Source organism: Andrena cerasifolii, chromosome 4 (genome assembly GCF_050908995.1).
Source record: "Andrena cerasifolii isolate SP2316 chromosome 4, iyAndCera1_principal, whole genome shotgun sequence".
Classification (NCBI taxonomy): domain Eukaryota; kingdom Metazoa; phylum Arthropoda; class Insecta; order Hymenoptera; family Andrenidae; genus Andrena; species Andrena cerasifolii.
In genome coordinates this window covers 67,964-284,855 of record NC_135121.1, presented here as the reverse complement: position 1 = coordinate 284,855, position 216,892 = coordinate 67,964, and the positions used below count along the sequence as shown (strand labels likewise).

Genomic DNA, 216,892 nt, shown 5'->3' with positions numbered 1-216,892 from the left:
CCCTGTATAATAAGAGTCGTCACTCCGGGCGGAACCTCTGAAGTCCTTACTTGACCTTGGCATTTAAATTGGTCGTCTATTCGACTGGAATATTCAAATCGACTAAATGTACGTTACCGCAATTTGCTGATTATTGCTGAAGTTTACCGTGGTTTACCGATCATTGCCGAATGGGCATTTAAATTGGTTGTCTAGTGATTTCCCTAGTTTATGTCTGTCCTTGTCGAGTGACGCCTCTTATTATATCTCCTATTTGATGTGACACCAGTCCTGCAACGCGATTGAGCCGATTACAGAGCTTACTTTAGTAGATGACGTTCTCGCAATATTTCCCACTAGATCAGTGCTTTCATAGCTTAGAGGGTGCTAGTGTCGCGGTATAGTTGCGTTTGTGTCTGTACACACAGGATCGGCTGAGACTTATACTGTCTAATAAGTGAAAACAAGTGTAACGTGAGTGAAACGCTAGTGTTTACTTGTGTTTACTGTTTAATAACTTAAAATGAATGTGCAGAAGAATGGAGTAACTGCAAAGAGGGTGACAGGTAAGAAAGTTTTATGTACGGTTTGAGTTACATTTGAAACACTTGTTTAATTGAATATTCGTGATGTTTTTGAATTTTTATATTATAAACTCTATTATCAAAAACTTTCAATTTACTGTAAAAAAAAAATTAAAAATGATTTCCTAAACTTAAAACTTATATTTTTGGAATGCACTCTTTAAATGCTATTAAAAGACACAAATTTGTTAGCTGCAGGGAGAGGGCGGAGAGCACCAACAGTACATTGGCGATGCATAGTGCCAAGTTGTACTTCGAACAGCAATATAAAGAGACACAACTTCCCTAAGAACGTGATAAGGAGTGAACAATGGTAGCAAGCAATTAATAATCCGAACCTGGATGGTCTTACATCTGATGAATTGCACAACTACAAAGTTTGTCAACTACACTTTCCTGTAAGTGCCAACAAAATTACACGCATTCGCCAAATGTTACAAGACGATACTGTACCGCAATTAATGTTGAATTCTATGTCATCTATGTATTGACCATAGGTAGAGGAACACCATGTATATGGAGGTAGCGTACGAAGGAATATATATGTACTTACATGAACAATGTAATATAAGTAATTAATATAATTACTTAACACTCTAGCATTTAAGCAAACTGTTAAACTGAATACAAGGAACATTTTTCAAAGAAAAATCTGAGCCACTCACTAATCCTTACCTCTACTTGTATCTTTAACAATGAAGTATTTTATAAAAAATGTAGGGTAAGAGATACATTTGTTGGCATTATCCAAATCTTTTTAACGTGTCAACAAATGTATTTCTTATTCTACATATTACAGTACGCAGATTCGGAGTGTATTTAATTTTTCCGGCATGAGCGCCATATTGAATTTTAGTTCAAACAGAATCTTTCATAGCTTAGAGGGCGCGCAAATACTGCTCCAAAAGTTTTGCTGGAGTTTCCACCCCCTGAACGTGGCGCATAAGTTGTGTACGGTTGTGTACATACAATTCATTTGAATAAGGTGACAAAGAATTTAATTTGGTACAGTGTTAGAAACAGGAGTAAATATGAACATGATAGAAGCAGAAACTGTGGGTGATCTGGTACAAAAAATGATAATTTCCCTTTGCGGTGAACAAAAGCCAGGCAAGTTTTAATTTTTACGTTTCTTATTATTATACGTTAAAAAATAGTGCTAACCAATAATAATTTCGAACTGAATTCAGGAAACGTTTAAAATACTTCTTAACTGTTTGTAAGTATATAAAAGCTGAATGTTTACAGGAAAACAAGTAAATACATTTCGTGTGGTGTAATTAAATATTTATATTTTATAAAAATGTAATTTCGTATGTATTCTTTATACTTATGTTGATCTCACTATATTGAACTTTTGTCATAGTTTTGTAATAATTTCATTGCGTTTTTTAATGTTGTAACATTTTAGTCTTGAACCTTCTATAGTATTCTAAAATATATATTTTAGGATATATCTGATAACTTGAGAAGTTGTGATATATGAGTTATCATTGGAATATCTGTACCGAATATAAAAGAATGATTTTCTTGAAAGAAATTTTAGACACTATACTAATTTTTTACCTGTTATTTAAAACTACTATGTATAATATGATTATGTATTTATTTGAGTTTACTATAGGTTATGTGAATTTCAATAGTGTAATAATGTGCATTATAATGGAGGATGAACGAATAGGTGTTTTAAGTATATACCACATTCAATATTAATTAAAATGAAAAATTTAATTGCTGTATTTAAAATAAGGTTTTAAAATTTCTGAAAGGAATATTTTATGAAAAATTAGAGTTTAATTTTCACAAAAGGCTGTCAGATTTTGCACTATAATATAAAATATTAGAGATGTACAGACTAGGGTTTTGGCCGACTAGCCAACTAGCCAATTAATCGGCCCCCAAGAAGCTGGCTAGTCGTTGATTACAAAAGTGGCTGGATAGTTGGCTTAAGGAGTTAAGCCACCCTGAGATGCTCATACCTAGATGAATTTTTTTTGCAGCTATTATGAGCTTAAAAATTATTTCTCTACATCTTATGTGTAGAGCATGTATTAGTGCATATATTGCATAAATACTATACAGAAATATTAAAAAATGGCTGAGTTATTTGTTGTTCCGTGAAGCTCCTCTGCGTCAAAGGTGTACCAAATATCTCATAAAACTATTTGTCCGATTGATTTCCAACTTGGTACACATATTCTTAATGGTATTATCTACAATGTAGCATATCATTTTCTTGATGCGATAATCCATTCGTATATTATAAATGTTTTAAGTTTGTTTTGTCAGGTGAAAAACAAATAATTTTCTTCACCTTGCTCTCATTTGTGTAATAAATTTTTTTTCTCAAATCCATATGCTACATTGTAGGTATTTTATTAAGGAACACTAAAATCATCATGTTTTTCATTTCAGATGAACCTGGGTGTTATAATTTGGTATACCACTCACGCGTGTAACAACAGACAAGCTTCGCGGGACAACAAATAATTCGGCCATTTTTTTTATATTTTTGTACAGTATTTATACAATATATGCACTAATACATGCTGTACACATAAGAAGGAAAAAAATAATTTTCGATATTATACTATGAGTAAAACAAATTCGTCTAAATAGTTTAGTGCTGTTTCGAGCGCCTGAGGGTGGCGTAACCCCTTAACCGACTAGTCGGCCACTAGTCAGTAAATCTCTATAAAATATCATAGGTACAACACATTAAGTGACATGAAATAGTGCCAAATCTGTAGTATTAAATGCTTGGTAGTAATTGAATTGAGGGTAATTATTTAAAAGTTTTCCATCCTCACCGATTTCAATGATTTTTGGACATGTTATCAAAATCAAAATTCCGAATAACTTTTTCGTATACATGTTACCGCGGCGCGACCTTCGTTTTCGAGATATTTGCAAAAAACCTCTGTTGATTTATTCCGACGCAACGCATTCCACTTTCCAACTTGCCCCGGGTATTAGTATTGTTACAGGATATAATGTTTGTTTAAAGTAATTATTAGAGAAGTATTGGCAAAGGTAATATAAAATACGTTAATATTTATTTTAGTGTTAATGAGAAGAAGTATCTTAATTAACTTGCAGAATATGATTTAGTTAGCAATACTGTATAATAAAGTAGCTTGTAAAGAGTGGCTATGTTAAGCCTTTCACAGTTTACTAAAATTCCTGAGTATGGACAAAGAAATATGTACTTTTTTGGATTGTAATTACTTCTGTTTATTATAAGATTTCAATGATAAAATGTTTTGTATTTCTTTTTCACAGACATGCACAGACTAAACAATGTGGTCCGAATATATAAATATGCAAAACGTTATTAATTGTATTGTATCAATTACATATCTTCAATGCAGGATAATTCATAAATGCATATCAATAACTCAAGAAAAGAATCTATACATTAAAACAAGTACAGCATTCTATATTAATGTAGATTGTCCAAAGAATATACTAGCAAGGTTTCAATAAATTCTAAGACAATGGATAGCTATTGATATTGTTGGAGATCCGTCTGGTTTTCGTCAACGAGCACGCTTTCCAACACTTCACCTTGTCTTCCTTGAGATAGCCAGTAGAAAACGTGGAACTAACTTCGTTACCCTCACTCAAGGTGAACCGATGGAGGCGCGAAGCGTTTTTGTTTTTTCCGCAAGGGCTGCCTGCCGATGGGACCCTTGTGGCAGTTGGATTCTTAGCTTCAATCAGTACACAGCGTTTTAGCAGTTAGAAAGCTCATATTATATTTTCCGTAAACTCCATGTACCGGAAGAGTTTTTAATTTTAAATAAAGTATCGTTCTAAGTTTGTGAACGAGTGTTTAATCTCCTGGTACACAACAATATGGGTAGAGTATTTGATTACATCTATGTAAGTTATGTCAATAAATTCTTTGAAACAGGTAAAAGCACATTTACTTTGACATATTATTCATTTCCAGTTGGTAAATAACAATCGAATAAAATTTCTTAAATTTCTTAGAATAAATAGAATAGGGTAAAAGGTCCATTTACTGATACCTAACGAGTTACTGTCGCCCTATGTTGTTTTACTTAAAATAACGAATAAATTTTGTTTTTTCATACACAAAAAAATTTAGCATTTCAGTTAAAACTGTAATTCATAGGATAGAAAAAGCAGCAATTTCTTTTTTCTTCATTATTTTTGGTAAGATGATCAAACATTTCAAGTGGTTTAGAACAGTAAAAATGATGATTTATTTATTAACAAAAGAGGAAACAAGGTATTAAAGAAAAGGCTATAATTGTAATATTTAAGCTATTAACCCAATATGTTATTTTCTAAATAATAAACATCATAGAAAATAATAACGATCAGAATTCGATTGATTAAGTTTTTTTTATTTAATCTTTGGGTGATAGTGATTGGTACAACCGTTTCAAGCATTTTTTTAATACAACTATCATGAGAGTAGTTACTCATGTGCATGAAGGCTTTTGTTATTACTGTCATTCGTATCGTCTGCAGTGTGTATGTGGCATACCTTAAAATGAGATAACAGTATTTGGTCAGTTGGTAATAGGGGAGGATTGCCTATATTGGATATTGTAGCTTGATCTTTTAGGCACCTACAATTAGATGTTTTAGCTTTTGTTCAGAACTAATTAATTTGTTATTAATCTTTTTGTGACATACTGTAAAAGGTACGATGTTGGTAAAAGGTCTCCTAAATCGTACCCCTTACCCCTAACAGTACATAATGTAACTAAACAGTACATAAGTTATAGCGACCTGTGGGTGATCTACAGTGTGTGTAAAAAGTATTCGTACAGCGACCAATTTAAAGTAAAACTTTGTATATTCATGTCAGTAATAAATTTTAACGGAAAACAATAATTAATAAATATTCTTTGATGTTTGTAGAATAGATTTTGTATAAATAATATTTTATTCCCTTTAACATTTACAAAGATATTAACAAAAACAAATAAACGTGCATAAATGGGCACGCAGAAAGTATTCGTACAGTTGAATAAAGAATTAATAAACTATAGAAATAAACTAAATATTTAATACTTTAATAATTTGTGGGATTGCCTTTCGATTTTATAATAGCTTTGAGGCTACTTATGGTATGGAATTTATTAAGTTGGATGTTGTTGCAGGCTGTATTTTACTCTCTATTTTACGCTCTAGCAGAGCGTCTTTCAAACTTCCTTTAAATGTAATATTATGATTACTTATTTTTTTGTCCAGATAATCCCATAGATGCTCCATGCGATTGATATGTGGTGATTATGGCGACGTTTTCAAATATTTTGGTGAGTTATATAAAATCCTCTGCCTAGTATTATGTAGAGATTCCACTCCAGCTGCACTCATACAGCCCAGGACAAATGCAGAGCCCCCACAGTATTTCATCACAGGTCGCAAATTTTCTTTTCTAACCTCTGTATTCATTTTTCTCCATACTGTGAACTGTTTTTTGGACCCAAATATTTTGAATTTGTTTGCGTTAGTGAATTCGAAATATTTGGGTCCAAAACACACTTCACAGTATGGAGATAAAAGAATACAGTGTTTAGAAAATAAATTTTGCGACCAATGATGTGTCGTGAACCCGAGGAGGAACAAATTCAAACACTTGTTTATAACAAAAACACGTCTTTATTAAACAGCCTTTTGGAGGCGACTTGACTGTACAAAGTACCAGAGCTTTCTGACTCTCGTTCGCGAGATTCGAATGAACGTCGACAAATTAAAGAATGCTATTGGTGGTTACTATTGCGAGGGTGAGGAAATAAGAACTGGGATTGGTTATTGGCGAGGGTGGAAGTGGCGTTACTGGAGAAAGTTACTTTCTACGTTTGACGCGATTTCGGTTGGAAGAAGGGCCTTGAGGCCCACTGTCTAATCCGCTTCTTTACGGCTAAGGCACGTACGCTTGAAGAGGTCTAAGGGTCCAAGTGGGTGACGATGACCAGATACGGTGTAAGGGAAAGTCGCGCAGAAAGTGGTTAACGATCGAAATGGGTGATAATAACTAGATTTAGACGTTGCGAAGGCTCGGGGTATGTAACAGATGAAATACTGCTGGGGCTCTGCATTTGTCTGGGGCTTTATGAGTGCAGCTGGAGTGGAATCTCTACATTTCATCGATGGTATTATGAATCATAGAGTTTATATTGACATCCAGAATAAGCACATCCACGCTAGTGTAAATAAAATGGGACTCAATGACAATTTTATATTTATCCATGACAATGATCCAAAGCATTGATCATATAATACTACTTAGGCAGAGGGTTTTATATAACACACCAAAATATTTGAAAACTCTGCCATAATCATCACATATCAAGTCCATAATGCACCTTTAAGATTATCTGGACAAAAAGATATATAATCATAATATTACATCTAAAGAAATATTGAAAGCCACTCTGCTAGAAATGTAGAGTAAAATACAGGCTGCTATATCATCCAACTTAGTAAATTCCATACCAAGAAGCCTCGAAGGTATTATAATAATCAAAAGGCAATCCCACAAATTATTACAACATTAAATATTTAGTTTATTTCCATAGTTTATTAATTCTTTATTCAATTGTACGAATACTTCTTGCGCGTACATTTCTCCACGTTTATCTGTTTTCGTTAATATCTTTGTAAATCTATTTCACAAACATCGAAGAATATTTATTAATTATTGTTTTTCGTTAAAATTTATTACTGACATGAATATACAAAGTTTTACTTTAAATTGGTCTCTGTACGAATACTTTTTAGACTCACTGTATTTCACCCACAGGTCGCTATAACTTATGTATATGATATGTGTATATAATAGAAACCTATGGTATGGTACGCGTATTAAAAAGACACGTGTATTACATATCCTCACAAAAGTACCTTTTTCAAAAAAAGGTACAAAAAAGAGCACCAAGTATACGCGCGCATAGAATGGTAAATTAATAATCCCATAAAAAAGAATCCCATTTTAAAACATTGATATATAAAAAACTAATGATATATAAAAATCGTGCCAATTATAACAACAGCTATTTGTACAAACAATCAGACTCAAATTGAATACAAGATTCATCATTGGAAGAAACAAAGAAGATAATAATATTAAGCAAATATATTTTTACAGAAATAAATATTTTATTCAAAATCCTTGGCGGTGTGTTTCGATTTGGTGTTGCTAAACTGAATAAATAGGTATAAATTGCATATTTAATATTTTTCTTTCTTTCTTGTCTCAATGGTGTTTTGTCTTGTTTTATTATTTATAACAAGACAATTAACTTTTTTTTTGGTTCCGCAGCGCCAAGTCTTTTGAATAAAATATTTATTGGTATTGAAATATTTATTTCCATAAAAATATTTCTGCTTAATATTATCTTCTTTGTTTCTTCCAATGATGAATATTTTATTCTATTTAAATCTGATTGTACAAATAGCTGTTGTTATAACTGACATCATTTTTATATATCAATGTTTTTAAATGGGATTCTTTTTTATGGGATTATTAATTTTAGTTTCGTACCTTTTTTTAAAAAAGGTAATGGATAATTTGTTCACTCCCTCGGGGTTATTATTTTTTTTAAAATATAATGTATTCTTAACCAAACTGTGCACGCCTGCAAAGCTTCAAGACAATTGGATTGGTGGAGTTGGTGTAAATTTGAATTTTCAGATATGAACCAAACATACAAGAAGCAAACAGAAGGTTGAAGCTGAATAAAATCCTTTAATTAATATAATACTATGTCGCAATACATTTTTTTCTCCGATGTAGATCACACTGCTTCATCTTCTGCTTCGATTATCTGTAAATATATAAAATCCACATTTTAGTTACAACTTAATAGTAAGTGTAGAGACTACAAAATGTGTCCAAAGGAGGTGAGAGCGTATGGCAGAAAGTCTTATTGCAGGAAATTTAAATGCTAATGGTAATTCAGCAAAAATGAACGAAGAGATCCAATATTTTTAACGCACAATTTATTGATGTTGGAATGAAATTAATTTAGTATGTTTATTGGTGAATTAAAATATTGTTATTGCGAAACTAATACAATTATTTAATGAATAACGTGGCAACTACTGTGGATTTTAAAGTATTACGAATATCTTTCACAAAAGATTGAAAAGTATCAAGGGAGATGTGTTTTCAGCGTACTTTCTTCACTAATGTGACATGTTCTACATTGCAAGCAATCCGCCATAATTTTCTTAATTCTTATTGATCTGCCTTCGGCAAATTTTGTCGATTTACCTTATTTGACAAATTTCCAGAAACTTGTGCAAAAGGAGATGCTTCTTTGTCGAACCTTCTCCGGACAACTTCCAAGTTTGCGTGCCCCCTTTGTTTCTATATGCTCTACATAAATAGTTTATTAAAAATTATCCTGTATGGTGTAAAAATTCATGACATTTCAAAACTTTTGACAACTTACCTTATTTGACAATTGGCAGGTTATGATTGTGTAATGGACACAAGGATAATTTAAACTATCGTTTTTACGAATAATACTTATAAAGATATTTATTCAATTTAAAGTAAGAATATTGGAGATTCAACTGTTTTAACTTGACTCCGTGACTGACACTGGTGGCTTTTGGAATAGTAATGCTGTAGGATAAGGGACTGTGATGAGTTTTAAAGGTTTCTTAATGTAAGAGAGGGGATGACGGGATAGGGCAGAATTGCAGGATTTTGGATAGGTGACGCATTGGCTAAGATAAAGATGGGTAGCAGGGATGACGCAGTATTTACATTTACGCAGCATTTGGGTAATTAGTGTGAATCATATTTACAGAGAAAGTCAGAGAAAAACGATAAGAAAGGGTCAGTACATTACAATTGATTAATACTAGCTAGGTTACATTCACTAGCGACCTGAACGCATCTGCTTTTGTCTTTTTCGTATTGCGTGAATTGGCGGTACATTTCCTCACCCTTCCATTCTCCCCTCTTGCCCACACTTGACTATAGAGAAAATATCTTAATATAAAATTCGCCAAATTGGAACTTTGCATTGAAATATATCAGCTCTTAAGGCACGTAGGAACAAAACGAAGACACTTTTCTGATGTAAATCAAACCCAAGCTATCCATTAAGACCATTCAAAACTTAATCGCATCAACCATTATTGAGATTCGATAATCGAAAGGTTCTTCCAAAAAGTGTCTAGCGTAATATTGGCACGGTCGTCTCGCGCTGCGCATGTACTTGTTGCGAGACAATACCGTGTCTTTTGATATCTGTACCTCAATCCGTGTATTTTTTTAGTACACGGGTACCCGTGCACTATTTCACGTCTATTTAAATACACGAGGATTAACGTATCCGTGTGTTTTGACCAAAATTGAGCATCAACTAAATAATAAATTATTTAAATAACGGATCGAATAAAAGTAACTTTAACTTCAGATTATTCGATGAATAAAGTTAATTTTTTTTATTCGACGTGAACTTTCAACTTCAGAGTCGAATAAAGTTTTCAACTTTTACTTTAGCTTTATTCGAGGTGGAATAATTTTCTGGCGCGCGTTCGGGGCACCAAGGATCGTCATTGGGCGATACTACATTGTAGCGCGCGCACCTGGCCTCAAGTCCCCACCCTGCTGGAGCTGCCAGTTCGAACCGCATTAAAAAATTTTAAATCCGGATTGATGCGGTTTTCTTCCCGTAAATTCCAGATTGAATCCGTAAGATTTTTAATCCGCAATTTCAGATACGAAACTTCCGGGTTTATACAAATGGCAATTCCTGATAGAAATTGATAAATTTCGCACATGCAAATCCTGTTTCGTCCATCGATCTGGATATCCGCATTGAACCGGATTCGTTTTTGAACTGGCACAAATCACTGCTTGAAAATCCAGGTAGTACCGCATTGAACCAGGTAGATCCAGTTCAAAATTCAACGCGGTTCTAACTGGCTGTTGCAGCAGGGCAGTCCTCAGCGGCTCGAATGCGCGCCAGAAAATTATTCCATGTCCAATAAAGTTAAAATTAAATTTGAAAATGTTATTCGATGCTGAAGTTGAAACGCTCGACGAATAAAAAAATTATCTTTATTCGTCGAATAGAGTTAACCCGGGTTAACATTATTCGACACATGACAAATCATTTTTTTCAACTTTTATTCGTTATTCGAAATTTTTATTTACATGAAAATTGTGCTCATCTCTGATTGTAATTCGTGTGATTTTTCTACATACAGTGACTCGCATTAATATTCGGACACTTTTTAAAATCGCATAACTTTTTGTAGAATTGATCCAAACAACTTGAGTTTTTTTAGAAGCTAGAAGGATTAGTTTGCTAACTGACGCGTTTCGTCGTTTTGAAAAAAAAATGTATTTGGTTGGAATAGCGAAAAGAATAGTAAAGGTCGATTTTTAAACTTTTTTTTGTGAGCGTGTAATGAAAATTCAAAAAAAAACCGTTTGTAGATTGCAGTAAGTTGTATACGTGCTTAAAATGTCATCAAAATCGGTTAATGTTGCTCCGAGCTACAAACGTTTAAAGATCGCAGAATAAGGTCGAGAATCGCTGATTTCGGGAATTTTCGTGATTCTTGACCTTATTCTGCGATCTTTAAACATTTGTAGCTCGGAGCAACGTTAACCGATTTTGATGAAATTTTAGGCACGTATACAACTTACTGCAATCTACAAACGGTTTTTTTTTAATTTTCATTACAAGCTCACAAAAAAAAGTTTAAAAATTGACCTTTACTATTCTTTTCGCTATTCCAACCAAATACATTTTTTTTTTAAAACGACGAAACGCGTCAGTTAGCAAACTAATCCTTCTAGCTTCTAAAAAAAACTCAAGTTGTTTGGACCAATTCTAAAAAAGTTATGCGATTTTAAAAAGTGTCCGAATATTAATGCGAGTCACTGTATGTAGATATTCCAGAAATTTGAAGGAATACGAAATGATATTGATTAATTAATTAATACGTATTTAAGTATTTACCGGAACAATATGGTGGGTAATGCAAAAAACTTCAATGAAGATTTTATTTAAATGCTTTTGAGTGATACAAGATGAAGAGAACCATTTAACAAAGTACTCAAGAATTGCGAAGCTCGCAGTGAATTATCTACTGATATCAGCAACGTCAGTTCCTTCGAGTCATGTTTTTCAATTTTAATACCAAATATAGGTAGTTTTATGATATCAATAATATATTGTTTATACTATGTAGGCACTATACACGCTGGAATTGGATGCACACAGCTAAATAAAATTTTGGTATGCTTAGATATTCATACAATTTTTTATTATACATATAGAAAATATGAACAAGAAGTTGGTAGAATAATAGAAAAGGCTGCAGAACAGAGTTGCAAAAAAGCAGCAACAGAAGAACGAGAATTAGTTGTACAGAAAGTTGAAGAATTGAGTGAAGTATTGTAAGAATCTTTTTATTTAGAAATATTGAATTAAATACAGTGATTGAGTTTGCCATGATATTTTATGATTTTTTTAATATACATGTAGTTTTTCTACGTAATAAATTATGAATATTCTGTAGTGTCACTCGTGCATAAGTGATCTATAAAAGACGATTATACAAATATTTGTGATTTATTTTTCCTTTCTAATCCGCATATGAGCTATCCCTGTTTCCGTTTTACATTATCCACGAATTTTTCCTTTATATCATACAGACCACAAGAAATAACAGAATTTTCCCAAGAGCAACAAGGTTTATCAACAAATTCACAGAAATTTGATTTAACATTTGGAAGAATTGTCAATATAATAGTATCGTATGATATAGGGTGGAGCAAGCGAGGAAATGGCAAACGTTACGATAGTTTAAACAGATACGGAACAACAATAGGCTTTTTAACAGGAAAAATCTTAGACTACAGAACAAGAAATCGTGAATGCCGTTTATGCGATGTAGGTAAACCGTAAGAAGGTGATGACTGTAGACTAAACTTTAGAGGTAGTGCGAAAGCTATGGAAGCTGATGTTGGGACTGAACTCATTAATAGAAGCAATATTTTAAAATAAGCTAATTTAAATGTAAAAGTATTAATAGGTGACGAGGATAGTTCTGTTATGGCTGCTGTAAATAAAGAAAATTCGCGTCTAAAAACTCCAAATAAAATTTATAAACTTGCTGATAGGAATCATGTAAAGAAAAATTTATCTAAGAAACTGTACAAACTTCAAATAAGGAAATGAACAAAAAAGGTTTGATAAGTCATATAAAAAAATGTTTTTCTATGCAATTGCTCAGAATGCTGGAGAAAGTGAAAATTTAGCAAAAGCAGTTAAATGCATACTAGACCATTTGTACAATAATCACAAGAATTGCGGTAATTGGTGTAAGAGAAATGCTAATAAAAGGGGTTCCATCAAACAATAATTTATACTAAAAGATGAAAAATTATATGCAGAACTGCTACAAATATTTTCCGTTTATTCCGAGAACGCTTTCAAGCATTGTGTGAATGCTTCAAGTCAGGTCAACGAAGCTGTAAATAGTATAATTTCCCACCAACTTCCAAAAAATAAATGTTACTGCACTAGTTCATCGACAGACTTTAGAGTAGTATCTGGCGTTTTAATTAAAAATGAAGGTCATAGTTATATTAAAACTGTAAAACAGCTTTTAGGATTATCCAGTTACAAGGAATCCCAAAGATACTGTGATAAAACTGATACTAAGAGATTGCGTGCTTCGTTAAAATCAAAGACCATTGAAAAGAAAAAAAGAAGAATACAGTTAACTGAAAATCGAGAAAATATGCGTAAAAAATTAGAAAGTAAAAAAGGAGTAACGTATGAAAGGAATATTGCGTTCGAATTAGATCTACTAAACACAAGTTGCAATGACAGTAACGTATCAGATGTAGCTTTACAATCGACTACAACTGTTTGTTTTGATTTGGAAACATCTGGTTTCAATCGTCAGAAATCAGATATGTATATTGCAAATTACTGCAAAAGCAGGAGAACAAATTTTCTCACTTTGTGTAGAGCCCACTCAATCAATTACGGAAGAAATAACAAAAATCATAGCCTTCAAAATATTTGTGGAGATGTATATTATAAAAGTAAAAAAGTTCAAACTGCATCTATATTTGATGCATTACTAGCTTTTCATGAATTCCTGAGTAAAATCTCAATCTCCTGCATACTAGTTGTTCATAATGCACCCGTCGATACAGTTCTACTGAGTAGAGAAATTCGTAAGAATGATTTGATCAATGAATTCAAAAATGTTTTATACGGATTTTGTGATTCTTTACAAATATTTAAAATTATTTTTAAGAATCGTAAAGGACCAAATATGTTTAAGCTATCGAAATTAGCCGAAGATTTTTTGCCTAAGAATAATGATGAAGAACACCATGAAGCTTTGTTTGACTGTACTATTTTAGAAAAAATTAGTGATTGCTTATATTCCAATGAGTACTATATATAAAGAAACTAAGTTATATGCATATTCTGTGAGTAATGTTATTCAGAGATCTATAATATTCCGACATGCTGAAAGTTTTAAAGACATGAAAAGTGTTCTCTCAAATTATATGATAAACAAAATTGCTAATTCACGACTTACTTATTATCAGCATAGTGATGTATATGTCACTAAAGGAAAAGAGGGCAGCATTGAAATTTCATAAAAAAAGAAATGGTGACAAACCCATCATAACAAAAAGTGCTAAAGTATTGAATAGTATGATTGAATTTTTTAATAATGCTTCGAATGACTAATTTTTTAATGAATATTCAGTTTTAAGTGAGTGCTCAATATGTATGAACTTTTTACTAATATTTAATTAAACATTTCTTTTTAAGTAAACGCATTCATTATTTAATAAAATATGATTTTAATTTTAATGGTTTCACTTTGTAAATTTTATGGTAGTAATTATCTTTGTTAAAAATATGGTAATAAAACGTTATTTAACATATGTAATGTCGTTGAAAAATTTAATAAAACTGTCATATTTTATTTCCACAATTAATACTTGTAAAAGAAAATTCGACAAACATGAGAAAATTATTTAACAACAGTAAATAAATTTAAGTCACAATTATATTATTTAATATTTTATCTACAAATTTCGGATGACTAATATGACTTACAATATAATTAGGCTTCATATGAATTCTACTCTACGTAGTTTCTGAAAAATTTGCACATAAATCTATTTTTTTATGGGCATTTACGAAGAAACTATGTGGTCAGTTTTGCAGAAATTAATAAATTCATTTCCAGACATTTCGATGTACTTTTGTGCCAATTTTGGTACATTTCTTGAATATGGTTTTCCCGTTTCAGTAGAAAAACTGAAACTATAACCCTCTTTTTTTTTTACTCCGTCATATGCACCTGTGTTAAAATGCATAAACTTTAATTAATAATTTCTCGATAACCATGTGGTAAATTGATTTTAAACTTTGTACAAGGGTTTCTCGTATTCCAAATTAGTTTTGCACGAAATTTGAAAGAATTCTTGAATTTAGTAGATTATTCAGGAACTATCTTAACGGGTGTTTGGGCTTGTCTTTAGGAAAGTTGTCGTTTATTCGATATCTGCGTATCTCCAGTCTCGAAGGGAATGTCAGAATTATTTGTGTGAAATAAGTATTTAATTTAAAAACAGTGCAATAGCGGGTACTAATTAACTATTTAAATACACTAGTTTACAGCCATTTTGCGCAACAGATGCCACTATTTTTTTCTTATGGAAAATGGTCCGCTGATTCTGAAAATGAGGTCTAATTTTTTTTCAATGGATACGTTTTCGAGATATCGATAGGAGAACTTTTTACCTGCCTGTCAAGAAGGTGATCCCACATAATTGCGAATATCTCGTGTTGCGAATAACCGATATGATCGAAAATGATCTCAAATTAAAGATAATTGGACCGCCAACAAATCTACCTGAAAAATTTTAAAATCGGTTCAATAGTTCGGGTAAAATTGATGAAAATATGTGAAAAAAGTCATTTTTTTCGATCGAAATTGACATCGACAATTCATTTAATTATCTGGGAAACATCGAAATCGCAAAAATAGGCCCAGTCTCACTTCTCAAAAGGATCACCTTTTTGACAGGCAGGTAAAAAGTTCTCCTATCGATATCTCGAAAACGTATCCATAGAAATTTTGTTAGACCTCATTTTCGGAATTAGCGGGCCATTTTCCGTAAGAAAAAAATAGTGGCATCTGGTGCGCAAACATTTTTTTTTATTTTGTAAACTAGTGATATTACTAGGTATGTAATGCTTTATAGATTAAGGGACTGGTTAGAACAATTTTATTCATAAGTTTATTATGTTCATTTCGAAAAGCAAACGTATAATTTTCGATTTATTTAATATTTTCAGAACTAATTAGAAAATGGACACGTTTTTCACTTGGATTATTATCATCGTCTCAAGGAGTAGAAACAATACGAGAAGATGAAATTACTGTGATAAGTCACATAAAAGATAAATTGTCTTCTGGCGATACAGTACAATTTGACAAATTGTACATCGACTTAAAGGCTGGGGTACGCTGCAAATGTTAATTTAGACTTTTACTTGGCGTTGTTCTTTTTAAGTGATTTTTATTACTGTGTAGACAATTTTTTAGTAACATTTGCATGGTTTTATGTACACATTTGTTTACAATACAGTAGTTGTCCGATAACTGCGTGCCGAAATGATCTGATAAATGCTTGCGAGTTAACCCCACTAATTCTTGAAACTTCATTGAGCCAGTGGCTGTCCGCGTCCAGGCGATCTGTACTCGTTACCTGAAGCTGGCGGATGATGAATCATCATCAAAGCCCTGCAACGGGCGGGTATATCGCGGGTTAACCCGCCCATTATGTACCCTGCTGTCTTTCGATTCACCCGACCCGATAATTTAACATATTTTAGGTTTACTCAATTTGTTTTTTTATTAATTTTTTAATCATAATTGTTGTGAAAAGCTTTTGCAAACTGTTTATTTGGTACTGTATTTAATGCTGTTTTTAAAATTCGTGGTGTTCATAAACAATAGGCTAGTTGTTTCTGTATCATTACTTTCAGAAATTGAGAAATTAAACTTTTATTCAATTATGTGTTAGTTCTGCAAACCTCAGAATCTATTGTTCTGTTTCTTTGTTGTAATTTTATCCTTAATTCAGTGCATGCATAGATCGGACGTAAGGGGTAACTAATGGGACGTGTCTTTGATTGTAGCGATTCTCGAATTTTTTTCTAGAGTTTTTATGTCTGAATTTTTTTAACCTTTTAGCTACTCAACGCCACGCCTACACCGGCTTCCGTTAATGTCATTTTTTGGAACAATTTACCAGTATTGCGGCTTTTACATATAGGTGGCGAAAAATCTCTCCGTACAGGGGTATAGCGCCGTGGTCAACCCTGTCGTAACAAGAAATTTTGAAATTGAGACGGGTACGAGACCAGTCGACATTGTTTTTAAACCTCATTACATTAATCTGGGGTGTAAGTGGTAAACCGATCATAAAATCGGAGTGCGCGGCTCGTTTGTCTTAGGCGCGAAATTCTCAATAGCTATTTGCGACGTTAATTTGAAAGAGATCATCCTAAAATTTTCGCAGCTCGGGCATCACTGCTGTCCAGCAGTCGCCTGGTAGCTTTCCAAACGCCGGGCTGGTGTATGGTTCTAGATAGTGGAATGCGTCCGTGAGGCGCTGATGCCAATTTACCAGTTCGCGTGAGCGCGGGTTGCACGCTCACGGCGATGTTGTTCCGGGAACTGTCGCTGGGCGAGCGCAGCTCGAGCCCGTTAGCGGTCGAAAAATAATTCAAACGCGCCGCAACGGGTCAACAGCTGTGTTGATGCCGCTGCGGGCGCGCGGCCGCAACACTCATAGTATCTGTAAACAAAATTCATCTACTTTCGAGCGTCTCACAGTGGCGTAACTTGTTAATGTAGTGCATGCATATATCGGAAGTAAGGGGTTACTAAAGGAATGTATCTTTGTTTGTAGCGGTCTTTGAATTTTGTTTACAATCTTTGTGTCTGAATGGTTTAACCGTGTTAGCTATTATACGCCATGCCTATAGTGGCTTCCGTTTATGTCGTCTTTTGGAACGGTACGCCACTATTGTGGCTTTCACACGCAGGTAGCGAAAAATTAAGTCAACCCTGTCGCAGCTAAAACTTTTGAAACTCTGACAGGTACGAGATCAATCGATTTTGTTTTCAAATTTCGTTACAGTAATCTGGGGGCGCGACTGGTAAACAGAATCCTCTGGGGTGGCGCAGTTGTGCGGGATGATATCATTTAGTGGTGTAAAGAACGCGCGAATGAAATATGGTACCGGTTGAAGTCAAACGCGTCGCAGTTGACAATCATAAAAAGAATTATGTGGTATTGATAGAAATTTGGAAGGAGAGAAGAAGGAAAACGGATACGTAAATGGAGAAATAATAATTCTATAGCAATTTATAAAAACGTAAAAAATATAGAAAACAATAAAAAAAAACATTAAAAGTAGGTACATTATAAACTATTCAAATCGTACACTGCGGGCAGCGAGGATTGTGACGTTGGCGATTGCTGCAAACATGAGACGCTTGTGGCCCAGCTGTGGCGGTGGTGGCAGGTTCTGAAATATACAAACCTCGATATAATATTACAACCTGCAAAGCATTCCACATACAATGCATCACTGCAGCATCACTAACCAGCCAACCGCCGACGTTGTCACCGGTGCCACCATCGCTGGTGTCACCGTCGTCGATGGCATCGTCGCCGCTGCAGCAATCATCGCCGTCATCATTGGCGTCGTCGACAACGACGTCCTCTTCGTCGTGGCCCGCAGCCACTGCAACCTGCGGTGGCCCTCTTTTAATATACATTTTAACGTCTACGTGTGATTAAAGCCGCATATAATGTGGACAATATCTCCAGGTGCCCGCATGCATGCGCTTATTTCAAAGCCGAGAGTTACATACGTTGCAATGTATGGTGCCATTGTTCTTCATCTTCTTCGAATTCTTCGCTGACCGCCTCTTTCCTCTTCTTCGAATTCTTCACTGACCGCCTCTTTTCTCTTCTCATTCTTCATTTGGTTTGATCTAATCACTTTGAACGTCTATCGAACGTGTAATCGCACGTCTATTGAACATCTATCGAACCACTCTGAACGACTATCGAACCACTCTGAACGTGTATTGACCCACTGCGAACGTCCAGCGAAAACAACAAAGACACCCTTTACTTTGCAGCGGCTGCAACTTTAGACACGTTTTAAGATACGAATTACATCATGCGAGGGTCTGGAGATGTTGCAAGGCTCTTACCATCCTTTTGCCATTATAAAATTGGCGAGGAGAAAAGAAGGAAATGGGCAAGTAAATAGAGTGTAATATGTATAAAATAATTATATATTGTTACCAGCTTTGATACATGGAAACATTAAAAATGTAAACTATAAAAATAAAATTAAATGAAAAAGAAATATAATTATGAAAACGATGGTGATGATGGGGGTGACGCTGGCTGGGGGGAGGCCATGTGTTTGGCCAATTGTGGGCCGATTGGAATCTCCAATAGCTGGCACCAGCCATGCTGGTCACAACACTCACCGCTGCACCCGTCGAATTCGGAGCCGCGGAGCTCGAAGTAGCGACGGCGAAGGTGGCGGCGAGTCCTAGACCATACAAACATCGATATAATATTGATGCATTAAAGTATGAGTTGCGGGGGACTTGAACCCCGGCCACCTGCGTGATAATGTGACGCGCTACCGTTGTAGCTACGGAACCTTCTTGGGTGTAGGTTGCTATTGATGGTATATATCTGGATTACTACGTACGTTAAAAACTTTAAATTACAGTATCTTGAAAATGAAGCCCCATTCAACGGAAAGTCGAAATGGTATTTTCATACTACATGAGTACTACGACCCCCATATACTGTTGTTCCAAAAGCGATTTTCACTACCGCGATGTCCTCTTGTAAGTCATAAACCATTTTTAGTGCCTTCAGGTAAACTAAATATAGGTAGCTACTTAAAAACAGATGTTTCAGTATGCAATAAAGTAACAGCATTTATGACATCCGCTATAAGCCATGTATTTCGGGAGTTTCAGTACGCACACCAGGCCATACTTGCCAGGTTCGTCCACGTTTCAACCCTCCTACGGCTCCCTGATTTCGCGTCAGGTTCGTCCGTATCCAACAGCTCCCTGATTTCGCATCAGGTTCGTCTGTAAATCTACCAACTTCCGAACAGCTCCCTCGTTTCGTACCAGGTTCGTCTGTGAATAATCTAACCTCCTAACAGCTCCTCGACTTCGCGTCGAGTTCGTCTGTGAATTTCATGCTAGCATCGGGTTCGTTCACGCCGTTTCACCCTCCTGCGGCTCCCTGATTTCGAATCAGGTTCGTCCGCGCTTGACTCCATTCCTAGAGGCTCCCTGATTTCGCATCAGGTTCGTCCTCGCCGTCAATAATCCAAGCGGCTCCCTGATTTTGCATCAGGTTCGTCCGCGCACCTAACTAACAAATTCATAAACCGTATTCATTGGGAAATACCCTTCTCGTCGGCCTCTCGCGTTGCCGCTGCCCCGGCTCGTAACAGTAGTATGAACTGTGAATGCGTTGTTTCGGCTATTGACCCAACCGTCGGCGTTAGCTTTACTTAGATAATGGAAGCAAGATGTAGAAAAGGAGGCTAGTATTTCCACTGTCTTCGACGTGCAACCCCCGTTTCAAGCCCCATCCGACATTCTCCATATTTTTGTTTTTGTCACATGTCAGCGCTACATAGTTTTTAAGCGTGCGAGTTATTCCAACGTTTTTGTTGCAGCCAATCTCCATACCATTGAGCTCGTATCGAATCTCTGCAAATATGAACGCCATGCAATTATTTCCCAACGTTACCTTTGATGCTTCTTTTGGTTTATTTATCACCAATTTCCCCTCCACGTAGAGGAAACATTCACACGGCAGTGGGAAATTGGGGAATTTAACTAAGCGTTTTAGAAGCGTTCACTGGTCATAATATCTAGAGACACGGTAGCGTCTCGACGCCAAGTACATGTTTCGACACCCTGAATATGTCGACTGTCGCTGCCGTATATCTTTACTCGTCGCCCGGCTATTCCAACTTAACCTGAAACTTACTTCACTAATATTTAAAGACATTTTTTTTATGTAAACCGCATATAAATTTTCGAATAAGACCATATTCAATAAAATCTGTCCACGCATGTCAGAGATATCGTAATATTGTCTTATGAAATTGTCGGAAATGCTAGGATTTTTCTTCTTCTTCTGATTCTCCTTCTCCAAGCAAAATTTTCGTCAACATAATACGTATACGCGTTACACGTACACCTTCAGCTTACAGAAACTAACACATGTTTCGTTCGTCGACTCTCGGCATCATTCCGCAGGTTATATACCCTTATACCCTTATACTCTTATACCTTTATATATGGGGTGATTGGGAATGGGTTGACTCAGGGGGTGATTTGAAACAACTTTTTCCTTAGCGAAAATATTGTCCGAAGCTTCGTTAACGAGATACACTCCTCACATTAATTAAAGGATCATCTCTAGGAGCCCGAAAAATAGGGGCAAGTTCACATGGTCATGACTCCGGTAAAAATGGTCGTATCGATATTTTGAAAATATGGTTTGAAAGCGTGCAATCTCTACTTTCAACCTTTTTTTCTTCAAATTTTAAATGCATTGCTTTGGGGCAAAGTTATAGCAATACAAAGAGCACTTGGTCAATTTTAAAAAAAATTTCTTCAACTTTATGATGTTCCACGGGGAGTATAAATTTTTTTACACAAATTCCATTTACACCAGTCGAAAGCGGCTACTTTCCTGTGTAAGAAGAGAGTAATAAATTTTTTGTGCAATTTTTTTGGCCGAGTTATTCAACTTTGAAGTAAAAACCGTTTTTTTTTTTTACTTTAACTGCTTCTAGTAAGTGAACGTTCTACGATGATCAGTTCGCTTACTAGAAGCAATTAAAGTAGAAAAAACGGTTTTTACTTCAAAGTTGAATAACTCGGCCAAAAAAAATCGCGCAAGAAATTTGTTACTCTCTTCTTACGCAGGAAAGTAGCCGCTTTCGACTGGTGTAAATGGAATTTGTGTAAAAAATTCATACTCCCTGTGGAACATCGCAAAGTTGAAGAAATTTTTTTTTAAAATTGATCAAGTGCTCTTTATGTTGCTATAACTTTGCCGAAAAGTAATGCATCTAAAATTTGAAGAAAAAACCGGTTGAAAGTAGATATTCCACGCTTTCAAACCATATTTTTAAAATATCGATGCGACTATTTTTACCGGAGTTATGACCATGTGAACTTGCCCCTATTTTCGGGCTCCTAGAGGTGATCCTTTAATTAATGTGAGGAGTGTATTAACAAAAAAACCCCGACCAATCAGAGCGCGCGCCTAGCGCCCCAGATCCCGCGGTAGTGTTGGCTACGCGGTAGGCGGCTGCGTTTATACTACGAACGTACGAACAAGCAAGTTGGCATGCATCGAAGGAAACCGCGGCACAGTTTCTTCTAAAGCAGAATCTTCGTTAAGAATTGTTTGAAGTGAGAGTGCAAGAAATACGTAAATTTCGTTTTAAAATAAGGCATAAACGAAAAGGTAATGTAACAAAAAATGTACGACAAGTGATCGTAATTCGTTATTCAGGTAAAAATCTGTAGTTTAATAACGGCCAACATAACTAAATTTAATAAATATTAGGTGTATGAATAAATTCTTTCCGACTGGATTTACATAATCAGTACAAAGCTACCGAATGTTTATCGCAGTAATATTCGTAAGCTGCCAGAAAAATTGCAAAAAGTAATTAACAATAATGGAAATTATTTCGATGGTTGAGTTGTTCAATATTTTTTAAATCAAAGTGGTATTGTACCCCGAAATCGAACAGAATTTATTACTACACCTAATAATCACCAATAAGTTAAATAAAACTCACCCTTTCGGACATTCCTTTCCTTCCTTTCCTTCCTTTTCGGAAACCTGTGTGACTAAGTAGGTTACTGTACCGATCCTGGTCATCGTTGGACGAAAAGATTTATGGTAGGGTAGCACCCAGTGCTCAGCTGATCGCAGGTATACAATACGACCCGAAGGTAAGGGTTGCAACGTCAAGTGCGTCCGGGTTAATGTACCGAATATTCACTTCACTGCACGGCCATTAACACTGATCACTTAATTTACTTTTCATGGAACGTGTTGTTCCTACGTTATAAAATTGGTGGCTCCGAAAGGGGCGGATTCCTGTTAGTTGAGCAGTTGCTCGATGTGATCACCCTCAGCGTCTACGTACGCTTTGCGGCATTATTGACTCCGTTAAGAATAATCTTACGGGGTATTCCCGTGCAAACGCTCGCACAGTAGCACTTGCGTCCCCGTTGTTCCGGGTGAACACCCAGAACATTCTGTAATATTCTTGGGCCGTGAACATTTCTGCGATTTGATTGCTAGCTGACTGACATGATTTTTTCCAAGCTACTTCTTCTACCCCCAAGTAGCTTCTCTCGTTCCATTATGAGTTAACCCCCACCAGGACAAGAGGCTTTAGGTAAAAAGAAGCCATCACATTTTCGAAACACACGTGCTTTGCATAAGTGCAACGAACGAACCATCGTACACTTTCACAAAAGCCCGCGCTCCGTCCTTTTACTGCCGTCATTATACCCATTGCTTCGAGGTAGGCTGCAAACACCACGTGTTCGATTCGAAAGGGTCCGAAGAGAGGAGAAACAGAATAGTCTTCGAGTTGCTATAAAGAAGAAAAGGCATACCATTCCTGTTTCCGTTTTCCGATTCCCTGAGTTCACGTCTGCTACGAGGTGGAACCAGCTATGCCATATATTACCCAAAAGTGTAGGAAATCGTTCTCTACCGCCGACTCGCGGGACAATACGGTCATAAACCACGACCCTGGCGAAATGCTTTGGCCCATCAGCCTGATTAGTTTTAAATACGCCTCGCGTAGAGACACATGAAGAAAGGGGCTACCTCGCTGACTGCGCGTAGTCCCGCCTGCTTCGTCCTTCCTTCAAATTAAAGACAAGTTGATGGAAGGGGCCGTGATCAACGCTCCACATGAGTCAGCGGGCCGTCGCCAATGGTCGCCTAATTAGCGGCCAGGTTTGGGAGATGACGCTAGCTTGCCGCTTTCTCGAACAATATTGCTTTTGACGCCTTTCGCCTTCTTCGTATCTATGTTGCCGTCTTCGTGCAGTGCATACATTTCCGCTCTATCCCTTCGAATTCGGTTAGTCTCGAGTCATTATTTTCATCTTTCATCAGTCCCGGAATCTTCTTATTTACAAGCGGTATATCGTACATGTTATTGGCCGGATAATTGTTTGTGTCAAACCTATCGATATTGCATTTCATGGTCTCGTGGATATCATCGCATTGAATATGATAGATGAGACTATCAGTGTCCGTATATAGTATTTTGCAATTTTGCCTATGCAGAGAAGACATGTACTCGTGGTGAAATTCATATAAACAAATTTTTTATACTTCCAGAATGCACATACCCACGTAATATCGATTTGTTGAATTTCACCTCGAGTTTACGCAGTTCAACGGCGATTAAATTTTCCGAAAATATGCTTCTGCTGTAGAAATTTGGTTTCGCGATCATTTCCTCGGCACTGTATCGCCCATCCCAGTGTGTCAAAAGTTTGACGTCTACGTAATTTCGTACATTTGCCATAGTTTTGCGAATACAGCATTGTTCGTCAATTTTTTCATTTTTTTTTTTAAAGTCGTTTATCGCGCTTGTTCTAAACCGTGTATTAAGGGGGCCGTCTCCTTTTTGTTATGGTCCGAATCGATCGAAGCGCCCTTGTAAACAGATGGACCCTAATAAAACTACTGCGGTCGGTAAAAAGAAGTTGTACAATGGTGACATCTACCGGTACTCTACGTAGACGAATTTTTGACAGCATAGTTGCCGCATGTTCTGTTGTCTCCGTCTCTGCCGCGCTGTTGCCACAGCTCCTTCTATTGAGAAGCTTGGAGGAATACGGCACGAGAGCTGCGTCTAGGCAGCGATCGCCGGGCTCCATGTACCGCTGATGGAGGGGGGAACATCGACAGGAGCGGTGGTTATGTGTGGGGAACTGCGGTGCGTCAGTCACGCACACATAACCACCGCTGTAGGTGTTTCCTCGTGCATCAGCTGTAGCTGGAGCCCGCCAATTCCTGCGTCTAGCATCAGAGCCTTGCTGAACGTAAAGGAGGATAGCACTATTGAAAGATAGAGAGGTTGAGTAGTGAAGTTAGGAAACATGTCAATGAAACAATACTAATTTAGTATTTATTTATACATAGAACGATGCAATACTTTGTATAATCAATGTGCAAATTCAAAGCATACAATTTGAATAAGGTACATCACCGAAGTGTAACATGCCGATCGTAATGAAATTTATGAATGCTGTAATTCTTCTAAAAACATATGCCGCTTTTTTTTCATCTAACTATACATCAAATTATCTTTTATATCAACAAGAATTGTCTGTTTTAATAATAGTTTTGTACATGGTTTTCTTCGGAATTGTTATTCCACGGTTGTAAAAATTTATCAATATAAACCAGAGTTCAGTACTAACAATACTGATATTTGGGAATGTCCCATTAAACGATTTTATTTAGCTACGATCCTCTGTTTGTTTGTTTGTTTGATTCAAATCTGGAAACTCAATTTTAAACCACTTCCAACCATCCAATTCCCTCGAAACTTTGCAGAGGTGCGTAGTTTGGTTGACAATACAAAATTATGAAAAAACTCCGAGTGGGTGAAAAAATTACCTAGTCACCAAGAAATAATAACCCATAACAATAAATCAACCATTCTTCAAGCAAACTGTTAAACTGCATACAGCAATAAGAGTAATGTAAATCCACAAACACTAAAAACTAGAAAAAGTATATTAAACAATTTATAATAAACGATTTTATGAAAAATGCATTAAAAACTAAAAAATATTTATTTTCTTATACTACAATTTCGATGGTGTATTTTCACATAAAATCGTGGAGCAGGATATCTCGCAACAAATTCATTTCGACACTTGAGGCTATACTAAATTGATTCATATTCTGTTATGAAATATCCTGAACCACGTTTTTATTTAAAGTTGAAAAACACCATCGAAATTGTAGCACAACACTAGAAGTATTTTTTAGTTGTTAGTGCCTTTTTGACGAAATCGTTTAACAGAACATTTTTTTATATATTTTTTGTTTCTAATCAAGTTATAGTCATTACAATAAATCAATCCAATACCTGCAATCAACTACCTGTAAAAGAAAATTTGCAGTTTAGCGATATTTTTGTAAAAGGACTTAGTGCCGTGTTTCGACCCCAAATGCCCCACTGTGCGCCGCCGAACAGCCCAAATCCTCGCTGGTCGGGACCAGCGCGGCGTTGAGCTCGTATCGCGAGCAGAGCCCTAATTCTCAGTGTTCGTTTCTCGCTTCTTTTTAGCTGATAGGGGGAGCGAGATGGAACGAGTGTCAGGCGTCCGAAAGACGGAGCGAGACAAACAACATCTCGTCGTCTATCTCGCACCACCCTCGCTCGCTTTCAGTGCCTCTTGCTCGCTCTCGTTCCATGAGACAATACTGTAGTATCTTTTATTTGACTTTATCCAGATATTATCTTTGCCCATCTCTGTTCTCCAACTGCTTCGCCGTGATTCATTCAAGCCTCCTTGATGGAAAAATATTGATAGGGGAAATGCGGCAACAGCGCGATTCGACTCTCGATACGTCTCGGCAACTATGTCTTTCCTACATTTATCGGCTAGATTGGACTTCCACCGGTTTTGATGGTACAAGGTACGAATATACCATCAACGCCGGTGACGGAGAAACCTTGAAGCTTCATTCTGTCATTTTTCGGGCTGTCCTGAGTACACGATTCATAAATTCATTATTATTTCAACGTACGGTGCTTATTAGCGTTCAAACGGACCAGACCACCCTGCACGAAAGTCTACCGAAGGCAACTAAACCCGCAAAAACGTCCACCGTGCCGATTCCAGGACGAAAGTTGTAATTTACGGTTTGCTTACTACATCGCGTATACGCAGGCCCGTTGGAACCATGCGCCGCACAAGGGCGCCAGCCGAATGGTACGCTAAAAAAACTAGATCGTACGCTTAATAATAAAGGAATCTAACACCTCACATAAACTAAATATAAATGTAATTCTTTTAAACATATTAAGTAGAAAACAAGTGCAAAAAATTGGGGACAACAAAAATTTTTTTGCACAAGGGCGCCAGCTAACCTCGCGTCGGCCCTGCCTACACGTCACGCTGGTGCTACATGGCTGCAGTGCACCATTAGCGCCACCAACGGAGAAGCCTTGAAGCTTCATTCGGACAGTTTTCGAGTCATAAATTCATTTATTATTTCAAAGTGGGGTGCTTATTAGCGTTCAAACGCACCAGACCACCCTGCACAGATGTCTACTGAAGGCAACTGTACCCGCAAAAACTTCCTTCGTGCCGATTCCAGGACGAAAGTTGTAATTTACGATTTGCTTACTACACGCGTATACGTGCACGCTTTTCCTAGCTTGTGTGAGCGTACTCACACATTCAAAGGCCCGCGGAGACGGCCCCCTTAAGTTCAATGTAATCGCGGAGCCAGGGAGATTGAGCGAATTGAAGCACGCGGTGTTCTTTGTACTACGAAGACCGTGACGCGTGCACTGCTGCAGGTTGCGATAGTGGATAACGTAACGCTGCTTGTCGTATAATGTCGCAAGTAACTTGTCCTGCCTATTGGCAGGTTGTTTGGCACGCGTCAGGCAGAACAGTAGATCAGCGAGAGCGTCGTGCAGACATTGCGGATATGGCGAAACTTCCGAAAACCGGTCAAACCCGATTGGGCTGAAATTTTGCAAATAGCTTCATTTTGCATAAAAATAACGTTTGCGAGAAGGATTTTTGGCGACTCGAATTTTTTTTTTACCATTTCAATGCCGTTCCCTACCTTACCGACAGAGTCGAGAATAGGATACAACAGTTATTCAAACATTCTCTTTATTATTCTCCTGTATATACATATTTAATATCGTTCAATAATGTTTCGAATGGGTCTCTGCCTGACTTCTTCACTTCATACCGCCATAAATATTCACAGATGTGATCAATCATGGTGTCATCCTTAATTCCGCCTCTACTCAAACGAGCCCGCAAAGCCCGCCACGACGCTTCAATGGTTTGGGTATATGCTCCGCTGTCTGGATCCACAAAATTTGTCGAGTGATTCACCGTCTCATGAACATATCCATATTTCTCTAAATTTGTGTACCCCTTCCAGCAATCTGTTATAATTTTTGTTCCCGCCGCTACATGTTTTTTTATAAGTGAAATAAGCGTATTTTCATCACGCTTATTTCCTGGACACATTTCCAAGCGGTACTTGCCTCCGCCACGCTCTATCATCCCTTTCGAACGATAAAAATTAATAGCGAAATTTCCAAAAACCTCCTAAACTACATAACTACCTAAAAAATGTATAAAATAACAGTAACATATATCTATCATACCAAGAATCCATTTGCCTTCTCTTAAACGCCCTCTTTCAAATTTTCTTCTACCAATTTTGCACTCGTCGATTTCGACAATAGTGTCAGGTCCCCCAATTAACCCATCTGCAATATAATTTTTGTCGAGAGCCAGAGTACACACCTCTCTACAGAAAGAAAATCGGTCTGCTACAGTTTCTGAGGAAACTGTTTGACCTTCAACAATACTGCATTCATGCCGTACTTGCTCGAATGTAAATCGTCTTGCAAAAACGTAAGTAATTATTATGCACGTCTCAATGCTGACATGACAAAATTCGAACCTATTTTCACATAAAAAAAACAACAAGGTATAATACAATATAAACTAGATGATGATGATGATGATAATAATAATAAGAAGAAGAAAAAGAAGAACCATGTATTATGCGCTGCAGAAATACTGTGATTGTATTTCTGATGCTTGCGGCATCGGAAACGGCCTAAACCTTCCGGTTCTTCAATATAATCCATTTCTCTTTTGTGTTTGACACAAAACTTTCGAGTAGGAATCAATTCAATTTCCCTAAGCCATTGAATCGTGTCCTCTCGGTTATTTAATTTTTTGGATAAAGAAAATAGATTCATGGCACTTAAAATTTATATTACTATAACACTTCCAGATACGTTCCGAATGCTCTGAAGGCGCAGTTTTAACTGAATTTTGGATCCTAACTTAAATGGCTAAAAATGTTTCTCGCAACATTGTTTCTATCTCTGGAACAGGCGCACGAGTCACGGGCCCAGCGACCGCGACTGTCAACACCCACAAGATAGGTGTGATAAAAAATAAAACAGCGCCTTCTCATCCTGATCCAGGACCTTCGATTCGTACATGTGTTTAAAAAATCCTGTACGCAAAATTTGAGTCAAATTTAATAAGGAGAATGCATTGAAGCTTGGCCCCGTGTAAACTCACATCGGTTCGCTACCATGCTTTACGCGCCCGCGAGCGGGCGCGCGCCCCCCGCCCCAAACTAACCCAAAACCAATACTAATACCCAGTATCAAGCTGATATCTCTTTCTAAGTTGATCTCTGTTTTATAGATTTTAGGAGATTAATAAGGAGAATGCACTGAATAACTGTTGAATCCGATTCTCCGCTCTGTCGGTAAGATAGAGAATGACATTGAAATGGTAAAAAAAAAATTTTCGAGTCGCCAAAAATCCTTCTCGCAAACGTTATTTTTATGCAAAATGAAGCTATTTGCAAAATTTCAGCCCAATCGGGTTTGACCGGTTTTCGGAAGTATAGCCCGGGCGCGCGCCCCCCGCCCCAAACTAACCCAAAACCAATACTAATACCCAGTATCAAGCTGATATCTCTTTCTAAGTTGATCTCTGTTTTATAGATTTTAGGAGATTAATAAGGAGAATGCACTGAATAACTGTTGAATCCGATTCTCCGCTCTGTCGGTAAGATAGAGAATGACATTGAAATGGTAAAAAAAAAATTTTCGAGTCGCCAAAAATCCTTCTCGCAAACGTTATTTTTATGCAAAATGAAGCTATTTGCAAAATTTCAGCCCAATCGGGTTTGACCGGTTTTCGGAAGTATAGCCGCGGATATTCTAGATCTACCTCAAAAATGTACCTCGTGGGTGAATCGACAGCGATTGATGACACATCAAAATTATCGACATTTTCGACCCATTGAAATTTGGCGTATAGTGAGGGCTGGCACATTGCCCATCCATACAAATTGTTTACATCAAAGTACATCAAGTACGATGATGGTTCCGATGCGTCGTAAGACTGCACGTGCTTGTTATTGGCTTGTGCGTATCTTCCGAAACATTGACTTAAGCCGCCCCACGTACATGTATCGCGTTTGATAAACATGACCATATGGACGTCGGTGAGTAATTGGAACTTAATTTTTGTGTGTTTTGTGTCATGTGAAACCGGGTAAAGTATAATAATACGCGGAATCTAATCCATAACTCTTATTATTATTATTTTATTATTATTTTTTTACGGGTATCGTGCCCTTTAGTTTACAATGATAAGAATTTAAAAAGAAGGATTACATCTATACTATTATATAAAGAGTGAGCCGATTTTTATGTTCGCGCAAAATTCAAAACCTATTGAACCGATCTTCCTCAAATTTTAACACGTTATTCCTGCATACTCTAGGATGGACATAGGCTATGTAGCATGACCACGTGACCCGTGTATACGACAGTCTACTTCACACGCACATGCGCATATTTGGCCCGTGCGATACCTCGCCCGCTGCAGTACTGTGATGTCACCACCAGATGGCAAAGCTTTTCACGCCCTTTCGCGCTAGAGAAGTCGCTTACCGCGGACATATATGTTAGAATGATCGTCTGCTTACAAATTGCTGTTGCAGATTCATGTGTACCCTGTGTGGATGTTACTATGCCCCGGGTGCGATCAAATTTGACAAGATCATCTACTCCTGCTCGACGTATGCAATACTAGCTTTGCTACTCAGCTTCACAGGAAATTTAGATTCTGATTTTATAAAAAAATTGTTTTTTATTTGTTTATCTTTTTTGTGAAAATAGCCACGTTCATGTGGATTAGGTAGGTACAATGAGCTGGGACCAATTTCGTAATCCCTGAGTTTACCGTTCGAATCAGTGGTGCTAGAATCGTGGGACGCGGGACCAAATGCTTACCCCCACTATGCCCTACTGTCGTCCCCCACTTTCTTCCTATCGCACTGCACACAAGCATATCCCTACCCCTGTACGTGTGCGTTGCCTGTCGGGATGTCGAGTACACGGACAGGGGTGGTAGGGATATGCTTGTGTGCAGTGCGATGGGAAGAAAGTGGGGGACGACGGTAGGGCATAGTGGGGGAAGCATTTGGTTCGCGTCCCACGATTCTGGCATCACTGGTTCGAATGTTTTTAGGCGGTACACAAACACTTTCTGCTTAATATATTAAGATACACTGGTAAATCCTGGACTTATAAGAGTGAATGTTACCGGAAGATTTGCATTGAATTATGATCCAGGAATTAACTAGGTATGTTAACTTAGGACAAGTTCAAATAGGAGCGATACATAATATTTGCCACCATTGCTCCGACAGGTGATGCGCAACAACAATTCATCCTAATGTCAGAAAATCATTATACCAAGAATGTTATCTTCTCCGAAGTATTACGAAGAAATCCAGCTTTTTTCGAAATACTTAATTTCCTTAAAAGATATTAATTCTAATAAACATGAATTAGTCACGCTAATATCTCGGGCGAAGCCGAGATGGGGGACGCTAGTATAGAGTAAAACTAAAACTAAAACTTGAGCAACAACTAAAACTAAAGATAGAAACACAATAGAATAAATAAACTAGCAACAAAGAAAAAAAGCTGAAGTTAAAATTAAAATTAACAACTCTTGATACAACTTTCACGAAAATTTTCAAAAATATCTGCGAATAACAACACATTTGTTTTCAAATACAAGTCACTGTATTCGTCCAAGGTTGTAATGCTGACGCGTTGCAAAACGGTCTCGGCATGTGCGTAATCGCTCTCGGATACGATCTCATCCGTGAACGAACTGTAAAACGACTCGCGCGGTGGTAAGCATGGGTCCTGCAACTTGTTCTCATAATCAAGTTATTCGTATGGAAAAACACCCTTTCCCGTTAATAAATTGAAATCTTCTACGGATAATGTTTCAAATTTGGAGCGTAAAATTTTTAATTTGTCTGTTGAGAACGGATGCTAATTTGTCGAGACTGGTATTTAAAAATTTGTATGAATCGACGAATCATAACTGTATACAATTTCGCGAGACTGATTGTTCAGTCGTATCTCCATCATTTTTCGTAAATGAAATATATTTTTCTTTAGTCATTGGCTATATATCAACGCTGCCTTCGAATGCGGTAGCTATTTCCTCGATAATAAAATACGAATCGCAGCCGGATAAATTATGGGAAACTATGGGAATACAAAATGAATTTTTATAATTTAAATTGCACTCCGAATTGCGGTGCCTCTAAACCGTCCGGTTAATGTGGCCGTTCGAATGTGCGGCCGGCGACTGCGGCCGACGACGGTCCCACTAGTGCAAGGGAAAAACAGATGCATACTTCTCCCTTACACTAGTGTGACCGTCGCCGGCCGCACATTGGAATGGCCACCTTTAGATGGCAATGATCACGCACTCGTATGTCGTCAGCCTCGAATGCTTGCGTTCCGAAATGTCTCCCACTGTTTTTTAGTTAACTTTTCCATGGGAGTCTGATTAGCCAGAACGATTTTAACAGTATCTGCTAAATTTTGTAGTTCTTCGGCGAACCATGAAACGCAATCCGTGTCGCGGCATCAATAAATTGATACAGATGTATCGTATGAACAATTTATATAATGTAAGGATGTTAGGTGATCAGGACAGGATCGATTAAATTGCACACTCGTGGAAAAGTATCAAGGTATTTATTAGAATAGGTTCTGGCGACGATACCTCTCATTTGACGGACTCTGCAGGACTGACTTCATCCATTCTTATCTTGCGCTTCCCAAGATTCACACATACAACACACACTCTTCACATGCGCTCCGGTCACCCAAACTCTCCACGTGCATTCGAAGAAATCATTCAAACCTCACCCTTGACGCATTCGACGCTTTACCACAAACATCCGCTCTCGATCCCAATCGCTCTGTTCCAAACATACTTTATCAATCGAACCAGTCTTCGCACTCTCACACTCGACCGTCCTACACAGACATTTGCTCCCGAATGTTACTCTGACTCTTCGCAAACACCATCCGATACATCGCTTACATCATCTATCCATAGTTTCATAAAATCTACGACCGTTGAGGCTTGGAACGGTCCCTCATGCTCACCTACTTTCTCTACAACATATCTATCATATCACTTCTCAATACACTTATAACTTTGTAAAGGCCAAGAAATTTGTTTGCTAATTTTAGTCCAGGACCCTGTTGCACTCGCTTCATGGCCACCAAATCACCTTCTGCATATTTTTTTGCTTGAGACCTACGCTTATTAAAATTTCGCCGATTTTCATTTTGAACCTTGACCAGATTCTCACATTCACGCCGGCGTATCTCGTCCCGGTCCGTCTGGAAGACAGCTACCCACTGTTCTTTCAGGATATCTCTCACCTGCGAATGATCTTCGAGGCGGGCGCGTGCTCTAAATATTAAATGAAACGGCGAGGTTCCGATATTTCGATCAAATGTCGTATTCAAACGATTTTTAAGATCCAACATCTTCGTTAGTAACAGTGCACGAATCACGCGGTCTACCTGGCCGTTCGCGCGAGGTATCCCGGTAGTCGTTAGGGAATGACAAACATTTTCTTCCTTACAATAGTCTGCGAAGTCTGTCGAAGTAAACGCGGCTCCCCTATCAGAAATTATTCGTCGCGGTTTGCCGAATAGCACAGACTGCTTTCTAAGTCGATCTATCACTTCGACCGCATTCATGGTTCTAGTAGCATACAGCCACACAAACTTAGAAAACTGTCAACCACCTCAATGATATGTTTATACTTTTTCTTGGTTGAAAACAATGGTCCTAAATGGTCTATATGGTAAGTATCTAACGGAGATTCACCCTTCTCAGTAGGTCGTAGGAATCCCTCCTGTCGCCTATGCTTTCGCCCAGCTAAAATACAAGGAACACAGTTCTGCCTGATTTTCTCTATTTTGGGATTGACACCCAGTATCTAATAATCTCTTTTTAACAACTCCTCGGTTGTCGCAACAGAAAAATGACTCTTCTCATGAGTAGATCGAATAATCTGAGATACCATCGATTTCGGCACTATGACACGCACGTCGCTATCCACTTCTTTAAAAAGTAGACCGCCCTTAATGTTTCGTCTTAAAGGACAAAAGCGGGCTCAGGGCGAGACGAAAGTTCAATGTCTCATACGGTGGGCAATTGTTGTTCTCAAAGCATTCGTTGGGAATCATTTGCCTGCCGGATGACTAAAAGGCAATCGACATCGTGCCATTTTTTTCTGATATTTTCGACTACCTTCGTCTTGAGATAATCCGTTAAATTACTCTGTCAGCGAGGGTACACGGTTACCTCGGACCGGTACGTACCGTCGTCCACCGCTGACTCACGGAGCAATACGGTCATAAACCGTGATCCTGGCTAAATGCTCCAACCGAACAACCTAGCTAGGTTTGTTAGCCAGATGTCTGGTTTTTCCTTCGCTACGTCACCTAGAAGGAGAAGCCTTCCTCCTCCACCACTGAAATCGCGGAGGGAAGGTTCCTCCTCTTCGAGGAAAAGTTAGCCAATCAGCAATTTGACACCTCCCGAAATTCGGACGGCTCGTCTACCTTCGACGTCGAAAGGGCTAGACAAGCAGAATTCAATCGTTTCTCAAGTGAACACATACTTCTCTCGTGATAAACCTCGAGCAGCTATAATCGACGATACATTCGACATAGCAAGTCAGTCAAACATTCGTGACTAAGACCATCATTCAAAACCATTCGTGCTCTTGTCTGGTCATCGTACGGACCAACAGTTCTCTTTCGTCACATCAATTAAAAATAGTCGCTCAAGATTAATTTGTCGAGTGATAAGGCGATCACCACCGCGTACCACGGAGTCTCTTGGGCCTTACAACCCCAAGAGGAAAAAAAAGAACTTTCGCGCGTGTGTCGGTCGCTACACTTAACAACATTTCCGTCTATTTTACTCTGTTCCGCTAAGCATGTTATCTTCAAGTGCTTGTCTGCCTGCTGCGCCTTCTTCAAACGCAACACGAGACCGTTTTGACACTCATCGACAATGAAATACGACGGCAAAGGATAATGACTTAACGCGTCCACGTGCCTCATACTTCAATCTGACCAATGTTCGATAGTATGTTGAAACTCTTGCGAAAGAAGTGCCCACCTCGCAGCCCTCACGCAAAGGTCACTTTTCTGCATTGTTAGTGTAAACGCTCGACAGTCAGTGGCGATCGTTTAAGATACCGTTTGGTATCCCTAGCAAATAAACTGTAAATTTGGTAAATGTTTACTTTAGGGCAGAATTCTCCGATTTCAATGACCTTGACATATGTTGTCCAGGTCATCATTCTGAACAACATTCCCCTCTAAACTTTTTGGTGCTCGGCTTTGGTTTACAAGATATTCGCAAAAAACTCCACTTAACCCCAGAACTACCCAATTTAACACATACTCACATCGATTAGCTATCATGCTTTACGACTGTGTCATAGTCGACGGCGATGAGAAGATTGTTGTGTTAGTAAAGTCTGTATAGGCAAATTTCAATGTACAATTATACCAAGTTTTTTGCGAATATCTTGTAAACCAAACCCGAGCTCCAAAAAGTTTAGAGCGGATGTACCGCATTATCATGTCCCCGCTGTAGCAAAATCGCACTATAACCCAAGTTACACGCATCGGTATGCAATTCGGTTTCTGCATTTACCCTATACAGATACAGAACAGGCTTCTCGATTACCACAAGCTTCAGCTCTACAAACACATCTCTCTCATTTTTACCGAAAATAAAACTTGAATCCGCTCTTAACAAATCACTGAACGGTCGCGCTATCATAGAATACCGCGGGATAAAGGACAATGTTAAGTCGCAGAGGGGATTAGCGACCTACGAGCCTACAGCGTATGCTATACACCGTTGGAAAGATCTCGCCACGACAAATCGATTGATACGATTTTTAATTTCGAAATCAGATGGAATCACCTCGAAAAATGGTCCCAAAGTTCGAGATTTTGCGGTTTTGAACAAAAGAAACCGGTAGTAAAATCCCCTCCGGCCCGACGGACCTCGGTTTTGCTTTCTGAAAAACTGGCACATTATTCTTAAGCACAATCGACATTTGTACATTTACGTCTCTAATCCGCGTTGGTTTGTATCCAGTGATTAATTTTTTAAGGGTATTTCTGTGTCCGACATTGGTGATGTTACTTATATCGGTCTCATCGACCACTATACCTTCAATTGCGTTTATTTGGAATATTTTGCGGACATCGCGATCAATTGTGTTTGATGTTTGTTTCCACAATATCTAAAAAGTTCGAGTCCAGAAGGAATTTATGTTTCATGAGCTGTTTTGAAACTACCTATACAGCAACCGGATAGGTATTATCATCGACAGTTAACTCGGCCTCAAACTCGTCAAGTGTGCTATTCTGATTTGATCCCACACTGACAAATTTAATTTCCCTGACTACAACGGAGGTGCACCAATTTTAATATATTGGTTCGCGGTCATTAATGTATATTGCTTCTCGTGTCGATTAATGCTACAGTTTGATGGCCATTTACCGTTACCTTCTTTCTATATTTCTTACGCTGTACCTGGGCGACGGCGCCGCTGTTCTTCGTCGGCTCCTCAATGATCTGCATGCCTTTTGTACACCGCGACGCAATATGACCTCGTTCATTGCACTTAAAACACCTGATGTTGTTTACTTTCGTTGGACAGTCTCTTCTGAGATGATCCAAACTGCCACAGTCGTAACAAGTTAGGCGGTCCTTCCGCGGCTTATCTCTTCTTGCGTCCCGTTTCACCCTCGATGACGAAGAAACCACGTTGCTGCCGCCTACTTCTCTTGACCCTCTTGACGCAGTTGACCCTCACAGCATGACGCCTTGGAATGCTTCTAGCAGCGCTGCCTTTGTTTTAAATTTGTGCAGACGCACCATGTCTCTTACCCCGGGTCTCCACCAAGGCGAACACGAACAAAAACATTTTCTCGCGAACATGTTAGATAACACGCTGGTCGCCTCGGTGTGAACGCCAAATAACAGTGTTCGCTAACAAATGATCCTTCTAATAGGCGTGAAATCGTCCGGATGGTCACGGTAGACGTGGAGAGGGGGTGTTCGCGAACAAAATTCGGTGATCCACCAGGATACAGGGTGTCCCAGAATTGAGGGACATCCCGGAACATGCAATATCCTGATGCAAAAAGAAATCGAAAAGTCCTTAACCGTATTGGGATCTGGGGTTTCGTTTTCGAGATATTAAGAAAAAAGCCCGACCAATCAGAGCGCGAGCCTTCCGCTGGAGCTTCCGTGCTAGCGTGGCCGCGCGCCGGGCCGCACTGCGACTGCGAACAAGCAAGGCGGCATGCATCGAAGGAAATTGCGTAGAATGACAATTGAAAAAGACTTTTGCCATGGTTTGTTTGCCATTTAAAGTGAATAATGAATAAAGGATAAATGGATGAAAATCATGTGTAACGTAAAAAGACGAATACACAGTTGTTTTTTTTTTTTTTTTAGAAGAATCGAAAATAATAATTATTTGGAGTGAGAGGATAAGGAACACGTAAATTTCCTTTTTTAATAACGTAGAAACGAAAAGGTATGCAACAGGGAACGAACGAAAAGTGATCGTAGTTGGTTATTACGATAAAAATCCGTAGTTCAATAACGGCCAACACTGTTGTTGATAATGAATAAGTCGAGAGACGGTGGGCTTGAAGTCCGATTGGCCCCAAACTAACCAATCTGCCTTGCTTCCCTCCCAAACGGCCACTGTCCTGAAAAGGCCCTCTTCACAGCAATATCGCCTCCACAAGGCCCACCTCCTCTCGCACGGAATACGTCGACGCGTGCTTTTGTTTTGAAATTCGAGCGCGTGTTTATACTCTAGAGATAAGGGATCCGTCTTTAATTTGAAGGTAGGACGAAGCAGGCGGGACTACGCGCAGTCAGCAAACTATATGCTTTCTTTCTTCCTGTGTGTCTTCGCGAGCCGCATTGATGTTGAATAATACTTTTTAATTGGTAGTTGCCAAAAATTAATCAGGCTGATCGGCCAGAGCATTTCGCTAGGGTCGCGGTCGGTTTATGACCGTATTGTCCCGCTAGTCGACGGTAGACAACGGTTTCCTACAGTTTTGGGTAATTTATGGCTTAATTCGTTCCGCCTCGTAGCAGACGTGAACTCAGGGTATCGGAAAAGGGAAACAGGAAGCAGGATTTTCTTCTTTATAGCAACTCGAACACTGTCTGTTTCTCTTCTCTTCGGACCCTTTCGAACCGAAACACGTGGTGTCTGCTGCCTACCTCGAAGCAATGGCTACATTGGCAGTAAAAGAACGGAACGCGGACTTTTGTAAAAGTGCACGATAGTCCGTTCGTTGCACTTCTGCGAAGCACGTGTGTTTCGAAAATGTGCTGGCTTCTTTTTACCTGATGCCTCTTGGGCTGGTGGGGGTCAACTCATAATGGAACGAGAGAAATTAATTGGGGGGAGAAGGAGTCGCTTGGAAAAAAAATCTTGTCAGTCAGCAAGCAATCGCGTCGCAGAAATGTTCTCTGCTCAAGAGTATTACTCGAGGTTCTGAGTGTACCCCCTGAACAACGGGGACGCAAGTGCTGTGTGAGAATTTGCGCAGGAATACCCACGGCTCCGAACGCCAAGTTCTCATTCATTTCCACAAATTTTTATAACGTAAGAACAACACGTTCCATGAAAAATAAATTAAGTGATCAGTGTTAAGTAGGCGTGCAGTGAAGTGAATATTCGGTACATTAACCCGGACGCACTTGACGTTGCGACCCTTAACTTTGGATGGTGTCGTGTACCTGAGATCAGCTGTGCACTCGGCGCGTCTGTCGATGACCAGGATCGGTTCAGTGACCTAGTGACTCAGGTTTTCAAGCTGTAGGTGAATTTCCCAAAGGGTGAGTTTTAGTTACATTATTGGCAACTATTATTTTTTAAATTTAACGCAGGCTATGGCTTATTTCCGGCGATAATTCTCCAAATTTCCGTACGTAAATTTTTCTTCGCAGATTTTAAACGGACTTATTCATTATCAACAACAGTGTTGGCCGTTATTGAACTACGGATTTTTATCGTAATAACCAACTACGATCACTTTTCGTTCGTTCCCTGTTGCATACCTTTTCGTTTGTACGTTATTAAAAAAGGAAATTTACGTGTTCCTTATCCTCTCATTCCAAATAATTATTATTTTCGATTCTTCTAAAAAAAAAAAAAAAAACAACTGTGTATTCGTCTTTTTACGTTACACATGATTTTCATCCATTTATCCTTTATTCATTATTCACTTTAAATGGCAAACAAACCATGGCAAAAGTCTTTTTCAATTGTCATTCTACGCAATTTCCTTCGATGCATGCCGCCTTGCTTGTTCGCAGTCGCAGTGCGGCCCGGCGCGCGGCCACGCTAGCGCGGGAGCTCCAGCGGAAGGCTCGTGCTCTGATTGGTCGGGCTTTTCTCTTAATATCTCGAAAACGAAACCCCAGATCCCAATACGGTTAAGGACTTTTCGATTTCTTTTTGCATCAGGATATTGCATGTTCCGGGATGTCCCTCAATTCTGGGACACCCTGTAGAACATTTGTGACGAACGTTGGCTGTTTTCTCGTTCTTGTCGCTTTTCAAACCCACGAAACTTGGGCCGTTCAATTATGCGGCTGCTGGTAAACAAGAACCCTCTGCGACCATCTGCCAGGTACTCCACAAAAATAGTATGCGTGACAAGCACAAATCAAATTTTTATATATTTTTTTTTTAACATAATAAGAATATTTCCAACGTATGGATGAGATATTTCTAATAAAAATGAAACCAAACACGGCGCAATTCGGACACATTGAGTTCCGCTGTAAATATATAATGGTTTTATAACATCAACATTTTTTTATTCTAGTCAATAACAGATTTTCTTAAAGAAGAAGATATAATTTTTGTTAGGAGGTGATTCGTGGGCTGTGAGATGTTACTAAAGTCCATTTCATATAATACATTGGCCGGTGAGTTTCGTGAGGGGTATTCTCCCACCACACCGCTTGCCTGCCTCGGTGCTCCTTTCTCTACATTCTCACTCTCTCTCTCGGGCTACGCCTGCTCGTCGCGCGGTGGGGACTCGGTGCCCCTGAGGTACGCACATATGCAGCGAATTATATCCATCACTTTAACTACATAGACGGAACACGATTTGGAGTGGTCGTTTCTCGCTTCTTGCCGAAGGCGAGAGCGAGAAGGAATGAAAGCAAGACTAAACACGCTCATCCCCGGCGCGCACGCAAAGAACGGAATATCAAGCGTACGCAAAATGGAGCGATACAAAGTATGTATCAACGCGTCATCTGTCTCGTACCCTTCCTCGCTTGCTTTCAGTCCCTCTGACACGCTCTCGTTCCATCTCGCTCTCGCCTTCGCAGAACAAGAGCGAGTCAGAAATGGTAAGGATAGCGCCAAGCTCCTGACGTGTAGGCCAAATCGAGTTCTTAGCGTAGAAATACATACATATGGAATTGGCGTGTGTTAGGTCGGAAAAAAATCAGGAGTTTTATTGGTCAGAACATAGATTCTTTCTCGATAGCTTCAACTCGTATTGTTCTACGCATAGCTTCGTAACGCACACAATTATTACGCTAAGAATAAACAACAGCCACACGGCTACGTTCAGGCTGAGTCGAGCAGCGTTCCCGTTACCCCACCATACCCTTCGGGGGCCTAGCAACTTCAACTGCTAATCCACGATTGTCAGGTGGTAGTGGCTGATTTCTCCTCCCGCACTGCGCGCGAAACCGAATTCACCGGCCAATATATATGAAATGGACTTTAGGAAATAAGGAGAAAGTATTAACGACTTATATGTGCATTTATAACAGCTGTTACGAGCCGGTGCTGCGGCAACGCGAGAGGTCGGCAAGAGGGATATTTCCCCAGGAATACGGTTTATGAATTTGTTAGTTAGGTGCACGGTCGAACCTGATGCGAAATCAGGGAGCCGCTAGGATTATTGACGGCGAGAACGAACCTGATGCGAAATCAGGGAGCCTCTAGGAATGGAGTCGAGCGCGGACGAACCTGATGCGAAATCAGGGAGCCTCTAGGATGAAGTTTACAGACGAACTCGACGCGAAGTCGAGGAGCTGTTAGGAGGTTGGATTATTCACAGACGAACCTGGTGCGACACCAGGGAGCTGTTCGGAAGTTGGTAGATTTACAGACGAACCTGATGCGAAATCAGGGAGCGTAGGATACGGACAAACCTGATGCGAAACCAGGGAGCCGTAGGAAGGAGGAGTTTTCGTGGACGAACCCGATGCGAAATCGGGGAGCCACTGGGTTGGCAAAGATTCCTTGTTTTGGATAAGGTTGTGAACGAACCTGATGCTAGATCAGGAAGTCGCGGGAAATATTAATAATGACTCTTAATTTATGTTTGATACAACTCGAACGGTAAAGCTGTATCAGTGGATGAGTGCTACTAATATTATAAGGATCGCTGGGTAAAAGATGGGTTTAAAGAATCTACTCGATTTAGACGTGAACACATTCGTGTATTCAATAACTAATTATTGTACAAATGTAAGTGTCGCGATTAAATAGTATAGTAAAAGTGTGTAAGTTACCACTAATTTGCACGGTGTTGACGCATTGGCGATGCGGGGCGTACGAGTGGCTATTTCAAAGTGCGAAATAGAATATAAACCGAACTCGCGGATTCTATGAGGTTAACTATGATTCTGACGAGACTTTAGCTCGATCTTACTAAATTTAGCCAACTCAGTGACGAGCGTGACACGGCGTTACTCTACACGGGACTGTACTGCTTTGAACCAAAGAGGGTAGAAACCAAAGGGTTTATATAGTCCCAAAAATGAGTGGGGATGTGTTAGAAATTTCCATATAAGGAAATCCTTCGGGGTCGTCGTCGTGTCACTCCCGTTCCCATGATCGTGATCCAGATGGTCGAGAGCATGGCCCCCCATTAGTGGTGTATGATAAACTAAAGGATTTTAGGGCGTTTTCCCTTCGCAGACGCGAGCTCGAAAAACGGTTGAGAGCGGCGTATGGGAAAATTCCACATACGCAACACAACACATGCACGACAGATATAGATGACGAATAAGAGTGGAGGGTGGTGGATGGTGGGGGTAGTTCTATGTACCCCTATTTATGCCAACCCCCGCAGGCTATTGCATCAATCGCTCAGCAGTCGCAATAACTTTTTGATGGGACAGACAGTGCTCCAATAGTGTATAGTACCAGTGCCAAAGGGAACGCCAAACGCGTGAATTATACCGTTCCAATGATCGGTGAAAATAGTGTGCCTTCATGCAGGGAGAATACATTTAGCAGGCAAGCCTTAATGTTTCATAACTTCTCGCAATTTTTTACGTTTTTCCTGATACAAACGGGCATTTTCATAGCTTTGACTCTTAGGCTGCGTCAAGCATGACGTATTATGGTCAGAAGATACGCATTAACATATACGGCCTACAAATATTTGGAAATCGGAATCGAAGTACGACCTATACCCTATGTAGAAGTTGTTCTCGGCGACAATCAAGGCAATCATCTCATATTGCCTATTTCAACATGGGGCGCACTAGTCGAAAAACGCACAGATGTCGAGCAGCGCATGCAGTCCATTGGATCAACACCGCTATGGATTGATGAATTGACGGTGGAATTTTGCGTGATGTATGATTCTCGAATTGTGAAGATGACACTACATAATAAGTCGCTGCATTGCAACCCGGACACAGTAACCTTTTTATTTAACCTTGAACTGTGCATGAACCATGTGTATTTGCAGTTGTATGAAACTGCACATCTTGTGCAGACGAAATTTTTAAATTTTGTTAACGTCCTACGACAGAGCGATGTTGCCTGCAAAACATTAGATGCCTTCCGCGCTTCTAAAACCATACGTGATAGCGAATATTTCGATAGCGAATATCTTGTAGATTATGAACTGCATGCATGCTGCTTGAATGATAATGTAGACGACGCTTGCAGCAAATCTTGAATAAATTGCTATAAAATTATTATTTCTCCATTTACTTACCCATCTTCCTCCTTCTCTCCTCGCCAGTTTCTATCGATACCGCATAATTATTTCTATGGTTCTCGACTGCGACGCGTTTGACTTCAGCAGGTATCACATTTAATCGCATGTTCTTCACACCACCAAAATGATGTCACCCCGCACGGCTGCCCCATCCCAGAGGATTCAAATTATTCGCGATCGCTCGATGCGCTGCGACGCTAAGATCCCAACATTTGAAAAATTTATGACTGTAAAATGTGTGTTTGCTACATGTTGGGTCGCTAGATCGGTGCGGGAGGGGATTAAAATTATTATTTCTATGTGTAAGGAGGGGGGAAAAATGTCTGTTTGCTACAAGTTGGGTCGGCAGATCAGTGTGGGAGAGGGAAAAGTTCCGCTGTGCGTCACATATATTACATTTTTTACAGACCTATTATATATTTTATTTCCTATTATATATTTTTAATTCAAAAATATATGGTCTGGGTTAGGTAGCAGAGGGAAAATAATTCTGCTGTGGATCAGGCCTGATCAAATTTTCGTGGGTGGGCCTTGTCCGAAGGTCATCCATCCCCTCCCTCCGTTGCAATTGCAAATATTGCATATAAAATGCTCGCATCAAATGTTAAAATAAATTACTTAGAATTCATAATCACACACGTTTTGAAAAAATTTTAGCTTTAGAATAAATGCAATTGTAAATATTGCATATAAAATTTCCATTGGTTGGTATGATCTGAAAAGTTTGCGGGAAACTTTCTACTACGGGTCAAGTCTGAAAAATTTTTGGAGGCGGGTCATATTTGAAGGTCATCCCCTTCCTCGGTTAGTTTTGAAAAAATTTCCATCCGCGGGCTAGGCGAAAAGTTCTCCGCAGCGGCTGGGTTAGGTCTGGCCGCTCCGCTCGCTCGCGGATTCCCACACTCCGCGGCTCATACGCGCTGCCAATCCTCCCTCCTCGCTACTCCCTCATCCCTGCGCTCCCCTCAGCGCTCCGGCGTTAGAACCCGCCTTGACTTACTACTCTACTACAATTAGAGACCCCACAGTTTCATATTTCGGCTCATAGATAGCGGAAGCATCGACGTATGATGGTTCCTGTTCGCGCGCGTAAGTTGCAACTTTAATGTATGACCATGTATATATGTTGAGTGTTCGCGGATGTATGTGTAAACAGCGAGCACACTTGTGAGAGAGCCTTACCCAACGCCATTCACAATCAGCGTCACGCGACAACATTAAAAGAGTTACCGTATCAATGAAAGCACATGTATATAAGGCGTCCAAAAGTATACGTAGTTATTAATAAATACATTTCACATTGTCAAACAAAACATCCAGTTGTCGTCATGTGTGCCTAAACGGTCCAAAAACGGTCCGTGTAGGAAGAAGAAAGTGGACTGTATGTGCGTGGGTGAATACTAGAGACTGAGCCGAAACACTTGAGATTGCGTAGAGACGATCACTGGTAAGCCGGGTCCAGACCTGAATGCGTATACGCTGAGCAGGCTGAGCGCGCACGAATGACGCATGCGGAGGGGTTGAAAGTGCCATTGTGTCTTTCTTCGCCAACTTCTGTGCTTAGCTTAGCCCACTCCGCACTCGTAAAGATGGTGTCATTAGCTAAATAAACATACAGCTCAACCCTCCGAGTCTTCCTGTTTACCAATACAGGGTGATTCTCCAGTGACGCCTGGTACCCCGTGGCGAGGACAACCCCCCCACAGTGCTTCACCGAATTTTATGGGTTTCGACCCTCGAAACGGTTGTAATACCATTAAAAAGTCAGAAATGTCCAAGAGTTCTGTATTTCTCATCAGATCTTTGCGAAAACGACGTCAATTGATTCCTTATGTTTCGCCAATGAAACTAACACCAAGAATGACGTAATTCGGACCAAAAATTGATTTATATCATTTCAAGCTGAATTCGTTCAAAATAGTCTCGTGTGCTTTTTTAACACAACAGCGAGTCGGTCAGGCTGTATGAATTAAGAACAATGCAGGGTCTAGTGAAGAAAAGAAAGACAAATTATTCACTAAAATAGAGGTTTAAAGTTTAACATATGGTAATTGCATTATATTGTTGAAAATGTAATTTTTAGATTTTTGATTAACTATTTATGACAATATTAGCAATTGATTAAATTCATTCACATAGATCCATCCTTCATGATTAAAAAAACAGACGCAAGTCCATACCTTCAATAATTTGGGTCAGGGTTGACTAACTGGTGGCTCGCGGTCCACCGGGGGCCAGTGATGCCAGAATGAGGATGGGTTTCCTCGAGAATTTCCCCCACCACGCACGTACACTACGCCGGAGCTGCGTGTCCGTGAGCTCGGCGCTTCGGACAACGTCGGGAAGACGAGAGAGAAAACGAATGTGTGTCTTTCTCTCTCGCTCTTGAAACGCTGTGATACAAAGTGAGGTGCAAGCGACACGCGCCGCGCGCGATTTTCTTGAGTGCCTCGAGATACACTTTTCACGTTCTGACATATGTACAATACTCTTGTAATGAAAAAAATTTAGAAAAAATTTTATTACGGAAATCACGTTTTAAGACCTCCTGATCACGTTTTGACTATTTAGAAAAGAGCTTTTTTTAAAATATCTCGTATATTTGTTAACACGATTACGTTTAAACGGCAAAATGGATTTCAATGAAACTTTATATTTAAATTTTACATTCTTGTCTTAATATTCTTGATCCGATTATATCACGAAAAATGATAATTACCCGTTATGGTTCTTCGATTTTTCAGACATACGATCTAAATTCTACATAAAAAGAGTTAATAAAAATTCTTCTGTAACTTCTTTAACAAAGAAAAATGTACATTCATAATTTCTTATTTGCATTTTACATTTCCGTATATTTTATTTGAACTATTTCTATTTTTCGAACCTAAAAATGAATTTTTTTATTAAAAGATGAATATTTTGATACTGTACATTGGTGAATTTTGTTAAAATTAGAATCCACTCTTGGCCAGTACCGTGGACGCTGTAGCAACCTTCGATAAAATATATTTTTTCAGAGTATGATCTAAAAATCTAAAATCTTAACGTAATCACATTTCTCGATAGATTTTTCGATAATTATATCAATTACGCGCAGCGTGCACGCTACCGCTCGATGGAAACTACGGGGAAGTGGTGGTCTCTTCCATCGAGAGGGAAATGTAAACAGTTAGTTATGCAAAGCTAACATCGCGATACATGTTGTACTCTAAAATGTACAAATTGGTATAAAGGAATTGTACAAGAATAGGAGAGAATGGTAACTGGTAAATGCATCTGTGGCAGTTCGGTACTATCACCATTGCTTTGCTGTTATTTCTTTTTGCCTTTTCTTCGATTTTTCTCCTTTCTGATTTTTTTCTTACTAGTTTACGATTTTCTATCTATTTTTTTTCGTTTCCCGTTTCCAGGGTTCGCTCGGGCCTGGTTTTCGTCAAGTACGTACATTTAACGGTCAGATCCGCGCGAACCCAAGCGATTCGCGATCTGTGGTCGCGTATACTTTGTTTACGTGCCAATGTGTTTAGTGGGGGGTCGCGCAGTTACGCTTCGCGCATTTAACCGTCATTTCAGTAGAAATAGAGATCAGGTGGTGAGTATTATTTGTTTCGCTCTGCATGTTTTTGGTGAATTCGGGTCTGTCGGGTTAGAAGTCTGTAATTAGTAGCCCCCTATATCTCCCCTTTTCTATACGCTAGCATTTGCTTGTTGCTTTGTATATAATATTTTTCCTACACATTTCATTTTTTTCGTGGTTACGATGGAAACGTTTGAGAAAACAGGTGAAAAGACTACTCCTGTTTATCGGTCGTTGTGGGAAACGAATGAGAAGTTCCGATCGTGGATTCGCGAAGTCCCTAATGATAAAAGCCTTTTCTACTGTTCTGCATGCGAGAAAATTTTTTCTTGCGGCTCGTCAAACGTTAAAAGGCATGCGGAACCAGCGAGACATAAATATTTGTTATCTAAAAAAATTCCGCGAATAACTATGCATGCTAAGGTCTCGAGAAAGAATTTTATGCCTCAATGGCTTGAGGATTTCAAGCCCTGGTTGCATAAGGTCGCCGATGATCCTTTTTCGTGTTTCTGTTCGGTTTGTAAAAAATCATTTGCTTGCGAGCTGTCGCAAATCCAACGTCACGCGGATTCCAAGTGCCACATCAAAAACTGCGAAAAAAATGGAATGGATGTGAGGAAATCGAACGATTTCAGATCGCAATGCGAGGAATCGCCTTTGTCATTTGATGAACGAAAAAAAATCGCGGAAATTCGTTTTGCTGCATTAGTTGCTGAAAAAAATATTTCGCATCAATCCGTAAAGGCGATTCTTAAATTCTTCCAAGACGTTGAGAAAGATCCTGATGTTTTGGAACATATGACGTGTGGTCGAACAAAGTGTTCTAATATTATATCGAACGTTTTGTGTCCTCGGGAAACAGAGCGTCTTAGTCATGTGTTACAGAATTGTAAATTTTCAGTATTTATTGATGAGACATCCGACTCTATCAATCAGAAATGGATGTCGTTTATTGTTCGGTATGTCGCACCCGAGACTTTGGATGTTCGAACGGAATTAGTAGAATTAATTAATCTTGACGCGCGAAAATGTACTGCCGATAAAATATTTACCTCATTTAGGAATTCCATTTGGAAAAAGCAAATTCCGTTCGAAAACATTCTTGCTTTGTCGTGTGATAACGCTTCTGTCATGACAGGGCGTCACTCGTCATTCAAGACCAAACTTGCAGAAATTCGGGGTGAAAATTTTTTCACCATGCCACGTCCTTGTCACTCCTCTGCATTGGTAGTGCATTCAGCATGCGCTACCATTCCCGAGGTCTGCGAGGAATTATTACGGAAAGTCTCAACATTCATTTATAGCAGTCCCAAACGCTCGGCCATTTTTCGCGATTTTCAGCAATGTTTTTAATCTACTGACCGCAAAATTTTAAATTTGTGTACTACGCGATGGTTATCGCGTTACTCATCCGCAGTTACACTTCTAGAAAATTGGGACAGTGTGTTGCACTTTCTGCAAGAATTGGTCGTAAGTGAGAAGACAAAGTCTGGGGAATATCTGCTTATCATCATGCAAAATCCAGAAGCGAAAGCATATCTTCTGTTTTTGAAATACGTTCTAGAGTATTTCAATGACTTTAGTTTATTCTTTCAGTCGCAACTAACAAGAATCCATTTGCTTCAAAATACTGCCAAAACCATTTTGTACAATATTTTACGTAATTTCTTGAAACCGCAGCTTTTGAAGCACACGGATTCAGTAAAATTAATAGATTTTTCAAGAGACGATAATCAAATCGCATTTAATAGTATTCATTTAGGCCCGGATTGTGACGCGTTTCTTTGTCAGTTAGTTGCAGAAGGCAAACCCGATATTGTCCAAACCGTTCGAGAAAATTGTATTAAGTTTTACATAACGGCTGCAAACGAAATTCGTTATCGATTGCCAATCAATGACGAATTTCAGAGCAAGTTATGTGTTTTTGAGCCTCATTTGGCATTAGTAGATAATGACAGAGACACTTCCTTTAAAAGTGTTCTCTTTATTGCTCAGAAATTGGGCGGTTTCGACGAAGACGGTTTGCAAAAAGAATGGTCGACACTGCACCTGAATTTTGCAAATGCAAACAAGCAGATGCTTTGTACATTAGCTTTTGATGATATTTGGAAAACGGTGTTGTTAACGCGAAACGATCAAGGCGCATTTAAGTATCCATGTTTGCAGGAATTATTAAATTCCATTAGAAGTCTTCCAAATTCAAACGCCGATGCTGAAAGATCGTTTTCCATGCTTTCCGACATAAAGAACAAGAAACGAAACCGACTTTGTTCGACCATCGTCAATGCCATTTGCGTAACGAAATCGGCATTAAAGGCGCACGGAGAAACATGTCAGACCATGGAGGTAGATGACAAACATCTATCTCTCATGTCATCTGAGTATTTATATGCAACTTTTGCGAAGAAGCAAAAGAGTAGTTTACATTTACATGCCGTTGATGACCTCGCGGATTTTCCTTCTACGTCGGGTAATGCAAATTGGTGATGTCCAGAATATTATCAACTTCATCCATTTTCTATTTCATTCGATTTTTGGACATCGCGAATATGTAAATAGTTGTTCGATTTACCTCACGCAATTCTTGTTCTATCCTTGCAATAAATTCGCTTGCTTGCTGTACATATGATTTATAGAGAGAACTTCGAGGTAATTGTACAAATAAATGTATATTCTTAATTATATTCATTTTATATGTAACAATTATCTCGAAATTCTGTCGCATTTATTATAGTAAATTCCTCTGCGTGCTTTCTATCCTTTGAAATGTAAACAATTGTAGCATTATTTCAGACTCACATCTCGTCAATATATCCAACCCAATTGATATATTTACGTGCTGTCATTATTTTCTATTTTTGTAATATTTTTGTACATTTTAGTGTACAACATATATCGCGATGTTAGCTTTGCATAACCAATGTTGTTTACATTTCCCTCCCGATGGAAGAGACCACCACTTTCCCGTAGTTTCCATCGCGCGGTAGCGTGCACGCTGCGCGTAATTAATTTATAAATAGTGCGAGATTCTTTGTCGCAACTTGATATAATTATCGAAAAATCTATCGAGAAATTTGATTACGTTAAGATTTTAGATTTTTAGATTATACTCTGAAAAAATATATTTTATTGTTACGTATGTGGATTTTTCCCCATACGCCGCTCTCAACCACTTTTCGAGCTCGCGTCTACGAAGGGAAAACGCCCTAAAAATCCTTTTGCTTATCACATACCACTAAGGGGGGTCATGATCTCGACCATCTGGATCACGACCATGGGAACGGGAGTGACACGACGACACCCCGAAGAATTTCCTTATATGGAAATTTCAAATGCATCCCCACTCATTTTTGGGACTATATAAACCCTTTGGTTTCTACCCTCTGCGGTTAAAAGCAGTACAGTTACGCGTAGAGTAACGTTGTGTCACGCTCGTACCGAGTCGGTTGAATTCAGTAAGATCGAGCTAAAGTCTCTGTCGGAATCACAGTTGACCCCATAGAATCCGCGAGTTCGGTTTACATTCTATTGGACACTTTGTAATAGCCGCTCGTACGCCCCGCATCGCCAGTGCGTCAACACCGAGCAAATTAGTGGTAATTTTCACACATTTATTACACTATTTAATCGCGACATTCACATTTGTACCAACTAATCTTGAATACACGAATGGTGTTCACTTCTAAATCGAGTTGATTCGTTAAACCCATCTTTTACCCAGCGATCCTTATTAAACTTAGTAGCGCTCACCCACTGATACAACTTTACCGCTCGAGTTGTATCAAATAAAAATTAAGAGTTACGAGGCATTAATAACATTTCCCGCGACTCCCTGATCTAGCATCAGGTTAGTTAGCAACCTTTCATCCAAATAAAGGAATTTTACCAACCTAGTGGCTCCCCGACTTCGCATCGGGTTCGTCCACGTGTAACCCTCCTACGGCTCCCTGATTTCGCATCAGGTTCGTCCGTATCCTACAGCTCCCTGGTTTCGCACCAGGTTCGTCTGTAAGTCTACCAACCTCCGAACAGCTCCCTGGTTTCGCACCAGGTTCGTCTGTGAATAATCCAACCTCCTAACAGCTCCTCGACTTCGCGTCGAGTTCGTCTGTGAACATCATCCTAGTGACACCCCGATTTCGCATCGGGTTCGTTCACGACGTTTCACCCTCCTGCGGCTCCCTGATTTCAAATCAGGTTCGTCCGCGCTTGACTCCATTCCTAGAGGCTCCCTGATTTCGCATCAGGTTCGTCCTCGCCGTCAATAATCCAAGCGGCTCCCTGATTTCGCATCAGGTTCGTCCGCGCACCTTACTAACAAATTCGTTAACCATATTCCTTGGGAAATACCCTTCTCGCCGGCCTCTCGCGTTGCCGCAGCCCCGGCTCGTAACAGAACTGGTGACAGCGGTGGGATGCTACTGCATTAGAATCGCCGTAAAATTTGGTTTTTAAATACGTTAAAATCGCTCGTAATTTATTATTGACAATATACTAGTTTTCGCTAGTCAAGTCACTTAAGAAAGTTTCAAAATGACAAGCACACAGGCTAACGTCTCTTCTAACGACATTATGAACCTGACAGTTTCAATTGCAAACTCAATGTCGCTTTTGACGCAACGGACATGTATACAGAACATTACTATGTCAATTCCAACCTTCGACGGTGAAAGTCCACCCTTGACGCGCTTTGCACAAAATGTGGAAGACGGGTTAACTTTGATTCCTGAGGGTACGGAAGCTGAGTATCTTGCGATAATTTTAACAAAACTGATCGGTCCGGCACGTAGGTGCACGTTAGAGCACAAATTCAACTCTGTTAAGACATTAGTCCAACATTTGAAAAAGAGATTCGCGCCGGGAAGAAGTTTGTCATACTTCCAAGTAGAAATCGCGAAATTACATATTCGTGAAGGAGAAAGTCTGCGACAATACGTCGACAGGACCAGTCATCTCGTTTATTGTGCGCGCGGAGCTATTCGGGAAAGATATCTGGATCATGCTGAAGACTTCGTCAAAGAAATGGAAAAGGACGTTAAAGAAAACTTCATCGATGGTTTACCAGATCGAATTTCCTGGAAAGTGTCGGCTCAAACTCAAGACATCAAAACACTTGAACAAGCTTACGACGCCGTGCTCCAGATAGACAGAAAATTAAGGAATCGGCGACAGTCGCCCCGTAATGATTCACCCTCCAGGTGGTCTCGTCGAGAACATTACGCTGAAGATTCTCGCCACAACGACCGTCAAGTGTCGTATCCACATTCTCCAAGTAGGTACGACGAAAACAGGGATCGGTCTACAAGAACATCTGGTTTTGAAGAGGAACGAGAAGGACGGACACGTACGACGGCCTGGACTTTGCGTCACCGGAGCCCCTCGAAATCCCCTTCTTATCGCTCCGACTCATCGTACGCAGATGATGGAGAAAAACATTATTCCATCTTAAAAAATCCCGATAAAAATCGCAAGCCGAGTTTATACTGCTGGCATTGCGGTACGACCGGACATGACGGAAAATCCTGTAGGAAACATCCGCGTAGTCCGAGATATCAACGAGACTCGCGAGATTCATCTGTCGAATCTAACAAGTCTTTAAACTTCGATCGCGCTCAACGTATAGGCGACACGATGAGCGGAAACAAAGAAGCTCGCCAAAGGACAGTCCGCTTCGAAGAGGAAACCTCGTCAAGGAAGCACCTGCCCCACGCATCAAAACCAAGGTTCCAGAACTGGAGTCAGGAACGGGAGAATTCTTAATTGATGGCGGAGCATCCGTAAATTTAGTAGTTATTACCGCCCTGGGAGAAAATGCTACGATAAACTCTCGGGAAGAAATTGAATTAACTGGAATTACAACTAATCCAATTCATACATTAGGAACAACAATTCTTCACATCCACGAAGCTCCCGCACTTTTCTATGTGGTAAAAGAGCTTGCAATAGAAGCAGACGGACTAATAGGAAGCCCATTTTTAAAACAGGAGGAGGCCGAAATTTCCTATTACCATGGGACTTTGGTATTAAAAAATAAACCTACCCGACCTCTACGTTTTTCAAATTATCAGGACATACCTCAAACTAACAAACTACCGACGTCTACCAAACATCGTATTGAACCTAGGACGTCGCAACAGATTGCTATAACAATAACAAACCCAAGGATTAGGGAAGGATATTTACCACGTATCAAGACCCTCGAACATCTGTACATAGGGGAAGCAGTTGTAAAGAACAGTGAAGGAAAGTGCTACGTTATGGCAACAAACACCAGCGATGAACCCCTAGACGTGGAGATAGAACCGCAAACATTGGAGCCGTTTGATATCTTCAGTTCATCAGATGAAGATTTTTACTCAGCTGCAGAACACCCGTTAAATTTTAAAACTAACGAAGATAAGAAACAGAAAATCTTGGAAACTCTAAACACCAAACATTTGAACAAGGAGGAACTAAATTTTGTTACAAATTTAGTTAAAGAATTTCCTGACCGATTTTATCTTCCTGGAGATAAACTAGGTAAGGCTTCCGACTTTAAACATTCAATTCATACATCTAACGATATTCCAATCAATACGAGACAATATCGCTATCCTCTCATTCATCAAAAGGAAATTCAAAAACAAATCAGCGCCTTATTATCAAATGGTATAATTACACCTTCTAAATCTCCATATAATTCACCTTTATGGATCGTACCAAAGAAAGAAGATGAAAATGGAGTAAAACGTTGGCGATTGGTGATAGATTTCCGCGGTCTCAACGAAATAACAATTTCTGATAAATATCCATTACCTCAAATCACCGAGATTTTAGATCGACTAGGAGGAGCTAAATATTTTTCAGTCTTTGATCTCGCTAGTGGATTTCATCAAATAGAGATGGATCCGAAAGATAAAGCAAAAACAGCATTCACTACTCCAAATGGACATTACGAATTCTCTCGAATGCCTTTCGGATTAAAGAATGCACCACCCACTTTTCAACGCCTCATGGATCAAGCACTCACTGGACTTCAAGGAACAGACCTCTTTGTCTACTTGGATGACATAGTGATCTATGCATCATCCTTACAGGAACATAATATTAAAGTCAAAAAGTTGCTAAATCGCCTTCGAGAACATGGATTAACCCTGCAGACCAACAAATGTCAATTCTTGCGAAAGGAAGTTGCATACCTTGGACACATTATTTCAAAGGAAGGAGTAAGACCCGATCCTAGGAAACTAAAAGCTGTTCAAGATTTTCCTACACCTACAACGCAGAAGAACATTCAACAATTCTTAGGACTTGTAGGATATTACCGAAGATTCGTACCTAATTTCACCACAAAGGCAAAACCTTTAATTAACCTATTAGGAAAAGGCATCAAATTCAAATGGACTGAAGAACAAGACCAAAGTTTTAAGCAATTACGTAACGAACTTTGTCAACAACCCATATTGCAATATCCAGATTTCAGTAAACCATTTATTGTAACAACAGATGCCTCCGATTACGCTATTGGAGCTGTACTTAGCCAAGGCGACATAGGAAGCGACCTGCCGATTGCCTACGCATCCCGCAGCCTAAATAAACCTGAGAAGAACTACTCAGCTACTGAAAAGGAATGTTTGGCCATGGTTTACGCCGTAAGATACTTCAGGCCTTATATCTATGGAACCCCATTCACCCTCGTTACAGATCACAGACCACTGTTATGGCTACACTCTGTCAAAGACCCCACTTCTAGACTAATGAAATGGAAACTCCGACTTTTGGAGTACGAGTACCAGGTTGTCCACAAATCCGGAAAGACGAATAAGAACGCAGACGCATTATCGCGCAACCCCTCTTCTGCCTGCCTACCACTTATTCCACGAGAACTCCAGGATCCTGACTTCAAAGTCCAGATACCGAAAACAGACGCTAACACCGAGACAATTGGGCACCGTATACGACAGCTACGTCGCGACAGGGAAAACCGACCTAAGTACCGGGAGACAAGTAGCAGTTCAGACGAGATAGAAGACACCGCACGTGGGAACGTTCAACATTCTCCAATTATACACAAGAACAGATCTTTTCCCAGCTTATCTCAAGAGGTAACCATGCCAGATGAACGCCAGGAAACCATAAACACTTTTTCGCCCGCAGCAAACTCCACTCAAATCGTTCCTTTAGATAAGGACCAGACCTTATTCGACGATCTGATATCCTTTGAGGAACCGGCCGAAAATACTGTAATAGAAAATGCAAGAAACATTCAACAAGATTTATTTGGTACACCACAAGTATCAACAGAAGTCATGGATGAACCTTTACAACCCTCAATAAACCAGCTACCTGCAGGAGCCACGACCGAAGTCAGTGTGGAACAACCACCTGACAGCAGGTCAACTCAATCAAGGGTTTTCGACCGCACGCTTGACCCTTACCCATTCTTCACTACCGACACCGAGAATTCAAATGACCTTGACAATCTGGAAGAGATCCCGCTAGACCAACCACATAAGATTATCATTTCTTCAAACACCTTTACCGCTGAAGAAGGACATTATGTACACTTCATTTCTGCCGATTGCAATTTAGTAAACCCAGTTGGAAAATTATTGCTGGACACCGAAATGATTAATAAACCGAATCTTTTAGCAGCTCAACCGAAAAAGGGACGGGTGATAACAACCGACAATGGATCATTTAAAACCTTTAGTATAATAGTCTCGGATAACTTCTTTGATAATATTAAAAGAGTAGACGTGCTTAACGGATTGAAAACTCTTCAACACACCCTGGATCAAAATCAGATTAAATCATTTCGAATTTCTGCCACGGGAGACCTTCACAAAATACCGTCCAATGAATTCGTCAAGATATTAGAAGAGGTTTTCATAGGAACCTGCCTACAGATTACTTTATGCAACTGTATCATCACTATACCATCCGAAGAGGACAGACAGCACATCATTTGCGAAGCTCACGACAGTTTAATTGGAGGACACAAAGGAGTAACGAAGACCTACAAACGCATCCGATCAAAATTCTATTGGCCACAAATGCGCAACGACATTCAAGACTACATCCGAAGATGTCAAAGTTGTCAAGAGCAGAAATTAGTTCGAGCGAAAACTCGTCAGCCGATGTTGATCACCGACACACCTATAGGAGCCTTCGACAAAATTTCCTTGGATACAGTGGGACCTTTACCAATTACACCCAGCGGGAACAGACATATTCTCACTATTCAAGATAATCTAACGAAATATTGCGTAGCTGTAGCAATACCTAATATTCGAGCTGCTACAATTGCAGATGCGTTCGCTAGACATTTCATCGCAATCTACGGTACACCCCGCGCAATATTAACAGACAAAGGAACTAGCTTCATCGGAACACTTATGACAAATTTATCCGAAATATTTAAAATCAAACAAATCACAACCTCGGGATATAGACCACAAACCAACGGATCTTTAGAACGAAGTCACATTGTACTCACCGAATATCTCAAGCATTACATGGATAATTACGAAGACTGGGATTTACTAATACCGTTTGCAATGTTCTCTTATAACACATCCGTTCACGAAGCAACGAATTTCACCCCATACGAATTAATCTTTGGAAAACCAGCTCGAGAACCAAGTTCTTTCCCAACTGGCGAAAAATTAAAGTCGTTTGGAGACTACTTAATAGAATTAATAACACACATGACTAATATTCGTAATATAGCTTCCGATAACCTAAACAAAGCAAAAATTCGTTCGAAAAATTATTACGATGCTCACGCAAGACCAGCAACATTTAACAAAGGCGACTCTGTCTACGTACTCAAAGAACCGCGCACCAGTAAATTTGATCCACATTACATTGGACCATACCAGATAATAGACGTGACAGACCTGAATAACGTAGTATTACGAACGCACAATAAGTTAATCACAAAGCATCAGGACAAATTAAAACATGCCTACTCTCCATTCACAGCTGAAAACCAACCATGATCTTCGCATATTTGCTCCTGTTGCCACTCGCTGTCATTAGCGACGATCAAATCATAACACCACTCGAAGGAGACACCGGACTCTTCTATGAAAAATTACCTGATATAAGGACCTTCCAATCACAATGGCGCCTAGTCACCTCTCTAGATGTTACTCGGTACCTCAGCTATGCTCCGCATGTGAAGCATTACATTTCATCGATGAATCAACTCTGTAATCGCCACGATTCCATCAACTGCCTCAGCAAGGAATTGGGACCTCGGTTAATCAAGAAAGAAGAAAACACCGTGCATTACAGCAATCTGATACGCACTGCAATAGGTGATACCCCACATTTTAAAAAACCATCCCCACGGCGCAGCGTACCTTTTGGATTCATCGGCACTCTCAGCAAAACATTATTTGGAACTTTATCACAAGAAGATGCAGAATACTACAACCGCGAATTAAACAAAGTTTATAAGGATCAACGCGAAATTACCGAAATAATAGCTAAACAAACGCATATTATAAAAGGAGAATTTTCACTCGCACATGCAAGGTTAGTTAATTTAACTCAAATTGTATCGCAACTGACGAAAACGATGGTCATACACTCCGAAGCATTACAAGAGACACAGTCAGACATTAGCAGATTACGTTTCGAAGCATCCATCAGGGACTCTGTAATCGAAATAGAAAGAGGGTTAGACGATTATAGCACCAACCTACTGTTGCTAATAGATGCAATATTGTTAGCGAAACAAGGCATTTTACACCCTGCTATTCTGTCGCCAGAACAATTATTGAGATCAGCTCAAAAAATTAAGGAAACACTTGTTTATGAATTTCCCTTAACACCCGAAGAATTACTTATGGAACAAATTGAAAAAATAACAAATTTAAATGTAATTTTCACCAGAGGAAGGATACTTTTCGAACTCACCATACCTCTTTTAGAGCAAAAAACGTACAGCTTATATAAAATATACCCATGTCCATCGACACATAACCTTGGAACAAAAAGGGTAGTTTCGTATATCCAGCCGCAAACCCAGTACATTGCAGTCTCATCAGACGAGCAACAATATTTTTCCCCAACGGAAGAATACTTGAAGATTTGCCGGTTTCACCACAATCAATTTTTGGGCCCAACTACCCTACCAGTATACCAAGCAGATCGACAACCAACTTGTGAATCTACTCTGTTATTAAACCCCACTTCGATAAATTGGAACACCTGTACCATTAAATTGACCGCACAAGTAAAACCGTACTGGCAGACTTTAAATGTACCAGCTACATGGCTTTACTTCATGCCTGAAAATAAAAAGGCACAAATTTATTGCAAAGGAAAGAAACCTATAACGCAAAATATCGCTACCATTGGAATCCTTAAACTACAACCCGGTTGCCAAGCAACAATAGACTCGGTACAATTAAAATCATTGGAAACCATCAATACCTCACAAAACATTGAATATTATCCCTCTAAATCTTACAATTTATCAGTAATTATACCAGAAGTCACCGAACATCATTTCGAAGTATTGAAAATGAACGAGCAGAAACCCACAAAATGGGAGGATCTTCCAACAGCATTATCACTTACGGAAATAGAACAACGAGCCAGGAATTTTGCCACCTACCAAACATCCATTCGGCAGGTACAGGTCTCAACCTTTTCTTCCATTGGGGGCATAATAGTAATTCTGATCATAGTAAACACGATATTGGTCATGAAATGCAAACTTCGTCAACTCAACAATAAAACAGAGTCTCCCAAAGAAAACCAAGAAGTAACAATAAATAAACCAAGCACATCCGAAACTCACAGTCCGTGCGCCACAGTTTTCTAAAGGGATGAAACCACTCCCACGAGAATCCCTCCTCTGGGACACGTATAGTTTCAGGGTGGGGGCGCGATAAGGGTTTCTTCCCTATAAAAGCAGGGCATCAGGCCCCTTAACTCAGCACAACTCCTGCTTCTACATGTCTAAGAGCATCGCTACACAGACCACGCTAGACGAGGGAACAAGGACCATAGCAGTACAAACAGGACATCACGGATCTTGGGAAACTTCATCCCGAGTGGGTACTACACTCACACCAAGGCCGTATAACCGCAGCACGGGAGGAATTGTCAAGAGGGGCCGAAGCTCTTTGACTCGGAAGACCAGTGTCAAGTCGGTGGGCGTCCAAAAAACCGACATTAAACCCCATCGCTGCATCCCGGACTGTTTGGTGCTCCGGGAAATAACCGACGACAACATTCGTAATTGGACACCAGGCGAACAGATCGTCACGAAAAAACGCAAACATGAGGACCATCTCAGCGCGTGACCTCGGCAACACTTCCCGCTGCCTGGTCATGTGCGTGGAGGACCCCACCCTGTTCTGGGTCGCCCTGGATACGTACAGCGAGGCAGCGAAGATCATGATACGCGAATTAAACGTACACATGATGTCGAAACAACATCTATGCCTGCCAACAATGTCCAGCATCAGGCCAGGACGACTCGTAACTATAAAGTCTCCCAGGAAGGGGTGGCTTCGCGGCGAGGTCACCGCAGTAAATGGGACCATCTGCAGCATCTTCTTTGGCGATTATGGGATCACGATGGACTGCCCTGTCGCGGAATTGCGATCCTTGCCACCGCGGTTCCATGCCCTCCCCTGGCAGACAGTGAGGATCCGTCTGAGGGGCGTTAAGTTACGCTCCCGCCGACCGCTCCAGAGGACGACGCGGATCGCAGAGATGGTAATGGCGAGAAGGAAGGGCCTCCTCGCCAACATACAGTCAACACTGGACGGCTTCACGGCCACGCTGACGCTCGACCGGCTACCCGGACAACCTCCACTAGACGTCATTGACCACTGGCTGGAGCTGGGCTACGTGATACCCAGCGACGACTAAACTTTTACACCCCGCAACACCTAGCGATAAGTACACATTACATTACACTACACCCGACAATTCTTTCTCACACTCTTGTTTACAAAAGGATTTGTGGGGCGTTTTTCCTTCTTTTGAAAAGCATCGCGAGAATCGCGATGTTTTGTCTACGGGGGGAGATGTTACGTATGTGGATTTTTCCCCATACGCCGCTCTCAACCACTTTTCGAGCTCGCGTCTACGAAGGGAAAACGCCCTAAAAATCCTTTTGCTTATCACATACCACTAAGGGGGGTCATGATCTCGACCATCTGGATCACGACCATGGGAACGGGAGTGACACGACGACACCCCGAAGAATTTCCTTATATGGAAATTTCAAATGCATCCCCACTCATTTTTGGGACTATATAAACCCTTTGGTTTCTACCCTCTGCGGTTAAAAGCAGTACAGTTACGCGTAGAGTAACGTTGTGTCACGCTCGTACCGAGTCGGTTGAATTCAGTAAGATCGAGCTAAAGTCTCTGTCGGAATCACAGTTGACCCCATAGAATCCGCGAGTTCGGTTTACATTCTATTGGACACTTTGTAATAGCCGCTCGTACGCCCCGCATCGCCAGTGCGTCAACACCGAGCAAATTAGTGGTAATTTTCACACATTTATTACACTATTTAATCGCGACATTCACATTTGTACCAACTAATCTTGAATACACGAATGGTGTTCACTTCTAAATCGAGTTGATTCGTTAAACCCATCTTTTACCCAGCGATCCTTATTAAACTTAGTAGCGCTCACCCACTGATACAACTTTACCGCTCGAGTTGTATCAAATAAAAATTAAGAGTTACGAGGCATTAATAACATTTCCCGCGACTCCCTGATCTAGCATCAGGTTAGTTAGCAACCTTTCATCCAAATAAAGGAATTTTACCAACCTAGTGGCTCCCCGACTTCGCATCGGGTTCGTCCACGTGTAACCCTCCTACGGCTCCCTGATTTCGCATCAGGTTCGTCCGTATCCTACAGCTCCCTGGTTTCGCACCAGGTTCGTCTGTAAGTCTACCAACCTCCGAACAGCTCCCTGGTTTCGCACCAGGTTCGTCTGTGAATAATCCAACCTCCTAACAGCTCCTCGACTTCGCGTCGAGTTCGTCTGTGAACATCATCCTAGTGACACCCCGATTTCGCATCGGGTTCGTTCACGACGTTTCACCCTCCTGCGGCTCCCTGATTTCAAATCAGGTTCGTCCGCGCTTGACTCCATTCCTAGAGGCTCCCTGATTTCGCATCAGGTTCGTCCTCGCCGTCAATAATCCAAGCGGCTCCCTGATTTCGCATCAGGTTCGTCCGCGCACCTTACTAACAAATTCGTTAACCATATTCCTTGGGAAATACCCTTCTCGCCGGCCTCTCGCGTTGCCGCAGCCCCGGCTCGTAACATTATCGAAGGTTGCTACAGCGTCCACGGTACTGGCCAAGAGTGGATTCTAATTTTAACAAAATTCACCAATGTACAGTATCAAAATATTCATCTTTTAATAAAAAAATTCATTTTTAGGTTTGAAAAATAGAAATAGTTCAATTAAAATGTACGGAAATGTAAAATGAAAACAAGAAATTATTAATGTACATTTTTCTTTGTTAAAGAAGTTACAGAAGAATTTTTATTAACTCTTTTTATGTAGAATTTAGATGGTATATCTGAAAAATCGAAGAACCATAACGGGTAATTATCATTTTTCGCGATATAATCGGATCAAGAATATTAAGACAAGAATGTAAAATTTATTTAAATGAAACTTTATATTTATAAAGTTTCATTAAAATCCATTTTGCCGTTTAAACGTAATCGTGTTAACAAATATACGAGATATTTTTAAAAAAAGCTCTTTTCTAAATAGTCAAAACGTGATCAGGAGGTCTTAAAATGTGATTTACGTAACAAAATTTTTTCCAAATTTGTTTCATTACAACAGTATTGTACATACATCAGAACGTGAAAAGTGTATCTCGAGGCACTCAAGATCGCGCGCGGCGCGTGTCGCTTGCACCTCACTTTGGATCACAGCGTTTCAAGAGCGAGAGAGAAAGACACACATTCGTTTTCTCTCTCGTCTTCCCGACGTTGTCCGAAGCGCCGAGCTCACGGACACGCAGCTCCGGCGTAGTGTACGTGCGTGGTGGGGGAAATTCTCGAGGAAACCCGTCCTCATTCTGGTATCACTGCCGGGGGCACCTCTGCCTTGCTGGTACGCTGAACGCCCGCCTCCATAGCTACCAGACTCTAACGATCGCAGTCGGAAACAGAAGGAAAGGAGAAATCCACTGCGATCGTCAGAGTCTGGTAGGTATGGAGGGGGGCCGTTCAGCGTAGCAGCAAAGCGGAGGAGCCCCTGGTGGCTCGCGAGCCACCAGTTAGTCAACCCAGATTTAGGTCATTAAAATTAATTTCTGTAGGCGGGTTTTCTAAAAATCACCGAAAGCAGGTAACTTTGAAGATTTGTATTTTTTAAACAATTTCGAATCTGCAAAAATGAGGACTTAACCCTTCCTAATTTCATATGGACTACCATATATTTCAATATCATGAAAATCCGAGACATCGAGGATTTTAGAAAAGTATCACATCTGCTTCTATCTTCCACGCGGAACGCAATGCACTCCAAACTCCCTATGATGTGCGGAAGAAAACCGATAACGGTTGGCTCAGGCCATGTGCCTTCGCCGGCATTTCTGAGTCCGTTCGCATACGCCAAGTCACCACGAATGACACGTCCACACTAGCATATGCGTTTACGCTCATATCAGAATATTCGTGCGTACTCAGTCTGCTCAGCATATATTCATTCAGGTCGGGACCCGGCTTTAACGATACGTTTATTCGTTTCGTTGATTCAGTACAGAAGAGGCCGTGCTCGCAGCGTGCCGTGGTTTTGTTGTTAGCGGTGTCACAAAAACCGCGCGGATCACGCGGGGCTCAAGTGGGCAGCTCGCGGCGCGAACAGTTAGCCATTGCGAACCACCTGTCGGGAAGATCGTTCCTTCGCGACGTATAAACAATCCATTGTTGGTATAGACAATTCTTTTGCATTTGCCCAAACAGTCCGGTAATTATTAACTTTTTTTATGACGGTCCTGCCTTGCAAAAAACGGGGCTCTTACCTCTTTGCGACCGCCGCGTGTTTTCAGACCTACTATTTCTTTACAAGGCTTTCCACTGTATCGAGCTTGTCGCACGGATATGTTTTAATGCCCCGCAACGTTCATTGCGTCCTAGACCCCTTTTTGCTGTGCGTGTTCCCGAATATCACTATTACTCTGCGGACCCCATTAATCGCGCTATGAGTGAGTTGGACCAGTGCCCTGCCAATATTGATTTGTGTTTGGACTCCCTAACTAAGTTTAGGGCCATACTTTTGAGGAGTCTGTCATCTCCCCTATCTCCTTAATGTCCGCTCATTGGTTTAGTCTTGTTGCTTGTTTGTAGACTGTTACGTTTGTGTTCTTTATATCTTGTTTTCTTTATCTATATTTTAATTTTATATTTTATACTTCTTGTACATTATGTTTATATTTTGTAGTCTAAAGGGTTCTCCCGTTTATATAATAATAATAATAATAACTTTCGGCATTCTTCACTGATTTTGATGACCTTGAAATATGTTGTCAAGATCATTCTGAGTAACTTTTTCTTATAGATGTTACATCCGCTTGGCCTTAGTTTCTGAGATATTCGCACAAAACTTTAGTTTTCAGGTTATAAGTACACTTCATTCCCGGGAAAAATATTGCGTAAAATAATAACCAACGATTGTTTGGAGCTAGGACCCAGCTCTTATCATCTAAATAAACTCCCCGTGCTCCCGTTCACAACATGACCAAGCACACACAAATCGATAATTGGTTGCGGATAGATTTGCTTAGGCCCCCTCCCCACACGGTCACGATGGGGTCTCCATCTTTTGGGAGATTTAAGATAAAAAATGTGTTTCAGAAATAGATTGTCATAGGGATTTCAACCAGCAACTCGTGTTTCGGGAGTATGTTCCTGATACACATTTTTTATCTTAAATCTTCCCATAGTTGGCGCCCCCTGCACTGGGGCCGTTAAATCATTCCGGCCTCAACAAACTACCGATCAGAGTTTTTTGGAATATCTCGTAAAGTAAAGCCGAGCGGTGGTAACATGTATAGGGATAAGTTGTTCAGGATGGTGACCTTGACAACATATTTTATAGTCATCAAAATCGGTGAGGAATACCTCAAGTAAATAATTACCCGAATTGATCTCGAAAATATTGACGTAAAAAACGCGTTAATGTCGTACACAGCATAGACATCCCTTGTCCTAAAATCATAATAGCGTCATTCAAAGTATTAAATTATCTGTAAAATATTGTGTATTATTTTGCTATAAGTTGTAATATATGTAAGAAACATTATTTTTATTCATTAGCCTCTGAGGAACAGACTGCGGAATCTTACATTTCTTTTGAATATGTGCCAATCAAGAGACCAATTGAAGGAAAGAATTTTCTCTGCGCCTGACTTAAAATTACGTTTATGCTCATCAGTTCCATCTACCAGCGGTACGTAATACGCACAGGTCCACAACCGGATTTTTTAGTTTAAAGAAATCATGTTGTAATTTATGGGCAATCTGTATAAAGGACTTGTTGCCGTAAATGATGTGTAAATAACACTAGGTAATAATTCAAGTAGTGTAAACGTTGTTAGAGAAATTCGATTCCGTTATACAGTAGAGTGAGTCGCCGAATAAAGTACGTAAGTGGAAATTTGTAATGAGTACAGCGTGTGGTTTAACAAAATTCGATTTCATATATATTAACATGTATTGTTAAGGGGGTAGACACGGGTAATGCAGCGCGCTGTATACCGACACAATCTGGCCCGAAACATGGGTATGGGATTTTTCATTTTTCGTCTTTATATGTGCAGATTTTGGGCTGGACTCATTCGAAAGAAGAAGGTTCAATGCGGAGCGCTCTGCTCACGATTCAATGAGATTGTGTTGATATCTAATAATATGAGTGTCCAAAGTAGAGCAAAAGTCGACAAAATACACCCGCAGAATCCAAGTCTGTTTAGGTCACTAAAAGAGTTTTGTGACTGAAATGGTGAGCAGAGTGCTCCGCATTGAACCTTCCTCTTTCGAATGAGTCCTATCTCAGCCCAACAATCTGCTTATACAGGGTGTCCCACTTAGGAATGGACAGCGCGATATCTCTTAAAGTATTGTCGATAAAAATATAAAAAAATAGGGAATTGCATGGTTCGAGGGGGCCCATTTATTAGCGCGAACGAATTTTGTTTTCGATTATTATTTTAAAAGATACGATGGTCAAGTTCGGTTTTTCAAATGGAACTATTTTTTTTGAAGACCTGAGTTGATAGTGCGTTCCAAGACAAATTCAATAAGCTTTAATGTATACACTTTATTTCCACTAGTTTTTAAGATATTGCGCTTGCAAATTTACTGATTTTCACTGCAAAAAACCCCTCTGGAATGGCAAAAACCGGGGGCGGTCTTACTGACGCCACGGGTGGCACTGCCTGTTCAAATGGATACTTACCTGCCAAAGGTCTACGCCAGAAATGGCAGGCCCAAAGGCTGGACAATTCTTTTCCGTCAGAAATGCTACTTAGGTAGGTACATCTGCGGTATCGAGAAGCGCATCGTTACTTTTATTTCGCACTTGCTTCTACGCTCGGATGGCCGGTTCTTTTGTGAGGGATGCAAATCCGATTGGTTCTGATACAATCTGCTCCCTATGGTTGAAATTTAGTCTAGCAACTTTCACTCCTCCTAACCTAACCACTCCAACTTATATCCCTCCCAAAAGAACCGGCCATCCGAGCGTAGAAGCAAGTGCGAAATAAAAGTAACGATGCGCTTCTCGATACCGCAGATGTACCTACCTAAGTAGCATTTCTGACGGAAAAAAATTGTCCAGTCTTTGGGCCTGCCATTTCTGGCGTAGACCTTTGGCAGGTAAGTATCCATTTCAACTAGAGACCACGGTATGGTACGTGTAGTAAAAAGACACGTGTACACGGGTACACGTGTATTACATATATCCGTACCTCGATCCGTGTAGCTTTTAGTACACGGGTACCCGTGCACTATTTCACGTGTATTTAAATACACGTGTATCAACGTATTTGTGTATTTTGATCAGAATTGGGCATTAACTACGGGAGAATGGGCAATGGCGGTCACTTAAGCAATAAGTGTAGTAAAACCGAGTGATGTTTCTCAATTTTAAGGATTATCGTTGCGTCTAAAAAGAAGCTCGCTTATTACCAGTAATGCCTTAATTTTTTGTATCAAAATAGGTAATCGATTAAATAAATCTTGTTAATTTTATAATTGTGTTATTAGTTACAATCTGAAAATTTGTAAAACCATACTTTCCGCATATTATTCTAGTAAATATATTTAAATACATTAATTCTTTTATGAATTTCGCAATCCCCCAGAGTTCTGGGATATCTATAGATATTAAAAATCAGACGAATCAAAATACGGATACGTTAATATACGTGTATTTATAAATACACGAGTATCTAAATTCACGTGTATTTAAATACACGTGAAATAGTGCACGGGTACCCGTGTACTAAAAGATACACGGATTCAGGGACAGATACGTTTAATACACGTGTACACGTGTATTTAAATACACGTGAAATAGGGATATCTAATTTCAACAGGCAGTGCCACCCGTGGCGCCAGTAAGACCGCCCCCGGTTTTTGCCATTCCAGAGGGGTTTCTTGCAGTGAAAATCAGTAAATTTGCAAGCGCAATATCTTAAAAACCAGTGGAAATAAAGTGTATACATTAAAGCTTATTGAATTTGTCTTGGAACGCACTATCAACTCAGGTCTTCAAAAAAAATAGTTCCATTTGAAAAACCGAACTTGACCATCGTATCTTTTAAAATAATAATCGAAAACAAAATTCGTTCGCGCTAATAAATGGGCCCCCTCGAACCATGCAATTCCCTATTTTTTATATTTTTATCGACAATACTTTAAGAGATATCGCTCTGTCCATTCCTAAGTGGGACACGCTGTATACTCGCACGTATATCCTTACCGTGACATGAAGTATACTGACCATCTGACCTTAGAGCGAAAGAGGGTGGCGGGTAGCTTCGAATTTTCGCGGTTTCATACCGCGTATTATTCTTGGAAGTGTACCTCCGATCATAATAACAATATGTTTTTGGCGTGGTGATAACGCAATGGTCACGCAGGTTTCGACTTGCATACTGCATATTATTCACGGGAGTGAGCGAGGGCGATCTGACCTAAGGGTGATACTTCCAACATTACAGCTGTGTGGCTATGCAGGTTTCGACTTGAATTTTCTACGCGTAATACCTCCCTGTGTTTTGTCTGAAGACGAAGAGTGAGAGAGAAAGATGCATATCGTACCTCTCTCTCACTCCTTGTTTGCCACTATCGCGGGGGTGATCTGACCTTGAGCCGAATAGAGGGTGGCGGGTTGTTTTGAATTTTCGCGCCTCCGACAACGCGTGATGAGTCATCGGCGGTATCCCCTCCCGCGGTCACGAGTCGCGTTCCCCTACCCCGTATCACCCCCTCGCCGATCGGCGCGGTACCCCTCGCCTTGCTTCACCCCCTCACCCTGGGTTGATCCAGAATCGGCCTATTATGCCTACTAAACAACAAACAGGAAAATATTTAGGTTTTTAAAAACCTTGTAAATGGGCCCTGTTTCGTGTCGAGCAGGTACTTAGACACGTGCTTTGAAGCTCTTCCCTATCTGTTTTGTGACTTCCTCATTCTCGAGGTTATATGTATACTATGTTATACGTGTACTTTACAAAATCATCAATTTTCTGGGAATACGTTACGAACATATGTACTTATACATACTTGTAGTTATACAATAATTGGATGATGAAGACTCCCAACATAAATCAGAAAAACGATGTAATTGTTATAATTCGTGTTATGAAAGTTGAGAGGGAAGCAGTTGTTGAACTTACAACCGGTAAATGTTATATCAATGACGCGGAAACATTACCTGCAATATTACCTGCTGGCCCTTATTACCCGCACTTACCTTACATGCATTAAAAAAACTTGTAACATCAAAGATGTATAAAAAAGTCCTTTTATAAACAAATGTGAAATTTATTTTAAAAAATTTGACTCCAGAGAGAAGTTATTATTTTTTGTCCATTTCCCTATACCCATCGAACACTGTGCCTCGGTGTCAAATTGACACAGTAGTAAAAGATCGATGAAATGACGAGGTAAACACATATTTTTCGATTTTTTTTTATTCAAATAGATGAGTTAACATTTACATATTAGATTTTGTACAACATTCGCATGAAATAAAACGATGCCCAGGACATACTGCTTGTTCACAAGAATCACAACGGGTACTATGTACATTTGCATTTCGTTTTTTCTCGCACATATGACATCGGGCTCGTTTTTTGTGGGTGGAATATACGTTAGACTATTACGACAAGTTGGTACAATCATTTGCGGTATACCTTGTATTTGTTCAACAAGTGCAGCCTGACCTAATATAGGATTGCACCAGAGAATATCCAATGTTAATAAAAAAAAGTCGTCAACGAGATTTTTTATTCTGATTCCATTTTGCATTGAGTGAGGCAAATATTATGAAAGCATTGGATGCTGATATGTCTAACATATTAGCAAAAACTGCCATTGGCCATCTATTTGTTTTTCGCTTACATCGGTACGTGCCAACCATCTCATCGAGGACATCGACGTCTCGCTTTGTAACATTATAGTTCTTTATAATCTCAGGGTTTTTATCTCTTTCCGTATTTATTTTTTTTTATGTATGATATGTACTGACTGAGTAGTTTGACAAATCGTCTTCTTCTCGGTACATAAGATACCATTGTAGCTTTGAGTTTGTGGTAAAAAGCAATTTCAGAATGATGAAGTGGCTTCTTCTTCATATGGACGGGAACTTCGTGCCCTCTCTTTCGTTCCCTCTCGCTCGCTCTAAGGTTTTCTCACTCGCGACATTGACGACTCGGAATAGTGTCCGCAACGTGCCGTACGCCCGCCGCCAGCCCGGTTCGTCGGGTCTATAACGAGTGTGTACGATTTTACTCTCAACTCCGATTCGAAGCAGACTGCCATTATTTTCATGTTTTGTGCTCCGCATCGCTTACATGTAATTTTTATACGTACTTATATTTTCACTTCGAACTTCAATGTTTTTGTTTTGTTTTGCTTTTTGACCGTACTAATGATCGAGTCGATGCACTGTAATAAACACACGAGAAACTCCACGACAGAACGTAAGAGTATATGTGTCCTATTGACACACAGGGACTCTTTCGTAACAAATTTGATTTGTAGCTTTGACATAATTATCTGTCATCACAATACTAAGCATATGTGCTTCGCGTTAAAAAAATAAAAGTCATGAAGTTTCGGGCAAATTTACCCACACATAACAGCACAATATAACTTATTACGCGAAAACTGTGTCAAAATGACACGAGGGACGGATGTGGGTTAAATGATCCAGTAAGATGTATGTATGTATGTGTGATTTATTGATTCCCCTCAGGGTTACATGTCTCCTTTACATTTTCCTTAACCTAATCTTATCCTATCCTTATCCTAAGTCCTTATCCTACTTCCATCGCACTCGCCTCGCTCGCTCTCCCTCTCCGCTCTCCCGCTCGCCGCCCCCCCCCCTCTATCCACGCTCTTATACTATTCCCATTTATCCCGCGCCTGCCGTTTTCTCCTCTTAAAACTACGCCTTTTCCGCTCTCGTCTCCTCTCCTTTCCTCCGCCTTCGACTTCCATTTCCTTTCTTTCACTCCATTCCTCCTTTCATTCATTAGTTCCTTTCTCCCTCCCTCCTTCCCTCTCCTTTCTTCCCGTTTCCTCTTTCCCACTCCCGTCTCATTTCCTCTATCCTCTTCATTCATTCCTCTCCCTTACCTCCTTCATCCAATATTTCCTTTATCATTTCCCCTATTCCTCTCTCCCCTCCCTCTTCTTCCCTTGCACATCTCTCTAAAACGTGTTCCCACGTCTCTTCTTCCCCCCCGCATACCCTGCATCTCCTCTCCTCTTCCTTCTCCCAGTACCTCCCCCCCCCCTCATTTCGTTCCCCAGCCTAAATCTTGCTATCCTCCTGCACCTCCCTTCACTCCATCCCGCTGCCAGATATTTCGGAATCCCCTTTGCTACTATCTCCCTGTACCATCTGTTGTATTTGGACTCCCTTATTTTTTCCCTTCTCTCCTCTGCCTGTCTCCTGCTGTCTTCTTTCTCCATCTCTTCGTACCCCCCTCTTTCCCTTTCCCTTTCGTTACCTTCACTCCCTCCTCTCTCCATCCTAAACTCCTTTCTCTCTATTTCCCACCTAGACAACTCTCTCCCCTCCTCCCTCTCCCTCTCCTTCACCTCTTTCAGACATAATCTGGCCAACTCCCCTCCCTCTCCCCTGCTCAGCTTCTCCTCGTATCTCCACGCCCTTCCCCCCGCCCACGTCCTCAGCTTTTCCCTCTTTGTCTCCTCCCTCACCATATATCCTGGCGTCCTCCAGTCTACCCCCAACGACCATCTTATGAACCTTTCCTGTACCCTCTCTACCTCCTCCCTCTCCTTCCACCCCCATACCTCCGCCCCGTACCCCAAAACCGTCCACACCAGCGCATCGAACAGCCACATCCTCCTTCCCCAGTCCTTTCCAAATTTCCTTTTTCCAATTCCCCAGACCTGTCTCATTACGACCCCTGCCTTTTTCACCCTGTCCTGTATGTGCGCCTCATGTCCCCCGTTTTTCTTGAACACATACCCTAAATACTTAAACTCCTTTACTTCCTCAATCTCCCTTCCTTTCCATTTCCATTCCACCTTTCTGTCTCTCCCTCCCCCTTTTCTGAACCTTACCACCTTCGTCTTTGCCACATTAACCTCTAGGTTCTTTCCCTCCATGTATCTTTCTAGCCGCCTTATCATACACTCCATCTCTTCCTCTTTTCCCGCCAGTAACACTAGGTCATCCGCATATGCCAGGGAGCATATCCTCCTGCCTCCTATTCTCACCCCTCCCCAATTCCCTTTATTTAGCTCCTCCTCCACATCCGCTATCAGCAGGTTGAATAGTATGGGGCTCAGCGGGCACCCTTGCCTTAGCCCTCTCGATGTCCAGAATCCCTCCCCTATCTTCCCTCCCACCTTTACTCTGCTAATTGTCTCCCTATATATTTCCTTAACCCTCTCCCTCAACCCCTCCCTTACCCCTCTCTTCTCCATTGCCTCCCATAATTTACTCCTGTCCACCGTGTCGAACGCAGCCTTCAGGTCCACGAACAGCGCTACCAGTTTACCCTTGCCCCTTCTGGTTTGCTTCCCTATCATGTGATTTAGCACAAAAATTTGGTCCACTGTTCCTCTCCCTCTCCTGAACCCTGCTTGATTTTCCGGGATCATCCCCTTCCCTTCCACCTCCTGTTCCAGTCTCTCTCCCAGCACCGCTGCATACACCTTATACAGGGTCGGCATAAGCGTAACTCCCCTGTAGTCCTGCACCCCAGTCCCCCTTCCCTTCTTCACCAGTGGCGCTATTAACCCCTCCTTCCACCCCTGCGGCCATCCTTCTCCCTCCCATACCCCCCTGCAAATCTCCCATGCTGCCTCTGCCCCCTTCTCTCCGCCAAATTTCCAGGCTTCGTTTGGTATCCCGTCCCTTCCTATCGCCTTTCCCTCCTTCAGTCTCCTCAATACCTTTCTTATTTCATCTTTGCTTATTCCTTCTTCCTCTCCCTTCCTCATACTCCCCTCCCCTCCCATCCTTACCCTGTTTTCCACTCCCCCTAGCAGTCACATGAAATATTCCTTCCACTCCTCACTCTTTATCTTTTGGTCCACCCGCTTCCTTTTTTTCCTTCCCCTGTTCACTATCTCCCATACTTTGTTTTCCGTTTTCGCTTCCGCTACCTCCCTTATCATCCTCTCCCTCTCGTCCCCTTTTTCCTCTCGCACAGTTCTTTGTACTCTCTCCTTTTCCTTTTGTACTCTTCCCTCGATCCCTCCCCCCCTCTCCATCTCCTTAGCCCTCTTCTCACCTGCCTCTTCATTTCCCTGGTTTCTCCGTCCCACCACCCCTCCTTCCGCCTTTCCTCCTTGTCCCCCTTCTCCTCCCCTTTCCTCATCACCTCCTTAATCCTTTCTGTTATCTTACTCACTGCCTCCTGTATCCCTTCCCCTTCTATGCCATCCAGATCCAGTAAGATAACATTACAGATTTGATGTCCTAAAGATTCGGTTTCGCCGGCTACTTTTGGGAGATTTAAGATAAAAAAAAAAGTGTAAATCTCTGTCCGCGTCCGTTAATCTAATCTATCCCTAACCAACTATTGATCACAGTTTTGTACGAATATCTCGAAAATTAAAGCCGACCGCCGGTTACATGTATCGAGATTTACTTGTTGCCGCTACGGAATCTGGTGGCGAAAATCAAAAGCAGTTAGTATATCGGGTTACTTGTCACATGTAATATACGTTGTCAGTATCGTTTTAAATCATTTAAAGTATTCATTCTTTTGATACGCTGGATATTTGACAAAAGAAATATGAAAGATTCATCGGGAGTTAGGTTTCCACCAAAGGAAACTGAAAGCAAAATGTATTGTTGCGTATATAGGCTGTAATAGAAAAGCTTATGTTTACACTACAGATCGCTTCCATTATTTTGACATTCTCTGAAAGAATTTACGGCAAACATTATATTTTTTTCAATATTTATCTCTACCATCGATTTTGTCGACAATTCTTCATCACCATGTTGTGGGATATCAAAAGCCATAAAACTTTGAATTGAACTTTTTTCAATATCTTTTGCGGTTTCGCAGATATCACTGTCCAACAGCCATTTTGGTCTGTAATATTCAATAGCTGTTTCTTATAGATTTTCGTTCGCTGAAAACGAATCTGCAAACCGTTTGTCTCCATCACCCTCAGTTTTTAAGAAATTCGATTTTGTAAAAAAAAACTGCAAAGGGTATAGCCGGTTAAGATGGTCAAATGTGCCCTTGAACCGAATTCGACTCACGATGAATCATTCGAAAGATTATTAAAAAAGAAACATTTGTGGCAATTTTCAACTTCGTATCTCCACCCGGAGGGTAGTAAAGGGCAAAAATAGGAAAACAGGTTTTTGCCGAATATCTCCTATACTAGGGGAAGAACAAATTTGAAAAAAATCAGAGGCATTTCTGTTATCGGGGCACATATTAGAGAATTGTTTCAGATTTTTAAATTAGAAAACCAAGCTGTGAAAAATAAAAAACGCCAAAATATGCTGAAAAATGCCGATTGTGTATCGAAGCAGTCTTGGCACTATAATTATATTTTTACTGTAAGTACGTATCATTGTTACTATTGTCCTGAATTTTTTCAGATTTTTCAATTTGGTGCGCCGCAGTGAAAAAAATTAAAAACCGATTTTTTCGTCGTTTATCCGTGTCAGAGTAACTTATACGTCGAATTGCTTCATGAAATAAGTGTTTTATGCGATCTTCAATGTTTATACGTACAGCAAAGCAAAACATCATAGGAATTAAAGAAACTGAAAAAATCGAATCATTTGAAACTGTTATGCGCCTTTCATTGTAAAGTATCTACCGTATTTTTCAACGGCGTCGGTGGCGCAGCAGTAGAGTGTTGAGCTGTTATACCGCTGCAAACTTTTTAAACGCAGGTTCGAGCCTCGAACTTCCAAGTTCCTATTAGGCTTAGTTTTTTTTTCGTTAATTACATATATTTCCTAACTTTACGACACAACGATCAATATTTATTTTCAAATGTTTTAAAAATATTTGAAAAACATATTAACCTGAAATATACGTTATCCTGTCAATTACGGCATTGTTTAACAATTCCTACATTATATTAATATGTGAAATTGGTTTTCAAATCTCTTACCTTTAACAATTATGGATGGATGGCAACAAAAATCGTGTCTGATGTATTCAATTGTCATCGCTGTCTTCATTAATTACTGGTGTCACTTGTTCACTGGTGAATATTTTACTAAGAATTTCTGCAGCTCTCACAATTTTTTGAAAGGTGCCGAGCATGCGATAATAAATTATTGCAGCTATGTGTGAACAGCACCCGACGGTGCGGTTACCATTTGCACATTCACGACAATAGCGCTTTATTCCGGAATAGCCTATTGAGTTTGGTGTGTAATCAATATAACATCTGTAGGTTTTGCTGTTATAATATGTCGTGATCTTACTTCGAATTTAATAATATTCTTTCTCTCTTTAACACAACGAAGATTAATATTATTCTCTTCATCCATCAATTCTGCTAAATATGAGATTGGTTGAGACAATTGATAGGAGCCAGTAAACAGAATTTTGAGATCTTTCTCTGTCATTTCCGGAAACTCCAAACTCATATTTACGCATATTTCAGGTTAATATGTTTTTCAAATATTCTTAAAACATTTGAAAATAAATATTGATCGTTGTGTCGTAAAGTTAGGAAATATATGTAATTAACGAAAAAAAAACTTAGCATAAAAGGAACTTGGAAGTTCGAGGCTCGAACCTACGTTTAAAAAGTTTGCAGCGGTATAACAGCTCGACACTGTACCGCTGCGCCACAGACGCCGCTGAAAAATAAGGTAGACACTTTGCAATGTACGGCGCATAACAGTTTCAAATGATTCGGTTTTTTCAGTTTCTTTAATTCCTATGATATTTTGCTGTACGTATAAACATTGAAGATCGCATAAAACACTTATTTCATGAAGCAATTCGACGTATAAGTTACTCTGACACGGATAAACGACGAAAAAATCGGTTTTTAATTTTTTTAACTACGGCGTACCAAATTGAAAAATCTGAAAAAAATTCAGGACAATAGTAACAATGATACGTACTTACAGTAAAAATATAATTATAGTGCCAAGACTGCTTCGATACACAATCGGCATTTTTCAGCATTTTTTGGCGTTTTTTATTTTTCACAGCTTGGCTTTTCTAATTTAAAAATCTGAAACAATTCTCTAATATGTGCCCCGATAACAGAAATGCCTCTGATTTCTTTTTCAAAATTTTTCATCCCCTAGTATAGGAGAAATTCGGCAAAAACGTGATCATCTATTTGTACCCTTTACTACCCCCGGGTCGAAATACAAAGTTGAAACTTGGTACAAATGGTTCTTTTTTTATAAGCTTTCGAATGACTCATCGCGAGGTGAATTCGGTTCAAGGGCACATTTGATCATATTAACCGGCTATACCCTTTTCAACTTTGAACATCTTTTGTGTCGAAACAGTAATAGTTATTTGGTTGCTTGTTGCGTCAAATTATTCTATAAAACCTCTCGAATACAGCGATATAAGTTATTGGTGCATTGTGAACATTTAAATATATTTAAACAACGATCAAAGGGAGAAGAACACCCGAAGTGCACCCACTTTTGCAGATATCTTGAAATTTATTTCCAAAACTAAGGGTCTAGGAGAAAATCTGACTGCTTCACGCGACGCGGCAGACATTTTTCCTTCGGAAAGCATCAACAGAAGTGGTAAGACAAATTTTGTTTTCAATACAGAAGCGAAATAGTCTGACAAAACGTGTGGCATCAACAGTGGTAGTCAACAGCGGCGCGCGATACACTGCCGCTTGGCGTCACGCAATCGCTTAACGCGCGTGACTACCACTGTCGACAGCACACGTTTTGCCAAACTATTTCGCTTCTGTGTGGAAACGAAACGTGACTTACCACTTTTGTTGATGGTTTCCGAAAGAAAAATTTCTGCTGCATTGCGTGGAGTAATTAAATTTTCTCCTAGACCCTTAGTTTTTAAAAAATATAGCAAGATATCTGCAAAAAATGGTGCATTTCGGGTGTCCTTTTCCCTTTGATCGTTGCTTAAACATATTTAAATGTTTATAATTCAATAATAACTTATATCGTTGTGTTCACGAGGGTTCATAAAATAATTTGACAGACCGTGCAACCGAATAACTATTATTGTTTGAACACAAGAAATGTTCAAATTTGAAAATTCGCATTTTTTTTTTCAAAATCGAATTTCTCAAAAACTGAAGGCGATGGCGATAAACGGTTTGCGGATTCTTTTTCAGCGCACAAAAATCTATAAAAAAAAAAACAGCTATTGAATGTTACAGAACAGAAAAAAAGTTTAATTTTGTTGGACACTGTATTCAGAACTAATTTTTTAGCCTGTCTTCGCCAGGCATTAATATCCTATGCAGTGTGTCCGCGGGAACATTGAACAGCTGGATATCTCCTAACGTATTGAAAAAAAAATATATATTTATGTGAAATTGCAAGGTTCGAGGGGCAAATTTATTAGCACAGATGTTTTTTTCCCCTTTAAAATAATAATATTTTAAAAGATACGATGGTCAAGTTCGGTTTTTTAAATGGAACTTTTTTTTAGAGATCACTTGATAGTGCGTTCCAAGACAAATTCAATAACCTATAACGTATACACCTTATTTCCACTGTTTTTCGAGTTATTGCGCTTGCAAATTTACTGATTTTCACTGGAAGCAAACCCACTGTTCGCGCCACGGGTGGCACGCGTTGGGCATTGCCTGTCGAAACAGATACCTGCCAAAGGTCTACGCCAGGAATGGCAGGCCCGAAAGGCTGGACAATTCTTTTCCGTCACGAATGCTAGGTAGGTACATCTGCGGTATCTAGAAGCGTACCGTTAATGTTTCAAAATGTCAAAAAATTTATTTCGAGTTTGTACGCAAGGAGAAGTAGGAAAATATGATACTATTTTATCATTCATATGACAAATGTTGTCGAAACGTTCTTGGAGGAATAATAAATTAATAATCGTACAGTGCGAATGTATTTTCGCCTGGCTCTGAGTCCGCTTTTGCCCCGACGCACGCGAGAAAGATGCCATAAACATAGTAATTAAAAGGTATTATCCACCGTCAATTCGCCTCGTGGAGAGACACAGGAAGAAAGGGGTTAGCTCGCTGTCGACGCGTGGTCCTCCCTAAAAATTCGAAAAGATCCCTTATCTCTCGAGTATAAACACGCGCTCCAAAATCAAGTGATCTTTTTTTAAAAAAAGTAGCGCCATTTAAAACACCGAACTTGACCATCGTATCTTTTAAAATAATAATCGAAAAAAATCGTCTTGGCTAATAAATTTGCCTCCTTAAACCATGCAATTCCATATAATTTTTTTTTCTTTTTTTCTCCAATACGTTAGGAGATATCCAGCTGTTCAGTCTTCCCACGGACACCCTGTACATATAAACTAAATAATAGACCATAAATACACAGATGCAAGTGATATGTAGGAGTAAAGAGTACATTTGCGTTAAAAAACACATTTTTTGTCAGTCTTTTCGGCGATGCGCGATGTGCATTCGCGTGCACGCGTGGCAGAGAAATTCCGGCATAGCGCGCACAAGATCGCTTTCGACGTGCGCATCGTAGTAAAAGTCGACCTCTTCAAGTGCTCCAAACTGCTCGAAAATACGAGAAACTTATAAATCTGACCAGTGGGTACGTCGTTCTGCAACAAATCGGCCTTGTGCGTCGAAAAAAACGTGCGCGACGCGCCGTTGCACTGGTGGGACCCTGCCTTTAACCGGCTGTACTCTTTACTGCACGATGATAATAACTGCTCCGACATTCTTAGTCTGGTTGGCTTCAACTTTCAAGTTGAGCCACTTCGTAACAAACAGCTATTTCACATTAGACTCATTAGGTCGAATCTGATGGAGACTGACCCAGTGAATAGAATTTGTAACTCAGCCAACCAGTTGACCTTAAACGCTGATATTTTTTTGCCGACTTCTTGCGCAAATTTAGAACTAAAATTACTATTCTGTTAACGGCTTCAACACGGATAATGATTTGCCCTGCTTAGGTGTTAGGTATTTTCGATGTCAATGTTTTACACTTATTAAGGGCTTTATCGCAACTTATTCTTTGTATAAGTGGAATTTTTTCCGTGCAATTATACTAAATAAATAAATAAGGCGTGCTAAGGAAATTCATCTAATCGTAAAGTAGCTTTATCGGCACCCTGTGTTTTGTAAATCATTTAATAATACCTTATACTGATTCTTTTCATCAAATAATTAGTTTGTTTGTTTAAAACGTGCAATACACAACTTTTTTTCATTATTATATTATGTTTAGGACAGATATCGGAAATGTATTTACCGTCACAAATTGTATCTGTAGATGACGCAGATAAAAATACAAGAGATTCTTTAATGAATCAGAATAAAATATTTGGTGAAGAATACATTTCTGAAAGCATATTGGTCCAGGATCTTATATATTCCTTCCAAGGCATTGAGGGAAAGGTATTAAAATTGGATTCCAATTGCGGGTTCCAAATGGACCCAATGATGAACATTGATAGATCACGGAAACAAGCTACCTTGAGATTGAGTGAACTTGGATATTTATACAATATAATACAAAAAGGTTTAGAAAGAATTTCAGCTGCTGCGAGTGGACAAGTGGCTGATAGTTTTGTTGCAGCAATGCATTCTGAGCTATCAGAGTATTACAGATTTATAGCTATTATTCAAGAAGAAGTAAACAGGTATCGTTTAAAGTTTAATGTAAAGATGCACAGTATTTTTACCTACTTTAATTTATTGTACATTTTAATATATTTAAATGTGTAATAGAGCTCAGTCCCAGTCAGGATTATATAGAGTTACACTATCACATTTGCATCTTTGGGCATGTGATCCTCTAGAAACTTTAAAATGGCTAGCAAGTATAGTAAGAGCTTGTCAAGGACAAAAGGGTGGTGCTCTCGCGTCGGCTGTATACGAATTTAGCAACCATGGTGATGCTGTCGTGAAGAAGTTGGTCAGGAGAATCTTGGAAAGTGTTTGCGATCCCCTATATAATATGTTGATAAGGTGGATTGCTGATGGAGAATTGGATGATCCGTACAGAGAATTCTTTATTGAAACTTGTACTGATATCACTGGATATAGAATGTGGCATGAAAAATATCAAGTTCGCAATAATATGCTTCCATCTTTTATTACGAAAGTACAAGTCAAACAGATTTTGGGAACGGGAAAAAGCATTAATTTCTTACGTGAAGTGTGCAAAGATTTTACTCCATGGCAAGGAAATCATACAGAAATGTTTAAAAATTTCAGTGAAGAATATAAAGGTGATTATTTTAAACGACCCTGTTATTAACATAAGAAACAGCTTTACTGATAGTCAAATGATATACAGGGTGTCCCAGAATTAAGGGACAATCCTGAACATGCAATATCCTGATGCAGGAAGACATCGGAAAGTCCTTTACCGTTTTGGGATCCGAGACTTCGTTCTCGAGATATTAACAGTTGAATATTAGTTGTGCAACTTCCGGGCCGCACAGCTTAAAGCCGAAATACTTAAGCGCGGAGCAGTGACTCCTCGTATGTATGTACATCCAACAGCTACGCGTATATAGAGACTAGCGTGGCTCTTATTTTCGACTTTTGAATTTTCTTCGCCGCATCCCCTAGAATTGTTCCAATTAATAAAAAAAACTGTATAAAGTTTAAGCCCGATCGGATAAGGGGAAAAGGTGCCTGCCCCTGGGCTCTTGAACATTTATAAAATTATTTAACAGCTCACGAAGTGGATTTTATATAATATCCTCCATGTTATTGATTATATAAAAATATATGTCAAACAAAAGGTGTAATCCAGAAAAGGAGCATCTTATATGTTCTATTACTTTTTCTTGTACGACAAACGGTTTGTGAAAAATGTCCGAAAAAAAAAAATTATTTTTCAAATTTTGAAAGTTTAAATCCTTCTCGAACATTTCTTATTTATGAGGACTAAAAGAAATGTGTATGTATTTTGTATTTTCAACCCTAACGGTTAATGCTGTTACATCCCTGTCACCAATGAGCCTATTTCACTTCTAACGTCTATATCTTCGATATTTTGGCAAATTTCGGTCCCTAATTTTCAGGAAACATTCATGACATATCAGAAACCGAAAATATGAAGAAAAAAAATTATCTTTTCGGCATATCTCGGTATATGCCTCCCCATTAAATGTTTAAAATAGTCCTCGAAATTAAAAATTAAATTTTTTCGCACCATAAATAAAAAGTATTCGAAAAGGATTTAAACTTTCATAATTTGAAAAATAATTTTTTTTTAGATTTTTGGACTACCTTCACAAACTGTTTGTCGTACGACAAAAAGTAATAGAACATGAAAATGGCTTCTTGTCTGGGTCATCACGGGTTCCCAACAACACTTAACTCGCTCATATGGGATTCCATGGGTAGGGGCGACCGGGGTAAAGTGCGCCCGGAAAAGTTTGAAGTCGAATAAAATTTTTCCCTTTCAATAAAAATGCGTGGAAATAGATTTATAATATAATTTAAACATTACTGTTAAATGACGAATGGCAATACTTAAAATAAACTTAGAGTATATTAAAATTCAACTTGAAAGAAATGATGCAAGTGGTATCTTTACTCCATGTATGGGGTAAAGGGAACTCCTATCCGGGGTAAAGTGAGATACAACAACCTAAGAACTTTAATTAAGGATGTAGGTAAATATTAACCCCTTGCGCTGCAATGACATGTTTAGCACGGCAGCTTCTGGCTTTTTTTGCACCGTGGTTGTCAAAAACTGTGACAGATTTTTCATTTTTTCGGGTTAGTTTCTGTTCCACCACGCCGCGTGGTTTTCTAGCCAGTTGACAGGTTAGGATATTGCGCACATCACTTGTGCATCGGTTCTTAGCAGCCATTTGCAGCTTCGTTTACCCCGGTCACTTTACCCCGAATATGTACTCAGTGGAAAATTAATTATTTAATAATGTTAGGATTAATGTTTTCACAAACGCGTGTACGCGTATGTTTATAAGCTTGTTTTAAATACGCAGAACAAATTTGGAGTTAAAATATCACATTTATGACTCGTTTATCCGAAAAGCTAAATGGCAAAGAAAACCAATGGGAAGTCTCTAAAAATTAATTTTTATTTTTTTAAATGAATTTACATTTTTCGATATCTGAATGTGCATAATTATCATTCTTATATTACATACATTTATTACGTCACCAAAATTTGTAAATATATTCTATTGTTAAACTATTAATATCTGGAGAACGAACCCTCGGATCCCAAAACGGTAAAGGACTTCGCGATGTCTTCTTGCATCATAATATTGCATGTTTCGGATTGTTCCTCAACTCTAGGATACTCTGTATATAATTCTGTATAAAACTTGTATATGTTTTACAGTTGATGTCCTTTTTGATATGGACCCTGATGGTCGATTACAAACGATGATGGATGCAGCTTATAAAGAAACTTCGACTAGAGTAGTTGAAGTATTAACGAAACAGTACCACCTCATGGATCATTTACATGCAATCAAAGGATATCTTTTACTAGGCCAAGGGCACTTTATTCAACATCTTATGCATTTATTAGAGTAAGTAACATTATTTACATAAAGGATCATGGTGAATAATGGATGTACTACTGAAACTAATTGTTTATTTATGCAAGTAAACAACAAATGTGGAAAAAATGTTTCTTATAGTACTTTCGAATTACTTTTAACACAGTCTTAAAGCTTGATTTTTTTTTAAATATGTTCCGTTCCGCAATTTAGTTTTGGATTATTCATGAAAGGTGAATTGCATAATTCGATTACCTTGATTATTCGTGGAATAGTACACCGTTTCAGTTGCGTAGAAATTAATGACATTTCATTTGCTAATAACTCAGTTTCATAAAGTTTGCAGGGTTAGTTTTAGTTCTTTATATAAAACAATAATTTTTCGTTTGCCTTATGACGTACAGGGTGGGTGTTTCACAACAAGTTGAAAATCTTTGAAGGGGTGATTCCACACGCCACAATAAGACGAAAATACAGAAGAATAATTTTTAATATCGCGTTTTTTTCAAAATAATTGATGTCGTAACGATTTATTTTATTTGAGTATAAATACAAAGAGAGAATGATAAATAATGGAACAAATGTTGGCGTCGCGGTTTTCTACGATGAAATTATCTAGAGACGCGGTAGCGTCTCGACTCCAAGTACATGAAAGACATACTGTATATGTCGATGTCACTACCACTATCATCTACTCGTCGCAGAGCTATTCCAACCTAACCTGAAACTTATTTCATTAATATCTCATCACGCCTGCGATATTTTCTAAATTTAATGGCATTTTTCTTATGTAAATACCAATTTATTTAGTTTATATTCGTTCTTTGGAGAATACTAAAAAATAATTTAAAAAAAGAAGGTTGTAAACTGTTTTACATACTTTATAAAAGATAATAATAATATAATATTAAAAATTATTTGATGTCATTTCCTATGCAAATTATCTTTGTAAAAAGAAGGTGATATCCCCATAAAAAACCTTATTAAAAAAGTAAAAAAATTACGCCAAGTACATGAAATCAAATAAATCACAAAAAATAGAAGATAATAATAATTACAAATTAAAGAAGAATATGTGGAATCAAAATGAGCTGCAAGTACATAAAGGTGCTTTTCAACTGCGCTTAAGATGATACAACTAACTATGTACATATACACAGCTAAAATTCTGTGTTCATAGCATCCATTACTCATATCGCGAACATTTTAATGACCCTATCTAAAAGAATAAAAATTAATGATATACAAAAATTGCGCAAATTATAACAATGGCTATTTCTACAAAGAAAAAAGGGTATTAAATAATATTAAGCGGATATATTTTTATACTTTATATTTGAAGTTTGAATGCACGCAATTTTGCTAAATTTTGACTTACGTGGATAATTCTAGCACCCACTCATAATGATTAAAAATCAGTTTGGTTTGTTTATTTCAGACGAGTCTGTGAGCTGAAATCACTTCCACCAGGGAGGTATTTCCTTTCAAAGGCGCGATTTTTAACTCCAGATAACAGTTAAAAACGTATTTAACAAATTGTTCCGTATACATTATAAGTAGACTAATAAATAAAAAAAAAAGTTTGACATTGTTATTCATTGTATTCACTGAGAAAAAAACCTGAATGTTGCCGAATTTTGCGGCGTGATTACAGCAATGACCCATAAAATCGTTTCGAAAAACATGCGATCGCACAAGGACAAGTGTCATACAAAGTAACAGGTAAGTACGCATGCGTGTACGATCGTATGTTTTTCGATTCAAATTAAAAGAACGCCGACGGTCGGACTCTCTCACACGTACGGCAGACTCGCGGCTCAGCGCCCACTCGGAGGCAAAGTTATAAGCGCGATCTGTACCAAGCCCTACTGACCTACACAGCACAAGTCACTGATTGCCGATTTGTTGTGCTTCAGGCGTTTTTGACCCGAATTTTTAAACATTAATAACTATGAAACGAAGCCTGCATCGGAATTTCGTTACTCTTGATTTTCGTCTTATTTGGTCATACAGAATCACCTAGTTTATTTTCTACTATCTGTTGGTAAACACCCTGTATAATGTTCCCTATTTACAGTTCAGTCAGTCTTGGGAGTTAAGGGCTCTTTCCGGCCGATTTTCAGAAGCAACGCTCTCTTTCTCCCGCCGCGCGTCTTAGCCCCCGCGGCGGCCCCGCTGCTCGGAGCTCCTCAGGCGCGCACCATATGACTAGCGCGTGACGCATTAGGACGACATCCGTATCAGTAGGTTTCCACATCACCCATGGGGTACTACTATCGATGAGTCCTTTTTTTTTCAGTCGTATCCCTTGGGGCATGAAATATGTGAGTACTAGAAATTGATAAAGATATGATATACAAAAGCATTTAGCAATAAGCAATGATGCAAGAATGCGATAAGCATAAGCAATAAATGAGATAGAAATGCGATAAGCAATAAAGAAAAATATGAAAGGCGAGAGCAATAGTTACAATATAAATGGTGGTGATATTCAATAACAAAATAAGTAATTATAGTCGCTTACAATGGATGTTGAAGGTAAATTGCTCGTTGAGCGTAGTCGCACTGAATTCAACACACGTTTCACAAAATGTCACTTCCTTAGAAATGTTTTCGTCGAAGAAGGACTACGGCCTCTGGGGCCCTTGTATTGATGCGGTGTTTAGGTATGAGGGGTGTGCGCGGTATGCACCGTGACTCATGCACGAAATATGCATCGCAATAGGACTTCCGAGGTTTTTATGAAGGGTATTCGAAGAGGACTTCGCAATATTATTTCCGCGGTTTTTATGAAGGGCATTCGAAAAGGACTTCGCAATATTATTTCCGGGGTTTTTATGAAGGGCGCTCGAGAAGGGGTACTCAACCTAGTTAAATGTGGTTTGCGTGTTTTGATTGGAACGAGGTAAGAGTGGCTTCGACTCGGTGGGTCGTAGGGAGGTCGCGAGACGTAGTCTCGATGTAAGAAGGTTTTTGGGACGAGGGAATTGTTTGAATTTGAAGGTGAGGGAGGAGATCGTGCCTCGTAGGGCGTAGAGAGAAGGGGATTTTCGTCGTTGATCATCTTGATATGGGGACTGCTAAGGTACATCGTCAAGGTGGTCGGTGATTGGGGAAAAGGGGTAAGATTTGAGTTCGAGGATTTCGGTAGAGTTGTGGAGTGATTTATACGGGCGAATTTAATTTATACCGCGCGAAAAATAGTGTGACCCTCACAGTTCCATCAAATCATTCTATGAACGCTCGCGAATATAACGATATAAGTTATTATTGAATTAAGATCATTTAAATATGTATAAATACCGATCAAAAGAAAAAGAACACCTGAAATACACAAATTTTGGCAGATATCTTTCTACATATACATTTCCAAACCTAAGGGTATAGGAGAAAATCTGACTGCTCCACACCATCCAGCAGACATTTTTCCTCCGGAAAACATCAACAGAAGTGGTAAACCACCTTTTGTTTTCAATACAGAAACGAAAGATGCGGCGCGGTCAGTGGTCGCCCTAATGCGCTACGCGCGGTTCATATGGTGCGCACCTGAGGAGCTCCGAGCAGTGGGTTCACCGCGGCGGCGAAGGCGCGGGGCGGGTTAAAGGGGGCGTTGCTTCTGAAAATCAGCCGAAAAGAGCACTTAATTCTCAGGCCTGGTCTAGATAATCCGATTTGTTGCCAGGGCAATAGAGAAGGTCACCTATTTAGTAAGGTGGAGTGAAAAAAACTTTTTTTCGATAATCAAATTCTAATAGTGCGGAAAAGTTGCCTACTGGGCCCAATAAAACGTGTAAAAAATTTCAGCTCGATCGGATAATTTCTTCTGTGTGAACCAAAGGCCTTTACTTTCAAAATTTTAGTACAAAACTTAAGAAAGTTAAACTTTCTTCAGGTGATGGATTCTACCTTTTTTTTTACCCAGGACTATATTTGCTGCGTAAATGATGCAAAGAAACATCCGTGGCTGGTTTCGGAACGATAGGAATGGCCTGTCGGCACTGTAAACTATCAAAAAATACAGCCCTTCGCTATAGTTGCTAAAAGTCGTCTGAGTGGTCGTAGACTACAGTGATTGCCTGGGTTGAGTGCTACTCCCACCTTCACGCATTCCCCCCCCCCCCCCCCCTCCACCGTCATCCCGCGCGCCTGCCTCTGCGGCACGGTGAAATTACAGTACTACTTGCCGCGCCTTGTCAACAGACAAGGTTGCTCTTGCGTCGATAGCCCCGAGAGCTTAGCGTTGTCCGAGCGTTGTTCACACGCCCTTAAGTATGGCCCCATCAAAATTCTCTCTTCGCCAGACTTTTGTCTGTCCCCTTCTTGGCAATCCAAAAGATTTAGGGCTCACTCAACTCCCCACGTATGAGGACGTACTCAGATGCTGTGCTCATGAGAGACGTGATTCGGGTGGAAACAGAGAACCGTCCTTTTCAATTATTGTTGAGAGGGTAGCGAACAAGGTTATCAGTCTTTATGGAAAGGCATCTATTCTTTCTGTTTTGTAGACACGCGTCGTACAACTAATCACAGAGTACCATAAAAAATACAGAAAGGTCCTAAAGTACACTTACAAGGCCGGCAAAAGCTCAGCCTTACAGAAAAAAAATGATTGTTTCAAAGCAACTGCCAACTATTTATTTGACATTGCCGCTTGCAAATGCCGTGATTTCCAGTCCTGTTCTTGTCCGAAGGATCGAAAGGTTCCTCAGAAGGAACAATCTTTTCTTCTTGACCAGCGAGGGGACCGAATCGGTCGCATCGGAAGCGTTGACATTCTTGAAACAATAAAGCTTATAAACAGAGCTAACCGTCATAAGAAAATACAAAATATATATGCGGGGGTACCTACGTCAGAAGATGAACCTTCCTCTTCCACTAGTCGACAACCTTTACTATGTTTATCTGAATCTGAAATTTCAGAAAGCGAATCGAGTGATTTTGACGACCCTTACTCAGCACCATCAGAGCCTTCTCAAATGAGAGTGAATTTGAAAGAGACGGCACTTACTAGTCAAAGGTATGGTGTCAGTGATAGAGCGACAGCGATGATAGCTACTTCAGTGCTTAAAGATGTTGGTCTAGTATCTCCAGATGCCTCCGAACTAGTAACAGATCGAAGTAAAGTAAGGCGGGAAAAGTATAAGATTCGGCAACAGTTGAAATTACAAGCGCAACAACATGCTACCCCACCTAGAGGACTGTACTTTGATTGTCGAAGAGACGACACACTCACCCAGGTCAAACAAGGAGCAAAGCTTTATCGACGCACTGTAAAAGAGGAGCACATTTCAATAATATCCGAACCTGGATCAAGGTACTTAGGACACGTAGTACCGAAATCAGGGAGTGCACGGGATATTTGCGATAGCATTTACGAATTGGTCTTGAACGAAACAGATTTAAACGAGCTTGTAGTCGTAGGGTGTGATGGCACTGTTGTGAATACGGGAGCAAAAGGTGGTGTAATTAGGTGCCTTGAAAACAAGCTTGGTCGATCGCTTCATTGGATAATATGCCTTCTTCACTTTAACGAGCTTCCATTTCGGAGTCTCTTCGAGTTTATTGATGGAGGCACATCTGGGCCAAAGTCATTTGCTGGGCCTATAGGTGTTCGACTTAAAAACCTTGAAATCCTCCCAGTTGTTTCCTATAATGCCATTCAATGCTCCTTACCTGATATGGGACCTGTAGATCTGAGTAAGGACCAGAAGTACTTGCTGGACATTTCTAAGGCAATTCAATCCGGTAGTTGCCCGCCTGACCTCAGCTGTCGTAACCCAGGTATCCTTAACCACGCTCGCTGGCTGACCTGTGCAAATAGAATACTACGTTTATGCACTGAAAAACCAACGATAGAGCTGAAAGATATTGTCACGTACATACTTAAGGTTTATGTCCCGATGTGGTTTGCGATAAGATGCAACAGCTCTATTAAAGACGGGCCGAAGCACCTTTTCAATACCATTCAACAGTCACGGTACTTACCAAAAAAGTACTTACGCGTGGTTGATGCCACAATTGCCCGTAATGCTTTCTTCGTATTCCCGGAAAATGTTCTCATCTCCATGATGACGGATGAAAGGCGTGAAGTCCGTCTAGATGCGTTACGCAAAATTTTGCAAGCCCGAGAATTAGATGAAAGTGATGAACAAGTACTACCTCATGCAGTTCCGGAAATCAACTTCTCCGCAGACGACTATTATAAAATAATCGATTGGTCCTCTGTCCGAATCACGTCACCTCCAATTTTGAACAAAGTAACTAATCAGGAGCTATCAGAAAAATTATCGAGCAACAGCTTGTTTCTAGACTGGGAATTTCTTAAGTATCCCTGCCGCACCACTGCAGTCGAACGCATGGTGAAACTCGTGACCGAAGCATCCTGTCAAGTGCGCGGTAGCGATGGTTTCATTCGGTGTACATTGTTATCCCGTCAGTCAATGCCAAAATTTGAAACGAAGAATCAGTTCTCGTTATAAAGTTTGCACACCAATAACAGCTATAACAAGCGCAGTTTCTCATTCCGACAAATAAAAATATGAAGAAACATTATAAAAAGCAATAAAATTATTTTAAAAAAAATATATAAAATACAAAAAACAACACAAAAACAAGGAGCGCAACGTACAGCTACCTCCACGTGGTGGGTTCTGGGTCGTATTTTCCGTTAGGAAAGTGAGCGAAGAGCTGTATTTTTTGATAGCTTACAGTGCCGACAGGCCATTCCTATCGTTCCGAAACCAGCCACGGATGTTTCGTTGCATCATTTACGCAGCAAATATAGTCCTGGGTAAAAAAAAGGGAGAATCCACCAGCTGAAGAAAGTTCAACTTTCTTAAGTTTTGTACTAAAATTTTGAAAGTTAAGGCCTTTGGTGCACACAGAAGAAATTATCCGATCGAGCTGAAATTTTTTACACGTTTTATTGGGCCAAGTAGGCAACTTTTCCGCACTATTAGAATTTGATTATCGAAAAAAAGTTTTTTTCACTCCACCCTACTATTTAGTATTTTATTATTTCATAGCTGAGGGAATCTTTGATTAAACCTTTCATCAAGGAGAGTAAATGATATACATACACAAAGAGTGAACGAGGCGGAGGAAGAACAAGAGATTCCAGATCTACTCAGAACGACATCTTATACTCAAGTGCAGGCCTGCCCTTTAGGGTGCAAATACCTCCTCAACTTCTGGAACCCGGACAACAGCCGAGGGCTGAACTGTTACCTTGTTAACCGTTGCGTGGGTTTTGGGAGAACTGCAAGAGTGTGTGTGTGCGCCCATACGCGTGAGGTCCAGCTATATTGACCCGTGGTACGAGCCAGGATGGACGCAGTCTTACAGTCCTCCCGCAGCCCATGATGTGGTAAGCAACGTAACGGTTCCGCGCTCTGCTGTTGCCCGGTTCCCATAACTTGAGGAGGTAATTGCACCCTAAAGGGCAGGCCTGCTCAAGAGGGCTAATTCCGGCGGTAGAGATCTGTCATCTTCTAATGCAAATTAAAACCTTTTATTTTTCGTTTCTATTCATTCAGTTTAATTTCTTTAAATTATTACAACATATTCCCCCCTTTATAACTTCTGTCTTTCAGCAATTTTCATGATGTTATAACTTTTCAATCATTTAGGCGAAATTTGTGCACATAAACAGTCAATGCTTAATCCTGACATGATTTTCTTAGACAGCAACATTTAATATATCCTAGCTACATCTTGTTACAACTGTAAAAGATGTGTAAGCTCAGAGTAAACGTTATAAAAAAATACACGATAATAGGAAATTATGTAAATATGTATATAGAGTTATTTAAACCTGTATCCTTTATTTGTATGTTTTATTTGTATGTTTTATTTGTTTTAGGACAGAATTAGATAAACCAGCTAGTTCTTTATATCCTCACAATATATCTTCTATTTTGGAAACGGGAATAAGAGCGACCGCTACAAAGCTAGATGATTTAGATATACACAGACGTCTCGATGTAAGGTTATTAGCGCCATCAGAAAACGAAAGAGGATGGGATGTTTTTATTCTTGACTATAATGTGGGCGAACCCATTGGAACGGTATGTACAAAAACATGAATATCTTCTAATAGTTACTCTCTATTGACTTCCAAAAATGTTTGCATGGTTTTCCGTTTATTTATCGTGGTTATACTTTTGCTTGAGATACCAAAGACTCTAAGTAAGCATGGGCAAACGGCCCCCGTGACAAATTTTGCTCCAATTGTTTGCTAAACAGTGCTCCTCACTCGAAACATCATTTTGTGAAGTTTCAGATATCTATTTCATCGTTTAAGGAAAATATGAGTGTAAATGCCCTTAGATTTATCATTTTGGCGTAGGACTACGTTTCACAAATGAGAGAGTAGTATGGGGCGACTTACGGCTGACCGCCTATGACGAAAATGTTACAATTTAAATCGTTATATCGTTAAAATTACGTGTCGTACAGTAATCGTGTTGGCACATTCGTAAAGAGCATGAAGTTCAATTCACGTACTGCACAACATATCTGGCGCCCGTCGCCCCCCCCCCCCCCACTCCCACTGCGGGGGGAAATAAGACGATATTTTTACGTGTTCCGCCACTTTGACTCACAATATCTCGGGGACCGTAAGTGCAAAACGAATGTGCAAGATATCATTTTAAAGCTCTCGTCGAGATCTATTCAAGCGTATAAACAACATATCGCAGTGGCTACAACTAACATTGATAATTGTTCATAAAAGTGTACCACACCGATTTTGATGAAAGGGTATAGACGGTTAAGATGGTCAAATGTGCCCTTGAACCGAATTCAACTCACGATGAGTCATTCGAAAGCTTATAAAAAAAGAATCATTTGTGCCAAGTTTCAACTTTGTATCTCGACCCGGGGGGTAGTAAAGGGTAAAAATAGAACATCAGGTTTTTGCCGAATTTCTCCTACACCAGCTGATGAACAATTTTGAAAAAAAAATCAGAGGCATTTCTGTTATCGGGGCACATATTAGAGAATCGTTTCAGATTCTTAAATTGAAAAACCAAGCTGTGAAAAATAAATAACCCCGCAGTTAAAAAAAACTGATTTTTCCCCGTTTTTCCGTGTCAGAGTAACTTATAGATCGGATTTTCGTATATACTTTATGGAATAAGTCTTTTATGCAATCTTCAATGTCTTCACATACAGCAAAACAGTATAGGAATTAAACGAACTAAACATACTATGCAATTAGAGTTTCAAATGTCTACCATATTATTAACGGCGTCGATGGTGCATCGGTAAAGTTTCGGACTGCTGAACGCTAAGTCGACCAAGCTCATTTTTTTCACATTAATTGTGTATTTTTTTATTCCTAGCTATATGACAATGATCAATATTTATTTACAAATGTTTTAAAAACATTTTAAAATATTTCAAACTGAAATATACGTAAAAATGATTTGAGAGCAGTTTTTATGCCACCGTATCATGGTCAAGTATCCCGCCAATTACAATATTGTTGGAACATTTCGTGCTCTAAATTAATATTATATGAAGTATAATATTATGGCGAACTTTTCTAATCTCCTACCTTTAATAAATATTGTGGATGGAGTGCAACAACAGTCGTGTGTTGTCTTGTAACTAACTATCCGCCTTTTCTTGTAGATCATACAATTCTCTTGTTTCCAAAATTCAGAAGTTAAGCAATACTGTAATTGACACCATACTTGATAAGACTTTTCAAGTATTAAAACATTTTTAAAATGTTAAATCATTTGTAAATAAATATTGATTATTGGCATATAGTTAGGAATCGAGAAATACATAATTAATGTGAAAAAAAATGACCCGTGGAACTTACAAGGGAACACCGCGAACCCGGACTCGCCGATTGGAACGCAACTTTGTGGGTTTATTAGAGTGACTCAAGACAAGCACAACGGTGTGTTTCATTTGTGCCCTATCGCCCTTTAAGGGGGTGAAAACTAACCTCAAAGTCAAATGGCACTGCCACTTTTTCGCGTATAACTCTCAGAGTACAACAGACAGAAAAAAATGTTTCAAACAAAAGTTTAATGGTGCAATAAGCGCTACAAAATAACGTTAACAAAATTTTTGAAAGATTTTTTTCTTCAAAAAAAAATTTTATCTCACGTTATTTTTAACCATTTTTTCACTTACATAATAACTAAAACTATAGGGTGTTTTTTGTGAATTTAACCATGTATATGAATTGTATAATGCACTATCGGCTTATGAAGTTACACGATGGCAAGTACACGGTGCACACGGTTGCGCGCTCACAACACATAGTAAGTTGCATAATAAGACTCGGTGGTGACAAATGTGATAATATTCAATGATGCTAAAGTGTATTATGTATAATTTATTACTTATAAAATAAAGGAGCTTATCGAGCTATTTTTAATGGTATTCATATTTGTTTGTAGAAGGTATATTTAATCATTTGATAAAAGTGTTGATACAATTATCATATTTGTTTTGCAAGAGGTACATTTAGCACGAGGTGTTTGCAAGTGTATGGTTAATTATTGATAATTTCGCATGACTGTTTGTAAAGTTCCCGTTATTAATTCATAAGGTTAACTAGTGCGACGTCCCACTATTTTTCGCGCAGTCGTAATTAGAGTCTTCTCCGCAAATTACTCCAAATCTTCGCCAAAATCCCTCGAACTCAAATCTTACCCCTTTTCCCCAACCACCGACCACCTTGACGATGTACCTTAGCGGTCCCCATCTGAAGATGATCTACTACGAAATCCCCTTCCCTCTACGCCCTACGAGGCACGATCTCCTCCCTCACCTTCAAATTCAAACAATTCTCTCGTCCCAAAAACCCTCTTACATCGAGACTACGTCTCACGACCTCCCTACGACCCACCGAGTCAAAGCCACTCTTACCTCGTTCCAACCAAAACACCCAAACCACATTTAACTAGTTTGAGTCCCCCTTCTCGAGCGCCCCTCATAAAAACCCCGGAAATAATATTGCGAAGTCCTTTTCGAATGCCCTTCATAAAAACCGCGGAAATAATATTGCGAAGTCCTCTTCGAATGCCCTTCATAAAAACCTCGGAAGTCCTATTGCGATGCATATTTCGTGCATGAGTCACGGTGCATACCGCGCACACCCCTCATACCTAAACACCGCATCAATACAAGGGCCCCAGAGGCCGTAGTCCTTCTTCGACGAAAACACTTCCAAGGAAGCGAACATTTGTGCAAACGTGAATAAATTCAGTGAGACTTCGCTCGTCGGACAAGTTATCTTCGACGCTAACTGTGAGCAATTAATATTACTTATTATAACATTGCATATCATCGTCATTTATATTATATTTTGTTGCTTATGCTTTTCTTATTATTGCTTATCGTTTTATATCATCTTAACATTCCTAACGCTTATTGTTTTTCATATTAATGTCTATTGCTAATACTCGCATATTTTATGTTCATCTATATATTGCTATTGATTACCATTTATATAAATGTTTGGTGCTAATGCTTAACGTCCCACGCATTATTATAATATTACCGCTATCGCATTCACAGTGCATGGCATATACTCGTGCTTTAAACTGAATAAACGTTCTTATTCTAAATAACGCTTCGAATTATTGTAGTGATCCTTCGGTTACGGAATTACCGAATCATAACAAGCCACTGCAACAGCTGATCTCGGTTCGCGAACTCCGGGATTTCTTACAGTGTTTACAAGGCTTACTTTCGTATAGGCCTTGTACGACAATACCGTTACCTCTATTACAAATAAATATAACGCGAGGTTTCTTATATTAATGCAGCGGTAAATCCAATTATCAGGACTTTAAATACCCATGCTTGTGTCTAACGGGTGTGACTCTGGTGCTTGATTACTGCTTTACCTTCTCTGGTTGCTTCTGCCGCGAAGCTGGTTTACGTGCCAAAACTCCCGGTTTGCTAGTGCCGCGAAAATGGTTTTCGTGCCTAACTCCCATCGTTCCTAGTGCCGTGAAACTGGTTTTCGTGCCTAACTCCCATCGTTCCTAGTGCCGCGAAACTTGTTTTGGTGCCTAACTCCCATCGTTCCTAGTGCCGCGAAACTTGTTTTCGTGCCTAACTCCTGCCTCACTTTGTGCCGCGAAACTGGTTTTCGTGCCAAAGTCCAATCTTCCTTAGTACCGCGAAGCTGGTTTTCGTGCCTAAACTCCCCCAACTAGCCTTGTGTCGCGAAACTGGTTTTCGTGCCAAGGCTTCCTCCCGATCTACCCCAACTATGTCATTCCCCTAAAAAGACCTTCACCCGGGACGTGACACTAGTCATTCCGTTTTTGAAGAAACAAACTTATCTTGCATGAGACATCCTTGTATCCTTATCTTTCTGTCTCATTATAAATACCAAGTTTTCGCAGCTCAACTTCATACTCGTTGTCACTGGCATTCTTTTAACTGCAAGCAGTACAAGTTATCGATAAAATGGTGCACATAAATCCAGCGAATGTAATTAATTTACTGATAACTGCTCTACATATATCGAGAATACCGCCGTCTCCTATTAATCATAGGGAAGTCGAATTATCAGAAATTATACATACCATAATAGTTGATAGTAAGAATGACGTTTCATTCACAACCGACTATGTTACGATCCTAGAATTTGAAGATCTAACGCGGCCCCAAGAATGTGAGTTTGTTCAAGACAATAACATCCAGGAAGACGAAGAATTTACTATCGATGAATTTGATGATGTATGTGTCCCAGGTGAAAGTGGTAACGTAGATTTAAATTATAAAATTCGAGATGTTGAGTTATGGAGAAGCGGCTCAAAAGATCGAAAACCGCTCGGCAGTGTGCAGCGTCAATTCAGCAAAGTTAAATCAGTTCAACAATTGCATCGCTGGGAAACAGCGTTGGCGAATGGTGGTACACGCAGAGAACAGATGTTATCTATCGTGCAATATGTGTTGGACAAATTTCAAGCTGCTATCAATCACGTTCATCGATACATGACATTGATATAAGAAGATGAGCGCTAGAATCAAAAGAGGAGGTCAATCTTCCCACAATCAAAGCTGGCCATACCTGGATCATGAATTTAAAAAAAGTGCACAACATCGTTTCGAGAAAAGTTACTAAATTCGTCAGCCGTTCCGCACAGCAAGACAAGCAACATTTACATTTAACTTCCACCGAATTCGTAAATCAGGTAAAACCATACATTGCTACACACAAGTCAAGTAATGTATACAACGCAGATGAGAGTGGATTTAATTTAGAAATCCATTCCGGTCGTACGTTGACACACCGTGGTGGAAAGACTGTAGAAGCATCCGTGCAATCAGTAGGTAACCTCAACCACACATAGTTATACGATTCTCCCTATGATTTCTGCGAGCGGTCAGTTACTGTCACCCCTGTTTATGGTGTTAAAAGAAAATACCGCAGAATTTGGTCCCAGGGAAAAAATGGAAAAAACTTTATTCAGACCGGCTAATTGTTCTTGACTGCTTCGAAATCTGGGAAATTGACATCGTACCATTTAACATTTGGTTAACAGAAGTCTTTTTACCGAAGACTGGATCTCAAAGTGTCCTGTTGCTTGATTCATGGAGCGGCCACTGTCCTTCAACTTTTCAACAAAAATATTCCAGTCAAAAAACAAGTTATTGCGTTAACCATACCGAAAAGAACAGGTCTGATACAACCGCTGGACGTTTTTGGTTTTCGGATATGAAAAAATTTTGTAAGAACTTTTTCAGACTGCTTCTTACTATACAATCTTGACGTAAATTTACATTTGCGAAATAATATCATCAAATTGCAATCGGTCACACATATTCAATTGTCTTCTCCGAGATTCCAGGAATTATTTAAATATGCTTGATATAAAAGTGGATACCTTGAAAGACCATCGCGGTTTGAAAATCTAGTAGACTTTTCTTTCAATTTTCTTGAAGCATATACCTTGCCACGCTGTCATCTGTGTAATAAGCCTGCTATTACAAGACGTGCTTGGTGTAAAAAATATCTATGCATAGAACATTTTTTTTTATCAAAACCATGCCTGTGAAAACTATGTGGAATGAAATGCATATATGTATACACGTATTTTTAACCGTAGGGTTAAGAAATAACTTGTTAAGAATAGTCATTAAATGAATATTTATATACATGTCTGATACAGTGCAACGTATGTGATTGCAGCATAGTATGCACAAACATAAAACATCATAGATATTATAGACAAAACATAATTGAATAATTTTGACATAATCCTTTATATTTTGAAATTTTTATGTTATCATATTTGACACCGTCATGTATTAAAGCCTGCAACAAATAGAACGAGTCTTATTATGCAACTTACTATGTGTTGTGAGCGCGCAACCGTGCGAACCGTGTACTTGCCATCGTGTAACTGCATAAGCCGATAGTGCATTATACAATTCATATACACGGTTAAATTCACAAAAAAAGCACCCTATATTTTTAGTTATTATGTAAATGGAAAATTGTTAAAAGTCACGTGAGGTAAAATTTTAAGAAAAAAAACTTCTTAAAAAATTTTGTTAACGTTATTTTGTAACGCTTATTGCACCATTAAACTTTTGTTTGAAACATTTTTTTCTGTCTGTTGTACTTTGAGAGTTATACGCGAAAAAGTGGAAGTGCCATTTGACTTTGAGGTTAGTTTTCACACTCTTAAAGGGCGATAGGGCACAAATGAAATACACCGTTGTTCTTGTTTTGAATCAATGTAAAAACCCACAAAGTTGCGTTCCAATCGATGAGTCCGGGTTCGCGGTGTTCCCTTGTTAGAAGTTCCGAGGTTCGAGCCTGCGTTCAAAAAGTTCACAGCGATTCAGCAGTCCGACACTTTACCGCTGCGCCATCGACGCCGTTAAAAATATATTAGACATTTTAGACTCTAATTGCATAGTATGTTTAGTTCGTTTAATTCCTATGCTGTTTTGCTGTATGTGAAGACATTGAAGATGGCATAAAACACTTATTCCATAAAGTATATACGAAAGTTCGACCTATAAGTTAGTCTGACACTGATTTTTTAACTGCGGCGCACCAAACTGAAAAATCTGAAAAAAATCAGGACAATAGTAACAATGATACGTACCTACGATAAAATATAATTATAGTTCTGCAACTGCTTCGATACACAACCGGCATTTTTCATCATTTTTTGCCTTTTTTTATTTTTCACAGCTTGGTTTCTCAATTTAAAAATTTGAAACGATTCTCTAATATGTGCCCCAATAACAGAAATGTACCTGATTTTTTTCAAAATTTTTCATTCGCTGGTATAGGAAGAATTCGGCAAAAACCTGATCATCTATTTGTGCTCTTTACTACCCCCGGGTCGAAATACAAAGTTGAAACTTTGTACAAATGGTTCTTTTTTTATAAGCTTTCAAATGACTCATCGCGAGGTGAATTCGGTTTAAGGGCACATTTAATCATTAAGAAACCGGCTATACCCTTTAAATATGTTCTGAAAATGAACATTCTGAACAAGTTTTCCCTATACATGTATCCGCCGCTCGGCCTTTGTTTCCAAGATATTCGCGAAAAACTGATGTTACAAACATGTGAAGTTTGCCGAGGTGGGTAAAGTGGATTCCGGCCTTATGTTTAATTGGTGATATCGCGTAAAAAAGAGAAACAGTTTCATTTTAAATAGAAATAATGTTTGCGAGAAGGATTTTTGGCGACTTGAAATTTTTTTTATCATTTAAGTGTCCCTTCCTATGTTACCGACACATTGAAGGCGGCTCTAAAGCCACAGAACCTGCTGTTTTCAATTGTTTTTAAAAAGTATCGGGAATGTTGAGACTACAATGTAACACGTGGTTCAGTTCGTTGTGGTTCATCGTTGCTAATAAGTCTAGGTCTTTGCCTAAAAATGAATCATATAAGTTTATTTTATATGTATATCCTGCTGATTAATACAACCGTTCAAAAAACCTAATCTAAACCTGTAACTTTGGTCATTGTCATTCCTCCCGCCTGCGGGGTGTTTTATATTTTATTTTGGTATTCCGACCCAATGTAAACTAGAGTTAGGCTGTACTTCCGATGAGCCAGACTAATTCCGATCCAACCCATTCCACTTTCCAACTTGTTCCGAATATTAGTATTGGTTGGGCTAGATTAGGGGGCGTTGTGGGGGCGCGTAATGCATGGTAGCGAACCTATATGAATTCGGTAATACCACTGACGAGGTATAGGACAGACCTATCATCCAATGCTTTTTTCTGTCACCGGTTTGACGAGGTATGGCTGTGCCTATACCACAGACCAGGTATAGAATAGTCCTCTCATCCTATTGTCTTCAGTGTCTCTCTTCTGAAGTACCGATATTCTGAAATAACCACTGGTTTTCGAGCGCCCTCTTCGTTTTTCGAACGGTGGGTGCGGGAAACATATTGTGTTTCTAGTATTGACGGAAACATATTGTGTTTCTAGCTGTCGGTATCGCCGAGAATAGTATAGAAGCTGTGTTATACAGGGTGTCCCACTAACTCGGTTCACCTCAAATATTTATTATTTCAAGTAATAAGCGAAAATATTATTTATAAAAGTTCTCTGGTTGTAAGAAACACGAAACACGGTAAAACTAGTTTCTTTACAGGGATAGAGCGGATGTGGAGGTCAATTTTAATTTTTCAAATGGACTGCAAATTTGTTATCGCCAAATTCAATAGAATAGCGAATTCTGTGTATGAAAGTACTCAAGTGTATTAATCCTAAAACTTATTGTTTCTGAGATATTCTACAATGTCCATCCTATTACTTTGATGATGAAACATATTCGAAGCTATGCTCAGTTCATTTCGGATAGCTGGCCGTTGAATGCGGAAATAATAAAATAAAACAATAACTACGGACGTGAAAAGGCGCTTTTTTACTCCTGAAAGTATAAACATGCCGTGTGAGGCGTATGTAATAAACGAAATGAACGACACTTAATGTAAATTCAAACATATTGCTATATTTATTAAAACATGATACAGAAATTAAACAATTAATTCAATTTATCACGCAGCCGAATATAATGAATATTCCAACCAGTTCAAACAAGTTTTTGGAAGTATTTGAAGCATTCGTAGAGTACATATTATATCGAACTTGATGCGACTTTGTTTTTGAGTTACCTGTCTTGCCTTTTTTAACTATTTCACACCTTCAAGGGAAAGGGCGACAGCAAGCCATAGTAGTGTAAGTGTGCCATCCTTTCAATGGGACGGTTAAAGACCAACTTCGACTCGAACCAGCGCGAGTGCAGCGAGCCTAAATTTTCTTATGTCGGGGATCCCGTCCCGAGTCCTGAAGTCTTTTCTTCGAGTAATGATTCGTGTTTCCTACTGACACGGGCGAACTGTCCCTCATGAAACTTTCGTATTTTTCGAGTACCTATACTTTCTCTCGCGTGGTCGGCGCTTGCACTATTTAAAGAGCACGCGAAAGGGGTACTTTTCATGTGTCATTTATTCATACTATAAAAAAACAATTGAAATGAAATATCGGCAGCAAATAATATTCATTACACGTACGAGAATTAAATATTTGGCCAAAACAACTAGAAAAGGTTTTGTTTATCACCCCCTCTCCATCTCACTCTCGCTCCCTCCCCCTCTCTCGTATCCATTTTCATTTCGCAATCATGCATCTCGTTCTATTATTCGGCGCAACATTTGAATAGTAGTATGTACACCACAAGTGCCTTTCTTTCACCTTAGTTCCGCCGTTATTTCAAAGTCAATCTGCTAATGTTAAAATTTCAAAACATTGAAGTAATAGAGTTAATGGGGTGGGCCAAGTGAAGGCGTTAAAGAAGGTCTTTACTATCCGTAAGTATTTTCAATGTTCACTAAAATGAAAAGCGTGCGTCTAAACAGAAAGTGAACAATTCTACGCGGACAACTTTGCCGGCGGCCCACATTCAGAAAGCTAGTGAGCAGATATGGCGAGATTAAGCTAGACAGATGTACTATACCGAGCAACCACTCTTGAAGCCTGGTAATTGAAACATATTCTTTATTCTTTATCGTAGCGATAAGGAAGTAACACCAATTCATTCCTTATGTTTTTCTGAAAAAACTCATACGAAATGTCATGCACATCGGACTACTTTTACGTGAGCAATTTGTATATTTCCCTGAATATATCTTATAAATCGGAAAATTAGGTATTTCTACCCTAATTAGGATTTCAAATCCATAAGGACAAACACATACGTCCTCGGATTACAGAAAAGAAATGGGGAGCGGAGAATTCTCCATGATCCGAGGCAGAAAAAGTACTTACTACCAAATAAACTGAAAAATCGAGAGTGAGTGAAATAGCGCACCAGCGGGACACCCTCGGTCGACGGCGACTTGAATCATCCAGTATTAAATATAAAAATGTTCATATTTCTCATTACACCTTGATGAGAGTATTACCGATGGATTGGAGAGTTTATGTCGATGAAAATGAGTCCAAACACGAAGTGATTTGGTCTGTTTTTTTTTTTATTATAAATATATAATTAGGGCACACGCTACGTTCACTGAAAATGGACCGAATTGCTCCATGTTTGAACTCATTTTCATCGGGAAACCCTAAAAATCCATTGGTAATACGTTCAACAACATTTATCAAAACCATGATCATTTTATTTTTCTGTACTGAATATTTTATCTGGCCCGTCGGTTTTATTGCTCTCGGTTGTTAAAGGGCGGCCTACTGTTTAGTAGAGTCCGAAGGTCCTCGCTCGCGCCGAGACAGCAAAACAGTGGCGTGGGTAAGTCTTTCCCGTAGAAGACTGTACAATTCTTTCTGATCCATTCGACGATGCGCGCAACCATTCGCGTGCGCGGCTTCATATTGCATCAGGTCCCTCTTTGCGCGTCGACCCTTAAAAATCGACCCTTTTAATGGTGTTCTGTAGCGCGCGTTACACGTATTTAACCGTGCCTTTATGTTTCGCTTACCTCCAGGCGATGAAAAATGGGGGTAAGCAAGATTGCACAAAAATTGCACAACTACCACTAATGCAAGGTGGGGAAGGTACCCCTTCCATGCGGCCGCCCAGGCTAAGGAAAATGCGCAGGCTGGATGCACGTGATTATTCTGCGGTCCCCTCCTCAAAGTGACAGAAAATATAATCTATGTATACGCTATATGACAATAAATTTTTAGTGGCTATTTCGTTCTTTTACGCTACATTTGTGAACCTTTTATCATCCTTCCAAAACATTATTATTACGCTGCAACAGTATCTTTAGGAAATCAAGTATAGCATATAGGTTATATTTTCTGGCACTGCGAGGACAGAAAATCAGCTCCTGAAATCCGCTATTGAAAATGTGCAGGCTGGATGCTCGTGATTATTATATGGTTGGCTCCTCGAAGTGACAGAAAATATAACCTATATGCTATACCCGATTTCCTAAAGATACTGTTGCGGCGTAATAATAATGTTTTGGAAGGATGATAAATAGTTCCAAATGTAGCGTAAAAGAACGAAATAGCCACTAAACATTTATTGTCATACAGCATATACAGTATTTCCTCGTTAGCGAATCACTGGTCGGGACCGGCGTTGAGCCCGTATCGGGAACAGAGCTCTAATCCCGAGTGTTCGTTTCTCGCTTCTTTCTGGCCGAAGGGGGGAGCGAGATGGAACACTGTATGCGCGGCGAGCGTGCGCGATGATCGCAAGCGCTTACCGTGAGCACGAAAACCGCTCTCAAAATCTTGACGCAGGCCCGGCTCACGGTAAGAACTTGTGACCATCGTGCGCGAAAAGGAAGGCCCGTCGCGTACGCAAAGGATAGTGTGTCATGCGTCCGAAAAACGGAGCGAGACAAAACATCAACGCGTCGTCTGTCTCGTGCCGTTCTCGCTCGCTTTCAGTGCCTCTCGCTCGCTCTCGCCTTCGCCGGACAAGAGTGAGACAGTAGTGGTGGGGATAGCGAAAAGTCCGTAGCGTGTACACCAAACCGAGCCCGTAACGAGGAAATACTGTACATAGGTTCTTGATGTAGATACAGTGGAATTTTTCTGGTAGGTTCGTTCAGGGCAATCTGTCAAGGTTCGCAAATTATCCTTACCACTTTTTCGGATTAACCCAGATTAACCCAAACGACTAATCCGTGAGGGCATTTGAAACAAGCTACCAGCAGGGGCACATAACGGATACTAATATACATACCTATGTAGAAATTAAATATCTATATTTTCAATTACTTTTTCATTTAAACATTTTTAGTAGATTGGCCTCCATCTCATAATGAAAATTTAATGAAGCATATCCGTATTTCGCTTATGTTTTACATAATTATATACGCGTAAGTTTTAATACCTCAATATATCGAGAATTACGCACACGATCAGTTTTAATCGTTCTGGTCTCGAGTTCCATGCATTCCATGTTTTTAAATCTGTATTGATACTGGCTCGCACTCATCTCTCCTTGTATTTAAAACGGGGGTGGAACCAATTATTTTCGTAGTCCACGTTAGAAAACAAGCAAGTTTTGTTAGAAACATTTTTTCTTAAAATCATTCCAAACTATTTCTCGATGTCTAGATGCTAGAAGACATGCAAAAGGTCGGAAGCTTGGTTCCAAAATGAGAAGCGAAAATCACATTTACTATCTTGACCTGCAGCAGTATCGTTTACACCATTTCGGTTTTCCACAACCACTTACCCGATGACCGCCTACCCAGATTATTGTTGCCGTGACGCGACTTCCTCAACCATTCTTTGCGCGCTGCCTGACAACTGACTCCTGCCACAATCACACACCCCAAAAATCAGTCACACACGTCACTCTTTCAAACAGTACTCGCTCCTACAGAACACACTTATCTGCTCATTCTCCACATTCATTGTACAGTGCGTAGAAAAATTATTGGTCGTTGCTTTTAGGGGGTGAATCTACACCTCTGAATCAGTGGACATTTGTAAAAAAAAAGTGTTAAATTTTTTAGTAAACTTTTCGAAAAGCAACCTCCTCACCGATTTCAATGACCTTCACATATTTTGTCAGTCATCATTCTGAACAACATTTCCCTTTAAACTTTTTGGCGGTCGGCTTTGGTTTACAAAATATTCGCAAGACTTTACTTAACACTAAAATTACCGAGTTGAAAACATAAATCGGTTCGCTACCATGCTTTACGCGCCCTCCGCCATAATCTAGCCCCAACAAATACTAATACCGTTGGCTATGAAACAGATTTCAATATATTATGCCGAAAGTTTTTTTTATTAATATCTCAGAATCGAAGGCCGACCGCCAAAAAGTTTAAAGGAAAATGTTGTTCAGAATGGCGACATTGACAACATATGTGAAGGTCATTGAAATCGGCGAGAAGTAGCTTTTCAACAAATTTACCAATTTCTTTACATCAACGTATTTTTCGCGTTGGAAAGGGAAAATGTTTGAAAGAAACCATTTGACGCAAAGGAACCCTTGGGTCTGGAATAATTGTTAAAGATTTCGGAACGACTTGATTGTGCAGAGTTACATGTATATGTAGACATGGACCCACCACTACTCTGCTGCTTGATACGAGACACATCATAAGATTACCATAATTTATTAATCTTTTTTTAATTAGTTATTATAGGAAGTGTTTAAAATGATAAATAAAAGTGTATCTCTGTACACAGAGTATCCCGGGTATACAGTTGAAAAAATTGAAAATGTTGACAAAGTTAATATAAACCCATGTCCGCCAATAATTTATTAGGAGATTATAAGATAACAGAGATTCGTTACATCGTAATCGAAGTTGTACAATGCTTCTCCGTTGTACGGGTCTGTAGAGTTGCTGATTGATAAAGAAATGAAGAAAGGGTATAGCCGAATAAGGTGGTCAAAATTGCCCCAGAGCCACATTCGAGTTGCGATGGGTCATTCGATAGCTTAACAAAAAAGAACTATTTTTGGCAATTTTCAAGTTGATATCTTGATCTGGGGGGTAGTAAAGGGCAAAAATTGAAAAACATGTTTTTTCTCAATTTCTGCTATCCTATTGCATGAAAAATTTTGAAAAAAAAATCAGAGATATAGCAGTTATCCAGGCACATATTATAGAATTTTTTCAGATTTTTAATAATAACTGCTATATCTCTGATTTTTTTTCAAAATTTTTCATGCAATAGGATAGCAGAAATTGAGAAAAAACATGTTTTTCAATTTTTGCCCTTTACTACCCCCCAGATCAAGATATCAACTTGAAAATTGCCAAAAATAGTTCTTTTTTGTTAAGCTATCGAATGACCCATCGCAACTCGAATTTGGCTCTGGGGCAATTTTGAACACCTTATTCGGCTATACCCTTTTTATTTACCTTTTAAAAATGGTGTTAATACACCATTTTTACAGGGTGTTCCGATGTCAAATATTAATTTGAACACCCTGTATATAAATTCTCACCGCTACTATAACTTTCAGTCCTATCACTTATAGCGCTGCACTTTTATTTCATGCTTAGCCGTTAACGTTGGATGCGACACGGAAATGGTAATGGGGCTCTAGAGCCCCAAAATCGAGGCACACGGAATACAATAGGGTGAAAGGTCTATTCTATACCTGGTCTGTGCCTATACCTCGTCTGTGGTAAAACATTGCTTCGGTAAGGTAGGGAATGACGCCAAAATGGTAAAAAAATAATTAAAATCGGCAAAAATCCTTCTCGCAAACATTATTTCTATACAAAATGACACTGTTTCCAAAATTTCAACTAATTTGGAGCATGGGGGTTTTCGGAAGTTTAGCTAGCCAGCCCCGGATCAGTGCGACCATCCTAAAACAGTGCAGTCGGATCTATCTTTTCCACTTCCTAATTAATTCGCGCCTGGTATATATATATCGGTTTTCGCTTTCCTATTCGTTCTATTCTGGTATCTATATTCGTTCCACGGTTTGTATTGCCACCTCAATGATGGTGTATTCCAAAGAGTTACGCGATGTAAGTACCCTTAACTTACTTCTGTTTTTATTTTATGTTTGATGTTAATAATTCCTCTTATTCTTCTTTTATTATTATTGTTAGTACTTTTTTCGGCGTCGCGTCGTTGACTATATTTACGTCCGGGACGTTGTGTCTAGAAGGATGGAGAAGGATAAAAAATATCTAGATGATTTATTTATTTCAACGCTTTATTATATATGATATGTTTATACATAAATGTTTCTTCTTTTTCTATAAGGATTTTGTAAAGAAGATGCACATATACAGTAATCTGCAGCTACAATAATTAATGATATCAATTAGGGAAAAGTCGATACAAAAATTGATTCTAGAACCGTTTCGGAACCGATATAGAACCGAAAAAAATAACGGTTATGGAACCGAAATGAGGAAGGAAATAGGAACCGTAACTGAAACAGATAATATTTGTAAATTTCAGTTCATCATATCAGTTATTCGGAATAAAGGTCCTTCATAACCGTTTGGAGAACCGAAATCGATATTATAACAGTTTTCAAGCCCTGGTCCTACTATGTCTAATGCTGCCTTTTCAAAGTGTTCTCGCTGTGTATCAGTGATCTCCATTGGAGCCCTAGTTTTTCGACCCAGTTTATTTTTTTGGCAGAGGCTACATTTCTGTATGTATTCCTCGATGTCCTTGTTCATCCCTGGCCATTTGTACTTTTGTTTTATTCGTTTTGTAGTCCGCTGAATACCTTGATGTCCTCCTGTGGGTGTGCATTGATATTTGTAGAGGATTTGTTGTCTTTCGTCCTCTTTGTGAACCTCGATTGGCTTTGTTTCCACGGATTTCCTATTCTGTCTTTTTCATTCTTCGTTGTTCTGCAACGCGTGCATATTCCTGCTTAGCGCGTCCGCGTTAGTATTATTCTTTCCTGACTTATGTATGATTTCGTAGTCATATTCGGCTAGTAGAATTACCCATCTTATTAATCTGGATCCTGGGTCCGGTGCTTTGAATAGCCATACTAGTGCCTTATAGTCGGTAACTACCTTGAATGAGGTACCATAGACGTATGGTCGGAAGTGTTTGACCACCCAAACGACGGCTAACAGTTCTTTTTCCGTCGTACTGTCGAAACACATTCGTCGGCGCGCCCGGGTGGATGTAGACACACCCGAGTACGAATCTTGATTACATACACATTTAGCGTGATGTTCACAAGACATGTCTCCAACATCGTTATCGATCGTTCGTTTCTTGTTGTTCAATTTGATCTCAATCACTCGACATCCGGGACTCAGTAAATTTCTGTAAATTGCGACACCTCTCGCTGCCGAGCGTCGCTTTCTACTGTTGAACGATACCGACTGCGAACCGTTGTTTTCTTGCGCCTTCAATTCGAAGCCCGACAATTGAATCGGATTGTCCGGATCCATCCACTTTTCCGTAATCACGAAATAGTCAGACTTTTAAGGTTGACTGTCGAATGCTGTTCGAAAATCTCGCGGTTGAGCGCGCTGGATGCCGGTGAGGATTAGGAACGACAGTGAAAAAGGCGAACTTTGCACAGCACGTAAAATGAGTGACGTCGATTTATTAAAATGGAATTTTGCACTTGAAAATGTTAATGAGATTAATACTCGCACAAATATTGTATACTGTATCCAAGCAGTCAACTCATCGTGATACCACTCGAAGCACGCCTCCAAGCATTCACGCAAAAAAGAATTTATATACCAAATAGGAATCATTGCACTACACATAATTAAGAAATAATTCTTCACTAAGGAACTTCGGCTGCTACGCGTCTATTCTACCTACAATTCACAAGGGGAGGGCACACCTTTTGCCATCGGTTTTGGAATAAGACTGGGTGAACATTGTAGTACCCACCTAGTGTTACAAAATCGTAAAGGGTTTTTGCAAAGTGGGCCCTCGTTTTCGAAAAATTTGAGTTCAAAATTATGCGCGATACTAGTAGTTTAGTTGCGCAAACTTTATCACCAAGTAACTGTCGTAGCTGAGATAGTAAGGTAGGCCTGCCCTTTACGGTGCAAATACCTCCTGAAGTTCTGGGACCCGGGCAACAGCCGAGCGCGGGACTGTTACGTTGCTAACCACAGCATGGGCTGCGGGAGAACTGCATAAGTGGCATGCAGTCTCGTACATGGACGCACACTCATGCAGTTCTCTCACAGCTCTCGCAACGGGTAGCATTGGAGGAGTTACGCGCCCGGCTGTTGCCCGGGTCTCAGAACTTCAGGAAGTATTTGCACCGTAAAGGGCAGCCCTATAGTAAGGTGTTCAGCTACGGTGAAGGAGGTAATCGATTCGATTTCCGGTGCCACGTCTAGTTTATTTTTCTTTTGTTTACTGTAGTAATGCAATGACTACACCTAAAATTGTTTTGCGTTGTAATGGCTGCGTAAAAAAAAATTATTTTGTTCTAATAATGATGTTAATATTATATATTATTGCAATAATACTGTATACAATAATATGATTACAAATTACAAATATAATACAAGTACAGATATAATATAAATATAATGAAACCGAAAATTACAAATAATATCATTGCAACAATATTGTTGCGCCGGGGCGTTTTCATCGCAGGCCACCCCGACGCAAAGGAGTAGAATAATAGACACGGACGCACACACGACTGAACTATATTGTTACACAGACCAATAGTTTACAAAGGTGCGACCCGTACGTCCGAACGCAATGGTGTTCGGTACAAGATTTCTTTCTCGTCGGCCTCTCCGATCGTCCTCTTCAAGGGGGCCGACCTTCTTCTATCTTCAGCTGCGAGCACCAGCAGGCTATGCACGGGCCTATACCCGGTGCTCGCAACAATATAATGTATTAAATTTTATTTTGCAGACTGCCGTACAGACTTTAACCAGAGTTAGAGCTCCGATCGTGACTGACCGTCGCACAGTGAGATGGATCGACACTTAACTAGACATTCACTTCATTTTTTACATATTTCATCATTTAGTGATTTTTAGCTTTACTCCTCGGCTTCTCCCGGAATTTAGATTCTGCTTTTGTAAAAAAAATTACAGGCAATATATTGTACAATAAATACAATAATCAATTAAATCTCTGATAAGAAACTTATTACAAAATACAGTGTCCATGTCGTCTTCATAAAATGTGACCTACTCATCTAGCAAAGATAATGTTTCTTATCAATGGGATTCTTGATGTTGAAATATGTGGATCGGAGTTTATTAATAAATTATTTAGAACATCTTGATTTGCTATTGGCTGGCAAACGATAGTCAATTGTTAAATTTAGGAGCGAATTGTCATGGGTTGTTCAAGCACGAAACGCTGAAACTTCGAGCGATCGCGAGACAGTGCTTAGTGTAGCGGTTAAGTCAGTATTTAGTGTCGTCTTTAAGCTAGTATCTACGGGCACAATCACTTATATTTACAGCACGTTCACAAAATATATCACAAGTTGCGCCTAATTAGAATCTAACAATGAAGAGAGACAGAAACTTATTTACAACCGCGCGGAAGCACACAAGGACTACGAGCCGATCCCGAGCTCGGGAAAGTTCTCGAACGGCGACTCCACACATGTTGCGGTACAGCTTGTCGATTTAGACTTTTCGATAGTGAAAACACTAATTAATGTCCGCACGAGTAGCCAGTAATGATGTCCCTACTTGTGGTTATTAATCTCGATCAGCATAATTGAGCAGTTCGAAGTACCCGGAGTAGCAGATTTAGATGGAACCTTCTTTTGTGCCAAGAAATATCAATTTTCAAAGGGTCGGATGCGGACGGATATAAATAATTGAAGTTCGTGAAATTGAATCTATTCAGAATTATGAGATATGCTTGAATTTACAAACAAATACGAACAATTCTTTTAATTTAGAAAAATTTGAAAATGGTAACAAAAAAGCGTAATTTGGTAATAAAATATAAGTATTTATATTTTTCATTACAAGAACAACATTAACTAAAACTATTCCAACGTAAAAAGCTGACCATTTTCTAGAAACGGATATCTAACATTTTGTTTAGAATATTAGACAGAGGGGCCCACAAAGCCTGAAATAAAGATTTTAAAAACGACCGCGAATTATATGCAAGAAAGAGCAGACGAAAAATAACAAATTAAGATATTCTAAATAATTTATTCATAACCTCCGATCCGTATAAATTACAGATATATGGATATCAACATCAAGAATCCCATTGTGAAAAAGAGCGACGAGAAAAAAATGATTATTGTATTTATTATACAATATTGATGCGAGCACCCTATGGATAAGAGTCCAAGGCCTACTGGTGCTCACAACAACGATAAGAAGATGGCGGAGAAGACGAACGCTATATCGATCTCCTGTTAAGCCGTTATTCGAAAGCCAGACGCCATTGCGAGCAGACGGATTGAGATTACACTATTTCTGTATATTAGACATTCCTTTCCGCCTATTGTTCTTGTTTACATTGTATTCCCTGTCCTTGTATTAAATCAATATTATGTCAAACCGAGCAACCCCCGTTACACAAAAGTGTAACGATATATTGCCTGTAATCTTAGATTGTAATTGGTAAATGATGAAATATGTAAAAAATGAAGTGAATGTCCACTTACGTGTCGATCCGTCCCACTGTGTGTTGGGATAATCGTATAACTGGTCGAATAACTGTTCGTAGGTGGTGGGTTTCTCTTCGAAGTGACTATAATAATAGTATTAATATTGTTGCAATGATATTATTTCTAATTTGTTGTTTTATTATATTTATATTATATCTGTACTTGTATTATATTTGTAATTTGTAGTCCATATTAATTGCATTACTACGGTAAGAAAAATAAAACGAAAAAAATAGACGTGACATCGAGAATCGAACCGAAGACCTCTAAGCACCGTAGCCGATCACCTTACTATTGCAGCTACGACCATTACTTAGGACTGCATATTAATACTACACAGTACCATATTACACATGCAATTTACCGCACATCAAAATAATACACACAAGATAATGCACATCGGGATAGCGCACAGCAACATTTCACGAACAAGATAGTACACGTACAGTTTAGAACACAGGCAGTTTAACACACATTTTATCAAGAGACACGGCAGTGTCTCGCGCCAAGTTTACACTAAAAGCGGGACACACTGTGCCTTTATAACGCCACGCACCGCTGTTACGTCCTGAAGGGACTTTCTACAGATCGCCCCGAGCGGTTGAAATGATCTGTCGGGTTCGCGCTCCGTTAAGGTGCTAAAGCACGCCTTGACTATACTTACCAAGGAAGGGGAAGGACTAAGGGGGTTGAATCAATTGGCACACAGAATTTAAGGGAATTCATAGCAGAATAAAATATATTCTTAAAGAAAGCAAAATGAGATTAACATACCCAGAGAGGGCGCTCAGTCTCTGCTGTCACTCGCAGGTGTCCTAAGATAACGCACGGCATGCTTGCCGTCTATCGTTCCGCTCGCTTGCCGTGTCGCTGAACCAAGGTCGTGGTCGCTCGCTGTGCTCTCGGCTAGCACACGGAAGACGGTAAACTTGACGTCCGTCGAATCACCGCCTCTCGCTGCGTCGCATGTGTTCGCGGTCGCGGTGGTCCGTATCGGCGCGTAAGAGCATTCCTGGCGAGGCCGTTTCTCCGTATATCGGAGCGGAGATACACTTCGCCTAACCTGATGGGCCGACCGTGATTCGCGAGATAGACGCTGAGGCGGAGACGCGATCTAGACGGCGCGATTCGCCGTTGATACTCCATAATTCGAGCTCTGAATCTAACTAACTCTACTGAGTCCTCCGGTTGAGGGCTGCGCCTCGCACTATCGTGGGCAAATGGGGGAAATCGCCGCGTCGACAATCGTCGATCGCTCCTTATTTGGAAGCCGCGCTTCCAGCCGTCGACGATCACGTTGTCCTTACGATCGCTTCGCGGTTCGGCGCAACGTGACTGCCACACGCGAGGCGATTCCGCTGAATTGTCTTCTCCGAAGTAAAGCGACGCGCGGACAGCAAGCACGGGATGGACCGATAAGGGCATGTAACACCACTATCAAGAACCCTTCGATTATCGAATCTCAATCATGGTTGATCCGATTAATTTTTTAATAGTCTCAATGGATAGTTTGGGTTTGCTTTGCATTACAAAAGTGTCATCTTGTTCCTGCGTGCCTTATGAGTTGAGATATTTCGATGTAAACTTCCAATCTGGCGAATTTTCGATGAAGAACACTAGTATACAAAATCCAAAAAAATTATTTTTGGTCGAGACTCTACTATGAAATTCTTATGTAAGGTGGTCCCCTAAGCTCAAAAATCGACCTAAGACGAAATCCTATGGATACGTTTTTGAGATATCGCCCGATGAATATTTTGGTAATTTTTTAAGAAGACCACCCGACCGGGTTTCGATTTCAATTTCGATTTCAATTTCGGCCCCAAAACATTACATTTTTCTTAAGTTCCGCTCGATTCTGCCTAAACTATTGGTTGGATTGGAAAATACTGTCGGAAAGAGTTGTATGTAATTTAATTATCTTTTATTTAAGAGTCGACGCGATCAAATCGGTCAACACTAACGCAAGATATGGCCAAAAACGTCAGGTCATCTTCTTAAAAAATTACCAAAATATTCATCGGGCGATATCTCGAAAACGTATCCATAGGATTTCGTCTCATGCCGATTTTTGAGTTTAGGGAACCACCTTACATAAGAATTTCATAGCGGAGTCTACATCAAGATATGAGTGTAAACTAGTGGAATCGTTATCGTTTATTGTGGCACGGGGGGAGCGTGGTAAGGGTGAAGAAACGTACCGCCAATTCACGCAGCATGAAAAATAAAAAAAGCCGCTGTGTTCTGGGCGCTAATAACAGGAACAAAACATAAGCTAGTCGATAAGCCTAACAAGGGAACATTCCGAACCCGCAAATTAAAAAAATTCTGAAACTTCGTGAATATGTAGGGAATTTCCCCCTGATTACAACGCAATTTTTGTTTGCTGCCCAAATTCACTCTAAGGCGGTGTAATTGACCCCTGAAAAACCGGTTATTTTCCGATTTTCTATTATAACTAGTGAACTGTATAATAATTTTTTTGCCAAATGATAGATCTAATTAAAAGAAGTAACTTTTGTCTCGAAACTTTTTTTCTATCTCTTACATTTTGCGAGTTATAACACAAAATCGGAAAATAGTCGAATTTTCGGGGGTTAATTTCAACCCCTTCGAGTGAATTTGGGCATCAAACAAGAATTGCGTTGTAATGAGGTGGAAATCCCCTACATATTTACAAAGTTTCAGAATTTTTTGAAATTTCGGGTTCGGGATCTTCCCTTGTAAGTATAAAAGTATCTTAGATGTAAAGTAGGTATACAATAGGCTGGACCGAAAAAAAATTGGATTCTTTTCTCGTCATAGTGAAAAAAATGTATGAGGTGTGTCAAAAAGGTCGATACTTTTTTTTTGTAATTTTAAAACTATATGTAGCCGCGCCCGGCGCGATCGGTTTCTACCAAGCTAGTAAGTAACCAAAAGTTTTTTTGTTGAATTATTTCAATGTTTCACTGATCCTCGCTGGCAAAAAGGAATGTGTATCTCGACAGGCAAAGCCCAACGCGTGCCCCCCCGTGGCGCGAACAAGACCACTCCCGGTGTTTGATATTCCAGCGGGTTTTCTTCCAGTGAAAATCAGTAAATTTGCAAGCGCAATATCTCGAAAACCAGTGGAAATAAGGTGTATACATTATAGGTTATTGAATTTGTCTTGGAACGCACTATCAAGTGATCTCTAAAAAAAAAGTTCCATTTAAAAAACCGAACTTGACCATCGTATCTTTTAAAATAATAATCGAAAAAGAAATCGTCTCGGCTAATAAAGAGTGACTCAAAAAATAGTCTCTTGTTAGTCCCACGATGTTGGAACTGAATTTTATGCGAAACAGTACCTTATGATGAGACATCAATCACGCGAAATTTTCAAGTTGAGGTGACAATTAGTTTCTGAGATATGGGAGGTGAAAGAAGTGAAAATTCGTTAACACGTCAGCCTCAGGGATTGTAACTTGTAACCCGCTCGGAGCCGGTTACTAGTAACATAAGACAGTCTAGTCCAGACAGGCACTTAAGGGAGTACTCTGAACATCTGGCCGAAAAATTGAGCGGGGCACAAATAGATGAATATTATGTAAAAAGTTTTGCACGATTATATTTGTTATTCATTGAGTACAAAATTCATAAAGATTGTTCATTTTATCGGCCGTATGACCAGAGTACATTAAGTGGCTGTCTAAACCAGACTGTCTTATGTTACTAGTAACCCGCTCCGGGCGGGTTACAATGTCAGCCCATACGCTTCGATGTACGGACTTTTATGTCAGTCCGATAATTTAAACAATTATTTCCAGGGGTTTTGCTGACTGGTAACAATGAATTTGAACTTAGATATCCAAATTAACGAAAAAAATAAAAATCAAGAAATATAAATGACTGTGTAGTGGGTGCTTTTTTAAATATATCGTCCACCATGTTAAATCGGCCATTGTGAATTTTGAAAATCTAAGTTCAAATTCATTGTTAGCAGTCAGCAAAACTTACAATAACTGATTCAACATGGTGAACGATATATTAAAAAAGCACCCACTGCATAGACCTAACCCAGACATTTATATTTCTTGATCTTTATTTTTTTTCCGTGAATTTTGAAAATCTAAGTTCAAATACATTGTTAACAGTCAGCAAAACCCCTGGAAATAATTGTTTAAATTATTGGACTGACATAGAAGTTCGTACATCGAAGTGTATGGGTTGACGCGTTAACGAATTTTCACTTCTTTGACCTCCCATATCTCAAAGACTAATTGTCACCTCAACTCGAAAATTTGTTGTAATTGATGTCTCATCATAAGGTATCATTTGGCACAAAATTCCGTTCTAAAATCGTGGGACCAAAAAGAGGCTAAAATAGGCTTCATTTTTAGGTCACTCTTTGCTCCCTCGAACCATGCAATTCCATATAATTTTTTTTCTCCAATACGTTAGAAGATATCCAGCTGTTCAGTCTTCTCGCGGACACCCTGTACATAAGTTCTACGTTAAGTTGTAACTGAAATGTGGATATTATATATTTACAGTTAATCGAAACAGAAGATGATGCAGTGTGATCCTCGTCAGAGAAAAAAATTTATTGAGACATAGTATTATATTAATTAAGGGATTATATATTTGTGATTTACTTGAAGAAGCTGAAGCGTATATTTTTTTAAAAACTTTTTGTGCTTAAAAGGGCAACATTTAAACAACATTTGGTAATTTTTTCGTAGAAAAATATTTACGTTTATAATAAAGTAATAACCGATATCCAAGAAGCATTTTTAAAAATTTGGTTTTGCGATGAGCACTGCCATTCGGAACCACATTATCTAAACTCAAAAAATAAAAAAGATTTCGTTAGTATATTAATGTATAATCAGGATGACGGAGAGAATTTTCCGAAATATTAATTTTAAAACAAAATGGCGGCTATTTAAAGTTGAAATCCTGATTTTTTCGTGCAAAATCACGCGAAAAAAATTTCGAAAAAATATTAATTGTCTTGGTATAAATTATAAAATAAGACAAGACACCACTGAGACAAGAAAGAAAGAAAAATATTAATGGAATTTATACATGTTTATTTTGAATAAAATATTTATTGGTATTGAAATATTTATATCCTTTGTACAAATAGTCGTTTGTTATAATTGGCGTAATTTTTGTATGTCATTAGTTTTGTAAAGCTAAATATAGCACATTAATAAATTCACGACAGTTTCTTTTCGTTCGTCTGCGCGCGCTCGCGTATACTTGGCGCATTTTTTGTACCTTTTTTTTTAAAAAAAAAAAGGTAATTTTGTGGAGATTTCACACATTTTGTAGTGTTTATTGATGGCTGGGTATTTTTTTCACCCCCTCCGTGTTATTTTGTTTTTAAAATATTGTATTGTCATCCAAAGTACTCACACCTGCAAAATTTCAAGACAATTGGATTGGTGGAATTGGATTAATTCTGATTTTTCAGATATGAACCAAACATACAAGAAGCAAACAGAGGCTGAATACAATCGTTTAATAAAATCGTTTAATTAATATAGTTCTATGTATTGGTAATATCCAATTTTTTTTTCCTCCTTTTTGATGCTCCTCGGTCTATCTAACCTTCTTTGGACAACCTCCAAGTCTGTGCATTAGGGTGGCCCGAAAAAATCAAATTTTCCAAATTCGAAGCAGCCAAATGCGGAAAAGTTGCGTCTGGGGAACACAAATGGAGGCAAAAAATTGTTGAAATCGGTCAATATTTGACCGGGCCTAAACGGGTTCAAATATTGACCGATTAAACAATTTTTTTTTTGCCTCCATTTGTGTTCTCCAGACGCAACTTTTCCGCACTAGGCTGTTTCAAGTTTCGAAAATTTGATTTTTTTGGCCCACCCTACTGTGCATCCCCTTCTTTTCTATCCAAGCCGGTGCGTTCCCTTCATTTTTACCACTGCCTGTGCGCCCCCTTCATTTTTACCCCAGCCTGTGCGTCCCCTTCATTTCTATCCAAACCTGTGCGTCCCCTTCATTTCTATCCTAGCACGTGCGTCCCCTTCATTCCTATAAGTTTTACATAAAAACTCTTATGTAAAAATAGTTTGTTAGTATAAAAACAATATATTATTTTGTACATGCATGGTATAAAATTCTAAAAACTTGTGCGAAAGAAGATGTTTTTCTGTCGAACCTTCTCCGGACAACTTCCAAGTCTGTGCGTCTCCTTCGTTTCTATACGCTTTACATAAAAAGCCTATTAAAAAAATTTTGGCGACTTACCTTGTTAATGAGACAATAATTCAGTGTCCTATTTCCAAAAATTTGACAACTTACCTCATTTGACACTTGGCAGGTTATGATTCATTGACACTAGCTAGGTTACGTTTGCCTTGACAGATGTGCTCTCTGTCTGGGTGTCATGTGACAACAATTTGTTACGCGATTGCCTGAAACCTTCATCGAATGAACGACGTGCCTGAGAGACATTTCCTCACCCTTCCATGTTCCCCTCCTGCCCACACTTGACGATGGAGAAAATCTCTTAATATAAAATTCGCCAAATTGCCACTTTACATAGAAATATCTCAGCTCGTAAGGCACGTAGGAACAAAACGAAGACAATTTTCTTATGTAAATCAAACCTAAGCTATCCCTTAAGATCATTCAAAATTTAATTGGATCAACCATTATTGAGATTCGATAATCGAAGGGTTCTTCCAAAAACTGCTCGGCATAATATAGGCACGCTCGTCTCGCGCTGGACATGTACTTGGCGCGAGACACTACCGTGTCTCTTGATCATATCTGGGAGCACGGCAGTGCCCCCGTCGAATCGAGTCGGGCGCTTGCCGTAAGCACTTTTTCCTGGAAGCAACTCAGCGTACTTTTAACCCCCCCCCCCCCCATATCTTTGTGCTGGAGTTACCCAGAAACCTGAAACTTTACTGAAACCTAGTACTTTGCAAACGGAATTGAACCCCCCAAATTTCACGTTTCCATCTTTTCTATTTTATAAGATATTTGAACCCAAAGTTTCGTTATTTCGACACTGACCGATCATCAAAAATCAGACGTACTTCCAGCAGCCCTAGAAACTTGAACTTTTACAGAAAGGTAGTGTTTAGGATACAAAGAAAGGAAAAATTAAAAAATCTGGAAAAATCCTTTTCTGTAACAATTTATGAAAGAAATTCCATATCTCTGGAACCACTGAACCCATAACCATGAAATTTGTTAGGCACATTCCTCTTAGTCCCCAGGTGCTCGCTAAGAAATTTAAAAAAAAACTCGCCGTCCTATTACCGAAAAACGATACATGAATGTTTAGCCCCTGCGCGCGTGACGCATGTTTCGGTCCTGACGCCGTAACGTAGTCACAGCGCGGAGCCTCCCACTCTGCAAAAATCGCGTGATCCTTGCACGCTAGGCGCGAACGCGGCTAATATTTATGGTTTCGATATACGCCCAATACAATCGCCTGTTCACTTACAAAAAGAAGTGAAATCCTTTGCCCATAAAAAGTTGTGAGATGTCATGTAGAACCGAGTCTAGCGCTCTAATTAACCCTGACACTTTCATTCACAAATCACTCCCAACTCTACATCTTTAGTTAAAGAACATTTTGTGACTTGACAATTACGCAGTACGAGAATGTGACGGAAGTTGCTTACATTTTAGTATTTACGTTTATTAATAAAGTATTGCATAAAATAATATTTATACAGGAACTGAACATATATGTATTTATAGCGTGAACTTAATTTTACATAACATTGTAAGGTGTAGTAACTTCCCTGTGATGCGTAATTGCCAAGGCAAAAAAGGTTCTTTAACTAAAGATGTAAACTTGGGAGTGATTTGTGAATGAAAGTGTCAGAGTTAATTAGAGCGCTAGACTCGGTTTTACATGACATCTCACAACTTTTTATGGGTAAAGGAGTCACGAGACTCGGCTACATTTTTTACATGAAATGTTTTTGATGGGTTATCATATTCAAATAATGAGTCACTGTCAGTGAATTAAAAAATTGTAGCAGGTTTCATATCATTCTACACGCTTATCGAGTGCCCAAATGTCAGAGTCAGAGTGAGGGAGAATACAGTCAACCTATAACGCCATTAATTCGTACCGCGTTATAAGAAACTCAGAATTACATAGTTACAAATCATATTAATTCGAACCGCATTATTAGAGTACCGCGTTATAGGTAGGAGGACTGTCGCAATTTTTGCTCCGCGTTATATGGAAATCGCGTTATAACTGTACCGCGTTATAGGCATCATCTGTCAGAAAAAAGACGCAATAAACCCTCCTAAGGGTTTATTGCGTCTTTTTTCTGACAGATGATGCTGAGCGTATGATATTTATGGCTTGTAGCTGTCGCGTGCCCTCTCAGTCGTTCATAATCCCACTCACTCGCCGCGGCAGGGAATAAAAATAAGCCGAATAGATTATCCGATTCGAAAATTAATACCCGCCGGTTTCGAGCCAGTGCACTTTGCGGAACAGACCTGCATATATTGAATATTTTTGCAAGTTCTACTCATATGCAAATTTTTACCAAAATAGTGTACGAATTGAGTGACGCCCCCCCAGCGTTCATTATCACCTTTAAAGTTACGTAGAATTTTAAATAATTTTATTGTAATTTTCAAATGTTTTTCAAATTTTAGATTCTGGAACCGTGCAGACAAATATATCAAACTGTTTTTTTTGCTTTGTGGAGAGCCAAGAGGATGGAATCTATATTGTCTACCATTTGGAAACGACAAATAACATCGGCAAAGATGTTACGTAAAATGCCAGAAGTATTACCAATTCAAACGCACATACATTTAATCATAAGCAGTATGGTTCACTTAGTTCATCAGATGCAGTATTTCTTCTTATTTGAGGTAAAGTTGAAAATTATTATGAACTGTTATTAGTGTTGTAATTGTTGTGAACGTAGATGTGTTCTACTGTTCTTTGCTGAGATGTTGCCGGCAGAAGCTTGGTGGTCCGATTGGTACATTTCCATAGGCCCACGTTTTCTAACGCAGAGGTAGGACACACGTATTGTCGCTAGTGGCCGACATGGTAACATCGACGAATACAAAGTAAGCGAACGGCATACACGCGGTGGGAGCCAATGCGAGCGAAGTAGCCCCGTGCCCCTTGTATCGTCCGTGTTCTTTCTTCTCAGCAAACGACAGTAGACGGAAACCTATGGTGTGGCAATGCCCAAAACCATGTTCACAAAATATTGTAGAAATATTCACAAATAAAAAAGACCAATCGTGTGAAGTAGGCTTGTAATCGAAGTGCATATACACTTACAAAGTACATATGAAAGTACGCGGTCAGAATCGAATGTGCATGTTGTATTATGTCTACGGGAAAGTTCTGTCACTTTCTTTTGTTGCAAGGTAATCACGAGTTGTGATTGTTACCGAGATTCTCATCGTACACTGTAGGTTGTCACCAGTAATTCCAATAATGCTGGGGACGCGCAACGAAGTAGCAACCGAGAATAGTTGGATTCTTGGCCGTTTAAAAGTAGATTAACACGTTCTGCACGGCCATTTCTGAAGGTATAGGTGCAGGTAGTGTCGGTTTGTGTCTTATGACATCAGCCGTGCTCAATGTGTTAAGACTATCCGACGCCCTTGCCGTCGGCAAGATACTGCCCGTCCAAACAATCCGCAATGGAGTTTACATGATGACACTCATATTGTTCTGTCCGTCGACAGTCTAACGTCATAATGTAAAGTTCATTGAAGAAGGTTTCGACGGACGGTAGCCTGATACCGGCTAGACAGATAGTGTGCTCTCTCGTTTTTGAGAACTTATTATACAGAATCTATTAGGTTTACAAATCTGATGTTTTGCACATATGTTTAAACGTGTTTAAAGAAATACTCTAAATTTTCCCATGATTTTAAGAATTTGCAATTTCTACAGTTTTTTGCCCGCTGTGAATTTGTTTTTAAGCAAATTAATAATAATAATAATTATTTTACGGGACAAGCCCATTACAACAAGTATGTGCAGTACAGTAATTTGCACAGACAATATAGGAACACCGGGTTCGAATCAGCCAAAAACAAGTAAAAATATATTTATAAGGAGTATAAAGCGTTCGGCGTGCCGGTCAGGCGTAGGTCTGGAGTGTAGGTCTGGGTTACTCTAAATAATGCCATCAAGAATCAAGGCTTTCTGAACGTTCTGCTTAAAACTAGAGAGGGAATCGGCAAAAAATCAATGTTTCCATGATACCTGTTCGCGAGATCGCATATTCTGTGTAGGGGATCCGTATTTCCGACCCAGGAGGAGTAGCCAGGAGATCTAAAAAGGAGAGTATGCCTTGTAGCACGTACAGGCACGCTGAAGTTGACCAGCGTCAGAACATAAGGGTTATCAACCAATCCGTTTAATATCCTGTACAAGAAGGGCAGGTCAGTGACTCTCCTCCTGTGCTCCAGAGACCGGATACCCATTCTGCTCATAATGGGGCCATAGTCATGGTTGAAACGAGCAAGAGGCTGGCCAGTTTTGTAAGCCAGTAAGCGCAAGAACCTATGCTGAACCCTATCAAGTTGTACTCTGTATTTGTTCCAACGCGGCGTCCAGATCACCGAAGCGTATTCGAGGTGAGGCATCACTAGGGTATTATAAAGATATCGCAGCGTGGAAGGGTTTGCAAAATCATCGCTACTTCTGGATATAAACCCTAGGGCTTTGTTTGAGATCGCAACGACATGCTGAATATGCGGTATGAACGAGAACGATGAATCGATAAGAACTCCAAGGTCACGCACAATATCAACGCTAGAAAGCTGAATAGCAGCGATTTGATAAGGATACAGTGACTGATTCCTGCGGCGAGACAATCTCAAAATGTGACATTTGCTGACATTTAGCTCCATTTGGTTCAACAAGCACCACTCCGAGGGTCTATCAAGGTCCGATTGGAGTCTTAACCCTTCGGTGGGCGCGCTCTTCAGACTAGCATGAGAGGGCGCGTTGCGGCTTTTACACCGCAATCGGAGTTCCGAGAACTTTTACCTCTGAATTTAGACAATTTTAGGTCTCACAGAAGAAAATCGAAGTTACATTAGTTGCTTAATAATATTTTATTCAAAGAACATAGAATATTAACGGTGATGAAAATAATGAACAGAAAATTAGTCCACATCCATCTGCTGCTCGCTTTCACACTTTACACAGTTTGTAATTATGTGACTGGGCTTCTTGCGTACATTTCTACAACATTTTTGACACATTGTTTTTGTTCTGTTATTTTTATGACTGCCACAAACATAACAAAAATCCAAGTAATGAAAAACAAACAGAGACCAACATCTGAAAACATCATTGAGGGGTGGTTGCACCCCTAAATATGAAAACGGGCCGCTATAAAAAAAAACACGCATATCTTAGTTTTCGGTCGTATAAAACATATCCAAAAATCAAAGCAAACGGAGGCGGACACCTGGGAAACTCTTTGTGAGTACACGGGCGCTTGCCGGCAGGATATGCGGTATACTTTCGTTTTCATTCAATTAGAGACACTTCCAAACTGAATTTGAACCTGACAAGTACGTAGCATGATGCAAAAATGTCCGCTGCAAGAATCCTTAACTGGATGTGGATCCAGTTTGAAGACTACATATGGTACAATACGAAATGTAAAATTTGCGGCTAACTGCCGCGGGCGCGCCCACCGAAGGGTTAAGGAGTCGGAAGGGCATGAGATGCATTTGTAGATTTTGAGATCGTCCGCGAACAGCAGTAACTCACTACATGAGATAATCTGGAGAATATCGTTTATGAAAAGCGCAAATAGTAAAGGTCCGAGATGGGATCCCTGGGGAACTCCTGACGTGACGGAAATCTTACGAGACAGAACGTCCCCGATTCTAACCCGCTGGACACGCCCGGTTAAATACGAGAAGAGCCATGCCAGTAGTGGACCAAATTGCAAGATTAATGAATTTTTGCTTTCATTTTTATTTCGATAGTCCAAGACAGACTTGGGAATTAGTTGCTTTTTTCGGGCGATTTTCAGAAGCGCGTGGCGCATTAGAGCGACACTCGTATCAATAGGTTTCCACATCGTCCAAGACGATACTATTATCGATGCATTTCGTTTTTATCAATGCGCCACGCGCGGTTTATATAGAATGCGCCTGAGGTGGCCCGAGCGTTACGATCGTCGCGAGGGCCAAGATGCGCGGCGGCAGAAAGAATACGTTGCTTCCGAAAATCGGCCGAAACGAGCAGTTAATTCCCAAGCCTGGTCCTAGACATTGTTTTACGGTCATTGCCTCGCGAAATCGGACATTTTTTGGAGTGACATTTCGGATTTTACTGAAACTTGGATATGTTGTAGTTTTTAGTGATATCTAAACGCATCTCGTGGATCTTTTTTCAAAAAGTTATAGCTGTTGAACTAACAAACTGATAAAAAAAGCATTTGGATACTTACAATGTAGACATAAGAGTAGGGTAGGATGGGGCTAAAAGTCTCGTTTTTCATATAAACCGATGTAAAATGTAGTACTAACAATCTAGAGATATCTGGTGTTATTTTGTATAAACTACAATTATTATGTTTTGCGTTCACGAAGTTCGTTTGTTGATACTGTTATTTTCTGTTGAGTTAAATCACTAAATGTTTGTCAATGCAAAATGGACTTCTTGCCCCACGCACGGGGCAAAAAGTCCATTGCATAGGGTAGGAAGTCCCTAATGTCTTTTCGTGTAATATTAAACTAAATAAGTAAAAACCTCTTTTCAAATTAACAAATATTTATTAAACCAATTCTTGTTGGTATACAATATTGAAACGAATGCATGACTTCTTTAACAAAAAATAAAAATATAAGTCAGAGACTCACTTTGAACTAAGAATTAAAAAAAATTGCTCAACTAAAGCAAACTCTAAGGTGAATGTCCCAATTTCTGCTCATTTAAGAGGTTACTCGTCAGAGAGAAGGTGTAAAAAATTTGTTTGTGATAAAAATTTGCAGAGTAATGGATTAATTCTTTAATAATAAATCAACTAGTCGAAAACTATTTAAGAAAGATATTTCAAGGTGTTTAACTACTAGTAATTTGTAATTAAATATAATGCTCTAAATGTCCGCATTTCTACTCACCATTTGTACCAATTTCTGCTCACATAATATGTTGCCTTTTCAGGTTAAAATAAGTTACATCTTTTATGGAAATGTTTTATAACACAACAATAAAGCATAAAATAATGATAAACAAAAAATAAAATGCCTTCGAATAGAAATAGAGGTTACAGCATATATTGAATTAGGAGGTTGTGTTACTAAAATTTTGGTCTGTAGAAATTCGGACATGACGGTGATTCACTTGACCCTACACATAATCACCTGTTTTCTAATTAAAAAAATTAAAAATAGTAAAAAAAAACTACATCCGGAGCACAATATGGTATCTGCTTTTGTTATTAAATAAGAACTTTTACTGCAAAAATTATTTTCTGCCCAATTATCAAATACCAATAGTGACCCTGTTCTTTACCACAACCAGCCAAAACACAGTCGAAAAATCATGAGTCTCTCATTTTAAATTTTTTCTTTGCTTATGCTGCACTTTGATTAGCCCCAAGCTCGTGCAACACTCGCGTAAGTGTTCAAATAATTTAGAATTATTGTGTTGTAACTATAGTAAAAACGTAACGCTTATAATAATAAGAAAAATACTAAATGAGCAGAAATGGGGACATGAGCAGAAATTGGGACATTCACCTTATTTAAAGACTTTGGCATCATTTCTTTATACTTTGGCCATCTTATTATGAAAACAAGTAATAAAATATACATTTTCAGTCTGAGGGACTATTTGCCCCAGTACCTCTATAGTTTCTGCGATACGTACGGTAGAAATATTATCGTATAAAGCAATAAACAATATCATGCACACATTACTAAAGGAGCATACAATCTTAACGTACTTGGCTCATACGCTTTTTAACTGTGGTTTACTTCGTATAAAACAATAAAAACGACGTATTTCTTTTAGTTTTCGGTACATAAAATAACGAAGGCCTTGTGTAATTCGCACGAACGTCCAGGAGCGACTGGCGACTCTGTGATCACCTCCATTTCTTATCGCCTTTTACGTAATATACTGCCAAAATCAATACATTGTTTAGGAATAGAGATTTTGAATTCGGAACTTTTTACCCGCCGGACTTTTAGCCCCACCCTACCCTACCTAATAAAAATGATTTCACTTTAAAAAAAATTTATTGACCATTGATTTTGCAATTTTAAAATTTGAAAAGAAATGTGGATATAGTCCTATTTGGCCTCTGTACAGACAATTTTTCAGAAATACTGACACTTCAGAGAACTAGATTCAATTTATTAGATGGATAGTTAATCTATTTCTTTCACTCCGAACCTTGTGTGGCCTTGAAGGTCATAGTTTCCACATGGTTGAAATTGTCTAGTCCGTCCCTTTCATATCGTGTGAAAAAATATATAACATTCCATTTAAAAAAAGTTTCAAGAATAAATATATTATGCTACATATTTCACGTAGAACTACGGTTGTGGCTCTGACACCATCTGACAAGGGAATCTACTATAGTTTTCAAGATATACTGAAAAATAGGAACACATTAACTTTTAGGGGGTGTTTTCATCCTGAAAACCCGAAAATGAGCTCGGACAAAAAAAAACGTTCTCTACAAATTTGCACAGTTGAAAAATAATCTGAATGTTTGGGTAACTGAACTTCTCTTGTGAGCAGCGTTGCCAGGAAATACTGAAGACGCCGTGACGTCAAACCAATTGACACCAAGATAGATGTTAGTTTCAAACCAATCGACGCCAAAGTTGGTTCCTCCTCCACTCGGAGACACTCTGGTGAACTATTTCCCGGCAACTCTGCTTGTGAGTGAATTTTTTGCGATTCCGTGTCGCCTTCTCCCGTACACGCAGCTCTCGTTTTCTCTCCGGTGGTGTCTTTACTGGTCTTTTTCGACTCCCAGAAGCTTCGGCTTCTTCGCTGATCTTAACTCGCCTGTCTCTGTAGTACATATTACGTTTGAGCGGGTTGGGTTAACAGTAAACTTACGTACTACCTCAGTTTGTAGCGAGATTGCTACGATATCGGACGTGTGTTACGTGTTATGTTTAACCCTCGCACACCGAATGCCGGGTCAGTTTGATACGGCCCCCAGCACGCCTGACGCAACATTTTATTGAATAATAACCTAATGCCAAAAAATGATGATAGAAATACTCATTACAAAAATTCCCTTCAAAATGTACAAATATATCTGAACTTTTATTATGGGTCAACATGACACGGCATTGGGATTCTGCGTCTCTCCTCGAGCATCCGGTGTAAATAACTATCTAGACTTGTCAAAGGTGATGCTGCCAGCAATCACGCGTGTCGCGGAGTTTCGTGGTCTTCGACGCCCGAAACCAACGGGACCATACAATGTTACGCACTAAGCAGTGACGAATCTGAAGTTCTCAATTTCTAATTAGATCTTTGCAAATGTGGCGTCAATCGATTCCTTGTTTTCCCGATAATATTGGCCCCAAAAACGACATAATTCAAACCATAATTAAGAAAATTACACGAAAATAGTCCGATTTACATGACATTTGGTATGATTTTCTTCGGGAAAACATAAGGAATTCATTGGTGTCACTGTCATATCGATTCGGTAAAGAATAAAGAATTTAATTTTTCGCATAAGTTGCGAATCTTCGCGTGAACGACTCGGCGGAGATGAAACAGCATCGCACAATCTAAGAGAAATGTGTTCACTACAGAACTTATACAGCGAAGGAAAGAGTCGTGGATATTTTTTTATTTATATGTCATCTCTTTCACTTTCACTGAATTCCTATAATCCATGTCCCATTTGCTACTCTACAATCCGGCGAAGATGAAACGGCATCGCGCGGTCGAACGAGAAATATATAGACTAAATTCTGCCCGCCTGCGTCGAGCAGAAATCAAATCAAATCGCGTTTATTTTTGCGACACTTTCAACTCGTTCAGATTTAACTGATAATAACGGTTCATATAGTTTTTGATGCAGTGTTCCTTATTCTATCTAACGCTATAAAAATGATCTCTCTGTTTCTTTCCGTTTGCGAGCAGTAACGGCGAAACGGGGTTGTACTTTTCCTGATATCCAATTCTCACATTTGCCCCTCTTAGCCGTTGCGTATATGATGCGGGAAAAGGCGTAGTTCTACGTCAAAACACAAGGTCACCTTGGTTTCGCGGAAAATATTACGTACACAAAAAATTGACATTACATATTATGTTGTATATAAAATGCAGTAAAAGTTTTCTCCTTTCATTTTCTTTCAAATACTTATTATTTGCGACAACCTTGCATAATAAGGGCAGGTATAGCCGCCTGGCCGCTGCTAGTACCGCACAACTCGTTCTGCCTAGCTGGTGTGTTGCGACGCAACGTTCCATTCAATTAATTTTCATGTGGCCAATTTTGAAGTGTCCGTAATTTCTGAAAAGTTGTCCGTCTAAAGGACAAATAAGACTACGTTCTCATTTTTTCAAAATTTTTAATAGTGCTCTGCTATTAAAAGATTGCATTTGTTTAGAACAATTGCAAAATAAATTGTCAAAAAAAAAATTGGTAATTATTTAGAAGTTTTCCATCTTCACCGATTTCAATGATTTTTGGATATGTTGTCGGGGGCACGATTCTGAACAACTTTTTCCTATACATGTTACCGCCGCTCGACCTTCGTTTCCGAAATATTCCGGAAATACTTATTTTGATTTATTCCGGCGCAATGCATTCCATTTTCCAACTTGTCCCGGGTGATTAGTATTGTTTAGGGCTAGATTAGTGCGGGGGACGCGTAAAGCATGATAGTGAACCGATATGAGTCGGGGTGTTGACGGGCATCCGCAAGTTTCTGGTTCAAATCTCTAAACTCACATCAGCTCGCTATCATGCTTTACGCGCCCCCCGCACTAATCTAGCCCCAACAAATACTAATACCCGGAACAAGTTGGAAAGTGGAATGCTTTGCGTCGGAATAAATCAACAGAAGTTTTTCGCAAATATCTCGGAAACGCAGGTCGTGCGGCGGTAACATGTACAGGGTGTCCCACCTAAGACTGGACTGCGGGATATCTCCTAAAAAATTGGAGATAAAAATTTAAAAAAAATGTGTAATCGAATGGTTCGAGAGGGCCAATTTATTAGCCGAGACGATTTTTTTTATTATTATTTTAAAAGATACGATGGTCAAGTTCAGTTTTTCAAAGGGGACCTGAATTGATAGTGCGTTCCAAGACAAATTCAATAAGCTTGAATGTATAAACTTTATTTCCACCGGTTTTCAAGATATTGCGCTTGCAAAATTACTGATTTTCACTGGAAGAAAACCCTCTGGAATAGCAAGGACCGGGGTCGGTCTTACTGGCGCCACGGATGGCATTGCCTGTTGAAACTGATACTTACCTGCCAAAGGTCTACGACAGGGTTCGCAGGCCCAAAAGCTGGACAATTCTTTTCCGTCAGAAATGCTACTTAGGTAGGTACATCTGCGGTATCGAGAAGCGCACCGTTACTTTTATTTCGCACTTGCATCTACGCTCGGATGGCCGGTTCTTTTGGGAGGGATGTAAGTTGGATTAGTTAGGTTAGGAGGAGTGAAAGTTGCTAGACTCAATTTCAACCATAGGGAGCAGATTGTATCAGAACCACTCAGATTTGCATCCCTCACAAACGGCTGCTCTCTTGAAGAGGCCCGCTTCACAGCAATACCTCCTCCCGAATGCCCACCTCTCGCACGGAATACGTCAACGCATGCTTTTGTTTTGATATCGAAGCTCGTGTTTATATACGAGTTGTCCGACGCTCGTCAAGGAGATGCAGCTTGGTACCCCGTGGCAAGGGCTGCACTTCGCAGTGCCTCACCCGATTTTTATGGCTTTCGACCCGCGAAGGGGTTCGAGTGCCTATTAGTATTGCTGTGAAGAGGGTCTCTCCAAGAGAGCAGCCGTTTGTGAGGGATGCAAATCCGATTGGTTCTGATACAATCTGCTCCCTATGGTTGAAATTTAGTCTATTAACTTTCACTCCTCCTAACCTAACTAATCCAACTTACATCTCTCCCAAATGAACCGGCCATCCGAGCGTAGATGCAAGTGCGAAATAAAAATAACGGTGCGCTTCTCGATACCGCAGATGTACCTACCTAAGTAGCATTTCTGACGGAAAAGAATTTCCCAGCTTTTGGGCCTGCGAACCCTGTCGTAGACCTTTGGCAGGTAAGTATCAGTTTCAACAGGCAATACCACCCGTGGCACCAGTAAGACCGACCCCGGTCCTTGCTATTCCAGAGGGTTTTCTTCCAGTGAAAATCAGTAATTTTGTAAGCGCAATATCTTAAAAACCAGTGGAAATAAAGTGTATACATTAAAGCTTATTCAATTTGTCTTGGAACGCACTATCAACTCAGGTCTTCAAAAAAAAAAATAGTTCCATTTGAAAAACCGAACTTGACCATCGTATCTTTTAAAATAATAATAATAATAAAAAAATTCGTCTCGGCTAATAAATTGGCCCTCTCGAATCATTCAATTATATGTTTTTTTTTATCTCCAATACTGTAGGAGATATTGCGCTGTCCAGTCTTAGGTGGGGCACCCTGTATATCCATAAATTTTAAGTAAATAAAATTTACAATTTCAATGAAAAATCTCGGCCCTCTAAGGGTTAAATAGTTGCCGTTCTTTCGCATATTATTAAGAAAGGGATACTTTATATGAACCTATATTAAAAATCTTTGTACACATCATTGGTTTTGAGAAACACGACAAATTCGAGGGTGTATTGTGTAGCGGACTGTAAAAATAGCCCAGAGTTAGTTTTTGTTCGAAGCGCCATAAATATTTTTTTTATTCGACGAGAATTCATCCGACGGCCACAGATAATGTTTTCATTCGACTGGAATTCATCCGAAGCTTCGAATAATGTTCTCACTTTCATTTGTATTTATATCTGAAAGTTATTCAGAGGTTAAATAAGTCTGGGCGAGCCTCTAGCGCCTTTGATCGAAGCCACCGGCTTTTTGAGCCGAACGACATTGTATCGTTCAGCCGTCTAAACTGAAGCGCGGAGTTGCTCGGCGATGTGTCATCGATTATACAGAAACGGAATTTCTTTATTTTCATCGTATCAATATGAAAGTGACACCAATGGAATCCTTGCATTCTCCAGATTAAATTGACAAAAAATATTGTTGCGCCGGGGCGTTTTCACCGCAGGCCACCCCAACGCAAAGGAGTAGAATAATAGACACGGACGCACACACGACTGAACTATATTGTTACACAGACCAATAGTTTACAAAGGTGCGACCCGTACGTCCGAACGCAATGGCGTTCGGTACAAGACCTTTTCTCGTCGGCCTCTCGATCGTCCTCTTGAAGGAGGCCGACCTTCTTCTATCTTCAGCTGCGAGCACCTGCAGGCTATGCACGGGCCTATACCCCGTGCTCGCAACAATATATTTAAATCGGACTACTTTTAACGTAATGGGCTTTCAATCCTGCAAATTAATTTAATGCGTGATATCGTTAATTATAGTTCAAATTTTGTCAGGTTTGGTATCATTTTCATCAGAAAAGCGCAAGGTGTCACTTTCGTGCAGATCCGATGACAAATGCGGAATTAGTAATTCTGTTTGAAAGCCCGTTTCATTAAAAGTAGTCCGATTTAAATAATTTTTTTTTGTATTGATACTGGATGGAAGAATTATAAAATTCTTATTATCGAAATAATTCTTAACCTCATGGCCTACAACAGGGTTGACTAACTGGTGGATCATGGGCCACCGGGTGCACCTCCGCCTTGCTGCCACGCTGAACGGCCCCCTCCATACCTACCAGATTCTGACAATCGTAGTCGAAAAGAGAAGGAAAGAAGGAGGAATCCACTGCGATCGTCAGAGTCTGGTAGGTATGGAGGGGGGCCGTTCAGCGTAGCAGTAAGGCGGAGGAGTCCCCGGTGGCTCGCGAGTCACCAGTTAGTCAACCCTGGTCTACAACATCGGGTGCGACCCGTGGTATCTCGATCGGGCCAAAGATGGAAAGCACGGATGAGACCCATGGCACGTCGATCGGGCGAAACGTAAACACCAGGGGTCAGGCTCGTGGTTAGTAGATAATACGACTCAACTTTTTGCCGATGTCTTTTCATCTCAGTTATTCCTGGCCGCATACACATGTATTTACACATCATAAGCCCCGTTAGCCAAGTGTCCGGCTATTCTGTTGCAAATGCGTAACGGGGCTGAGATGTGTGCGATTGACAACTTCGGACACTGAGCCGAACCGTGAAATGGCTCGACGCGTAACCCACCTCTGGTGTTGATTTTGCACCGGCCGTCGGAATTTAAATGGTATGGCAAGGAGTTAAAAGACCTCTCCAATGGAGTATTTGTATGTTGCACTTCAATGACCTTCCATTCAGACATTTATTTAAGGATTTAGATGGTCAAAACTACACATCTAAAATCGTTTTGTGGTCTATTGAGGAGTGTTTTTTGAGCGGCAAAAACTTACCTGACGTTAAATTTGAGAGTATTGATTGCGGCATTTCATGTATTGATAAGAAAGTTCTCAAACAACTTAGTAAGGATCAGAAATATCTTCTGAATATAGCTTCCGCTATCAAGTCAGGATTCTGTCCTCCAAACCTAGGTCGACTTTTAGATTTTTTTCGATAACCATTTGCGCACAAGAAAAAGTAATAGAACATAAGAGATGCTCCTTGTCTGGATCTACAACTTTTGTTTGACATGTTTTTTTTATGTAACCATTAACTTGGAGGATAATTATATAAAAGCGACTTTGTAAGCTGTTAAATAAGTATTTAAATGTCCAAGGGCCCAGGGGCACCTTTTCCTCTTATCCGATGCGGCTCAATCTTTATACTGAAGTGATTGGGTCGTGGGTAAATGATTTACACTCAACATGATGATGAACAATAAACGTAACAATGAGTTCATTCACAACCACAACACAGAAACTGAACTCTTAATTAGGCGCGAAAGTACGTCATCGCACGTGGTGTTCAGTCGCGCGGCGGGGTGAGCGTAGAATGACCACATGGCCTCTCGTCGCTAACGCCTGACTTTCGTCACCGAGGAAGCGGTCCGTCAGACGGAAAGGAGGTTCCTTCTCGAACTCTCTCGAACCATGACCTGATTATGCCTACGTGCGTTCTCGCACCCCACAACACTGATTTTTTTATTATTATTTGGAACTATTCTGGGGGGTGCCGCAAAGAGAATTCAAAAATCGGAAATAAGAGCCACCCTAGTATGTAGCGTATATGAACCTAGAACCAAACAGGTAAACAGTCTCGAACGTTCTCGAACAGATCCTTCTGGAGTATCGATCAAAACAAATATCGGAACGTCCAGAAGGAGAGTCACCGATTCGCAAACACGAGCGTACCGTTTTCGCTTCGTTATTCTAGCCGTGAAAACCGAGCCTCCGAACGCGTTTAGGTTAAGTTACAGTCTGTCCCACAAGAGCGTGTTCCTCGTAGCCACGGCACTGTACTTTAAGAAGGAGTGGGTCGTTGAGAATTCGGAGGAGAAAAGTGTCTTCTACTACGCTGATTAACACGTGTGGCATTTTAGTTTATGATTCCGTAGAAAACAAGCGATTTTTAAAATGAGAGCTCCGTATTTTTTGCCGCTTTTACACGACGTGGAAAGAAGAGAAGAGCATAGTAACGTTTGCACTAGCCTGTACACACTCGTCTAAAGCGAATCCAATCGAAAACGTTTGTGGTTTCATAAAGCGCAAGCTTCAAGGAAAACGTATATTCACGGTCAAGCAGTTACCTCGAGAAATTCGAGAAATTTGGTCTTTATCTTCGGAGTATGCAAAAAAGTTAGTTGAGAGCATGCCTAAATGGTGTTAAGCGATTAATGACAACAACGGAGACGGGACCATATAGGGCAAAGGTACCAGTAGTTGACCATGTATCAGTAGTTGACAACTTTTCAGAAGAACGTGAAAAATAAGATTTTTAGAAGTGCAACTATCTCTTTGCAACAGCGCGCCGCGGCTCCTAATACTCACAGTTCGCCACTTCTAAAACTCTTATTTTTCACGTTTTTCTGAAAAGTTGTCAACTACTGATACATGGTCAAAAACTTGTACCTTTACCCTAATAGGTAATTGTGTATTAGTTCATAAAACGTACTTTTTGGCAATATAGACTTTTTTTAAATCCAATGATTCCTTTCGGAGACACGAGGAACACGCTCTTGTGGAACAGACTGAAATTCTAGAGCGTATTCTTAAGTATAAGTCTGAACCGAATTCTAAGTTAGTATAGGGGCTAAGTTGATATTGATAAATATATTTAATTAGCTATAGAATCAGTGCAGTATTCCTTCCGTGACATCACCCTGACATATTGTTGTCAAGGTCATCATTCTGAATAACATTTCCGTTTAAACTTTTTGGCGGTCGGCCTTAGTTTCGGGGATATTAATAAAAAAATATCGGCATAATATATTGAAATGTGTTTCACAATCGACGGTATTAAGGTCGTGTTCAGATATACAGGGTGTCCCAAAAATGTCGGAGTTCCTTGAAAGGGGTGAATTAGGGGGTAATTTGAAACAACTTTTTCCTTAGCGAAACTATTGTCCGAAGCTTCGTTAACGAGATATTAACAAAAAACCCCGACCAATCAGACCGCCCGCCTTCGGCCCGAGCTCCCGTGGTAGCGTTGGCTACGCGGTAGGCGGCTGCGCTTGTACTACGAACGTACGTACAAGCAAGTCGGCATGCATCGAAGGAAACCGCGTTACACATTTTTTTTTTAGCAGAATCTTAAATAATAATTGTTTGAAGTCAGAGGACATGAAATACGTACATTTCATTCTCAAGTAAGGCATAAACGAAAAGGGAATGTAACAGAAAATGTACGACAAGTGATCGTAATTCGTTATTGAGTTAAAAATTCGTAGTTTAATAACGGCCAACATAACTAAATTTAAAAAAATACTATTAGGTGTATGAATAAATTCTTTCCGACTGGATTTACATAATCAGTATAAAGCTACCGAATTTATATCGCAGTGATATTCGTAAGCTGCCAGAAAAATGGCAAAAGGTAATTAACAATAATGGAAATTATTTCGATGATTGAGTTGTTCAATATTTTTTAAATCAAACTGTTATTGTACCCTAAAATCGAACAAAATTTATTTCTACAACTAATAATCACCAATAAGTTAAATAAAACTCACCCTCCCGGGCATTTCTTTCCTTTCTTTCCTTCCTTTCCTTCCTTTTCGGAAACCTGTGTCACTAAGTAGGTTACTGTACCGATCCTGCTCATCGGTGGACGAAAAGATTTATGGTAGAGTAGCGCCCAGTGCTCAGCGGATCGCAGGTATACGACACCACCCGAAGGTAAGGATCGCAACGTCAAGTGCGTCCGGGTTAATGTACCGAATATTCACTTCACTGCACGGCCACTAGCACTGAACACTTAATTTATTTTTCATGGAACGTGTTGTTCATACGTTATAAAAATTGTTGTTAGTTGAATTTCCGCGCGGCTCTGGGTCTACCCATATCACTACCTTGCGGCATCATTGACACTGTTGAGCATAATCTTGACGCCAAACGCCGAGTCGTAACCTCGCTTGGGGTTTGGATGTGCGGGTATTCCCGTGCAAACGCTCGCACAGTAGCACTTACGTATCCGTTGTTCCGGGCGTACACCCAGAACATCGCGTAATATTCTTGAGCGGTTAACATTTCTGGGACGAGATTGCTAGCTGACTGACAGGATTTATTCCAAGCAACTTCCTCTACCCCCAAGTAGTTACCCTCGTTCCATTATGAGTTAACTCCTACCAGGAAAAGAGGCATCAGGTAAAAAGACGCCAGCACATTTTCGAAACATACGTGCTTTGCAGAAGTGCAACGAACGACCCATCCTACACTTTCATAGAAGTCCGCGCTCCGTCCTTTTACTGCCAATGTACCCGTTGCTTCGAGATAAACAGCAGACACCACGTGTTTCGGTTCGAAAGGGCCCGAAAAGAAGAGAAACAGAAAGTCTTCGAGTTGCTATAAAGAAGAAAAGGCATACCATTCCTGTTTCCGTTTTCAGATACCCTGAGTTCACGTCTGCTACGAGGCGGAACCAGCTAAGCCATAAATTACCCAAAACAAATCGTTCTCTACCGCCGACTCGTAGGACTATACGGTCATAAACCGCAACCCTGGCGAAATGCTTTGGCTCATCAGCCTGATTAATTTTAAATACGTCTCGCGGAGAGACACAGGAAGAAAGGGGGTAACTCTCTGACTGCGCGTAGTCCCACCTGCTTCGTGTATCCTTCAAATTAAAGGCAGATCCCTTATCTCTCGAGTATAAGCACGCGCTCGAATTTCAAAAGAAAAGCACGCGTCCGATTGGTCCTAATCTAACCAATCTGCCCTGCATCCCTCTGAAGCGGCCACTGTCTTGAAGAGGCCCACCTTCACAGCAATATCTCCTCCCCGAAGCCCACCTTCTCTCGCACGGAATACGACGACGCGTGCTTTTGTTTTGTAATTCTAGCGCGTGCATATACTCGAGAGATAAGGAATCTGTCTTTAATTTGAAGGAAACACGAAACAGGCAGGACTACGCGCAGTAAACGAGTTACCCCCATTCTTCCTGTATCTCTCCGCGAGGGGTATTGATGTTGGATATTACTTTTTAATTGCTAGTTCTCAAAAAATATTCAGGCTGGTCGGTCAAAGCATTTCGCCAGGGTCGCGGTTTATTACCGTATTGTCCTGCGAGTCGGCGGTAGAGAACGATTTGTTTTGGGTAATTTATGGAGGAATGGTATGCCTTTTCTTCTTTATAGCAACTCGAAGACTTTCTGTTTCTCTTCTTTTCGGGCCCTTTCGAACCGAAACACGTGGTGTCTGCTGTTTATCTCGAAGCAACGGGTACATTGGCAGTAAAAGGACGAAGCGCGGACTTCTATGAAAGTGTAGGATGGGTCGTTCGTTGCACTTCTGCAAAGCACGTATGTTTCGAAAATGTGCTGGCGTCTTTTTACCTTATGCCTCTTTTCCTGGTAGGAGTTAACTCATAATGGAACGAGGGTAACTACTTGGGGGTAGAGGAAGTTGCTTGGAATAAATCCTGTCAGTCAGCTAGCAATCTCGTCCCAGAAATGTTAACCGCTCAAGAATATTACGCGATGTTCTGGGTGTACGCCCGGAACAACGGATACGCAAGTGCTACTGTGCGAGCGTTTGCACGGGGATACCCGCACATCCAAACCCCAAGCGAGGGTACGATTCGGCGTTTGGTGTCAAGATTATTCTCAACGGAGTCAATAATGCCGCAAGGCGTGCATAGACGCTGAGGGTGGTCACATCAAGCACCCGCTCAACTAACAGTAATTGGCCCCTTTCGGGCCCACCAATTTTATAACGTAGGAACAACACGTTCCATGAAAAGTAAATTAAGTGATCAGTGTTAATGGCCGTGCAGTGAAGTGAATATTCGGTACATTAACCTGGTCGCACTTGACGTTGCGATCCTTACCTTCGGGTGGTGTCGTATACCTGCGATCAGCTGAGCACTGGGCGCAACCCTGCCATAAATCTTTTCGTCCACCGATGACCAGGATCGGCACAGTGCCCTATTTAGTGACACAGGTTTCCAAAAGGGAAGGAACGGAAGGAAAGGAATTCCCGTAGGGGTGAGTGTTATTTAATTTATTAGTGATTATTAGGTGTAGAAATAAATTCTGTTCTATTTTAGGGTTCAATAACAGTTTGATTTAAAAAGTATGAAAACAACTCAACCATCGAAATAATTTCCATTATTGTTAATTACCTTTTGCCATTTTTCTGGTAGCTTACGAGTATCACTGCGATAGAAATTCGATTGCTTTATACTGATTATGTAAATCCAATCGGAAAGACTTTATTCATACCCCTAATATTATTTTTTAAATTTAGTTATGTTGGCCGTAATTAATCTACGGATTTTTACCTCAATAACGAATTACGATCACTTGTCGTACATTTTCTGTTACATTACCTTTTCGTTTATGCCTTATTTGAAAATGAAATTCATGTATTTCTTGTTCTCTCACTTCTATCAATTATTATTTAAGATTCTGCTTTAAAAAAAAACTGTGTAATACGGTTTCCTTCGATGCATGTCGACTTGCTTGTTCTTACCTTCGTAGTACAAGCGTAGCCGCCTACCGCGTAGCCAACGCTACAACGAGAGCTCGGGCGGAAGGCGCGCGGTCTGATTGGTCGGGGGTTTTTGTTAATATCTCGTTAACGAAGCTTCGGACAATGTTTTCGCTAAGGAAAAAGTTGTTTCAAATCATTTCCTGTGTCATCCCTTTCAAGGAACTCCGACATTTTTGGGACACCCTGTATTGGCCGGTGAGTTTCGTGAGGGGTATTCTCCAAACATACCGCTTGCCTGCCTCGGTGCTCCTTTTCTCAACGTTTTTTTACTTTCTCTCGTTCTATCTCGCTCTCGCCTTCGCAGTACAAGAGTGAGCCAGAAGTGATGAGGATAGCGCCAAACTCCTGACGTGTAGACCAAACCGAGTTCTTAGCGTAGAAATACATACATCAGAATAGGTGTGTGTTAGGTCTGGAAAAATTCAGAAGTTTTTTTAGTCAGAACATTGATTCTTTCTCGATAGCTTCATCTCGTATTGGTCTACGCTTAGCTTCGTAACGCATACAACTATTACGATAAGAATAAATAACAACCATACGGCTACGATCAGGCGGAGCCGAGCAGCGTTCCCGTTACCCCCCCCCCCCCCCCCTTCGGGGGCCACGCAACTGCAACTCACAAATCTACGATCGTCAGATGGTGGTGACTGATTTCAATATATCTAAACACGACCTTAGTATTGGTTGGGGCGCCACATCGATATATTGATTGTCATTTCGCTTCTATTTTTTTAAAGGCGCGAAGGAAAATAAATGTCTGAAAAAATAGTATGTTAGGGCAACTGACGAACAGTCTGCCGGTTGCCCTTTACTAGACGTTTCGCGCCGGTATTTTACGGAATAGAAAAATGTTTATAACTGCAAAACTAAGCATTATCGCTCGTAAGCGTATACCAACTTTTATTATTTTTATGGTGAATAGAATCGATCCTGAAAAAATGTCCCACATTTTTATACACACCCTCTGTGTGTGCGCGCACGTACGTGCGTATGAATGTGGAAAGAAATTGAGTTGGGTAAGGGCGACCACAGGGTCATATTTAGAGGGCGCCTTTTAGGGACGTCGCAAGAGAATGTTCACGTGAAAACTCGCCATAATCTGTAATAGCCGTATAGACAACTTGAACGAAACATTTTGTAAAATGCAGAAATTTCAGCTGATGCGTTAAAAATGTGAAAGATAAGATTGTGACTCGTGATGGGCTCAAGACCGATCGAATAGCTTCAAATCTAAATCACAATGTTTCGAATCCCTTCTAATCTGATTAGTCATGGTCGCCAAGCAAATCGAATCGCTTCGAATCCTAAACATAAGTTTCAACAGAGGTCTCACTCGACCGCGCCCGAATTTCTCCAATGTGTCCCGAAACTCGAGTTCCCGAGCCTCGGGACCATCCACACACTCCTATTCAAGACATATCCGGACTTGCAAGACCTATTAAGACTTTCAAGAAATTCTTATTTCGAATAAGATTCGAAGTGATTTGAATCTTTGCAGTATTGAATACTTTGAATCTGTTCGAAACTGAGATTCGAAAACAAGTCAATACTTGTGACGCCATGATGAACTTGCTATTTTAATATAAATATTTTCGCATCGGTTACGCATTTAAGACGGACAAGTAATTGCCGCCGTATTTGGCTAATGTATTTGCAGCCACCTGTGAATACAAACTAAATGTAATGCGAATTCTTATATTTAGGAAAATATTGTTAATTTCATAAGTAAATATGGTGAAAATATTTATCTGACTTTCTTGTTAACCTTTTTTTACTGCATGTTGCCATGCATCATACCATTTTCTGTAAAAGATCATATACCGCTGGTTTAAAAATTATTTTTTTTATCTCCAATAATTTTGAAGGTGGTATTCAAGGGGTGCAGAATTTAGAATCCATTTGTGTAATAAAATTGGAGTCACCACAGTTGCATAAGAACTGCGTGTCTTTTATTTTAAGTTGCTCTATAAACCTGCAAAGTGTTATCGAACTCGGGAGTGGGATTCTTCGCAGTTATAGTTAATTTAAAGTAAACATAAGTATTACAACTAAATATTGTAAGTAATATTATATTCTAAATCTAAACAAAGGTTAAATTCTTATCAGATAGTTATTTTCTGTGTATCGTTTGTTACGGGTGTGACTTGCAAATACCGACTTATTTAACCAAAGTGTGCAAAGATGTTAACAAAATAATATTTCAAGGTAATCGAATGTTCCTGGGACGCCTTTGCAAAACAACTGGAGCAAGCAACATCATTGGATGAAATAATTACAGCGCATACTTATTTCATAGATGCAGTAAGGCGTGGTACATTACTAGATGAAAAATCACAAGTAAGTACATTTTATAACTTGTTGCGGTCGTTCGACTTATGGAATAAATGGTGTAACCAAAACAAATAGTATTCTTATACGGAATAGAATTTAAAAGTGCGTGTTTCTCGGAACCAAAGCTGTTTGCCTTTATGTATCTCTCACCCTTAAATAAGAGTCATTTCTCACGATTGCTACCTACTCTTCACTCACTCATGCTAGTCATTTCTCAATATTTTTCTTGTGCACTCTCTGTGCGAGTTACATATTCCACATTAGATTGTGCAACATTAGACAACATACTCATGATTCTTTTCAAATTCGTTTTACTGATTGATAATTGTAGACTGTCATTTGTATTACCTCATAATCCGAAAAATTCATAATACAGTACAGTAATCTCTTGATATATGTAATATCGCGACTCGGAACCGGCGATGTATCTTTATCGTGAGGTATACGCAGAGTGCAAATGATTCTCCGAACCCAGCCGCACTTACACAGTGAAAAGCCTCCGGCGCGTTGACAGTATGAGTTGAGTGTCGTGGAGCCTGGTCAATGCCCAGCCACTCCACGATTCCGGTAGAAAGAATGAATTGGTCGCCGAACGAGGCCCGGTCAACACCCAGCTACCTCGTCCTGACAACGGATAAGGTAAATGTCCCAGTGGTTGGACACTTCCCGGTGATTGGACACTATCACGAATTTCTGTTAATATTAAATTTAAAAACAATATTCACGAAGTTCAGGAAATAAAATAATTATCCTTGTTTATTTTTTATACTAAAAATCATGAAATCAATTCAGAAACATGATATATTAATTGAAAAAATAATATTATTGTGTAGCAATCACGAACTTAATGTATCATGAGAAGCCTTACTAATTGTAAGTGTTCGACTAAGATTGAGAGCGTCTTTCTTAAGTTCGTAAATACTAGCGTGCTTTTATACTAAGTAAAGGTTTTTTAGACTTATTAAAGTCTGTTTAATTGATAGCCACGTATTTTTAAATGATTTTTCGTTTGTTTAATTAAAAACTATCGTGTCCATGCACTAGTACATGAGATCGCCGTTGGCCTAGTCATTGGACGCTTTGTCCAATTACTGGAGCACCATATTTGGAGACGTGGCCCTCTGTTTGGACGTGAGTTAATTTGGAATCAATACCATTGTGTCAGTGTTATTGGGTTGCTGCAAGTAGTTTGAAGCATTTAAATAGTAATGAATTTCTTTAATTTAATTTTTTTTTATTTTTACATATTTTATACATTAATTTTAGATTATGTTCAAAGAACAATCTAATCTAAATTTTGAATAAGAAATTATTTATATACATAATGCCAAAGGGAAAACTAAAAAAGAAACCTTACACACCACAAAATGTGGAAACTGCTGTGAAAGCAGTTCAAAATGGCATGTCATTAAGAGCTGCTAGTGAAAAATATAATATGCCCTGGCGTATAATTTCTATTAAGAATAAGGGAAAGGGGTCTCTAAATGCATCGATGTCCATCAACCTGTTTATGGAACGAAGAAGAAGAAAGACTTTGCGGATGGATCATTTATCTTGGACAGCGAGGATTTCCTGTCACAAAAACCAAACTGCTAGAGAGCGTGCAAGCATTGGTAACAGACCTTGGAAGAGAAACACCTTTTGTGAACAACAAACCAGGTCGTCACTAGTTTGAAGCATTTCTTCGGCGTCATCCTCATCTGTCCAAAAGAATTGCTCAAACTTTGACAAGCACTCGTGGTTCCGTCACGGAGGTAGCACTACGCAATTGGTTTAAACAAGTGCAAGAACATTTGAAAAAACTGAATTTAGTCTCAATTGATCCATCTAGGATATTTAATTGCGACGAAAGTGGTTTTCGACTCTGTCCTGCACTTGGCCATGTAATAGTGAAAAAGGTGCCAAATCAGTGTACACTGTGGTCACTGGTGACGAAGAAGAATGTTTAACAGTGTTATTTATGGTTAATGCTGCGGGAAGTATGCATGCCTATAAGAGAGGGCCATATAATGTGACAAAAAATACCAAAAAGACTGGAGCATGGGTATTTCTGACAAAGGCTGGATAACCACCGAAACATTTTATGAATACATATCAAACATCTTTTATCCGTGGGTACTAAAAAATAACATAATATTTCCTGTAGTTTTGTATGTGGATGGATACTCGTCCCATGTAACCAGGCCTTTGGTGAACTTTTGTCGAACTGTACAAATAGAATTAGTAACACTCTATCCAAATTCAACACATATCATCCAGCCATTAGATGTGCCTGTATTCCACCCCATGAAGAATGTGTGGCGACAAAAAGTTTGTACCTGGAGATTAGAAAATCGATGAGAACGTTTGCGAAAAGAAGACTTTGCTCCATTGTTAAAAACGACTATCGACTCTTTACATAATTTAGAGAACACAATCAAGAATGCTTCAGAACTTGTGGATTGTTGCCATTTTCACCTGATGCTGTTAATTTTAACATCCTGAGTAAGAATAACGAACCAGATGTTGTGCAGATGACTGCTCTAGATTCCAGTACAAGCGAGCAACATGAATATTCAGTTTTACATTAATATTACTTAGCTTTATTTGAGAACTACTAGAATTTGGACTGGCACTTCCGGATTCAAAGAATTATTTCTGTATTGGTTGAAGATCAAGGGAAAATGTGGTACGATTTAATCTTACTTAATAAGTTTTTAGAATAAATATATACTTATATTTATATTTTTTAGAAAAATATTTTTAAATACGTAAGCGGTATAAGTATACTGAAATAAGTAGGTATTATATATTAATATTGTGTTACTTAATAGTAACAATCAATTTTATATTTTCATAAAGTAGGAAAAAGTGTAAGTGCAGAAGTATTACACACAGGTCTTAATAATAATTTAATTTCATGTGAAAATTCTCTTGAACATATAAATGTGCGTTAGGTAATATAAATAATGTGCTTCAACCTTTGGATTTGAATGTGGGATTTGAAAATATTGTTTATTTGAACCTCATTCAGGTGTTGATGTGCATAACAGTAGTACATTAGAGTGAAAGTTGATTAAATAATTTGTACCCATTTTAAAAATATTTTTTTATTTTTCAAGACATGAATCTTTACAGGTAACTTAAATCAAGAATTTATTGGGAACTACATTATAAATTACCGTGATAACCAGAGCTGGGAGCAGGATCTGCCGGCAGCTGCGGTGCAGCCTACTGTCCGCATTCAGCTACGGTTCTGCTTGTCACATTGGTATTCGTGGTACACCTACATACAGTATTGTCTCGTTAGCGACTCGATTTTGTGTACACGATACCGACTCTTCGCTATCCCCACCACTTTTGTTTCACTCTTGCCCGGCGAAAGCTAGAGCGAGATGGAACGAGAGCGAGCGAGAGGCACTGAAAGCGAGCGAGGACAGCAGGAGACACACGACGCGTTGACGTTTTGCCTCGCTCCGTCTTTCGGACGCCTGGCACTCCGTCCTTTGCGTGCACGATGGTCGCAAGCGCTTACCGTGAGCACGAAAACCGCTTCGCAAAATCTTGACCCTGGTTCGGCTCACGGTAATCGCTTGCGACCATCGCGCACACTCGCCGCGCACACAGTGTTCCATCTCGCTCCCTCTTCGACCAGAAAGAAGCGAGAAACGAACACTCGGAATTAGAGCTCCGTTCACGATACGGGCTCAACGCCGGTCCCGACCAGCGAGCCGCTAACGAGACAATACTGTACAGCCGACGATTTTTTTTCGAAGGCACAAGTTTGAGCTGAAATTACTGGAATTGATGCAACATTAATTAAAAAATTTCATATTATACTTCAGGTAATTTTCTTCTCAACAAATAGATGTTGAACATTTATAACTAATTATATGACATGTTCTATACGTACTTGCTCTCGGTATCAAGTACATTGTAAAAAGCCGGGATTAATGTAATGCTAAATTAAAAACTCCTATTCATATTACAGGTCATTTTTTCCCCCTATACAATAAAAATTTCGTCAATATACTCAAAACATAGAAAAGCATTACGTACAATATTATGGCTGGTACTATATGCCGGCCTGTGTGCATCAATTATTAATGCATGGGGCAGAAAAAGTACAATATGCTAATAAGTCCAATTGGGTATCTTTCTGAGGAAGCTCAGGAAATCCGACATAAAGATTTTAAGAGAATCAGATGGGAAAATACTCGAAAATGTTCCCAATTTGGATGAGCTAAAAAAACTAAAAATTTAGACCTCGAAGCTGAGGAATTAATAAGTCATCTTGCAAACATTAACTTAACTGTAGGGATATAGGATTTTCCAAACACGTGCTCGCATTCGGGGTTCGATAATAAAATCACTTTTAGTAGAAGGAAAAATAAAGTAAATATATTTGAACACAGAATTACCGAACGAATTATTGCACTTCCTTGTACTGTGCCCGGATGGAAAGAAATCGGTTGAAGTGTCTCAGCGGCAAGAGGGGTTCTTCGCTTGCATTGCCTCCCGCCGCCCGTGTTCCGTTTGCTTACTTTGTATTCGTTGACATTGTCGCGCCGACCAATAGGGATATACTATTCGGACCCTAGAGTTTCTCGACCGACTTCATTCCATTCAGGCATAGTAGAAGCATGAAGAAAAATAAAATATACGATTGCGCAGTATTTTACCGATTCTTAACAGAATAGTTTTACACACACGTTTTTACTCTTTGGATGATTACTCTTACAGACCAAGAGGACGGAAGTGAGATCACGCTCGCATTACATCCGGGCCGGTGCCCTTGTTCTAGAACGTTCTATTAGTTCGCCGCGCACTCTATATATCGCTCGCCAAAATATGAGAGTTGTTTAGCGGCGCTATCGTTTTCAACAATAACAACGCGACAATAGGTGCATATTGCATATATATTAATAATAACACCTCGTATATCATGTATCCCTTCTGCTCAACTATCCCATCTTTACCCTACGGACTGACCGAACGTTGATAACTTTAAACACTAATAATTTGAACAGTGGGACGAGAGCAGAAATGATCGGTGCGTGATTATTTAGACGAGGGTGTGCTGAAAATATTGCGATTGGTCCGAAAATGGAACTTTTTGGCGTTTCGAAGATATTCCTTGTCAAATTTGAAAAATGTCGCTGTTTTCGTAACTGCATATAAAATTATTTTTTAATAGATTGTTTATATTAGTTACTAATAAAAGAAGATATTTATCGCAAAAGTCTGGTCTTTAATTTAAACAAACCGATTTTTTACTACTTTCCTTTATTATTCGACTTTTACTTATAACATGGAATTGAAAAGTTTCCCAAACATTTTAATTAAACCACTGTAAAGGGCATTAAATAAGGTAGCAAATGAACAGAATTAAATTTTTTTATCACAAATCAGTTAAAAAAAATTGAAAAATAAATAAATGTAAAAAATATTAAATTATACAACATTAGAAAGGAATAATTTTTTCCTGTTTTTTGGCGCAAATTTCATTAAGATATCTTAAAAAAAGACCCAAAAGGCGGCAAATTTTAAATCCGGCCCACTGTGCGACACCCGTATCAGTAGGTGTCCACTTCACCCATGAGGTACTATTATCGATGCATTTTTTTTGTCAGTGGTATCCCCTGTAGGCCTATTTCACTGTGACGCGTAATAAAAAATAGATTGGAAAAACGCCTTTTACTATCAAAATTTTGGTCTAGCTTGGTAATCTGGAGTTCCTGAGGTCGCTCGGTACGAATCCCAAGTGAAAATTGCAAAAAAAAGTATTTGTAATTACCAAAGAAAAAGCTACATTAATATTAAAACATTTTTATTTTAATGTTTAATGACCATGAAATTTGGTAGGTAGGTTCCTATTGGCCCCTAGGTACTGGCTAAGAATTTTTTTTAAATAAACTCCCTCCCCTTCACCGAAAAAACATATATAATATAATGTATATATAGGATATCTACGTTATTGCGACAGACAGGAGCGTATTTCCCGCCTTGACCGCGGGGCGGCCACAAGCGCCGCGAGCGTACTCACGGGTGAAAATTCGGCGGGACCAAGGTATTAAGATCGCTGCGAACGGAATCGAGAGCTCTCGTTGTACCAATCGATTATTCCAGTTATTTTGGAATTTTTACAATTATTATTATATGTTTTCCTTCTGTTTTATTTTTCTGTTTAAGAGAGAAGGAAATTTTTGTTTTCGCTTACCCCAATTAATTTTAAATTTTTACATTTATTATTATTATTATTATTATTATTATTATTATTATTATTATTATTATTATTATTACAGTTTTCCTTTTTTTCTTTTTCTGTTTTAAGAGGGCAGCAATTTATTAATCTTCTATATATATATATATATATAAAATTCAAATCAAATACTACCACTGACAATCACGGTTTCTCTGGAACCAATGATATCTATGACTATGAAATTTGGAAGGTGAGTTCCCCTTGGCCCCTAAGTGCTCGCTATATAACACGAAGGGACGTTCAGGAACCCAGAAATTGAGAAAATTATAAAGCTTGCTGTGCAAGTAGAGTAGTTCATCCGTAACGCAACCCTATTTTTTGTTGCTGCCATAGTGCAGCTTTTGGGTTTGAAATCACTCTGAAAAAAGGAGAATTTTCTTTTCCGTGGAATATCTCGAGAACGGTGAGAGATTTCAAAGTTTAAACAAAAGTTGCATCCCTTTTCTATATCTATAAAAGTGCATAAAAATGATTCTCGAAAAATCCTTATTTTTCAAGTTACCCCCACCATCAACTCTTAAAATTAAGGTTTTGTATTTTGTAAATATACAAATATTGTGCGCAAACATCTTTTTAGCATAAGATAATCATTATTATACCCATTATAAGCGGTTAGAAGAAAATTGTATACTTTGGTGCCAATGCGTAACCTGAAGATAAAGTCCGATAAAAAAAAATCCAGCTTCGGCAACTTTTGACACCTACATCAATATTATATCTGAAAAAAATATATTTTCGCTCCACCCAAACGTACTGTTTTTTTTTTCAATAATTGAAAGCTGACTAAAATTTATATAAATAATAATTTAAATATTGCTTTAAGAAATCATTTTATTAATGGAACCTGATAAAATGGACTTCAAATTCGATAATAGGTGTTTTATTTGTTTACAAGATAAAATATAACACAAACTATTTATATATATGAAAAGAGATTATCCAGAGGCCTTCGGCATATATTTTCAAAATACAAAAACTTAATTTTAAGGGTTGGTGGTGGGGACAACTTGGAAAGTGTCGTTTTTTTCTAGAATTATTTTTACGCAGTTTTGTAGATATAAGACAAGGATGCAACTTTTGCTTAAACTTCTTTTCAATATCTTTCACCGTCCTCAAGATATTCCGCGGAAAAGAAAATTCTGCATTTCTTCAAGGGGTAATTTCACTCCCAAAAACTGCACCATGGCACCGACACAAGATAGGGTTGCGTTACAGATAAACTACTGTACTTGCACACCAAGTTTAATAATTTTCTGAATTTCCGGGTTTCCGAACGTCCCTGGTAGGAAATCTTTTTAGAAAATTCCCTCCACATCATCGAAAAAAGATAGATAACCCGCAATACACCCACTTTTATTACGACGCTTATTTTTAAATTTAGGATTTAATGAGTTTATTAACAAAGCTTAGTAATCAGATTATCATATTAATAAACAATAAGATGCCTCTTCACCAAAACTGAATATACAACCCGCATAACTCATAGGTTTAGTATGTCCTGTTTTCTTTATAACAATAACTCAGAACCTCTTTCTTTTTGAAGTCGGCTAAAAAATGTGTGACGAAGCAATGTCACGTCGCACAGTGTTTCGACGTAAGTGCCCTAACACTTTTTAAAAAAGAATATAAATATGCATCGATAGGTGTATAGAAAATATGCAATTCCATTTAAAAAAATTAGGTGATCTTGATTTTTTATTGAATAAAATTTTTTTTATTAATTTTTACTTTTGAAATTTGTTGTCAACTGAATACTGACTCACTTTTGTTGGAATTTTTTTTCATCAGTTTCGCAGAAATACCTGAAAATGGATTTGGAAGACAAATATCATAACTTTGTACTCATTCAAAATTTGTCTAGTATTTGATTTGTAATTTTCATTACGTAGTACGTACAACATAAAAAATAACATAAAAATGAAAACATTAATAAAAAAAATTAAATAACAATATAAATAATAATAAATTGGAAAAATTTGTTTGTCATATTAAATCAGAATCGGACTCGGAACATGTGTCTGTGTTTGTATCATCTACTATCAAGTACTTTATTATGTCTGAGTTTTTTTCAATTTAATATGGTTTGTCCTATATTTTGATATGTGTGGATCAGAATTTATTAAAAGTACTTGGAACAAATCTTTATTAGTATTAATTCCGGAATTTTTCCTGGTGTGATAATGCTTCTCGCAAGTATCTTATTTCCTTATGACGGGCTTCCAAGGCTTCTTTCGATAATTTGCCTATTGGCACTAAAACTTTTGAAATAATATCTATTCCATGTATTAACAATTTGTGCATTGTAACAGACATATTGTACGATAGATAATTTGTCACGTAAATTCTTCTTGTTTCGTCAATTAATGTCTGAAGTTCTATTATGTTGATTTTCTGACCTGCTGAAATTACCCTCAATATAATCCCTAAATTGTATATTAGTTTATAATTAACACCTGTTATGTCTGAACTAGTTGTAGGATCTTTAAAAAATCTGTGAGCAGTATTGCCGTTTAGTGTTTCTTTTTGTCATTAATGTCTCCAAATCCAACTTTCGGCATATCTACTAATAACTCTTTCTCGAAATTGGTCTTGCATTTGTTTTTTATTTTCAGCTAAGAGCTTTTTGTTCTTTTCCCCCCTGGCTTGCCTCTTTTTAAAAGGTAATCTATATGCAATATGAAATATATTTTCAAAACATCTGATCCATAGATGATAGCCCATATTGATACATCCCTTCATTTGAGGTTTTATTAAAAACTGCAGCAGTGTTCCTTTCCCTTGGTTTTGCACCGCAGATATAGCAAACTTGAGTGGAATTTGCCTTTAATATGATATTGCATATGCTGTCATCTATCATTGTAAAACGTACGTCAAAAACAACAATTACTATAGCGTCGTTTTCGCCAATAGTAGTAGGATTCAAATCTAATATGGCTTTTTTAAAATTATCGTATTCCTGTTCAAATAGAGCTGACGATTCTTTGGTAAATAGGAACTTAAGAGGTCTGCATAACAACGTAAATGAGGGAATTTCATTTCCCCATATTATACATTTTTTATCATTATCCTACATATGAATGGCGAAGCCGCATTTCACTAAAAGTGTCACTGATTAAACATTTCTGTGTAGTATCAATTCAAGAATCGATGAAGCTGTCTGATTCATCAGTTCTTGCATCTTTATTTCAGCACTAATTTCAGTAATTTTATATTCACTTGGTAAAAGTGATTCCTTATACTCTTTTATTTTCAAATAAGAAGGAAAAGTCTCTGGGTGTGATAAATTCATTTTTCGACCTAAAAGTTTATACTGTCTTACTGACAACTTTAAATCTAGACATAAAGCTAATGCCTCAATCTTTGAAAAACTTTTATTGTGATGCGTTAATCTATTTGATAACTGAGCAGGAAATTACAGTTCTTCACCTGATCGTGTTTGAAGTAACTCAGCGACTTTATGTCTTTTATATGTTTGAGTATATTGTGTGAAATCTTTAAGCGGTCTTCCTTTTTCCGATGTGACATTGCTTGGTCCAGCCTGATTTAAATTTATATAATCAATTACACGTTCATTTATAGTAATTTTCGTTGCAAGCCATATGGCATGTTGTTCATAAACTCTGTCATACATTCTATTGCAACTGCTGTATTTTCTTTTTATTTTACAATGAAAAAATTTTGATATTTCGTTAATGCTTTTCTTAACCCAATTAGGCGTGTCAGTAAAATACAAGTCTTGTTCAATGAAATTTGATAAAGCAATAATTTTATTGGAAATGGCACTTTACCATATTTCGAAACTTTTACCGTACGTGACGGAGTGACATTGCTCTAAAATAAAAGTAAATGTGTGAAACACAGCATTTTTCAATTTGAAGTCAGATATTATTAAATAATTTTATTACATATAGTTCGTTTAGTCAATAATGCATTACCATACATCGATTGACCACTCATATTGTTGTTTTCGTTGGACAATCCCTAAAACGGTCGCTTAAATGCTACTCTCGGAAATGTTGACACGGCTCTGGTTCGCTCGCGACTGTCGTCCTGGCCATCCAGGGTACCCCTCCTGACCCTGGGCCCAATGTCTTCGATGATCCTCTACCAACACAATTGCCAGATCGCCCTCTCATATCTCCAGCTCTTCCTATCGCGAGACGTAAATCGCCGTACCGCGATAAAAACAAGGCGCGGCCCGCCAATATCCTACATTTTCTTCTACACTTTCTTTTACTTGTAACCACAGGTTCAGCAGTAAGTCTATACAGGGTGTCCGCGGGAAGACTGAACAGCTGGATATCTCCTGATGTATTGGAGGTAACAAAAAAAAATATATGGCGCTGCATGGTTCGAGGGGGCCAATTTATTAGCACAGATGATTTTTTTTCGATTATTATTTTAAAAGATACGACGGTCAAGTTCGTTTTTTTAAATGGAACTATTTTTTTGAAGAGGTGAGTTGATAGTGCGTTCCAAGACAAATTCAATAAGCATTAAATGTATACACTTGATTTCCACTGGTTTTTGATATATTGCGCTTGCAAATTTACTGATTTTCACTGGAAGAAAACCCGCTGAAATAGCAAGGACCGGGGATGGTCTTGCTGTGGCCTTGCCTGTTGAAACAGATACCTACCTGCCAAAGGTCTGGGTTAGGAATGGCAGGCCCAAAGGCTGGACAATTCTTTTCCGTCAGAAATGCTACTTACTAATGTTAATGTTTCAAAACGTCATAATATTTACTGAATTTCCTCATTCAGACTCAATTTTCAACTTCAATAGTCTTTTATTTCGCACTTGCTTCTACGCTCGGATAGCCGGTTCTTTTGGAAGGGATGTAAGTTCGATTAGTCCGATTTGCATGATATTTGGTATGCATTTAAGCGAAAGAACATAAGGAATCCATCGGCATCATTTCCATATCAATACGATAAGGGATAAAGAATTTCTTACTACGCTGCAATGAATATTTTACAGCTTCACTCCGTGACTGCGGGGGGTCGACCTGCATTCGCTACGGTCGGCCGAGGATTCATATCTGTTTCAGAAAAACTGAATTGTTTATTGTTTACGATATCGATATGGAAATGATGCCGATGAATTTCTTATGTTCTTCCGATTAAAAGCATACCAAATATCATGCAAATCGGACTAGTTTTACACAAGCAATTTGTATTCCTTATGTAAAAGTTGTTTGAGAGCGCTCGGTAGCGCCTGATAATGTAAGCGAGCCCGAGCGTGCTAGGGGAGTTGATTGTCGATCATTGGACGAGTGACGCGTTAGCGAGAACGCAATTGTGAACGCGAAGTGTGAGCGTGAACGGGTAAGAGACCCAACTACCCCCCGTGTAATCGGTCTGCGCGAAGTAGGGCGTAAGTTCGATCATTGTCAGTACTCCTGCCCAAGAGGAATACGATTTACTTTAATATTATAGTACATGTGTGTTTTGCAATAAAGTGTTTCTATCGTCACCTGAATTTAACAACTGGCATCCAGACAGCTACGCTCCTACAATCCACCGGCAATACGCCTCGTGGTGAGAGACACAGGAAGAAAAGGGGTAGCCCGCTGTCGACGCGTGATCCTCTCCAAAAATTCGAACAGATCCCTTATCTCTCGAGTATAAACATGAGCTCCAATATCAAAACAAAAGCATGTGTTGGCGTATTATTCCATGCGAGAGAAGGTGGGCATTGGAGAGGTGGTATTGTTGTGAAGAGGGTCTCTTCAAAAGAACAACCGTTTGGGAGGGATGCAAATCCGATTGGTCCTAATACAATCTTCTCCCTATAGTTTAGAAATTTGGTCTAGCAATTTTCACACCTCCTAACCTAACCAATCGAACTTGCATCCCTCCCAAAAGAACCGGCCATCCGAGCGTAGAAGCAAGTGCGAAATACAAGACTATTGAAGTTGAAAATTGAGTCTGAATGAGGAAATTCAGTAAATATTATGACGTTTTGAAACATTAACATTAGTAAGTAGCATTTCTGACGGAAAAGAATTGTCCAGCCTTTGGGCCTGCCATTCCTAACCCAGACCTTTGGCAGGTAGGTATCTGTTTCAACAGGCAAGGCCACCCGTGGCGCCAGCAAAACCACCCCCGGCCCTTACTATTTCAGCGGGTTTTCTTCCAGTGAAAATCAGTAAAATTACAAGCGCAATATCTAAAAAACCAGTGGAAATCAAGTGTATACATTAATGCTTATTGAATTTGTCTTGGAACGCACTATCAACTCACCTCTTCAATAAAAATAGTTCCACTTAAAACACCGAACGTGACCATCGTATCTTTTAAAATAATAATCGAAAAAAAATTCGTCTTCGCTAATAAATTGGCCCCCTCAAACCATGCAACGCCATATTTTTGTTATTTTGTTATCTCCAATACATTAGGAGATATCCAGCTGTTCAGTCTTCCCGCAGACACCCTGTATAACTATAATACTACAATAATACTATGGAAACTAACTATTCGAAATTAATAGTTTAATAATGACAATTAATAATAATAAAAACTTTAATCATATTACAGACTATAACACTATGTATAACACTATTCAGCTGTGTATTGCCTGTGACTGCTCTTCCAGAACTGAAGACAGCATCCACGATGAACGACTGCCGATGCATTGTATAAACAAAACCGCACGAGTGGACCCTACGCTACGCGGCGTGCCGGGCGTAGCACGCGCCTGAGCAGTGAACGTTTCAATGATTTCGGCTATTTTCTCCGTTTCGAGAATATTCGGGCAGTTGAAATTGACGTTAATATAAAGGTTCATGTTCCCTCAATTAATATACAAAAAATCACGGAGGTACTTTTTGGTACTTTTTTTAAAACTCAAGTCAAAGATGATAAACTTTAACATAAAAAAATGGGGACAAATTGTTGATATTGCAAAAAAGTTTTTCGGCAGCTGGGAAGGGCATATAATACTAACTATAACTTATAAAAATCAAATCAATCAGATAAAATTCGACAAATAGCACGTGTTTAAAGAAACGCACCGAAAATTGAAATAAATTTCAAGCATCATTTTTGACAACAAAGTAAGAGGAACTTGCCGGGCACCCGGAGCACGGTGCCATACAGGTGTTCTGCCGGAGACGCGCCGGTGTCGAGGCGGACGTGGTTTCACAACCCTAACAGTACAGTGGACAGAACATGGTTCCACTGCTGGTTGGCATGGCACATTATCGTCGCCTTAAGCGTTTGGTGCCATCGCTCTACCATCCCGTTTGACGTAGGGTGGTACGCAGACGTGCGTATGCGGTGACAACCAATCAACGAAAGCAGCGCGGCGAACAGCTGGGACTCAAACTGTGCGCCCTAGTCGGTTGTAATGGTGCTCGGTAAAGCTCTCGAAAGGCTGATTACACGCAGACTCTCGACTGTATTCCTAAGCCAGGACTACTGCTCTGATCGACAATACGGATTCAGGCCTGAACGATCCACGGAAGACGCGTTGGTAAAGTTCAGGGAATTGATATCTGGTCGAGAGGAACGGTACATTCTGGCGCTCTCCTTCAACATTTCCGGAGCATTCGACAATGTTTGGTGGCCGAGCGTACTCAAGAAATTGAAGGAGTGAAGCTGCCCCCGAAATCTTTATAGACTAATGGTCGACTATTTCGCCGATCGGCAAGTTGTTATGGTCAGCAGCTCCGATAGCGTGCGGAAGAAAGTCACCAAAGGCTGCCCGCAGGGGTCAATCCTCGGTCCGAGCTGCTGGAACCTAATCTTTGATGAAGTTCTGCAGCTGCTTTCGAACACCGGGCTGTGAGAGCCCATCGCCTACGCGGACGACCTGCTCGTGATTGTCTACGGCAATTCGCGACAGGAACTGCAGCAAAAAGGCCAAGAAGCGGCGCTCGTGATCTCCGAGTGGTGCGCCACTCAGAAATTAACGCTGTCTGCGGCTAAAACCGAGATGATTCTCTTGAAATGTTCCCTGAACAGAGAAAGACCTCCTGCGATAAAGATTTATGGGAAGAATGTGGCACTCAAGCCCACTATCAAGTGGTTGGGTGTCTACATTGACCAAGGAATGGGTATTAATTCCCATGTCAAAAATATATGTGCCAAATCCGAACGAACGTTTTACACGCTAGCGAGGCTCGCTCGCGCCAACTGGGGATTGAGACATCCGACCTTGCGTACTCTGTATACGGGTCTGTTCGTCCCAATCATAGCATACGCCGCCGCAGGCTGGGCAGATCTCCTCGACGTCAAGAAATGTTCCAAACTTCTCGGGTCGCAGAGGCGGATTCTGATCAGTACCATTAAGGCCAACCGTACGGTGTCGACCGACGCGATCACTGTGATCGCGGGAGAGATACCGGTGGACCTTGTGTTAGCGGAGCGCGCGTCGAGCTATAAAGCCCAGAAAGCAATAAGCACCGAGATTGGAGAACGTCGAATAAGTCACGCCGAGTTGGCGTCTGGAGATGTCTTCGTAGCCACGGCAAAAGCGAAGGTACGGAGAGATATCCTTGCAATGTGGCAATCGAGATGGTCGGCCTCAACGAAGGGAAGGATTACCTTCCGATTCTTCAAAGACGTTCGGGACCGCCAGGAAACACGCTGGCTGATAATTGACCACTATACGACGCAATTCCTAAGTGGACACGGAGACTTCCGAGCGAAACTAGAGGAATTCAACTTGGTGGAGGATGGGATATGTGCATGTGGGGGGAACGAAACTTCGACCCACGTCCTTTTCCACTGTCCAAAGCACAATGAGGCGAGAGAACTCCTGAAGCAAGCCGTGGAAGCCAGCGGCCAGCAATGGCCTGTAGTTGAAGCCGGACTTGTATCGAACGACGACCTATCACGGGAGTTCCGGAACTTCGCCAAAACGGTGCTCACCACCAAATCTCGAACGCAAAACGCCGTGCAGTAAGATACTACTCAGCAATGACAACTTGAACGCCGAAAGACCGAAGGAAATGCTTGTGACTCTGCCTTCGCGTAGCCCCCACTGTTAAGTTCTAGACGGTTTCTGGGTGATCCTCGTCCGGAATGAACTAAATGAGTCATTACCTCTTAACGAGGACGGTCATCCCTTCTACCCCTGTTGTCGGGAATAGGAAGGGAGTATTTCCAAGCTCCCCGAGGAAGTGGTCAGCTAACCACTTCGAACACTTGGAGGTATAAGCAGTAAAATCTGCTCTAGGTACTCCAAAGCTGTGGACTTGTCCCGCGGAAGCTTATACAGAATAGATGGTCGGCTGTAATGACCTCGGGCGCTCCGTATCGCGAAATCCACTAGTCGTAGAATGCCCTCGCCACGGTTCGTGCCGAAATCTCGCCAAGCGGCATCGCCTCGATGCAACGCGTGAATCGGTCGATGAGCGTGGGGCAGTAGCGATGCCGGTCGTGCTCCGGCAGCTGTCCGATTAGGTCGATGTGTACGTGTTTAAATCTCCCGCCCGGTGCGACTATCGGAGCGGGAGTCATCTTTACGTGTCGCGATATTTTAGATTGCTGGCAATCAACGCAGTTTTTGCACCAGCGCGCGATGTCCTGATGCATATTAGGCCACACGCACCTTTTCCTGATTAGTCGGTCCGTGACCTTCGCGCCCGGGTGAGCGAGGTTAAGGAAAGTCTCGAAAACCCGTTGACGCACCGATGCCGGGATGTATGGCCGAATAGCTTCGCCGGTCATTTCATAGTGCAAGGCTGTGTGGGACGGTCCCTACACAATTTTGCGCATTGACAACTTATAATCGGGCGATTTCTAGATTTCCCTGAGTTCTGGGTCGTTCTCCTGTTCCTTCGCGAGCTCGCTCAGGTCAAGCTCGATCAGAAGTCGCAGCGCTTTGATCCGCGAGAGCGGGTCCGCGACGACATTTTCCCCACCGGGGAGGTACTCGACGCGAGTTGTGAATTGGGCAACGTACAACAGTTGGCGAGCCTGCTGCGGAGATGCCTTTTCCTTGCGCTGCATAAACGCGTACATAAGAGGTTTGTGGTCGGTTACAACTTTGAACTTGCGACCCTCTAAAAAAATGGTTAAAGTACTTAACCGCTTCCTAGACCGCGGCCAACTCGCGGTCGTAGGCACTGTACGCACGCTGAGCCGGGCTAAATCTACACGAGAATAACGCGAGGGGCCGCCACGATCCGCCGACAGCCTGCTCGAGGGCCGCGCCCATAGCGAAATCGGATGCGTCCGTTACCACGCGCGTTTCCGCCACATCGGAAGGGTACGCCATTATTGTCGCATTTGAGAGGTCTTTCTTGACCTGAGATCTTTCAAGGTCCTGAGCTGATGGCCTCAACTATCTGGTCCGCGACTGCCGCGATATCCTGCAGCTCCGCGACGTTGGAGGCTGCGAGGATGTCCCTACATTGCATAGGCAGATGCTCTAAAAATATTGCTTTGATGACAGAGTCATCGCATCTCCCGTCGTTCAAATTACGAAGACGCATTAGGATGTGAGTCGGTTTCCCATCGGTCCTTACCAGTTTGATTACTTGTCCTTACTTGTCCTTTTAACAACTGACGCAGTTGAGTCTCGGCCGACATAGCGTACGTGGCTAGGATCCGTTCTTTGATTTGAGTATAGGGCCTTTCTAAGTCCGGCGATGTGATCCCTGCAGCACGGAATCACCACGGCGTCGAGCGTGGCTATGACCGTATCGGCCTGCGTTCGTTCGTTGGTAAGGCGCGTGGTTGGTAGCGTGAGAGGACAAGAAATACGCAAATTTCGTTTTCAAATAAGGCATAAACGAAAAGGTAATTTAAAAAAAAAATGTTCGACAAGTGATCATAATTCGTTATTGAGGTAAAAATCCGTAGTTTAATTACGGCCAACATAACTAAATTCAAAAAATAATATTAGGTGTATAAATAAATTCTTTCAAACTGGATTTACATAATCAGTATAAAGCAACCGAATTTATATCGCAGTGATATTCGTAAGCTACCAGAAAAATGGCAAAAGGTAATTAAGCATAATGGCAATTATTTCGATGATTGAGTTGTTTTCATATTTTCTACATCAAACTGTTATTGAACCCTAAAATCGAACAGAATTTATTTCTACACCTAATAATCACTAATAAATTAAATAACACTCACCCCTACAGGTATTCCTTTCCTTTCTTTCCTCCCTTTTCGGAAACCTGTGTCACTAAGTAGGTCACTGTGCCGATCCTGGTCATCGGTGGACGAAAAGATTCATGGTAGGGTTGCGTCCAGAGCTCAGCTGATCGTAGGTATACGACACCACCCGAAGGTAAGGATCGCAACGTCAAGTGCGTCCGGTTTAATGTACAGAATATTCACGTCACTGCATGGCCACTAACACTGATCACTTAATTTATTTTTCATGGAACGTGTTGTTCTTAGGTATTAAAAATTGGTGGCCCCGAAAGGGGCCGATTACTGTTAGTTGAGCAATTGCTCGAGGTGACCACCCTCAGCGTCTATGCATGCCTTGCGGCATCATTGATCCCGTTGAGAATATCTTGACGGCAAACGCCGAATCGTACCCTCGCTTGGGGTTTGGATGTGCGGGTATTCCCGTGCAAACGCTCGCACAGTAGCACTTGCGTCCCCGTTGTTCCGGGCGTACACCCAGAACATCGCGTAATATTCTTGAGCGGAGAACATTTTTGGTACGAGATTGCTAGCTGACTGACAGGATTTTTTCCAAGCAACTTCCTCTACCCCCAAGTAGTTTCTCTCGTTGCATTATGAGTTAACTCCCACCAGAACAAGAGGCTTTAGGTAAAAAGAAGCCAGCACATTTTCGAAACACCCGTGCTTTGCAGAAGTGCAACGAACGACCCATCCTATACTTTCACATAAGTCCGCGCTCCGTCCTTTTACGGCCATTGTACCCGTTGCTTCGAGATAGACAGCAGACACCACATGTTTCGGTTCGAAAGGGCCCGAAAAGAAGAGAAACAGAAAGTCTTCGAGTTGCTACATAGAAAAAAAGGCATACTATTCCTGTTTCCGTTTTCCGATACCCTGAGTTCACGTCTGCTACGAGGCGGAACCAGCTAAGCCATAAATTATCGAAAACAAATCGTTCTCTACCGCCGACTCGCAGGGCAGTACGGTCATAAACCGCGACCCTGGCGAAATGCTTTGGCCCATCAGCCTGATTAATTTTAAATACGTCTCGCGGAGAGACACAGGAAGAATGGGGGTAACTCGCTGACTGTACGTAGTCCCACCTGCTTCATCCTTCCTTCCAATTAAAGGCAGATCCCTTATCTCTCGAGTATAAGCATGCGCTCGAATTTCAAAACAAAAGCACGCGTTGACGTATTTCGTGCGAGAAAAAGTGGGCATGATGTCTATTGAGCTGAGGATTATTGATACACAACACGTAAGGTCTAGCTTTTATTGAATACAATGGAGATCTTTAGGTTAGATGTAACGTTCGGCGTTTGCATAGCCTTTTGGTACTGAAAGCGACCACGCACGGTGGTCACGTCGACGGCGCTGGCTATAGACTATAAAGCAATAAATTGCAGAGTGCAATCCAAGAACAACAATGTCCGATTAGTCGCAACCTAAAAAAATCTGCCCTGCATCCCTCCCAAACGGCCACTGTTTTGAAGAGGCTTCTTCACAGCCATGTCTCCTCTACAAGGCCCACCAGTACAAACACGCGCTCGAATTTCAAAACAAAAGCACGCGTCCGATTGGTCCTAATCTAACCAATCTGCCCTGCATCCCTCTGAAGCGGACCCTGTCTTGAAGAGGCCCACTTCACAGCAATATCTCCTCCCCGAAGCCCACCTTCTCTCCCACGGAATACGTCAACGCGTGTTTGGTTCTGAAATTTAAGCGCGTGTTTATACTGGACCTTGGGGAGGAGACATGGCTGTGAAGAAGGCCTCTTCAAAACAGTGGCCGTTTGGGAGGGATGCACGGCAGATTGGTTAGGTTATGACCAATCGGACTTCATGCCCACCTTTTCTCGCACGGAATACGTCAACGCGTGCTTATACTCAAGAGATAAGGGATTTGCATTTAATTGGAAGGAAGGACGAAGCAGGTGGGACTACGCGCAGTCAGCGAGTTACCCCCTTTCTTCCGGTGACTCTCCGCGAGACGTATTTAAAATTAATCAGGCTGATGGGCCAAAGCATTTCGCTAGGGTCGCGGTTTATGACCATATTGTCCTGCGAGTCGGCGGTAGAGAACGATTTGTTTTGGGTAATTTACGGCTTAGCTGGTTCCGCCTCGTAGCTGACGTGAACTCAGGGTATTGGAAAACGGAAACAGGAATGGTATGCCTTTTCTTCTTTATAGCAACTCGAAGACTTTCTGTTTCTTTTCTTTTCGGGCCCTTTCGAACCGAAACACGTGGTGTCTGCTGTTTATCTCGAAGCAACGGGTACATTGGCAGTAAAAGGACGGAGCGCGGACTTATATGAAAGTGTAGGATGGGTCGTTCGTTGCACTTCTGCAAAGCACGTATGTTTCGAAAATGTGCTGGCGTCTTTTTACCTGATACCTCTTTTCCTGGTAGGAGTTAACTCATAATGGAACGAGGGTAACTACTTGGGGGTAGAGGAAGTTGCTTGGAATAAATCCTGTCAGTCAGCTAGCAATCTCGTCCCAGAAATGTTCTCCGCTCAAGAATGTTAGGCCATGTTCTGGGTGTACGCTCGGATCAATGGGGACGCAAGTGCTACTGTGCGAGCGTTTGCACGGGAATACCCGCACATCCAAACCCCAAGCGAGGGTACGATTCGGCGTTTGGCGTCAAGATTATTCTCAACGGAGTCAATGTTGCCGCAAGGCGTGCATAGCCGCTGAGGGTGGTCACATCGAGCAACTGCTCAACTAACAGTAATCAGCCCCTTTCGGGGTCACCAATTTTATAACGTAGGAACAACACGTTCCATGAAAAGTAAATTAAGTGATCAGTGTTAGTGGCCGTGCAGTGAAGTGAATATTCGGTACATTAACCCGGATGCACTTGACGTTGCAACCCTTACCTTCGGGTGGTGTCGTATACCTGCGTTCAGTTAAGCACAGGGCGCAACCCTACCATGAATCTTTTCGTCCACCGATGACCAGGATCGGCACAGTGACCTACTTAGTGACACAGGTTTCCGAAAAGGAAGGAAAGAAAGGAAAGGAATGCCCGTAGGGGTGAGTGTTATTTAATTTATTAGTGATTATTAGGTGTAGAAATAAATTCTGTTCGATTTTATGGTTCAATAACAGTTTGATTTAAAAAAAAAAAAAGCAACTCAATCATCGAAATAATTTCCATTATTGTTAATTACCTTTTGCCATTTTTCTGGTAGCTTACGAATATCTTTTATCTTAATATCTTAAGTTAGTTTATACCGATTATGTAAATCCAGTCTGAAAGAAGTTATTCATACACCTAATATTATTTTTTAAATTTAGTTATGTTGGCCGTGATTAAACTACGGATTTTTACCTTATTAACGAATTATGATCACTTGTCGTACATTTTTTGTAACATTACCTTTTCGTTTATGCCTTATTTGAAAACGAAATATGCGCATTTCTTGTCCTCTCACTTCAAACAATTATTATTTAAGATTCTGCTTTAAAATAAAACTGTGTAACGCGGTTTCCTTCGGTGCATGCCGATTTGCTTGTTCGTACCTTCGGAGTACAAGCGCAGCCGCCTACCGCGTAGCCAACGCTACCACGGGAGCTTGGGCGGAAGGCGCGCGCTCTGATTGGTCGGGGTTTTTTGTTAATACCTCGTTAACGATGCTTCGGACAATATTTTCGCTAAGGAAAAAGTTGTTTCAAATTACCCCCTGATTCACCCCTATCAAGGAACTCCGACATTTTTGGTACACTCCGTATATGAAATGGACTTTAGTGTAATTTTTATTCGCATTAATTTATTTTAAATGAATATGATTTACATTAGATCACATAAATATTGATGAAAAATGTCTTTTTGCAGGAACTTATGGATCACTTGCGGTCTGTATATGGTCCGATCTTGGATCTGCAGAATCTTGAAGAAACATTTCTTACACGTACTACAAAAGAATATGAGACACGATTAGTGGAAAATAGTTCTACAAGTACTACTTATGTACCATCAAATCGATTAGAGTTTACTGGCACCACTGATTCAGAAGTAACTAAACGTCAAAGCACTTTTCTGAAATATCTAAATACACTTGCCATTCAGCTGAGATTGCTTTCAAGAACATATCAGGTAATATTTAATTTAAATGATATTTTAGAAAATTCCGATCCCATTTTTAATGAAAGTGAATTAAAATTTCCGATCACCTCGTATACAGTGTGGTCCGTTTATCACTTGCACCTAAAATATCTCCGTTACTTTTAATCAGAGTAAAGTGTCTCAAGTGGAATCATTCAGTTCAAAATGGTCCGTATTATGATTGGTAGAATACTCTTCAAGTTTATTTCTTTTTGCGAGATTTCAAAATTATCGATATTTCTAATAAAATAAAGATTGCACTCGATACAACTATATTATAACTTTTATTACTACTTTTTCACGCAACGGCGTGAAGGTACCGCGTTGTGAGGTACAGAACACAAAAGCGGAAGCTCGTCGCATTCCAATACATAAGGCATCAAAACAATAGTTCTTATTCTTATAGCTAGGTGTCACCATAAGTATGAATGTACTTTCACTTAACACCCCTCTTTACACTTATGTACATATTTACATTTGGTTATAAACATCAAAATAATAGAAAACTTTATTCTACATATAATGTTCAACATATGCCTAAACTTAATAAACTTCGTTTATCCCAACGCCTTAGTAAATATGTCGGCTATGTTATTTCCCGAGTTTACTTTGACAATATTAATAATTCCCTTTATATAATCTTCGTTTATAAACTGGTAATCTCGAATTCTTAGAGAAATTTCTGTATTTGTCACAGCACCTGAATTGTCTTCATATACTTTAACAGGTTTCTTTGTTAGTATACTCAGAAATTTGCAAATGCCGTGTATAAAATTTATTTTTGTAACTGCTTCTGACATCGCTATGTATTCGGCAAAGGTAGACCATTTACTAACAGACCCCGTTTACGCGATCTTCAATAAATCGCATTTCCAAACAACCGTATCACAAATCCGGATGTCTCCGGCCCAGTCAGCATCTACATAACAGTCTAAGATATCGGCATTGTGATATTTATTGTAAGTTAACTTGAGGTCTTTGGTAGCGTATAAATATTTTATTACTCTAATTACGTATTTAAAGTGCATTTCGCTGTAACAATTTTGGAATCTACTTAAATAATTAACACTAAACGACATATCTGGTCTTGTTCCACAGCTTATGTATAAAAGTGCTCCAATTAAATTTCGATACTTACTTGAGATTTGCCTTTTGGATCATCAGCGGGATCTAACTTCAAGTTAACTTCCATTGGCGTATAATATATTAAGGTACAAAAAAGAGCGCCAAGTATACGCGCGCAAAGAACGGTAAATTAATAATCCCATAAAAAAGAATCCCATTTAAAAACATTGTAAATTAATATCTTTACAAAACTAATGATATACATAAATGGCGCCAATTATAACAACGACTATTTGTACAAACAATCCGATTTAAATTGAATAAAAGATTCATCACTGTAAGAAACAAAGAAGATAATAATATTAAGCAGATATATTTTTATAGAAATATATATTTCAATACGAATAAATATTTAATTCAAAATACTTGGCGTTGCGAATCCAAAAAATGTTAATTGTCTTTTTATTAATAATAAAACAAGACAAGACACCACTAAGACAACAAAGAAAGAAAAATATTAATGCAATTTATACATATTTATTCAATTTAGCAACACCAATTCGGAGCTCAGCGCCAAGTATTTAAATCCGATTGTTTGTACAAATAGTCGTTGTTACAATTGGCGCCATTTTTGTATATCATTAGATTTGCAAAGATATTAATTTACGACAATGTTTTTAAATGAGATTCTTTTTGATGGGATGTTAAGGTTATCAGGAGGTCTTGGAAGGATCTTCAATCGGTTAAGATTTGGATAAACTTTGTAACTCTTTTTTGTACCTTTTTTTTTTAGTGTTTATTGATGTCTGGAAAATTTGTTCACCCCCTGGGGGTTATTTTTTTTTAATATATTGTATTGTCATCCAAACTACGCACGTCTGCAAAGCTTCAAGACAATTGGATGGGTGAAATTGGTTTAAATTTGAGTTTTCAGATATGAACCAAACATACAAGAAGCAAACAGAGGATCGAAGCTGAATGAAATCGTTTAATTAATATAATACTATGTCACAATAATTTTTTTTCTTTGATGTACATCACACTGCATTATCTTCTGCTTCGATTATCTGTAAATATACAGGGTGTAAACGCTATACGTAGCGATATTTTATGGGGTGGTAGAGGAGGTCCATTCGAACATAAAAGTCCTATGACATAGTGTCCGATCTATCTCCATTTTACAGTAATAATGCCTTAAAGTTAACATGTCTATACGCTAAATTAATAGTTGCAGGATTCCATAATTTTGCAAATACATTGGAGACTACCAGTAGAGTAAAAGGGTCTGAATACATTTTGTTGTATCTCGTATAGTTTAGCTGTTATAAAGGTTTAAACATCGGAGATGTTTGCGGAAATGATCGTCGCTACATGCACACAGATGAGCCGTAGCACAAAGACCGCCCGTTGCGAGCTGTTCCAGATGAATGACCCAGTAAAAAGATAGTAGGGACCCCTTCTTACAGTAGCGGTCCCATTGAGGATCTGTTTGGAGTGGCGGAGGCACTTAGGGTCGTCAGCTAGAAAATAACAAACAAGTGAACGAAAACGTAGTAGTAATTTGTTGCGCGATAGTTTTGACGATCACGAAAAAGGAATTGATTTACATGGAAGTAAGCTCCTTTCACGATGTGACTCCAAAACGTTTTGTTTTGACATAGAGCTACGTCTTTCCCCGCACTATATAGGTATGCAACGGCTATGGGGGCCCAAATTAAGACTTGGATATCACGAAATATGCTAATCCGTTACGCCATTACTGCTCACAAATAAAAGGATATAGAGAGATGATTTTTTATAACGTTAGATAGAGGAATGAATACTGCATCTAAAACTATATGAACCGTTATTATCGGTTGACTCTGAGCGAGCTGACAGCGTCGCGAAAATAAACGAGATTTGGTTTGATTTCAGCTCGACGCAGCGAGCACGGACCGGCATAATGTAGTATATAGGTATATATGTATTTCTCGTTCGACCGCACGTTTCATCTTCGCCGGGTTTCGCTCGTCGCTCACGCGATGATTCACAGCTTAAGGCTGCCGTTCCAATGTGCCGCAGTCGTCTGCCACACATTGGAACAGCAGCTTTTATGCGAAAAATGAAATTCTTTATTCTTAACCGAATGGATATGGTAGTGACACCAATGAATTCCTTATGTTTTTTCCGATGAAAATCATACCAAATGTTATGTAAATCGGACTATTTTTAACGAAGCCAATTTTACATTATGCAAATCAATTTTTCATGTCATTGATTAATCATGATCCGAATTCTGTCGTGTTGGGACTAATTTCATTGGGAAAACATAAGCAATCGATTGATGTCACTTTCACAAAGATCTGATTAGAAATGCAGAAGTCAAAATTCGTCACTGCTTAGTACGCAACATTGTATGGCCCCGCTGGTTTCGAGCGTCGAAGACCACGAAACTCAGCGAGGCGCGGGATTGTCGGCGGCATCGCCTTTGAATCTTCTAGCGAGAGAATCACACTGAATTACATTTAACTGGATTGTGTTAGCAGTGAACTTATTACCTCAGTTTGTAGTGAGATTGCTGCGGTAGCGAACGTGTGTTAAGCGTTGTATTTAAAGTAAATACGAATTCTGTTATAGCTCTTGGTTACATTTCGTGTAATTATTTGCAAAATGCCAAAAAAAAATACAGCGCAAAATATTGCAGAGATCGACGGGCTAGACTCGGGGCTTCTGAATGTCCAAAAACACCAACAGAGCGAAAATGTGAGCAGCGTGCTCGGGAGAAGGCGACATGGGGGCGCGCAATATTGATTCACAAGTCACAAGGAAAGATCAGTTATCCGAACATTCAGATTTTTTTGAAACTGTGCAGGATTGTAGAGAACTTCGATAGAAGTATCAGGCAATTTTTCGTTTGTGCCCATTTTCGGTTCTTCAGGGTGAAAATACCCAGGGCCGTCTTATTCAATAGGCACAGTGGGCACTGTGCCTAGGGCTTTTGAACCTACAGGGGCCTACGAAAGTCTAAAAATGAAATTTTAAATAGGAATGTACCCTAATATAACAAAAACAAAGTTGAAAATATAATTTAATTTCGACAATAATCTATATATAGCAATTGAATGACATGAACAATAAAATGAAAGGGCTTACAAATACAGCTTTTATGCAAAAGTGCCTAGGGCATACGATGATCCTAAAACGGCCCTGAAAATACCCCTTAAAAGTTAATGTGTCATTTCCTACTTTCGTGCATATCTTGAAAACTATAGTAGTTAACAACGTAGTTAAAACGTAACGGCGTTTTATAATCTATAACACTGTGCAATCAAATTATTTAAAATCTGCAATTTAAACGGCAAAATTTTCCCCGTCACAAATTTTGAAACAATTTGATTACATAGTTTCATACAGCACAAAAAATCATTAATTTTGTTTATAATGTTACGTTTCCGTGTACCGGGGATTGCTCGGTTTGGCATTATAAGGTTTAATACAACAACACAACATGCAACTACAAGAACAAAGGTAACGGAATACAATCTCCAAGGCTCTACAATGTTAATATCGATACGTCTGTACGCAATCGCGGCTGACTCTCGAATGACAGTTTGACAGGCGATCGATCCGATCGCCTTCTTCTCGCTGTCCTCTTGTTCCAGTCGCGAGCACCAGCACGCCTTGGATTCCATCCAAAGGGTGATTCCAACAATAACATTTTTTTTTTATATCATTTCCAAGATATACTGAAAAATAGGAACACACTCATTAATATTTAGGACAGGGGTGCACATTAAGTCTGCCCTAGGGCAGTCGGTGCGCCCGCGAGCTCGATCGTGGTAAGCTCACTCTCCACTCCTCGGTATAAGGTCTCGTGGTGGAGAACTCTATGACTGCAAAGGCCGTATGCCTGTTACAACTACAAGCATACTCGCGATAGATATTCAAGACCAAACGAAAACGTACAGAATTTTATATTATATTCAGAAAGTTAATTTTAACAAATTACAATAGGATAGGTACCAATCATGTCGTTACCCATAAAAGTCCTAAGCAGAAGAATCCTTTCAAAGCGCGCTAATTACCATTCTCTTTGGACACATTTTGTTTTCTCCAAGAAAAATATGGTATTGTCTCGAGCTTCCCATTGTTACCCCAACACGGTCACTAGAAAGGCCCAGTTTATGCTTTTATGACATCCCCGGCAGCTAAATGATCGCTTGGCCGCGACTAACATACACACTTCGTCAAGAAGGCTCGATGCTATTATAAAATCAAAAGGCAATCCCACAAATTATTAAAACATTAAATATTTAGTTTATTTCCATAGATTATTGATCCTTTATTTAACTGTACTAATACTTACTGCGCGTCTATTTCTGCATGTTAATCAGGCTGATCGACCAAAGCTTCTCGTCAAAGTCGCGGTTTATGACCATATTGTCCTGCGAGTCGGCGCGGCGGTTAATAGCAGTACCTACGTCCGGGTCCGAACCCATCGTACGTACTACCCACCGACAGAGCAATATACGGATTAACTCATTGTGAGACTGAAGAATGCCTAAAATTATTAAAAACGGCACTACGTTCTTGACTGTCCTATAGAAACGCTGGCAAACAGATGTTGTCGAAACGTTCTTGAGAAAAAATGAAATTATCGGTAGAAAACAACGAATGAATTCTCGCTTGGCTCCGATCCCGCTTTTTTCCTAACGCACAGTGGGCGTCAATCCCAAGAATAGAGAAAAAATTCAACATGCCACTTTTTCCAATCAAAATGTCGAATCTTATGAAGCTATCTATTTTATAAAACACTAGTACTGGATCTGAAGAAATCGATAAAAAGTTTAAAACATCTTCGTTTGTATTGCAATGAGAATATTTTGAGCGTAGAATCTTTCCTTCACTTTTTAAAACCTTTATTTCTGGCATCTTGGGTCCCTTTACCCAATTAGCCGAATGGAAGGTTGCCCAAATATTGTATAATTTCGTAGGAATGTATTAACACTTTGTGAACAGTATTTGGTATATAGGATAACATGGATACTGGTTTGCAAATATTTCTGCACTTTCCATAGTATGTAGATATATTTATCAAATTGTTCTAGTTTTATTGGAATTATTCACATTACTTTTTTTAAATAACGTCAATCCTCCGTACGAGTTGTATATTAATACTTTTTTATGAACTTCCTTAATTATATTCCGCAGTTTCAGTGCGAAAAATGTGATGTTGTTGAATTTTCCCCTATTTCTTGGAATTCAGCCTCGCTGTGCGACATAGAATACAGGTAATTATTCCATTATTGGTAAATATTGCCAAATCTTGTTTTCGCAGTTGCAAAGCCAAATACATGTTGATTATAAAACAAAAAAGAAATTTCCTTCGAAGTTCCCGGGGGGTAACTAAAAAGCCGATAATTACTGATATTTCTTCAATGAGTTTCTTATGGAAAATAAATGTATGTAATTATTTGTTTGCTATTGCTCACCAAAAACGATACTACTTATTTCGGTTCTCAAAAAAATTGTGTCTTTTATATCATAAAAATTTAAAAGATTCGATTCAAAATTTTCCACAACAAAAAACATACAAACTTTGATACGTGTTTACACACAGATGAGAAGTAGCCGCCACGATATTTTTCCCTTTTTTAGGAGCTCATAGTATTAGTTTACAAGAAATATATAAAAAAGCATAATCCCATAACTTTTGAAATCTGACTTGTTTCCTTATTTTTGGGATTCTATCCCACTGTGGCGCTGCATCGCAGCGCGGCCGCGGCGAGGACTCAGTTTGGAGGAGTCGAGCGGTTCGGTGCCGTGGTTAGCCGCACGGCTAAGAGATTCCGCCATCATGACGAAAAACAGACACTCATTCCATTGTGTTGCGTCTCCAGTAGCCTAGGTTGCTGTTGTAGCAGAGGCGCGGCCGCAGCCGGTCGAAAACGCGGCTAGGAAAACGGATGCATGCTTCTCCATAAGAGCGGTGCTTAGGATTTGGCCGCCGGCCGCCGCCGCTGGCTGCCGTCGCCGATCGCGGCTAGGAAACTCGATCTTTAGCGATTTCAAGCGGGGGTCAAAAATGACTCAGGCACCTAATACGCAGGGTTAATTGAGTTTTGAAAAATATGTTTAAATTTTCGTATGCAATAATAATTTTGTTCAAAGTTATCTCCATAAAAAACTTGAGAAAAGTAAAAAAATTACGCCAAGTACATGAAATCAAATAAATCCCAAAAAATAGAAGATAATAATAATTATAAATTAAAAAAAGATTTGAAATCAAAATGAGCTGCACGTACATAAAGGTAATGATAAATACAAATAAATATTATAATACAAATAAACATTTTATTCAAAATACTTGGCGCTGCGAAACAGAAAAAATGTTAATTGTCCTCGTATTAATAATTTTCAATAACTCCCTTACAATCTAAAATACATAAACATATACATATACATATTAGAAACGCAGTCAGATTTACTCTACATATATTTAATTCTAATGTCATACGTAGCATATGCGCACGCACACATACACACATTCATGAACGCACACCCAGAAAGAAAGAAAAAGATTAATGCAATTTATACATATTTATTCAGTTTAGCGGCACCAATTCGGGACGCAGCGCCAAGTATTTTGAATAAAATGTTTATTAGTATTAAAATATTTATTTGTATTTATCATTACCTTTATGTACGCGCAGCTCATTTTGATTTCACATCTTTTTTTATTTTATAATTATTATTATCTTCTATTTTTTGGGATTTATTTGATTTCATGTACTTGGCGTAATTTGTTTACTTTTCTGAAGTTTTTTATGGAGATCTCACTTCTTTTTACAAAGATAATTTGCATAGAGAATGACTTCAGATAATTTTCAATATTATAAATTATTATTATATTATTAATTGATGTCTGGTTAATTTTTTCATCCTCTCGGATTTTTTTTTTAAATATATTGTATTGTCATCCAAACTACGCACGCCTGCAAAGCTTCAAGACAATTGGATTGGTGGAATTGGTTTAAATTGGTTTTTATCATTTAAATTAAAAAGAAATTCATTTATGTATATATTTGTAAAAACACGTTTATCACTTGGTTATAACTTGACGGTAAGCTATCAAAATTTGGAGTAGATTGCATAGTGAAGATAGCGATTGACGAACGAAACGTGTGTTAGTTCCGTTTTGGCTGAACGTTTGCGTGTAACGCGTATACGTATTATGTTGACGAAAAATTTCTTGGAGAAGACGAAGAAAAAATCTTATAATTTCCGACTGATCCATGAGACGATATTATGATATCTCTCTTATGCGCGGACCGATTTTATTGAAATTGGTCTTATTCGAAAGCTTATATGCGGTTTACATAAGAAAAATGCCTTTAAATTTAGGAAATATTACAGGCGTGATGAGATATTAATGAAATAAGTTTCAGGTTAGGTTGGAATAGCCCGGCGACGAGTAAATGATAGCGGTAGCGACAGTCGACATATACAGGGTGTATTTCCTGTACTTTCTTTTCTGTACTTGGCGTCGAAACGCTACCGCGTCTCTAGATAATGGTAACACTAAGAGGGGTTTAAAACAATGTTTGTTGCTGGCGAACGTACGTTTCTGGCTATCGATGTCGTAGTCATTGGATACAAAACACGTACAATTTTTCTTAATCTATATAAGTGTGGTTATCGTATGAACTGGAATGAAGTAATTGTTTGTAAAAATCCGATTTTGCAACATAGAAAACTAACAAATCCTTTTCCCAAAAATGAATGTTTTCATTTGAAATATACCCATATTGATGCTTTTCAACATTTTTCAATCAGTTTAGTTCATACGATATGCACACTCATATAGATTACGCAAAATTTGGGGTTTTTTGTTTCAGTTGATTAAGACAGCCAAAATCATATTCACCAGCGACAAACTTTTTTTCAAACCCCTCTTACTACTCTCATTATAACTTTGAACCAATTTACTATTATCGCATACAAAAATTTGAACAAATTTTTCAAATTCAATTAATAAAAGTACAAACTTTGGAATTATAATGCTCAATACTTTTCTTTCAAAAATTGCCCAAAATGTATTTTGGGTTCAACTCTGGAGTCCCCTGTGGTAGCCTCTGTATTGCACACCTAAACGCTCCGCTCCCACTACAGTTCCTGTGCATGCCTGTTTTAGGAGGTGTTTTCACCCCGAAAACCCGAAAATGGGCAGACACAAAAAAATTTCTGATACTTCTATTGAGGCCCTCTACTTACAAATTTGCACAATTTAAACAAAATCGGAATGTTCGGGTAACCGAACTTTCCTTGTCAGATGGTGTCGGAGCCACAACCGTAATTCTACGAAATATGCAGCATAATACATTTATGCTTGAGACTTTTTTTCAGAAAGCGATAAAACTGTTTCTTTCCTTCGAATGTGACTAAACTGTCACGCAACAAGCTGCTGTCAGTATGTGGCTACTCTTACGTTAATGTGTAGTAAAGAAATACAAATTTCGGTACCTACATTTATATACAGAAGATGCTCGAAATTATTGCCGTTTGAATCTAGACACGCCTGACACCGACGCAACCAAATGTTGCGAACGTGGGCAAATATTCCAGGCTGCTCGCGTATAACGTTAGCAGCATGAAATGTTCTACCTTCTAAAGGCTCGTATATACCGGGCAACAATCGCCGGCAACTTTGTCGCTGGAGTCGTTGGCGAGTCGGTGGGATAACCGACTTGTCTGCAGCTACTTGTATCCGGCGACTTTTATCCGGCGACTCGTCCTTTAAAGGTTAAGGAGATACGAATAGACCGGGTTACGTAACAATCTCTGTGGGATACAACAACTCGACCCTTGCTTAAAACGGCCTTCTAGAAACGAGTGTTGGCCACATGTTCCCGGAAAACTGTATTCAAGTGGACGGTGAGCAACGTCGCCGAGTGTCTAGAGCCTGTTTCCCGCTCCGAATGGGAAACATCGCCGACTCTATGGAAAAACATCACACACACACACGCACACACGCACGCACGCACGCACGCACGCACGCACGCACACACACACACACACACACATGTGTGTGTGTATATATATATATATACAGGGTGTCCCAAAAATGTTGGAGTTCCTTGAAAGGGGTGACTCAGGGGGTGATTTGAAACAACTTTTTCCTTAGCGAAAATATTGTCCGAAGCTTCGTTAACGAGATATTAGCAAAAACCCCCGACCAATCAGAGCGCGCGCCTTCCGCCCGAGCTCCCGTTGTAGCGTTGGCTACGCGGCAGGCGGCTGCGCTTGTACTACGAAGGTATGAACAAGCAAGTCGGCATGCACCGAAGGAAATCGCGTTACAAAGTTTTACTTTAAAGCGGAATCTTAAATAATAATTGTTTGAAGTGAGAGGATAAGAAATACGCAAATTTCGTTTTCAAATAAGGCATAAACGAAAAGGTAATGTAACAAAAAAGTGTGACAAGTGATCATAATTCGTTATTGAGGTAAAAATCCGTAGTTTAATCACGGCCAACATAACTAAATTTAAAAAATAATATTAGGTGTATGAATAAATTCTTTCAGACTGGATTTACATAATCGGTATAAAGCATCGGAATTTCTATCGCAGTGATATTCGTAAGGTATCAGAAATTTGGCAAAAGGTAATTAACAATAATGGAAATTATTTCGATGATTGAGTTGTTTTTATTTTATTTTTTTTTAAATCAAACTGTTATTGAACCCTAAAATCGTACAGAATTTATTTCTACACCTAATAATCACTAATAAATTAAATAACACTCACCCCTAAAGGAAGGAAAGGAATGCCCATAGGGGCATTCCTTTCCTTCCTTTCCTTCCTTTACGGAAACCTGTGTCACTAAGTAGGTCACTGTGCCGATCCTGGTCATCGGTGGACGAAAAGATTTATGGTAGGGTTGCGCCCACTGCTCAGCTGATCGCAGGTATAACACCACCCGAAGGTAAGGATCGCAACGTCAAGTGCATCCGGGTTAATGTACCGAATATTCACTTCACTGCACGGCCACTAACACTGATCACTTAATTTACTTTTCATGGAACGTGTTGTTCCTACGTTATAAAATTGGTGGCCCCGAAAGGGGCCGATTACTGTTATTTGAGCAGTTGCTCGATGTGACCACCCTCAGCGTCTATGCACGCCTCAGCGCGTACAATCACTTGCCTTTGGACGGCCAGCAATGTTTGCGGCGTAATATTTGCTACTGCAGCGTGAATTCGAACAACTATGTCTTCCAGTGTATCCACTGGCTGACGGTACACCTCATCCTGAAATGATTGTTGTACAACAAATACAAAACGTAAGTAAAAAAAGAATACTTATAAGAAAAAGTAACAGCAATAATGAAATTACCTTCAGGTAGCCCCAGAAGAAAAAATCCAGCGGGGTCATATCCGGTGACCGTGGGGGCCACGCAACAGGACCGCCGCGGCCGATCCACCTGTCCTGGAAGGTTTGATTTAGGTAGTCGCGGGCAATTGTGGCGTAGTGAGGTCCAGCCCCGTCTTGCTGATAGAACATGTTCCGTCGGATCTCATTTGGAATATGGTTCATGAGATCCGGCAGAACATGCTCTAAAAACACTTTATACGCTGGGCCGTCCATCCTGTCTGGCAGCATGTACGGCCCAACGATGTACTCGCCACAAATGCCGGCCCATACATTAATCGACCAACGGACTTGTGCTGCGCGTGTCCGAAGCGCTAGTGGATTCTCGTCGCTCCACAAATGCCGATTGTGGGAATTGAAGCACCCTTCCCTATTGAAGAGTGCTTCGTCGCTCCACAAATGCCGATTGTGGGAATTGAAGCACCCTTCCCTATTGAAGAGTGCTTCGTCCGTCCACAATATGTATTTGCAGAACGACGGATTCCGCTGCACTTCTCCCAACAGCCACACTGAATACTCAACCCGCTGGTCGCCATCCCCGGGGTGCAAATGTTGCACCCGTACATAGCTGTACGGATGCAACATGTTTTCCCTCAGAGTTCGGTGTACCGTCATTCTGCTGGCACTAGAAGAAAATGCAGAAACATCCATTATTAGATAACATTTGTTTTCCTCAATTAATAATTGCTGCAGTTATCTTGTACTGTGACTTACTCTAGGCGGCGGCTCAAGTCGCGCACGCTGAGGGTTGGATCATCATTTATGGCGTCCAACACGTTCTCTTCTACCGCAAGGTTCCGCGCGGCTCTGGGTCTACCCACGTTACTGCCTCGCGGCATCATCGACCCCGTCGAGTACAATCTTGACGCTAAACGTCGAATTGTACCCTCGCTGGGGGTTTGGATGTGCGGGTATTCCCGTGCAAATGCACGCACGGTAGCACTTGCGTCCCCGTTGTTCCGGGCGTACACCCAGAACATCGCGTAATATTCTTGAGCGGAGAACATTTCTAGGACGAGATTGCTAGCTGACTGATAGGATTTTTTCAAGCAACTTCCTCTACCCCCAAGTAGTTTCTCTCGTTCCATTATGAGTTAACTCCCACCAGGACAAGAGGCTTTAGGTAAAAAGAAGCCAGCACATTTTCGAAACACACGTGCTTTGCAGAAGTGCAACGAACGAACCATCCTACACTTTCACAAAAGCCCGTGCTCCGTCCTTTTACTGCCAATGTACCCGTTGCTTCGAGATAGACAGCAGACACCACGTGTTTCGGTTCGAAAGGGTCCGAAGAGAGCAGAAGCAGAAAGTCTTCGAGTGGCTATAAAGAAGAAAATGCATACCATTCCTGTTTCCGTTTTCCGATACCTCGAGTTCACGTCTGCTACGAGGCGTAACTAATTATGTCATAAATTGTCCAAAACTGTAGGAAACAGTTCTCTACCGCCGACTAGCGGGACAATACGGTCATAAACCGCGACCCTGGCGAAATGCTCTGGCCGATCAGCCTGATTAGTTTTAAATACGTCTCGCGGAGTGGCACAGGAAGAAAGGGGGTAACTCGCTGACTGCGCGTAGTCCCACCTGCTTCGTCCTTCCTTCCAATTAAAGGCAGGACCCTTATCTCTCGAGTATAAGCACGCCCTCGAATTTCAAAAGAAAAGCACGCGTTGACGTATGCCGTGCGAGAGAAGGTGGGCCTTAGGGAGGAGACATAGCTGTGAAGAAGGCCTCTTCAAGTCAGTGGTCGTTTGAGAGGGATGCAGGGCAGATTGGTTAGGTTACGACCAATCGGAATTCATGCCCACCTTTTCTCGCACGGAATACGTCAACGCGTGCTTTTCTTTTGAAATTCGAGCGCGTGCTTATACTCGAGAGATAAGGGTCCTGCCTTTAATTGGAAGGAAGGACGAAGCAGGTGGGACTACGCGCAGTCAGCGAGTTACCCCCTTTCTTCCTGTGCCACTCCGCGAGGCGTATTTAAAACTAATCAGGCTGATCGGCCAGAGCATTTCGCCAGGGTCGCGGTTTATGACCGTATTGTCCCGCTAGTCGGCGGTAGAGAACTGTTTCCTACAGTTTTGGACAATTTATGACATAATTGGTTACGCCTCGTAGCAGACGTGAACTCGAGGTATCGGAAAACGGAAACAGGAATGGTATGCATTTTCTTCTTTATAGCCACTCGAAGACTTTCTGCTTCTCCTCTCTTCGGACCCTTTCGAACCGAAACACGTGGTGTCTGCTGTCTATCTCGAAGCAACGGGTACATTGGCAGTAAAAGGACGGAGCACGGGCTTTTGTGAAAGTGTAGGATGGTTCGTTCGTTGCACTTCTGCAAAGCACGTGTGTTTCGAAAATGTGCTGGCTTCTTTTTACCTAAAGCCTCTTGTCCTGGTGGGAGTTAACTCATAATGGAACGAGAGAAACTACTTGGGGGTAGAGGAAGTTGCTTGAAAAAATCCTATCAGTCAGCTAGCAATCTCGTCCTAGAAATGTTCTCCGCTCAAGAATATTACGCGATGTTCTGGGTGTACGCCCGGAACAACGGGGACGCAAGTGCTACCGTGCGTGCATTTGCACGGGAATACCCGCACATCCAAACCCCCAGCGAGGGTACAATTCGACGTTTAGCGTCAAGATTGTACTCGACAGGGTCGATGATGCCGCGAGGCAGTAACGTGGGTAGACCCAGAGCCGCGCGGAACCTTGCGGTAGAAGAGAACGTGTTGGACGCCATAAATGATGATCCAACCCTCAGCGTGCGCGACTTGAGCCGCCGCCTAGAGTAAGTCACAGTACAAGATAACTGCAGCAATTATTAATTGAGGAAAACAAATGTTATCTAATAATGGATGTTTCTGCATTTTCTTCTAGTGCCAGCAGAATGACGGTACACCGAACTCTGAGGGAAAACATGTTGCATCCGTACAGCTATGTACGGGTGCAACATTTGCACCCCGGGGATGGCGACCAGCGGGTTGAGTATTCAGTGTGGCTGTTGGGAGAAGTGCAGCGGAATCCGTCGTTCTGCAAATACATATTGTGGACGGACGAAGCACTCTTCAATAGGGAAGGGTGCTTCAATTCCCACAATCGGCATTTGTGGAGCGACGAGAATCCACTAGCGCTTCGGACACGCGCAGCACAAGTCCGTTGGTCGATTAATGTATGGGCCGGCATTTGTGGCGAGTACATCGTTGGGCCGTACATGCTGCCAGACAGGATGGACGGCCCAGCGTATAAAGTGTTTTTAGAGCATGTTCTGCCGGATCTCATGAACCATATTCCAAATGAGATCCGACGGAACATGTTCTATCAGCAAGACGGGGCTGGACCTCACTACGCCACAATTGCCCGCGACTACCTAAATCAAACCTTCCAGGACAGGTGGATCGGCCGCGGCGGTCCTGTTGCGTGGCCCCCACGGTCACCGGATATGACCCCGCTGGATTTTTTCTTCTGGGGCTACCTGAAGGTAATTTCATTATTGCTGTTACTTTTTCTTATAAGTATTCTTTTTTTACTTACGTTTTGTATTTGTTGTACAACAATCATTTCAGGATGAGGTGTACCGTCAGCCAGTGGATACACTGGAAGACATAGTTGTTCGAATTCACGCTGCAGTAGCAAATATTACGCCGCAAACATTGCTGGCCGTCCAAAGGCAAGTGATTGTACGCGCTGAGGCGTGCATAGACGCTGAGGGTGGTCACATCGAGCAACTGCTCAAATAACAGTAATCGGCCCCTTTCGGGGCCACCAATTTTATAACGTAGGAACAACACGTTCCATGAAAAGTAAATTAAGTGATCAGTGTTAGTGGCCGTGCAGTGAAGTGAATATTCGGTACATTAACCCGGATGCACTTGACGTTGCGATCCTTACCTTCGGGTGGTGTTATACCTGCGATCAGCTGAGCAGTGGGCGCAACCCTACCATAAATCTTTTCGTCCACCGATGACCAGGATCGGCACAGTGACCTACTTAGTGACACAGGTTTCCGTAAAGGAAGGAAAGGAAGGAAAGGAATGCCCCTATGGGCATTCCTTTCCTTCCTTTAGGGGTGAGTGTTATTTAATTTATTAGTGATTATTAGGTGTAGAAATAAATTCTGTACGATTTTAGGGTTCAATAACAGTTTGATTTAAAAAAAAATAAAATAAAAACAACTCAATCATCGAAATAATTTCCATTATTGTTAATTACCTTTTGCCAAATTTCTGATACCTTACGAATATCACTGCGATAGAAATTCGGATGCTTTATACCGATTATGTAAATCCAGTCTGAAAGAATTTATTCATACACCTAATATTATTTTTTAAATTTAGTTATGTTGGCCGTGATTAAACTACGGATTTTTACCTCAATAACGAATTATGATCACTTGTCACACTTTTTTGTTACATTACCTTTTCGTTTATGCCTTATTTGAAAACGAAATTTGCGTATTTCTTATCCTCTCACTTCAAACAATTATTATTTAAGATTCCGCTTTAAAGTAAAACTTTGTAACGCGATTTCCTTCGGTGCATGCCGACTTGCTTGTTCATACCTTCGTAGTACAAGCGCAGCCGCCTGCCGCGTAGCCAACGCTACAACGGGAGCTCGGGCGGAAGGCGCGCGCTCTGATTGGTCGGGGGTTTTTGCTAATATCTCGTTAACGAAGCTTCGGACAATATTTTCGCTAAGGAAAAAGTTGTTTCAAATCACCCCCTGAGTCACCCCTTTCAAGGAACTCCGACATTTTTGGGACACCCTGTATGTATATACATCATATAGTACATGTATACGTTAAAAATTTACTATAGGATGTACTTCAATACTTTACAGATAATTAACAATTTCTTCTTTTTTTCTTCAGCACGCCCTGTATTATTCTTAATGTGTATAATCTCACTAACTCGCTTTTGTATTTAAAAAAAAACCCGCTTACTAGGGATGTCCACTTAAAAAAACATCGAATGTTTTTTTTCGATTAATGCATCGCAACTACGCATCGATGTTTTCTTAACATCGAATACTTCTGCGTTTTGAATTAATTAACAGGCCATAACTAGTGAAGTGAAATAAAAAAAAGGAAAGAACAATTCAGAATCATATCTATTTATTATCATTACTATAACAGTATTTTATTTAAATGTTCCAGTGTTCCTTTTGTAGACTTAATAAAAGTAATAGTTTGTTCAATCGTTTACCCTTCAACAAAGACATAGATTGGAAGTAAACGATTGAACAAACTATTATTTTTACTATGCCTACAGAAGGAACACTGGGATATTTAAATAAAATACTGTTATAGTAATGAAAATAAATAGATTTGATTCTGAATTGTTCTTTCCAAATTTTTGTTTGCTGCAATATCAAACATTGCATTAACCATAGGCACAGAGGATCAAATGAGTATTTTTTTTGCCAAAGTGGAGCAAAATCACTACATGATCTACCAGCAGCCTGGGTAATTGGTTTGATCAGCCTCTTCTGATGCATCGACGGAAATACTTCGATGAATCAAATAAATATTGACCTTTGTAATATCTCTCATTGATTCGATGTAGCGAATAATGAACTGTAAGCGGTATTCAAATAACACGTCGCCTTCCGATCGCGCGGACGCATGTGAACGCATCTCAGCGACGAACGCGTCGTAGTTAAGAACATAGGAGAACAAAGAGAACGTTCAACGTGTGCGGACGGTTTAGAATTTAGTCGTAATATTCTCTGTTCAGTTTAGTTTTATATACCTCAAGTATTAATTTTGTGCTAATATTCAATTTATACTAACAAGGAAACATATCGAACCCGAAAATTCTGATTGTAATGTAACTCCGTACGATTGTAGAGCATGTCGGAGTATGTAAGAAACGATTTTTTTTCTGCGGAAAAACACTCTGAGGGGGTGAAATCAGCCACAAAATTTTCAGCGATTTTTCGTTTTTCGAGTATAACTTTGTAACGGTGCGAGGTAGAAGAAAACCGTAAATGGACAAAATGTTCAGTGTTTGATGCCGTATAACGCGCTGCAAAAGAAATGTTTGTACGTCCAACAATTTATAAATAAATTAAAATTTTCGTTATTTTACATATAATTTCTAACCGTGAGGGTTGGGGACGATCTTTTTCCGTGTAAAAGTTATAATTCGCAATGGTTTACTAAAATGTAAAAGGAAAAAATTTTGGTTCATTTGTTTATTTGTTTACAAAAATTTTCTGCCTTTGTCCACATTACTACCATCTGCCACTTGACAATCGAGAATTTCGATGAAATTTGGTATACAAGCACACCATTTGGAACTATTCGACAAGTATTTGTCTGTATCGGCGGAAATTCATGTTTACAGGGTGAAACTACTCCCTCAAGATTTAGGGGTGGGAACCTTCTAAAGCGTGTAACCGAAAAAGTAATAGACATAGAAAGAAATGTTAAATACAAAAATTACTTGAATTTTTATGAGGAATAATATAATTTACAGTTAATAAATGAAATTTTAATTCTTATTTGTTAATTCCCAAAACAATTTAATTGTGCCTAACACTGCTCGTAAATAGTATTGTATTTGATTCTTTCTTACCTTGGTCAATTTGTGTACAATGTTTGTCACGAGTGGAAACAGGCGACTCACAAATGCAAATTATCGTTCTCGACCACGACGTTTTATTTACAACACCGGCCACCGTAATCGTGACCTTCTGCCCTCGAACAGATCGTATACGTGCATAACAATTCTATTCACATCGCTGTGTGGGTAACCGTGTTTACGATTGTTGTGACCAGACAAATTTAAAATAGAAAAGTCAATCTACGCAGCGATTTAAAAATAGTTGTTATGTCGATAAAAAAGCCGTGGAAAAACAGCGAGTACGTTGGCCGATGTTGTATATAAAACGCAATGATCCAGAATGAAAATTCGCATTTGTGAGTCGATTGTCAAGGTTCGTGCATAGTTCTCATCACATTACGGTACGTAACTCATTACAGCACTAGTGTAAGACCTGTACTGTTCGATAGTCATCCTAGTCTTTCGATTCTGACATTTGTTAAAGGTGCACATTTGTAAGAATGGCGCGAATAAATCCTGTTCGTGTTATCCAGTTGCTCATGACAACATTCGACGTAGCGAATATAAATCGACCGGATGCGAACCAACAAGAGGAGGAACTGCACGATATTGTAGCAGATATTATACGAAGAAGTGTCGAGGACACAACTTTTTCCATGGAAACAGACACGACGTTGGAATTCCATCAACCATTTCGACCACATTCAGAAGAGTTCGTTGATGAAGAGGCACTATCGCCAGAAGACTTACTTGAGGTATTTGAGTCAACGCAAGATGAAGAACAAGCCTGCGTTCCAGAAGAAGGTGGGCTCGTGGACTTGGAATACAAACAAAACGCAGTCGATTATTGGAAAGGTGGTAAGAAAAAGCGTCTGCCACTTGAGAGCGTTAGACAAAAGTTCAGAAAGGTAAAATCGGTGTCACAGTTATACAGGTGGGAGCATTCTTTAGAAAAGGGAGGGAATCGAAGGGAAAAACTAATGCAAATATCCCGTTCTGTTTTTAATCAGTTTTGTGCTTCTACGGACGTAAACGCTATAATCCATGATACTGATTTGCGACAATGGGCGTTGGAAGCAAATATAGCGGTTTCTCTTAAAAATTTTAAAGCCTCGCCAATGTGGATATTAAATTTTAAAAGACATTATAATATTGTATCTCGGAAGATAAATAAGTTTATTACCCGCTCTTACGCGGCGGACGCTGCAACTTTGGAAAACAGTGCTACAGAGTTTGTTAACATGATCAAAAGTGTAATTGACATTGTCGGCCTGGAACATGTGTATAACGCGGACGAAAGCAATTTCAACCTTGAAATACATTCTGGTCGTACGTTAGTAGTTGAAGGCACGAAAAAGGTGGAAACAGTTGTTCAGTCCCTTTCAGCAATGACACATAGCTATACCATATTACCCGTAATCTCTGCAGCTGGGAAACTCATGTCTCCGCTTCTAATCGTGCTGAAAGAATCAAGTGGAACGTTTGGTCCTCAAGTGAAGAAAACATTATTTAATGCTCCAAACGTACATATACAGGCATCAAAATCAGGAAAATTAAGCACACAATTATTTCATGAATGGTTTACTAATGTATACATACCTAATACACAGACCTCCAGTGCTCTTCTGTTAGATTCCTGGACTGGGCACTGTCCAGCTTCTATGTTGGAACTTGTTCCCAACAATAAACAAGTCGCCAATTACACTATTCCAAAGCAAACAACCGGTATGATACAACCGCTTGACATATACGGATTTCGGGTATGGAAAGACTTCGTGAGAAAATTTTCAGATACAGTACTCCTTTTAAACATAGACGTTAATTTGCATTTGCGTAACAATATAATAAAACTATAATCACTAACTCACAATCAATTGTCTGCACCAAGATACAATGCCTTGTACAGGTATGGATGGTACAAAAGTGGGTACATACCTACTAATTGTAAACCGACGTTTGAACATCCTGTGGATATTGCTTTTAAAAATCTTAGATCCACTTAGATCCACCTAAATGTGCATTCTGTGGAGCGCCAGCTGTTATTCGTTCTTCGAAGCCTTTCACTACCACGCACATTCTTCATAGAAGTGTAACATTCTTCTACGGCAATACTGTTAGAATTGCCAGTGGTAATATGTATCGTAATGATTATACTGTCTTCGAGAATCATTCACGTATGTAAAGACATTGTTAGAGATACCCTCGTTGATGCCGTACACTCATCTGTAGCACTTTTGATTGCATACTATATTTTATTTGCCTGTATATTCTGTTACGTTCCGATCAGATTTTTAATGTTACTTTCGACCTAACGTCGGCTAGAATGTGTCTTGACAATGCTTTGCATTTTGGATTTTCCTAATCGAGCACAATCTTAACGTTGACACATTGTTCCAATAAATACAACAAAAAAAATGAAAACGACACACCTGGAGTGCAACTACTGTTTGGAAATACATTTTACGCGTACTTTATACATTTTACGGCTACTGTGACGCCACCTAGGATTTCGTTCCCGTTGCACTTCCGTTATATTATTCCTCATAAAAATTCAAGTAATTTTTGTATTTAACATTTCTTTCTATGTCTATTACTTTTTCGGTTACACGCTTTAGAAGGTTCCCACCCCTAAATCTTGAGGGAGTAGTTTCACCCTGTAAACATGAATTTCCGCCGATACAGACAAATACTTGTCGAATAGTTCCAAATGGTGTGCTTGTATACCAAATTTCATCGAAATTCTCGATTGTCAAGTGGCAGATGGTAGTAATGTGGACAAAGGCAGAAAATTTTTGTAAACAAATAAACAAATGAACCAAAATTTTTTCCTTTTACATTTTAGTAAACCATTGCGAATTATAACTTTTACACGGAAAAAGATCGTCCCCAACCCTCACGGTTAGAAATTATATGTAAAATAACGAAAATTTTAATTTATTTATAAATTGTTGGACGTACAAACATTTCTTTTGCAGCGCGTTATACGGCATCAAACACTGAACATTTTGTCCATTTACGGTTTTCTTCTACCTCGCACCGTTACAAAGTTATACTCGAAAAACGAAAAATCGCTGAAAATTTTGTGGCTGATTTCACCCCCTCAGAGTGTTTTTCCGCAGAAAAAAAATCGTTTCTTACATACTCCGACATGCTCTACAATCGTACGGAGTTACATTACAATCAGAATTTTCGGGTTCGATATGTTTCCTTTAAGTCACATTCAGCACGAAAATATCGACGATCTTCAAAACTCGCAAGAATAAATGAACTGAGAAACGTGTTTTACCAATCATAATAGGCACCATTTTGAACTGAATAAATTCACCTAACGCACTTTATCGTACGACTAAATGTAGCGGAGATATTTTAGGTGCAATAAATAAACGCCTGTATTATATATATGTAGATCAATTATTATTCGCATTGTATTTTTAATCTTCTTTATGAATGATAAGTAGAATAGTTTGCACTGTATACAGTCTTTTCGTCATTTTATCATTGTAGCGGATGTTCAAATTCGACTGATTACTAATAACCCAAGATTATTGTAATGTTAATACATATAATTAAAGCACTTTGCGCATGTGCTATAGATGATGAGAGGTAACATTCTGTTTTCGTCGACATAAAACGTGTGTCTCTATATAAATTTTCTATGAATGAATTAAAAAGTTTAAAAATAATCAAATAGGTTTTGTATTTGGTTAAGTAAAAAATTTGTGCCGCTTTTCAATCGAACCCATACAATTAGACCAATATTTTTAAACATACCTTTCAGTTCTACAAAAAAAAAAATGAATTAGCCACTACGTTTCACAACTTCTTCCTATGTTTTGTTAAGTAAAGCCGTTAGCTAAATGCCATCACTAGTCAACTTTGTCGAATTTTCATTCAAATATTCCTAAATACTAATTCTCAGAATGTCAACATTTCCAAACATTTTGCCACTAGGAAATATTGCCAAGCACAAAATACGTGATAACCATAAGGTGCAATCCACTTTTCCTTTCCAGTTATTGAATATACACATTGTACGTACAATAAGCTTATTTGATTGCGGCCACGTGCATTTAAATAGTCTCCACTGGGAACCACTTCCTATGGTTGGTATTTTCTTCTCGAGAATTTCTACAATATTTTGTGAACATGGTTTAGGTCAGCGCTGTGCAGACGCGCATGCTTCCACTTCCAACCGTTCCTTCTCTACACAGTATTCGCGGAAAATAGTAGCATTGACTCGGTGAGGTGACTAATACACACGTCATGTGTAGCGTCGAGCATTGTAAACAACGGAGATGCAAGTCTGCTGTGGTCGCCTGTTTAGCGGCGCACGGTATCCCTGACAACGGGGACGGCAGTGGAAGAACCCTACAGCAGGGCTGTCCAGCGTGTGGGCTCCCTCACGAGCCTACTACCCCCTCCAATCTTTCTTTCGTGTAGCGTGCCTTCCGTTGTCAAGGAGACCGTGCGACGCTACGAAGGCTGCCATGACGGGCTAGCATCTTCGCGGTTAGCATCGCACAGTATCCTTGACACGCGAACGAGAGTGGAAGAACACCGAAAGCACGCGTGCTCAATCTTGGACAGCGCTGAACTAGATATTAACGGAATACCCCAACCAATGAGAGTGCGAGATTGCCCGCCGAGCTGTCACGGTAGCGTGGCTTGAAAACCTGTGTAACTAGGTCACTGTACCAATTCTGGTCATCGACCGTCCGTCTTCGGTGGTGTCGTATACCTGGGACCAGCTGTGCACTAGGCGCGTCCCGCGGGACGTATACGACTGGTATACGACACCACCGAAAGTTAAGGGGGCAGCCCTGTTTATCAATTTGAAAAAATGGATTTTTTGCTTCAATCGATAGTAATCCCCATAGAAATTATGTTCCTAATGTTACATGCCGAAATTCGAATTAATTATGTAGCTACAGTTGATGAAACAACAGCGCATCTCGCTAGTAGGTACACCGCCGCGCGGCATGCCCGGGTCTGAATCCGCCGCACAATATTATTGAGCTAGGTAGCTGTTTACCTGAATATTTATTACTTAGTGTTTATGTTTATACAGCCTGTAGTAAAACAATTCGTTTCGCACATGACGAGATTTTCGACAAAGCTGCGTTTCTTGACAGTTATTGTCAACGGTCATTCAGTAAAGTTCCGAATTTTCGACTGTGAATACCTTTTCAACCACTAATACAAAGTATGTATCCGAAAGGCAAAATAGGAACTGTCGGTCGTGCAGCAAAACGGCTGAAAAGAAAGTTTCAAAGGAATCCGTGTGGAAGGAAACCGTGTTCGATGTATGATTTTTTATACAAGAAATCAGTTGCTGAAGAAAAAATAGAAAATGTGAAACATGGAAGGTGTTGGACAAATTTGAAGCTATCTGGTAAATGGGTCGTGGAAAAAACGTGTCTTTACTTCGCTGTAAAGTAATAGATTTAGTTGTAAAAGAAGGCTACCTACTGTTAAGCCTGTACGTTTCTTTTTAAACTGTGCAGATTTGTCTCTACAAACCACAATAGAAGTATCAGGAAATTTTTTGTTTGTTCCAATTTTCAGGTTTTCAGGGTAAAAACACCCCCTAACTGTTAATGAGTGTGTTCCTATGTTTCAGTATATCTTGGAAATGATATATAAAAAATATGGAATAAACAAAAATAATAATTTTTTGTGCTGTATAAAACTATGTAATCAAATTGTTTTAAAATTTGTGGTGGGGAACATTTTCCTGTTTAAATTGCAAATTTTAAACAATTTGATTACACAGCTTTATATGTTATAAAAAGTCGTTATGTGTTCATTGTAATCATTTTTTTAGGATATTATTCCGAAAGAAACCGGTGGCCGATCGAGATTAGGTTTGGGGGGATGGGTGGGGAGGGGGTGCGGACCCTAAAATTGTGCTTCGGGTATTTATTAATTTCCGAAATATTATTAAAAAATTATTGTTATTTTTTTTGTTGAAATTTTTTTTGGACGTTGGTGCAGGCCCCCCTACGCGGGAATCCTCCCGTCCTGCCATCTTTTATTTTTGAAATTTTGTAACCACAGTCTCATTTTTAGCATCGCCAAACTCACATCGACTTGCCACCATGCTTTACGCGCCCCCGTACTAATCTGGCCCCAACCAATACTAATACCCGGGACAAGTTGGAAAGTGGAATGCGTTGTGTCGGTATAAGTCAACAGAAATATTGTTACGAGGGGGGCCGTGGTAAAGTGATTAAAAAAATCTGTAAGGTGTACCCTTTTATGCACGATTACCCCTGTATCTTTTGAACGCATTAATTGCTAAAGCTAAAATTTTATATTTGGGGTCTTTCCACACCCCTCATAATATCCACCAAGTTTCATCTCGATCGGCCACCGGCCCCTTTCGGAACTACAGCCTTCTCTACAGGGTGTCCCATTAAGGAATGGACAGCGCGATATCTCTTAAAGTATTGTCGATAAAAATATAAAAAAAATAGGGAATTGCATGGTTCGAGGGGGCTCATTTATTAGCGCGAACGAATTTTAAGACCGCCCCCGGTTTTTGCCATTCCAGAGGGGTTTCTTGCAGTGAAAATCAGTAAATTTGCAAGCGCAATATCTTAAAAACCAGTGGAAATAAAGTGTATACATTAAAGCTTATTGAATTTGTCTTGGAACGCACTATCAACTCAGGTCTTCAAAAAAAATAGTTCCATTTGAAAAACCGAACTTGACCATCGTATCTTTTAAAATAATAATCGAAAACAAAATTCGTTCGCGCTAATAAATGGGCCCCCTCGAACCATGCAATTCCCTATTTTTTTTATATTTTTATCGACAATACTTTAAGAGATATCGCGCTGTCCATTCCTTAGTGGGACACCCTGTATATCAATACTATTATATAAATTTGAAGTTGCATACTTTGAAATGCGGTTTCTCAGTAAATATGAATTGTACCCACAAGTGTGTTACATCAGTTTGTTCATCTTGGCAAGAAGAAGGTTCTAACGTTTTTATTTTTTTTAAATAATGATTTTTAAATAATAGTAGATCGCGACCTGACCACCAGACGGCGACCGGGCGGCGCTCCTCGATTCCGAAATAGCACCGCGGCGGGAATAAGTGGCCTAGGGCTCTCGAGTTTACAGTTTGCAGATTACAGATTATGAATCAGTCACGCTAATATCTCGGGCGAAGCCGAGAGGGGGACGCTAGTCTACTATATTTTTCAAGATATACAGGAAAGTAGAAAATCACACATTAACTTTCATGGGGTGTTTTTACCCTGAAGAACCGAAAATGCGTACAAACGAAAAATTGCTTGATACTTCTATCGAAGTCCTACACAATCCTGCAGAGTTTCAAAAAATTCGCAAGGTTCGGATAACCGAACTTGCCTTTTGTGAGTCAATTTTGCGCGCTTGCGTGTCATCTTTCTTTTTCCTGAGTACAATCATTTGCAAAATGTCAAAAAAAAAAACACGACGAAAAATACAGGGTGGGGTGATTCTCTAGCAAGAGTCGTCAAAGGCGGTACCGCCAGCAATCATGCGCCTCGCTGAGTTTCGTGGTCTTCGATACTCGAATCAGCGGGACCATACAATGTTGCGCACTAAGCAGCGACAAATCTCGAATTCTGCATTTCTAATCAGATCTTTGCAAAAGTGATGCCAATCGATTCCTTATTTTCTTCCGATGAAATTTGCTCCAAGAACGACATAAATCGGATCATATATAAGGAAATCGCGTGAAAAATTGATTTGCATAATGTAAAATTAGCTTCGTTAAGAATAGTCAGAATTACATAACATATGGTATGATTTTGATGGGAAAATCATTAGGAATTGATTGGTGTCACTGCCATATTGATTGGATAAAGAAAATAAAGAATTTCATTTTTCGCTTAAGCTGTGAATCACCGCGTGAGCAACCGTCGGAACCCAGCGAAGATGAAACGGTACCGCGCGGTCGGTAGTTGGAATCATATCAAATCTCGCTCACTGTCGCGACGCTGTCAGCTTCGTCAGAGTCAACTGATAATAACGGTTCATATATTTTAGACGCAGTGTTCCTTCCCCCATCTAACGCTATAAAAATCATCTCTCTATCTCTTTCTGTTTGCAAGCAGTAACGGCGCAACGGAATTGCATATTTTGTGACATCCAAGTCTTAATTTGGGCCCCATAGCCGTTGCATATCTATATAGTGCGGGGAAAGACGTAGCTCTATGTCAAATATGTTATTCCATAAATGATGTAAAATGTCTCAAACCTCGTATCTGTGGGAAGCTGGATACATAATAGTGTGAGGCATGAGACTTAAAAAAAAAGTTTATTTCGTACAAATTTCACAATGAAACATCTTTATTCGAATGTTTATACCAGTACAGTGTGTCTGTGACACCATTTAGAACTCATTTGACATTGAATCCAATATTCATTTGGTTTCGAACATGAATATATAGATTTGAAATAAATGGAAGCCGCATCTTCATTTTCGTCTTCGCTCTGAATATCTAGTGGGCAAAGGAGGGACTAGAGTTAGTTGGGCGATATAAGAAGACTGTTCTTGAAATGCCACTTTTGGGAAAGTGTATACAGAAACATTATATTTTGTAAGCTGTACCAAAGAATGAATAAACCTAACCTAAACCTGAATACACAGTTCGACAAAATTTGACTTTTTTCGGACTTGTAACATTCAATGGCTGCTTCTTATAACTTTTCGTCCCCTGAAAACGAATCCGCAAACCGTTTGTCGCCATCACCCTCAGTTTTTGAGAATTTCCATTTTGAAAAAAATTGCAAATTTTCAACTTTATAATGGTAATACTTATTCGGTTGCATGTTGCGCCAAATTATTTTATGAACCCTCCCGAATACAACGATATAAATTATTATTGCATTATGAATATTTAAATATGTTTAAACATCGATCAAAGGGAAAGGGACACCCGAAATGCACCCATTTTTGAAGATATCATTCAATTTATTTCCAAAACTAAGGGTCTAGGAGGAAATCTAACTATTCCACGAGATGCAGCAGACATTTTTACACAGAAGCGAAATAGTTTGGCAAAACGTGCGGTGCCGACAGTGGTAGTCACGCGCGTTAAGCGATTGTGTTACGCTGAGCGGCAGTGTATCGCGCGCCGCTGTTGACTACCACTGCTGGCGGTTTGTCAATCTATTTTGCTTTTGTGTTGAAAACAAAACGTAATATACCACTTCTGTTCATGCTTTCCGATAGAAAAATGTCTGCTGCATCTCGTGGAATAGTTAGATTTCCACCTAGACCCTTAGTTTTGGAAATAAATTGAAAGATATCTTCTAAAATGGGTGCATTTCGGATGTCCTTTTCCCTTTGATCGGTGTTTAAACATAATTAAATGTTCATAATGCAATAATAACTTATATCGTTGTATTCTGGAGGGTTCATACAGGGTGTCCCACCTAAGACTGGACAGCGCGATATCTCCTAAAGTATTGGAGATAAACAATTTTAAAAAATTTGTAATTGAATGGTTCGAGAGGGCCAATTTATCAGCAGAGACGATTTTTTTTTATTATTATTTTAAAAGATACGATGGTCAAGTTCGATTTTTCAAATGGGACTATTTTTTTTTTTTGAACACCTGAGTTGATTTGTGCGTTCCAAGACAAATTCAATAAGCTTTAATGTATACACTTTATTTTCACTAGTTTTTAAGATATTGCGCTTGCAAAATTTCTGATTTTCACTGGAAGAAAACCCTCTGGAATAGCAAGCACCGGGGTCTGTCTTACTGGCGCCACGGGTGGCATTGCCTGTTGAAACTGATACCTACCTGCCAAAGGTCTACGACAGGGTTCGCAGACCCAAAAGCTGGACAATTCTTTTCCGTCAGAAGTGCTACTTAGGTAGGTATATCTGCGGTATCGAGAAGCGCACCGTTACTTTTATTTCGCATTTGCATCTACGCTCGGATGGCCGGTTCTTTTGGGAGGGATGTAAGTTGGATTGGTTAGGTTAGGAGGAGTGAAAGTTGCTAGACTAAATTTCAACCATAGAGAGCAGATTGTATCAGAACCAATCGGATTTGCATCCCTCACAAACGGCTGCTCTCTTGAAGAGGCCCGCTTCACAGCAATAACTCCTCCCCAATGCCCACCCAATCGCCACGGGGTACCAAGCCGCATCTCCTTGACGAGCGTCGGGCAACTCCTGCCCGAGAGGAATACGATTTACTTTAATTACAGTACATGTGTGCTTTTTAATAAAGTGTTTCTATCGTCTCCTGAATTCAACAACTGGCATCCAGACATCTACGTTCCTACAGTCCACCGGCAATACTCCTCGTGGAGAGACACAGGGAGAAAGGAGGTATAAACACGAGCTTCGATATCAAAACAAAAGCATGCGTTGGCGTATTCCGTGCGAGAGAAGGTGGGCACTGGGGAGGAGGTATTGCTGTGTAGAGGGCCTCTTCAAGAGAGCAGCCGTTTGTGAGGGATGCAAATCCGATTGGTTCTGATACAATCTGCTCCCTATGGTTGAAATTTAGTCTAGCAACTTTCACTCCTAACCTAACCAATCCAACTTACATCCCTCCCAAAAGAACCGGCCATCCAAGCGTAGATGCAAGTGCGAAATAAAAGTAACGGTGCGCTTCTCGATACCGCAGATGTACCTACCTTAGTAGCATTTCTGACGGAAAAGAATTGTCCAGCTTTTGGGCCTGCGAACTCTGTCGCAGACCTTTGGCAGGTAGGTATCAGTTTCAACAGGTAATGCCACCCGTGGCGCCAGTAAGACCGACCCCGGTCCTTGCTATTCCAGAGGGTTTTCTTCCAGTGAAAATCAGTAATTTTCCAAGCGCAATATCTTAAAAACCAGTGGAAATAAAGTGTATACATTAAAGCTTATTGAATTTGTCTTGGAACGCACTATCAACTCAGGTGTTCAAAAAAAAATAGTTCCATTTGAAAAACCGAACTTGACCATCGTGTCTTTTAAAATAATAATAATAAAAAAATCGCCTCGGCTAATAAATTGGTCCTCTCGAACCATTCAATTACATATTTTTAAAAAAAATTGATCTCCAATACTTTAGGAGATATCGCGCTGTCCAGTCTTAGGTGGGACACCCTGTAGAATAATTTGGCGCAACATGCAACCGAATAAGTATTAGCGTTCCGTCACAAATGATGTTCAAATTTGAAAATTTGCAGTTTTTTTCAAAATCGAATTTCTCAAAAACTGAGGGTGATGGCGACAAACGGTTTGCGGATTCGTTTTCAGGGCACGAAAACCTATGAGAAACGGCTATTGAATGTTATAAGTCCAGATGGCTGTCGAACTGTGATATCTGTATCGTTCTCACAATCCATAACACAGACATACACCTTTATTTCTTGCGTTGGACTTTAGAAAGACCATAATTAAGATTTACTAAAGTTAATAAATATTCCGCAAGTAATTTTTCAACATTTTTATATTTATATTTATAAAAATGTCGAAAATACAGCTTTTTATCCAAATTTCATAATATCACAAATATTTACAAACGAAGAAGAAAAATTACTTGCGGAATATTTATTAACTTTAGTAAATCTTAATTATGGTCTAAATGGTTAAATATGTATCTAGATAATGTCATTTTATCAATTTTGTACTTTTTAGCTGTTGTCGTTATTGGTTTAATTTCATTAATCACTTCAAGTACAGCATTTCTAATATCATCTCGTGTATTCATTTGACGACCCATAGACTTCCATTTAAATGGCATCTATTAAAATATACGTCATAATTTGTTTGCTGTAGAATATCTATTACAGATTTTGCAAAGTTAAATTACTTTGGGGAGGTATGATACATATATCAAACCCCCCTTGAATGTATGTCTCTTACCTCCTCAAATGTAGAATCTTAAAACAACAATTCTAACAACGCTTAACCTTAAACTGAAAGCAACGAGAGTTTGCACATATGTGTAACATTGAGTGTATTTTCACGTGAAATTAATGATATTTCATGAAAATCAATACACAGTGACAAAAACCTTATACAGGGTATCCCAAAAATGTCGGAGTTCCTTGAAAGGGGTGACTCAGGGGGTGATTTGTAACAACTTTTTCCTTAGCGAAAATATTGTCCGAAGCTTCGTTAACGAGATATTAACAAAAACCCCCGACCAATCAGAGCGCGCGCCTTCCGCCCAACCTCCCGTGGTAGCGTTGGCTACGCGGTAGGCGGCTGCGCTTGTACTCCGAAGGTACGAACAAGCAAGTCGGCATGCATCGAAGGAAACCGCGTTACACAGTTTTTTTTTAAAGCAGAATTTTAAATAATAATTATTTGAAGTGAGAGGACAAGAAATACGCAAATTTCGTTTTCAAATAAGGCATAAACGAAAAGGTAATGTAACAAAAAATGTACGACAAGTAATCGTAATTCGTTATTGAGGTAAAAATTCATAGTTTAATCACGGCCAACATAACTAAATGTAAAAAATAATATTAGGTGTATGAATAAATTCTTTCAGACTGGATTTACACAATCGGTATAAAGCAACCGAATTTCTATCGCAGTGATATTCGTAAGCTACCAGAAAAATGACAAAAGGTAATTAACAATAATGGAAATTATTTCGATGATTGAGTTGTTTTTATTTATTTTTTTTTTAAATCAAACTGTTATTGAACCATAAAATCGAACAGAATTTATTTCTACACCTAATAATCACTAATAAATTAAATAACACTCACCTCTACGGGTATTCCTTTCCTTTCCTTCCTTCCTTTTCGGAAACCTGTGTCACTAAGTAGGTCACTGTGCCGATCCTGGTCATCGGTGGACGAAAAGATTTATGGTAGGGTTGCGCCCAGAGCTCAGCTGATCGCAGGTATACGACACCACCCTTAGGTAAGGATCGCAACGTCAAGTGCGTCCGGTTGAATGTACCGAATATTCACTTTACTGCATGGCCACTAACACTGATCACTTAATTTATTTTTCATGGAACGTGTTGTTCTTAGGTATTAAAAATTGGTGGCCCCGAAAGGGGCCGATTACTGTTAGTTGAGCAGTTGCTCGATGTGACCACCCTCAGCGGCTATGCACGCCTTGCGGCATCATTGACTCCGTTGACAATAATCTTGACGCCAAACGCCGAATCGTACCCTCGCTTGGGGTTTGGATGTGCGGGTATTCCCGTGCAAACGCTTGCACAGTAGCACTTGCGTCCCCGTTGTTCGGGGCGTACACCCAGAACATCGCGTAATATTCTTGAGCGGGAAACATTTCTGGGACGAGATTGCTAGCTGACTGATAAGATTTTTTCCAAGCAACTTCCTCTACCCCCAAGTAGTTTCTCTCGTTCCATTATGAGTTAACTCCTACCAGGAAAAGAGGCATCAGGTAAAAAGAAGCCAGCACATTTTCAGAACACACGTGCTTTGCAGAAGTGCAACGAACGAACCATCCTACACTTTCACATAAGTTCGCGCTCCGTCCTTTTATTGCCAATGTACCCGTTGCTTCGAGATAGACAGCAGACACCACGTGTTTCGGTTCGAAAGGGCCCGGAGAGAAGAGAAACTGAAAGTCTTCGAGTTGCTATAAAGAAGAAAAGGCATACCATGAGGGAGTTTCCGTTTTCTAATACCCTGAGTTCACGTCAGCTACGAGGCGGAACCAGCTAAGCCATAAATTACCCAAAACAAATCGTTCTCTTCCACCGACTCGCACGACAATACGGTCATAAACCGCGACCCTGACCAAATGCTTTGGCCCATCAGCCTGATTAATTTTAAAAACGTCCCGCGGAGGGAGACAGGAAGAAAGAGGGTAACTCGCTGATTGCGCGTAGTCCCACCTGCTTGATCCTTCCTTCCAATTAAAGGCAGGTCCCTTATCTGTCGAGTATAAGGACGCGCTCGAATCTCAAAACAAAAGCACGCGTTGACGTATTCCGTGCGAGAAAAGGTGGGCATGAAGTCCGATTGGTCCTAATCTAACCAATCTGTCCTGCATCCCTCTGAAGCGACCACTGTCTTGAAGAGGCCCTCTTCACAGCAATATCTCCTCCCCGAAGCCCACCTTCTCTCGCACGGAATACGTCGACGCGTGCTTTTGTTTTGAAATTCAAGCGCGTGTTTGTACTGGTGGGCCTTGGATAGGAGAGATGGCTGAGAAGAAGGCCTCTTCAAAACAGTGGCCGTTTGGGAGAGATGCAGGGCATATTGGTTAGGTTACGACCAATCGGAATTCATGCCCATCTTTTCTCGCACGGAATACGTCAACGCGTGCTTTTGTTTGGTAATTTTAGCGCGTGCTTATACTCGAGAGATAAGGGATCTGTCTTTAATTTGAAGAAAGCACGAAGCAGGCGGGACTACGCGCAGTAAACGAGTTACCCCCTTTCTTCCTGTATCTCTCCGCGAGGTGTATTGATGTTGGATATTACTTTTTAATTGCTAGTTCCCAAAAATTAATCAGGCTAGTCGGCCAAAGCATTTCGCCAGGGCCGCGGTTTATGACCGTATTGTCGTGCGAGTCGGCGGTAGAGAACGATTTGTTTTGGGTAATTTATGGCTTAGCTGGTTGCGCTTCGTAGCTGACGTGAACTCAGGATATTGGAAAACGGAAACAGGATTGGTATGCTTTTCCTTCTTTATAGCGACTCGAAGGCTTTCTGTTTCTCTTCTCCTCGGGCCCTTTTGAACCGAAATGCGTGGTGTCTGCTGTCTATCTCGAAGCAACGGGTACATTGGCAGTAAAAGGATGGAGCACGGGCTTTTGTGAAAGTGTAGGATGGTTCGTTCGTTGCACTTCTGCAAAGCACGTGTGTTTCGAAAATGTGCTGGCTTCTTTTTACCTAAAGCCTCTTGTTCTGGTGGGAGTTAACCCATAATGGAAGGAGAGAAACTACTTGGGGGTAGAGGAAGTTGCTTGGAAAAAATCCTGTCAGTCAACTAGCAATCTCGTCCCAAAAGTGTTCTCCGCTCAAGAATATTACGCCATGTTCTGGGTGTAGGCCCGGAACAACGGGGACGCAAGTGCTACTGTGCGAGCGTTTGCATGGGAATACCCGCACATCCAAACCCTCAGCGAGGATACGATTCGGCGTTTGGCGTCAAGATTATTCTCAACGGAGTCAATGATGCCGCAAGGCGTGCATAGCCGCTGAGGGTGGTCACATCGAGCAACTGCACAACTAACAGTAATCGGCCCCTTTCGGGGCCACCAATTTTATAACGTAGAAACAACACGTTGCATAAAAAGTAAATTTAGTGATCAGTGTTAGTGGCCGTAACGGTGATGTGAATATTCGTTACATTGACCCGGACGCACCTGACGTTGCGATCCTTACCTTCAGGTGGTGTCGTATACCTGCGATCAGCTGAGCACTGGGCGCAACCCTACCATAAATCTTTTCGTCCACCAATGACCAAGATCGGCACAGTGACCTACTTAGTGACACGGGTTTCCGAAATGGAAGGAAAGATAGGAAAGGAATGCCCGTAGGGGTGAGTGTTATTTAATTTATTAGTGATTATTAGGTGTAGAAATAAATTCTGTTCGATTTTAGGGTTCAATAACAGTTTGATTTAAAAAATATGAAAACAACTCAATCTTCGAAATAATTTCCATTATTGTTAATTACCTTTTGCCAATTTTCTGGTAGCTTACGAATATCACTGCGATAGAAATTCGGTTGCTTTATACCGATTGTGTAAATCCAGTCTGAAAGAATTTATTCATACACCTAATATTATTTTTTACATTTAGTTATGTTGGCCGTGATTGAATTATGAATTTTTACCTCAATAACGAATTACGATTACTTGTCGTACATTTTCTGTAACATTACCTTTTCGTTTATGCCTTATTTGAAAACGAAATTTGCGCATTTCTTGTCCTCTCACTTGAAACAATTATTATTTAAGATTCCGCTTTAAAATAAAACTGTGTAACGCGGTTTCCTTCGGTGCATGCCGACTTGCTTGTTCATACCTTCGTGGTACAAGCGCAGCCGCCTGCCGCGTAGCCAACGCTACAACGGGAGCTCGGGCGGAAGGCGCGCGCTCTGATTGGTCGGGGATTTTTGTTAATATCTCGTTAACGAAGCTTCGGACAATATTTTCGCTAAGGAAAAAGTTGTTTCAAAACACCTCCTGAGTCACCCCTTTCAAGGAACTCCGACATTTTTTGGACACCCTGTATATAAATGAAGTACAAACTTACGTTTCTCAACATGAAAATGCACTTCCTATAATAGAAGAATTTCAGGTTAATAAATTAGCTTGAAACAATCTTAACTTAACGCGATCCACAAAGCGTCCTCTATGCTGAAGTGTACGCTTCTCTTTTGTTTTTTACGTGGGAAATATAAGAATGTATCAAACCTGTCTATGCATCAATCGTCCCCAGTCTCCCCTAATAAATATTAAATAATTAACACGGGTATTCTAATTATGTTTTTGTTACAGGACCGAGTGAAAAAATTCCTCATAATGCTTGCATCCGCCGAAGACGTCTCTTTACAACTGCTGAGTGTCCGATTAGACTTTAATGAATATTATAAAAGTAAAGACAGCCGTCTTGTTGTTCCACTAACGTATCTGCACCGTAGACAAAGTGATCAAACCTTTTTTGGCTGCAAATGATGGGTGCTGATAAAATTTTCATCTACAGTTCTACGAAATTCGAATAATAATATATATATAAGTAATCGTCGTGAATTGCAAATAGCTGTAATCGAAGATACTTTATTATTTTTCTATGAAGTATTCAAATAATTATTTGTTTTCGTTATATTCCCTATACATCAATACCTATATAGAGCATACTTTTCTCTAAAATAAAATAATGTATGGTACTGAAAAATGAAAAGACTTTAGTTTGTAATTACTTTCAACAAATATGGAATTACAAAAATTTTGTTCAGCTCATATTAAGGTTGTAATATAATAATATTTAATTTTTCGAACTTAAAGATTCTTTTTCCAAGATGAAATGTTTACTTTTCGATAATATAGATGTGCTTTATTTTAACAGTTAAAAATTTATTAAAAATTTGTTGACGAAAACTTTTGCATTGACAATAATATACTATTTTATTATTATTATTCTTTAACTCTTTCCGGGCACTTAGTCATGTTGGACCATTGTACCCGAGCCCGTACAGGCACTCCTAATTTGTGAGCACCCCATTAGGCCAACCCTCTCTTGCAAAGGTAAGCGAGCAGCGCGCTCCGCTATTACGATCGGCCGATGAGATCTAAAACAAAGTGAGCTTCTAAACTGGCACCATGTATTAGCTGTTTGTTCATTTTGATTTACGTAATCGTAAGTAATACAGGGGGATTCTCCCTAGAGTCCTCAGAGGCAATGCCGCCGAAAATCAGTAAATTTGCAAGCGCAATATCTCGAAAACCAGTGGAAACAAAGTGTATACATTATAGATCTTTGAATTTGTCTTGAAATGCACTATCAAGTGATCTCTAAAAAAAAATAGTTCCATTTAGAAAACCGAACATGACCATGGTATCTTTTAAAATAATAATCGAAGAAGAAATTCGTTTGCGGTAATAAATTTGCCCCCTCGAACCATGCTATTCCATATAAATTTTTTTTTATCTCCAATACGTTAGGGGATATCCCGCTGTTCAGTGTTCCCGCGGACACACCCTGTAGAGCGACGAAAACGCAACGGCTCAGAATCACCAGGGCGCACATAATTTTGCGAGAGATGTTACTCCGTACGCTGTTAACCGGCAAGTAGGCCGATCGCAGTGATGGCACGGCCCGATTCGCCGATTCGGGAGCCGGCGACACCTTGCCAATCAGCATCGTACACGTCCGAGCGGGCAGACAATAGCTAATTAGAGAGAGAGAATGGCTAATTCGTCGAGGTGTCAGCCTCGAGATGGCTCGACTAAGCCATCACCGCGATCGCGCAGTCGCTGCAACCGGTATCGGTAGCGCGTTTAAACTGGCGCTCTTCCCGCGGCAGCGAGCATGTGCCCGATTGGCCGCATCGGCGTAGCCAATCCCAAACACTATGAAATGTGCTCAATGTGAATGTGAGACTCTATCGCAGTATCAACTATATGAATGAGTCACTGTGAATGTAAATATTTTGACTATCGCAGAATCCTTCGAAATAGAATGCGTGTGAATGTCGATCAAATATGACTATCAAGACTGAATGTGAAATGTGGTGTAAGAGAGATTTTGGCTTTCAGAATCTCAATCAATTTTGCTGGATCAACTATGAAGACAGAATCTGAAATTTGCACTGAAATCTGAATTAGAAGTGGCTCTCCTTGCTGGCGGACCTATATTTATACCCACTTGCGGAACTTGGCCCGCGCCAATCACGCGTTACACTTTACTCACACCAATTAGATTTCGTATCTGACCGGCACCAATCACGCTTTACACTCGCGTTTCACTTGGCGTTCGACTTGTTGTACATTCAGCGCATGTACGCTCGATCCGCACGCAAACCGCACTTGGCTCCTTCACACTATGGAATGTCACTGCGCATGTGTTCACGTCGCATAGTTCGTCCGCTTGACGGTAGGGTGCATGTTGTTCGCACAGTCGTTCGCGTGCGCGGTACGCTACCGTACTGCTAACACAGGGTGATTTAATAATAATATGGTATAGTATAAAGAGAATAACAATTATTGAAATGAAAAAAAAAGAAAAATTTGGCGGCCATTTAGCTCGGCTTGTTACATTGTTGAAAACAGTTATGATATCGGTTTCGGTTCTCGGAACAGTTATGAGAACCGAAATAATCTTGAAACAGTTACGAGTGAAAACGGTTCTGGCCCATATCGGTTTCGGTTCCGTTTCTACAGAACCGAAATTATATCGGTTCCGTAACGGTTATATAAATATCGGTTATACAGTATATTCTCGCTATGAGTTGAGCTGGCCTGAAGCATGCGTAAGCGCTCGTCGCTATCCCCACCACTTCCTGGAATCATTCGGTCGAAAGTGAGAGAAGCCGAGAGCCAGCGAGAGGAGACTAAAGAGTGGACTCGACGTTATCATAAACTGGGGCAGCATTGACACCACGAAGTAACACTGGCAATTAACATGTACTTATTAAGGATCCAAAAAGACAAAAATTTTATACATTTTGACACTTGAGGTAGAATCACAAAAGATGCAATGTTATAATAGGATACTTAAAGCAAATGTGATAATGTTAATTTTTGTATTATACAACAAAATGTTACAAAAACCGGTAAGTGTTTACTTTAGCTTATGTTGTCAGGGTCATGATTCTGAACAACATTTCCCTCTAAACTTTTTGGCGCTCGGCTTTGGTTTACGAGATATTCGCAAAACACTGGGTATAATTATACATTGAAATCTGCCTGTACAGTATACAGACATTAGTAACACAACTACCTGCTAGACTGTTTTATAGCCGACGGTATTATTATTGGTTGGGGCTAGATTAGGGCGGAGGGCGTGCGCCTTTTTGCGGGCGCGTAAAGCATTGTAGCGACCCGATGTGAGTATGTGTAAATCTCGGTAGTTCTACAGAGTGTCCCACCTAAGACTGGACAGCGCGATATGTCCTAAAGTATTGGAGATACAAAATTTTGAAAAATATGTAATTGAATGGTTCGAGAGGGCCAATTTATTAGCCGAGGCGATTTCTTTTATTATTATTTTAAAAAATACGATGGTCAAGTTCCGTTTTTCAAATGGAACTATTTTTTTTTTTGAAGAATTAAATTGATAGTGCGTTCCAAGCCAAATTCAATAAGCTTTAATGTATACACTTTATTTCCACTGGTTTTTAAGATATTGCGCTTGCAAAATTTCTGATTTTCACTGGAAGAAAACCCTCTGGAATAGCAAGGACCGGGGTCTGTCTTACTGGCGCCACGGGTGGCATTGCCTGTTGAAACTGATACCTACCTGCCAAAGGTCTCTGACAGGGTTCGCAGACGAAAAGCTGGACAATTCTTTTCCATCAGAAATGCTACTTAGGTAGGTACATCTGCGGTATAGAGAAGCGCACCGTTACTTTTATTTCGCATTTGCATCTACGCTCGGATGGCCGGTTCTTTTGGGAGGGATGTAAGTTGGATTGGTTAGGTTAGGAGGAGTGAAAGTTGCTAGACTAAATTTCAACCATAGAGAGCAGATTGTATCAGAACCAATCGGATTTGCATCCCTCACAAACGGCTGCTCTCTTGAAGAGGCCCGCTTCACAGCAATAACTCCTCCCCAATGCCCACCCAATCGCCACGGGGTACCAAGCCGCATCTCCTTGACGAGCGTCGGGCAACTCCTGCCCGAGAGGAATACGATTTACTTTAATTACAGTACATGTGTGCTTTTTAATAAAGTGTTTCTATCGTCTCCTGAATTCAACAACTGGCATCCAGACATCTACGTTCCTACAGTCCACCGGCAATACTCCTCGTGGAGAGACACAGGGAGAAAGGAGGTATAAACACGAGCTTCGATATCAAAACAAAAGCATGCGTTGGCGTATTCCGTGCGAGAGAAGGTGGGCACTGGGGAGGAGGTATTGCTGTGTAGAGGGCCTCTTCAAGAGAGCAGCCGTTTGTGAGGGATGCAAATCCGATTGGTTCTGATACAATCTGCTCCCTATGGTTGAAATTTAGTCTAGCAACTTTCACTCCTCCTAACCTAACCAATCCAACTTGCATCCCTCCCAAAAGAACCGGCCATCCGAGCGTAGAAGCAAGTGCGAAATAAAAGTAACGATACGCTTCTCGATACCGCAGATGTACCTACCTAAGTAGCATTTCTGACGGAAAAGAATTGTCCAGTCTTTGGGCCTGCCATTTCTGGCGTAGACCTTTGGCAGGTAAGTATCCATTTCAACAGGCAGTGCCACCCGTGGCGTCAGTAAGACCGCCCCCGGTTTTTGCCATTTCAGAGGGGTTTCTTGCAGTGAAAATCAGTAAATTTGCAAGCGCAATATCTTAAAAACCAGTGGAAATAAAGCGTATACATTAAAGCTTATTGAATTTTTCTTGGAACGCACTATCAACTCAGGTCTTCAAAAAAAAATAGTTCCATTTGAAAAACCGAACTTGACCATCGTATCTTTTAAAATAATAATCGGAAACAAAATTCATTCGCGCTAATAAATGGGCCCCCTCGAACCATGCAATTCCCTATTTTTTTTATATTTTTATCGACAATACTTTAAGAGATATCGCGCTGTCCACTCCTTAGTGGGACACCCTGTATATAATAATATAATAATATATTTATTTTACGGGACAAGCCCATTACAACAAGTATGTGCAGTACAGTAATTTGCACAGACAATATAGGAACTAACACCGTGTTCGAATCAGCAAAAAACGAGTGAAAATATATATATGAGGAGTATAAAGAGTTTGGCGTGCCGGTCAGGCGTAGGTCTGGAGTGTAGGTCTGGGTTACTCTAAATAATGCCATCAAGAACCAAGGCTTTCTGAACGTTCTGCTTAAAACTATAGAGGGAATCGGCAAAAAAATCAATGTTTCCATGATACCTGTTCGCGAGATCGCATATTCTGTGTAGGGGATCCGTATTACCGACCCAGGAGGAGTAGCCAGGAGATCTAAAAAGGGGAGTATGCCTTGTAGCGCGTACAGGCACGCTGAAGTTGACCAGCGTTAGAACATAAGGGTTATCAACCAATCCGTTTAATATCCTGTACAAGAAGGACCGGTCAGTGACTCTCCTCCTGTGCTCCAGAGACCGGATACCCATTCTGCTCATGATGGGGGCATAGTCATGATTGAAACGAGCAAGAGGCTGGCCAGTTTTGTAAGCCAGTAAGCGCAAGAATCTATGCTGAACCCTCTCAAGTTGTACTCTGTATTTGTTCCAACGCGGCGTCCAGATCACCGAAGCGTATTCGAGGTGAGGCATCACTAGGGTATTATAAAGATATCGCAGCGTGGAAGGGTTTGCAAAGTCAACGCTACTTCTGGATATAAACCCCAGGGCGTTGTTTGAGATCGCAACGACATGTTGAATATGCGATATAAACGAGAACGATGAATCGATAAGAACTCCAAGGTCACGTAGAATATCAACGCTAGAAAGCTGAACACCAGCGATTTGATAAGGATACAGTGACTGATTCTTGCGGCGAGACAATCTCAAAATATGACATTTGCTGATATTTAGCTCCATTTGGTTCAACGAGCACCACTCCGAGAGTCTATCAAGGTCCGATTGGAGTCTTAAGGAGTCAGAAGGGCACGAGATGCATTTGAAGATTTTGAGATCGTCCGCGAACAGCAGGAACTCACTACATGAGATAATCTGGCGAATATCATTTATGAGAAGCGCAAATAGTAAAGGTCCGAGATGGGATCCCTGGGGAACTCCTGACGTGACGGAAATCTTACGAGACAGTACGTCCCCGACTCTAACCCGCTGGACACGCCCGGTTAAATACGAGAAGAGCCATGCCAGCAGTGGACCCCTAATCCCAATGGCCGAGAGTTTGTCAATAAGCAAAAAGTGGTCCACCCTGTCAAAAGCCTTCCTGAAGTCGGTGTAGATGACATCAACTTGCAAGTTCCTATCCAGCCCCCTGGCCACGAAGCCGCAGAAGACGGTTAAGTTGGTGACGGTAGACCTACCAGATAAAAATCCGTGCTGCTCGTCAAATAAAAAGTTCCTAGTCAGGGCACTAATTCTCTTAGTGACGATAGCCTCGAACATCTTGCCCATAACATTAAGCATCGAGATTGGCCTATAGTTAGAGATGTCGGACTTCGCGCCAGCCTTGTGGATTGGAGTGATAATGCCGGATCTCCAGACTGAGGGAAAGTGGCCGTCGGAGAGAGATCGGTTGTAGATCAACCAGAGCGGTCTAGACAAGATAAATCTGCAGTTTTTCAGAAGGATCGGAGGGATATAATCATCGCCGGGACCTTTATAAATACTCAAGTTGTTAATTTCTTCCAAGACATCGCCTATGCTGATACTAAGACCAGCGATGTCCAGCGGCGTGTTAGAGCCGGTGGATGCAGTATAGCTAGGATGTGCTGACGAGTATACGGACTCGAAAAACCTCGCAAACAGGTCTGCCGTCTCCGAGTTATCGGATGAGTTCGTGTTGTCAAGGTACATTGAACCAGGAAGACCCTGGGCGGAGCGCTTAGGAGTTGATAAATTTCCAGAAAACTTTGATATTTAAAGGAATAGCTGCTTCCGTGGTTGCAACGTATCCCCGATAACACGATCTGGAAAGCGATTTACATTCGGACCTCAGACGACAAAAGGTTAGATAATCGTGCCAGTCGTTGCTTCTCTTGTAAGCGAGGTGCGCTACCTTTTTAGCCTTGATACACGAAATAAGCTCCTTGGAGAACCAATTCGGGTAATTAGAGGAGTAGGCTCTCGTCACTGGCACAAAGGATCGTATAGCGTGGAAGATGTGCTCGTAGAGAAAGGCGACAGATTGCTCCGTGGACAAACTATACAGGCCGCCGTCCCAGTCAACCGCATTTAGATACTGGACGATTCGCGGGTAGTCCCCGTTTGAAAAGTTAAGCCTGCTGGACACGGAACGGCTGGCAGCCTGAGTAGCACTAATCTGGAGATTAGCGAGTAGGGCAGGATGAAAAGGATCAAGTGGTAGGAGGTGATCGGGAGCCACTAACAGCGTTACTTCATAAAAATTAGAGAAAACAATATCAAGGAAATCACCGTGAGAATTTGGACACGAATTAACCTGTCGAAGGTTATGTACGTAACAGACTTCCTTGATATGCTCGTGCGCAGACAGTTCATCGCCAGATAACGCACGCAGTAGACCCGCAGCCGCAAACTCCGGGGATAGGTCATCCCAGACATATCTGGGAAGGTTATAATCGCCAAATAGTAGTGTTTTGGCCAGCGGAAATTGCCTCAACACCGCGTCGACACTGGCACAGTGCTCGGAGTACTTTAAAGGTCTCGATCCTGGGGGAATGTAAACAGCTCCCAATATAATAGACAGAGGCGATGCACTAACTCTGACAAAGACTTGTTCAACGAGATCGCAGAAAGTATAAATACGCGAGCACTGAAGGGATTTTCTAACAGCAATCAGTACCCCGCCTCCTCTAAAGCAATCACTAGATCTTAAGTTTCTGTCAAAACGGAAGATAGAGTAGTCAGTTAAACCGAGTTCCTCAGACAAAATATTGCTATTTAACCACGTCTTGACTAGAATAATTACGTCGTACTGGGAGCCACCACACGCCACGGCCTGAGACAGGTCATTCAACTTGGTGCGAAGACCACGCACATTTTGAAAATAAATATTAAGGTTATGTAGTAAAGTTAGTTTTTTGAACGACGCGTAGAGGAGGTCAAGACAATCCTGGGGACACCGTTGACGTAACGGATAGTCTTGTTGGTGTCACCGTTTGCGTGAAGTTCGCTGAGATTCTCCCTGAGCCGCTTCAGACTCGAACGTTGCAGAGGGGTTTTATCGTCTGCAAATTTTAGCGGACCAGAATAGGAGGATTTATTCCTCAACACTTCCTTTACTAAAACTGCTGAGCCGAGTGTCACGCACAGCGGCCTAGGAGATGCACCATTTGGTCTTCCGATCCTGCGTGTCTTGATACCGTTGAAATCCGTGGGAAGAAATTGGGTGAGGACCGTACGAACAGCCTCAGCATCCTTAGGAGCCGCTAGGTGCGCCGGCGAACTGGAGTCTTCCGTTAGTCCATGTACAATTAGGTTGGCGGACCTTCTCTCTCTTTCAGCCAACTCCGCCACAACGTCATCAGTACAATAGCTCGCGTCAAAAGGCACGTTGGCCGACGATGTGAGGCGATCTTCTATACTCCGCGTACGCTCCGTTAAGACGGATACCGAATTCCGAATCTCGTTGATATCAGATCTGATTTCGGCCAACATCTCTTTCCGCAGGACGGCAAATTCGCTTCGGATGAGGTCTCTGAAGTCACTCAGCGATGGTAAAGCAGGAGCACCGGGGCTGTTCCGCAACAACGGCGAGTTCGAGGCGATAGATGGCATGATGGGTGATTTGCAATTCAGTAGCTGACCGTTATGCCAGGGGTGACCCGAGCGGCTCAGGCAAGAGTCCGCGTGGTGGGTGGTAGCACCACAATCAGGACACTTGAGCGGGTTCGCTACCATCGCCTTACACCCTTTGCACTTCACAGACATGGTCAAGGAATTCGGGTTATGCAGAAAGCTGAGAGGGAGGAAAACCTTCAGGAACACCTCTATGCAATAACGCAGTACGCACTGGCGAACACTCGAGAAAAGCCCGAAAACACACGAAAACAGTGTGCCGCAACGGCCAGCGACTCGGACTAGCACTCAGCACTTGCGGTGACCAAAAACCAGCAACAGAAATCGTCTAAAATGAAAATAACGTCACAGCCGACTAATCCCAACGATCAGATTTAAAGTGCGATGAGTGTAAACAAACACGTTCAAACTCTTCGGAGGATAACAACTCATTATATACAGGGTGTCCCACTAAGGAGTGGACAGCGCGATATCTCTTAAAGTATTGTCGATAAAAATATAAAAAAAATAGGGAATTGCATGGTTCGAGGGAGCCCATTTATTAGCGCGAACGAATTTTGTTTCCGATTATTATTTTAAAAGATACGATGGTCAAGTTCGGTTTTTCAAATGGAACTATTTTTTTTGAAGACCTGAGTTGATAGTGCGTTCCAAGACAAATTCAATAAGCTTTAATGTATACACTTTATTTCCACTGGTTTTTAAGATATTGCGCTTGCAAATTTACTGATTTTCACTGCAAGAAACCCCTCTGGAATGGCAAAAACCGGTTGTGGCACTGCCTGTTGAAATGGATACTTACCTGCCAAAGGTCTACGCCAGAAATGGCAGGCCCAAAGGCTGGACAATTCTTTTCCGTCAGAAATGCTACTTAGGTAGGTACATCTGCGGTATCGAGAAGCGTTACTTTTATTTCGCACTTGCTTCTACGCTCGGATGGCCGGTTCTTTTGGGAGGGATGCAAGTTGGATTGGTTCTGATACAATCTGCTCCCTATGGTTGAAATTTAGTCTAGCAACTTTCACTCCTCCTAACCTAACCAATTTCATTTCTGACGGAAATGTATTGTCCAGCCTTTGGGCCTGCTATTTCTGGCGTAGACCTTTGGCAGGTAAGTATCCATTTCAACAGGCAGTGCCACCCGTGGCGTCAGTAAGACCGCCCCCGGTTTTTGCCATTTCAGAGGGGTTTCTTGCAGTGAAAATCAGTAAATTTGCAAGCGCAATATCTTAAAAACCAGTGGAAATAAAGCGTATACATTAAAGCTTATTGAATTTTTCTTGGAACGCACTATCAACTCAGGTCTTCAAAAAAAAATAGTTCCATTTGAAAAACCGAACTTGACCATCGTATCTTTTAAAATAATAATCGGAAACAAAATTCATTCGCGCTAATAAATGGGCCCCCTCGAACCATGCAATTCCCTATTTTTTTTATATTTTTATCGACAATACTTTAAGAGATATCGCGCTGTCCACTCCTTAGTGGGACACCCTGTATAATACATATTATATATAATGTTAATTATAAATTTTTTTCTCCTGAACAGGTTGTGAAATTAACCAGTAATTGTTTCACTGAAAACAGAGTTGTATTTTATTTATACTATTTACATTATATTTACAGTTTGTACAATGGTCTTACCTGAAAAACAGAGAAATGGCAATAAAAGTTCATTTTCACCTCTTCTCTGTTTAGTTTATCTAACTTCTTATTAATTTTAATTTATAGTAAGCTAATTACGGATAATTACGGATTGCACATGTGCTCACTTCCCTATCTCTCTCTAATTTTTTATGCTCAGTCGTAATTGATGCGCCACCTGTCACACACACACGCACACACACACACGCACGCACGCACGCACGCACACACACACAAAGAAGTGCATAGCTTTGCAAAGTAAGATGCCTTTGTTCTTCACCTTCATTTTCGCTGACCATCCCATTCTTCCACGCACTCGTCATTTGGTTGAACCGAATCACTTTCCCTTCTTCTTTGGACACATCATTCGACTAGATCATACTACGCTGATCGTGTATTGAATGCCTGTCATACCACTCTGAACGTATGTCGAACGTGTATTGAACCACTTTGAACGTGTATTGAACGTCTATCGTACCACTTTGAACATCTATCGAACGTCTATCTACCACTCTGAACATCTATCGAGCGTCTATCGGACCACGTTGAACATCTATCAAACCACTTTGAACGTGTATTAAACGTCTATCGTACCACTTTGAACATCTATCGAACGTCTATCGTACCACTCTGAACATCTATCGAACGTCTATCGGACCACTCTGAACATCTATCATACCACTTTGAACGTGTATTGAACCACTTCTTCATTATAATTACAACCATCGTCTTAATTTAGTGTTGTGCCCAGGAAACGCCCAAGCACACGTGCCGTCAGACATATTATACATATTATATTACGTTACAAAACGTTCGAGACGTTTCCAGGCTAAGACAGCCGCCAAGCAACCGAATCTACAAAATCAGCGATATGCGAACGCATCGCCGCGATCGGGCATGGTAACGCGTACCACGCCCAAGTGGGATATAAAACCAAATCGACTCCGCTAAGGGGCGGATTCTAGACCCGACATTCGTCGTGCTATCACGGTCGCTATTCCTGTAATTCTACGGTCTAGTTTAGTTAACGCTTGAATAAAGACCTAGTTTCTGTGTTTAAACGAGTAGTTCTTCCAGTAGATTCCAATCTTTTATTCACTCCCGTACCTACGAAAACGCCTAATCCCGTACCAGCCTTGCGTATCACGTCGCAGGGCACAACATAGCGTACATCACATGCAGGAGGTTGGGTGGGCGGGTGACGAAAAACATTTTTATATGCATTAAAGGAATTGATTATATTTATTTACGCCTTTTTCTCTGGCGTTTACACCACCAGTTAAATATTTTAAATACATTTTGCATGGCACACTGCTTTGCGTGTCTACCACATCGCAGAGTATTAACTAAATTTAGCTTATTTAGAGATTTGTTGTCCTCGTAGTCAATGTCCAGCGTCTCGATGATCACGTCCGCTCTCGTATTTTCATCGAGGAAATCCACAAGCCAATCGCGATTCTGCAGCCCTTTAACGTATACGACATGGGATGTGTCATCTTCCTCGTCGATCGCATCGGCTACAGCTTTCATAATTAGCTGTTTAGCCATACTGTACGGAACGTCTCCATCTTCCCAACGTAGTCCATGATGTTTTGCCACCAACCACCGGATGCTCGATTTGTCAGATTTTGTAGGAAGATGTTGCGGCATCGAACTCCCAAAAATATAGTGCGAGAGAATTGTTCCCTTTCGTAGGACAGCCACTTCCTTCGCGACAAATCTTCCATCGACGATGAACCCTTGCAGGTCAACGAATGTTGGTACGACCATTATCGATACAATACAGAGGTCCGTTCGCTTCCAAAACAGACTGGAGAATGCGGTCTTTCTCGTAAAGCATCTCGATTTTCACGATGAAATTTTGGTACGATTTTGGCACAGGAGAGGACAAGCAAGTAGCGTGGCAATTTAATTGATTTTGCGTACCACGTTTGTCAGTGGATTGTATTCAACCACCCGATCGTGCAGAATCAGACAGTAGGCCGTAGTATTTGCAGGCACATTCTCTTTACACTCGAATTCTATGCGCACGTCCACGGTACCATTCATGATCGACTCATTTTGTCGCAAGCAATCAATCACCACGAGGGGGCCAAATTGCAAAAATTGGGCCACGGTGAATAATGCCTCGTTGCAACTATGTCCGTACTACGATTTACGAAAATGCGTATACATGTTAAATAAGATGGCGTGCCTATTCTTGTCAAAGTCCAAGTTCATGTCATCGTACGGGTAAAATTCCAAGTTGAGAAAAAGTTTCACATTGGTCAATTTGCAGTGGTCGAATGGAGTAACATCTTCAGTCGTCACATTCTTTCGAGCAGTCTGTAGAGCAAAGATAATGTATCGCGGCTTCTCCAGCTGCGCAGATGCCTTCACGGCCCACGAATGCTTGGTCGTGCTCTGTAAGAGAGTATACTCGTACAGATCCCACGAGCAAAAACTAATGCTCAGGTTTTGTCCACTTTCCAAAGCATGTAGCAACGACAGCTTATTAACGTCGTTCAGCGTCACATGGGGCATCCGCCATTGCACTTTAAGTAATTCAATTTCTGGTTCCAATGATGGCGATCCTATTAGAGAATTGTTATCGTTGCGCGATCGTATTAAAATCAATTCGTGACGCGCATTAATAATCATGCGTTTGTAGTCCTCGCAAAATCCCAACAAATATTTGAGGGGGATGCAAAAATTTAAATGATTTTCACTATTAGCTCATCGTGCCGTTTCAAGCCCCATCCCGCATTCTCCATATCTTTGTCTTCATCAGATATCATCGATACATAGTTTTTAAGTGTGCTAGTTATTCCATCGTTTCTGTTGCGATCAATCTCCACACCATTCAGTTCGTATCGAATCTCATCAAATATGAATGCCATGCAATTAATTCCCAACATCACCGTTGAGGCATCGTTTGGCTTATTTATCTTCAATTTCCCCTCCACGTAGAGGAAACTTTCACTGTGTAATGTGCATAAATCCTGTTGCTGTATAGGTATTCTTATTTCATTGCTGTGTCCAAACGTTGTGTTGACATATGGGTTGCATGTATGAGTCTCAACCTTGACGATGCGATCATCAAACGTCGGTTTCCCGCCAATGCTTAGAATGTCGGTCATTTTTCAACTTAAATGCGTACAATGGATCCCAATGATTTCAAAAATGCAATGTTCGCAGCAGTGAGCCTCTTCTTTTTAGCGTGATCAAAGCTGTTGCAGTTGTTGTTGTAAACAATTTCACTTGGAAGAAACGGGTTTCTGGAGTCGTTCAATACAAGCATCTCTTTCGTTCGCACCGCGCGTATTATTGTCGTCGTCGTCGTACGTGCAGTCTGATGGTAATCTCTTCAATTACAAAAAGCGAGCAACAGTCCGTCTTGATCCACAACGCGTATCGTTAGATCCGAAATGATCCGCGCGGTGATTGGAAGGTAAATGATCTGCGCGGGCGTTTCCGATATCTTATATCCCGGCGGTATTCTCGGAGAAAATTCATGTATCGTATGTATGCGCTTCCCATTGTTGTACGCACCAGCGGTCACGCTACATTCTATGCGAATAATGTTCACGTTCATGATATTAATCGGATCGTCCGATTCGTGCCACTGTCCCGATTGTAATACCCGATTCGTCGAGATTCCCAGTAGCGACCCAATGTTATTTGGCTTCGTAAAGTCTACGATGAACGAGCAGTACCGCTCGCTTTTCACGGTGTTGTTGTTGGGGCGCAACACTATAGGATACTCATCGTTGTCGCCGCAATGGCGTCTAATTCGTATGAACCGTGGGGAATCGTAATGTATTTGTTGGTCTCATACTTTGTGGTGAAGCATAATTTATCGTCGACTCGATGTTGGGTATTGTATGGTAAGTTTCAAAGGTTGTTAGGCCAAGCTCGCGTAATCATCGTCGCTCAAATCTATGGGCGGAAAGTAGCTTACCGCGAGGGTGCTACTCTTGCCTGTTAGAGTGAATGTTAACGACATATTCCAGGAAACTGCTCGACTAGTACTGAATCAGAATGGTGTGAAGTCAATCCTTAAATTTGGTGCTGATCGTAGAAAGCGTAGACATAGTTGGCCACAACTGTTCTGATTGTACTCCTGATAAGGCGCGTGATTGTTCGATTTTCACGACATCTTTATCTAGGTATTGCGTCAATTCCTTAGGTGGCCGAAGATTGCCAAAGCTGTCGAAATATACAGCTCCCTCTTCGCATACGCCACCCAATGAGTCCCCGGTCCCTCGACATTGTCCAAATTCACGATACCGCTCTCGTTTCGACGTACTCCTCCAGCAGGTAGTGCATTGCGCATAAAAACACCTCTAAAGAATGGAATACGCATACGTTTTGCCAACTCCTCCAATTGTGCGTCAGTAGTTACACCCACAGGCATTTTTATTGCCTTTTCGACGTTTTTTTTTCGTTTCGATATTCCCTGTCCGCGCTTGTATGGTGCGAGATAAATTCCGCGACCTTCCGTGGTGCGATTTTGACGCTGCATTTCCTGCAGCTGACGTTGCGCCGCCCTATTATCGTTTACCACCTTGGCGATCCCTGCTGCTCCACCGGCTAATGATCCGAGAACACCTAGCAGCGGGAGAAGTGGTAATATGCCACCTCGTTTTGCCACCGGAAGAATCCGCTTTTGCGATGCTCTCCTTACAGTCCTTTTCTGGGGTTTTATTTTCATCCCCATTCCGATTTTCGTCTTAGCTTTTATGAAACAATTGTAGCAGCACCTCTTTCGCCCAGAGTCGAGTCTCGTTACCGTTATCTGCCGCGTGTCTTTCGCTGAGGTCGTTGCTACACGAATATGCAATATCGTGTTCGCGACACGCTGCGTCCAGCGGATTGATGCCTCGATCGCCTCTAGCCAATCGTTTTGCCAGATGAGTTCGTCAACCACAAAACTGGTATCCAGGGATGTGTAATTCGATAGGTAACGCGTTTATCGCCCGATTTAACAAACCGCAACCTTTCTTTACTCCCGTTGACGACATTCGCCACAATTCCTAATCAATGGTGCTGGACCGTCGATACGCGTTCGCTGCCAAGGGCGATTATAGTGTTCCACACACCGACGATCCTGCTGAACCTCAGAATCGGCTTTTATATGCTCGGGAAGTCTGTTCCACAAATCGTCTATGTGTCTGCCAAACTCGCGCACTAGAATAATCTTTGGTATATATTTCAGCTGCTCAGAGGTTAAGTTTCGAATATCGCAATTATCTGACAGAACGAGAAGCATTTCGAATACTGAGCTGTTTTGCTCCGGCACGAGCCTATAAATAGAGCGCACCGCAGCTTCGATGTATCAAAATCAATTTCGCGGTTCGCGGAGAGGGGGAGCATACGATTCGTGCGACAACCTGTGACGATACGCGTGACAAATTTTGATGAGGAATCGCAAATGATGTCCTCGAAAACAAGACGCAAACATGGCAGCATGCTCCCAAGCACTATACGTTGCGTCATTTGCGGTCCATCAAACTGTGGAAAGACCAACGTGCTGGTGAGCTTGTTGGAAAGTCCTCACGGCGTGTGCTTCGAGAACGTGTACGTGTATTCCAAGTCGTTGCAACAGCCAAAATATCAGTATTTGGAGAATTTATTGACTCCGATAGATGAAATTGGTTACTTTACGTTTTCGAATAACAGTGACGTCATCCCACAGAGCGAATCGCTTCCGAATTCCATTTTTATCTTTGATGACGTGGCATGCGGCAAGCAAGATACGATAAGGGAATACTTTGCAATGGAGCGCCACTCGAACGTTGACTGCTTCTATCTCTGTCAGACGTATGCAAAGATTCCCAAACATCTTATACGCGACAATGCGAATCTGTTGATACTGTTTAAGCAGGATGGTACCAACTTGAAACATGTGTACAACGATCATGTAAACACTGATATGTCTTACGAGGATTTGTGCGCTTTGTGTCGTGATTGTTGGCAGCGGGAGTATGGTTTCATGGTGATAGATAAAGATAGCGCGATGTCCAGTGGACGTTATAGAAAGGGATTTAACGAGTTTGCGATACTGTGAGATGGTCAATTATTGCCGGCACGTCGGTGGGAAAGCAACGTCTGCGATACAATGATGATTAGTAGTCAGGAGATTAAGAATCGTGAGAGAATAGTGATGGAAATTGCAAAAACCAGCGAATCCATTCTCAGGAAACATGTCTTTGAAGACTGACAATATGGATGAAGATATCGCGCTGGAAAGATACTTTAAACCTATTACCGATACCTTAAAACATATTGTGGAAAATACTGCTGAGACAGAAGCTGACATATCACCTGCGGTGAGTATGAGCATTGAGACCTTAACGCCTAAAACAAAAATCCAGCCGAAATGGAACGCATCGCGTAAAAGAAATAGTAAACAGTCATACATGTCATTGGAAAATTCGCTCGTAACCTCCACATCAGTTTAATCGAAGCGGAAACGGTTGAATGTCACATCAAACGATTCCACGGTTCCTCCTGCGTCAATAAATACATTTCCCGATGAACAGTCGCTCACAACCAATGTTGACGAAGACGTGTATGAAACTTCTGCCGACGAGTCGCTTGCAGCATCTATTAGAGAGCAACTGTAACGGTTTCGAGCGTGATGTAACGCTTCTTACAGGATTTCAGGATTAGTTCGAGTGGCGTGCGACAAAGAATTAAAATTCAAGAACAAGAATTTAACTTAATAGTGTTTATTCAGGAAAACACTTCTGAATTATACAAACAAACATAAATTGACTCTTTATAATTTTAAAGGAATTATAATAATTAAATAGGTTGCGACTCTCGGTCGGTACAAAGAAATAAAGTTGATCGTCTTGGGTTGCGACTCTCGGTCGGTACAAAAGAACGCCCGCTTGATCGATCAATTTGATATATATATATAACTTAAATGTCTAATAATAACGTCTTAGTCGATAGAATGAATTGGATTATGAATAGTGACTCTCGGTCAATATAGAAGGATAATAGGTTTATGTAATAGTTTAGGATTTAGGAATTGAATATGTTAAGTTGAGGTACGTTTTAAATTGTTCTCCGTTTCATCAGGGGCAGGTTTGCCACCTGGAGTGATCTCAGTCCCACGTTGCTCAGGAGTAATGTACAAACCTGAGAATAAGAATTAATAACTTTGCTTCAACTAACTAAGGGGCCTACAAGGCGGCTTCCACGGCCTGAACGTCTCGCCAAACTTAGCGACTATGGCTTTAGTTGGGACGCTCGACAGAACCGAGGGGCCTACAAAGCGGCTTCCAAAGTTGGAGCATTAATTTATGTTGGGATCAGCTATAAGCTTTAAATGATCCTTTTACATTGAATAATTGACTGTTTGAAATAGAATTCTTGACTGGCATTGAATGAGCCGAATAGAATAGAATGAATTCTCTCTGGGCTATCAGGCCCGTATTTATACATGTTCTGGATTTTGGGAGCGCACCAATAGGAATGGAGTTCGACTATAACGCGTCAATCATTCTCGACTCGCTCGATCTGTTCTCCAGCCGGTCTACAAATCGACTGGTTAGTGCGCAGGCGCGCGTGGAACGCCCGATTCTCCCACTCATTGCTATGCATATTTTTCTGCTTCGATCCTTACTCTCGCCGATCCGCCGATTGACTGAGGATCGCGCATGCGTTCGATTCTCCCACTCTTCATCACTCGATTCTCTCTTTCATCGCACTCGCGTCTCGCGATACTCTGAGCTAATTTTAATATTAATACTAAACACACCTTATAAAAGTAGGATTAATAAGAATATAATAAAAATATAAGTATTTAAGTACTTATTAATTGGTTTTATTAATGTGAAAAAGAAAGGCGCAGTTTTGTAGGTTTGTTACATCTCGCCGCCCGGTTTAATCTCTCGTCCTCGAGAGATAGGGTTTTGGGGTATGACATTTTCAAAAGGGTCAAGTGGAGGGCTTGGGCTGTTGTTTTCTTCGTCCATATATTGGAATTTTTGGACATCATCATTATCCACCATCCGTAATCTTTTCCCAGTAGTTGGAGGTGGTGCATGTCCGGAGCCGAAGAGGAAGATGTATTTCCATGCTCGTTGTCGAGGGTCAGAGGGGGATAATTTAACATAATCGCACCAATTGATTTGAGGAATGTCTATTTCACTAAGGTTTCGCCACTGAGTTTCTATTCTTTTTGTCTTTATTCTTTTAGTGCCCGCACGGCGATTCGTCATTTTTATAATTACTCTGAATTTTGAACTTGTAAAAATTACTTAGCAATTTATCCTCAAATGATCCGTACTGATCGCTGTCGATTACTATTCTGCGCGCAATATTGATCATCTCGATATTGTTTCCTCATCTCCGCGACCTGTTCTCTCGCGACCCCTTTGTTCTCCCCTGTTGATGAGATTGATACGGAGATTCACACGGAGACTTACTACGCAGTTTAGATAGGAAAATAAAATTTACGATATATATATATATATTTTTTTATTTCGTGATCACCATTCGGTGATCACATTTAATGCTCCTCCCTGACGGAGAATTTCCTCATCGTCACTATCAAAATTAAAATGTGCCTCAATGCACTCCGGGCATCTTCGCGCATAATAGACTGTATATAGGGTATAATTGCAGAATTTACAGTCCCTGTACGCTAGGGCACTTGATTCTCGTGTCAGAATGTGATTAAAAGCTACGGGGTAAGAGAACCTGTGATTTTCTGGCAGTCGCTCGTAGCATCCTTGACAAATTTTTCGTTTGAAAATGTCGTACCGGTCTTCGTAAATAGTTCCTGGCCCTTGGAGGCAGACCAACCGCATCATTTGTAAGTAAATTGTTGGATACTGCTCAGGCAGTATCCTGTCAAATGGTCCATAATATTCTTCGTCCATTTCCGTTGGACGGAACGCCAAAGAATGAAATACCGGCATTCTTAAGAGTCGAGAAAAAAAAATTTTGCTTTATTAATCTCGTTAAATTATCAAAATAATTTATTCTTCCAATTCTTTTACTCACTTATCTTTTCCACTATTACTACACTATCACTCTCTATTATATTTATTTTGGTTGTTCTGATTTGAAATCTTAATGCGCACTAAATTTTTAAATTTGATCGCGTACTAATTAATACCGCGGATCTCCCCACTTTTCAAAATCACGGTCCCACACTGTTACCAATCTGATTTCGATCCCTAGTATTATTATGATTTGGTGAAATGTAAGCCTTCTTAATCCTGTCTTGATGTACGATTCTGGTGAGACGGGGACTAATTGCCAGTTTCACGTTATTATTCTCGAGAACGTCCATAATCGTGTACGGTCCGTCGGCGTCGTATTCATTGCTAAATTTGTTTCTTTTTGATTTTAATAGCATTACTTTTTCACCTCTATGGTATTGGACGGACGATACTTTCCTATCGTAATAATGTTTTTGTCGAAATTTCGAGTTTTCTAAGTTGTGCCTACCTATTTCGCGAATATGTATCAATTTGTTCATCAAGTTATCGATGAAATCTGGATATGTGTTCAGTGAATCATTCCGTGTCATGCTAGATGGTTGTCTAGCCTTTCTTCCGTAAATGAGTTCATATGGAGTATATTTTGTGCTTTCGTGTACACTAGTGTTGTAAGAAAACATTGCCTGTGGCAACCACTGGTCCCATTGTCTTTCTTTTGTTATATAATGTTTTAAATATTCGATTAATACATGGTGGCTTCTTTCTAGTGAGCCATTCGATTGGGGATGAAATGCGGATGTTTTATATTGTTTAATATTGAAGACTCTTGCAAATTTCCTTATAAGAGAGCCGATAAACGAAGAGCCTTGGTCTGTCAAAATTGCTTTGGGACATCCGTATTGACATATAAAGTTCTTCGTAAATGCTTCAGCTATTTCTTCGCTCGTGAATGAAACTAATGGTATGGCTAATGAATACTTAGTCAAGTTATCCTGTATTGTTAGTATGTAGCTTTTTCCTGAACGGGTATAAGGTAATGGCCCTACGATATCCATAGACACTTTGTCAAACGCGTCTAATGGTGTGTCTGTTATCACCATTGGTTCTTTTGTCTTAACACGCACTAGTTTTTGTCTCTGACAACTCATACAGGTTTTAATAAATTGTTTAATATCTGATTTCATATTTTTCCAATAGAATAGACTTCTAATACGATCATATGTCTTTGTTACTCCTTTATGGCCTCCTACTGGTGATTCGTGATTTTCTTTTATGATTGTTACCCTATCCTGTTCCGTAGGTAATTGTATGGTTCCGTTACAAATCGTTACTACAATATTGGTCTGTACAAATTTTAATTTAATTATATTCTTTATTTGCTCCCATAATGTATTGTTTCCTTCCCTAGATAATGATAATTTTTTAATTCTTCTTTCTATAAGGTTATGGCACATGTTTCCTAATACAGTGGCATACGTCTGTATTGTCGGAGAGTCCGGTATTACCATTCCTAAAATTAATTGACTTCCCTCCGAAATCCTTATTACTTTTCCTACTTCGAATGAGGTTTTTGAGGTTAATTTAAGCATCTCCCTTTCTTTCAACTCTATTCCTGTCTTTTCTATTGGATTGCCTTCCGTATTAACAAATATTGCTAATGTTTCTCTTCTCATCCACAAGTGATCATTTATTTCAGTAACCTTGCTTTTAATTGGGATTTCACTCCTTATCTTTGGTAATCCTCTTTGTTTGGGGTTCTTTTTCCCTGGTTTATTAGATTTAAAGTTTTTGTTTTTAGGGTTTTTAGGAAGTATTTTATAATTCTCGTCTCCTTCTTTCTTTAATGTTAATGGCGATACTCGTCCCGATATTGTTCCGCTGGATTCTGAGGTTTTTCCTTTTTTAGGGGGAATGAGCCTGATGCTGCTGCTGCTACTGCTACAAGAATTTATTTTAGGAGGATCGCGATATACGTGGGTTTTGGGGACTTCCTCTCCCTCATCGATTTCCATTATCTCATCTTCGTTAGTTATTCGCTGATTTGCAATCGGTTTGATTTTGGCTCCACATTGTCCGTGCCGATTCGTAGGCGACATTATATCGACCTCCATTCCGGATGGTCCTGATCCTTCTTGATTAACGACTGATTTAGGGGGAGGATGTACCTCCACTGACACCTGAATATTCCTGTTTACTTCAAAACTATCTGTTGACTGTTCGGTCCTTTGGGGCTCTTCAACTAACAGTTCTCTTTCCTTCGTCTTTTTTTGGACTGGTCGACCTGACGGTGAGGTCGTCGTAGTCTGATGTTTCCGTTTTAATTTTCGTTTGAATTGGTAGCTGTCTATTGTTGGGTCATCGGAGTCATCTGAGTCATCGGCATCGTTTGCATCACCTGGTCTTATTCTTTTCTGACTTGGTCGACCTGATGGTGAGGTCGTAGTGGTCTGATGTTTTCGTTTTATTTGGTAACCATCCATTATTGGGTCATCAGAGTTGTCTGAGTCCCATGAAGAAGCATCTCCCTTTGGTTGTTTTAATGGTCTTGGATTTCCAGATTCTGTATTGGTGGTCATTTGTAACCGAGTTCGTTTTTCGCTTGCTTGTAGGGGAAGAGTGGGTATTGGATTCCTTGATAAGGCATCAGCATTGGTATTATATTTCCCGGGCTTGTAAATAATTTCGTAATCGTACTCGGCTAACCTAATTTTCCAGCGCATCAATCTTGAGGTTGGATTTGCTAATTTATGCAGCCATTCTAGTGGTTTATGATCCATTATCAATTTACACCTTTTGCCATAAACGTAGGGTCTGAAGTGTTCCATGCCGTACACTAGTGCAAGTAATTCGCGCTCGGTCGGTGCATATCGTGTTTCGGCATTATTTAAGATTCTGGAGGCATATGCGATTGGAAGATCCTTTCCAATTTCTCCCTGACTGAGAACGGCTCCCACGGCGTATCCGGAAGCGTCCGTTGTAATAATGAATGGATCGTCAAAATTTGGATATTGTAATACAGGTTCTTTGCATAACGCGTCCTTTAATATCTCGAATGCTTCTTGTTGTTTATTCTTCCAAATGAAATTATTATCTTTTTTTGTTAGATCTGATAACGGTTTAGCTATTTTTGAAAAGTCTTTTATGAACCTACGATAGTATCCTGCCAGTCCAAGGAATTGTCTCACATTCTTTATTGTTTTTGGTAATGGAAAATCTTTGACAGCTTCTAGTTTTCTTGGATCTGGTCGAACTCCATTCTCGCTAATAACGTGTCCCAAGTATGCTACTTCTTTTTTTAAGAATTCACATTTATCTGGCTGCAGACTTAAATTTGCTTCCCTAAGTCGTTTCATTAACCTTTCGAATTTGATTGCATGCTCTTGAAGTGAGCGAGCGTAGATTACTATGTCGTCTAAGTACACGAATAATTCTACACCCTGTAGTCCGGTAAGAACTTGATCCATCAATCTTTGAAATGTAGCAGGGGCATTCTTCAATCCAAATGGCATTCGGTTAAATTCATAGTGTCCGTAAGGAGTGGAAAATGCTGTTTTATGTTTATCATCTGGATGCATCGGGATATGATGAAATCCAGAAGCCAAATCGAATACTGAGAAATATTTGGCGCTACCAAGTTGATCCAATATGTCTAATATATTCGGCAACGGATACGCATCTCCTATCGTTTCGTCATTCAATTCACGGAAATCAATTACTACTCTCCATTTTTTATTTCCTTTACTGTCTGGTTTCTTCGCGACTATCCATACCGGAGAGTTATAAGGAGAAGATGAAGGTTTAATTATATTATTTTTTAATAACTCGCGTATTTGTTTATTAATTTCTTCTTTGTGCACTTGCGGGTATCGATATTGTTTAGTATTTATTGGGGTATCGGTTTTCGTAATTATTCTATGTTTAATTGCGCTCGTGGCCTCTAGTCCTGTTCCGGGGATGTGAAACCTATCAGAATAACGCCTAATTAATATTTCTATATTGTTTCTCTCTTCAACATTTAAGTGGTTAGTACGGAGTAGCTCTAATACATGTTCGGCATGTTCTGGGGTTTCAATAATTTCTGGCATCTCTATTTCCTCATAAGGTTCTAATTGAATGGGAGGTATCGCTATTGTTATATCCTTAGTGGATGTATTAATAATATAAAGATTAGCTAACCCATTATTATTGGTAACCAGAGCTTTTCCCATAAGAATTTTAGGATGTAAATTTAATTTAGGTACGTATCCGGTTTTAAGATCTGAGGCTAGAACTTTAACTTGCACTTGGCATCTTGATCGGTTCGGTATAACTACCTTGCAATTTTCGAATGGTAAAATATAGTCTCCTACTACTACAGCTGATCTAGAATAGTCTATCTTGGCTCCAATTTCTTTGAAAAAGGTTGTACCTAATAATCCATCCTGTGCGATAGGCATTGTTTCGACAACATGGATCTCTATTTCTTTGTTTAAAAATATGATTTTAATATATCCTATAGTAGGAAGAATACTATTGGCTATTCCTTTTAATTCATACACAGCATCCGTGTAGATTGGAATTTCAGGAGAAATGACTTCTTGTTTAATTACGCTCAGGTCAGCACCTGTGTCTATCATCATTTGGATTTCAGGTTTGTTAAATTCCGGTCCTGATAAAGTGAGATTTGGTGACTTTCCAATTCTTAACATCTGCAAATTAAGTGCACCCTGTCT

The 216,892-nt window shown here is 40.0% G+C and overlaps 4 protein-coding genes, 3 long non-coding RNA genes and 1 pseudogene across 18 annotated transcripts; 4 read left to right on the top strand and 4 right to left on the bottom strand.

Annotated features, from left to right (window-relative positions):
* Positions 1-1,501: 1,501 nt before the first annotated feature.
* On the top strand, positions 1,502-193,509 carry Grip91 (gamma-tubulin complex component 3). 5 transcript variants are annotated; one of them, XM_076810375.1, is made up of 11 exons: positions 1,502-1,673; positions 15,926-16,092; positions 63,879-64,011; positions 77,662-78,076; positions 78,165-78,667; positions 80,767-80,959; positions 88,791-88,995; positions 117,112-117,333; positions 136,937-137,068; positions 158,247-158,507; positions 193,010-193,509. In XM_076810375.1, exons 1-11 carry the CDS (start codon positions 1,595-1,597, stop codon positions 193,184-193,186), a joined length of 2,487 nt encoding a protein of 828 aa, XP_076666490.1. In that variant the 5' UTR covers positions 1,502-1,594; the 3' UTR covers positions 193,187-193,509. The 5 variants fall into 5 exon arrangements, with proteins under 5 accessions (XP_076666490.1, XP_076666492.1, XP_076666493.1 ...); XM_076810377.1 differs by lacking the exon at positions 63,879-64,011 and having other exon boundaries at positions 77,667-78,076; XM_076810378.1 differs by lacking the exon at positions 117,112-117,333.
* Positions 3,610-4,641, bottom strand: LOC143368101 (uncharacterized). Its single transcript, XR_013085155.1, has 2 exons — positions 4,414-4,641; positions 3,610-4,052 (listed from the first exon to the last, which is right to left on the bottom strand). It is a non-coding gene; the product is annotated as an uncharacterized LOC143368101 (long non-coding RNA).
* On the bottom strand, positions 7,143-9,761 carry LOC143367773 (uncharacterized). Its single transcript, XR_013085100.1, has 3 exons — positions 9,005-9,761; positions 8,824-8,928; positions 7,143-8,374 (listed from the first exon to the last, which is right to left on the bottom strand). It is a non-coding gene; the product is annotated as an uncharacterized LOC143367773 (long non-coding RNA).
* Positions 85,752-87,254, bottom strand: LOC143368077 (uncharacterized). Of its 2 annotated transcripts, XR_013085128.1 has the most exons (4): positions 86,915-87,254; positions 86,603-86,738; positions 85,938-86,530; positions 85,778-85,837 (listed from the first exon to the last, which is right to left on the bottom strand). It is a non-coding gene; the product is annotated as an uncharacterized LOC143368077 (long non-coding RNA). The 2 variants fall into 2 exon arrangements; XR_013085127.1 differs by having other exon boundaries at positions 85,752-86,530.
* LOC143367913 (uncharacterized) lies at positions 137,700-139,402 on the top strand (annotated as a pseudogene). Its single transcript, XR_013085115.1, has 3 exons — positions 137,700-138,246; positions 138,329-139,005; positions 139,082-139,402. The product of XR_013085115.1 is annotated as an uncharacterized LOC143367913 (transcript).
* LOC143367911 (uncharacterized) lies at positions 168,443-170,375 on the bottom strand. The gene is made up of 3 exons (XM_076810181.1): positions 169,957-170,375; positions 169,768-169,871; positions 168,443-168,557 (listed from the first exon to the last, which is right to left on the bottom strand). Exons 1-3 carry the CDS (start codon positions 170,221-170,223, stop codon positions 168,443-168,445), a joined length of 486 nt encoding a protein of 161 aa, XP_076666296.1. The 5' UTR covers positions 170,224-170,375.
* On the top strand, positions 172,808-175,222 carry LOC143368553 (uncharacterized). The gene is made up of 3 exons (XM_076811387.1): positions 172,808-173,470; positions 173,556-173,659; positions 175,159-175,222. Exons 1-3 carry the CDS (start codon positions 172,844-172,846, stop codon positions 175,220-175,222), a joined length of 795 nt encoding a protein of 264 aa, XP_076667502.1. The 5' UTR covers positions 172,808-172,843.
* LOC143368052 (uncharacterized) lies at positions 176,325-178,504 on the top strand. Of its 6 annotated transcripts, none has more exons than XM_076810413.1 (2): positions 176,325-176,928; positions 177,089-178,504. In XM_076810413.1, exons 1-2 carry the CDS (start codon positions 176,896-176,898, stop codon positions 178,409-178,411), a joined length of 1,356 nt encoding a protein of 451 aa, XP_076666528.1. In that variant the 5' UTR covers positions 176,325-176,895; the 3' UTR covers positions 178,412-178,504. The 6 variants fall into 6 exon arrangements, with proteins under 6 accessions (XP_076666528.1, XP_076666527.1, XP_076666529.1 ...); XM_076810412.1 differs by having other exon boundaries at positions 176,326-176,928; positions 177,040-178,504; XM_076810414.1 differs by having other exon boundaries at positions 176,326-176,956.
* Positions 193,510-216,892: the final 23,383 nt, after the last annotated feature.

Excerpts from the sequence above, each read along its gene's own strand:
- Grip91 (XM_076810375.1), top strand. The coding sequence starts at position 1,595 with ATGAACATGATAGAAGCAGAAACTGTGGGTGATCTGGTACAAAAAATG. Across the intron at positions 1,674-15,925 it reads TTGCGGTGAACAAAAGCCAG|AACTAATTAGAAAATGGACA; the intron begins GCAAGTTTTAAT and ends TAATATTTTCAG. Across the intron at positions 117,334-136,936 it reads AGTATTTCTTCTTATTTGAG|GTAATCGAATGTTCCTGGGA; the intron begins GTAAAGTTGAAA and ends TAATATTTCAAG.
- LOC143367911 (XM_076810181.1), bottom strand. The coding sequence starts at position 170,223 with ATGCTGCCAGACAGGATGGACGGCCCAGCGTATAAAGTGTTTTTAGAG. Across the intron at positions 169,872-169,956 it reads TCTTCTGGGGCTACCTGAAG|GATGAGGTGTACCGTCAGCC; the intron begins GTAATTTCATTA and ends CAATCATTTCAG. Across the intron at positions 168,558-169,767 it reads ACATTGCTGGCCGTCCAAAG|AGTCGGCGATGTTTCCCATT; the intron begins GCAAGTGATTGT and ends GTTTTTCCATAG.
- LOC143368553 (XM_076811387.1), top strand. The coding sequence starts at position 172,844 with ATGGATGTTTCTGCATTTTCTTCTAGTGCCAGCAGAATGACGGTACAC. Across the intron at positions 173,471-173,555 it reads TCTTCTGGGGCTACCTGAAG|GATGAGGTGTACCGTCAGCC; the intron begins GTAATTTCATTA and ends CAATCATTTCAG. Across the intron at positions 173,660-175,158 it reads ACATTGCTGGCCGTCCAAAG|ACTTAATAAAAGTAATAGTT; the intron begins GCAAGTGATTGT and ends TTCCTTTTGTAG.
- LOC143368052 (XM_076810413.1), top strand. The coding sequence starts at position 176,896 with ATGAAAATTCGCATTTGTGAGTCGATTGTCAAG. Across the intron at positions 176,929-177,088 it reads TTTGTGAGTCGATTGTCAAG|TTGCTCATGACAACATTCGA; the intron begins GTTCGTGCATAG and ends CGTGTTATCCAG.